This window comes from Cetorhinus maximus, chromosome 8 (assembly GCF_964194155.1).
Source record: "Cetorhinus maximus chromosome 8, sCetMax3.hap1.1, whole genome shotgun sequence".
Classification (NCBI taxonomy): Eukaryota; Metazoa; Chordata; class Chondrichthyes; order Lamniformes; family Cetorhinidae; genus Cetorhinus; species Cetorhinus maximus.
This window is the reverse complement of record NC_135886.1, coordinates 53,375,197-53,663,554: the sequence shown is the minus strand read 5'-3', so window position 1 is coordinate 53,663,554 and position 288,358 is coordinate 53,375,197. Positions and strand designations below refer to the sequence as shown.

The 288,358-nt window shown below is 45.9% G+C and overlaps 1 protein-coding gene across 1 annotated transcript; it reads right to left on the bottom strand.

The window, feature by feature from the left end:
* Nucleotides 1-51,371: 51,371 nt before the first annotated feature.
* On the bottom strand, nt 51,372-271,949 carry LOC144683644 (uncharacterized). The gene is made up of 51 exons (XM_078546887.1): nt 271,848-271,949; nt 259,916-260,177; nt 254,359-254,470; nt 252,236-252,407; nt 250,179-250,325; nt 245,120-245,210; nt 239,652-239,747; nt 236,211-236,395; nt 235,580-235,637; nt 224,430-224,488; nt 223,597-223,813; nt 222,145-222,329; nt 216,214-216,271; nt 210,764-210,948; nt 210,355-210,412; nt 204,517-204,701; nt 204,108-204,165; nt 202,090-202,274; nt 201,699-201,756; nt 199,474-199,658; nt 193,034-193,091; nt 192,100-192,284; nt 180,747-180,804; nt 178,531-178,715; nt 175,120-175,177; nt 174,298-174,482; nt 171,807-171,864; nt 169,538-169,722; nt 167,033-167,090; nt 164,768-164,952; nt 162,154-162,211; nt 160,212-160,396; nt 157,705-157,762; nt 155,428-155,612; nt 141,942-142,146; nt 141,133-141,317; nt 122,857-122,914; nt 121,771-121,955; nt 117,730-117,934; nt 109,370-109,554; nt 98,632-98,689; nt 97,544-97,728; nt 93,511-93,715; nt 92,702-92,886; nt 82,852-82,999; nt 80,866-80,995; nt 64,894-64,975; nt 62,109-62,223; nt 61,080-61,181; nt 53,910-53,986; nt 51,372-53,783 (listed from the first exon to the last, which is right to left on the bottom strand). Exons 2-51 carry the CDS (start codon nt 260,147-260,149, stop codon nt 53,696-53,698), a joined length of 6,627 nt encoding a protein of 2,208 aa, XP_078403013.1. The 5' UTR covers nt 260,150-260,177; nt 271,848-271,949; the 3' UTR covers nt 51,372-53,695.
* Nucleotides 271,950-288,358: the final 16,409 nt, after the last annotated feature.

Sequence of the window (288,358 nt, the reverse complement as noted above, 5' to 3'; positions counted from 1 at the left end):
ATTGGACACAATGCTCCAGCTGAGGCCTTGTGTTTTATAAAGCTTTACCATAACTCCATTACTTTTGTGCTTCATGCCCCATTTATAAAGTCAAGGATCCAAAGGCCTTTTAATCGGCCTTCTCAACTTGTCCTGCCACCTTCAATGACTTGTGTCTCTGAACAGAGCGTGCCCTAAGCCTCATAAATAATTACATTTCCTGCCAAATGTAGGATGGACAACACATCTAAGTGAATGCTTCACCTGTTTGAAGTTTGAAGTTACACTGTGCCTCAGGTAAGTCTTCACCAGGTGTGTGTTCGGAATCTGCACAACAAAATACATCTGGTTAAAAACTCCTCAATTCTGGTTAGAATTCAGCTCCAAAGTTTTCCAGCGAAATAAGGTTAAAGATCCCAGTTGTCATGGAAATGCCAATCAATATTCAGGTGAAAAGGGGCAAACCAAGTTGAAGGTGGGGGATTACTTAAATATATATTTGTTCTTGGGATGTGGCTGGGACTGGCAAGGACACATTTTTGTCCATCCCTAGATACCCTCAGGGTATTAAGAATCATAGAATGATACAGGACAAAGGAGCCCATTAGGCCCATCATGTCTCTGCTGGCTCCTACTCTCCTCCTCAATATGTCTTCCACCTTCAAAGATGTACATCCACCCCAGATCCCTCTGATCATGTACCCCATTTAAAATTGTACCATTCAATTTATATTGTCTCTCCTTATTCATCCTACCAAAGTGTATCACTTGGCATCTCTGTGTGACAAATGTTATTTGCCATGTAGATAGGGTGCAGAAAAGATTCACGAGAATGGTTCCAAGGATGAGGAACTTCAGTTACATAGATAGGTTGGAGAAGTTGGGGCTGTTTTCCTCAGTGAAGAGAAGGTTGAGAGGAGATTTGATAGAGCTGTTCAAAATCATGAGGGGTCTGTACAGAGTAGATATGGAGAAACTGTTCCCATTGGAGGAAGGATCAAGAACCAGAGGACACAGATTGAAGGTGATTGGCAAAAAAAAAGCAAATGCGACATGAGGAGAAACTTGATCAGGCAACGAGTGGTTGGGGTCTGGAATGGACTGGCTGAGAGTGTTGTGAAGGCAATCAAGAGGGAATTGGATTATTATCTGAAAGGAAGAATGTTCTAGGTTATGGGAAAAGGTAGGAGAATGGCACTAGGTACATTGTTCCTTTGCCGAGCCAGCACAAACACACCGAGCCGAATGGCCTCCCTCTATGCTGTAACCATTCTGTGTTGTGTCTGCCCACTTCACCAGTCTATGGTCCTCCTGAAGTCTGTTACTATCCTCCTCATTGACAAAATAAAACTCGGAAATGTTGTAAACAACAAACGTTGAAATTATGACTTTTACGCTTATACATCAAAAAGAACTGTGATCCTAATACCAATCCTTGGGGAACACCATTGCATACTTCCCTCCAAATCTGGAAAATAACCATTCCCCACTAATCTCGGATTTCTGTCCTTTAGTCAGTTTCATATCCACACAATTACTGTCACTTTAATGCTTCAGTTTTGTTAACATGTCTGTTATGTGGTGTATTGTCAAACACCTTTTGCAAATCCATCAACCCTCTCCATTACTTCACCAAATAACTCAAAGTAGTCAAACAGGATTTCCCTTTAAGAAACCGGTTCTGACTTTCATTTATTTACCCATACTTTTCCAAATGTTGATTAATTTTGTCCAGGATTATTGTCTCTAAGACTTATCCCACCATAAACATTGTAATTGTCCAGTTTCTCCCTCGCCCTCTTTTTAATCAGAGGTGTAACATTTGTCATCCTCCCTTCCATCTCCCCCCAAGGAGGGTTTGAAGATTGTGATCAGAAACTCTGCAGTTTCCACTCTTACTTCCATCAGTTACTTGTGTGCATCCTGTCAGGACCTGGTGACTTTTCTACATTGAGAACTATCAACTTTTAAACATGTCCTCTATTTTTATGCTGTCTAATGTTGCTCTGGCTCATCCTTAACTGCAGCATCCTGTTCTTTATTGAAGACTGATAAAGTACTTCTATGCCCTCTGCTTCCACAAGGAAATTTCCATTTTTGTCCCCCATCGGTCTCGTCCTTGGACAACCCTTTTAATATTTATGTCTTTATGAATATGTTTAGCTTTCCTCTTATATTAACCACTAATATATTGCCACGAATGTGCCATTGTGATATTAGAGATTTTGAAAAAAAGCTAATCATCCTTTTTAAACAAACATTAAAAAGCCTTAAAGGTGGCTGCCTAAAGTCACCTGACCTTTCCATTGCAATATCGTCAAGCTTCCAGAAAGTTCCAAGTGGATTTCGGGTAGACATATCCAGGAATGTGAAGACACCTGAAATTCAATTTACATTTCCCCCAAAGCTAAAGAGAAGTTCACTGTGACTTCCCTGAAGGTGCGAATAACTCTTTATCTCCTCAAACCGTGGAATGGGAATCATTGAAGTTAATGGCTGACACCTTTAAAAGGTTAATTGCCTCGGCTAAAAAGACAATGGATGAAACTATGTTCATAACCGAAGACCTGATTTTGAAGCAGGATTTGACAGTTTGGGATAGCAGCCATTTTAAGTTTTGGAACTGTATAAAGTCTGGCTGCGAGCAGCCATTTTGTGTACAGACCAATCTTGAACATCATGAGAGAGAGAGAGAGAGAGAGAGAGAGACACACACCTTTGAAACAGATTCTGCTTCTCAACAGGGAGAGACCGAGGAAGGTTTCCAGAAACAGCTATCGGACTGCTGTAGTAAATCAGCCTACCAAGAGCCACCACTCACAGTATTATAAAAATGAAAACAGGAGTCTTCACTCACTCACTCCCAGGACCTGCTCTGCTGTTGAGTCCACCTGCAAAGGCAAACTCCAACTCTTCAACTACAGAAGCCATCACAGCTGCTAAAGAGAATCTCAAGTTTCAAACTCTTCGCTTCGGAAAGAATGAATTCAAGCAATGGGCCCACAACAATAACTCACTGAGACTGATTTGAAATCTCATCTTTATGTATCTTTTTATCTTCACCTGTTTTTAATCTTTGCATCTGCATTCCAGTTAATAACTTTCAATTTTTACTTAAATAACTTTCTGCAGTAGGCTTGTAATAAACTAACATATCTTGTTTAAGACTAAAACTTGTCTCCTGGGTTATTTTTAAGTTTAACCACTTAAAACTTTAAAGGGGGCTACATACATACACACACACAAATTCTTAGCTCATGGGCCACTTTAAGGAAATACCTTTTACATGGTCATGACAATGTTCTTATCATAGAATGGTTCAAATCCATAAGGAGGCTATTTGCCCCATTGTGTCATGACTGTTCTCAGTAAAAATAAGACAGCTAGTCCACTCCTCTGCCCTTCCCCCATAGCCCTTCAAAAGTTTTCTCCTCAGATAATTATCCAGTTCCTTTTTGAAAGTCACAATTGAACATGCCTCCACCACACTCAGGCAGTGCATGCCAGATCCTAACCATTTGAGAAATAAAACATGTTTTCCCTCCTATTGCCTTTGCTTCTTTTCCCAATCACCTCAAATCTGTGCCTCTGGTTTTCGATCCTTCCACCAATGGGAGCATTTGTCTCCGTCCACTCTGTCCAGACCCCTCATGATTTTGAACGCCTCTATCAAATCTCCTCTAAACCTTCTCTTCTCCAAGGAAAACAGTCCCAACCTCTCCAATCTACCCATGTAACTGAAGTTCCTCTTCCCCGGAACCATTCTTGTAAATCTTTTCTGCACCCTCTCTAACGCCTTCAGGTCCTTCCTAAAGGAACGGACACAATACTCCAGTTGAGGTTGAGCCAGTGTTTTATAAATGTTTATCATAACTTGCTTTTTTACTCAAGCTTATTCCCTCTTTGCCACTCGCATTCCTCTTTTTTAGAACTCCTCTGTACTTTATATGTTCAAATTGCTGCCCGACTGTATTACGAACTGTACAAATGTAATAAGCCTCAATTTTCTGTCTCCTTTTAGCCCTTTAGTCAAAGAGGGAGCTCTAGCTTAGAAGGCCCTTCCCTTCCCCGCCTACTTGGAATGTGTCTACTCTATACCCAAACCATCTCCTCTTTGAAAGGCTGTAATAAACTTAATTTACCAGACAGTTTTCTTACTTGAAATAGATAACTTTATTTACAGAACTCTTGTAGAAGCTACGTGCCCGTACCAGGTCCATGGCAAGAAAGCTCCGCCCCCAAGATTACCCACACTGAGGGTTGATTCGTCAGTATAATCATGTGACCCCAAAAACAGTAGGAAAGGTTTTAGCCACAATCACTACAAAGGCCAATCTTTCTTCAATCAGAGCAGCAGAAACTTCAGAATCATCCCAAGATGTTTCAGAGGTGTTATAAAACAAAACATCATACTGAGTCACATAAGGAGGTATTAGGTCAGATGACCAACAGTTAAAGAGGTGGGTTTTAGGGAGTGTCTTAAAGGAGGAAAATGAGGTAGAGAGGGGGGGGGAAAGGAATTCCAGAGCTTAGGGCCGAGGCAACTAAAAGTGTGAATTGTATCAATTTAGGTTCAGTACACACAGGTGGAAGGAATTGGTTGAGTGGTTACATGAGTACATATAAAGAGACACTTTCCCCATGCTCCTGATCTTTAGGCACCTGGTGCAGAGTGGGGTGGGCAAATCAGAGGAATTCCTTGTGGATCTGCTCTCGGGCTTGGCCAAAGTGGCCATTAACAGGTCCAGGCAGTGGATTGTGAGACCTGACTGTCCCTGTTCCACCGCTACATTCATACCTTGGTGTCCCTGGAAAGGGAGCACATGGTGCCCACGTTTGAGGCCTTCTGCGACTGGCGGGCATTGCAGGGGCTGGAGTGCATCATCAGCCCTGGGAACACCATTTTAATTTAATTAGATAAAGTTCCTTTGGAAGTTTTATTTTTGTTACAGTGCCCCTTTAAGTGGCTGTCACCCTATTAATAGTTTAATAAACCAGTAAATAACCAATAATACAGAGAGCATATAAAGAGACACTTACTGAAACAGGAATCGAGTGGAGTCAGGAGATATATACATGTAAATGTTTCATTTTGTGAATAAATCTATTCAAAGTAAAGACTGGCTCTGACCCTCACCAAAAATACATTCGAATTAGAGAGCAAGAGTAGGCCATTTGGCCCCTCGAGCCTGCTGTCATTTAATAAGATCATGGCTGATCTGCTTGTAGCCTCAACTCTACCCCCCATACCCTTAGATTCTTTGACAAAGGAGTAAAACTCAGTCTTAAAAATAATCAATTACCCTGCCTCCACTGCCCTCTGGGGAAGAGAAGAGAATTGCATAGACTAATGACCCTGAGAGAGAAAAAATCTCATCTCCATCTTAAATGGGAGACCCTTTACTTTTAAACTGTGCTTCTAGTTCTAGTCTCTTTCACAAGAGAAAACATCTTCTCAGTATCCACCCTGTGAAGTCCCCTCAGGATTGTATATGTTTCAACAAGATCATCTCTCATTCTTCTAAACCCCAACGAGTACAGGACCTGCCTCTCCAACCTTTCTTCATAAGATAATCCCTTGATCCAGGAATCACTCAAGTGAAACTTCTCTGAACAGCTTCTAATGCAATTATATCCTTTAAGCAAGGAGACCAAAACTGTACACTGTACTCCAGATGTGGTCTCACCAACACCCTGTAAAACCATAGCAAAGCTTCCCCACCTCTATATTCCATTCCCCTTGCAGTAAACAATGTTCTATTTGCCTTCCTAATCACTTGCTGTACCTGTATACTAACTAAAAGTATACTAACTTTTCCTGATTTATGTACCAGGGTACCCAGATCCCTCTGTACCCCCGAGTTCTCCAGTCTCTCTCCATTTAAATAATATGCTGTTTTTCTATTCTTCCTGCCAAAGTGGACAAATTCACATTTTCCCACATTATACTCCATCTGCTAAATGTTTGCCCGCTTACTTAACCTGTCTATGTTCTTTTGCAGACTCCTTATGTCCTCTTCACAACTTACTCTCCTACCTGACTTTGTGTTGTTATGATCTCCAGCTGATGTTATCCCTGGACAAGCTGATCCCAGGGTGGAACCCAGATTGATAGATTCTAACTTTTATTTGTTTCTTTAGATACATGGAGAGGGGCTACTGAACAGAATCACCAGAGTCAGCTGATGAACTTTTAACAAAAGCATAAAACATTTATTAAACAAGAAAAGGTTAACTATATTACAATACTCCTTCACCCACAACTATATATGCAGATTTGTAAGGATAACACAAGTTACAAAAGCTATCTTATACTCTAATGTTCACAGTAAGTACAGTCCATGTAAACCAATAGGCAATGTGTGATCAGACACACCACACTCTGAAACCGAGTGGCAGATGCCACCCCAAACAAATGCTATGGATCCCTCCTCAAATCCCCCCAGATGCTTGTCACACCGTGAGCCAATCAGTCTCATTGAATTCCGTCTTTCACACCAGGGTTTCCAATCTCCGCCTTCCAAGAGCTCACCTTGGAATCTTCTCCCAAACTGATGCTTTCTCTCAGATGCCTTCTGCAAGGGTTTCGAACTCTCCTTCTGATCTTTCTCTCCCCTGGGTCACCATATACATTCATGCTTTCTTCCACACACACTCTCTCACTGATTCAGCTGTCAACAGTACACTACTGCTTCACATGCTCATAGCAAAGAGTTACAGACCTTCAGCCATCTCTTTCGACCTTCTGACTTCTCACAAGCCTTTATATCACTTTGACTCTGCTTCCTGCAGTTTAGAGCTTTAATCTTGAAGCTTGGAGCTTGGAGATATTCTCTGCCCTTCACCCTTAACTCCACTTAACAGGACCTTTTCCAGATTCCTATCCTTCCTTTGACTAGAAGGTCTGCTTGGAGCTTTCTCCTGTTCCACTCCCCTGGATTCTTGGGGATTTTCTTCTTTATCTTGGGATTGGCTATCTGTCCCCTTTGCTCCAGTCTCTCCCTAGCAGCTACCTTCAACCAACTTTAACTTGACTGGCTATCTGCCCCCTCTTGGCTGCTTCTGCCTGGCAGCTGCCTTCAAAACTGAAATCAAAACTGCTGTTTCTAGTTTCTTCTGTGTGTGCCTGTGGGAGGGACCTATCTCTCTGGACTCCTGTTGCTAGGCAACAGCCCAGTTTTTATACTCTTGTGTTTAATTAACTTCTCTTACATTTGTAAACTCTCATTAGAAATACAGACACCTTTTAAAGTGAAACTAAAACTCAACTTGACCTTTTCTTAACACACAGATACAAAAATACAAATCAAACTTAAACATTAAAGCTAAAACTCATTCCTAACACCCACAAATACCAATATAACTTATTTAAACTATTTCCATTTCCTAACAGTGTCATCGGCAAATTCAGCAACTATACATTTAGTCCCTTCATCCAGGTCATTAATTTAAAATTGCAAATAGTTGAGGCCCCAGCACTGATTCCTGTGACACTCCACTAGTTACAGCTTGCCAACCTGAAAATGACCCACTTATCCCCACTCTCTGCTTCCTGTTAGCTAACCAATCGTCTTTCCAATCTAGTGGTATTACACCATGAGCTCTTATTTGGTGTAGTAACCTTTGATGTGGTATGTTAGTAAATGCCTTTTGTAAATCCAAGTACATCACATCTACAGGTTCCCCTTTATCCACATTGCTTGTTACATACTCAAAGAACTCTAATAAATTAGTCAAACATGATTTCCCTGTCAGAAATTCATGGTGACTCTGCCACCAGTTGGCTATCAAGAATATAACATGGTATCGGAGAATTATTGTCATAAGGTGAAGGTTGGAAACTAAGGAGTTTTTTTTTTCTAAACAAAAGGTTACAACCTGTGTCTATTGTGGAAAATGGCAGAAAACAAGTGTAAACTGTTAGGGTATGATAGCCCTCCAATGTCCTCTGAGTCAGATCTATACGACCAGTAGAAGAAAGAAGAGGATATATGGACATGGGTTACATTCCTACCCAGAAGGAAGCAAGGTGTGGTCTTGGCATTCTTGCTTCTGATTTTACTTGTGTTAAGAAGCAAAGTATTGTGAGCAGAATGTCCATCATTGAATACTGAAGAAAGTTTGGATCTTCTATCAGGTTTCTTGGATGAAATTTACAAGAAGGTGATTTATTGGATGCCTACGAAGCATGGTCAGACTTTGATAGATTTCAAAAGACAGAGGGTCATTCCATGGAGGAATATAAGAGGGGCATGTTGCTGAAGCTTTTCATCTTGTACTCAAGACGAATGAAAGAATGCCAAATTTCAAATGATCTCAACAATTTATACTACAGGAGAAGGCTTGGTTGATTGGTTGGCAAGTTGACTCTGTTTGGCAGATGTGTTGCCATGAGGAGGGCAATTTGGAACCATATCTAGGCTCCTGGGTAATTCCAAAAAGGTACAAGGCTTGAACATATTCCTTTTGTGTGCAGAGAACGGGTCTCTGCATATGAATGCATGTCACTTCTAGAGAGAGTAAATGATATCATGTTACGATTTCAAATGATTGTCTTAAATTGGTTGTTAGTGTAGCTATTAGTGCACTCAGGATTGTTCAGCAAGTGCTCCCCAATTACGGAATCACATTGAACAACAGATATTTTGTTTTGGGTTTTGCGAGCGCAGGCTAGTTGAGTATGGGCTGTACTCTGCCTGTTACAAACAACCAAAAGAACGTCTGATAATAAAAACACAAAATGCTGGAAAAACTCAGAAGATCTGTGGAGAAAGAAACAGAGTCAATATTTCAAGTCTGTATGACTCTTCTTTAGAGCAGGTCATCATCAGATGTTTAATTCCGGATCTTTATTGAATTCAAATTTCACCATCTGCTGTGGTGGGATTTGAACCCAGGTCCTGAGGGAATTACCCTGGGCCTCTGGAATACAAGTCCAGTTACAATACCACTATGCCACCACCTCCCCTGTTAGCTTAATTGTGTGGTAGGCAGAACGTCTTTTTGGACCAATGGCAGCAACTCTTAGTGGAAAATACCACTCGCATAGTCATTGCATAGCGGCAGCTTGAAACAACTTCCTTAATCTGTTGCTCAAATTTTCAGATACTTTGCCTTTCCAGGGTAAGTTGAGTTAGATATAATTCTGCTGCCCTTGCCCTTCTAGGTGGTAGAGGTCACAGGTTTGGAAGGTGCTGTCAAAGGAACCTTAGTGAGTTGCTGCAGAAGGTACACATTGCTGCCACTGTGTGCCACTGGTGGAGGGTGAAAGTTATTCAAAGGTGTAAAGACAGGTTAACAAAGCAGTTAATAAAGCATTTGCAATCATGGGCTTTATGAATAGAGGCATCGAGTACAAAGGCAGGAAGTTATGCTTCCAGCCCCAGCTGGACTATTGTGTCCAATCCTGAGCACTGCACTTTAGGAAGCTTTGGAGAGGGAGCAGAGAGATTAGTATTCGGGTTCCTGGGCTAATGGATTAATTACATTGATAGGAGAACAACCCGAGCTTCTTCAGACTAAGAGCTGAAGCTAACAGGAAAGTCAATTAAGAGAAGTTGTTTCCAATAACTGAAGGGTCGATGAGGGAGGGGAGCAGAAATAAGGTGATTGGAACAAGAAGCTACACAAGGAAAATCTTTACGTGATGAGTGGTTAGGATGTGGAGCTCACTGCCTGATAGGGTGCTGGGTATAGATTCAACAAGGGAATTGAATAAATACTTGATGGAATTGGGGAAACAATGGTGGAGCGGAGACTAACTGATGGCTCCTTGAAAGAGCTGACAGAATCAATGGGCCGAATGGCCTTCTTCTGTGCTGTATTATTCGGTGATTCTAAACATCTGGAAATTTCCATGTGGCAATGGATCTCACTTGCCCCTTGTTTTTAAAACAATCCCTTTCGATTTAATTGATTACACTGACTATTTAAATATTTATTGTTGCCTTTGGTTTAAAGCACTGAGCGGCTCCTTCCCTCCCTACACTGAATTCCCACTCTCATCAAACTCCCATTCCTCCCTGTTTATGAGGTTTTCTCAGCTCTGTGCACACAGCTGTGTGTTTAGCAAATCTCTCACATATGTATCTTTTAGGAACACCCAACTAACAACTAGAGAGGCAACAGGAAGCCACAACAATTAACACTGGTCAGGCCTCCAATTACAGCTGATTGATTATTAACTACAGATGTCAAGGATTTGCTAGTTTTAGAATAAATATTTAAAGTAAGAAAATGTTACATTATATATCCGCTACCTACCGGTGAATTCCTACTTCCCAAATTCCCATTGTTACTCTGTACAACAAGCCACTCCGCTTAGAAGATCCTCCCAGTCCTGTGCATAAGAACATAAGAAATAGGAACAGGATAGGCCATTCAGCCCCTCAAGCCTGCTCCACCATTCAGTAAGATCATGGCTGATCTTCTAAGGCAACTCCACCATCCTGCACTATTCCCTTACCCCTTTGTATCCAAAAATCTGACAATTGTTGAGTGGAATATACTTCATGAATGGGCTTTCACAGCCTTCTGGGCAAGAGAATTCCAAAGGTTCACAACCCTATGAATGAAAAAATTTCTCCTCATCTCAGTCCTAAGTGGACAATCCTTTACTTTGAGACTGTGACCCCACATTCTCGATTCCTGAGCAAGGAGGATCATCTTTGCAAAATCCAACCGCAAACTCCTTAAGAATTTTATATTTCAGTGAGGTCACCTCATTTCTTCTCAGCCAGGGATCACTCTGAGCTTCTTCAGACTATCAATGTAACTAATCCATCATCCCGAATACTAATCTCTCTGCTCCCTCTCCAAATCTTCCTAAAGTGCAGTGCTCAGGATTGGACACAATAGTCCAGCTGGGGCTGGAAGCATAACTTCCTGCCTTTGTACTCGATGCCTCTATTCATAAAGCCCATGATTGCAAATGCTTTATTAACTGCTTTGTTAATCTATCCTTACACTTTTGAATAACTTTCACTTTCCACCACTGGCACACAGAGGCAGCAATGTGTAACTTCTGCAGCAACTCACTGAAGTTCCCTTGACAGCACCTTCCAAACCCGTGACTTCTATCACTTAGAAGGGCAAGGGAATGATATCTAACTCAACTTGCCCTGGAAAGGAAAAGTATCTGAAAATTTACTCAGTCTCACCTCATAGGACAATCCCCACCCCCCATTCTAGGAATCAGTCTAGTGAACCTTGGTCCCTTCCTCTGCAGCAACTACATCCATCCTTAGGTAAGGAAACCAAAACTGTCCACAGTAACCCAGGTATTGTTTCACCATGGTTTTAGTAAGCCTTCTTTACCTTTATACTCAAATCCCTTTGTAACAAAAGCTAACAAGCCTTTTGTCTTTCTGCCATACCTGCATGTTCTGTGATTCATATACAGAGGCACCCAGCGTTAATCTCGCTGTTCATACATTGAGGGAAGGATGAATCTGAAACCAGTTTTTTTCTTAATCCAGGTTAATTTCAAAGACTACAGAATAATGGCACAGATTCCTCTTATTCCCCCCAACATCCAGTGTGAAATGGGTTTTATACACTTGCAATAAATCCCGAATCTTTCCCCAGTCGGTGGCATTTGCTCTTTGTTGTCTACTGAAAACACGCACTCCATTGCAGCATGATTCCGACATTAAAAATTCCCTTCTTTCTTGAAAGAAAAAATTAACAAATGCATTTTTTCAAAAAAGAACTGAAGACAGAAATAAATCACACATTTTCAAGACTCATTTAAGTTTCGAGATTTCCCTTTCCTCCACCATTTGTTTTAGGCTTTCAATATCAATTTATAATCTTTTTTCACTCACTCTCTGTGGAGCGTATGTCCCAAAGGGATTGATTGTCTATATAACACTTTGCTGGGACATTTCCTTCCTCATTTCCCACATGTAGTATTTCCCTTAACATTTTAGATTAAAAGAATGCCATGTTTACCACCTCCACGAGTGCAAAGGTCTCTGCGGCCAGGGTAGGGTGATTTTTACTATTCTCCTGTTTTTCTTGGCTTCCCAAGCCAAGGGGCAATATTTACCATTCCCAGCATTTACCATTCCCATTTACCAACAAGAAATATTACAAATTCCACTGCACTTGAAAACCCATCAACAAGATTTGCCTGAGAGGCATTGCAAAACACAATCAATTTGATATTCTTAGGGTTGCCCAAAGATCGGAACTTCAGCACATCTTCTCCATCTTTAATTTTTTTAATGTTTTGTTCGCCCGTAAAATGTCCTGGGCCTTGGGATGTTTCATTAGTGCTCAGTTCGAAGACATCAAAGCTTGCGTCCGGCCTTGTCTGTGTGCCCAGTCAGTGTAATTGTCTAATTAGCTTTCACAGCTGCTCCGTTTCATCTGTGGAAGCATCTGCATCTTTTGGCAAAGACCAAACCCAATTTACTGTTATAGGGCTAACACTTCCCAAATGCGATTGCTGGTGTAAAGTAACCTCAGACCCATACGGTTTTATTTCTAATCCAATATTTTAAAGGTCCCACAAGCATTTCTCCCAATTTTCAAGTCTGCTCTAATCCTGTCGATAACACTGTTTTGAAACTCACTAGTGCCAGCCCATAGGAAGTAGTAAATGTGCATTGTAAAGACGCCTGAAAGTTTCCCACCATGGTACCAATAAAACATGGCAGGATCTGCCTTCAGTTGGAGACAACCGAACATGAACAACATGGACCGAACTGAAGGGTGCCACACTGCAGAAGCATCGTTCAACCACAAACCATAGACACACTTATTTAACTTCCAAAGTTTTCCCTCTATCTTTGGCACCTCCTTAGGAGGTTTGAGAATCACTTCCCTCTGGAGGTGATGCCCCTGCAGAAATGTAGCTTTAATATTTATTGACTTACACTCCCATGAAAACATCATCAAAAAAAATGTTCAAGCTTACCATCCCTGCAGTGGGTGAGTCCCCTCTGACCTCTCTATCTGCCGAGCATTCTTCAAAACCCTGGACCACTAACCACTAGTCTTGGCCTTATAGGTTCCATCTGGTAGACCCTTCAGTGTAGACCTACCTATGTGATAATGCTGGCTGACCCCTATTTGGGACCTCTGGAAACAAGCCAAACCCCGTCCAACTACCCAACTCCTTCTGTTTAGCCTCCCATGTAGCTTTGTCTCCTAACTTGTTGGCTGTTACAAAAACCTCTCGGTCATGGGGACTTCTGCTTCTACTACTATGTCGTGGGCTGCTCCTGTTAGATCCACTGTGTACCCTATCTGAGGCCCTATCCACCTTACATGAACGTTTCCTCGCCCAAGATTCATCACCTGAACCATTAATGTAACTCAAGCTACACTTCCTTATTTCCCATACTCCATTCTCCCAGTCCATGGCCTTAACTGCTTGTCCCTTATCCTGGACATTCAGCCAATTCTTGTATTTTCCAGATTTTCCTGCCCATCCCACTATTATTGCATCCCTTCAGTTATCCGATCCTTCCAGATAATACAATTTCCAGGAACCCACTTTGGACAGCTGATCCCTGGACATAATAGTCCCATCCTGTTCATCACAATCAGAATTTCTACCGATTTCTAACACTTCATCTATCATATCTTGTCCCTCTGACTCTACCCTGTAAAATAGATCAGTATACAGTGCACACGGTGCTTCGTCATTCTCTATCACATTGTCAGTATCTGTAAATTAACCGTTCATTACGATGACCCATGAGGAATAGGATTTTATTGTTTGATTACCATGTTGGATAATCAGTTTTCCTTTAACATCCCATAACTTTCCTGGGCCTTTATTTTCCCCTCTCCCTCCTGTGATAAATCAGATCATATGAAGTAAAGCCTACCCCAGATGCTCTTACGTGATGCCGCAGATGCTCTCCTGATTCTTTCTGAAACTTCAGCCTTGATAGAATCTATCCTGCCTGCATGTAAGGTGGGCAGAGAAGATAGAATTAATGGTCATCCACATCCAATCACCACATCCACAACTAATCACCACATCCACACGTAATCACCACATCCACATCCAATCACCACATCCACACCTAATCACCACATCCACATCCAATCACCACATCCACACGTAATCACCACATCCACAACTAATCACCACATCCACATCCAATCACCACATCCACACGTAATCACCACATCCACATCCAATCACCACATCCACACCTAATCACCACATTCACATCAAATCATCACATTCACACCTAATCACCACATCCACATCCAATCACCACATCCACATACAATCACCACAACCACACCTAATCACCACATCCACACCGTATCACCACACCCACAATGTATCACGACATTCACATCCGATCACCACATACACATCCAATCACCACATCCAAATCCAATCACCACAACCACATCTAATGACCACACGCACATTCAATCACCACACCACATCCAATCACCACATCCACACGTAATCACCACATCCACAACTAATCACCACATCCACATCCAATCACCACATCCACACGTAATCACCACATCCACATCCAATCACCACATCCACACCTAATCACCACATTCACATCAAATCATCACATTCACACCTAATCACCACATCCACATCCAATCACCACATCCACATACAATCACCACAACCACACCTAATCACCACATCCACACCGTATCACCACACCCACAATGTATCACGACATTCACATCCGATCACCACATACACATCCAATCACCACATCCAAATCCAATCACCACAACCACATCTAATGACCACACGCACATTCAATCACCACACCACATCCAATCACCACATCTACACCTAATCATCACATCTACACCGTATCAACACGTCCACAACCAATCACATCCACACCGTATCACCACATCCACAACCAATCACCAGATCCACACCTAATCACCTCATCCACATCCAATCACCACATCCACATCCAATCACCACATCCACATCTAAACACCACATCGACATTCAACGACCACATCGACATCCAATCACCACATCCGCACTGAATCACCACATCCGCATCTAATCACCACATCCACACGTAATCACCACATCCACATCCAATCATCAGATCCACATTAATCACCACATCCACATCCAATCACCACATCCACACCGTATCATCACATCCACATCCACATCCAATCACCACATCTACATCCAATCACCACATCCACATCCAATTGCCACATCCACAACGTATCACCACATCCACATCCAATCACCACATCCACACCTAATCACCACATCCACATCCAATCAACACATCTACATCTAATCACCACATCCACATCAAATCACCACATCCACATCCAGTCACCACATCCACATCTAGTCTCCATTTTCACATTTAATCACCACATCCACATCTAATCTCCACATCGACATCTAATCACGGCATCCACATTCAATCACTACATCCACATACAATCACCACAACCACACCTAATCACCACATCCACACCGTATCACCACATCCACATCCGATCACCACATCCACATTCAATCACCACATCCAAATACAATCACCACAACCACACCTAATCACCACAATCACACCTAATCACCACACCCACACTGTATCACCACATCCACGTCCGATCACCACATCCACATCCAATCACCACATCCAAATCCAATCACCACATCCACATCTAATCACCACACCTACACTGTATCACCACATCCACGTCCGATCACCACATCCACATTCAATCACCACACCACATCCAATCACCACATCCACACCTAATCACCACATCTACACCGTATCACCACATCTACAACCAATCACCAGATCCACACCTAATCACCACATCCACATTCAATCACCACATCCACACCCAATTACCACATCCACATCTAATCACCACATCCACACGTAATCACCATATCCACATCCAATCATCAGATCCACATCCAATAACCACATCCACATCCAATCACCACATCCACATCCAATCACCACATCCACATACAATCGCCACATCCACACCGTATCACCACATCCACATCCAATCACCACATCCACAGCCAAACACCACATCCACATCTAATCACCACATCCACATCCAATCACCACAACCACTTCCAATCACCACATCCAATTCCAATCACTACATCCACATCAAATCACCACATCCACATCCAATCACCACATTCACATCTAATCAACACATCCACATTCAATCACCACATCCACATCCAATCACCACATCCACACCTAATCATCACATCCACGTCGTATCACCACATCCACACCGCATCACCACATCCACATCCAATCACCACATCCACATCTAATCACCATATCCACATCTAATCACCACATCCACATCTAATCACCACATCCATATCCAATCACCACATCCACATCCAATCACCACATTCACATCTAATCAGCACATTCACATCGAATCACCACATCAACATCAAATCACCACAGAAACACCTTATCACCACATAAACATCTAATCACCACATCCACATCTAATCACCACATCCACAACTAATCACCACATCCACATCTAATAACTACATCCATATCCAAATCATCACATCCACATCTAATCACCACATCCGCATCTAATCACCACAGAAACATCTAATCACCACATAAATATCTAATCAGCACATCCATACCGAATCACTACGTTCACATGTAATCACCATATCCACATCTAATCACCACATCCACACATAATCGCCACATCCACATCTAATCACCACATCCACATCTAATCAACACAGAAATATCTTATCACCACATAAAAATCTAATCACCACATCCACACCTAATCACCACATCCACATCTAATCACCATTTCCACATCCAATCACCACATCCACATCCTATCACCACATTCATATCTAATCAACACATCCACATCGAATCACCACAGAAACATCTTATCACCACATAAATATCTAATCACCACATCCATACCTAATAACCACATCCACAGCTAATCACCACATCCACACCTAATCACCACATCTAAATCCAATCACCACGTCCGCATCTAATCACCACATAAACATCTAATCACCACATCCACAGCTAATCACAACATCCACATCTAGTCACCACATCCACACCTAATCACCACATACACATCTAATCAACACATCCACACCTAATCACCACAGAAACATCTTATCACCACATAAACAATTATTCACCACATCCAAACCTAATCACCACATCCACACCTATCAACATATCCATATTTAATCACCACATCCACAGCTAATCACCACATCCACACCTAATCACCACATCCACATCCAATCACCACATCTACACCAAAGCAACACATCCGCATCTAATCACCACATCCACACTGTATCGCCACATCCTCATCCAATCACCACATCCACATCCAATCAGCACATCCACATCTAATCACCACATCCACAACGAATCACCACATTCACATGCAAACACCACATCCACACCTAATCACCACATTCACATCCAATCACCACATCCACACCTAATCACCACATCCACATCCAATCACCACATCCACACGTAATCACCACATCCACATCCAATCACCACATCCACACCTAATCACCACATCCACATCCAATCACCACATCCACACGTAATCACCACATCCACAACTAATCACCACATCCACATCCAATCACCACATCCACACGTAATCACCACATCCACATCCAATCACCACATCCACACCTAATCACCACATCCACATCTAATCAGCACATCCACATCTAATCAGCACATCCACATCTAATCAGCACATCCACATCGAATCACCGCAACCACACCTAATCACCACATCCACATCCAATCACCACATCCACATCCAATCACCACATCCACACCTAATCACCACATCCACATCCAATCACCACATCCACATCCAATCAGCACATCCACATCTAATCACCACATACACATCCAATCACCACATACACATCCAATCAACACATCCACATCCAATCACCACATCCACATCCAATCACCACATCCACATCCAATCACCACATCCACATCCAATCACCACATCCATACCCAATCAGCACATCCACACCTAATCAGCACATCCACACCGAATCACCACATCCACATCCAATCACCACGTCCACACCTAATCACCACATCCACACCAAATCACCACATCCACATACAATCACCACATCCACACCTAATCACCACATCCACATCTAATCACCACATCCATATATAATCATCACATCCACATCCAATCACCACATCCACACCTAATCACGACATCCACATCCAATGACGACATCCACATCCAATGACCACATCCACATCCAATAACCACATCCACACCTTATCACCACATCCACATCCAATCACCACATCCACATCTAATCACCACATCCACAACTAATCACCACATCCACACCTGATCATCACATCTACATCCAATCACCACATCCACACCTTATCACCACATCCACATCCAATCACCACATCTACATCCAATCACCACATCCACATCAAATCACAACGTCCACATCTAATCACCACACCCACATTCAATCACCACATACACATCCAATCACCACATCCACATCCAATCACTACATCCACATCCAATCACCACATCCACATCCAATCACCACATCCACACCTAATAACCACATCCACACAGTATCACCAGACCCATGCCGTATTACCACATCCACATCCAATCAGCACACCCACATCCAATCACCACATCCACATCCAATCACCACATCCACATTTAATCACCACACCCACATTCAATCAGCACAACGCATCCAATCACCACATCCACACCTAATCACCACATCTACACCATATCACCACATCCACAACCAATCACCACATCTACATCATATCACCACATCCACATCCAATCACCACACCCACACCTAATCACCACAGCCACATCTAATCACCACATCCACATCCAATCACCACATCCCCATCTAATCACCACATCCACATTCAATGACCACATCCACATCCAATCACCACATCCACACCGAACCACAACATCCGCATCTAATCACCACATCCACATCTAAACACCACATCCACATCCAAACCCCACATCCACATCCAACCACCACATCCACACCTAATCACCACATCCACATCCAATCACCACATCCACATCCAATCATCACATCCACATCCAATCACCACATCCACATCCAATCACCACATCCACACCGAACCACAACATCCGCATCTAATCACCACATCCACACCTAAACACCACATCCACATCCAAACCCCACATCCACATCCAACCACCACATCCACACCTAATCACCACATCCACATCCAATCACCACATCCACATCCAATCATCACATCCACATCCAATCACCACATCCACATCCAATCAGCACATCCACTTAGAATCACCACATCCACATCCAATCACCAAATCCACATCCAATCACCACATCCACACCATTTCACCACATCCACACCATTTCACCACATCCACACTGTATCACCACATCCACATCCAATTACCACATCCACATCCAATCACCACATTCACATCTAATCACCACATCCACATCGAATCACCACATCAAAATCAAATCACCAGAGAAACATCTTATCACCACATAAACATCTAATCAGCACATCCACATCCAATCACCACATTCACATCCAATCAGCACATCCACATCCAATCAGCACATCCACATCCAATCAGCACATTCACAGCCAATCACCACATTCACATCTAATCACCACATCCACATCGAATCACCACATCAAAATCAAATCACCAGAGAAACATCTTATCACCACATAAACATCTAATCACCACATCCACATTCAATCACCACATCCACATCCAATCACCAGATCCACACCTAATCACCAAATCCACACCGTATCACCACATCCACATCCAATCACCACATCTACATTTAATCACCACATCCACATCCAACCACCACATCCACATTCAATCACCACATTCACATTCAATAACCACATTCACATCGAAACAACACATCAACATCTAATCACCACAGAAACATCTAATCACCACATAAACATCTAATCAACACATCCACACCTCAACAACACATCCACATCTAATCACCACATCCACACCTAATCCCCACATCCACTTCTAATCACCACATCCACACCTAATCACCACAGAAACATCTTATCGCCACATAAAAAACTATTCACCACATCCTAACATAATCACCACATCCACATCGAATCGCCATATCCACATTTAATGACCACATCCACATCCAATCATCACATCCACTTCCAATCACCACATCCGCACCAAATCACCACATCCACACCGTATCACCACATCCACATCCAATCACCACATCCACATCCAATCACCACATTCACATCCAATAACCACATCCACATCCAATCACCACATCCTCATGCAATCACCACATCCACAGCCAATCACCACATCTACATCTAATCAACAAATCCACATTCAATCACCACATCCACGTCCAATCACCACATCCATACCTAATCACCACATCCACACCGTATCACATCCACACCGTATCACGACATTCACATCCAGTCAACACATCCACATCTAATCACCACAACCACATCCAATCACCACATCCACATCCAATCACCACATTAACATCTAATAACCACATCCACATCTAATCTCCACATCCATGTATAATCATCACATCCACACCTAATCACCACATCCACATCCAATGACCACATCCACATCCAATCACCACATCCACACCTAATCACCACATCCACATCCAATGACCACATGCACATCCAATCACCACATCCACATCCAATAACCACATCCACATCTAATCACCACATCCACATCCAATCACCACATCTACATCCAATCACCACATCCACATCAAATCACCACATCCACATCAAATCACCACATCCACATTCAATCACCACATCCACATTCAATCACCACATACACATCCAATCACCACATCCACATCCAATCACCACATCCACATCCAATCACCATATCCAGATCCAATCACCACATTCACATCTAATCACCACATCCACATTCAATCACCACATCCACATCCAATCACCACATCTACACCTAATCACCACATCCACACAGTATCACCAGACCCATGCCGTATTACCACATCCACATCCAATCAGCACATCCACATCCAATCACTATGTCCACATCCAATCACCACATCCACATCTAATCACCACACCCACATTCAATCACCAGACCACATCCAATCAGCACGTCCACACCTAATCACCACATCTACACCGTATCACCACATCCACAACCAATCACATCTACACCGTATCACCACATCCACATCCAATCACCAAACCCACACCTAATCACCACATCCACATCCAATCACCACATCCACATCCAATCACCACATCCCCATCTAATCACCACATCCACATTCAACGACCACATCCACATCCAATCACCACATCCACACCGAATCACCAAATCTGCATCTAATCACCACATCCACACCGCATCACCATATCCACATCCAATCACCACATCCACATCCTATCACCACATCCACACCGAATCACCACATCTGCATCTAATCACCACATCCACACCGCATCACCATATCCACATCCAATCACCACATCCACACCTAAACACCACATCCACATCCAAACCCCACATCCACATCCAACTACCACATCCACGTCCAATCACCACATCAACACCGTATCACCACATCCACATCCAATCACCACATCCACATCCAATCATCACATCCACATCCAATCACCACATCCACACCGTATCACCACATCCACATACAATCAACACATCCACATCCAATCACCACATCAACATCCAATCACCACATCCACATCCAATCACCACATCCACATCCAATCACCACATCCACATCCAATCACCACATCCACATCCAATCACCACATCCACACCAAATCACCACATCCACACCATTTCACCACATCCACACCGTATCACCACATCCACATTCAATTACAACATCCACATACAATCACCATATTCACATCTAATCACCACATCCACATCGAATCACCACACCAAAATCAAATCACCAGAGAAACAACTTATCACCACATAAACATCTAATCACCACACCCACATCCAATCACCACATCCACATCCAATCACCACATCCACATCTAATCAGCACATCCACATCTAATCAACACATCCACATTCAATCACCACATCCACATCCAATCACCACATCCGCACCTAATTACCACATCCACACCGTATCACCACATCCACACCGTATCACCACATTCACATCTAATCACCACATTGACATCCAATCACCACATCCAAATCCAATCACCACATTCACATCTAATCACCACATCTACATATAATCTCTACATCCACACCTAATCACCACATCCACATCCAATCACCACATCCACACCTAATCTCCATTTCCACATTTAATAACCACATCCACATCTAATCTCCATATGCACATCTAATAACCACATCCACATCTAATGTACATATCCACAACTAATCACCACATCCACATCTTATCTCCATTTCCACATTTAATCACCGCATCCACATCTAATCACCACATCCACATCTAATCTTCATATCCACATCTAATCACCATATCCACAATTAATCACAATGTCCACACATAATCTCCACATCCACATCTAAACACACATTCACATTCCGGACAAATACGAGGTAACGCATTTAGGAAGGTCTATTACAGGCAGGAATTATACAGTAAATGGCAGAACACTTAAGGGCATTGACGGGCAGAGGGATCTGGGTGTACAGGTCCACAGGTCACTGAAAGTGGCAGCACAGGTGGATAAGGTAGTCAGGAAGGCATATGGCATGCTTGCCTTCATTGGCAGGGGTACTGAGTATAAAAGCTGGGAAGTCATGCTGCAGCTGTATAGAACCTTGGTTAGGCCACACTTGGAATATTGCGTGCAATTCTGGTCACCACATTACCAGAAGGATATGGAGGCATTGGAGAGGGTGCAGAGGAGGTATACCAGGATGCTGCCTGGTCTGGAGGTTATTAGCTATGTGGAGAGGTTGGAGAAACTCGGATTGTTCTCACTAGCGCGACGGAGATTGAGGGGCTACTTGATAGAAGTTTAGAAAATTATGAGTGGCATGGACAGAGTAGATAGTCAGAAGCTTTTTCCCAGGGTGGAAGAGTCAATTACTAGGGGACATAGATTTAAGGTGAGAGGAGAAAACTATAGAGGAGATGTGAGGGGCCAGTTTTTTATGCAGAGGGTAGTGAGTGTCTGGAATTCGCTGCCAGAGGAGGTGGTGGAAACAGGTACGATAGTGGTGTTTAAGAGGCAGCTTGACAAATACAGGAATAGGATGGGAATAAAGGGATACGGACCCCAGAAGTGCAAAATGTTTTAGTTGATGGGCAATATGATTGGAGCAGGCTTGGAGGGCCGAAGGTCCTGTTCCTGTGCTGTACTTTTCTTTGTTCTTTGTTCTTTGTTCTAATCACCACATCGACACCCAATCACCACATCCATATCTAATCACCACATCCACATCTAATCACTATATCCACAAATAATCGCTATGTCCACACCTAATCACCACATGCACATCTACTCACCACATCCACATCTAATCTCCATATCCGCATCTAATCTCCCTGTCCATATCTATCTCCATATCCACATCAAATCACCACATCCATCCACATCTAATCACCATATCCACAATTAATCACCATGTCCACACCTAATCACCACATGCACATCTAATCACCACATGCACATCTATTCAGCACATAAACATTTAATCTCCACATCCACATCTAATCACCATATCCACAATTAATCACTATGTCCACACCTAATCACATCCACATCTAATCACCACAGAAACATCTAATCACCACATCCACATCTAATCACCATATCCACATCTAATCACCGCATCCACATCTATTCACCACATCCACATCTAATGTCCATATCCACAACTAATCATCACATCCACATCTAATCACAACATCCACATTTAATCACCACATAAACATCTAATCACCACATCCACGTCTAGTCACCACAGCCACATCTAATCAGCACATAATCATCTAATCACCACATCCACATCTAATCAACACATCCACATCTAATCAACACATGCACATTTAATCTCCATATCCAAATCTAATCACCACATCTACATCTAATCACCACATCCACAATTAATCACCATGTCCACACCTAATCACCACATGCACATCTAATCACCACATGCACATCTATTCAGCACATAAACATCTAATCACCACATCCACATCTAATCACCATATCCACAATTAATCACTATGTCCACACCTAATTACCACCTCCATATCTAATCACCACGTCCACATCTAATCTCCATATCCACACCTAATCACCACATCCACATCTAGTCACCACAGCCACATCTAACCAGCACATAATCTTCTAATCACCACATCCACATTTAATCAACTCATCCAGATCTAATCACCACAAGCACGTCTAATCTCCATATCCATATTTAATCACCACATCCACATCTAATCACAACATTCACATTTAATCTCCACATAAACATCTAATCACACATCCACATCTAATCAACATAGCCACATCTAATCACACATCCACATCTAATCACCATGTCCACAATTACTCACTATGTCCACACCTAATTACCACCTCCACATCTAATCACCACGTCCACATCTAATCTTCATATCCACATCTAATCACCACATCCACATCTAATCTCAATATCCACATCTAATCTCCATATCCACATCTAATCACCACATCCACATCTAAACAAACATTCACAGCTAATCACCATATCCACAATTAGTCACTATGTCCACACCTAACCAACATATCCGAAATTAATCACTATGTCCACACCTAATCATTACATCCACATCTAAACACACATTCACATCTAATCACCATATCCATAATTAATCACTATGTCCACACCTAAGCACCATATCCACAATTAATCATTATGTCCACACCTAATCACCACATCTACATCTAAACACACATTCACACCTAATCACCATATCCACAATTGTTCACTATGTCCACACCTAATCACATCCACATCTAATCATTACATCCACATCTAATCTCCATATCTACATCTAATCACCATATCCACAATTAATCACTATGCCCACATCTAATCACCATATACACAATTAATCACTATGTCCACACCAAATCACCATAGCCACATCTAAACACACAGCCACATCTAATCACCATATCCACAATTAATCAATATGCCCACACCCAATCACCACATCCACAGCTAATCACAACATCCTCATCTAATCTTCATATCCACATCTAATCACCACATCCACAATTAATCACTATTTCCACAATTAATCACTATGTCCACACCTAATCACCACATCCATATCTAATCACCACATCCACATCGAATCTCCACATAAAAATCTAACCACCACACCACATTTAATCACCACGTCCACATCTAATCACCACATAAACATCTAATCACCATTTCCACATCTAATCACCACATGCACATCTAATCACAACATCCACATTTAATCACAACACAAACATCTAATCACATATCGACATCTAATCAACATATCCACATCTAATCACACATCCACATCTAATCAACATGTCCACAATTAATCACTATGTCCAAACCTAATCACCATCTCCACCTCTAAACACACATCCACATCTAATCACCACTTCCACATCTAATCTCCATATCGACATCTAAGCACCACTTCCACAACTAATCTCCATATCCACATCTAATCGCCACTTCCACAACTAATCTCCATATCCACATCTAATCTCCATATCCACATCTAAACACACATTCACATTTAATCACCATATCCACAATTAATCACTATATCCACACCTATTCACAACATCCACATCTAAACACACATTCACATCTAATCACCATGTCCACAATTGATTACTGTGCCCACACCTAATCACCACATCCACATCTAATCACCACATCCACATTTAATCACCACATAAACATCTGATCACCATATCCACATCTAATCACCATATCCACATCTAATCACCATATCCACAGTTAATCATTATGTCCACACTTAATCACATCCACATCTAATCAGCACATCCACATCTAATCACCACATAAGCATCTAATCACCACATCCACAACTAATCACCACATCCACATCTAATCACAACATCCACATTTAATCACCACATAAACATCTAATCACACGTCCACATCTAATCAACATATCCACATCTAATCACACATCCACATCTAATCACCATGTCCACAATTAATCACTATGTCCACACCTAATTACCACCTCCACATCTAATCACCACGTACACATCTAATCTTCATATCCACATCTAATCACCACATCCACATCTAATCTCCATATCCACATCAAATCTCAATATCCACACCTAATCACCACATCCACATCTAAACAAACATTCACAGCTAATCACCATATCCACAATTAATCACTATGTCCACACCTAACCACCATATCCACAATTAATCAGTATGTCCACACCTAATCACTACATCCACATTCACATCTAATCACCATATCCACAATTAATCACTACATCCACACCTAACCACCATATCCACGAATTAATCACTATGTCCACAACTAATCACCACATCCACATCTAAACACACATTCAGACCTAATCACCATATCCACAATTAATCACTATGTCCACACCTCATCGCATCAACATCTAATCACTACATCCACATCTAATCTCCATATCTACATCTCATCTCCATATCCATATCTAGTCGCCATATCCACATCTAATGACCACATCCACAATTAATCACTATGCCCACATCTAATCACCATATACACAATTAATCACTATGTCCACACCAAATCACCACAGCCACATCTAAACACACATACACATCTAATCACCATATCCACAATTAATCAATATGCCCACACCCAATCACCACATCCACATCTAATCTTCATATCCACATCTAATCACCACATCCACAATTAATCACTATGTCCACAATTAATCACTATTTCCACAATTAATCACTATGTCCACACCTAATCACCACATCCACATCTAAACACACATTCACATCTAATCGTCATATCCACAATTAATCACTATGTCTGCACCTAACAACCATATCCACAATTAATCACTATGTCCACACCTAATCACCATATCCACATCTAAACAGACATTCACATCTAATCACCATATCCACAACTAACCACTATGTCCACACTGAATCACCACATCCACATCTAAACACACATTCACATCTAATCACCATATCCACAATTAATCACTATGTCCACACAGAATCACCACATCCACATCTAATCTCCACATCCACATCTAATCACCACATCCACATCCAATCACTACATCTACATCTAATTTCCATTTCCACATTTAATCACCACATCCACATCTAATCTCCATATCCACATCTAATCACCATATCCTCATCTAATCACCACATTCACATCCAATCACCACATCCACACCTAATCTACATATCCACATTTAATCTCCATTTCCACATCTAATCACCACATCCACATCTAATCTCCATAACCACATCTAATAACCACATCCACATCTAATGTACATATCCACAACTAATCACCACATCCACATCTTATCTCCATTTCCACACTTAATCACCGCATCCATATCTAATCACCACATCCAGATCTAATCTCCATATCCACATCTAATCACCATATTCACAATTAATCAAAATGTCCACACATAATCACCACATCCACATCTAAACACACATTCACATTCCGGACAAATACCAGGTAATGCATTTAGGAAGGTCTATTACAGGCAGGTATTATACAGTAAATGGCAGAACACTTAAGTGCATTTACAGGCAGTGGGATCTGGGTGTACAGGTCCACAGGTCACTGAAAGTGGCAACGCAAGTGGATAAGGTAGTCAGGAAGACATATGGCATGCTTGCCTTCATTGGCAGGGGTACTGAGTATAAAAACTGGGAAGTCATGCTGCAGCTGTATAGAACCTTGGTTAGGCCACACTTGGAATATTGCGTGCAATTCTGGTCACCACATTACCAGAAGGGTATGGAGGCATTGGAGAGGGTGCAGATGAGGTTTGCCAGGATGCTGCCTGGCCTGGAGGTTATTAGCTATGAGGAGAGGTTGGAGAAACTCGGATTGTTCTCACAAGAGCGACGGAGATTGAGAGGCGACTTGATAGAAGTTTACAAAATTATGAGTGGCATGGACAGAGTAGATAGACAGAAGCTTTTTCCCAGGGTGGAAGAGTCAATTACCAGGGGACATAGATTTAAGGTGAGAGGAGAAAACTATAGAGGAGATGTGAGGGGCAAGTTTTTTATGCAGAGGGTAGTGAGTGTCTGGAATTCGCTGCCAGAGGAGGTGGAGGAAGCAGGTACGATAGTGGTGTTTAAGAGGCAGCTTGACAAATACATGAATAGGATGGGAATAAAGGGATACGGACCCCGGAAGTGCAAAATGTTTTAGTTGATGGGCAATATGATCGGCGCGGGCTTGGAGGGCCGAAGGGCCTGATCCTGTGCTGTTCTTTTCTTTGTTCTTTGTTCTAATCACCATATCCACATCCAATCACCACATCCACATCCAATCACCACATCTATGTCTAATCACTATATCCACAATTAATCACTATGTCCACACCTAATCACATCCACATCTAATCACCACAACCATATCTAATCTCCAAATCCGCATCTAATCTCCCTATCCATATCTATCACCGTATCCACATCTAATCACCATATCCACATCTAATCACCATATCCACAATTAATCACTTTGTCCACACCTAATCACCGCAACCACATCTAATCACCACATCCACATCTAATCACCACATAAACATCTAATCACCACATCCACATCTAATCACCACATCCACATCTAATGACCATATCAACAATTAATCACTATGTCCACATCTAATCACATCAACATCTAATCACCACATCCACATCTAATCTCCATATCTGCATCTAATCTCCATATCCATATCTAGTCGCCATATCCACATCTAATCACCATATCCACAATTAATCACTATGCCCACATCTAATCACCATATACACAATTAATCACTATGTCCACACCAAATCACCACAGCCACATCTAAACACACATCCACATCTAATCACCATATCCACAATTAATCAATATGCCCACACCCAATCATCACATCTACAGCTAATCACAACATCCACATCTAATCTTCATATGCACATCTAATCACCACATCCACAATTAATCACTATGTCCACAATTAATCACTATTTCCACAATTAATCACTATGACCACACCTAATCACCACATCCATATTTAATCACCACATCCACATCTAATCTCCATATCCCCATCTAATCACCACGTCCACAATTAATCACTATGTCCACACCTAATCACCACATCCACATCTAAACAGACATCCACATCTAATCACGATATCCACAATTAATCACTATGTCCACACCTAACGACCATTTCCACAATTAATCACTATGACCACATCTAATCACCACATCCACATTTAAACAGACATCCACATCTAATCACCATATCCACAATTAACCACTATGTCCACACCGAATCACCACATCCACATCTAAACACACATTCACATCCAATCACCATATCCACAATTAATCACTATGTCCACACGGAATCACCACATCCACATCTAATCTCCACATCCACACCTAATCACCACATCCACATCCAATCACTACATCTACATCTAATCTCCATTTCCACATTTAATCACCACATCCACATCTAATGTCCATATCCACATCCAATCACCATATCCTCATCTAATCACCACATCCACATCCAATCACCACATCCACATCTAATCTACATATCCACATTTAATCACCACATCTACAACTAATCAGCACATCGACATCTATTCTCTACATCCACATCTAATCACCACATCCACATCCATTCACCACATCCACATCTAATCTCCATTTCCACAACTAATCACCACATCCACATCTAATCAGCATATCCACATCTAATAACCACATCCACATCTAATGTACATATCCACAACTAATCCCCACATCCACATCTTATCTCCATTTCCACACTTAATCACCGCATCCACATCTAATCACCACATCCAGATCTAATCTTCATATCCACATCTAATCACCATATCCACAATTAATCAAAATGTCCACACATAATCTCCACATCCACATCTAAACACACATTCACATTCCGGACAAATACAAGGTAACGCATTTAGGAAGGTCTATTACAGGCAGGAATTATACAGTAAATGGCAGAACACTTAAGTGCATTGACGGGCAGAGGGATCTGGGTGTACAGGTCCACAGGTCACTGAAAGTGGCAACGCAAATGGATAAGGTAGTCAGGAAGACATATGGCATGCTTGCCTTCATTGGCAGGGGTATTGAGTATAAAAACTGGGAAGTCATGCTGCAGCTGTATAGAACCTTGGTTAGGCCACACTTGGAATATTGCGTGCAATTCTGGTCACCACATTACCAGAAGGCTATGGAGGCGTTGGAGAGGGTGCAGATAACGTTTGCCAAGATGCTGCCTGGTCTGGAGGTTATTAGCTATGAGGAGAGGTTGGAGAAACTCGGATTGTTCTCACTAGAGCGACGGAGATTGAGGGGCGTCTTGATAGAAGTTTAGAAAATTATGAGTGGCATGGACAGAGTAGATAGACAGAAGCTTTTTCCCAGGGTGGAAGAGTCAATTACTAGGGGACATAGATTTAAGGTGAGAGGAGAAAACTATAGAGGAGATGTGAGGGGCAAGTTTTTTATGCAGAGGGTAGTAAGTGTCTGGAATTCGCTGCCAGAGGAGGTGGAGGAAGCAGGTACGATAGTGGTGTTTAAGAGGCAGCTTGACAAATATATGAATAGGATGGGAATAAAGGGATACGGACCCCAGAAGTGCAAAATGATTCAGTTGATATGCAATATGATCGGCGCAGGCTTGGAGGGCCGAAGGGCCTGATCCTATGCTGTACTTTTCTTTGTTCTTTGTTCTAATCACCATATCCACATCCAATCACCACATCTATGTCTAATCACTATATCCACAATTAATCGCTATGTCCACACCTAATCACATCCACATCTAATCACCACAACCATATCTAATCTCCGCATCCGCATCTAATTTCCCTATCCATATCTATCACCCTATCCACATCTAATCACCATATCCACAATTAATAACTATGTCCACACCTAATCACCACATTCACATCTTTTCACCACATAAACATCTAATCACCACATCCACATCTAATCACCATATCCACAATTAATCACTTTGTCCACACCTAATCACCGCATCCACATCTAATCACCACAACCACATCTAATCACCACATAAACATCTAATCACCACATCCACATCTAATCACCACATCCACATCTAATCACCATATCAACAATTAATCACTATGTCTACACCTAATCACATCAACATCTAATCACCAGATCCACATCTAATCACCACGTAAACATCTAATCACAACATTCACATTTAATCACCACATAAACATCTAATCACACATCCACATCTAATCACCATATCCACAATTAATCACTATGTCCACATCTAATCACCACATCCACATCTAATCACCACATCCACTTCTAATCTCCATATCTACATCTAATCTCCATATCCATATCTAGTTGCCATATCCACATCTAATCACCATATCCACAATTAATCACTATGCCCACATCTGATCACCAAATATACAATTAATCACTATATCTACGCCAAATCACCACACTTCCACATCTAAACACCATATCCACAATTAATCACTATGCCCACACCTAATCACCACATCCCCAGGTAATCACCACATCTACATCTAATCTTCATATCCACATCTAATCACCACATCCACAATTAATCACTATGTCCACAATTAATCACCATGTGCACACCTAATCACCACATCCACATCTAATCACCATATCCACATCTAATCTTCATATCCACATCTAATCTCCATATCCACATCTAATCACCACATCCACTTCTAATCTCCATATTTACATCTAATCTCCATATCCATATCTAGTCGCCATATCCACATCTAATCACCATATCCACAATTAATCACTATGCCCACATCTGATCACCAAATATACAATTAATCACTATATCCACACCAAATCACCAAAGACACATCTAAACACACTTCCACATCTAAACACCATATCCACAATTAATCACTATGCCCACACCTAATCACCACATCCCCAGGTAATCACCACATCCACAATTAATCACTATGTCCACAATTAATCACCATGTCCACACCTAATCACCACATCCACATCTAATCACCATATCCACATCTAATCTCCATATCCACAGCTAATCACCACATCCACATCTAATCACCACATCCACATCTAATCACCATATCCACAATTAATCACTATGTCCACACCTAATCACATCCACATCTAATCACCAGATCCACATCTAATCACCACATCCACATCTAATCACCAGATCCACATCTAATCACCACATAAACATCTAATCACCACATCCATATCTTATCACAACATCCACATTTAATCACCACATAAACATCTAATCACACATCCACACCTAATCACCACCTCCACATCTAAACACACATCCACATCTAATCACCACTTCCACATCTAATTTCCATATCCACATCTAATCACCACATCCACATCTAATCTCCATATCCACATCTAATCTCCATATCCATATCTAGTCGCCATATCCACATCTAATCACCACATCCACATCTAATCACCAAATCCATATCTAATCTCCATATCCACATCTAGTCACCATATCAACCTGCCCTTTTACTTCCCCTCTCCTCACTGTCCAAGGGCCCAAACACTCCTTTCAAGTGAAGCAGCATTTCACTTGCATGTCCCTCAATTTAGTCTACTGCATTCGCCGCTCCCAATGCGGTTTCCTCTACATTGGAGAGACCAAACACAGACTGGGTGATCGCTTTGCGGAACACCTTCAGTCTGTCGGCAAGCATGACCCAGACCTCCCTATCGTTTGCCATTTCTACACTCCACCCTGCTCTCATGCCCACATGTCCGTCCTTGGCCTGCTGCATTGTTCCAGTGAAGCTCAACGCAAACTGGAGGAACAGCACCTCATCTTCTGACTAGGCACTTTACAGCCTTCCGGACTGAATATTGAGTTCAAAAACTTTAGATCATGAACTCTGTCCTCCAACCCCACCCCCTTCACCCCCCCCACTCCCACCCCCCCACCTTTCCAATAATTTATATATATTTTCCTTTTCCCACCTATTTCCATTATTTTTAAATTTATTTCCATCCACTGTTTTATCTCTACCTTTTAGCCTATTTCGGTTCCCCTCAGCTAGGGCTATCTGTACCTTGCTCGTCCTGCTTTCTACCCTTAATATCTCCTTTAGCACATTCCTTAGATAATATCACCACTGTCAACACCTCTTTGTTCTTTTGTCTATGACATCTTTTGGTTATCTCCATCTATCACTGGCCCTCTATCCAGCTCTACTTGTCCCATCCCCCCTTAAACCAGCTTATATTTCACCTCTTTTTTATTTTCCATTACTTCTGATGAAGAGTCATTCGGACTTGAAACGTTAACTGTGTTCCTCTCCGCAGATGCTGTCAGACCTGTTGAGTTTTTCCAGGTATTTTTGTTTTTGTTCACAAGACATGTTGGTGTCCTCTGGTATTTGACTCAAATTTCATGCTCATCGTAATTTGCTCAATAAGATTTTGATATTGCTTATCGATCACTCCAGCAACCTGCAGCAGAGCTTTTAGTTTCTGTGATGAAGGATGTGCGAATTGTCTATGTAAATTCCAAGTAATTATTTTCTTGTCAACCAAACTCTTATCCCCCAAAGTCAACAACACTGCCTGAACTCCCCGACGAGAAATTCCTCAATGATTTGTAGCAATGCCCTGATCGAGTCAACTATAAATCCACAACTTTCCCAAATACAAGTGCTTTGTCATTCTCCATGTATAGTTTCATCTGTGCCTTTTTCGTTGAGGATTTGCTCAACAGTAAGGGGTCTCTCACTGGAGACCACATCGGTACTAATGACTTATCCCAGCTATCTTGTATGGGAGGACTATTTCCCCTAAACACATTAGCGCGTTGTCGTCCCCAAACCTTAAACAGGTGGGGCTTTCATACTCTTAACCTTATATTGATCTTCCTTGGAGATTCCAAGTAGTAATTAAGCCAATCCACGCCACACGCTGTAGAAATCCAACTGCTACCCAAACGAAGCACAGTTGAACAAATCAGCCACCAAGACACTCATCACCGGACTCAAACTGCCAGTGACCAATACAATTCCTTCAGGCCAGTCTTCATCACCATTCTCAACATCAGAATTGTCTGTTTCATGCGTAACCTCAAAGACATGATTTTTTTTCGCTTCGGGCAATTCTTTGCATAATAATATTTTTAATCTTAATGATAACACCTATTGAATCATTTCTAGGGTTCAAGCACCTACAGTCACCATCCCAGACACACTTTTTGTCTTGATTTTCCAATGGGCTAAAAGTGTGACCATCTTCAAACTGCTGAGCAGCAATCCTATATTTGTACTAATGCCTACATCTAGTATTTGGGTGATCTCAATATTCAGCAACCACAGAGTCCTCCATTCTTTGCATCACTGCAGAGTTGCCTGTATTTGATTGGAAAGTAGCTGGAAATGACTGCTCTCCCAAAGACTTCTTTAAAGCAGCAGCCATTTGGTCTAAGAGGGAGTCTTTTCCATGAAATTGAACCAAAAATCTATCTATATGTGAAATCCATGCACAACCTAATAACTTGAATGCAAGCACAGATTCCAGGGGGGAGATTTTCCCCTCGTCTGGCAGGCATGGTGGGTGGGCCCGGGAGTGGACCCCGACCGCGATTTCACGCTGGCTGGCCAAGTAACGGCCAGCATGAAATGTGTGCTGACAGCCTCAGCGCTGCCGGGGTGGGGGTGGGAGGAGCACAAATGCTGAAGTCTGCACGTGTGCACGGGCGTACTCAGTGAAAGCTCCCTGAAGGCACAGAACTGCCTTAGGGAGCTGAAGATTTTTAACATGAAAAATAACAAATTCAAAAATAAGGAAATCATATCCCCTCATGCGGCTCTGTCACATGAACAGAGACATGTTAGAAATGCATTTAAAAAATTTTTAATTTTGTTTTTAATCACTGTTGGAAACTTCATCCTGCCTGTGGATGAGGTTTCACAAAAAAGTCAAAAGCTCCTTGGCCTATTTGCCTGTCCACCAACCATAAGGTTGGATGGGCATGGAAAATTTCACTTTAATTAATTAATTAATGGACTTAACAGCCCTCTTAATTGTCAGCAGGCGTGCTGCCGGACATCATCGTGCAATATTTCACACTCGTGCGTGTTGGGCACGCGCCCACACGCTGAGCTGAAAATCCTGCCCCAGGACTTCAAGGTCAGACTTTGTCAATCTCTTACACCACCTCTCAAAGTCCATAATGCACTCTTCCAGCGACTGACTGTCTGTCTGTCTTAAATTCATCAAAAATTGACCACACTTCATTTACTTCCAATAAATCATCTTCCTTGTAAAACCTCTCCAGAAATTGTAACAGAGTGTTAATCCCTCTTCAGTATCCAAGTCAGCTACATCAGTTCCAAAAATACTTTGCTCCTAACCTGACGTTTTACCATTAATGATAAAGACAAAGCCATACCTTGCTTCTTCCGGGATAATGAGGCAACCTGTGTCCACATTTCCACTTCATTTTCCCATTGCTCATATGGTGCGGACTCTGAAAAAACTGGTGGATAATCAAAGCTTAAAAATTTGCATCAGGCTTCAGTCATTCCATACCTGAGGTTACCAGGAGTAGCATGTTTCTTTTTGGCTCAGAGGGTAGAGGAAAAAAAACTTCTTATTCAACGTCCAATCACCAGAGTTCAGTGTTCACGCTGTGCTACCATGCTAATCTCACTGTTCACACAATGAAGAAAGAAAGCCAGTCTTTTCTTGAATCCAGGTTTATTTCAAAGGCTATGGAGTAATGGCACAGGTTCTTCTTCTTCCTCCTACACCCAGTGTGAATCGGTTTTTATACATTTGCAATAAATCCCTAATCTTTCCCCAGTTGGTAGCAGCTGCTCTTCATTACAAACTTTAAGCATGTCCTCCATTACAGCATGATCCCAACATTAACACCCAGCCCCCACTGAATGGAAACATTTCTCCGTCTCTCACCATTTAAAAAAAATCAACTTTTAGAAATAACCAAAACAGCAAATGCAGGGAATATTCAGTTGGTCTGGCAGCACTTGTGGAGAGACAGAGAGTTAATAGACTGGGTTTCTAAAAGAGGTCAGGCCCAAATCGAAGGTGGGCGGGTAGGCAGGCAACATAGCGCTGTCAGCCTCCACGTCAATTCCCCACCACTGTCCTGACCCTGAGCCATAAGACCATAAGACCATAAGACATAGGAGTAGAAATTAGGCCACTCGGCCCATCGAGTCTGCTCCGCCATTCAATCATGGCTGATGAGTTTCTCAACCCCATTCTCTCGCCTTCTCCCCATAACCTTTGATCCCCTTACCAATCAAGAACCTATCTATCTCGGTCTTAAATACACCCAATGACCTGGCCTCCACAGCCTTCTGTGGCAATGAATTCCATAGATTCACCACTCTCTGGCTAAAGAAGTTTCTCCTCATCTCTGTTCTAAAAGGTCTTCCCTTTACTCTGAGGCTGTGCCCTCGGGTCCTAGTCTCTCCTACTAATGGAAACATCTTCCCCACGTCCACTCTATCCAGGCCTTTCAGTATTCTGTAAGTTTCAATCAGATTCCCCCTCATCCTTCTAAACTCCATCGAGTATAGACCCAGAGTCCTCAAACGTACCTCATATGTTAAGCCTTTCATTCCTGGGATCGTTCTCGTGAACCTCCTCTGGGCCCTCTCCAGGGCCAGCATATCCTTCCTGAGATATGGGGCCCAAAATTGCTCAGAATATTCTAAATGTGGTCTAACCAGAGCCTTATAAAGCCTCAGCAGCACATCCCTGCTTTTATATTCTAGTCCTCTCGAAATAAATGCCAACATTGCATTTGCCTTCCTAACTACCGACTCAACCTGCAAGTTAACCTTAAGAGAATCCTGGACTAGGACTCCCAAGTCCCTTTGCACTCCAGATTTCTGAATTCTCTCCCCATTTAGAAAATAGTCTATGCCTCTATTCTTCCTACAAGTGCATGACCTCACACTTTCCCACGTTGTATTCCATCTGCCACTTCTTTGCCCATTCTCCTAACCTGTCCAAATCCTTCTGCAACTTCCCCGCCTCCTCAATACTACCTGTCCCTCCACCTATCTTTGTATCGTCTGTAAACTTAGCCAAGATGCCCTCAGTTCCTTCATCTAGATCATTAATGTATAAAGTGAAAAGTTGTGGTCCCAAAACTGACCCCTGCGGAACTCTACTAGTCACCGGTCGCCATCCTGAGAAGGATCCCCTTATCCCCACTCTCTGCCTCCTGCCAGACAGCCAATCTTCTATCCATGCTAGTACCTTGCCTCTAACACCATGGGCTCTTATCTTACTGAGCAGCCTTCTGTGCGGCACCTTGTCAAAGGCCTTCTGGAAGTCCAAGAAGATAACATCCATTGGCTCTCCTTTGTCTAACCTACTCGTTACCTCCTCAAAGAATTCTAACAGATTTGTCAGGCATGACCTCCCCTTGATGAAACCATGCTGACTTTGCCCGATTTTACCATGCACTTCCAAGTATTCTGAAATCTCATCCTTAATAATGGACTCTAAAATCTTACCAACGACTGAGGTCAGGCTAATCGGCCTGTAATTTCCCATCTTTTGCCTCACTCGCTTCTTAAACAGGGGGTTACGTTAGCGATTTTCCAGTCCTCTGGGACCCTCCCTGACTTGAGTGATTCCTGAAAGATCACCACTAACGCCTCCACTATCTCTTCAGCTATCTCCTTCAGAACTCTGGGGTGTAATCCATCTGGTCCAGGTGATTTATCCACCTTCAGACCTTTCAGTTTTCCTAGCACCTTCTCCTTGGTAATGGCCACCTTACTCATCTCTGCCCCCCGACTCTCTTGAACTTTGGGGATGTCACTCGTGTCTTCCACTGAGAAGACTGATGCAAAGTACCTATTCAGTTCCTCCGCCATTTCGTTGTTCCCCACTACTACTTCTCCAGCGTCATTTTCCAGCAGCCCAATGTCCACTTTTGCCTCTCTCTTACCCTTTATATATCTAAAAAAACTCTTGCAATATTCTTTTGTATTACTGGCTAGTTTACCCTCATATTTAATCTTCTCCCTCCTTATTTCTTTTTTACTTTTCCTCTGTTGGTCTTTGTGGGCTTCCCAATCCCCTGGTTTCCCACTGCTCTTCGCCACATTGTATGCTTTCTCTTTAGCTTTTATGCTGTCCCTGACTTCCCTTGTCAGCCATGGTTGCCTCGTCCTCCCTTTAGTATGCTTCTTCTTCCTAGGGATGAATTTTTTGCTGTGTCTCCCAAATTACTCCCAGAAACTCCTGCCATTGCTGTTCCACTGTCTTTCCTGCTAGGCTCATCTCCCAGTCAATTCTGGCCAGCTCCTCCCTCATGCCTCTGTAGTTGCCTTTATTCAACTGTAATACCGTTACATCTGATTCCAGCTTTTTCCTCTCAAATTGCAGGGTAAATTCTATCATATTATGGTCACTTCCTCCTAAGGGTTCCTTCACCTTAAGCTCCCTTATCAAATCTGCCTCATTACACATCACTAAATCTAGAATTGCCTGTTCCCTAGTGGGCTCCATCACAAGCTGCTCCAAAAAGCAGCCATTTTGAAGGGTAGTGCCTGGAGAATGGACTGGCTACCCACTGGGCAGTGATGGGAAGACAATTGAAGTAAATTAGTGGTGATTAGGGGACCCTTTACTTTGCCGGAAATGTGGGCTGCCCACGTTGGCTGGGACCACTTGGCTCAGGGTGGGAGTCGGGTTGGTGTTGGATGATGTATCACATAACCACCCCCTCCACCCTCAGACCCATAATGGCTGCTGGGCCACAGCTGCAGCCATTCCCTGGCAGGTTTCCCACTCCAGAATCATAGCCAGGCAACTGTGGCTTTGTAAACTCAGCAACTCCCACCACAGCTAGCGGGGCTCTCAGTCAGAGTTCCAGAGGGTCTCCCATTGGTCCTCCAGCATCGGGAGCCCACCCACCATCCTTGATTGGATGGTGAGCTGCCCCCTAGCCTTTAATTGGCTGGAGCATTGAAGATTGAATTGAGTGTGCTTATAACATGCCGTATGGGGTTGGGACAACTGGCACACATTGCTGATTCTGAACACCCGAGACCTTTCTGATGAACAATCGTTGACCTGAAATGTTAACTCTGCTTGTCTCTCCACAGATGCTGCCTGAGTTGCTGAGTATTTCCAGCATTCTCTGTTTTTATTTCACTTATTCTTCCCCTCTGTTTTTGGCCCATTAACCAATCCTCAATGCATGCTGATATATCACTCCCAATCCTGAGCCCTAATTTTGTGTAGTAACCTCCTGTGTACCATTTATCCAATTTTTGGAAAATTCAAATATACTGCATCCACTGGTTCCCCCGTATCCATCCTACATCTTTAAAAACCTTTAACAGATTGGTCAAACACAATACCCTTTCGTAAATCCCTTTTGATTCTATTTAATCATATTATGGTTTTTTAGGTACCCTGTTACCAGATTCTAATATACCCTTAATAACAGATTCTAGTGTTTTCCCAATGACATGATCACTGTCCTATCCCCCTCCAGGTACCATGCCTTAAGATTGGATTGGTCCATGGTTATGCTTGGCAAAGTACTGCAGTGGTTTTCTGTCACCTTCTGTAGTATGGCTGACCAGGAAACTCTCCCACTCTAACACCTGCCATATTGGAAGGATTTACGGGCTGATAATCGCTTTGTTTGGTCATGTTATGAACACACCTTCTGTGGCTATCAACTCCTGAAGTGGGACTCGAACCCAGAGCTTCTGGCCTAGAGGTAGGGATGCTACCCACAATGACACAAGACCTGCTAACTGCCCTACAGTTCCGTGTTTTATCTCTCCCTCCTTTCTTGAATAACACTGATATGTTTGCTATCTGGCTTCTGCATACAGCTGTGTTCAGAGCAGGTGTCCCTCTTACATGCTGAATAGTCGCCTAGACTAGGAAGCCAGAGGCTTGTACTAACAGTCCAGAGAAAATGGAACTTGAACTTGAGTCATTACAACACAGGAGGCCATTCGGCCCATTGAGTCCATGCTGACTCTCTGTTGAGTAATCAGTCCCATTCCCCTGCTCTATCCCCATAGTCCTGCAGGTTTATTTCCCTCAAGCATCCAATTTCTTTTGGAAATCATTCTTCATCTCCATTTCTGCTGCCTCATAAGCAGTGAGTTCCAGGTCATCATCACCCACCCCCTGCATAAAAAAGCTCTTCCTCGCATCCTCCCTGTCCCTCTCATCCAAAACATTACATTTCTGTCTCCTCACCCCTGTACCATCAGCTAATAAGAAAAGCTTTTCTCTGTCTACCTTATCTAAACCTGTCACAATCCTGTCCACCTCAATCAAATCTTCCCTCAAAAATTTGGGAATCTAAAGCTGGCATCATTGAAAGTGAACATCTAACCTGCCAAATTCTGATCAAAACCTAATTGCTTCACTAATATTCTACAGGGAAGGAAATCTGCCATTCTTACTCAGTCTGGCCTATATGTGACTCCAGTCCCACACCGACATTGTTGATATTTAACTGTCCTCTGAAGTGGTCAAGCCAAGCCCCTGCATTAAACTATGGCCAGCAGCTCAATAGGAAGGCTACCTTCCACCCTCTCATGGTAATGAAGGATGGACAATAAATGCTGACATTGCGAATGACTTCCACAGACTGAGAATAAAAATGCTTTGTATGGGATCTTGCTGTGTGCAAATCGGCTGCTGCATCTCCTACGTTACAGCAATGACTACACTCCAAAAGCATTTCATTAGCTGTAAAGTTTTCTGGGATGTCCTGAGGTGATGAAAGGCGCTATACAAATGCAAGTGATTATCGATGTTGCTGAAGCAGGCAGTCTATGGTGGCTGCTGGAACTGGGTCTTGTCAGGGGTTGGCATGGGGAGGTGTCAGGAGATGGGGGTGAGGGGGAGGGGTTTGAGTTGCATCACAGAGACTGTAGAAAAGACTGTGAGAGCATCTGCAACAAGTGGTTCCATAAATGGTGCCATCTTCTACTGCCCCCAATCCTGGGGCCCTGATTAGGGGGAGACAGGTTAGAGAGAACCTGTCCCTCAACTCCATTCAACCAGGGTGTGGTAGATGAGGCCTGGCAATGGGGAAGAAGACACTGACATTTTAGACAGAGTTGATTCCAATGGAGTCGGTGTGGGTCAGGGGAGCCAGTGCCAGGGGAGACAGTACCAGGGGATCCAGTGTGGACCGGGGAGCCAGTGCCAGGGGAGCCTGTGCCAGGGAAGCCTGTGCCAGGGGAGCCAGTACCAGGGGACCCAGTACTAGGGGGCCCAGTATCAAGGGAGCCAGTGTGGACCAGGGGAGCCAGTGCCAGGGGACCCAGTGGTCTCCCAGCTCCCTCACTCCAGGCCGCTCGGCTAAGGGTGAAAACACTTTTCCTAAAGCACCCGGAATATTTTCCCGGCTATGTGGTCATTTTAATCATTGTTATCCCCTTAAATTACACCTGAAGTCCCCCTCCCCACCGCCCCCCATCCTCAGACTAACCCAGAAAATAGAACTCACACCAGCGAGGGCTGTCAGGAGCTCTCAATCCCTGATCCCTGACCCCGAACTCTGACCCCAGCCCCCAGGCTGCACGGTCCCGGCCGGTTCACCGGGTGAATGGTAATGTCCTCGCCCCCTGCTGCACTGGAGGTAACACCGCGCCTGTCCCTCCCGCACTCCCCAGCCCGGCTCTGAGAAAAACCCTTCAACATTTCACAACCTCAAGACCATCACAAAACGCTTTACAGCTCATCAAGTACCTTTCTACTGTAGACACTGTTAGAATGTAGGAAACACAGCCCTCCCCATATCACCCGACCTCCCCTCACTCCCCATACCACCCGACCTCCCCTCACTCCCCATATCACCCGACCTCCCCTCACTCCCCATACCACCCGACCTCCCCTCACTCCCCATATCACCCGACCTCCCCTCACTCCCCATATCACCCGACCTCCCCTCACTCCCCATATCACCCGACCTCCCCTCACTCCCCATATCACCCGACCTCCCCTCACTCCCCATATCACCCGACCTCCCCTCACTCCCCATACCACCCGACCTCCCCTCACTCCCCATATCACCCGACCTCCCCTCACTCCCCATATCACCCGACCTCCCCTCACTCCCACATCACCCGACCTCCCCTCACTCCCCACATCACCCGACCTCCCCTCACTCCCCACATCACCCGACCTCCCCTCACTCCCCATATCACCCGACCTCCCCTCACTCCCCATATCACCCGACCTCCCCTCACTCCCCATATCACCCGGCCTCCCCTCACTCCCCATATCACCCGACCTCCCCTCACTCCCCATACCGCCCGACCTTCCCTCACTCCCCATACCACCCCACCTCCCCTCACTCCCCACGTCACCCAACCTCCCCACACTCCCCACGTCACCCGACCTCCCCTCACTCCCCATACCACCCGACCTCCCCTCACTCTCCATACCACCCGACCTCCCCTCACTCCCCATACCACCCGATCTCCCCTCACTCCCCACGTCACCCGACCTCCCCTCAATCCCCATACCACCCGAACTCCCCTCACTCCCCATACCACCCGACCTCCCCTCACTGCCCAAGTCACCCGACCTGCCCTCACTCCCCACGTCACCCGACCTCCCCTCACTCCCCATACCGCCCACCTCCCCTCACTCCCCACGTCTCCTAATCTCCCCTCACTTCCCATACCACCCGACCTCCCCTCACTTCCCATACCACCTGACCTTCCCTCACTCTCAATACCGCCCGAGCTCCCCTCACTCCCCACGTCACCCGACCTCCCCTCACTCCCCATACCACCTGTTCTCCCCTCATTACCCATACCATCCGACCTCCCCTCACTCCCCATAACACCCGACCTCCCCTCACTCCCCATAACACCCGACCTCCCCTCACTCTCAATACCACCCGACCTCCCCTCACTCTCAATACCACCCGACCTTCCCTCACTCTCAATACCACCCGACCTCCCCTCACTCTCCACGTCACCCAATCTCCCCTCACTCCCCACGTCACCCGATCTCCCCTCACTCCCCATACCACCCGACCTTCCCTCACTCCCCACGTCACCCGACCTCCCCTCACTCCCCATACCACCCGATCTCTCCTCACTCCCCACGTCACCCCACCTCCCCTCACTCCCCGCGTCACCCGATATCCCCTCACTCTCCACGCCACCCGATCTTCCATCACTCCCCATACCACCCGACCTCCCCTCACTCCGCATACCACCCGATCTCCCCTCACTCCCCACGTCACCCGACCTCCCCTCACTCCCCACGTCCCCCGACCTCCCCTCACTCCCCACGTCACCCGACCTCCCCTCACTTCCCACGTCACCCGACCTCCCCTCACTCCCCACGTCACCCGACCTCCCCTCACTCCCCATACCACCCGTTCTCCCCTCATTACCCATACCATCCGACCTCCCCTCACTCCCCATAACACCCGACCTCCCCTCACTCCCCATACCACCCGACCTCCCCTCACTCTCAATACCACCCGACCTTCCCTCACTCTCAATACCACCCGACCTCCCCTCACTCTCCACGTCACCCAATCTCCCCTCACTCCCCACGTCACCCGATCTCCCCTCACTCCCCATACCACCCGACCTTCCCTCACTCCCCACGTCACCCGACCTCCCCTCACTCCCCACGTCACCCGACCTCCCCTCACTCCCCATACCACCCGATCTCTCCTCACTCCCCACGTCACCCCACCTCCCCTCACTCCCCGCATCACCCGATATCCCCTCACTCCCCACGCCACCCGATCTTCCATCACTCCCCATACCACCCGACCTCCCCTCACTCCGCATACCACCCGATCTCCCCTCACTCCCCACGTCACCCGACCTCCCCTCACTCCCCACGTCCCCCGACCTCCCCTCACTCCCCACGTCACCCGACCTCCCCTCACTTCCCATGTCACCCGACCTCCCCTCACTCCCCACGTCACCCGACCTCCCCTCACTTCCCACGTCACCCGACCTCCCCTCACTCCCCAGGTTACCCAACCTCCCCTCACTCCCCATGTCACCCGACTTTCTCTCACTCGCCACGTCACCCGATCTCCCCTCACTCCCCACGTCACCTGATCTCCCCGTGCTCCCCACGTCACCCGATCTCCCCTCACTCCCCATACCACCCGACCTCCTCTCACTCCCCATGTCACCCCACCTCCCCTCACTCCCCACGTCACCCGACCTCCCCTCACTCCCCACGTCACCTGACCTCCCCTCAATCCCCATACCACCCGATCTCCCCTCACTCCCCATACCACCCGATCTCCCCTCACTCCCCATGTCACCCCACCTCCCCTCACTCCCCACGTCACCCGACCTCCCCTCATTCCCCACGTCACCTGACCTCCCCTCAATCCTCATACCACCCGATCTCCCCTCACTCCCCATACCACCCGACCTCCCCTCACTTCCCATACCACCCGATCTCCCCTCACTCCCCATACTACCCGATCTCCCCTCACTCCCCACGTCACCCCACCTCCCCTCACTCCCCACGTCACCCGACCTCCCCTCACTTCTCACGTCACCCGACCTCCCCTCACTCCCCATACCGCCCGATCTCCCCATGCTCCCCACGTCACCCGACCTCCCCTCACTCCCCATACCACCCGATTTCCCCTCACTCCCCACGTCACCCAACCTCCCCTCACTCCCCATACCATCTGATCTCCCCGTGCTCCCCACGTCACCCGATCTCCCCTCAGTCCCCATACCGCCCGGCCTCCCCTCACTCCTCACATCACCCGATCGCCCCTCACTCCCCATGTCACCCGATCTCCCCTCACTCCCCACGTCACCCGATCTCCCCTCACTCCCCACACTCCCCACGTCACCCTATCTTCCCTCACTTCCCACGTCACCCAACCTCCCCTCACTCGTCATGTCACCTGACTTCCTCTCACTCCCCACCTCACCCGACCTCCCCTCACTCCCCACGTTACCCGATCTCCCCTCACTCCCCACGTTACCCGATCTCCCCTACTCCCCATACTCCCCGATCTCCCCTCACTCCTCATGTCACTTGACCTCCCCTCACTTCCCACGTCACGCGACCTCCACTCACTCCCCACGTCACCTGATCTCCCCGTGCTCCCCACGTCACCCGATCTCCCCTCAGTCCCCATACCGCCCGGCCTCCCCTCACTCCTCACATCACCCGATCGCCCCTCACTCCCCACGTCACCCGATCTCCCCTCACTCCCCACGTCACCCTTTCTTCCCTCACTCCCCACGTCACCCGACCTCCCCTCATTCCCCACGTCACCCGATCTCCCCTCACTCCCCACGTCACCCTATCTTCCCTCACTCCCTATACTCCCCGATCTCCCCTCACTCCCCACGTCACCCTTTCTTCCCTCACTCCCCACGTCACCCGACCTCCCATTACTCTTCACGTCACCTGATCTCCCCTCACTCCCCACGTCACCCGATCTCCCCTCACTCCCTATACTCCCCGATCTCCCCTCACTCCCCACGTCTCCTGATCTCCCCTCACTCCCCACATCACCCGACCTCCCCTACTCCCCATACTCCCCGATCTCCCCTCACTCCTCACGTCACTTGACCTCCCCTCACTCCCCATATCACCCGGCCTCCCCTCACTCCCCATATCACCCGACCTCCCCTCACTCCCCATACCGCCCGACCTTCCCTCACTCCCCATACCACCCCACCTCCCCTCACTCCCCACGTCACCCAACCTCCCCACACTCCCCACGTCACCCGACCTCCCCTCACTCCCCATACCACCCGACCTCCCCTCACTCTCCATACCACCCGACCTCCCCTCACTCCCCATACCACCCGATCTCCCCTCACTCCCCACGTCACCCGACCTCCCCTCAATCCCCATACCACCCGAACTCCCCTCACTCCCCATACCACCCGACCTCCCCTCACTGCCCAAGTCACCCGACCTGCCCTCACTCCCCACGTCACCCGACCTCCCCTCACTCCCCATACCGCCCACCTCCCCTCACTCCCCACGTCTCCTAATCTCCCCTCACTTCCCATACCACCCGACCTCCCCTCACTTCCCATACCACCTGACCTTCCCTCACTCTCAATACCGCCCGAGCTCCCCTCACTCCCCACGTCACCCGACCTCCCCTCACTCCCCATACCACCTGTTCTCCCCTCATTACCCATACCATCCGACCTCCCCTCACTCCCCATAACACCCGACCTCCCCTCACTCCCCATAACACCCGACCTCCCCTCACTCTCAATACCACCCGACCTCCCCTCACTCTCAATACCACCCGACCTTCCCTCACTCTCAATACCACCCGACCTCCCCTCACTCTCCACGTCACCCAATCTCCCCTCACTCCCCACGTCACCCGATCTCCCCTCACTCCCCATACCACCCGACCTTCCCTCACTCCCCACGTCACCCGACCTCCCCTCACTCCCCATACCACCCGATCTCTCCTCACTCCCCACGTCACCCCACCTCCCCTCACTCCCCGCGTCACCCGATATCCCCTCACTCTCCACGCCACCCGATCTTCCATCACTCCCCATACCACCCGACCTCCCCTCACTCCGCATACCACCCGATCTCCCCTCACTCCCCACGTCACCCGACCTCCCCTCACTCCCCACGTCCCCCGACCTCCCCTCACTCCCCACGTCACCCGACCTCCCCTCACTTCCCACGTCACCCGACCTCCCCTCACTCCCCACGTCACCCGACCTCCCCTCACTCCCCATACCACCCGTTCTCCCCTCATTACCCATACCATCCGACCTCCCCTCACTCCCCATAACACCCGACCTCCCCTCACTCCCCATACCACCCGACCTCCCCTCACTCTCAATACCACCCGACCTTCCCTCACTCTCAATACCACCCGACCTCCCCTCACTCTCCACGTCACCCAATCTCCCCTCACTCCCCACGTCACCCGATCTCCCCTCACTCCCCATACCACCCGACCTTCCCTCACTCCCCACGTCACCCGACCTCCCCTCACTCCCCACGTCACCCGACCTCCCCTCACTCCCCATACCACCCGATCTCTCCTCACTCCCCACGTCACCCCACCTCCCCTCACTCCCCGCATCACCCGATATCCCCTCACTCCCCACGCCACCCGATCTTCCATCACTCCCCATACCACCCGACCTCCCCTCACTCCGCATACCACCCGATCTCCCCTCACTCCCCACGTCACCCGACCTCCCCTCACTCCCCACGTCCCCCGACCTCCCCTCACTCCCCACGTCACCCGACCTCCCCTCACTTCCCATGTCACCCGACCTCCCCTCACTCCCCACGTCACCCGACCTCCCCTCACTTCCCACGTCACCCGACCTCCCCTCACTCCCCAGGTTACCCAACCTCCCCTCACTCCCCATGTCACCCGACTTTCTCTCACTCGCCACGTCACCCGATCTCCCCTCACTCCCCACGTCACCTGATCTCCCCGTGCTCCCCACGTCACCCGATCTCCCCTCACTCCCCATACCACCCGACCTCCTCTCACTCCCCATGTCACCCCACCTCCCCTCACTCCCCACGTCACCCGACCTCCCCTCACTCCCCACGTCACCTGACCTCCCCTCAATCCCCATACCACCCGATCTCCCCTCACTCCCCATACCACCCGATCTCCCCTCACTCCCCATGTCACCCCACCTCCCCTCACTCCCCACGTCACCCGACCTCCCCTCATTCCCCACGTCACCTGACCTCCCCTCAATCCTCATACCACCCGATCTCCCCTCACTCCCCATACCACCCGACCTCCCCTCACTTCCCATACCACCCGATCTCCCCTCACTCCCCATACTACCCGATCTCCCCTCACTCCCCACGTCACCCCACCTCCCCTCACTCCCCACGTCACCCGACCTCCCCTCACTTCTCACGTCACCCGACCTCCCCTCACTCCCCATACCGCCCGATCTCCCCATGCTCCCCACGTCACCCGACCTCCCCTCACTCCCCATACCACCCGATTTCCCCTCACTCCCCACGTCACCCAACCTCCCCTCACTCCCCATACCATCTGATCTCCCCGTGCTCCCCACGTCACCCGATCTCCCCTCAGTCCCCATACCGCCCGGCCTCCCCTCACTCCTCACATCACCCGATCGCCCCTCACTCCCCATGTCACCCGATCTCCCCTCACTCCCCACGTCACCCGATCTCCCCTCACTCCCCACACTCCCCACGTCACCCTATCTTCCCTCACTTCCCACGTCACCCAACCTCCCCTCACTCGTCATGTCACCTGACTTCCTCTCACTCCCCACCTCACCCGACCTCCCCTCACTCCCCACGTTACCCGATCTCCCCTCACTCCCCACGTTACCCGATCTCCCCTACTCCCCATACTCCCCGATCTCCCCTCACTCCTCATGTCACTTGACCTCCCCTCACTTCCCACGTCACGCGACCTCCACTCACTCCCCACGTCACCTGATCTCCCCGTGCTCCCCACGTCACCCGATCTCCCCTCAGTCCCCATACCGCCCGGCCTCCCCTCACTCCTCACATCACCCGATCGCCCCTCACTCCCCACGTCACCCGATCTCCCCTCACTCCCCACGTCACCCTTTCTTCCCTCACTCCCCACGTCACCCGACCTCCCCTCATTCCCCACGTCACCCGATCTCCCCTCACTCCCCACGTCACCCTATCTTCCCTCACTCCCTATACTCCCCGATCTCCCCTCACTCCCCACGTCACCCTTTCTTCCCTCACTCCCCACGTCACCCGACCTCCCATTACTCTTCACGTCACCTGATCTCCCCTCACTCCCCACGTCACCCGATCTCCCCTCACTCCCTATACTCCCCGATCTCCCCTCACTCCCCACGTCTCCTGATCTCCCCTCACTCCCCACATCACCCGACCTCCCCTACTCCCCATACTCCCCGATCTCCCCTCACTCCTCACGTCACTTGACCTCCCCTCACTTCCCACGTCACACGACCTCCACTCACTCCCCACGTCACCCGACCTCCACTCACTCCCCACGTCACCCGACCTCCCCTCACTTCCCACGTCACCCGACCTCCCCTCACTCCCCTCACTCCCCACACCACCCGATCTCCCCATGCTCCCCACGTCACCCGACCTCCCCTCACTCCCTACGTCACCCGACCTCCCCTCACTCCCCACATCACCCGACTTCCCCTCACTCCCCACCTCACCCAACCTCCCCTCACTCACCACCTCACCTGACTTCCTCTCACTCCCCACATCATCCGACTTCCCTTCGCTCCCCACGTCACCCAATCTCCCCTCACTCCCCACGTCACCCAATCTCCCCTCACTCCCCATACTCCCTGATCTCCCCTCACTCCCCACGTGTCCTGATCTCTCCTCACTCCCCACGTCACCCGATCTCCCCTCACTCCCCATAGTCCCCGATCTCCCCTCACTCCCCACGTCTCCTGATCTCCCCTCACTCCCCAGGCCACCCAAGCTCCCAGTGCCCTCACTCCACACATCACTTGATCTCCCCTCACTCCCGTCGCCACCCTAATCTCCCAGTGCCCTTCCCACACTGCTCGATCTCCCCGTGCCTTCCCCCCACCATATCACCCAATCTCTCCATGCCCTCCCTCCCCACGCACCCAATCTCCCTGCCTATGGTCCCCACACCACCAATTCTCCCTGTTCCCTCCCTCCCTATGCCATCAGCTCTCCCTGTGTCTTCCTTACATCACAAGCTCTCCCTCCCCACATCAACAATACTCCCCGTGCCCCTCCCCCCGCCTTCCCACACCACCAGAACTCCTTGTGCCATCCCTACACACTAACTTGCGTTGCCAACTCTGGTTGAACATATTCCTGGAGGTTTCATTACATGACTTACTCTCTCCCTTTGCCCCGCCCCACTTTCCCACCATTGGTGGCCTGACACATCCCTCCTCATTGTCCACCAATCCAAAAGCAGATAGATTCTCCAACAGCGAAAATGATGATTCTTGATTTTTTTCCATGTTCAATATTTATATAATGAATAATCAGAAGTTTAATGAAAATTAAAATAGGTTTCTTTTACTGCCTCTGTTATTTTTCTCTCATATTGCTGGCAGCTGTGTCCCGGGGATTTTTCCTTAATTCTTGAAAACCTCTGGGCAATCCTGGAGAATTGGAGACCCAACCACTAGCGAGGACCCTCAGCAAGACTCCCACCCACACTGTCCGCCTGACACTCTGAATGAAGCCGGGAAGGTCAGGATAGAGCATGAGACAGTCCTCACGATTGTTAGGGGGAGGTCGAAAACCTGGAGCACGTGCTAACACTTGGCGGCTGTTTGTCATTGCTCAGCCTGCAGAGGGGTTTGGAACAGGGGTGAGAACCTGTTGCTTAGATGGAGACTTCCTGATAAGCCTTGTAAGGGACAGAGTTTGCACCCACTTCTCACAATGTCAGTAACACTAAAGGGAGGGACGCTGTGGGTGGTGCCTCCCTGCACTGGGAGCCCATGTCACCCAGAGCCCTAAGCAATCCAGCATTAGGCTGGAGGTGGGACACTGAGTTAGAGGGTTGAAGGTAGGCCCCATGGGGAGGTTGGGGAGAGACAGGAATGTTCTAGACTACGAAAGAAGCCTGGACCATGGATAATGTCAAAATGCTTCTTTGGAATATGCCACGATGGTGGCACCAGCACCCACGGGAGCCTTGAAGATGAGGTACTATCCTTAGCAAAATGCAAATGCCAGGATGATCACAGGGTCCCAATGAATCCTGCTCCCAGCCAATATGTCCATGTCCTTCTGGTCAAACTGAAGGGATTTACCAGGACAACATGGTCCTTGGGCAGCTTTCCCAGCATTTGCTCTTTGCTGGCCTGTGGCCCCTAAGTGTAGTGTCAGCCTGTAGAGAAGGAACAGTCAGCAGAATTGTTCAAAGTTACCTTTTATTGCTGTGAAGTGTTTTCAAATTGAGCAAACATCCAAATTTACCAAAGAAACAGAATTGGCAACAGTGCTGCGTGTACAAAGACATGAGGCTTGTGCACTGAGGGTTCGGAGCTGAATCTAACCTCGATCACATCTTTGCATTATCAAAATAACAAACAGATTGCACCTTACAATCACTGGAACTGGGGAAAATTTTACTGCTACTAGATTTTTAAAATTTCCAGATTTAAAAAAAATCTCGATTAAAATTTCAATGGTGAGATTTGAACTCAATTCCTCTGAATTATTAGTGCCAGGCTTCTGGATTACTAGTTGAGAACCATAACCCATACAGAATCTGAAGTTATGGTGGCCAATCGAAAGAGTTTGTGTTGGCATTCTATGCCACTACCTTTGAAGCAGATGGTAGGGAACTGTAGCATCTAATAAGAATGCCTGATTAATATTATTTTTGCTGTCACAGTCAATCAGATATGGTTATTGGCCAACATGCAGTCCTTTCACCATCACTGCCGTAGAGAGACATTTCTCGGTTTATTCTTGGGTTGGGGGTGGAGGGACCAACTTTTATGAAATAAAATAAGAGCATTTTGACCAGGGTGGTGGTTGAAGGGTGGGGGTCTGGGGCGGGGTGGTGCTGGTGACCTTTGAGGGTGAGGGGGGGTGGTTGTTGGTGACCTTTTAGGGGTGGGATTGCTGGTGACAGAGAGAGTGGGTGGGGGAGGGCTAACCAGTGGTGTGAGGGATGGTGTGTAAGGTGGTGGATGGGGTGGGGATTGTGCCTTAAGCTTCCAAAGCAGCGCTTCTCAAACTATAATGATATAATACATCATAGAAATATGAAATTCTGAGGTTCCTAAAACCATTATTATTTCATAAACCTATGTTGATTTCAGTCAAGCTCTCCATACTCCCGAGTGACAGAAGACTCACTGAAGCCCATCCTGACTCAGGATGGCTGCACATACTAAGATAAAGGCAAAATACTGCGGATGCTGGAAATTTGAAACAAAAACAAAAAATGCTGGAAAAACTCAGCAGGTCTGACAGCATCTGTGGAGAGAAAGACAGAGTTAACGTTTTGAGTCGGGATGACTCTTCAGATACAGACTCGAAACGTTAAATCTGTCTTTCTCTCCACAGGAGCTGTCAGACCTGCTGAGTTTTTCCAGCTTTTTTTGTTTTTGTTGTGACTACGTGCTCCCTGCTGCACATTTGCCCCCTATAAAGATGGCGACTGCACATTGCCCCCTATAAAGATGGCGACTGCACATTGCCCCCTGTAAAGATGGCGACTGCACATTGCCCCCTATAAAGATGGCGACTGCACATTGCCCCCTATAAAGATGGCGACTGCACATTGCCCCCTGTAAAGATGGCGACTGCACATTGCCCCCTATAAAGATGGCGACTGCACATTGCCCCCTGTAAAGATGGCGACTGCACATTGCCCCCTGTAAAGATGGCGACTGCACATTACCCCCAGTAAAGATGGCGACTGCACATGTTCATTGTGCATGTGGATGCTCCAAGATTGGAATATTTTGGATACAGTACCCTATAAAAAAAGCCAGTGAGGGGACTGACAGCACTTCTGGGTACTGGTATTTAGGCAGCTGTTTGTGCCTCTGAATCTTTCACCAGCTCAAGTTTGTGCGCCACTGGTTAAACAAGAAACCAGCCAACCTGGAGTAAAGTACAATGATGTGCAAGTGTCACACACCAACAATACGGTTAGATTTATTTTTAATCCATCCTGATGTTGAGGCTTTTTGTAAAGAGGTTGTAATTGCCGGACGTTTTCTAGCGAATAGCTGCCAATACTGTCCCTTAATAAGTCTCCATACAATGGTTTTTTATTTGATGCACCAACTTATCCAAGTCTGGTACCATGTAAAAGCTGCAGACAAGCTGAATACATACGGTAGGGTTATTATATACAACGTATTTACTGTCACTGTATTCTCTGCAGTGCTGCATTGTAAATAACTCTGTAGCTTGTTTGCAGAATCTCTCTAGAGTCCGAATAGGCTGCATATCAGTTCTGGCAGGTAGTCGCAATGTGGCGGGAGAGTGTGACAGGAGAGTATGATGGGAGAGTATGGTGAGATGATATGCAGTGATAGGACAGGGTGATATGGACAATATGCAGTGACAGGACAGTGTGAATGGTGGAACAGTATTCACTGATGTGACAGTGCAAAGGGAGAGTATACAGTCATGGAACATTATACAGTGATGGGACGGTGTGATGGTACAGTGTGACGGGGTAGAATAGTGTGACGGGACAGTGTAAAGGGGCTACATGCAGCATTTCCCCTTCTTTGCAGGCTGTTCGACCACCTTCACCACTATCTCTTTAATCTTCTCCTCCTGGTGTTTCAGCAACCTGTAAAGAGACATGGAGAGATGGTAGTGAACACAGCAGACAGCCCCTGACAGCACTCTCAGAGAAAGGAGCAACAGCACAGTGTATAATGAAGTAAATGAACAATTCCCACAATTCATCACTCACTTTCCCAGATGCACCATGGGAGCGCTAATGTTGTGACCAGTACGGGCGCTGCATTCATAGAACAAGATGTTGTACTCCTGGAGAGAGAGAGAGAGAGAGAGAGAGAAAGAGGTGGAGGGATGAGACGGGTCATCGTTTATAGTCACTGCACAGTAGATATAGTCACTAGGAAAATACATTACTTCACAAACTGTTACCAAGGTTGCTCAGTGACCTCCCCTCCCCCAATCTCTGTCATACATGATGCTTCAACTGCCAGGTCACTCAAGGTCAATAAAGCCAGTGTAATGAGAGAGGCAACTTCAAGTACCATCAGTGATTTTTTAAAAAATTATTCTGTCATGGGTGTGGGTGTTATTGGCTAGGCCAGCATTTATTGCCCATCCCTAATTGCCCTTGAGAAGGTGAAGGTGAGCTGCCTTCTTGAACCGCTGCAGTCCATGTAGTGTAGGTACACCCACAGTGCTGTTAGAGAGGGAGTTCCAGAATTTTGACCCAATCAGGTTAGTGAGTGGCTTGGAGGGCACCTTCCAGTGGTGGTGGTGTTCCCATGCGCCTGCTGCTCTTGTCCTTCTAGGTAGTAGAGGTCACGGGTTTGGAAGATGCTGTCGAAGACTGGGTTTTTTTTATTCTTTCATGGGATGTGGGCATCACTGGCAAGGCCATCTCTAATTGCTCTTGAACTGAGTGGTTTGAACAGAGGCAGTTAAGAGTCAACCACATTGCTATGGGTCTGGAATCACATGTAGGCTAGACTGGGTAAGGATGGCAGATTTCCTCCCCTTACTGAGACTAGCTTTCAATTCCAGGTTTTATTAATTGAATTTAAATTCCATGGATTTGAACTCATGTCCCCAAAGTATTACAAACAAAAACAAAAGTAGCTGGAGAAACTCAGCAGGTCTGATAGCATCTGTGGAGAGGAAGACAGAGTTAACGTTTCGAGTCTATCTGACTCTTCATCAGAACTAAAGAGAAGTAGAAATGTTGTGAAATATAAACTGTTTAAGGGGGGTTGGACTGGATGAAGCTGGTTAGAGGGCCAGTGATAGGTGGAGGCAAAGGAGAGATTGCCAAAGATGTCATAGACAAAAGGGCAAAGAGGTGTTGACGGTGGTGATATTAGCTATGGAATGTGCTAATGGGGACATTAAGGGTAGAAAGCAACACTCCACCCTGCTCTCATGCCCACATGTCCGTCCTTGGCCTGCTGCAATGTTCCAGTGAAGCTCAACGCAAACTGGAGGAACAGCACCTCATCTTCCGACTAGGCACTTTACAGCCTTCCGGACTGAATATTGAGTTCAACAACTTCAGACCATGATCCCTCTCCTCCATCCCCATTCCCTTTTTGATCCCCTTTTTTCTAATAATTATTATATATTTTTTATATATATATATTTCTTTTCCCATCTATTTCTATTATTATTTATTTCCATCCATTGTTTTATCTCCACCTTTTAGCCTATTTCAATCCCTTCCCCCCACCCCACCCCCACTAAGGCTATCTGTCACTTGCTCGTCCTGCTTTCTACCCTTAATGTCACCATTATATCATCCTTTAGCCAAAATCACCACCGTCAACAACCCTTTGTCCTTTTGTCTATGACATCTTTGGCAATCTCTCCTTTGCCTCCACCTATCACTGGCCCTCTATCCAGCTCTACCTGTCCAACCCCCCCTTAAACAGCTTATATTTCACCACATTTCTATTTCCCTTTAGTTCTGATGAAGAGTCATATGGACTCGAAATGTTAACTGTGTTCCTCTCCACAGATGCTATTAGACCTGCTGAGTTTTTCCAGCAATTTTTGTTTTTGTTTCAGATTTCCAGCATCCGCAGTATTTTGCTTTTATTCCCAGAGTTTTAGCCTGGGCCTCTGGATTACTAGCTCAGTGAGATTCCCACTGTGCCACCGCCTCTCTCTGAAGATGAGTGCTCACTCAATGTGGTGATCACTGACATACAGTCCAAAAAGCTTCTGTCCCACTCTTAGGGCGGAACCATCCCAGATTTGCACAAAGTGTGTTATCGGGCGCGAAAAGGAAGTTTTACCTGCTGGCAGAAATGGCGGATTTTCCCGCTGCATCGTCCCATTCCTGACGCTTCCCACCTCATTAATAATGCATTCCTGGGAAACACGCCAGATCGCTGGAAGGGTGGCCTCTGATTCACCCACCCCGCCATCATCTCAGGCCTTCAGTAATCCAGGCGCCATATTTAAAGGCTGCCCCTGCACAGAGCTAGCTCTCTTCAAGGGATAGGAAGCTGCTGGGAACTGATGGTTGCCAGAGAAATAAACATGCTGTCCCAAATATAGCAACACCTCCCTCGGGCACCTGGATGCACTGGAGGCCCGCGGTGAAGTCCGCTACCCCCAGGGTGAAGACCAGCAAGCAAGGTCACCAATCCAGCAGGGGAGGCGGTGGCAGCGGTGGTCAGTCCAAACGCCCTGCAAAGGAAAACAGCCACCCAGTGCCACAAGAAGATGAATGATCTGCCAGGGTAAGTCACTCTTCTCATCATTCTCAATTCTCACACTCACAAACCCATCACACATCCACAGGGATATCACTCACTGCCAGTTCAAGGGACATTACCATTCACTCTCTCGCACACACCTTAATCTGCCCTGTGGATCGTGTCCTCATCCTGTCCATGGCACCACTCACCACCCACACATGCCAGGCATACTTATCATCTGGCCTGGCAGGTGTCCTGCTTACACTCTCTCCATCTGTATTCATGCAGCACAAGCTGGCACACAACAAAAGGGAGAGGTCACAGACTGGTGGAGAAATTCCTGACTTCAAGGTCCTCACAGACTTTGAAAATAGATCCATCCATGGCCGGCGAGGATCTGGACCGTTCCTGTGTTGACAGTGAAGTTGGTGGGGCTCAATCAAGTGAGGATCCAGCAGTGCAACATCTGTCAGACAACCATGCTGTGAGTCAGTCCCCCTGTTCCGCAGTCCCCTGCCATGCACTAATTATCTCTCCTTGCTTTCACAGGCACATCTGGGGAACAGCCAAGGGGTCCACGAGCCAGGTCCTCGACTCAAGCCCCGAAGACACCTCGTAAGAAGAATCTGATGACACCTCATTGAAGACCCGTCACAGCGCTCACCCAAACCCTCCACCAGCACAGAGACACAGTGTAGGGGCCCTCAACCGCCCATAGGAAGGAGGATCAGCAAGTTCACACCCCGGGGACAACCACCCAGGTGACTCTGGGAGTGACCGGCCCATCCGAATCCCCTCTTCCTGTGACCCCAGCAGCTCCAGCTCCACAGGCCGAGGAGGGTGTCACTGCAACATAGCAGGATCCCGAAAGCAGGCCGGGGCCATCCAAGTCTCGGCCCCCCACAGGACGCCCACCAAGGCCATCACAGACAGGGCGTCACAGTCAGCAGGCTGCCTCCACCTCCGCTGTGGATGTCTGGGGACCACCAAGATGTAGTGGCAGGGTTAAGACAGTTAGGAAGATGTAGTTGCACAGCCTGGGCACAGGATTAATCATTTGTACTTAATGTTCACTATTGTCAATAAACTCCTAAGAATGTCGATAAAAACAAAAAACTACTGCGGATGCTGGAAATCCAAAACAAAAACAGAATTACCTGGAAAAACTCAGCAGGTCTGGCAGCATCGGTGGAGAAGAAAAGAGTCGACGTTTCGAGTCCTCACGACCCTGTTCTGTTAAAGGGTCATGAGGACTCGAAATGTCGACTCTTTTCTTCTCCACCGATGCTACCAGACCTGCTGAGTTTTTCCAGGTAATTCTGTTTTTGTCCTAAGAATGTCTCCCTGCCTGTGGCTCCCTGTTCTGATGAGCAGTGTTCTTGTCACGCAGATGTGAAACCTTTCTGCACAAGATAAGGGCAGGTGTCTCAGTCCAGGGCCTCTTCCCTGTGCAGTGTGTAACCTTCAGACCACAATGATGGTCCGGCCTCACACACCCTGGACACATTACTGATTCCTGCACCTCGATGGTGCTGGTCATTGCTGCCAGAATGCCGTGGGCAGGCGCCACAGAGTTCCCTCATTCTCTCTGTGTGCTCTCAGCACCTTTGAGGTGGGGCTGGCCCCCATCTCTTCAGCATCTGTGACCAGTGACGCTGTGCTCCTGAAGGGGTCAGGTGCTGAGGGCAGGCAAAGGATCAGGTGCATTTAAAGTTTCACAGCTGCGTTTCCATGATATGTCCCTGATCAGAGCGCAAGCGAGCTGCCCTCAGCCAGACAGGAGTCAAACATTCACAGAGACAATGTGAGGATCTATGGAGTGTCCTCACTGCATGTCATCATCATCCTCCAGGAATCTAGCAGCTATTAGGGCCTCCGCTGCGTCTCCATGACATGAGCCTGAGCACTGAGTGTAAGTGCGCTGCCATCAGCCACACAGGAGTCAAATGTTCACAGATGCAACGTGGGGATGTCAGGACTGTCCTCACTGCATCTCGTCGTCATCCTCCATGAATCTTGCGGCTATGAGGGCCTCCCGAGTGCGCCTGCCTCGTCTGGACAGTGTGATGACCTCATCGCTGACATCCTCACCTTCAAGAACATCATTGCCTCCTCATTGGAGGAGACGTGCAGCTTCTCCATCTGCTCCTCAGCCAGGTCCTCCCCCCATTGCAGTGTCAGGTTGTGGAGTGCACAGCAAGTGATGATGATGCACGACACCCTCTGGGGACCATATTGCAGTTCTCCACCAAACCTGTCGAGGCACCAGAACCTCATTTTCAAAATGCCAATCATTTGCTCCACCAAAGTCCAGGTCATGGCATGAGCCTCATTATACCATCACTGCCGCAGTCTGAGGCCACCACACGGGCATCATCAGCCACATCCTCTGTGGGTAGCCCTTGTCCCCAATGAACCATCCCTGCAGCCTCTCCGGACCCTGGAAAATGTCAGGGATCTGAGACCTGCTAAGGATGCAAGAGTACTGGACACTCCCTGGGAACCGTGCGCAGACCTGTAGGATGTGTTTATGGTGGTCACACAGCAGCTGAACATTCAGCGAGTGGAAGCCCTTGGGGTTGACCTAGTTGACTACTTGTTACCACGGAGATCCAAGCGCCATGTGAGTGCAGTCGATGGCTCCCTGCACCTGTGGGAAACCTGAGATCTGGTCAAGTCCCAGCACTCTTGCTTCCTGGCTTTCCTGATCCTAGGCCTTTGTGCCTTTGTGAAAATGGTGTCCATGACCTCCTGGATACACTTGTGCTTGGAGACTTCCGAGATCCCACACAGGTCACCCTGGAGCCTTGGAAGGAGCCACTGGTGTAAGAATTGAGCATCATGGTCACTTTCACAGCCACGGGCAGTGGATGCCCTCCAAGTCCCCGTGGTGCCAAATCCTGCAGCAGCTGGCAGATGTGACTGACCAGTTCCCTTGACATGGACAATTTTCGGCGACGCTGGTTCTTAGTCACCTGAAGGAATGGCAGGCGCTGTCTGTGGACCCTGTGTCTAGCGAGGTACCTACGAGCGACGGCTCACTGTGGATCTTCAGCTGCATGAGCAGCAGGTCCAGCCGCCCCTTCACCTTGAGGGAGGTGCTCCTCCCTTTGCTGAGCCAGATGCCCCCGCTGCTCTCCTCTTCTTCTCTGCTCTCTGTAACCCATGAGGCATATCACTAAATCACCAGGCCCCATGATCCTGATGTTCCCCTCCTGCAGGATCAAAGAGAGAGATGTGTGTGCCCTAAGAACCTCTCTTGTTTAAGTCCGAAGGCCCCTCAATGCACCCCAGATAGTGCTGGCCACCTCTTGGATGGCCAGAGTTTAGCACGCTGCATGGCTGTCTGAAATCCCACCCATCTCCGCCTCACCCCCCCTGACCGATTGGCAGCAGCTTTACCCACTGGACTGCATGTTGTGCTCTCAGTTCAGGCACATTCTCCTAACCCACACTGCAAGGCTGCGCTGTTAGCTTGAACCATGAGGGAGACTGGTCCAAACCTTAAGGACATTACCAGAGGCTGTGAGCACCTCCACCAGTGACTGCTCCATGGCCAGCTTACACAAGGGGATTCTACAACTTGCCCAGTTGGCCAATTTCTCTGCTGCCCCCTAAAATGCACATTAATTTGCAGTCTGCACCCAAGGGGTGAAAAGTTCTGGAGCATTTGGTGGCACTTTCATGCTTTTGCATTGCTTGAATGGGCAGATCAGCTTCAGAGGCCTGATTCCAGGCATGTCAATGGAGCTGCTGCTGAATGGTCTCAGCTGCGGAAGAATGCTCACTTTTGACAAACTTTTCCAAGTGCGTGGCTGCTCCTTCACCCAACCTCCTCCGATCTCCCCACGGCATGTTCTTGAGTATTTCCTTCAGTCTGTCTGTGTTGCCTAGCACCGACCCCCTCCACCCTGGCCTGACCCACACTGGAGCCCTTGCCCCAGCTCCGCACTGAAAGACAGCTGGGAAAATGCGACTTGCCTATGCCCCCCACACCCACCACCGAAGGCGGTGCCACTTCCTTGATGTCCTACGGCAATGCAAGCGCTGCGCAAGGTTGTGTACGTCACCTCCGAGTTCCTCTCGAAGTTCAGGTCGCCAGGTGCAGCCTTTTAAAGGCAGTGTGAAGTCACACCGACGTGAGCGGTAAATCTGACGTGGGGGGTTGATTCCAGCGAGCAGGGCTTATAATTAGATGCAAATATATTAAAATAACATTCCCAATGTGTGGCGGCGGGAAACGTGGCCCCGCCATTGACGGGTGGAGCGGACAATCACAAACTCGTTTCACAATGACATTAAAACCAATTTTGGCCTTCTCACCATGTTGTTGTGCCCCCCCTCACATGACACAAGGCATCAACAGGGCCGGAAAATTCCGGCCTTAGTCTTTGCTGAGTTCAGTTTGGTGAAAGCTGTTCCCAGTGGCCCTGAGCGAGACAAAAATATCCGACCAAGCCCCCATAGTGGCCTCTGTTGATAATGGTAAGTGTGGATGGCGAATGAGATGTCAGCTCAGATGCTCCAGACAATAAGAGTCTCCCAGCACCCAGCACACATTACTTGAGCTCGCTCTTGGGGGGATTATATCACAGCAATGAGTCAGCACCTTTAATGGGGCAATGTTGGTGCAGGGAATATTCCTTCAGTGTTGGGCAGAAATGGAGGCTGTACTGGAGCTGTCGGTCTGAACAATAGACACTAACCTGGGCAAGCCGTTCTCCTTCAGATGTGGGGACCTGACGGTGAGTATCATCATCCATCTTGTTACCCAGAAGAAGAATGACGACATCATCAGCCACTGTGTCCTAAAAAGAGAGAGAGAGAGATGGACAGAGCAAATCATAGAGAAAGAAATGGTAAGAGAGAGGGAGATGAAATGAGACAGAGGAAGAGAGAAAAAGAGATGGAGAAATGGAGAGAGGGAGACATAGAGAGATAGAGGGAGAGAAAGGGAGGAAGATGAAGGCAGGGAGATAGAAAGAAAGAGATGGAAGGAGACAGTATCGAAGGGAGGGAGATGTGGACGGTGGTTGGGGGATGGAGATAGAGAAACAGAAGGAGGAAGAGAAAAAGGTGGAAGAGGAAAGGGAGAGAATGATGGAAGGAAAGAGAGAGAGATGGAGGGATGAGGAGAGAAAGAAAGAAAGAGCAAGATTTACCTGGTTATGTATGATGAGCTTAATAACAAATGACAGTTAAAGATTAACCAGCTATTTTGACATTGTGTATTTTATAAAACAGGAGTGAACTGATGACACTGCCTATTGCAATCTCCCCACTGCCTATGTGCTGTCAGACATCCTGTCTCCAGTGATCCATAATTTTCTTCAGCTCAACATTGGGAAGACCAAAGCTACCATCTTCTGCAGCCTTCCTTCTGCTGTTCTGAGTCCTTGCTACAAACACGGTCTTCGCTCTGTCTAATCACTGCCTCAGACTGAACCAGACTGGCATAGGGACAAGAGTGGTGCCTGTGAGCAATGGTATCAGCCAGTGGTGGCATTGAGACAGTCTGGCTGATAACGGCCCTGAGTGTGAGCTCAAAAGGGCCTTGCAGGTCTAAAATGTCATGGAACAAAAGTCAGATCAATGTCAGTAAATAATGGAGGGCACATCTGCCTCATCGTGTCTTCAGGACCATCAACCATGGGATCAAAGTCTTTCCCTAGGCTCTGAGAGTTCTGACCCTAAACATGCTGAGTGCTAAAGCCCTGAATCTGAGAGCTTCTTACCTTGACACAGGCCAGCCAGTAATGCACGTCAGCGAAAGAACTTGAGGATGTAATGTCGTACATCACGATCACCCCATCAGCCTTCCTGAAGAACTGTCTGGTCACACTGTGGAATCTGTGAGGAAATGGTAAAGGATCAATCAGAGGAATGGACTACACAACAGATAGGCCTGTGATGACCAATCACTGAAGGGGTAGGGGGTCACATGACCCTCCAGTAAATCAATTCCTCCTCCTGTATAGGCAATTTCCGCAGTCTTACATGGGAGAGCTTTAACCCTCTGGGACAGAAAGCAGGCGGGGAACAGACAGAGAACAAATGCTTAGAAATGGGAAATGCAACTAACTTGCCACTAACCAACTTCCAGCATACAGTTTACCAGGGTCTGTAATGTCACTGAGTGATTTCCAAGCACTCTGGGGGAGGGAGGGTGAACAGACAGAAGTCGTGGTCCATATCAGGACCAATGACAGAGGTACAAAGAGGGAAGAGGTCCTGCAGGCGGACTTTAGGGAGATAGGAAAGTAACTAATAAGCAGGACCTCGGTAACCTCTGGATTACTCTCGTTGCTGCACTGAGTCTAGAAATAGGTGGGTAGAGCAAATGAATTTGTGTCTGGAGAGATGGAGGATGTTAGATTCCTGGAACATAGGGACTGGTTCTGAGGCAAACTGGTTACACCTCAATGAAGCCAGAGGTGGTGTGCTAGTGCTGTCGGGGAGGGTTTAAACTAACTTGGCAGGGGGGTGGGAACAAGGAGGTAACATTAGGAAGGAGAAACAAGGTGAATAAAGGATTGAGAAAAGTAGATAGCACTAGAGTAAGAATAAGTAAGGAATTAGGTAGGGTCAAAGAGAGTTTAATTGGATTCACAATGCATGTAAACATGCAAAGAATGGTGAATAAGGTTGGTGGGCTGCAGGTGAAAATATCCACATAGGAATATCACATGATGATAACAGAGACCTAACTCAAAAAAGAGCAGGACTGGGTGTTAAATATTCCTGGGCACGAGTGTTCAGGAAATATAGGGAAGAAAAGAAAAGAGGAGAGGTCGTAGTATTGATTCATGAGAACATTACAGTGTTACAGAGAAGATGTCCTGGTGGGGTCAAGAACAGAATCTATTTGGTTCAAGTTGAGAAGCAATGCAGGTGCCCATTACATGACTAGGTTATTCTGTGGGCCACCAGCTAGTGGGAAAGGTATAGAGGAACAAATTTTCAGGGATAATTACAGAGATGTTTAAAAATGATAGGGTAGTTATAATGGGGACTGGGATAGTAATAGTGTGAAGAGCAGAGAGGGGGAAGAGTTTCTGAAGTGTGTTCAAGAGAATTTTATTGATCAGTATGTTTGTAACTCAGTGAAGAACGAGGCATTGCTGGGTCTGGTTCTGGGGAATGAGGTGGGAACAATGATCCTTGTATCGTAAGGCTTAGGTTTAGCTATTGAAAAGGATCAGCAGCAACCCAGAGTAAAAATAATTCATTGAGGCAGGGTCAATTTCAGCTGGTTGAGAATCAATTTTTTTCTAGCTAAATCTAAATCAAAGTCAAAGCTTGGCAGACAAACTGGTAATGAACAATGGATTGCCTTTAAAGAGAGGATGGTTCAGGTGCAAATGAGGTTTATTGCTACAAGGGGAAAGGAAGGTCAAACAAATCCAGAGCTCCCTGGATCATACAGAGATAGACAGTAAGGTGAAGCAGAAAAAGGGTGCATATGGTAGATGCCAGGTTGATAATACAAGTAAGAACCAAGCTGAATATGGAGACTTCAGAGGGGAATTGAAAAAAAAGAAATGAGAGAAGCAAAGAGAGTATCAGAAGAGGCTGGCAATTAACATAAAAGGGAATCCAAAAGTCTTCTGCAGGCACATAAATAGCAAAAAGATAGTAAGGGGACCAGTGAAGCCGATGAGGGACCAAAAAGGAGATTTACTCTCAAAATCTTTACTCTGGAAGCACTGTCTTTGAATATTTTTAAGGAAGAGCTAGATAGATTCTTGATTAACAAGGGAGTGAAAGGTTATCGGGGGTAGGCAGGAATGTGGGGCTGAGAATCATTCAGATCAGGCATGATCTTATTGAATGACGGAGCAGGCTCGAGGGGCCGAGTGGCCTACTCCTGCTCCTAATTCATATGTATGTTCGTCTGTATGTAACACACTGACCCCTAGAGTTACTGTCCACTTTAACACACTGGCTTCTAGAGTTACTGTCCCCTTTAACAGACTGACCCTGTGAGTTACTGTCCCCTTTAACAGACTGACCCCTAGAGTTACTGTCCCCTTTTACACACTGACCCCGAGAGTTACCGTCCCCTTTAACACACTGACCCCTATAGTTACTGTCCCCATTATCACACTGACTGCTAGAGTTACTGTCCCCTTTAACACAGGGTCCCCTAGATTTACTGTCCCAATTAATACGCTGACCCCTCGAATTACTGTCTCCATTAACACACAGACCCCTAGATTTCTTGTACCTTTTAACACACTTATCCATAGAGTCATTATCCCATTAACATGCTGACCCCTACGGTTACTGTCCCTTTTAACACACTGACCGCTAGTGTTACTGTCCGCTTTAACACAATGACGCCTGGTGTTACTGTCCCCTTTAACACACTGACCCCTAGAGTTAATGTCCACATTAAACACCCTGACCCCTCGAGTCACTGATCCCTGATTTAAACGTTCTCGATGCTTCGGATCTTAGACATTGTCTGTTGATTGAATACCCAATTGGCTGGGTCTCCTGTTGGAGCCCCTCACTCACCGTTCCTGTCCAGCAGTGTCCCAGAGCTGGAGAGCAATGTGTCTACCGTCCACTGTCAGGGTCTTCACTCGATAGTCTATCCCTGCAGGAATGAAGGAACAGATCAGCTGTGTGCAGTGACACGTGGTCAGCTGGTTCACATGACCATCTCCGGGAACATCTTGTCCTCTCCATGAGACAGCAAGGAAATTATATATACCTAAGCTAGCCTGGCTACTTCATAAAAGTTTTTTTTTTTAAATGGACAAATGCCTGGGCTGATTAAATGGCTGCCGCTGACCATATGATGGTAGTCCTGAAAGTTTCTGTGCAGTTTAAACATGGACAAAGGTTAACACATCAAACCACTGGAATGTAACACTCCTGCATTGAATAAACATTCCAGCCAAACTAACACAAAGGATTAGCAGACGTCTGCACCAGCCAGCTATGGCCAAAGGCAGAGCTATTTGTGACTCCTCATCCCCAACATTGTGCTAATGGTCCTACAGTTACCTACTCAAAACACAATGGGTTGTAACAAAGGCCCTCTTTAGCTGAATAGCTCGATCTGAAACCACCCTGTCACATGACCGAGATTTGAGCTGTTTGAATTCCTTTAATTATATAGCTTTTGAATTTTATCTTCAGCTGCGGCTTAACCTCCGAAGGGAACCGGACTCCAGGCGAGCAGCCAGCCTTTGATCTCCATCTCTCTCCAAGTCTGATTCCCAGAAAGAGCTCTGTATTTTACCTACAGAGTCAACTAATTTCCAGGATACAAGAATACTCCTCTGCGTCTTCAACAGACTCAACCTGCAACTGTATTCCCAGGACCAAGACCAGGAATTCTGCCAGACAAAGCCACTGAAAAGAACCTTCCTTGGACATTGATTCTGGAGTCTGGACTCATATGAAACCATCATTCTTATTTTTATCCTGGTCTCTGCCCTGTACCCCTTTCTTTCCCTTATCCCTCTTTTACTGTATAAGTGCAAAAAGTGTCAGACATTGTGAAACCCCTTCTATGCATGTGTGTGTGTGTGTGTGTGTGTGTGTAGGTAAAATGACGTACCCCTCTTATTTTACCTTATCTTGAGTTTACTGTGAGGTTGTTAATAGAGGACTGGATCACTCCAAACTAAAGGGTTGGGGAAAATACAGCACCACTTATAAAAGGGGGAAATCAAAAATCAAAAACATCTTTCTGTTTACGGATGACCGGTGAGTGGGGAAATCAGGGCTGTTCAAAATTAAACCCCCTCCTGTCCATAAAAATCTCCTTCATCGCAGGGTGTGATTACTAAAGCATCTCCAATGTAAGAGCATGGATCAGTTACAGTGCAGCTCAAACCTGGAACACTCCAATGGCTGGATGTAATGTGACCGTGGACCAGAGCCAGGAGCTGCCCCCAGACACCATTGCTGCACTGTCTCACCCTGAACTCAGAGCCTGCACATTCACTGAGTCAAAAACTTACGGGTTCATGTCCCACTCTAGGGACGTGAACCGGCTGTCCAGTGCAATACTGAGGGAGTGCAGAACTGTCAGAGGTGCCATCTTCCAGATGAGACATTAAACAAAGGCCCCACCTGCACCCCCAGGTAGATGTAGAAGATCCCAGGGCAGTATTTTGAAGAAAAGCAAAGGGATTCTCCCCAGTGTCCCAGACAATATTTACCCTCAACCAACATTACTAAAACACCGGTACCAAAAATGCAGTTTGGGGGACCTTGCTTTGCATTAACTGACTATTGTGTTTACTTCATTAGGGAGGTTCCAGGATTGAAAGATTCAGTTCTATGGATAGACTGAAGAAGCTGAAGTTTCTCTCTTTAGAACAGAGAAGGCTATGAGGAGATTTGCTGGAGGTATTTCAAATTTCAAAGGGTTTTGATAAGAGTAAATTAAGAAAAATTCTCTCCAATGGCTGAAGGTTGATAACTAGAGGCCACAAAGGTGCGTAAAAATAGTTTTCCTCATGTTGCTTATGACTCCTTTACCAATTTTCATGCCAGGTGTGGCTAGGATTTGGAATTCACTGCCTGATAGGGTGGTGGATACAGGTTCAATTATAATGGTCAAAAGGGAATTGGAGAAATACTTGAGGGAGAAATTTTTTTAAATTGCAGGATATGGGGAAAGGGAGGGGGAGTGGGAAGAACTGGATTGCTCTTTGAAAGAGCCAGTACAGACTAGATGGGCTGATGGTTTCCTGCTGTGCTATACTACCCTATGATTCTATGACTATGACAGTGATTACACTTGTAAAGTATCTCATTGACTGTAAAGCTCTCTGGAACGCCCAGTGACTGTAAAAGGAGCTATATAAATGCAAGTCTTTCATTTTTCCATTTTTGATTGGAGGCTGCTACCTTGGGGAGCCCGATCAGAACATAGGACTTAGCAGCGGGAGTAGGCCATTCAGCCCTTTGAGCCTGTTCTGTCATTCAATAAGATTATGGCTGATCTGTTTGTGGTCTCAACTCTACTTTCCTGTCTGTCCACGCCCCGCCCCCCCCCCCCCCCCCCCCCCCCCCCCACCATAACCCTTGACTCCCTTGTCTAACAAAAATCAGTCTGAAGTGTTTTGTCACTTCTTAACAATTAAGAATACACACACACCGTTATCTGCTTCTGAACCCCCAACTTCCTCTGTAAAAAACAGAAGGTTCCTTTGTTCCTTACCCTACATCAGAGGGCAAAACATTCGGGACTTAGCACAGCCTACTGTCAGGTTTTTTTATATAACACTTCTTTTTTATCTGAAATGACCTTTTACAACAAAGTTTAAACATTAAACACAAACATCTCATCTCCTCCCCAATTAGCCAGGAACAAATCGGACAGGCAGTTTGCAGATTTGCTTTGGTCTAGGGAGGAGTGTTGGCTTAGGTATCTCAGTTTGTTTGCTTAGAAATGGAAGGTTCTGCTGTTCCACTTGTTTCTGTTCAGGTTCAACAGTTGCAGCTACAGGTTTGTCAGTTGAATTAATTCGGTTTTCACCCAACTAGAGCAGATGCTTCCCAGAAATCTTCCACTGTGACTGGAAATTTGGTTCCTTGGATTTGGCTTCTCTAATCTGGTCAGTGTGTCTCTTCCAGATTCCACAGGAAGATTCAACATCATAGGTCAGTGTTCCTCGACGCTTGATGATTCTTCTCAGGAGCCACTTTGGTGTCCCACAGCAATTTTGGACGCAAACAGACTGATCCATATTAAACTCACGAGCTGGCTTACTTGTGTCATGTGACCTTTTCTGATCAAGTTGCCTTGAACCAATCTTTCCTTTCAAATCCGGACACAGCAAATACATTCTGGTACACAGCCACCTTCAAACATCAACTCAGCAGACAATATGCCTGTTGTTGAATGTGGGGTGTTACGATATATCATCAAAAAGTTCTTCAGTTTCAACTTTCTGTCTGTTTGTGTCATCCCCTTCAGTATTGCTGTTTTAAATGTCTGGACAAAATGCTCCACTTCACCATTTGAGGATGGGTGGTAAGGCGAGATGAGAATCTGCTTGATCCCATTGTTTTTCAGGAATGTTTGAAATTCACATGACATGAACTGTGTGCCATTGACAGACACAATTTGCTCCGGCAATCCAAAAGTAGTGAACGCATTCCAGAGAGCATCAATGGTCTTTGCTGAAGTAGTCGACTTCATGGGAATAACATGAGGCCACTTTGTGTGGCATTCACCACAATTAGGAACGTGTGTCCGAGAAATAGTCCGGCAAAGTCCACATGAAGTCTCTGCTTGGGTGGTCAGGGCAAGCCCACGGATGTAATAGGACAGATGCAGGAGAAGACTTCATTTCTTGGCATGGAAGGCAATCACTAATGCCTTCAATGTCTTTATCCAGGTGTGGCTACCATACACGTAGACGAGCCAATGCTTTCATTTTGACGATTCCCATGTGACTGAGGTGAAGTTCTTCTAACACTTGTGTTTGGAATTTTGGAGGAACAACAACTCGGATTCTCCATAACAAACAATCGCCTTGCAGAGTCAGCTCAAATCTGTGCATGTAGTAAGGTTTAAGCTCAGTAGGTACTTTTTGAGGTACACACCCACCCTTCTGTGTACAGGTAAACTTTGGAAAGCACAGCATCCCTCTGTGTTTTACGTCGAATTTGATCCTCTTTAACAGGTAACATGTCTATCTGGTTCACATTGAAAGCAGTGACTTCACTTCGGGCTGTAGAGCTGTGGTGTAACGGAAGTCTGGAAAATGCGTCTGCGTTTCCATGATCCTCAGTACAGCGAAATATAATTTTGTACTGGTAAGCAGATAAAATCAGTGCCCACCTTTGTAGGCGTGCAGCGGCAAGTGTCAGGGTTTGTGACTTCGGGCTAAGCAACCAGGTCAAAGGCTTGTGGTCTGTCATTAACGTGAATTTATGCCCATACAAATACTGGTGGAACTTCTTGACTCCAAAGGTTAGTCCAAGAGCTTCCTTCTCAATTTGGGCATAATTTTGTTCTGTCTTGGACAATGTGCATGAGGCGTATGCAATGGACCTTTCACTGCCATCAGGAAACGTGTGGGAGATGACAGCTCCAACACCATATCCAGATGCATCACAAGCCAGGCTGACAGGCAACTTTTCATTGAAATGTGCCAGGACTTTAGCAGAAATGAGCTCTTGCTCGAGTTCTTCGAAATTTTCCTGACAGGTTTGTGACCAATCCCATTTTGCATTCTTCTTCAGATTATTCAGTGGTGCTGCCTTGGCAGCCATACCGGAAATGAACTTGCCACAGTAATTCACAAGTCCCAAAAACAAACGAAGCTCTTTAACATTTTTGGTCTGTGGTGCATTCACCACTGTCTCCACCTTTCTGGGAGAGGTCGAGAGGCCAGTTTCATCGATCACATGTCCCAGGTATTCGACTGAGGGCTTCAGGAACGAGCATTTGGATTTCTCACAGAGGATGCCGTATTTTTCCAGTCTATGCAGGACCCTGCCCAGGTTCTCTAAATGAGTTGGGAGGTTTTTCCCGGTGATGAGCATGTCGTCTTGGAAGCAGATTACTCCAGGGAGGCCCTGCAGTATTTTGTCCATGGCCTGCCGGAATAAGGCTGGTGATGACACGATTCCAAATGGTAGTCGTTTGTATTGATATAGACCTTTGTGTATGCTAACGGTTGTATACTTTCTGGAATCAGCTGCATTTGCAAAAATGCCTGTGATAGACAAGCTTGGTGAATAAAAAACAAAAACAGAATTACCTGGAAAAACTCAGCAGGTCTGGCAGCATCGGCGGAGAAGAAAGGAGTTGACGTTTCAAGTCCTCATGACCCTTCAACAGAAGCTTGGTGAATAATTCACCTCCATTCAGAGTGGCAAACAGATCCTCAATTTTTGGTAGCAGGTACTGATGCACTTCCAGGAAAGGATTAATGGTGATTTTATAGCTACCACATATTCTGATAAGAACATAAGATCATAAGAAGTAGGATCAGGAGTAGGCCCTTCAGCTCCGCCTGTCTCGCCATTCAATAAGATCATGGCTTATCTGCCCCAGGCCTCAACTCCTCTTTCATGCCAGCTCCTCATAGCCCTCAACTCCCCGATATTTCAAAAATCTATCTACTTCCTCTTTAAATACTTTCAGTGATCTAGCCTCAACAACTCTCTGGGGTGGAGAATTCCAGACATTCACTACCCTCTGAGAGAAGAAATTCCCTTGTATTTCAGTTTTAAATGAGTGTCCCCTTATTCTGTAACTATGTCCCCTAGTTCGAGATTCCCCCACTAGTGGAAGTATCTTCTCAACATCTACCCTGTCAAGCCCCCTCAGAATATTGTACGTTTCAATAAGATCACCCCTCATTCTTCTAAGATCTAATGAATAAAGGCCTAACCTGTTTAACTGTTCTTGATAAGTCAACCCCTTCATCCCAGGAATCAGCCTAGTGAATCTCTTTTGAACTGCCTCCAATGCTAGTATAACCTTTCTTAAATACAGGGACCAAAACTGTCCACAGCACTCCAGGTGTGGCCTCACCAACACCCTGTACAGTTGTAACAAGACTTCCCTATTTTTAAACTCCAACCCTCTAGCAATACAGGCCAAAATTCCATTTGTCGTCTTAATTACTTGCTGACCCTGCGTGCTAACTTTTTGTGTTTCATGCACAAGAACACCCAGATCCCTCTATGCTGCACTTTTTTGGATCTCTCTCCATTTAAATAATAGTCTGCCTTTCGATTCTTCCCACCAAAGTGCACAACCTCACACTTTCCTACATTAAACTCCATCTGCCAAGTTTTTGCCCACTCACTCAATGTATCTATATCCCCTTCCAGATTCCTTATGTCCTCATCACAACATGCCCTCCCACCTATTTTTGTATCATCAGTAAATTTGGATACATTACACTCTGCCCCCTCCTCCAAGTAATTAATATAGATAGTAAATAATTGAGGCCCTAGGACTGATCCTTGTGGCACTCCACTAGTTACATCTTTCAACCTGAAAAAGACCCATTAATCTCGACTCTCTGTCTTCTGTGTGTTAACCAATCCTCAATCCATGCTCATACATTACCCCCAATACCTGAGCTCCTATCTTGTGCAATAACTTTTCATGTGACACCTTATCAAATGCCTTCTGGAAATCCAAATACACCACATCTACCGGTTCCCCTTTATCAACTCTGCTTGTTATATCCTCAAAGAACTCTAGCAAATTTGTCAAACATGATTTCCCTTTCACAAAACCATGTTGATTCTGTTTGATTGTGTTAGGCTTTTCTAAATGTCCTGCTATTTCTCCCTTAATAATGGACTCTAGCAGTCAGGTGTTAGGCTGACTGGCCTATAGTTTCTTGCTTTCTGTCTCCCTCCCTTCTTGAACAGGGGCATCACATTAGCAGTTTTTCAATCCGCTGGGACCCTCCGGGAATCCAGTCAGTTCTGGAATATTTCGACCAATGCCTCCACTCTCTCTGCAGCCATTTCCGTTATCCTTCACTACTGGGACTATTGGAGCTGTCCACTCTGCATAATCAACTTTCTCAATTATCTGCAAGTTTTCACGTCATTCTAGTTCCTGCTCAATTTTCTGTTGCATTGAGTAGGGAATTGAACATGGTTTGAAGAACCTTGGCAAAGCTCCGGACTACACAGCAAGTTTGGCTTCAATGTTTTTAATAACAACAAGACCTTCTTTGAAGACATCAGTATGCTTGTCTACCAAGGACTGCAACATGGGGTTGCAATGCACTATATTTATTTTATTCCAGTCCAAAAAAAAAACATTTTTTTTTGCCAGTTCCTGCCCATAAGCGATGGATGATGATAAATGGGAACCTTGCCATTTGATCTCTGTACCTAGCTGGCATGGACATTTTTCCAAGTATATTCACAGGCTCACCAGTGTAGGTGCTAAGCTGGAGGAGGGTTTTCTCCAATGGGCATTTCCTGAAAATCTTCTCCCATGTCTTCTCTGAAGCAATAGAAACAGATACTCCAGTGTCGACCTCCATTTCAACCATTTTACCATTTAATGCAATGCCGACTTTTAGTCCTTCACCTAGTTTCAGATCAGACTGAAAGCAATACAATTGCTCTTCTGCATTGTCGCTGTTAGCTTCACTTTCTGTCTCGTCTGGACTCGCATTACTTTTGTATTTTGTTTCCAAGTAATGCGTCTTTTTAAACTGCCTGTTTATTTTCAAGCGTGACTTGTCTGTGTGCTCCTCATGATGCCCTTTTCTTGGTGGAACTGCTTTACTGTGATCAGCCTTTGATCTACATGCACGCTGTATGTGCCTTTTTTTTTCCATAGTAGTGACAATCAGCGGGGGTTTTCCACTTACAGGCTTCTGCATTATGCCCTGTCCATTACAGCAGTAACATGTTTGGAAGCGAGTATACCCTGACTTTACTATTTTAACTTCGGCATCGTTAGAATGCACTTTCAAATCTCCAGCTTGTTTCTCGGCCATTTCTATGCTTTGCGCAATCTCGAACGCTTTCTTCACTGTCAACTCTTGCTCCGCTAACAATCTACGCCAAATTCTTTCATTTCTTAGTCCACAAGCCAAGCGATTATGCAATACTTCTTCCAGGTCACCTTTAAAGTCACAATGTTCTGCTAATTTCCTTAACTCAGCCAGGAACTGGGAAACTGACTCACTTTCATGCTGTTCTCTTCAGTGAAACTTGAATCTCTTGGCAATACTTGCTGGTCTGGGATCAAAGTGCTTTTTCAAAACAACCACAAGCTCTTGAAAGCTTTTATCTGCTGGTTTGTCAGGAGCAATGCGATTTCTCAGTGAAGTGAAATTTTTCATTCCGATGACTGTAAGAAACACTGAGGCCCACTTTTACACTTCAATCTCATTCGCAATGAAAAACTGTTCCACTTGCTTGACATAAACTACAAAATCCAGAGTAGCTGGATCAAAAGCCTCTAAAGACCCTAATAATGATGAATCTGCTCTCATCACCACTTGAAGTGTTTTGTCACTTCTTAACAAGTAAGAATACACACACAGCTATCTGCTTCTGAACTCCAACTTCCTGTGTGAAAAACAGAAGGTTCCTTTATTCCTTATTCCACGCCAGAGGGCAATACATCCGGGATTTAGTACACCCTACTGTCAGGTTTTTTTATATAACACTTCTTTTTAACTAAAAAGTCCTTTGTCAGGAAAATATAATAATGCTATTGGAATTTACTGTGAAATAGTGATGTCTGTGTCTGTGTGTGTGTGCGTGTTTGTGTGTGCGCTTGTGTGTGTGTGTGTGACTTAATTGGATTAAAGGTAGCTGGTCTGAAGGCTTTGATGTTTTAGGGAATGAGCTAGGTTTGAAATATTAAGTAGATAAGCATAGGTGTAAAAGGACATTTGCATTTTTAAATAAACCAGACTAGATTGTTTTCAAACGAGAGAGTGAAATATTATACCTAGCCAGGTGGAATTCAGAAACAGTGTTTATTTTTCCAAAAGATTACTGGTAAAACTTAGTACTGTGAGAAGATTTTTTATTATTAGAGAGGTAAAGCCCAAAGACATAGTGGAACAATGGGAATTTGCATTCAAAGGGGAAAATATGTATAAAGGAGTGAAGGCTATGTGTAAGGGTAGGCATTTTATGATCTAACAAGTGTGCAAAGCCTTCACCATCTACGCCTCAAGCTGCTGTCTACAATGAACTGAAGTTAAGGAAATTCATTTTGATTTCGACTGGTTCAGGATATTGTGTGTCACCTTGCCTGGGTCCTTTAAAATCTATGTGTCTTACTATTGCCTTAATGAAAGTGTAACTGGAAGTCACAGTAAGTAGAGGATTTAGAAGTTATTATAGTAGTAATTTGTAGACATATGTATGTGCTTAAAAATCATTTTTCTTGTTAATAAATGTTTAATCTAGTTTTGTAAATTCTTAGAAGACTTGGTGGTCTTATTACTACTGAATTCAAGGCACACATCTCGAAATTTATACAAATTGCAAACAAGTTGTGGCAATTGTTTCAAGTTTCCCTTTGGGATTTGAACAATTCAGCATTTACCATTGGCTGTGCCATAACATCTTTTACAAAAAAGTATAAACGTTAAACACAAATATCACACTGTCTAACTCAGCCTTGAATAAATTCAATGACCCAGCCTCCATTGCTTTCTGGGGAAGAGAGTTCCACAGACCAACAACTCCCTGAGAAAAAATTCTCATAATCTCTGTCTTAAAAGGGACACCTCTTATTCTTAAACTGTGTCCCCTATTTCTAGTCTCCCCCACAAATGGAAACATCTTCCCAGTATCTACCCTATCAAGCCCCCTCAGGGTTTTATATGTTTCAATAAGATCACCTCTCATCTTTCTAAACTCCAATGGGTAAAGGCACAGCCTGTTCAACCTTTCCTCATAAAATAAATCCTTAATCCCAGAATGAGTCATGTGAACATTCTCTGAACCGCTTCTAACACAATTATATCTTTTTCAAATCAGGAGACCAAAACTACACAGTATTCCGGATGTGGTCTCACCAAGGTCCTGTACAGCTGCAGTAAAACTTCCCTACTTTTATATTCCATTCCCCTTGCAATAAAATACAACATTTCATTTGCCTTCTTAATCACTTGCTGTACCTGCACACTAACTTTTTGTGATTCATGTACCAGGTCATCCAGATCCCTCTGTACCGTGGTACTCTGCAATCTCTCTCCATTTAAATAATATGCTGCTTCTCTATTCTTCCTGCCAAAGTGAACAAGTTCACATTTTCCCACATGAAACTCCATCTGCCAATTTTTTGCCCACTCATTTAACCTGTCTATATCTCTGCAAAATCTCTTTACTTTCTCTTGACAGCTTAATTTCCTATCTCTCTTGGTGCCATTGGCAAATTTATCTACCATACATTCGGTCGCTTCATCCAAGTCATTGATATAGATCATAAATATTTGAGGCCCCAGCATTGATCCCTGTGGTACACAACTAGTTACATTTTGCTAACCCAAAAATGACCCATTTATCTTTACTTTCTGCTTCCTGTTAGCTAACCAATCCTTTATCTAAGCTAACATGTTACCCTCTATTTTGTGTAGTAATCTTTGATGTAGCACCTTATCAAATGCCTTTTGGAAATCCAAGTACACCACATCTACAGGTTCCCCATTATCTACCTTGCTTATTACTTCCTCAAAGAATTCTAATGAATTGAACAGTTATTTGGTAGTACAGAGCTTGAGTATTGCTGCTGAAAAAAGAGACATGCTGTTGAAACTTTTCATCCTGCACTCATCAGGACAGATTCACAAGAATACCAAATCTCAGAGGGACCAACAATGTATACTGCATGAGAATGGAGTGCTGATTGGTTAGCAAGTGGACTCAGATCGGTAGGGGTGTTGCCATGGAGAATGCACCAGGTAACAGTTAACTGCCAAGTTATAAAAACCCTAGTTAGACTTGTGTATGAGTAGTGAGCAGCCAGGTGATAGGATTCATCCTCACAGTTCACTGCATCCATGTATTTATGGGCTGCCCAAGAACACACATAAGTGATGTCTTTTACGCCCTATCTTACCTATGACTGGTTCTGCACAACATGAATTGGTCAAATGAGCTCTCTTCCCTCAACGTGCTAATTGAGCAATCTACCAATGGGTTCTTTACTATTATCTACTGCAAGCCCACCTTCATTGGTCAACATACACATTGGGATTCCTACCTTTCCACACGCTATAAGATTGGTCTTATCAGCAAACTTGTAAATAGGGCCCAAGCCATTTGCTCACCATGGAAGTTTGATGCTGAAACAGGGAGCATCAAAGACATCCTGCGGGAAAATCACAGATCACAGAATCACAGAATCACACAGTGCAGAAGAGGCCCTTCGGCCCATCGAGTCTGCACCGACATGTGAGAAACACCTGACCTACCTACCTAATCCCATTTACCAACACTTGGCCCATAGCCTTGAATGTTATGACGTGCCAAGTGCTCATCCAGGTACTTTTTAAAGGATGTGAGGCAACCCGCCTCCACCACCCTCCCAGGCAGTGCATTTCAGACCGTCACCACCCTTTGGGTAAAAAAGTTTTTCCTCACATCCCCCCTAAACCTCCTGCCCCTCACCTTGAACTTATGTCCCTTCATGACTGACCCTTCAACTAAGGGGAACAGCTGCTCCCTATCCACCCTGTCCATGCCCCTCATAATCTTGTACACCTCGATCAGGTCACCCCTCAGTCTTCTCTGCTCCAACGAAAACAACCCAAGTCTATCCAACCTCTCTTCATAACTTAAATGTTTCATCCCAGGCAACATCCTGGTGAATCTCCTCTGCACCCCCTCCAGTGCAACACATCCTTCCTATAATGTGGCGACCAGAACTGCATACAGTACTCCAGCTGTGGCCTCACCAAGGCTCTATACAACTCCAACATGATCTCCCTACTTTTATAATCTATGCCTCGATTGATAAAGGCAAGAGTCCCATGTGCCTTTTTCATCACCCCATTAACATGCCCCTCAGCCTTCAGAGATCTATGGACACACATGCCAAGGTCCCTTTGTTCCTCAGAACTTCCTAGTGTCAAGCCGTTCATTGAATACTTCCTTGTCAAATTACTCCTTCCAAAGTGTATCACCTCACACTTTTCAGGATTAAATTCCATCTGCCACTTATCTGCCCATTTGATCATCCCGTCTATATCTTCCTGTAGCCCAAGACACTCAACCTCACTGTTAACCACCCGGCCAATCTTTGTATCATCTGCAAACTTACTAATCCTACCCCCCAGATAATCATCTATGTCGTTTATATAAATGACGAATAATAGGGGGCCGAGCACAGATCCCTGTGGTACGCCACTGGACACTGGCTTCCAGTCACTAAAGCAGACTTCTGTCATCACTCTCTGTCTCCTACAACTAAGCCAATTTTGAATCCACCTTATCAAATTACCCCATATCCCATGTGCATTTGCCTTCTTTATAAGTCTCCCATGTGGGACCTTGTCAAAGGCTTTGCTGAAATCCATATAAACTACCCTCATCTACACACGTGGTCACCTCCTCAAAAAATTCGATCAAATTTGTTAGGCATGACCTCCCTCTGACAAAGCCATGCTGACTATCCCTGATCAAACCTTGCCTCTCCAAATGGAGATAGATTCTCAACTTCAGAATTTTCTCCAATAATTTCCCTACCACTGACGTGAGACTCACTGGCCTGTAGTTCCCTGGCTTATCTCTACAACCCTTCTTAAATAGTGGAACCACATTAGCTGTTCTCCAGTTCTCTGACACCTCCCCCGTGGCCAGAAAGGAATTAAAAATTTGGGTCAGAGCCCCTGCGATCTCCTCCCTCAGCAGTCTAGGACACAAATCATCCAGACCTGGAGATTTATCCACTGTTAAGCCTGCCAACACCTCCAATACCTTGTCACTCCCTATATCAATTTGCTCAAGAACCTTGCAGTCTCTTTCCCCGAGTTCCATGCCTTCACCTTCATTCTCTTGGGTGAAGACGGATGTCAAGTATTCGTTCGACATTCCACCGATGTCCTCTGGCTCCACCCATAGATTGCCCCCTTGGTCTCTAATGGGCCCTACTCTTTCCCTGGTATCCTCTTCCCATTGATATACTTATAGAATATCTTGGGATTTTCCCTACTTTTACCAGCCAGAGCTTTCTCATGTCCCCTCTTTGCTCTCCTAATTGCTTTCTTAAATTCCACCCTGCACTTTCTGTACTCCACTAATGCCTCTGCTGATTTGCTTCCCTTGTACCTGCTAAAAGCCTCTCTTTTCCTTCTCATCGTATCCTGAATATCCCTGGTCATCTCTGGTTCTCTGGGCTTGTTACTCCTTCCTATCACCCTAAAGGGCACATGTTGAGCCTGTACCCTCCCCATTTCCTTTTTGAACACCCCCTACTGCTCCTCCGTAGATTTCCCCATAAGTAACTGTTCCCAGTCTACCTTGGCCAGATCCTGCCTTATTCTACTAAAATCCACTCTCCCCCAATCCAAAACATTTTTTTGCAACATGTCTATTTGTCTACAAAGAGTCCATAACAAGCTTATGAGAATGCCTACCCTCACTGGATCATTTTGTGCTGTATATCACACAAACTCATGAATGGATCTAAAGCCGCCACTTTCAGTCCTGAAAGGTCTACCTCAGATTACTCTATAAGGGCAAGGTATCTCAAAAATTTGAGCAACAGGTGAAGCTAGCTGTTTCATGCTGCTACAATGCTGTAGCAACATGAGTGGTATTCGCCACTAACAGGATGCTGCTGTCAAGCCAAAAAGACGTTCTGCCTATCACACAAATGAGTAATGGGGTATATGAATTTCAGTGTCAGTGTGATGCTAGGTATGTAGGTCGTACCACCCAAAGACTGGCAGATCATATCAAACAGCATGTCCCAGCCGCTGTTCACAACAGGCAAAGTACTGACTGTACCCAACCAGCCAGTGCTTGCAAAGCTCAAAACACAGTTCCCAACATTAGATGTCATTCCGCAATTGGACAGCATTTGCTAAACAATCCTGATTGTGCCAAGAACTACACTGAAAACCAATTTAAGATTACCAGTTGGGCTCGCAGTGTGGCTCACTTATACATGCTAGAAGCTACATATATTAATACACAGAGCCCTGTCCTTTGCAGACAGAAGGAGCATGACAATGCATTGCACCTTTTTCAACTATATAAAAGCTTTGGTGATAGCCAATCCCTGGTTCCATTCTCCATGGCAATGCCTTGACCAAATCAGAGCGTACCTCTGATTCCCTGCTATAGTGTGTGACCTACTGTGCTCTATACTGTATGATTATGTTCACTCGTGCTCTGTAATTGGGAGCAGACTAGTCTAGAGGGAGCTTCACTCTGCATTGCTCCGAGTTAATTACTGCATGCCACTTCACAGGAGCATTATCAAATAAAAATTGATACCGGGCCACATAAGGAGATAATAGAACAAGACTAAAATACTGCAGATGCTGGAAATCTGAAATAAAAACAGAAAATGCTGGAAGTAGTCAGAAGGTCTGACAGCTTTTGTGGAGAGAGAAACGTTTCAGGGTTGTGACCATCAGCTAACGGGAACAGCTTTTCCTTGTCTAGCTTAAAGCTGTAATAATCTTGGACACTTCAAATCTCCCCTCAATCTTCTTTGCTCCAAGGAGAACAACCCCAGCTTCTCCAGCCTAACCTTGTAGCTAAAATCCCTCATCCCTGGAACCATTCTGGTAAATCTCCTCTGCACCCTCCCAAGGACACTCACATCCTTTCTGAAAAGTGGTGACCAAAATTGGAGCAATTCCTTTGTTGGGGCCTAACCAGAGCTTTATAAAGGTTCAACATAACTTCCCTGCTTTTGTACTCAGTGTCTCTATTTATGAAGCCCAATATCCCATATGCTTTACTAACTGCTCTCTCAATAGATCCACCTTCAAAGACCTATTATGCACATGAACTCCCAGGTCCCTCAGTCCCTGCATACTCTTCAGAACTGTACCATTAAGCCTATTTTACCTCTCCCTATCTCTTCTGTCAAATATCATCACCTCACATTTCTCTGGATTAGGTTCCATCTGCCACTTGTCTGCCCATTCTGCTGGCCTATCTATGTATCTCCTGCTGCAGTCAGTTGGTATTGTCCTCACTGTTTGTCACACCTCCAAGTGTGGTACTATCAACAAATTTTGAAATGTTACTTTGTATTACAATCTCCAATCATTTATAAATAATAAAAAGCAGTGGTCCTAGCACTGACCCTTGGGAAATCCTCATTGTCTACCACCTTCCAGTCTGAAAAATAATCATGTACCACAACTCACTGTTTCCTGTCCTTAAACCAATCCTTCATCCAATTTCATACTGACCCTCCCATTCTATGAGCCTCAATTTTGCTAACAAAGATTACAGAGATAGGGAGGGACGAGACCATGGATGGATTTGAAAACAGGGGTGGGAATTTAAAAATCTAGACATTGGCCAACTGAAGGCCAATCTAGGTAAATGAGCATGAGTGAATAGGTGAACAGGACTTAGTGTGAGTGAGGTTACAGCCAGCAGTATTCTCAATCGGCTTAAATTTATGAAGGGTGGAATGTGGGAATCCATCCAGGAATGCTTTAGAATACTCAGGTCCAGAGATAATAAAGCCATGGATAAGGGCTTCAGTAGCTGAGGTAGAAATGAGTCGAGAAATGTCATATAGGAAGGAAGTCTTAGTGATAATGCAGATTAGTTGGAAGCTCACCACTGGAGCAGAGATTGTGACGGGGACCAAAACAATGGCTTCAGTCTTCCCAGTATTTAGTTAGAGGGAATTTCTGTTCATCCAGTACTGGAGGTTGGACAAGCACTCTGGTCATTTAGAGACAGTGGAGGGATTTCTCACTCAGGGGTCTCTCTTCCACACACCCAGACCATGGCGGTACAGTGAGACCATTCTCCTTTTCAGAATTAGTGCTTCTTTCCATTTTTGCAGTTTTGTCATACCTACTGTGGCTGCTAACGCAAGTTCAAAATTATTGTCATAGAAACGCTGGATGAAAGATGTTTTCCCAGCATTGGCACTCCCAACAAACATGATGTTGTAGAGATGGTCTGGATCTTTGGTGCGTTCTTCCTGTTGAAAGAGAGGACAGAAATCCAATGAATGGGAATCTCACATTCAATTCACTGCATTACTCATAGCCAGAACTGAAATGGGCTGCAGCATCACATCAATCCATAAACACTGATGTCAGGGGAAATGATGTCAGAGATCACAACAGATTCAACAATTCCAGGAACTGGGCAACAGTCCACTTGGTGATGCAGTAACAGAGGTCAAACTGTTCGATGCTCCCTTGTGACATCTTGTTAGCTGCCCAATTTTAACAGTGGGATAAGGCTGTTTATTTTACACTGGATACATCTCACATCACTCTCCTTTGAACCCTGCTCACTCAGGAATTTCCAATTTAATATCAAACTAGGCAAGATTCCCAGTTATTGGCCAAAAACACTGAAATGAGCATTCTCGAACTCGCAATAGATACAGCAGAAAACAACCACAGCTCATCACTTAGTGTCCTATTGACAGCCAGGTCCCAGAGGAGAAGCGGCAGTGTGATAAACTCCAACAGGGTGATAATCCCAGACAGTGTGATAATCTCAGACAGTGTGATAAATCCAGACAGTGTGATAATCTCAGACAGTGTTATAATCTCAGTGTGATAATATCAGTGTGGTAATCCCAGTGTGATAATCTCAGACAGTGTGATAAACTCCAACAGGGTTATAATCCCAGAGAGTGTGATAATCTCAGACAGTGTGATAATCCCAGACAGTGTGGTAATATGAGACATTGTGATAATCCCAGCCAGTGTGATAATACCAGACAGTGTGATAACCCCAGGTAGTGTGATAACCCCAGGTAGTGTGATAACCACAGACAATGTAATAATCCCAGTTTGATAATCTCAGACAGTGTGATAATCCCAGACAGTGTGATAATACCAGACAGTGTGATAATCCCAGACAATGCAATAATCCTAGTGTGATAATCCCAGACAGTGTGATAATACCAGACAGTGTGATAACCCCAGACAATGCAATAATCCTAGTGTGATAATCCCAAACAGTGTGATAAACCCAAACAGTGTGATAAACCCAGACAGTGTGATAATCCCAGACAATGTGATAATCCCAAACGGTGTGATAATTGCAGACAGTGTGAATATCCCAGACAATGTGATAATCTCAGACAGTGTGAGAATCCCAGATAGTGTGATAATCCCACATGGTGTGATAATTGCAGACAGTGTGAATATCCCAAACAGTGTGATAATCCCAGACAGTGTGATAATCCCAGTGTGATAATCCCAGACAGTGAGATAATCCCAGTGTAATAATCTCAGATGGTGTGATAATATCAGACAGTGTGATATTCCCAGCATGATAATCCCAGGCAGTGTGATAATCCCAGACAATGATATCATCCCAGGGTGATAACCTCAGACAGTGTGATAATCTCAGACAGTGTGATAAACCCAGACAGTGTGATAATCCCAGACAGTATGATAATCCCAGACAGTGTGAATATCCCAGACAGTGTGATAATCCCAGACAGTGTGATGATCCCAGACAGTGTGACAATCCCAGACAGTGAGATCATCCCAGTGTGATAATCTCAGACAGTGTGATAAACCCAGACAGTGTGATATTCCCAGACAGTGTGATAACCCCAGACAGTGTGTTAATCCCAGACAGTGTGATTATTCCAGATGGCGTGATAACCCCAGACAGTGTGATAGTCTCAGACAGTGTGATAGTCCCAGACAGTGTGATAATCCCAGACAGTGTGATAATCTGACAGCCAATTGCTGGAGTACCGAGACCTTCCTGCTGCTCTGATAGTGGAGGAGTCTAGTTCCCAGGCCTATCTATCTCTTTGATTTTCTTTGCTGCTCTGTCTCTTGCTGAAGTTTTTGCTATTACCTCACAGGCCTCTCCATCACCGCCTGTTGCCATGGTCACATCCTGCCCTTTGACCCTCTGGTGAAGCCCAGGATCCTGTCCAAGTGGGGCTGCTTTGCTCGAGGTGTTGTGAGTCACATGGCATTGGATGGAATGGGTTCTCTGAATTCTGTTAGGCAAGAATGACAGAGGGAGAACAGCATTACTATGCAAGCCACACAGTTAGATCAAACCACTACGAAAACAAGAAAAAAACCAGATGGTCCATTCAACATTGATCTAAGCATCAGATATGGACATGACAAAAGTAGATCCAGCCCTGTTGACCCTACAAAGTCCTCCTTATGAACATTTGGGGGCTTGTGCCAAAATTGGGAGAGCTGTCTCACAGGCTAGTCAAGCAACAGCCTGACATAGTCATCTTCAAGGAATCATATCTTACAGACAATGTCCGAGACACTGCCATCACAATCCCTGGGTATGTCCAGTCCCACGGGCAGGACAGACCCAGCAGAGCTGGCGGCACAGTGATATACAGTAAAGTAATGGAAGGGATCATTAACAGTGTTATCAAGCGGCACTTGCTTAGCAACAACCTGCTGACTGGCGCTCAATTTGGGTTCCACCAGGGCCACTCAGCTCCTGACCTCAATGCAGCCTTGATTCAAACATGGGCAAAAGAGCTGAACTCCCGAGGTGAGGTGAGAATGACTGCCCTTGACATCAAGGCCGCATTTGACCAAGTGTGGCATCAAAGAGCCCTAGCAAAACTGGAGTCAATGGGAATCAGGGGGAAAACTCTCCCGGTTGGAGTCATACCTAGCATAAAGGAAGATGGTTGTGGTTGTTGGAGATCATTCATCTCAGCTCAAGGGCATCACCGCAGGAGTTCCTCAGGGTAGTGTCCTTGGCCCAACCATCTTCAGCTGCTTCATCAATGGCCTTCTTTCCATCATAAGGTCGGAAGTGGGGATGTTCACTGATGATTGCACAATATTCAGCACCAACCGCGACTCCTCAGATACTGAAGCAGTCCATGCCCAAATACAGCAAGACTTGGGCCATATCCAGGCTTGGGCTGACAAGTGGTGAATAACTTTCGTGCCACACAGGTGTCAGGCAATGACTGTCTCCAACAAGAGAGAATCAAACCATCGCCCCTTGATGTTCAAAGGCTGAATACCCCACTATCAACATCCTGGGGGTTACCATTGACCAGAAACTGAACTGGACTAGCCATATAAATACTGTGGCTACAAGAACAGGTCAGAGGCTAGGAATTGCGTGATGAATAACTCACCTCCTGACTCCCCAAAGCCTGTCCACCAGCTACAAGGCACAATTCAGGAGTGTGATGGAATACTCCCCACTTGCCTGGATGAGAGCAGCTCCCACAACACTGAAGAAGCTTGACACCATCCAGGACAAAGAAGCCCGCTTGATTGGCACCACATCCACAAACATTCACTCCCTCCACCACCGATGCACAGTAGCCACAGTGTGTACCATCTCCAAGATGCACTGCCAAAATTCACCAAGGCTCCTTCAACAGCACCTTCCAAACCCACGACCTCTACCATTTAGGAGGACAAGGGCAGCAGATAGATGGGAACAGCACCACCTGGAAGTTCCCCTCCAAGCCACTCACCATCCTCACTTGGAAATATTTCACTTTACTGTCACTGGGTCAAACTCCTGGAACTCCCTCCCTAACAGCACTGTGGGTATGCCTACACCACATGGACTGCAGCGGTTCAAGAAGGCAGCTCACTACTACCTTCTCAAGGGCAACTAGGGATGGGCAATAAATGCTGGCCCAGCCAGCGAAGCCCACATCCCATGAATGAATTTTAAAAATACAGTTGGGAAGCAGTGGCCCTGGGCATCTTCAACATTGACTCCTAACCCCATGAAATCTCATGGCATCAAGTCAAACAAGGGCAAGGAAACCTCCTGCTGATTACCACATACCCGCACCCCCCTATCCCCGCCCTCCACACCACCTGGAGGAAGCACTGAGGGTGGTAAGGGCACAGAACATACTTTGGGTGGGGGACTTCAATGTCCATTAACAAGACTGGCTCGATAATAGGAACACAGGAACTTAGGACCAGGGATAGGCCATTCAGCCCTTCGAGCCTGCTCCACCTTTCTATAAGATCATGGCTGATCTGTTTGTGGTCTCAACTCCACTTTCCTGTCTGCCCCCATAATCCTTGACTCTCTTGCTGAACAAAAACCTGTCTAACTCAGCCTTGAATAAATTCAATGACCCAGCCTCTACTGCCTTCTGGGGAAGAGAATTCCACAGACTAACAACTCTCTGGAAAAAAATCCTCATCTCTGTCTTAAAGGGAAAACCTCTTATTCTTAAACTGTGTCCCCTAGCTCTTATCAAACATCCCCCTGGTATCCCCTCAGGATTTTATATGTTTCAATAAAATCACCTCCCATTCTTCTAAACTCCAATGGATGTAGGCCCAACCTGTTCAACCTTTCTTCATAAAATAATCCCTTCAACCCAGGAGTGAGTTGAGCGAATCTTCTCTGAAGTCCTTCTAATTAAATATATCCTTTTTCAAATACGGAGACCAAAACTACCAAAAATGGTAACACCATTATTGACCAAACTGGCTGAGTCCTGAAGGCCATATCTGCCAGAGAGAACCAGCAGGAGGAAAAAACCTATTTGATCTCATTTCAACCAATCGACCTGTTGCAGATGTATCTGTCCATGTCAGTATTGATGGGAGTGATCAGCATGTGATGCATATGGAGATTAAATCCTGTTCTTACATTGAGGATATCATCCATCTGTGCTCCAGATCAACCAAGCCTCTAGCCAAGATGTAGTGATAATGTCACTGGCTATTAATCCAGAGGGCCAGCCTAAAGTTCTGGGGACGTGGGCTCAAATCTCAACACAGCAGCTGGTGGAATTTAAGTTCAATTAATAAATCTGGAATATAAAGCTAGTCTCAGGAATGGTGACCATGGCAACTATCATCGATTATCATAAAAACCCATCTGGTTCACTATTGTCCTTTAGGGAAGGAAATCTGCCATCCTTACCTGGTCTGGCCTACACGTGACTCCAGGCCCACAGTAATGTGGTTGACTCTTAAATGCCCTTTGAAATGGCTGAGCAAGCCACTCAGCTCAAGGTTGATTAGGGATGGGCAGCAAATGCTGGTCTTGCCAGCAACACCCACATCCCATGGAAGAATAAAGAAAGAAAAGCTGTTCCAGTTCATCCACAATACTGACTGACATCTACCTGACAATGTAGAAAATTGCCCACTGATATCTTATCCGCAAAAAGCAAAACAAATTTAACCTGCCAAGCACCATGCTATTAGACTCCTTTCCATCAACAAAGTCTTCAAACAACAACAACTTGTATATGTATATAGTGCCTTCAAAATCATAAAATCACAATATAAAACAAAGTATGACACCTGACCCCATAAAGAGATATTAGGACAGATGGTCTAACGTTGGTCACAGAGATAGATTTTAAGGGCAATCTTAAAGGGAGGGAGAGAGTTGGAGAGGTTTAAGGAGGGAATTCCAGAGCTTAGGGTCCTGGCAACAGAAGGCACAGGCACCAATGGGGAGTGATTAAAATCAAGGATGCTCAAGAGGCTGGAATTGCAGGAGCACAGAGATTGCAGGGGGTTTTAAGGCTGGAGGAGATTACAGAAATAGGGAGGGGTGAGGCCATTGAGTGGCAAGTAACATTCGTGCCACACAAGTGCCAGGCATCGACCATCTCCAACAAGAGAGAATCTAACCATCTGCCCTTGACATTCAATGGCATTACCATCGCTGAATCCCCCACTATCAACGTCCTGAGGGTTACCATTGACCAGAAACTGAACTGGACCAGCCTCGCTGGACTAGTCAGTTAGAAAAGTGAATGAATTGTGAATGAATTAATATAAAGTGAAAATTTAGAGGAAGTTGATGAAATACTCAAGGTTGGTGAGGACATTTCACTTTTTGTACTGATCCTGTATATTAGAACACAGGCAGGGAGGGGAGATGGTGGACTAGCATTCCAGAGACCCAGGCTAATGCCCTGGGGATGTGGGTTCAGCTGGTGGAATTTAAATTCAATTAATAAAATATGGAATTATAAAGCCAGTCCCAGTAACCATGCCCATAAACTATCACCAATTGTTTTTACGACATCTGGTTCACTAATGTCCTTACCTGGTCTGGCCTACGTGTGACTCAAGACCCACAGCAATGTGGCTGACTCTTAACGGCCCTCTGAAATAGCCTAGCAAGGATAATTAGGGATGGGCAACAAATGCTGGCCTTGCCAGCAATGCCCACATCCCATGGAAGAATAAACTTTAAAAAATCATGACTGGCCCTCCCATCCTGCAAGTGTCACCCCTAAAGGTAGGGTTCAGGATCACCCCACCCATTGTGCAACTCCGGGAATCCCACCACAAAACAAGGACCTGGTGAAGTGTAGTGATTTGCCATTGACAGCATCAAACACTCCGAGCCAGTTAGCATGCGATTAGGGACAGACCCATTTGGAACTGGATTGAAACAGGTTCAACTCACTCCAGGAAAGAAAGGACATCAAGCAGGCTAGTTAAATGTCTGAGAAACACTGATGATATAGCCATGTGATGGGTACTTGACCCAAAAACAGAAAAAGAGGACAGCATATTAAATCATTAATCCTCAAATAATACTGGTGAATCAGAGAGGTTTGATTGCATAGAGCAGGGTTTGTATGTGAATAGGTTACTAACAAAGCAGAGCGAAACTGTGGCCATCAAATGACAAAGGTAATGGCAAAAGCTGGAGAAAGTAAATACTCCCACGATGATAACCAGCCTCCTAAACCTTCCAACACTTCCTCACTATTCCCCACATGGGGAAAAATTTGTGGGGAGATACCATACAAGCTTTGTGGGTGCAGACAGATGTGTGTGGGGTGTGTATGCAGAGGGTGAGGTATGTACACAGGGCATAATCTTGTGGGTGTAATGGGAATACACAGCACGTGGGGTGCGTACACAGAAGGCATGCAGTACGCAGGGTATGTAGAGCGTCTTTTACCCTTCTTTCTCCTCTCGATGAGCTGCTTCCTCCTGTTGAGCCACCAGCCGATCCTGGGCCTCCTGAAGCTCCTGTTGGATCTGCTCCAGCCGACTCTCCAGCTCCTGATTGGTCAGTTTGAGCATCTCGATTTCATTGATGGCCTCATCCTGTTTACTGCGCAGAGAGACAAGCTCCGCCTGTACCTGGGAGGGAGGAACACACAAAGCGACCACGTTCAATCACCAAATAACAGTAACTCCTCTCATCAAATGTATTGTAAACCACCTCTATTTATCTCCATCTCTCTCTGTCTCTAATATCTCTCTCTCAGTCTGTTTTCTCTCTCTCACATTCACACATTTCCAGCCTTTCTCTCTCTCCACCTCTCCATCAGAATCGAATTACTGACGTGTTCACGAGCTGCAGGATTCAGCATCTCATCCCCTCACCCAATTTCACACTCCAACACCCAACAGTCAGGATGGGAAATGAGGGAGAATTCGGAGAGAAATTGAGAAAAAATATTTCACCGTAATCCTCACCCTCTCTAAACACCCAAAACTCTCTTCCTTCACCGAGGTTTCCCACCCACTGTGGTTGACAGGGCCCTCAACAATGTCTGACCCATTTCCCGTGCCTCTGCCCTCACACTGTCCTCTCCCTCCCAGAACCATGATAGAGTCCCCCTTATCCTCACTTATCACCCCACCAGCCTCTGTGTTCAAAGGATCATCCTCAGCCATATCTGCCAACTCTAGAATGATGCCACCACCAAACACATCTTCCCTTCACCCCCACTGTTGGCATTCTGTAGGGACCGTTCCCTCTGGGAATCCCTGGTCCACTCCTCCATCACCCCCAACACCTCAGCCCCCTCCCACGGCACCTTCCCATGCAATCACAGAAGGTGCAACACCTGCCCCTTTACTTCTCCCCTCCTCACCGTCCAAGGGCCCAAACACTCCTTTCAGGTGAAGCAGCACTTCACTTGCACCTCCTTCAATTTAGTCTACTGCATTCGTTGCTCCCAATGCGGTCTCCTCTACATTGGAGAGACCAAACGCAGACTGGGTGACTACTTTGCGGAACACCTTCAGTCTGTCCGCAAACATGACCCAGACCTCCCTGTCACTTGACATTTCAACACACCAACCTGCTTTCATATGCCCACATGTCCGTCCTTGGCCTGCTGCAATGTTCCAGTGAAGCTCAACACAAACTGGAGGAACAGAACCTCATCTTCCAACTAGGCACTTTACAGCCTTCCGGACTGAATATTGAGTTCAACAACTTCAGGTCGTGAACTCTCTCCTCCATCCTCACACCATTTGGATCGCTCATTTTTCTCTATTCATTAAAATATTTTCTTAATCTTTATTTTTTTTCCCACTTACTTTCACTATTATTATTTTTAAAATTTATTTACATTATTATTCATTGTTTTATCCTCAGCTTTTAGGCTTTTCGATCTTTTTTCACAGCACCATCCCCTCCCCCCACCCCACCCCCAACTCAGGCCGTCTATCACTTTCCAGAGACCTTACCCTGGTCCGGCCATTATCACATTCTGCTTTCCACTCTTAATGTCACCATTAGCACCTCCTTTAGCCAGTATCACCACTACTAATAACACTTTGTCCCTTTGTTTGTGACACCTTTCACAATCTCTCCTTTGCCCCCACCTATCGCTGGCCTTCTATCCAGCTTCACCTGCTCCAGCCCCCTTAAACAGTATCAATTTCATCATTTTTACTTCTCGTTAGCTCTGAAGAAGAATCATATGGATGCAAAACATTAACTCTGTCTTTCTCTCCACAGATGCTGTCAGACCTGTTGAGTTTTCCCAGCATTTTTTGTTTTTGTTTCATATTTCCAGCATCTGCAATATTTTGCCTTTACCCAAAACTATGGTCCTCGATCAGCAAACAAATACCTGTCACAATTACCTCCTGAATACAGGGAACATTAAATAAGGAAATAATGTTTGAGCAATGGAGAAACGTTCTGTCTCCTGCGAACTTCCTCTCAGACACATGGCCCACCGAGTGACTGTGAATCAGTTTGGAAGATTTTGCCATCATTTCCCCGGCTCCCCCATCCCGATTCTCATCCACAGTTAGTGTGACTCCATCCCTGGCAGTCAGGCCCTGCCCACTGTCTGAACCCAGTGATGGTACATGAACCCTCACTGCTCTCCCTCTGGCTACTATCCATGTCCCAGAGCTCAGTCTCAGACACACATGGACTGTGACTGAATTCATCCCCTTTTCCCTGCAGTGTCCATCCCTAATTACCTGTGGATCAGCTTCATCGGAACGCCGTCCCTCACTGCCGGGAGATTGATCCCACTCTCTGTAATAAAACCAAAGAATCAAACAGACAGGGAGAGAGTGTCAGTGACAGTGACAGGGAGAAGGCTTCCTGGAGACATTTATTGAAATTTTAAAAATGCTTTCATGGGATGTGGGCTTCGCTGGCTAGGCCATCATTTATTGCCCATCCCTAAATGCCCTTGACTAGGTGGTGGTGAGCTGCCTTCTTCAACCACTGCAGTTTGTGTGCTGTAGTAACACCCAAGTTGCTGTTAGGGATAGAGTTCCAGGATTTTAACCCAGTGACAGTGAAGGAACGGTGATATATTTCCAAGTCAGGACGGGGAGTGATTGGCGGGGAACTTGCAGGTCGTGGCATTCCCATGTATCTGCTGCCCTTATCCTTCTAGATGTGGGATTGGAAGGATCATTGGTGAGTTCCTGCAGTGCATCTTGTAGATGGTACACACTGCTGCCACTGTGTGTCGGTGGTGGAAGGACTGAATGTTTGTGGATGTGGTGCCAATCAAGCGGGCTGCTTTGCTCTGGATATGTTAAACTTCTTGAGTGTTGTTGGAGCTGCCCTTATCCAGGTAAGTGGAGATTATTCCATCACACTCCTGACTTGTGCCTGGTACATAGTGGACATAATTTAGGGAGTCACGAGGTGAGTTACTTATCTTAGAATTCCTAACCTCTGACCTGCTCTTGTAGCCACCGAATTTATATGGCTAGTCCAGTTCAGTTTCTGGTCAATGGTAACCCCCAGGATGTTGATAGTAGGCGATTCAGCGATGGTAATGCCATTGAAAGTCAAGGGGCGATGGTTAGATTCTCTCTTGTTGGAGACAGTCATTGCCTGACACTTGTGTGGCGCGAATGTTACTTGCCACTTGTCAGCCCAAGCTTGGATATTGTCCGGGTCTGGCTGCATTTGGACATGGACTGCTTCAGTATCTGAGGAGTCACAAAAGGTGAACATTGTGCAACCATCAGTGAACATTCCCACTTCTGGCCTTCAGATGAAAGGAAGGTCATTGGTGAAGCAGCTGAAGATGGTTGGGCCGAGGATACTACCCTAAGGAGCTCCTGCAGTGATGACCTGGGACTGAGAAGATTGACCTCCAACAACCAGAACCAGCTTCCTTTTGTGCTAGGTATGATTCCCAACAGCAGAGGTTATTTCCTCTTGTTGGTTCTCTCGCCACCTGCTGCTGTCCCAATCTAGCAGCTATGTCCTTCAGGGCTCGAGGAACAAGGTCAGTAGTGGTGCTATCGAGATACACTTGCTGATGGGCATTAATGACCCCCATCCAGAGTATGTTCTGTGCAATTGTCACCCTCAATGATTCTTCCAATTGGTGTTCAAAATAGAGGAGGCATCTTAGAGGTGAGGGTGGTGGTTGGGTGATTGGGGGGGGTGGGGGGTTGGTGAGCTGCAGGTGGTAATCAGTCAGAGGTTTCCATGCCCATGTTTAACCTGATGCCATGGGACTTCATGCGATCCAGAGTCAATGTTCAGGACTCCCACAGCAATTTCTTCCTGACTGTATATCACTGTGTCGCCACTTCAGGTGGGTTTCTCCTTCCGGTGGGACAAGACACACCCAGGGGTGGTGATGGTGGTGTCTGGGACATTGGCTGTAAGGTATCATTCAGTGACTATGAAATGTTAGCCTGTTGTCTGATTACACTTTGACACAGCTCTTCCAATTTTGGCACAAATCCCCAGGTGATAGTAAGGAGAACTTTGCAGGGTCGGCTGGGCTGGGTGTGAATTTGTTGTTTCCAGTGCCTAGGTCGATGCTGGGTGGTGCATCTGCTTTTATTCTTTATTGGCATTTATGTCGTGGTTTTGGTATGGCTGTGTGGCTTACTAGCCCCTTTCAGAGGGGAGTTAAGAGTTAACCACATTGCTGTCCGCCTGGAGTCACATGTAGGACAAACCAAGTTAGGTCAGCAGTTGACTTAAAGATCAGCTTATCCATGATCATATTGAATGGGGGAGACTAGTCAGGAGGGGATGAATGGCCTACTCTTGCTCTGAATTCAAACGTTCTTATGCACACAGTGTGTGGGCTGTCAGATGGAAGATGAGGATTTTGTATCTGTTTTCAGTGCAGAGCAAGAGGTTCCAATACCAGTGGGATAAGAGAACCCAAAATCAATTCAATTGAAGAGCTTATTGGATGAAGCCATGAATGAATGGAATGTGTGAAGAGGCTCCATGTGTTGAATGCTCCATCACTCTTCCTGTGGAATACTGCTGAGGGAGAATTCAGGAATTCAACCTCCAATTCACAACTTGCTATAGTTTGTGCTCCATGGTGTTGTGGGTGAGAGAGATTGGAGGACAAAGCAGTTAATAATGTGTGTCCTGGGAAAGGAGCTGGAAATGCGTGTGTGACATCGGATTGGAGGATACAGGGATGGAGAATGACTGAGATGATCAAATGCCCCATGGGACACAACACCTCCTGGGGATCTCTTACCCTTCTTTCTCCTCTCGGTGAGCTGCTTCCTCCTGTTGAGCCACCAGCCGATCCTGGGCCTCCTGAAGCTCCTGTTGGATCTGCTCCAGCCGACTCTCCAGCTGCTGATTGATCAGTTTGAGCATCTCGATCTCAGTGATGGCCTCGTCCTGTTTACTGCGCAGAGACACAAGCTCCGCCTGTACCTAGGAGGGAGGAACACACAAAGCGACCGCTTTCAATAATCAATGAAAAGGAAATGTTCAAAAAAGTGCATTGTAAACCACCTTTCTCAAACTCTCACCCAGCTCAGTCTCTATCTCTGTGTCTCTTTCTCCTCCCTCCTGCTCTTTCCATCTCTCACATCAAACTAACATTCATCGGAACCTTTCTCTCTCTCTCTGTTTTCTTCCGTCTCTTTTAATCACCCCGCCCTCCCCATCAGTCTCCAATATCAAAAGTGCTGCCATTCTGCAGAACCCAGTAGGTTACTTCCCCACCCAATTTCCAAACCGACCCCACTACCCAGAATCTAATAAGGAAAATTGGGAAACTGAAGGTCATTATCCAAGTATCACCCATTCTGTCCAATGGTTTCCCCAATTTTTTTTTTTGGCGTGGCCGACACAGGGTAAGACATAAACCAGGCGACAGTCCATCTCTGATCCACAGGGGATTCGAGTCTGGCCGGGACCCTTTGTTCTTCTGGTTTATGAAGAGATCCGAGTATCTCTGTGGAGAGCGGCAGCAATGGTTGAACCACTTGCTGCAGGACTGAGGCCTTCCTGCTGCACTAACAGTGGAGAAGCCTGGTTCCTAGGCCCAGCTACCTCTTTGATTGTCTCTGCTGCTCCATCTCTTGCTGAAGTTGCTTCTGTTTCCTCATGGACTCCATCTCCATCATCGCCTGTCGACATGGTCACATCCTGACCTTCAACCATCAGGTGAGAGAGCCCAGGATCTTCTCCCAGGGGGGCTGCTTTGCCCGAGGTCTTGTGTGTCACACGGCGTCGGATAGAGCGAGTTCTCTGAAGTCTGTGGAGCAGGAGCGACAGAGGGAGAAGAGCATTAATTTGTGTTCAAAAGGAGTGACTGTAATAGAGCAATTGCTGTTGGTATTAAGTGCAGTAACTGGGAGGGAGGGAGGGAAGAGTGCCTCAGCGAGATAGTAAACTTTGAATTTTCGGAAAGATGTGGAGCAAACAAGAGAATAGAGAGAAAGATTGACTAGGCTGTTTATTCCGAAAGATACACAGAATGACTTGGAAAAATGGGGCAGTTTTATTCAGAACCGAGCAGATTCAGGGTGATTTGATAGAAAGGTGTTATAGAGCTGATCTTCACACAACTTTTCTTCATGGAAACATTTAGCTTCATTTACAAGACAGCAGCAGCAGCTACACATGTGCATCAAACTCCACAATTAAAGACAAACTCTTTCCTAGAGGTTCCCCACGCTGCAAACACATTGGTTTATAAAGATCATGTGATCTTACAACACAGGATTATTCTTAAAGCTACAGTCCTATGTTTATCAAAACTATAATTTCTACATTCCTCCCACTTTAACTTTTCTGCACATTTTGTATTAACAAGGATATTTATCTCGTGACATTACAATATTTACACAGGTCATGAAATTACAAGTTCAGTCTTTCAGGTGGTTTCCTGATCCATGTGGAATGTCACAGTTCCAAAACTTCCGATTCTTTTGTAGGAAACACATTCTCTGGAACCACATTAACATCAAGTACCTCATTAGGCACAGGCAGTTCAGTGTCTTCCACTCCGACAGTGACATTGGGCGTGTCTGTCCTTGGTTGAGCAGCTTCAACAGGAACCACAGGTTCAGCAATTGTTACAGGTGGAACATCATTTTGTTGGGGTATCTCCCTTCTTCTTAAATGATCCACATGCTTACAGGTGATCCGGCCCTGCACTTCCATGTGCTACGACAATGGTCCGTTCACAGAGCTTACTTTACCAGGTAACCACTTTGGTCACCCCCTGAAATTCTTTATATATACTGCTTCTCCAATAGGAAATTGTCGCTCATGACTGTGCAAATCGTGAGTCACTTTTTGGTTCTCTTGACTTTTCTCCACCTTCCCCTCCAAATTGGGAAGCGTTAGGCTTAGTCTTGTACTAAGAGGGAGCCTCATCAATAACTCTGCAGGCGTTGCTCCTGTTGTAGTGTGGGGGTGGTGGGTGGGGTTGTTCTGCAGTGAAATAGGAAACGAGCAAGTGTGGTCTCCAACAAATCACCTCTTAACTTTTTCATTCCCACCTTAAAAGTTTGTACTGCTCTTTCTGCCAGTCCGCTTGACGGATGGTACGATGAAGTCTGCACATGGTTAATACCCTTTAGGCTGACAAATCATTTGAACTCAGTGCTCGTAAATGCAGTACCATTATCTGAGACGATTACCTCTAGCAATACGTTGCTGGTGAAGCTCTAGCATAGCTTTTCTATAGTAGTGCCGGACGTTGGAGACTTTACCTCAGAAACATTATTTCCACGTTGATAATAGTTATTTTTCAATTTAGTTGCTAAGCGGTTTCCTCTTATTTTTCAATTAGTGGGGGCTGTTTCCCACTTTGCAGCACAGTCCAGGCTTTTCCTACCACTTTCGGCTGACTGTTCCCGCCCAACTAGGAGAATGGCACCACTTTGTGCCCCTTGAATTGCTTGTGAATCCCTTACAGCGCTTTCCATCGCTAGCACCATTTCTAATGCTTTCTCAAAATCAAGATTCACTTCAGTCAGCAATCTTAGCTGAATAGTGTCTTCCTGCACACCACACACCAAACAATCTCTGAGCATGTCATTCAGGGTTTCACCGAAATCACAATATTCCGTTAGTTGTTTTAATTTCACCACGTAGGTAGCAATTTTCTCCCCTGGGGCTCTAATCCATGAATTGAACCTGAAACTCTGCAGTGTGACTGAGGGCTTGGGTTGAAAATGTCCCTGAACGAGGTCTACGAATTCACTGAAGTACTTTAAATCTGGGGCACTGGGGGCCATCAAGCTTCAAATTAAACTGTAGGTCTTGCTCCCCGAAAGAGAATAGCTCTCCCCTTTTCCACCTCTGTGATATTGTTTGCTTGAAAGAAGAATGCTAAACATTCTATATATTGAGACCAATTGTCTGTGGCTGGCTCAAAGGGATCAATTATGCCAAACTGATACATCTCAGATGAGTATATCTTTTCTTTTTAACTACTGTAGAAACAATCGCTGGGCGAGGTACAGCACCAGATCAGATTTATCCTCGTTGCCAGTTTGTTAGAGTTGACCTTCAGACACTTTTTCTTGGTGGAAACATTTAACTCTATTTACAAAACAGGAGCAGCAACTACACGTTTGCATCAAACTCTATAACTAAAAACGAACTCTCTCCTAGAGGTTCCCCGCACTGTTAATACATTGCTTAACACAGATCATGTGATCTTACACCACAGGACTATTCTTAAAGCTATAGTCCTACATTTCCCAAAATTATAATTACTACAAAAGGTGTTGAATGTTCTGAAAGGATGGAAGAGATAGATAGCAACAGAGGGTAAAGGGATATGTGATTGGTCCTGGAACATGGGATTGAGGTCACAGCTCAAGTCAAGTAAAAACTTGATCACAGACTGGATGGGTCTAACAGCCTCATTTATGCATTGTAATTCCTGTTGCAATTCTGTGCGTTCGACAATATAAATGGAAATAGAGCAATCACAGGGTTGGGCCACTCAACGGAAGAAGGAGTTTAATGTTGACCAAAAATGGAGCATGATCCAGAAATTGTCAGAATGGTTCATTGAGGGTGGAGAGGAGGAATCGAAATGAGCTGAGATCAAGAACATAGACTCAGGGAAACAAATAGTAAAGGGCAATGAATCTGACAGTCAGGGCGCTTAACAGGTATTGGGTGTAAAAAGAGTGAATTCGATATCAGCCTTGGGGATAAGTCAGTGGGGGAATGATAAAAGGGCCAAGGTTTACAGTTTAAGAGTGGCAGACCTCGAAAGAATAAGATATTCAGAATCCACAATAAACTGGGGGGGGGTGTAAATGGGGAAATCCACAGACAAACATTGGGGAGTATTTAAAGAGCTCTTTCCAGAATAGAAAACCAGACTATACCCAACGTTAAAACCCCACTTGTGCAGTTCACCATCCCTGGTCAACAATCAAGGTAAGAGACAGGATTAAGCTAAAAGAAAACACAAACACAGGCACAAGGAAACTGCAAATCCAGCAAACTGAGAGAGCCAGACTGGGATCGAGTGAATAATAAGAGGGACAGGAAAGGAAAAGAGAAAGAAACTATCCAGGAAGATCCAAACTAACAGGAAACTTTTTCAGATTATATTAAAAGAAAGAGAGTGGTGAGGATGGGAATGCGGGTCCATTATAGACAGATACAAGTGAGACTATGATGAGCAATAAGGAAATGGTTGATTTGTAAGATCAGGATTTTGTATCTGTTTTCAGTGCAGAGCAAGAAGTTCCAATACCAGTGGGAGAAGGGAACCCAAAATCAATTCAGCTGAAGAGCTTATTGGATGAAGCCATGAATGAATGGAATGTGTGAAGAGGCTCCATGTGTTGAATGCTCCATCACTCTTCCTGTGGAATACTGCTGGGAGAGAATTCAGGGATTCAACCTCCAATTCACAACTTGCTGTAGTTTGTGCTCCATGGTGTTGTGGGTGAGAGAGATTGGAGGACAAAGCAGTAAATAATGTGTGTTCTGGGAAAGGAGCTGGAAATGTGTGTGTGACATCAGATTGGAGGATACAGGGATGGAGAATGACTGAGATGATCAAATGCCCCATGGGACACAACACTTCATGGGGATATCTTACCCTTCTTGCTCCTCCTGGTGAGCTGCTTCCTCCTGTTGAGCCTCCAGCCGATCCTGGGCCTCCTGAAGCTCCTGTTGGATCTGCTCCAGCCGACTCTCAAGCTGCTGATTGGTCAGTTTGAGCATCTCGATCTCAGTGATGGCCTCGTCCTGTTTACTGCGCAGAGAGACAAGCTCCGCCTGTACCTGGGAGGGAGGAACACACAAAGCGACCACGTTTAATCACCAGTAAATCTTCTCATCAAATGTACTCTAAACCACCTCTATTGATCTCCATCTCTCTCTGTCTCTAACATCTCTTTCTCAGTCTGTTTTCGCTCTCTCACATTCACACATTTCCATCCTTTCTCTCTCTCCACCTCTCCATCAGAATCGAATCACTGACGTGTTCACGAGCTGCAGGATTCAGCATCACATCCCCTCACCCAATTTCATACCCCAACCCCCAACAGTCAGGATTGGAAATGAGGGAGAATTCAGAGAGAAATTGATTTCACCCCAATCCTCACCCACTGAAAATACATTAAAAGGTGTCCACAGACAGTAATTGATAATCTGTACTAATTAACTCCTGAATACAGTTAACATTAAGCAAGAGGATACTGTATTCACATATTACCCACAGAAATATGGCTTTCTCTATAAACTTAATTCACTACTTGTTTGTAACTAAATCAAGGGAAATAGCTCACATAGAAGTAGGTAAATTTAAAATTCACATTTAATTCACATTCTGTGTCTATCTCTGGATATATGAAGTTGATATTGAAATTGTTCCCGTTTAAGACGAAACAGAGTTCTGTCTCCTACGGACTTCCTCTCAGACACATCGCCCACCGAGTGACTGTGAATCAGTTTGGAAGATTCTGCCATCATTTCCCCGGCTCCCCCATCCCGATTCTCATCCACAGTTAGTGTGACTCCATCCTTGGCAGTCAGGCCCTGCCCACTGTCTGAACCCAGTGATGGTACATGAACCCTCACTGCTCTCCCTCTGGCTACTATCCATGTCCCAGATCTCACCCTCAGATGCACACGGACAGTGACTGAATCACCCCCCTTTTCCCTGCTGTTTCCATCCCTCATTACCTGTGGATCAGCTTCATCGGAACGCCGTCCCTCACTGCCGGGAGATTGATCCCGCTCTCTGTAATAAAACCAAAGAATCAGACAGACAGGGGGAGAGTGTCAGTGATTAATCTCCAATAACCACAACCATCGTCCTTTGTGCTAGGTATGACTCCAACTGACTCCAACGGTGAGTTTTCCAGCTATTTCCCAATGACTCCAGTTTTGCTTGGGCTCCTTGATGTCACACCCAGTCAATTGCTGCCTTGATGTCAAGGGCAGTCACTCTCACATCACCTTGGGAGTTCAGCTCATTTGTCCATGTTTGAACCAAGGCTGTAATGAAGTCAGGAGCTGTGTGGCCCTGGTAGAACCCAAACTGGGTGTCAGTGAGCAGGCGATGGCTAAGCAAGTGCCACTTGATAGCACTGTTGATGACCCCTCCCATCACTTTCCTGGTGATCAACAGTAGACGAATGGGGCGGTAATTGGTTGGGTTAGATTTGTCCTGCTTTTTGTGGACAGGACATACCTGGGCAATTTTCCACATAGCTGGGTAGATGCCAGTGTTGTAGCCGTACTGGAACATCTTGGCTAGGGGCGTGGCAAGTTCTGGAGCACAAGTCTTCAGTACTATTGCCGGAATATTGTCAGGGCTCATAGCCTTTGCAATATCCAGTGCCTTCAGCCGTTTCTTGATATCACGTGGAGTGAATTGAATTGCCTGAAGACTGGCATCTGTGATGCTGCGGACCTCCGGAGGAGGCCGAGATGGATCATCCACTCGGCACTTCTGACTGAAGATTGTTGCGAATGCTTCAGCCTGATCTTTTGCACTAATGTGCTGGGCTCCTCCATCATTGAGGATGGGGATATTTGTGGAGACTCCTCCTCCTCCTCCAGTGAGTTGTTTAATTGTCCACCAGCATTCACGACTGGATGTGACAGGATTGCAGAGTTTAGATCTGATCCATTGTAGTGTAATTGCTTAGCTCTGTCTATCATTTGCTGTTTCTGTTGTTTGGCACGTAAGTAGTCCTGTGTTGCAGATTCACCAGATCATATTTAGGTATGCCCTCCTGCACTCTTCATTGAACCAGTGTTGCCCCTCTGGCTTGATGGTAACGGTAGAATGGGGGATATGCTGGGCCATGAGATTACAGATTGTGTGCGAGTACAATTCTGCTGTTGCTGATGGCCCACAGCGCCTCATAGATTCCCAGTTTTGGCTTGCGAGGTCTATTCAAAATCTATCCCATTTAGCACAGTGGTTGTGCCACACAATACAATGGAGGATATACTCAGTGTGAAGACAGGGCTTTGCCTCCACAAGGACCATGAGGTGGTCACTCATACATAGGAACATAGGACTTAGGAGCAGGAGTAGGTCATTTGGCCCTTTGAGCCTGCTTCAACATTCAGTAAGATCATGGCTGATCTGGTTGTGGTTTCAACTCCACTTTCCTGTCTCCCCTCACCATAACCCTTGACTCCCTTGAAGAGGGGTCATATGGGCTCAAAATGGTGACTCTGCTTCTCTCTCCACACATGCTGTCTGACCTATTGAGTTTTTCCATTAATTTCTGTTTTATTCCTTGACTCCCTTATCTATCAAAAATATGTCCAACTCGGCCTTGAATAAATTCAATGACCCAGCCTCCACTGCTTCCTGGGGAAGAGAATTCCACTGACTAACGACCGTCTGAGAGAAAAAAATTCTCAACTCCATCTTAAAAGGGAGACCTCTTATTTTTAAACTGTGTCCCCACGTTCTAATTTCCCCCACAAGAGGGAACATTCTCCCAGTGTCCACCCTATCAAATCCCCTCAGGATCTTATATGTTTCAATAAGACGGCCTCTCATTCTCCAAAACTCCAATGGGTAAAGGCCCAACCTGTTCAACCTTTCTTCATAAGATAAGCCCCTCATCCCAGGATTGAGTTGAGTAAACTTTCTCTGTACTGCCCTCTAACACAATTATATCTTTCTTCAAATACAGAGATCAAAACTGCGCACAGTTTTCCAGATGTGGTCTCACCAAGGCCTTGCACAATTGCAGTAAAACTTCCCTACTTTTATATTCCATTCCCCTTGCAATAAACACCAACATTCCATTTACCTTCCTAATCACTTGCTGTACCTGCATAATAACTTTTTGTGATTCATGTACCAGGTCACCCAGATCTCTCTGTACCGCAGAGTTCTGCATCTCTCTTCATTCAAATAATACGCTGCTTTTCTATTCTTCCTGTCAAACTGGACAAGTTCACATTTTCCCACATTATACTCCATCTTCCAAATTTTTGCCCACTTATTTAACCTGTCCATATCCCTTTGCAGACTCTCTACCTCCTCTTGACGACTTACTTTCCTACCTATCTCGGTATCATCAGCAAATTCAGCTACAATACATTCGGTTCCTTCAACCAAATCATTGATATAGATTGTATTGAGGCCCCAGCATGGATTCCTGTGGAACTCAACTAGTTACAACTTGCCAACTCAAAAAAGACCCAATTATCCCTACCCTCTGCTCCCTGTTAGCTGACCAATCCTCTATCAATGCTAATATGTTACCCCCTACACCTTGTGCTCTTATCTTGTGTAGATATCTTTGATGTGCATCCTATCAAATGCCTTTTGGATATCCAAGTGCATCACATCTACAGGTTCCCCTTTATCCACTTTACTTATTACTCCCTCAAAGAACGCTAGTAAATTAGTTAAAATGATTTCCCTTCCACAAAATCATGGGTGGGATTTTCCTGCTCCTCCTGTTGGCAGGATCTTCCGGTCCCACCAAAGTCAACGGAGATTTGAATGGCTCACCGCGTCTGCCGTGGGAAACCCACTGCAGCGGGCCTGGGAAATCCGGGACCACTTTGAGTCTGCCTGATCTTATTTTGTTTTTCTAAGTACCCTGCTTTAACCTTCTTAATAATGGATTCCAGCAATTTCCCTGTGACAGATGTTAAGCTAACTGGCCCATAGTTTCCTGCTTTCTGTCTCCCTCTTTTCTTGAATAAAGGTGTTACATTAGCTATTTTCCAATCTGCTGGGACGCTTTCCGAATCTCAGGAATTTTGGAAGATTATAACCAATGCATCTACTATCTCTGCAGCTACTTCTTTTAAGACCCTCGGGTTCAGGTCATCAGGCCCTGGGGCCTTGTCAGCCTTTATGTCTAATCGTTTTCCCAGCACCTTTTCTCTCGCTCCTTCCCATTCACCTCTTGATTTTCAAGTATCTTTGGGAAGTTTTCTAAGTCTCCCACAGTGAAGACAGACACAAAATATCTGTTTAACACCTCTGCCATTTCCTTGTTTTCCATTATCAATTACCTAGACTCTCTCTCTCTAAAGGATCAACATGAGTTTTGGTTACTCTTTTCCTATTTAAATACTTATAGAAACTAATACTGTCTGCTTTAATATTTCTAGCCAGCATGCTCTCATACTCTATTTTCTCCCTCTTTATTTTTTTTAGTTATTCTTTGCTGCTTTATAAAGTCTGCCCATTCTTCTGACCAACCACTAATCTTTGCAGATTGGTACAAAACTCTTTCAATTTGATACAATTCTTAACTTCCTTATTCAGCCAGGGATGATGTATCCTTCTCACTGGGATAAATCCTCAAAAGTATACCACTGCATCTCTACTGTCTTACCTTTTAACTTCGTTTCCCAATTCACTTAATTCATTTTGCCTTCCATCCCTCATAATTACCTTTATTCAGGTTTGAAGCACTAGCCTTAGACATACTTCTTCATTTCAAAATGAACTCCCACTAATACTGTCACTGACAGATGCACCTGCGACAGGTAGATTAGTGAGGATAAGGTCTTGCATGTTTTTCCCTTTTGTTGGTTCCCTCACCACCTGTTGCAGACCCAATCTAGCAGCTATGTCCTTTAGGACTCGGCCAGCTCGGTCAGTAGTGGTGTTACCGAGCCAATCTTGCTGATGTCCATTGAAGTGCCCAACCCAGAGTACATCCTTTGACTTTGCAACTATCAGTGCTTCCTCCAAGTGGTGTTCAACATGGGGGCAATTATCTGAGGGAGGGCGATGGGTGGTAATCAGGAGCAGGTCTCCTTGCCCGTGTTTGATGCCATGAGACTTCACCGGGTCCAGAGTGAATGTTGAAGATCCCGGGGCTGACTGTATACCACTGTGTCACCACTTTAGATGAGTCTTTCCTGCCGGTGGGACAGGACATACCCAGGGATGGTGATGATGGTGTCTGGCATATTTTCTGTAGAGTATGATTCGGTGAGTATGATTATGTCATACCGTTGCTTGACTAGTCTGTAAGACTGCTCTCCCAATTTTGGCACAAGCCCCCATATGTTGTTCCCCAAACTTGAATTTGGTGAATTGGGGAGTTCAAAGTGTTAATTTTATTCTTCAATTTTACTCTTAAAATCTAATCTAGCCTATAATTAGCAGTAACTGGAAAGCACTGTATAAGCAGGCTAAGTTCTTTCTTGCAGTTTAGACAGGGTAAACTCACTCTCAGCTGTAGGAGCTGAGTAGTTAATTAGCTAACTGATTGAACCTGGTTACCATTGCCCAGTTTAGTTGGCTGTAAATACTGGCCTCTTTAGTGCAGCTAAGGCAAATAGAATGCAGCTGTGGAAACTGAGTGCCGACTTGGAGTTTGGTGAGAGGGGGAGCTTGGTGAAGGGGGGTGCGGGGAAGGTATTTGTTTCCTTTTTCTAACTTTCTCACCCTGTAGGAATTGGTTCTTGCTGCACTATGGGGAAAGGAGCTGGCTGTTTGGTGAGTATCTGGTGAGTGGTTAAGGTCTATTCTATTCCTAAGGTTTAAAATAGTATACAAATTGGTAGTAAAGTTAATAAAATATATAAGACAGCCACATGAATAAGTGCACAATTTAATTAAGTAATTATTTAAAACACATTAAGGATGGCAGGACAGGTGATGTGTCAAGGCTGCAGCTTGTGGGAGGTTCTGGATAACATTGGGATCCAGGGCAAACACGTCTGTGGTAAGCGTTTGCAGCTTGAGGAACTTCTGCTCAGTCATTGAGCTGGAGGCTGAGCTGCAGAATCTGTGACACACCAGGGAGGGGGAAAGTTACCTGGATGCTTTGTACCAGGAGGCAGTCACACCACTTAGGATAGGGTCTTCTGATCTGGTCAGTGGTCAGGGACAGGAGGCTGTGACTGCGAGTGAGACAGGTAAGGGGACCCAGAGGGCAGGAGTGCAGGAGTGTGAGCCTCTGCAATTGTCCAATAGGTTTGAGGTTCTCTCAGCTTGTTTGGATGTGAGCGGGGACTGCAGGGCGGATGAGCAAACTGACCATGGCACCGTGGTACAGGAAGCCTTTCAAGTGTGGGGAATGAAAAGGAATGTAGTGGTGGTAGGGAGTATAATGAGGGGGATTGACATTGTTCTCAGCAGTAAAGAACGAGAGTCCAGAGAGCAGTTTTGCCTGCCTGGTGCCAGGGTTCGGGACATCTGCTCAGGGCTGGAGAGGAACTTGCAGTGGGAGGGGGACGATCCAGTTGTCATGGTCCATTCAGGTATCAACGACATAAGTAGAACTAGGAAAGAGGTTCTACATACAGACTTTGAGAAGCTAGGCACTAAATTGAAGAGCAGAACCTCAAAGGCTATAATCTCTGGATTATTACCTCCACCATGTCCAAAATCGAGTAGGGTACATAAATATGGAGATGAGCATGTGGCTCAAAGACTGGTGTGGGAGAAGTGGGTTTCAATTTGTGTGGCACTGGTATCAGTGCTGGGGAAAGTTGAGGCTGTACCGTTGGGATGGTTTACACCCGAACAATGCTGGGACCGGTGTTCTTGTGAACCATGTATGTGGGAAGTAAAGTAGCTGGGGAGGTGGTGGCACAGTGATATTGTCACTGGACAGGTAACCCAGACAGCCAGGTAATGTTCCGGGGACCTGGGTTTGAATCCCACCATGGCAGGTGGTGGAATTTGAATTCAATAAAAATCTGGAATTAAAAGTCTGATGATGTCCATGAACCCACTGTTGATTGTTGTAAAAACCCATCTGGTTCACTAATGTCCTTTCACCTGGCCTGGCCTGGCCTACATATGACTCGAGACTCTTAAACGCCCTCTGAAATGGCCAGGTACCGCTACAAAGTCTAAAAGGAATTCAACCAGACGGACCATCCGGCATCAACCTAGGCACCAGAAATGACAACGGCAATATCAGCCCTGTTGTTCCTGCAAAGTCCTCCTCATCCATCTGGGGGCTTGTGCCAAAATTGGGAGAGCTGTCCCATAGACAAGCCTGAAGTCATACTCAAGGAATCGTACCTTAACATAATGTCCCAGACACCACAATCACCATCCCTGGGTATGTCCTGTCCCTCTGGAAGGGCAGAGGTGAAGGCACAGTGGTATACAGTTGGGAGGGAGTTGCTGAGAGTCCTCAAAGTCGACTCCGGACCCCATGAAGTCTGATGACATCAGGCCAAACATGGGCAAGGAAACCTCCTGCTGATTACCATGTCATTACCTCAGCTGATGAATCAGTGCCCCTCCATGTTGAACATCACTTGGAGGAAGCACTGAGGGTGGCAAGGGCACAGAATGTACTCTGGGTGGGGGACTTCAATGTTCATTACTAAGACTGGCTCAGTAGCACCACTAATGACTGAGCTGGCCGAGTCCTAAAGGACACAACTGATAGATTGGGTCTGCGGCAGGTGGTGAGGAAACCAAGAAGAAGGCAAAACATACTGAACCTCATCCTCACTAACCTGCCTGTCGCAGATGCATCTGTCTATGACAGTATCAGTAGGAATGATCACCACACAGTCCTTGTGGAGACAAAGTTCCGAAGGAGGACAAAAGGTACCCTCCATCTTGTTGTGTGGCACTACCACTGTACTAAATGGAATAGATTTCAAACAGATCTAACAACTCAAGGCTGGGCATCCATGAGGCACTGTGGTCCATCAGTATCAGCAGAATTGTACTCAAATACATTCTGTAACCTTTTTTTGGATTTCCAGCATCCGCAGTTTTTTACTTTTACATTCTGTAACCTCATGTCCCAGCCTATCCCCAAATCTACCATTACCACCAAGCTAGGCGATCAATCCCAGTTCAATGAAGAGTGCAGGGGATGTCAACCTGGTGAAGCTACAACACAGGACAACTTGCATGCCAAACAGCATAAGCAGCATGTGCTAGACAGAGCAAAGTGATCCCACAACCAATGAATCAGATCAAAGCTCTGCATTCCTGCCACATCCAATCGTGAATGCTGGTGGCCAATTAAACAACTCACTGAAGGAAGAGGCTCCACAAATATCCTTATCCTCAATGATGAAGGAGCCCAACACACCAGTGCCAAAGATAAGGCTGAAGTATCTGCTGCAATCTTCAGCTAGAAGTGCCGAATGGATGATCCATCTCGGCCTCCTCTGGAAGCCCCCAACATCGCTGATGACAGTCTTCAGCCAATTTAATGCACTCCATGTGATATCAAGAAACGGCTGAAGGCTATGGGTCCTGTCAATGTTCCAGCAACAGACTTATGCTCCAGAACTTGCCGCACCACTAGCCAAGCCGTCCCAGTGTAGCTACAATACTGGCATTGCCCGACAATGTGGAAAATTGCCCAGGTATGTCCTGTACACGCAAAGCAGGACAAATCCAACCTGGCCAATTACCGCCCCATCAGCCTACTCTCGATCATCAGTAAAGTGATGGGAGGAGTCATTAACAGTGCTATCAAGTGGCACTTACTTAGCAATAATCTGCTCACTGATGCTCAGTTTGGGTTCTGCCAGAGCCACTCAGCTCCTGACTTCGTTACAACCTTGGTTCAAACATGGACAAAAGAGCAGACCTTCTGAGGTAAGGTGAGAGTGACTGCCCTTGACACCAAGGCAGCATTTGATCGAGTGTGGCATCAAGGATCCCTATCAAAACTGGAGTCAATGAGAATCAGGGGGAAAACTCTGTCCTGGTTGGAGTCATGCCTAGCACAAAGGAAGATGGTTGTGGCTGTTGGAGGTCAATCATCTCAGTTCCAGGACATCACTGCAGGAGTTCCTCAGATAATATCCTCAGCCCAGCCATTTTCAGTTGCTTCATCAATAACCTTCTTTCCATCATAAGTGGAGATGTTCACTGATGATTGCACAAAGTTCAGCACCATTTGTGACTCTTCAGGTGCTGAAGCAGTCCATATCCAAATGGAGCAAGACCTGGACAATGTCCACGCTTGGGCTGGCAAGTGGCAAGTAACATTCGTGCCACACAAGTGCCAGGCAATGCCCATCTCCAACAAGAGAGAATCCAACCATTGCCCCTTCACATTCAATGGCATAACCATTACTGAATCCCCCACTATCAAAATCCTGGGGGTTACCGTCAACAACAAACTGAACTGGATTAGCCATATAAACATTATGGCTACAAGAGCAGGTCAGAGGCTGGGAATCCTTCAGTGAGTAACTCATCTCCTGGCTCCCCAAAACTTGTCCACCATCTACAAGGACAAGTCAGAGTGTGATGGAATACTCTCCACTTGCCTGGATGAGTGCAGCTCCAACAACACTCAATACCATTCAGGACAAAGCAGTCCATTTGATTGGCACCACATCCACAAACATTCACTCCCTTCATCATCGACGCACAGAGTATTACTTAAAAGGAGAACGGCTATAGAATTCCAAGGTGCAGAGGGCTCAACGTGTTCTAGTACATGAGTCACAAAAAGATCATTTGCAGGTACAGCAAGTAATTAAGAAGGCTAATGGAATGCTATCCTTTGTTATGAGAGGAATTGAACATAAAAATAAGGATGTTATGCTTCAGATATACAGGGCATTGCTGAGACCGCATTTCGAATACTGTGTGTATTTTTGGTCTCCTTATTTAAGGAAGGATGTAAATGCATTGGCAGTGGTTCAGAGGAGGTTTACTAGATTGATACCTGGAATGAGTGGGTTGTCTTATGAGGAAAGGTTAGACAGACTGGGCTTGTTTCCACTGGAGTTCAGAAGAGTGAGGGGTGATTTGATTGAAGTACATAAGATCCTGAACGGTATTGACAAGGTGGATGTGGAAAGGATGTTTCCTCTTATGGGTGAGTCCAGAACTAGGGGGCACTGTTTTAAAATTAGGGATTGCCCATTTAGGACAGGGATAAGGAGAATTTTTTTTCTCTCAGAAGGTTGTGCGACTTTGGAACTCTCTGCCTCAGCAGGCAGTGGGAGTGGGGCCATTGAATATTTTTAAGGCAGAGGTAGATAGATTCTTGTTAGGCAAGGGTTAATCAATGGTTATTGGGGGTAGATGGGGATGTAGAATGTGAAACACAAACCAATCAGCCATGATCTTATTGAATGGCGGAGCAGGCTCGAGGGGCCAAATGGTCTACTCCTGTTCCTATTTTGTATGTTTATATGTTCGTATATTAGTAAGAAAGAATTTACAGGGTCAACTTGGCTGGGTCGTTTCCTGTATTTAGGTCAATGCTGGGTGGTCCATCCAGTTTTATCCTTTTTGACTTTTCTGAAGTGCTTTGGTACAACTGAGTGGCTTGGTAGACCCTTTCAGAGGGAAGTTAAGAGTTAACCACATTGCTGTGGGTCTGGAATCACACATAGGCCAGCCCAAGTCAGGATGGCAGATTTCCTTCTCTAAGCGATATTAGAGAACCAGATGTGTTATTATGACAATCAATGATAGTTTCACCATTACTGGGACTAGCTAAAGTAGACATGTCTTGCTACAGCTGTAGAGAGCAAAGGTGAGACCGCACCTCGAATAATGCATGCAGTGTTGGTTTCTGTAATTAAGGAGAGTTATACCTCCATCGGAGGCAGTTCAGGGAAGGTCGACTATTCCTGGGCTGAAGGGGTTGTCTAAAAGGGAAGGTTGAGAGGTTGGCCCTATACTCATTGGAGCTGAGAAGAGAGGTGATCGTATTGAAGCATATAAGGTTCTGAGGGACCTCGACAAGGTAGATGATGAGACAATGGTTCCGCTCATGGGGAAATCTAGAACTAAGGGTCATGGTTTCAGAATAAGGTGTCATCTATTTAAGGAGACGAGGGGGAATTTTATCTCTCAGATGGTGGTGAATCATTAGAATTCTCTACACTACAGAGCAGTGGAAGCTGGGTCACTGAACATATTCAAGGCCGGGTTAAATTTTTGAATTATTGAGGAATCAAAGGTTATGAGGATCAGGGCAGCAACTGGAGTTGAATTGAAGATCAGCACATCTATGATATTGAATGGGGGAGGGCAGTCAGGAGGGGCCGAATGACCTACTCCTGCTCTCAATTCGAATGTTCTTATGCACACAGTGTGTGGGCTGTCAGATGTAAGATGAGGATTCTGTATCTGTTTTCAGTGCAGAGGAAGAGGTTCCAATACCAGTGGGAGAAGGAAACCCAAAATCAATTCAATTGAAGAACTTATTGGATGAAGCCATGAATGAATGGAATGTGTAAAGAGGCTCCATGTGTTGAATGCTCCATCACTCTTCCTGTGGAATACTACTGGGAGAGAATGCAAGAATTCAACCTCCAATTCATAACTTGCTGTAGTTTGTGCTCCATGCTGTTGTGGGTGAGAGAGATTGGAGGACAAAGCAGTTAATAATGTGTGTCCTGGGAAAGGAGCTGGAAATGTGTGTGTGCCATCGGATTGGAGGATACAGGGATGGAGAATGACTGAGATGATCAAATGCCCCATGGGACACAACACCTCCTGGGGATCTCTTACCCTTCTTTCTCCTCTCGGTGAGCTGCTTCCTCCTGTTGAGCCACCAGCCGATCCTGGGCCTCCTGAAGCTCCTGTTGGATCTGCTCCAGCCGACTCTCCAGCTGCTGATTGGTCAGTTTGAGCATCTCGATCTCAGTGATGGCCTCGTCCTGTTTACTGCGCAGAGAGACAAGCTCCGCCTGTACCTAGGAGGGAGGAACACACAAAGAGACCACGTTCAATCACCTGTAAACCTTCTCATCAAATGTACTCTAAACCACCTCTATTTAACCGGGCTGAATATTGAATTCAACAAATTTAGATCTTAAACTCACCCTCCCCCCGCACCCCCTTTTTTTCAATAATTTATATAGATTCTTCTTTTCCCACCTATTTCCATTATTTTTAAATCTAAAACTAAAACTTTCTTAGTCTTTCCACCCCACCCCAACTAGAGCTGTACCTTGAGTATCCTGTCTTCCATTCTTAATTAGCACCTTTCTTAGACAAATATCACCACCTTCAACACCTCCTTGATCCTTTTGTCTGTGACATCTTTTGATTATCTGCTCCTATCACTGCTTGCTTATCTCCACAATCACCCCACCCTCAACTTCTCTCTCCCCCGGCCCCCCACCTTAGACCAGCTTATATTTCACCTCTCTCCTAACTATACTCAGTTCTGCTGAAGGGTGATGAAGACTCGAAACGTTAACTGATTTCTTCTCCACCGATGCTGCCAGACCTGCTGAGTTTTTCCAGGTAATTCTGTTTTTGTTTTGGATTTCCAGCATCCGCAGTAGCTTTTAGCTTTTTGTCTTTATCTCTATTTATCTCCATCTCTCTCTGTCTCTAACATCTCTCTCTCAGTCTGTTTTCCCTCTCTCACATTCACACATTTCCAGCCTTTCTTTCTCTCCACCTCTCCATCAGAATCGAATCATCGATGTGTGCATGAGCTGCAGGATTCAGCATCTCATCCTCCCTCCCAATTTCATACCCCAACACCCAACAGTCAGGATGGGAAACGAGAGAGAATTCAGAGAGAAACTGACTTCACCTCAATCACCTCAAACACTTTCACCTCAGTTCCCACCCTTTGCAAAATATCACCTTCGGACAGCAACTGAAAACCTGTCGCAATTACCTCCTGAATACAGGGAACATTAAATAAGGGAAAAATGTTTGAGCAAATGTGACCTATTCTGTCTCCTGTGAACTTCCTCTCAGACACATCACCCACCGAGTGACTGTGAATCAGTTTGGAAGATTTTGCCATCATTTCCCCGGCTCCCCCATCCCGATTCTCATCCACAGTTAGTGTGACTCCATCCCTGGCAGTCAGGCCCTGCCCACTGTCTGAACCCAGTGATGGTACATGAACCCTCACTGCTCTCCCTCTGGCTACTATGCATGCCCAAGATCTCACCCTCATACACACACGGATTGTGACTGAATTCATCCCCTTTTCCCTGCTGTGTCCATCCCTCATTACCTGTGGATCAGCTTCATCGGAACGCTGTCCCTCACTGCCGAGAGATTGATCCCGCTCTCTGTAATAAAACCAAAGAATCAGACAGACAGGGAGAGAGTGTCAGTGACAGTGACAGAGAAAAGGCTTCCTGGAGACATTAATTGAATTTTTAAAAAATGCTTTCATGGGCTTCGCTGGCTGGGCCAACATTTATTGCCCATCCCTAATTGCCCTTGAGAAGGTTGTGGTGAGCTGCCATCTTGAACCGCTGCAGTCCATGTGGTGTAGGTACACCCACAGTGCTGTTAGGGAGCGAGTCCTAGGACTTTGACCCAGCGACAGTGAAGAAACGACGATATATTTCTAAGTCAGGGTGGGGAGTGATTGGTGGGGAACTTCCAGGTGGTGGTGTTCCCACTTATCTGCTGCCCTTGTCCTTCTAGATGTGGGTTTGGAAGGATCACTGGTGAATTCCTGCAGTGCATCTTGTAGATGGTACACACTGCTGCCACTGTGTGTTGGTGGTGGAAGGAGTGAATGTTTATGCTGATGAATGGGGCACCGGTCAAGGCCGCTGCTTTCTCCTGGATCTTGTCGATCTTATTGAGCATTGTTCAAGCTGCACTCATCCAGGCAAACGGAGAGTATTCCATCGCACTCCTGTCTTGTGCCTCATAGATAGGGGACAGGATTTGGGGAGTCAGGAGTTGAGTTACTCGTTGCAGGATTACCAACCTCTGATCTGCTGTTGCAGTCACAGTATTTATATGGCTAGTCCAGTTCAGTTTCTGGTCAATGGAAACCCAAGGATGATCACGGTGTTGGATTAAATGTTATAATGCCATTGAATGTCAAGGGGTGATGGTTAGATTCCCTCTTGTTGAAGATGGTCATTGCCTGGCAGTCGTGTGCCACAAATGTTACTTGCCTCTTTGCAGCCCAAGCTTGAGTGGACATGGAGGGCTTCATTATCTGAGAAGTCGTGAATGGTGCTGAACATTGTGCAATCATCAGCAAACATCCCCACTTCTGACCTTATGAGGGAAGGAAGATCATTGATGAAACAACTGAAGATCATTGGGCCTGTGGAACTCCTGCAGTGGTGTCATGGGAATGAGATGATTGGCCTCCAACAACCACAATCATCTTCCTTTGTGCTGGGTATGATTCCAATGTGGAGAGTTTCGCCTCTGATTCCCATTGACTTCAATTTTGCCAGTGCTCCTTGATGTCACACTTGATCAAATGCTACCTTGATGTCAAGGGCAGTCACTCTCGTCTCACTTCTTGGGTTCAGCTCTTTGAAAATGTTTGAACCAAGGCTGTAATGAGGTCAGGAGCTGAGTGGCCCTGGCGGAACCCAAACTGAGCGTCAGTGAGCAGGTTATTCCTGATAGCACTGTTGACAACACTTTCCATCACTTTACTGATGATCGAGAGTAGACTGATTAGGCAGTAACTGGCCGGGTTGGATCTGTCCTGCTTTTCATGGAATCGACATACATGGGCAATTTTCCACATTGTCGGGTAGTTGCCAATGATGTAGCTGGAACAGCTTGGCTCACGGCGCAGCTAAGTATGCAGCACAGGTACTCTGGAGTACTTGTTCTGGGGTACTATTGCCATAGGGCCCATAAACTTTTGTAGTATCCAGTGCCTTCAGGGGTTTCTTGATCTCACGTAGAGTAAATCGAATTAATGAACACTGGCATCTGTGATGCTGGGGATCTTCGGAGGAGGCTGAGATTGACCATCCACTCGGCATTTCTGGCTGAAGATTGTAGCAAATGCTTCAAATTTGTCTTTTTGCAACAATCTTCAGCCAGAAGTGCCGAGTGGATGATCCATCTCAACCTCTTCCAGAGGTCCCCAGCATCACAGTTGCCAGTCTTCACCAACTCGATTTGTTCATGTGACATTAAGAAATGTCTGAAAGTACTGGATACTGCAAAGGCTATTGTTGGGCTCCCCCATCATTGAGGATGGGGATATTTGTGGTGCCTCCTCCTCCAGCAAGTTTTTTAATTGTCCACCATCATTCACGACGGGATGTGGCAGGACTGCAAAGCTTTGATCTGATCCGTTGGTTGTGGGATCGCTTAACTCTGTCTATTGCATGCTGCTTTGGTGTTTGTCATGCAAGTTGTCCTGTGTTGTAGCTTCACCAGGTTGACACCCCATTTTTAGGTATGCCTGGTGCTGCTCCTGGCATGCCCTCCTTCACTCTTCATTGAACCAGGGTTGATCCCCCAGCTTGATGGTAATGGTAGAGTGGCTGATATGCCGGGCCTTGAGGTTACAGATTGTGGCTGCATATAATTCTGCTGCTGCTGGCAGCCCACAGCGCCTCTTGGATGCCCAGTTTTGAGCTGCAAGATCTGATCTGAATCTATGCCATTTAGCACAATGTTAATGCTGCACAACACGATGGAGGGTATCCTCATCTTGAGGACAGGACCATGCAGTAATTACTCCTACAGAGAAAAATAGGAACATAGGAGCAGGAGTAGGCCATACAGCCTTTGAGCCTGCTCCACCATTACCGATAAGATCATGGCTAGCTTGGTTGTGGTCTCAACTCCACTTTCTTGTCTGCGCCCCCATAACCCTTGACTCCCTTGGCTATCAAACATCTGTCTAACTCAGACTTGAACAATTTCAATGACCCAGTCTCCATTGCCTTCTGAGGAAGAGAATTCCACAGACGACTCTCTTTGATAAAGAATTTCTCCTCATCTCCATCTTAAATGGGAAACCTCATTCTTAAACTGTGTCCCCTAGATACCCCCACAAGAGGAAACATCCTCCCAGTATAACCCTATCAAATCCCCTCGGGATCTTATATGTTTCAATATGATCACCTTTAATTTTTCTAAACTCCAATGGGTATAGGCCCAACCTGTTCAGCCTTTCTTCATAAGATTAGCCCTTCATCCCAGGATTGAGTTGAGTGAACTTTCTCTGAACTGCTTCTAACACAATTATATATTTTTTCTCAAAATAAGAAGATCAAAACTGCACACAGTATTCCAGATGTGGTCTCACCAAGGCCTTGTACAGCTGCAGTAAAACATCCCGATTTTAATAATCCATTCCCCTTGCAATAAACAACAACATTCCATTTCCATACTAACTTTTTGTAATTCATGCGCCAGGACACCCAGTTCCCTCTGTACTGCAGAGTTCTGCAATTTCTCCCCATTTAAATAATACGCTGCGTTTCTATTCTTCCTGCCAAAGTGAACAAGTTCACATTTTCTCACGTTATATTCCATCTGCCAATTTTTTGCCCACTCACTTAACCTGTCTGTATCCCATCATAGACTCTCTACCTCCTCTTCACAATGTATTTTCCCACCGACCTTGGTGTCATTGGCAAATTTAGCAACCATACATTTGGTCCCTTCATCCAAGTCATTGATATACATTCTCAATATGAGGTAAGCCAGCACTGATTTCTGTGGCACTCCACTAGTTACAGCTTGCCAACCCGAAAAAGATCAATTTATCCCCACTCTCTCTTCCCTGTGCATAAACCAATCGTTTATCCATATGTTACCTGTGACACGATGAACTCTTCTATTGTGTAGTAATCTTTGATGTGGCATCTTTTCAAGTGCCATTTGGAAATCAAAGTACACCACATCTATAGGTTCCCCTTTATCCACATTGCTTTAACTTCCTCAAAGAATTCCAATAGATTAGTTAAACATGATTTCCCTTTCATAAAATTATATTGGCTCCACCTGATCACATTTTGATTTTCTAAATATCCGGCTATAACCTTCTTAATAATGTATTTGAATAATTGCCCAATGTGATACTAGGCTAACTGGCCTACAGTTTCCTACTTTCTGTCTCCCTCCGTTCTTGAATAAAGGTTTTACATTAGCTACTTTCCAATCTGCTGGGACACTTCCAGAATCTAAGGAATTTTGGAAGATTATAACCAATGCATCTACTATCTCTGCAGCTACTTCTTTTAAAACCCTAGGGTTCAGGTCATCAGGCCCTGGCGCCTGGTCAGACTTTATGTCTAATCGTTTTCCCAGCACCTTTTCTCTTGCGCCGGTGATTGTTTTAAGTTCCTCCTTCCAATTCACCTTGATCTTCAAGTATCTTTGGGATGTTTTCTAAGTCTCCCACAGTGAAGACAGACACAAAATATCTGTTCAACACCTCTGCCATTTCCTTGTTTTCCATTATCAATTCCCCAGACTCTCTCTCTCTCTCTCTCTCTCTCTCTAGAGGATTAACATGAGCTTTAGTTACTCTTTTCTGATTTAAATACTTATAGAAATTCTTGCAATTTGTTTTTATATTTCTAGCCAGCTTTCTCTCATACTCTGCCTTCTCCCTCTTTATAATTTCTTTGGTCATTTTCATAAAATCTGTCCAATTTTCTGACCCACTACCAATCTTCACTGAATTGTACAGTATTTCTTTCAATCTGATTCTATTCTTAATTTCCCGACTTAGCCACAAATGATGCATTTTTCTTCTGGAGTTTTTATTTCTCACTGGGATGAATCCTTGCTGAGAGTTATTAGCTATCTTGTTAAATTTCTGCCACTGTATCTCTACTGAATTACCTGTTAATCTAATTTCCCAGGTCATTTTAGGTACCTTTGCCTTCACACACTTATTATTACTTTCATTTTGGTTTAAAACACACACTTAGACACACATTTTTCCCCTTAAAACTGAACTCTTACTAATACTGTCACCGACAGATGCAGCAGTGATAAGTAGATCATTGAGGACAAGGTAGAGGAGGTTTTTTACTCTTGTTGGTTGCCTCGTCACCTGCTGCAGTCCCAGTCTAGCAGCGATATCCTTCAGGACTTGGCTATCTAGGTCAATAGTGGTGCTATCGAGCCATTCTTGGTGATGGACATTAAAGCCACCCCACACAGAGTAAATTATGTGTCCTTGCCACCCTCAGCACTTCTTCTAATAGGTGTTCAAGACAGAGGAAGCAACTGAGAGGCAGGGGTAGTGGTTGGGGTGGAAGTGGGGGTTGGGGTGCTTGGTAAGCTGCAGGTGGTAATCAGTCAGAGGTTTCCATGCCCATGTTTAACCTGATGCCATGAGACTGCATGGGATCCAGAGTCAATGTTGAGGACTCCCACAGCAATTTCTTCCTGACTGTATATCACTGTGTCGTCACTTCAGGTGGGTTTCTCCTTCCGGTGGGACAAGACACACCCAGGGGTGGTGATGGTGGTGTCTGGGACATTGGTTGTAAGGTATCATTCAGTGACTATGAAATGTTAGCCTGTTGTCTGATTACACTGTGACACAGCTCTCCCAATTTTGGCACAAATCCCCAGGCGGTAGTAAGGAGAACTTTGCAGGGTTGGCTGGGCTGGGTGTGAATTTATTGTTTCCAGTGCCTAGGTCGATGCTGGGTGGTGCATCTGCTTTTATTCTTTTTTGGCATTTATGTCGTGCTTTTGGTATGGCTGTGTGGCTTACTAGCACTTTTCAGAGGGGAGTTAAGAGTTAACCACATTGCTGTCAGCCTGGAGTCACATGTAGGACAAACCAAGTTAGGTCAGCAGTTGACTTAAAGATTAGCTTATCCATGATCATATTGAATGGGGGAGACCCGTCAGGAGGGGATGAATGACCTACTCTTGCTCTCAATTCAAACGTTCTTATGCACACAGTGTGTGGGCTGTCAGATATCAGATGAAGGTTTTGTATCTGTTTTCAGTGCAGAGCAAGAGGTTCCAATACCAGTGGGAGAAGGGAACTCAAAATCAATTCAATTGATGAACTTATTGGATGATGAATGCCATGAATGAATGCAATCTGTGAAGAGGCTCCATGTGTTGAATGCTCCATCACTCTTCCTGTGGAATACTGCTGGGAGAGAATTCAGGAATTCAACCTCCAATTCACAACTTGCTATAGTTTGTGCTCCATGGTGTTGTGGGTGAGAGAGATTGGAGGACAAAGCAGTTAATGATGTGTGTCCTGGGAAAGGAGCTGGAAATGTGTGTGTGACATCGGATTGGAGGATACAGGGATGGAGAATGACTGAGATGATCAAATGCCCCATGGGACACAACACCTCCTGGGGATCTCTTACCCTTCTTTCTCCTCTCGGTAAGCTGCTTCCTCCTGTTGAGCCACCAGCCGATCTTGGGCCTCCTGAAGCTCCTGTTGGATCTGCTCCAGCCGACTCTCCAGCTGCTGATTGGTCACTTTGAGCATCTCGATCTCAGTGGTGGCCTCGTCCTGTTTACTGCGCAGAGAGACAAGCTCCGCCTGTACCTAGGAGGGAGGAACACACAAAGCGACCGCTTTCAATAATCAATGAAAAGGAAATGTTCAAAAAAGTGCATTGTAAACCACCTTTCTCAAACTCTCACCCAGCTCAGTCTCTACCTCTGTGTCTCTTTCTCCTCCCTCCTGCTCTTTCCATCTCTCACATCAAACTAATATTCATCGGAACCTTTCTCTCTCTCTCTGTTTCCTTCCATCTCTTTTAACCACCCCGCCCTCCCCATCAGTCTCCAATCCCAAAAGTGCTGCCATTCTGCAGAACCCAGTAGGTTACTTACCCACCCAATTTCCAAACCGACCCCACTACCCAGAATCTAATGAGGAAAATTGGGAAACTGAAGGTCATCATCCAAGTATCACCCATTCTGTCCATTGGACTTCCCCAATTATTTTTTTTGGCGTGGCCGACACAGGGTAAGACATAAACCAGGCGACAGTCTATCTCTGATCCACAGGGGAATCGAGTCTGGCCGGGACCCTTTGTTCTTCTGGTTTATGAAGAGATCCGAGTATCTCTGTGGAGAACGGCAGCAATGGGTGAACCACTTGCTGCAGGACTGAGGCCTTCCTGCTGCACTAACAGTGGAGAAGCCTGGTTCCTAGGCCCAGCTACCTCTTTGATTGTCTCTGCTGCTCCATCTCTTGCTGAAGTTGCTTCTGTTTCCTCATGGACTCCATCTCCATCATCGCCTGTCGACATGGTCACATCCTGACCTTCAACCATCAGGTGAGAGAGCCCAGGATCCTCTCCCAGGGGGGCTGCTTTGCCCGAGGTCTTGTGTGTCACACGGCGTCGGATAGAGCGAGTTCTCTGAAGTCTGTGGAGCAGGAGCGACAGAGAGAGAAGAGCATTAATTTGTGTTCAACAGGAGTGACTGTAATAGAGCGATTGCTGTTGGTATTAAGTACAGTAACTGGGAGGGAGGGAGGGAGGAGTGCCTCAGCGAGATAGTAAACTTTGAATTTTCGGAAAGATGTGGAGCAAACAAGAGAATAGAGAGAAAGATTGACTAGGCTGTTTATTCCGAAAGATACACAGAATGACTTGGAAAAATGGGGCAGTTTTATTCAGAACCGAGCAGATTCAGGGTGATTTGATAGAAAGGTGTTATAGAGCTGATCTTCACACAACTTTTCTTCATGGAAACATTTAGCTTCATTTACAAGACAGCAGAAGCAGCTACACATGTGCATCAAACTCCACAATTAAAGACAAACTCTTTCCTAGAGGTTCCCCACGCTGCAAACACATTGGTTTATAAAGATCATGTGATCTTACAACACAGGATTATTCTTAAAGCTACAGTCCTATGTTTATCAAAACTATAATTTCTACATTCCTCCCACTTTAACTTTTCTGCACATTTTGTATTAACAAGGATATTTATCTCGTGACGTTACAATATTTACACAGGTCATGAAATTACAAGTTCAGTCTTTCAGGTGGTTTCCTGATCCATGTGGAATGTCACAGCTCCAAAACTTCCGATTCTTTTGTAGGAAACACATTCTCTGGAACCACATTAACATCAAGTACCTCATTAGGCACAGGCAGTTCAGTGTCTTCCACTCCGACAGTGACATTGGGCGTGTCTGTCCTTGGTTGAGCAACTTCAACAGGAACCACAGGTTCAGCAATGGTTACAGGTGGAACATCATTTTGTTGGAGTATCTCCCTTCTTCTTAAATGATCCACATGCTTACAGGTGATCCGGCCCTGCACTTCCATGTGGTACGACAATGGTCCGTTCACAGAGCTTACTTTACCAGGTAACCACTTTGGTCACCCCCTGAAATTCTTTATATATACTGCTTCTCCAATAGGAAATTGTCGCTCATGACTGTGCAAATCATGAGTCACTTTTTGGTTCCCTTGACTTTTCTCCACCTTCCCCTCCAAATTGGGAAGCGTTAGGCTTAGTCTTGTACTAAGAGGGAGCCTCATCAATAACTCTGCAGGCGTTGCTCCTGTTGTAGTGTGGGGGTGGTGGCTGGGGTTGTTCTGCAGTGAAATAGGAAACGAGCAAGTGTGGTCTCCAACAAATCACCTCTTAACTTTTTCATTCCCACCTTAAAAGTTTGTACTGCTCTTTCTGCCAGTCCGCTTGACGGATGGTACGATGAAGTCTTCACATGGTTAATACCCTTTAGGCTGACAAATCATTTGAACTCAGTGCTCGTAAATGCAGTACCATTATCTGAGACGATTACCTCTAGCAATACGTTGCTGGTGAAGCTCTAGCATAGCTTTTCTATAGTAGTGCCGGACGTTGGAGACTTTACCTCAGATACATTATTTCCACGTTGATAATAGTTATTTTTCAATTTAGTTGCTAAGCGGTTTCCTCTTATTTTTCAATTAGTGGGGGCTGTTTCCCAATTTTCAGCACAGTCCAGGCTTTTCCTGCCACTTTCGGCTGACTGTTCCCGCCCAACTGGAGAATGGCACCACTTTGTGCCCCTTGAATTGCTTGTGAATCCCTTACAGCGCTTTCCATCGCTAGCACCATTTCTAACTCTTTCTCAAAATCAAGATTCACTTCAGTCAGCAATCTTAGCTGAATAGTGTCTTGCTGCACACCACACACCAAACAATCTCTGAGCATGTCATTCAGGGTTTCAACGAAATCACAATATTACGTTAGTAGTACAAATTTCACCACGTAGGTAGCAATTTTCTCCCCTGGGGCTCTAATCCATGAATTGAACCTGAAACACTGCATTGTGACTGAGGGCTTGGGTTGAAAATGTCCCTGAACGAGGTCTACGAATTCACTGAAATACTTTAAATCTGGGGCACTGGGGGCCATCAAGCTTCAAATTAAACTGTAGGTCTTGCTCCCCGAAACACTCAGGAGAATACCTCTCCCCTTTTCCACCTCTGTGATATTGTTTGCTTGAAAGAAGAATGCTAAACATTCTATATATTGAGACCAATTGTCTGTGGCTGGCTCAAAGGGATCAATTATGCCAAACTGATACATCTCAGATGAGTATATCTTTTCTTTTTAACTATTGTAGAAACAATCGCTGGGCGAGGTACAGCACCAGATCAGATTTATCCTCGTTGCCAGTTTGTTAGAGTTGATCTTCAGACACTTTTTCTTGGTGGAAACATTTAACTCTATTTACAAAACAGGAGCAGCAACTACACGTTTGCATCAAACTCTATAACTAAAAACGAACTCTCTCCTAGAGGTTCCCCGCACTGTTAATACATTGCTTAACACAGATCATGTGATCTTACACCAGAGGACTATTCTTAAAGCTATAGTCCTACATTTCCCAAAATTATAATTACTACAAAAGGTGTTGAATGTTCTGAAAGGATGGAAGAGATAGATAGCAACAGAGGGTAAAGGGATATGTGATTGGTCCTGGAACATGGGATTGAGGTCACAGCTCAAGTCAAGTAAAAATTTGATCACAGACTGGATGGGTCGAACAGCCTCATTCATGCATTGTAATTCCTGTTGCAATTCTGTGCGATCGACAATATAAATGGAAATAGAGCAATCACAGCGTTGGGCCACTCAACGGAAGAAGGAGCTTAATGTTGACCAAAAATGGAGCATGATCCAGAAATTGTCCGAATGGGTCATTGAGGGTGGAGAGGAGGAATCGAAATGAGCTGAGATCAAGAACATAGACACAGGGAAACAAATATTAAAGGGCAATGAATCTGAAAGTCAGGACGCTTTACAGGTAGTGGGTGTAAAAAGAGTGAATTCGATATCAGCCTTGGGGATAAGTCAGTGGGGGAATGATAAAAGGGCCAAGGTTTACAGTTTAAGAGTGGCAAACCTCGAAAGAATAAGATATTCAGAATCCACAATAAACTGGGGGGGGGGATGTTAATGGGGAAATCCACTGACAAACATTGGGGAGTATTTAAAGAGCTCTTTCCAGAATAGAAAACCAGACTATACCCAAAGCTAAAACCCCGCTTGTGCAGTTCACTATCCCTGGTCAACAATCAAGGTAAGAGACAGGATTAAACTAAAAGAAAACACAAACACAGACACAAGGAAACTGCAAATCCAGCAAACTGAGAGAGCCAGACTGGGATCGAGTGAATAATAAGAGGGACAGGAAAGGAAAAGAGAAAGAAACTATCCAGGAAGATCCAAACTAACAGGAAACTTTTTCAGATTATATTAAAAGAAAGAGAGTGGTGAGGATGGGAATGCGGGTCCATTATAGACAGATACAAGTGAGACTATGATGAGCAATAAGGAAATGGCTGATTTGTAAGATGAGGATTTTGTATCTGTTTTCAGTGCAGAGCAAGAAGTTCCAATACCAGTGGGAGAAGGGAACCCAAAATCAATTCAGCTGAAGAGCTTATTGGATGAAGCCATGAATGAATGGAATGTGTGAAGAGGCTCCATGTGTTGAATGCTCCATCACTCTTCCTGTGGAATACTGCTGGGAGAGAATTCAGGAATTCAACCTCCAGTTCACAACTTGCTGTAGTTTGTGCTCCATGGTGTTGTGGGTGAGAGAGATTGGAGGACAAAGCAGTTAATAATGTGTGTCCTGGGAAAGGAGCTGGAAATGTGTGTGTGACATTGGATTGGAGGATACAGGGATGGAGAATGACTGAGATGATCAAATGCCCCATGGGACACAACACTTCATGGGGATATCTTACCCTTCTTGCTCCTCCTGGTGAGCTGCTTCCTCCTGTTGAGCCTCCAGCCGATCCTGGGCCTCCTGAAGCTCCTGTTGGATCTGCTCCAGCCGACTCTCCAGCTGCTGATTGGTCAGTTTGAGCATCTCGATCTCAGTGATGGCCTCGTCCTGTTTACTGCGCAGAGAGACAAGCTCCGCCTGTACCTGGGAGGGAGGAACACACAAAGCGACCACGTTCAATCACCTGTAAATCTTCTCATCAAATGTACTCTAAACCACCTCTATTGATCTCCATCTCTCTGTCTCTAACATCTCTCTCTCAGTCTGTTTTCGATCTCTCACATTCACACATTTCCATCCTTTCTCTCTCTCCACCTCTCCATCAGAATCGAATCACTGACGTGTTCATGAGCTGCAGGATTCAGCATCACATCCCCTCACTCAATTTAATACCCCAACCCCCAACAGTCAGGATTGGAAATGAGGGAGAATTCAGAGAGAAATTGATTTCACCCCAATCCTCACCCACTGAAAATACATTAAAAGGTGTCCACAGACAGTAATTGATAATCTGTACTAATTAACTCCTGAATACAGTTAACATTAAGCAAGAGGATACTGTATTCACATATTACCCACAGAAATATGGCTTTCTCTATAAACTTAATTCACTACTTGTTTGTAACTAAATCAAGGGAAATAGCTCACATAGAAGTAGGTAAATTTAAAATTCACATTTAATTCACATTCTGTGTCTATCTCTGGATATATGAAGTTGATATTGAAATTGTTCCCGTTTAAGACGAAACAGAGTTCTGTCTCCTACGGACTTCCTCTCAGACACATCGCCCACCGAGTGACTGTGAATCAGTTTGGAAGATTCTGCCATCATTTCCCCGGCTCCCCCATCCCGATTCTCATCCACAGTCAGTGTGACTCCATCCTTGGCAGTCAGGCCCTGCCCACTGTCTGAACCCAGTGATGGTACATGAACCCTCACTGATCTCCCTCTGGTTACTATCCATGTCCCAGATCTCACCCTCAGACACACATGGACTGTGACTGAATTCATCCCCTTTTCCCTGCTGTTTCCATCCCTCATTACCTGTGGATCAGCTTCATCGGAACGCCGTCCCTCACTGCCGGGAGATTGATCCCGCTCTCTGTAATAAAACCAAAGAATCAGACAGACAGGGGGAGAGTGTCAGTGATTAATCTCCAATAACCACAACCATCGTCCTTTGTGCTAGGTATGACTCCAACTGACTCCAACGGTGAGTTTTCCAGCTATTTCCCAATGACTCCAGTTTTGCTGGGGCTCCTTGATGTCACACCCAGTCAATTGCTGCCTTGATGTCAAGGGCAGTCACTCTCACATCACCTTGGGAGTTCAGCTCATTTGTCCATGTTTGAACCAAGGCTGTAATGAAGTCAGGAGCTGTGTGGCCCTAGTAGAACCCAAACTGGGTGTCAGTGAGCAGGCTATGGCTAAGCCAGTGCCACTTGATAGCACTGTTGATGACCCCTCCCATCACTTTCCTGATGATCAACAGTAGACTAATGGGGCGGTAATTGGTTGGGTTAGATTTGTCCTGCTTTTTGTGGACAGGATATACCTGGGCAATTTTCCACACAGCTGGGTAGATGCCAGTGTTGTAGCCGTACTGGAACATCTTGGCTAGGGGCGTGGCAAGTTCTGGAGCACAAGTCTTCAGTACTATTGCCGGAATATTGTCAGGGCTCATAGCCTTTGCAATATCCAGTGCCTTCAGCCGTTTCTTGATATCACGTGGAGTGAATTGAATTGCCTGAAGACTGGCATCTGTGATGCTGCGGACCTCCGGAGGAGGCCGAGATGGATCATCCACTCGGCACTTCTGACTGAAGATTGTTGCGAATTCTTCAGCCTGATCTTTTGCACTAATGTGCTGGGCTCCTCCATCATTGAGGATGGGGATATTTGTGGAGACTCCTCCTCCTCCTCCAGTGAGTTGTTTAATTGTCCACCAGCATTCACGACTGGATGTGACAGGATTGCAGAGTTTAGATCTGATCCATTGTAGTGTAATTGCTTAGCTCTATCTATCATTTGCTGTTTCTGTTGTTTGGCACGTAAGTAGTCCTGTGTTGCAGATTCACCAGATCATATTTAGGTATGCCCTCCTGCACTCTTCATTGAACCAGTGTTGCCCCTCTGGCTTGATGGTAACGGTAGAGCGGGGGATATGCTGGGCCATGAGATTACAGATTGTGTGCGAGTACAATTCTGCTGCTGCTGATGGCCCACAGCGCCTCATAGATTCCCAGTTTTGGCTTGCGAGATCTATTCAAAATCTATCCCATTTAGCACAGTGGTTGTGCCACACAATACAATGGAGGATATACTCAGTGTGAAGACAGGGCTTTGCCTCCACAAGGACCATGAGGTGGTCACTCATACATAGGAACATAGGACTTAGGAGCAGGAGTAGGTCATTTGGCCCTTTGATCCTGCTTCAACATTCAGTAAGATCATGGCTGATCTGGTTGTGGTTTCAACTCCACTTTCCTGTCTCCCCTCACCATAAATCTCGACTCCCTTGAAGAGGGGTCATATGGGCTCAAAATGGTGACTCTGCTTCTCTCTCCACACATGCTGTCCGACCTATTGAGTTTTTCCATTAATTTCTGTTTTATTCCTTGACTCCCTTATCTATCAAAAATATGTCCAACTCGGCCTTGAATAAATTCAATGACCCAGCCTCCACTGCTTCCTGGGGAAGAGAATTCCACTGACTAACGACCGTCTGATAGAAAAAAACTCTCAACTCCATCTTAAAAGGGAGACCTCTTATTTTTAAACTGTGTCCCCACGTTCTAATTTCCCCCACAAGAGGGAACATTCTCCCAGTGTCCACCCTATCAAATCCCCTCAGGATCTTATATGTTTCAATAAGACGGCCTCTCATTCTCCAAAACTCCAATGGGTAAAGGCCCAACCCGTTCAACCTTTCTTCATAAGATAAGCCCCTCATCCCAGGATTGAGTTGAGTAAACTTTCTCTGAACTGCCTCTAACACAATTATATCTTTCTTCAAATACAGAGATCAAAACTGCGCACAGTTTTCCAGATGTGGTCTCACCAAGGCCTTGCACAATTGCAGTAAAACTTCCCTACTTTTATATTCCATTCCCCTTGCAATAAACACCAACATTCCATTTACCTTCCTAATCACTTGCTGTACCTGCATACTAACTTTTTGTGATTCATGTACCAGGTCACCCAGATCTCTCTGTACTGCAGAGCTCTGCATCTCTCTTCATTCAAATAATACGCTGCTTTTCTATTCTTCCTGTCAAACTGGACAAGTTCACATTTTCCCACATTATACTCCATCTGCCAAATTTTTGCCCACTTATTTAACCTGTCCATATCCCTTTGCAGACTCTCTACCTCCTCTTGACGACTTACTTTCCTACCTATCTCGGTATCATCAGCAGATTCAGCTACAATACATTCGGTTCCTTCAACCAAATCATTGATATAGATTGTATTGAGGCCCCAGCACGGATTCCTGTGGAACTCAACTAGTTACAACTTGCCAACTCAAAAAAGACCCAATTATCCCTACCCTCTGCTCCCTGTTAGCTGATCAATCCTCTATCAATGCTAATATGTTACCCCCTACAGCTTGTGCTCTTATCTTGTGTAGAAATCTTTGATGTGCATCCCATCAAATGCCTTTTGGATATCCAAGTGCATCACATCTACAGGTTCCCCTTTATCCACTTTACTTATTACTCCCTCAAAGAACGCTAGTAAATTAGTTAACATGATCTCCCTTCCACAAAATCATGGGTGGGATTTTCCTGCTCCTCCTGTTGGCAGGATCTTCCGGTCCCACCAAAGTCAACGGAGATTTGAATAGCTCACCGCGTCTGCCGTGGGAAACCCACTGCAGCGGGCCTGGAAAATCCGGGACCACTTTGAGTCTGCCTGATCATATTTTGTTTTTCTAAGTACCCTGCTTTAACCTTCTTAATAATGGATTCCAGTAATTTCCCTGTGACAGATGTTAAGCTAACTGGCCCATAGTTTTCTGCTTTCTGTCTCCCTCTTTTCTTGAATAAAGGTGTTACATTAGCTATTTTCCAATCTGCTGGGAAGCTTTCCGAATCTCAGGAATTTTGGAAGATTATAACCAATGCATCTACTATCTCTGCAGCTACTTCTTTTAAGACCCTCGGGTTCAGGTCATCAGGCCTGGGGCCTTGTCAGCCTTTATGTCTAATTGTTTTCCCAGCACCTTTTCTCTCGCTCCTTCCCGTTCACCTCTTGATTTTCAAGTATCTTTGGGAAGTTTTCTAAGTCTCCCACAGTGAAGATAGACACAAAATATCTGTTTAACACCTCTGCCATTTCCTTGTTTTCCATTATCAATTACCTAGACTCTCTCTCTCTAAAGGATCAACATGAGTTTTGGTTACTCTTTTCCTATTTAAATACTTATAGAAACTAATACTCTCTGCTTTAATATTTCTAGCCAGCATGCTCTCATACTCTATTTTCTCCCTCTTTATTTTTTTTAGTTATTCTTTGCTGCTTTATAAAGTCTGCCCATTCTTCTGACCAACCACTAATCTTTGCAGATTGGTACAAAACTCTTTCAATTTGATACAATTCTTAACTTCCTTATTCAGCCAGGCATGGTGTATCCTTCTCACTGGGATAAATCCTCAAAAGTATACCACTGCATCTCTACTGTCTTACCTTTTAACTTCGTTTCCCAATTCACTTAATTCACTTTGTCTTCCATCCCTCATAATTACCTTTATTCAGGTTTGAAGCACTAGCCTTAGACACACACTTCTCCATTTCAAAATGAACTCCCACTAATACTGTCACTGACAGATGCACCTGCGACACCTGAGGATAAGGTCTTGCATGTTTTTCCCTCTTGTTGGTTCCCTCACCACCTACTGCAGACCCAATCTAGCAGCTATGTCCTTTAGGACTCGGCCAGCTCGGTCAGTAGTGGTGTTACCGAGCCAATCTTGCTGATGTCCATTGAAGTGCCCAACCCAGAGTACATCTTTTGACTTTGCAACTATCAGAGCTTCCTCCAAGTGGTGTTCAACATGGGGGCAATTATCTGAGGGAGGGCGATGGGTGGTAATCAGGAGCAGGTCTCCTTGCCCGTGTTTGATGCCATGAGACTTCACCGGGTCCAGAGTGAATGTTGAAGATCCCGGGGCTGACTGTATACCACTGTGCCACCACTTTAGATGAGTCTTTCCTGCCGGTGGGACAGGACAGACCTAGGGATGGTGATGATGGTGTCTGGCATATTTTCTGTAGAGTATGATTCGGTGAGTATGATTATGTCATACCGTTGCTTGACTAGTCTGTAAGACTGCTCTCCCAATTTTGGCACAAGCCCCCATATGTTGTTCCCCAAACTTGAATTTGGTGAATTGGGGAGTTCAAAGTGTTAATTTTATTCTTCAATTTTACTCTTAAAATCTAATCTAGCCTATAATTAGCAGTAACTGGAAAGCACTGTATAAGCAGGCTAAGTTCTTTCTTGCAGTTTAGACAGGGTAAACTCACTCTCAGCTGTAGGAGCTGAGTAGTTAATTAGCTAACTGATTGAACCTGGTTACCACTGCCCAGTTTAGTTGGCTGTAAATACTGGCCTCTTTAGTGCAGCTAAGGCAAATAGAGTGCAGCTGTGGAAACTGAGTGCAGACTTGGAGTTTGGTGAGAGGGGGAGCTTGGTGAAGGGGGGGAAGGTATTTGTTTCCTTTTTCTAGCTTTCTCACCCTGTAGGAATTGGTTCTTGCTGCACTATGGGGAAAGGAGCTGGCTGTTTGGTGAGTATCTGGTGAGTGGTTAAGGTCTATTCTATTCCTAAGGTTTAAAATAGTATACAAATTGGTAGTAAAGTTAATAAAATATATAAGACAGCCATATGAATAAGTGCACAACTTAATTAAGTAATTATTTAAAACACATTAAGGATGGCAGGACAGGTGATGTGTCAAGGCTGCAGCATGTGGGAGGTTCTGGATAACATTGGGATCCAGGGCAAACACGTCTGTGGTAAGCGTTTGCAGCTTGAGGAACTTCTGCTCAGTCATTGAGCTGGAGGCTGAGCTGCAGAATCTGTGACACACCAGGGAGGGGGAAAGTTACCTGGATGCTTTGTACCAGGAGGCAGTCACACCACTTAGGATAGGGTCTTCTGATCTGGTCAGTGGTCAGGGACAGGAGGCTGTGACTGCGAGTGAGACAGGTAAGGGGACCCAGAGGGCAGGAGTGCAGGAGTGCAGGAGTGTGAGCCTCTGCAATTGTCCAATAGGTTTGAGGTTCTCTCAGCTTGTTTGGATGTGAGCGGGGGCTGCAGGGTGGATGAGCAAACTGACCATGGCACCATGGTACAGGAAGCCTTTCAAGTGTGGGGAATGAAAAGGAATGTAGTGGTGGTAGGGAGTATAATGAGGGGGATTGACATTGTTCTCAGCAGTAAAGAACGAGAGTCCAGAGAGCAGTTTTGCCTGCCTGGTGCCAGGGTTCGGGACATCTGCTCAGGGCTGGAGAGGAACTTGCAATGGGAGGGGGACGATCCAATTGTCATGGTCCATTCAGGTATCAATGACATAAGTCGAACTAGGAAAGAGTTTCTACATACAGAGTATGAGAAGCTAGGCACTAAATTGAAGAGTATAATCTCTGGATTATTACCTCCACCATGTCCAAAATCGTGTAGGGTACATAAATATGGAGATGAGCATGTGGCTCAAAGACTGGTGTGGGAGAAGTGGGTTTCAGTTTGTGTGGCACTGGTATCAGTGCTGGGGAAAGTTGAGGCTGTACCGTTGGGATGGTTTACACCCGAACAATGCTGGGACCGGTGTTCTTGTGAACCATGTATGTGGGAAGTAAAGTAGTTGGGGAGGTGGTGGCACAGTGATATTGTCACTGGACAGGTAACCCAGACAGCCAGGTAATGTTCCGGGGACCTGGGTTTGAATCCCACCATGGCAGGTGGTGGAATTTGAATTCAATAAAAATCTGGAATTAAAAGTCTGATGATGTCCATGAACCCACTGTTGATTGTTGTAAAAACCCATCTGGTTCACTAATGTCCTTTCACCTGGCCTGGCCTGGCCTACATATGACTCGAGACTCTTAAACGCCCTCTGAAATGGCCAGGTACCGCTACAAAGTCTAAAAGGATTTCAACCAGACGGACCATCCGGCATCAACCTAGGCACCAGAAATGACAACGGCAATATCAGCCCTGTTGTTCCTGCAAAGTCCTCCTCACCCATCTGGGGGCTTGTGCCAAAATTGGGAGAGCTGTCCCATAGACAAGCCTGAAGTCATACTCAAGGAATCGTACCTTAACATAATGTCCCAGACACCACAATCACCATCCCTGGGTATGTCCTGTCCCTCTGGAAGGGCAGAGGTGAAGGCACAGTGGTATACAGTTGGGAGGGAGTTGCTGAGAGTCCTCAAAGTCGACTCCGGACCCCATGAAGTCTGATGACATCAGGCCAAACATGGGCAAGGAAACCTCCTGCTGATTACCATGTCATTACCTCAGCTGATGAATCAGTGCCCCTCCATGTTGAACATCACTTGGAGGAAGCACTGAGGGTGGCAAGGGCACAGAATGTACTCTGGGTGGGGGACTTCAATGTTCATTACTAAGACTGGCTCGGTAGCACCACTAATGACTGAGCTGGCCGAGTCCTAAAGGACACAACTGATAGATTGGGTTTGCGGCAGGTGGTGAGGAAACCAAGAAGAAGGCAAAACATACTGAACCTCATCCTCACTAACCTGCCTGCCGCAGATGCATCTGTCTATGACAGTATCAGTAGGAATGATCACCACACAGTCCTTGTGGAGACAAAGTTCCGAAGGAGGACAAAAGGTACCCTCCATCTTGTTGTGTGGCACTACCACTGTACTAAATGGAATAGATTTCAAACAGATCTAACAACTCAAGGCTGGGCATCCATGAGGCACTGTGGTCCATCAGTATCAGCAGAATTGTACTCAAATACATTCTGTAACCTCTTTTTGGATTTCCAGCATCCGCAGTTTTTTACTTTTACATTCTGTAACCTCATGTCCCAGCATATCCCCCACTCTACCATTACCACCAAGCTAGGCGATCAATCCCAGTTCAATGAAGAGTGCAGGGGATGTCAACCTGGTGAAGCTACAACACAGGACAACTTGCATGCCAAACAGCATAAGCAGCATGTGCTAGACAGAGCAAAGTGATCCCACAACCAATGAATCAGATCAAAGCTCTGCATTCCTGCCACATCCAATCGTGAATGCTGGTGGCCAATTAAACAACTCACTGAAGGAAGAGGCTCCACAAATATCCTTATCCTCAATGATGAAGGAGCCCAACACACCAGTGCCAAAGATAAGGCTGAAGTATCTGCTGCAATCTTCAGCTAGAAGTGCCGAATGGATGATCCATCTCAGCCTCCTCTGGAAGCCCCCAACATCACTGATGACAGTCTTCAGCCAATTTAATGCACTCCATGTGATATCAAGAAACGGCTGAAGGCTATGGGTCCTGTCAATGTTCCAGCAACAGACTTATGCTCCAGAACTTGCCGCACCCCTAGCCAAGCTGTCCCAGTGTAGCTACAATACTGGCATTGCCCGACAATGTGGAAAATTGCCCAGGTATGTCCTGTACACGCAAAGCAGGACAAATCCAACCTGGCCAATTACCGCCCCATCAGCCTACTCTCGATCATCAGTAAAGTGATGGGAGGAGTCATTAACAGTGCTATCAAGTGGCACTTACTTAGCAATAATCTGCTCACTGATGCTCAGTTTGGGTTCTGCCAGAGCCACTCAGCTCCTGACTACGTTATAACCTTGGTTCAAACATGGACAAAAGAGCAGACCTTCTGAGGTAAGGTGAGAGTGACTGCCCTTGACACCAAGGCAGCATTTGATCGAGTGTGGCATCAAGGATCCCTATCAAAACTGGAGTCAATGAGAATCAGGGGGAAAACTCTGTCCTGGTTGGAGTCATGCCTAGCACAAAGGAAGATGGTTGTGGCTGTTGGAGGTCAATCATCTCAGTTCCAGGACATCACTGCAGGAGTTCCTCAGGTAATATCCTCAGCCCAGCCATTTTCAGTTGCTTCATCAATAACCTTCTTTCCATCATAAGTGGAGATGTTCACTGATGATTGCACAAAGTTCAGCACCATTTGTGACTCTTCAGGTGCTGAAGCAGTCCATATCCAAATGGAGCAAGACCTGGACAATGTCCACGCTTGGGCTGGCAAGTGGCAAGTAACATTCGTGCCACACAAGTGCCAGGCAATGCCCATCTCCAACAAGAGAGAATCCAACCATTGCCCCTTCACATTCAATGGCATAACCATTACTGAATCCCCCACTATCAAAATCCTGGGGGTTACCGTCAACAACAAACTGAACTGGATTAGCCATATAAACATTATGGCTACAAGAGCAGGTCAGAGGCTGGGAATCCTTCAGTGAGTAACTCATCTCCTGGCTCCCCAAAACTTGTCCACCATCTACAAGGACAAGTCAGAGTGTGATGGAATACTCTCCACTTGCCTGGATGAGTGCAGCTCCAACAACACTCAATACCATTCAGGACAAAGCAGTCCATTTGATTGGCACCACATCCACAAACATTCACTCCCTTCATCATCGATGCACAGAGTATTACTTAAAAGGAGAATGGCTATAGAATTCCGAGGTGCAGAGGGCTCAACGTGTTCTAGTACATGAGTCACAAAAAGATCATTTGCAGGTACAGCAAGTAATTAAGAAGGCTAATGGAATGCTATCCTTTGTTATGAGAGGAATTGAACATAAAAATAAGGATGTTATGCTTCAGATATACAGGGCATTGCTGAGACCGCATTTCGAAGACTGTGTATTTTTAGTCTCCTTATTTAAGGAAGGATGTAAATGCATTGGCAGTGGTTCAGAGGAGGTTTACTAGATTGATACCTGGAATGAGTGGGTTGTCTTATGAGGAAAGGTTAGACAGACTGGGCTTGTTTCCACTGGAGTTCAGAAGAGTGAGGGGTGATTTGATTGAAGTACATAAGATCCTGAACGGTATTGACAAGGTGGATGTGGAAAGGATGTTTCCTCTTATGGGTGAGTCCAGAACTAGGGGGCACTGTTTTAAAATTAGGGATTGCCCATTTAGGACAGGGATAAGGAGAATTTTTTTTCTCTCAGAAGGTTGTGCGACTTTGGAACTCTCTGCCTCAGCAGGCAGTGGGAGTGGGGCCATTGAATATTTTTAAGGCAGAGGTAGATAGATTCTTGTTAGGCAAGGGTTAATCAATGGTTATTGGGGGTAGATGGGGATGTAGAATGTGAAACACAAACCAATCAGCCATGATCTTATTGAATGGCGGAGCAGGCTCGAGGGGCCAAATGGTCTACTCCTGTTCCTATTTTGTATGTTTATATGTTCGTATATTAGTAAGAAAGAATTTACAGGGTCAACTTGGCTGGGTCGTTTCCTGTATTTAGGTCAATGCTGGGTGGTCCATCCAGTTTTATCCTTTTTGACTTTTCTGAAGTGCTTTGGTACAACTGAGTGGCTTGGTAGACCCTTTCAGAGGGAAGTTAAGAGTTAACCACATTGCTGTGGGTCTGGAATCACACATAGGCCAGCCCAAGTCAGGATGGCAGATTTCCTTCTCTAAGCGATATTAGAGAACCAGATGTGTTATTATGACAATCAATGATAGTTTCACCATTACTGGGACTAGCTAAAGTAGACATGTCTTGCTACAGCTGTAGAGAGCAAAGGTGAGACCGCACCTCGAATAATGCATGCAGTGTTGGTTTCTGTAATTAAGGAGAGTTATACCTCCATCGGAGGCAGTTCAGGGAAGGTCGACTATTCCTGGGCTGAAGGGGTTGTCTAAAAGGGAAGGTTGAGAGGTTGGCCCTATACTCATTGGAGCTGAGAAGAGAGGTGATCGTATTGAAGCATATAAGGTTCTGAGGGACCTCGACAAGGTAGATGATGAGACAATGGTTCCGCTCATGGGGAAATCTAGAACTAAGGGTCATGGTTTCAGAATAAGGTGTCATCTATTTAAGGAGACGAGGGGGAATTTTATCTCTCAGATGGTGGTGAATCATTAGAATTCTCTACACTACAGAGCAGTGGAAGCTGGGTCACTGAACATATTCAAGGCCGGGTTAAATTTTTGAATTATTGAGGAATCAAAGGTTATGAGGATCAGGGCAGCAACTGGAGTTGAATTGAAGATCAGCACATCTATGATATTGAATGGGGGAGGGCAGTCAGGAGGGGCCGAATGACCTACTCCTGCTCTCAATTCGAATGTTCTTATGCACACAGTGTGTGGGCTGTCAGATGTAAGATGAGGATTCTGTATCTGTTTTCAGTGCAGAGGAAGAGGTTCCAATACCAGTGGGAGAAGGAAACCCAAAATCAGTTCAATTGAAGAACTTATTGGATGAAGCCATGAATGAATGGAATGTGTAAAGAGGCTCCATGTGTTGAATGCTCCATCACTCTTCCTGTGGAATACTACTGGGAGAGAATGCAAGAATTCAACCTCCAATTCATAACTTGCTGTAGTTTGTGCTCCATGCTGTTGTGGGTGAGAGAGATTGGAGGACAAAGCAGTTAATAATGTGTGTCCTGGGAAAGGAGCTGGAAATGTGTGTGCGCCATCGGATTGGAGGATACAGGGATGGAGAATGACTGAGATGATCAAATGCCCCATGGGACACAACACCTCCTGGGGATCTCTTACCCTTCTTTCTCCTCTCGGTGAGCAGCTTCCTCCTGTTGAGCCACCAGCCGATCCTGGGCCTCCTGACGCACCTGTTGGATCTGCTCCAGCTGACTCTCCAGCTGCTGATTGGTCAGGTTCAGCATCTCGATCTCAGTAATGGCCTCGTCCTGTTTACTGCGCAGAGAGACAAGCTCCGCCTGTACCTGGGAGGGAGGAACACACAAAGAGACCACGTTCAATCACCAGTAAACCTTCTCATCAAATGTACTCTAAACCACCTCTATTTATCCGTGTTGAATATTGAATTCAACAAATTTAGATCTTAAACTCCCCCTCCCCCCATCCCCACCCCGTTTCTGACCCCCCCCCCAAACTTTTTTTTCAATAATTTATATAGATTCTTCTTTTCCCACCTATTTCCATTATTTTTAAATCTAAAACTAAAACTTTCTTAGTCTTTCCACCCCACCCCCACTAGAGCTGTACCTTGAGAATCCTGTCTTCCATTCTTATTTAGCACCTTTCTTAGACAATATCACCACCTTCAACACCTCCTTGATCCTTTTGTCTGTGACATCTTTTGATTATCTGCTCCTATCACTGCTTGCTTGTCCCTACAACCACCCCACCCTCAACTTCTCTCTCCCCCCACCCCCCCACCTTAGACCAGCTTATATTTCATCTTTCTCCTAACTATACTCAGTTCTGCTGAAGGGTCATGAAGACTCGAAACGTTAACTGATTTCTTCTCCACCGATGCTGCCAGACCTGCTGAGTTTTTCCAGGTAATTCTGTTTTTGTTTTGGATTTCCAGCATCCGCAGTAGCTTTTTGTCTTTATCTCTATTTATCTCCATCTCTCTCTGTCTCTAACATCTCTCTCTCAGTCTGTTTTCCCTCTCTCACATTCACACATTTCCAGCCTTTCTCTCTCTCCACCTCTCCATCAGAATCGAATCACCGACGTGTGCATGAGCTGCAGGATTCAGCATCTCATCCCCTCACCCAATTTCATACCCCAACACCCAACAGTTAGGATGGCAAATGAGAGAGAATTCAGAGAGAAACTGACTTCACCTCAATCACCTCAAACACTTTCACCTCAGTCCCCACCCTTTGCAAAATGTGACCTTCGGACAGTAACTGAAAACCTGTCGCAATTACCTCCTGAATACAGGGAACATTAAATAAGGGAAAAATGTTTGAGCAAATGTGACCTATTCTGTCTCCTGTGAACTTCCTCTCAGACACATCACCCACCGAGTGACTGTGAATCAGTTTGGAAGATTCTGCCATCATTTCCCCGGCTCCCCCATCCCGATTCTCATCCACAGTTAGTGTGACTCCATCCCTGGCAGTCAGGCCCTGCCCACTGTCTGAACCCAGTGATGGTACATGAACCCTCACTGCTCTCCCTCTGGCTACTATGCATGCCCAAGATCTCACCCTCATACACACACGGATTGTGACTGAATTCATCCCCTTTTCCCTGCTGTGTCCATCCCTCATTACCTGTGGATCAGCTTCATCGGAACGCTGTCCCTCACTGCCGAGAGATTGATCCCGCTCTCTGTAATAAAACCAAAGAATCAGACAGACAGGGAGAGAGTGTCAGTGACAGTGACAGAGAAAAGGCTTCCTGGAGACATTAATTGAATTTTTAAAAAATACTTTCATGGGCTTCGCTGGCTGGGCCAACATTTATTGCCCATCCCTAATTGCCCTTGAGAAGGTTGTGGTGAGCTGCCTTCTTGAACCGCTGCAGTCCATGTGGTGTAGGTACACCCACAGTGCTGTTAGGGAGGGAGTTCTAGGACTTTGACCCAGCGACAGTGAAGAAACGACGATATATTTCTAAGTCAGGGTGGGGAGTGATTGGTGGGGAACTTCCAGATGGTGGTGTTCCCACTTATCTGCTGCCCTTGTCCTTCTAGATGTGGGTTTGGAAGGATCACTGGTGAATTCCTGCAGTGCATCTTGTAAATGGTACACACTGCTGCCACTGTGTGTTGGTGGTGGAAGGAGTGAATGTTTATGTTGATGAATGGGGCACCGGTCAAGGCCGCTGCTTTCTCCTGGATCTTGTCGATCTTATTGAGCATTGTTCAAGCTGCACTCATCCAGGCAAACGGAGAGTATTCCATCGCACTCCTGTCTTGTGCCTCATAGATAGGGGACAGGATTTGGGGAGTCAGGAGTTGAGTTACTCGTTGCAGGATTACCAACCTCTGATCTGCTGTTGCAGTCACAGTATTTATATGGCTAGTCCAGTTCAGTTTCTGGTCAGTGGAAACCCAAGGATGATCACGGTGTTGGATTAAATGTTATAATGCCATTGAATGTCAAGGGGTGATGGTTAGATTCCCTCTTGTTGAAGATGGTCATTGCCTGGCAGTCGTGTGCCACAAATGTTACTTGCCTCTTTGCAGCCCAAGCTTGAGTGGACATGGAGGGCTTCATTATCTGAGAAGTCGTGAATGGTGCTGAACATTGTGCAATCATCAGCAAACATCCCCACTTCTGACCTTATGAGGGAAGGAAGATCATTGATGAAACAACTGAAGATCATTGGGCCTGTGGAACTCCTGCAGTGGTGTCATGGGAATGAGATGATTGGCCTCCAACAACCACAATCATCTTCCTTTGTGCTGGGTATGATTCCAATGTGGAGAGTTTCGCCTCTGATTCCCATTGACTTCAATTTTGCCAGTGCTCCTTGATGTCACACTTGATCAAATGCTACCTTGATGTCAAGGGCAGTCACTCTCGTCTCACTTCTTGGGTTCAGCTCTTTGAAAATGTTTGAACCAAGGCTGTAATGAGGTCAGGAGCTGAGTGGCCCTGGCGGAACCCAAACTGAGCGTCAGTGAGCAGGTTATTCCTGATAGCACTGTTGACAACACTTTCCATCACTTTACTGATGATCGAGAGTAGACTGATTAGGCAGTAACTGGCCGGGTTGGATCTGTCCTGCTTTTCATGGAATCGACATACATGGGCAATTTTCCACATTGTCGGGTAGTTGCCAATGATGTAGCTGGAACAGCTTGGCTCACGGCGCAGCTAAGTATGCAGCACAGGTACTCTGGAGTACTTGTTCTGGGGTACTATTGCCATAGGGCCCATAAACTTTTGTAGTATCCAGTGCCTTCAGGGGTTTCTTGATCTCACGTAGAGTAAATCGAATTAATGAACACTGGCATCTGTGATGCTGGGGATCTTCGGAGGAGGCTGAGATTGATCATCCACTCGGCATTTCTGGCTGAAGATTGTAGCAAATGCTTCAAATTTGTCTTTTTGCAACAATCTTCAGCCAGAAGTGCCGAGTGGATGATCCATCTCAACCTCTTCCAGAGGTCCCCAGCATCACAGTTGCCAGTCTTCACCAACTCGATTTGTTCATGTGACATTAAGAAATGTCTGAAAGTACTGGATACTGCAAAGGCTATTGTTGGGCTCCCCCATCATTGAGGATGGGGATATTTGTGGTGCCTCCTCCTCCAGCAAGTTTTTTAATTGTCCACCATCATTCACGACGGGATGTGGCAGGACTGCAAAGCTTTGATCTGATCCGTTGGTTGTGGGATCGCTTAACTCTGTCTATTGCATGCTGCTTTGGTGTTTGTCATGCAAGTTGTCCTGTGTTGTAGCTTCACCAGGTTGACACCCCATTTTTAGGTATGCCTGGTGCTGCTCCTGGCATGCCCTCCTTCACTCTTCATTGAACCAGGGTTGATCCCCCAGCTTGATGGTAATGGTAGAGTGGCTGATATGCCGGGCCTTGAGATTACAGATTGTGGCTGCATATAATTCTGCTGCTGCTGGCAGCCCACAGCGCCTCTTGGATGCCCAGTTTTGAGCTGCAAGATCTGATCTGAATCTATGCCATTTAGCACAATGGTAGTGCTGCACAACACGATGGAGGGTATCCTCACCTTGAGGACAGGACCATGCAGTAATTACTCCTACAGAGAAAAATAGGAACATAGGAGCAGGAGTAGGCCATACAGCCTTTGAGCCTGCTCCACCATTACCGATAAGATCATGGCTAGCTTGGTTGTGGTCTCTACTCCACTTTCTTGTCTGCGCCCCCATAACCCTTGACTCCCTTGGCTATCAAACATCTGTCTAACTCAGACTTGAACAATTTCAATGACCCAGTCTCCATTGCCTTCTGAGGAAGAGAATTCCACAGACGACTCTCTTTGATAAAGAATTTCTCCTCATCTCCATCTTAAATGGGAAACCTCATTCTTAAACTGTGTCCCCTAGATACCCCCACAAGAGGAAACATCCTCCCAGTATAACCCTATCAAATCCCCTCGGGATCTTATATGTTTCAATATGATCACCTTTAATTTTTCTAAACTCCAATGGGTATAGGCCCAACCTGTTCAGCCTTTCTTCATAAGATTAGCCCTTCATCCCAGGATTGAGTTGAGTGAACTTTCTCTGAACTGCTTCTAACACAATTATATATTTTTTCTCAAAATAAGAAGATCAAAACTGCACACAGTATTCCAGATGTGGTCTCACCAAGGCCTTGTACAGCTGCAGTAAAACATCCCGATTTTAATAATCCATTCCCCTTGCAATAAACAACAACATTCCATTTCCATACTAACTTTTTGTAATTCATGCGCCAGGACACCCAGTTCCCTCTGTACTGCAGAGTTCTGCAATTTCTCCCCATTTAAATAATACGCTGCGTTTCTATTCTTCCTGCCAAAGTGAACAAGTTCACATTTTCTCACGTTATATTCCATCTGCCAATTTTTTGCCCACTCACTTAACCTGTCTGTATCCCATCATAGACTCTCTACCTCCTCTTCACAATGTATTTTCCCACCGACCTTGGTGTCATTGGCAAATTTAGCAACCATACATTTGGTCCCTTCATCCAAGTCATTGATATACATTCTCAATATGAGGTAAGCCAGCACTGATTTCTGTGGCACTCCACTAGTTACAGCTTGCCAACCCGAAAAAGATCAATTTATCCCCACTCTCTCTTCCCTGTGCATAAACCAATCGTTTATCCATATGTTACCTGTGACACGATGAACTCTTCTATTGTGTAGTAATCTTTGATGTGGCATCTTTTCAAGTGCCATTTGGAAATCAAAGTACACCACATCTATAGGTTCCCCTTTATCCACATTGCTTTAACTTCCTCAAAGAATTCTAATAGATTAGTTAAACATGATTTCCCTTTCATAAAATTATATTGGCTCCACCTGATCACATTTTGATTTTCTAAATATCCGGCTATAACCTTCTTAATAATGTATTTGAATAATTGCCCAATGTGATACTAGGCTAACTGGCCTACAGTTTCCTACTTTCTGTCTCCCTCCGTTCTTGAATAAAGGTTTTACATTAGCTACTTTCCAATCTGCTGGGACACTTCCAGAATCTAAGGAATTTTGGAAGATTATAACCAATGCATCTACTATCTCTGCAGCTATTTCTTTTAAAACCCTAAGGTTCAGGTCATCAGGCCCTGGCGCCTGGTCAGACTTTATGTCTAATCGTTTTCCCAGCACCTTTTCTCTTGCGCCGGTGATTGTTTTAAGTTCCTCCTTCCAATTCACCTTGATTTTCAAGTATCTTTGGGATGTTTTCTAAGTCTCCCACAGTGAAGACAGACACAAAATATCTGTTCAACACCTCTGCCATTTCCTTGTTTTCCATTATCAATACCCCAGACTCTCTCTCTCTCTCTCTCTCTCTAGAGGATTAACATGAGCTTTAGTTACTCTTTTCTGATTTAAATACTTATAGAAATTCTTGCAATTTGTTTTTATATTTCTAGCCAGCTTTCTCTCATGCTCTGCCTTCTCCCTCTTTATAATTTCTTTGGTCATTTTCATAAAATCTGTCCAATTTTCTGACCCACTACCAATCTTCACTGAATTGTACAGTATTTCTTTCAATCTGATTCTATTCTTAATTTCCCGATTTAGCCACAAATGATGCATTTTTCTTCTGGAGTTTTTATTTCTCACTGGGATGAATCCTTGCTGAGAGTTATTAACCATCTTGTTAAATTTCTGCCACTGTATCTCTACTGAATTACCTGTTAATCTAATTTCCCAGGTCATTTTAGGTACCTTTGCCTTCACACACTTATAATTACTTTCATTTTGGTTTAAAACACACACTTAGACACACATTTTTCCCCTTAAAACTGAACTCTTACTAATACTGTCACCGACAGATGCAGCAGTGATAAGTAGATCATTGAGGACAAGGTAGAGGAGGTTTTTTACTCTTGTTGGTTGCCTCGTCACCTGCTGCAGTCCCAGTCTAGCAGCGATATCCTTCAGGACTTGGCTATCTAGGTCAATAGTGGCGCTATCGAGCCATTCTTGGTGATGGACATTAAAGCCCCCCCACACAGAATAAATTATGTGTCCTTGCCACCCTCAGCACTTCTTCTAATAGGTGTTCAAGACAGAGGAAGCAACTGAGAGGCAGGGGTAGTGGTTGGGGTGGAAGTGGGGATTGGGGTGCTTGGTAAGCTGCAGGTGGTAATCAGTCAGAGGTTTCCATGCCCATGTTTAACCTGATTCCATGAGACTGCATGGGATCCAGAGTCAATGTTGAGGACTCCCACAGCAATTTCTTCCTGACTGTATATCACTGTGTCGCCACTTCAGGTGGGTTTCTCCTTCCGGTGGGACAAGACACACCCAGGGGTGGTGATGGTGGTGTCTGGGACATTGGCTGTAAGGTATCATTCAGTGACTATGAAATATTAGCCTGTTGTCTGATTACACTGTGACACAGCTCTCACAATTTTGGCACAAATCCCCAGGTGGTAGTAAGGAGAACTTTGCAGGGTTGGCTGGGCTGGGTGTGAATTTGTTGTTTCCAGTGCCTAGGTCGATGCTGGGTGGTGCATCTGCTTTTATTCTTTTTTGGCATTTATGGCGTGGTTTTGGTATGGCTGTGTGGCTTGCTAGCCCCTTTCAGAGGGGAGTTAAGAGTTAACCACATTGCTGTCGGCCTGGAGTCACATGTAGGACAAACCAAGTTAGGTCAGCAGTTGACTTAAAGATTAGCTTATCCATGATCATATTGAATGGAGGAGACCAGTCAGGAGGGGATGAATGGCCTACTCTTGCTCTCAATTCAAACGTTCTTATGCACACACTGTGTGGGCTGTCAGGTATAAAGTGAAGATTTTGTATCTGTTTTCAGTGCAGAGGAAGAGGTTCCAATACCAGTGGGAGAAGGGAACCCAAAATCAATTCAATTGAAGAACTTATTGGATGAAGCCATGAATGAATGGAATGTGTGAAGAGGCTCCATGTGTTGAATGCTCCATCACTCTTCCTGTGGAATACTGCTGGGAGAGAATTCAGGAATTCAACCTCCAATTCACAACTTGCTATAGTTTGTGCTCCATGGTGTTGTGGGTGAGAGAGATTGGAAGACAAAGCAGTAAATAATGTGTGTCCTGAGAAAGGAGCTGGAAATGTGTGTGTGACATCGGATTGGAGGATACAGGGATGGAGAATGACTGAGATGATCAAATGCCCCATGGGACACAACACCTCCTGGGGATCTCTTACCCTTCTTTCTCCTCTCGGTGAGCTGCTTCCTCCTGTTGAGCCACCAGCCGATCTTGGGCCTCCTGAAGCTCCTGTTGGATCTGCTCCAGCCGACTCTCCAGCTGCTGATTGGTCAGTTTGAGCATCTTGATCTCAGTGATGGCCTCGTCCTGTTTACTGCGCAGAGACACAAGCTCCGCCTGTACCTGGGAGGGAGGAACACACAAAGCGACCGCTTTCAATAATCAATGAAAAGGAAATGTTCAAAAAAGTGCATTGTAAACCACCTTTCTCAAACTCTCACCCAGCTCAGTCTCTATCTCTGTGTCTCTTTCTCCTCCCTCCTGCTCTTTCCTTCTCTCACATCAAACTAACATTGATCGGAACCTTTCTCTCTCTCTCTGTTTTCTTCCGTCTCTTTTAACCACCCCGCCCTCCCCATCAGTCTCCAATCCCAAAAGTGCTGCCATTCTGCAGAACCCAGTAGGTTACTTCCCCACCCAATTTCCAAACCGATCCCACTTCCCAGAATCTAATGAGGAAAATTGGGAAACTAAAGGTCATTATCCAAGTATCACCCATTCTGTCCATTGGACTTCACCAATTATTTTTTTTGGCGTGGCCGACACAGGGTAAGACATAAACCAGGCGACAGTCTATCTCTGATCCACAGGGGTTCGAGTCTGGCCGGGACCCTTTGTTCTTCTGGTTTATGAAGTGATCCGAGTATCTCTGTGGAGAATGGCAGCAATGGGTGAACCACTTGCTGCAGGACTGAGGCCTTCCTGCTGCACTAACAGTGGAGAAGCCTGGTTCCTAGGCCCAGCTACCTCTTTGATTGTCTCTGCTGCTCCGTCTCTTGCTGAAGTTGCTTCTGTTTCCTCATGGACTCCATCTCCATCATCGCCTGTCGACATGGTCACATCCTGACCTTCAACCATCAGGTGAGAGAGCCCAGGATCCTCTCCCAGGGGGGCTGCTTTGCCCGAGGTCTTGTGTGTCACACGACGTCGGATAGAGCGAGTTCTCTGAAGTCTGTGGAGCAGGAGCGACAGAGGGAGAAGAGCATTACTTTGTGTTCAACAGGAGTGACTGTAATAGAGCGATTGCTGTTGGTATTAAGTACAGTAACTAGGAGGGAGGGAGGGATGAGTGCCTCAGGGAGATAGTAAACTTTGAATTTTCGGAAAGATGTGGAGCAAACAAGAGAATAGAGAGAAAGATTGACTAGGGCTGCTGTTTATTCCGAAAGATACACAGGATGACTTGGAAAAATGGGGCAGTTTTATTCAGAACCGAGCAGATTCAGGGTGATTCGATAGAAAGGTGTTATAGAGCTGATCTTCACACAACTTTTCTTCATGGAAGCACACTGGTTTATAAAGATTATGTGATCTTACAACACAGGATTATTCTTAAAGCTACAGTCCTATGTTTATCAAAACTATAATTTCTACATTCCTCCCACTTTAACTTTTCTGCACATTTTGTATTAACAAGGATATTTATCTCGTGACATTACAATATTTACACAGGTCATGAAATTACAAGTTCAGTCTTTCAGGTGGTTTCCTGATCCATGTGGAATGTCACAGTTCCAAAACTTCCGATTCTTTTGTAGGAAACACATTCTCTGGAACCACATTAACATCAAGTACCTCATTAGGCACAGGCAGTTCAGTGTCTTCCACTCCGACAGTGACATTGGGCGTGTCTGTCCTTGGTTGAGCAGCTTCAACAGGAACCACAGGTTCAGCAATTGTTACAGGTGGAACATCATTTTGTTGGGGTATCTCCCTTCTTCTTAAATGATCCACATGCTTACAGGTGATCCGGCCCTGCACTTCCATGTGCTACGACAATGGTCCGTTCACAGAGCTTACTTTACCAGGTAACCACTTTGGTCACCCCCTGAAATTCTTTATATATACTGCTTCTCCAATAGGAAATTGTCGCTCATGACTGTGCAAATCATGAGTCACTTTTTGGTTCCCTTGACTTTTCTCCACCTTCCCCTCCAAATTGGGAAGCGTTAGGCTTAGTCTTGTACTAAGAGGGAGCCTCATCAATAACTCTGCAGGCGTTGCTCCTGTTGTAGTGTGGGGGTGGTGGCTGGGGTTGTTCTGCAGTGAAATAGGAAACGAGCAAGTGTGGTCTCCAACAAATCACCTCTTAACTTTTTCGTTCCCACCTTAAAAGTTTGTACTGCTCTTTCTGCCAGTCCGCTTGACGGATGGTACGATGAAGTCTGCACATGGTTAATACCCTTTAGGCTGACAAATCATTTGAACTCAGTGCTCGTAAATGCAGTACCATTATCTGAGACGATTACCTCTAGCAATACGTTGCTGGTGAAGCTCTAGCATAGCTTTTCTATAGTAGTGCCGGACGTTGGAGACTTTACCTCAGAAACATTATTTCCACGTTGATAATAGTTATTTTTTAATTTAGTTGCTAAGCGGTTTCCTCTTATTTTTCAATTAGTGGGGGCTGTTTCCCACTTTGCAGCACAGTCCAGGCTTTTCCTGCCACTTTCGGCTGACTGTTCCCGCCCAACTAGGAGAATGGCACCACCTTATGCCTCTTGAATTGCTTGTGAATCCCTCACAGCGCTTTCCATCGCTAGCACCATTTCTAACGCTTTCTCAAAATCAAGATTCACTTCAGTCAGCAATCTTAACTGAATAGTGTCTTCCTGCACACCACAGACCATACAATCTCTGAGCATGTCATTCAGGGTTTCAACGAAATCACAATATTACGTTAGTGTTTTAATTTCACCACGTAGGTAGCAATTTTCTCCCCTGGGGCTCTAATCCATGAACTGAACCTGAAACTCTGCATTGTGACTGAGGACTTGAGTTGAAAATGTCCCTGAACGAGGTCTACGAATTCACTGAAAGCCTTTAAATCTGGGGCACTGGGGTCCAACAAGCTTCAAATTAAACTGTAGGTCTTGCTCCCCGAAATACTCAGGAGAATAGCTCTCCCCTTTTCCACCTCTGTGATATTGTTTGCTTGAAAGAAGAATGCTAAACATTCTATATATTGAGACCAATTGTCTGTGGCTGGCTCAAAGGGATCAATTATGCCAAACTTCAGCATCTCAGATGAGTATATCTTTTCTTTTTAACTACTGTAGAAACAATCGCTGGGCGAGGTACATCACCAGATCAGATTTATCCTCGTTGCCAGTTTGTTAGAGTTGATCTTCAGACAATTTTTCTTGGTGGAAACATTTAACTCTATTTACAAAACAGGAGCAGCAACTACATGTTTGCATCAAACTCTATAACTAAAGAAGAACTCTCTCCTAGAGGTTCCGCGCACTGTGAATACATTGCTTAACACAGATCATGTGATCTTACACCACAGGATTATTCTTAAAGCTATAGTCCCACATTTCCCAAAATTATAATTACTACAAAAGGTTTTGAATGTTATGAAAGGATGGAAGAGATAGATAGCAACAGAGGGTAAAGGGATATGTGATTGGTCCTGGAAAATGGGATTGAGGTCACAGCTCAAGTCAAGTAAAAACATGATCACAGACTGGATGGGCCGAACAGCCTCATTCATGCATTGTAATTCCTGCTGCAATTCTGTGCGATCGACAATATAAATGGATATAGAACAATCACAGCGTTGGGCCACTCAACGAAAGAAGGAGTTTAATGTTGACCAAAAATGGAGCATGATCCAGAAATTGTCCGAATGGGTCATTGAGGGTGGAGAGGAGGAATCGAAATGAGCTGAGATCAAGAACATAGACTCAGGGAAACAAATAGTAAAGGGCAATGAATCTGACAGTCAGGGCGCTTTACAGGTAGTGGGTGTAAAAAGTGTGTATTCGATATCAGCCTTGGGGATAAGTCAGTGGGGGAATGATAAAAGGGCCAAGGTTTACAATTTAAGAGTGGCAAACCTAGAAAGAATAGGATATTCAGAATCCACAATAAACTGGGGGGGGTGTTAATGGGGAAATCCACAGACAAACATTGGGGAGTATTTAAAGAGCTCTTTCCAGAATAGAAAACCAGAATATACCCAAAGCTAAAACCCCACTTGCGCAGTTCACTATCCCTGGTCAACAATCAAGGTAAGAGACAGGATTAAACTAAAAGAAAACATAAACACAGACACAAGGAAACTGCAAATCCAGCAAACTGAGAGAGCCAGACAGGGATCGAGTGAATAATAAGAGGGACAGGAAAGGAAAAGAGAAAGCAACTATCCAGGAAGATCCAAACTAACAGGAAACGTTTTCAGATTATATTAAAAGAAAGAGAGTGGTGAGGATGGGAAAGTGGGTCCATTATAGACAGATACAAGTGAGACTATGATGAGCAATAAGGAAATGAATGATTTGTAAGATGAGGATTTTGTATCTGTTTTCAGTGTAGAGGAAGAGGTTCCAATACCAGTGGGAGAAGGGAACCCAAAATCAATTCAACTCAAGAGCTTATTGGATGAAGCCATGAATGAATGGAATGTGTGAAGAGGCTCCATGTGTTGAATGCTCCATCACTCTTCCTGTGGAATACTGCTGGGAGAGAATTCAGGAATTCAACCTCCAATTCACAACTTGCTGTAGTTTGTGCTCCATGGTGTTGTGGGTGAGAGAGATTGGAGGACAAAGCAGTAAATAATGTCTGTCCTGGGAAAGGAGCTGGAAATGTGTGTGTGACATCGGATTGGAGGATACAGGGATGGAGAATGACTGAGATAATCAAATGCCCCATGAGACACAACACCTCCTGGGGATCTCTTACCCTTCTTTCTCCTCTCGGTGAGCAGCTTCCTCCTGTTGAGCCACCAGCCGATCCTGGGCGTCCTGAAGCTCCTGTTGGATCTGCTCCAGCTGATTCTCCAGCTGCTGATTGGTCAGTTTGAGCATCTCGAAATCAGTGATGGCCTCGTCCTGTTTACTGCGCAGAGAGACAAGCTCCGCCTGTACCTGGGAGGGAGGAACACACAAAGCGACCACGTTCAATCACCAGTAAATCTTCTCATCAAATGTAGTCTAAACTACATCTAATCATCTCCATCTTTCTCTGTCTCTAACATCTCTCTCTCAGTCAGTTTTCTCTCTCTCAAATTCACACATTTCTAGCCTTTCTCTCTCTCCACCTCTCCATCAGAATCGAATCACTGACGTGTTCACGAGCTGCAGGATTCAGCATCTCATCCCCTCACCCAATTTCACACCCCAACACCCAACAGTCAGGATTGGAACTGAGGGAGAATTCAGAGAGAAATTGAGAAAAAATTTTTCAACGTAATCATCACCCTCTCTAAACACCCAAAACTTTCTTCCTTAACCGAGGTTTCCCACCCACTGTGGTTGACAGGGCCCTCAACAATGTCCGACCCATTTCCCGTGCCTCTGCCCTCACACTGTCCTCTCCCTCCCAGAACCATGATAGAGTCCCCCTTATCCTCACTTATCACCCCACCAGCCTCTGTGTTCAAAGGATCATCCTCCGCTATTTCTGCCAACTCTAGAATGATGCCACCATCAAACACATCTTCCCTTCATCCCCACTGTTGGCATTCTGTAGGGACCATTCCCGCCGGGAATCCCTGGTCCACTCCTCCATCACCCCCAACACCTCAGCCCCCTCCCATGGCACCTTCCCATGCAATCGCAGAAGGTGCAACACCTGCCCCTTTACTTCCCCCCTCCTCATCGTCCAAGGGCCCAAACACTCCTTTCAGATAAAGCAGCACTTCACTTGCACCTCCTTCAATTTGGTCTACTGCATTCACTGCTCCCAATGCGGTCTCCTCTACATTAGAGAGACCAAACGCAGACTGGGTGACCACTTTGCGGAACACCTTCAGTCTGTCCGCAAACATGACCCAGACCTCCCTGTCACTTGCCATTTCAACACACCACCCTGCTTTCATATGCCCACATGTCCGTCCTTGGCCTGCTGCAATCTTCCAGTGAAGCTCAGCGCAAACTGGAGGAACAGCACTTCATCTTCCGACTAGGCACTTTACAGCCTTCCGGACATAACATTGAGTTCAACAATTTCAGGTCATGAACTCTCTCCTCCATCCTCACTCCATTTTGATCGCTCATTTTTCTATATTCATTAATATATTGTTCTTATTCTTTATTTGTTTTTCCACTTACTTTCACTATTATTATATTTAAAATTTATTTCCATTATTATTCATTGTTTTATCCTCAGCTTTAAGCCTTTTCGATATTTTTTCCCAGCACCATCCCCTCCCCCCACCCCACCCCCACTCAGGCCGTCTATCACTTTCCAGAGACCTTACCCTGGTCCGGCCATTATCACATTCTGCTTTCCACTCTTAATGTCACCATTAGCACCTCCTTTAGCCAGTATCACCACTACTAACAACACTTTGTCCTTTTGTTTGTGACATCTTTCACAATCTCTCCTTTGCCCCCACCTATCGCTGGCCTTCTATCCAGCTTCACCTGCTCCAGCCCCCTTAAACAGTATCAATTTCATCACATTTTTACTTCTCTTTAGCTCTGAAGAAGAATCATATGGACGCAAAACATTAACTCTGTCTTTCTCTCCACAGATGCTGTCAGACCTGTTGAGTTTTTCCAGCATTTTTTGTTTTTGTTTCATATTTCCAGCATCTGCAATATTTTGCCTTTACCCAAAACTATGGTCCTCGAACAGCAAACAAATACCTGTCACAATTACCTCCTGAATACAGCGAACATTAAATAAGGAAATAATGTTTGAGCAATGGAGAAACGTTCTGTCTCCTGTGAACTTCCTCTCAGACACATCGCCCACCGAGTGACTGTGAATCAGTTTGGAAGATTCTGACATCATTTCCCCGGCTCCCCCATCCCAATTCTCATCCACAGTCAGCGTGACTCCATCCCTGGCAGTCAGGCCCTGCACACTGTCTGAACCCAGTGATGGTACATGAACCCTCACTGCTCTCCCTCTGGCTACTATCCATGTCCCAGATCTCACCCTCAGACACACATGGACTGTGACTGGATTCATCCCCTTTTCCCTGCTGTGTCCATCCCTCATTACCTGTGGATCAGCTTCATCGGAACACCGTCCCTCACTGCCGAGAGATTGATCCCACTCTCTGTAATAAAACCAAAGAATCAGACAGACAGGGACAGAGTGTCAGTGACAGTGACAGGGAGAAGGCTTCCTGGACACATTTATTGAATTTTTAAAAATGCTTTCATGAGATGTAGGCTTCGCTGGCTAAAGCTGCATTTATTGCCCATCCCTAAATGCCCTTGACTAGGTGGTGGGGAGCTTCCTTCTTGAACCGCTGCAGTTCGTGTGCTGTACGTACACCCACAGTGCTGTTAGGGATAGAGTTCCAGGATTTTAACCCAGTGACAGTGAAGGAACGGTGATATATTTCCAAGTCAGGATGGGGAGTGATTGGAGGGGAACTTGCAGGTCGTGGCATTCCCATGTATCTGCTGCCGTTGTCCTTCCAGATGGATCATTGGTGAGTTCCTGCAGTGCATCTTGTAGATGGTACACACTGCTGCTACCGTACGTCGGTGATGGAAGGAGTGAATGTTTGTGGATGTGGTGCCGATCAAGCGGGCTGCTTTGCCCTGGATGTGTTAAACTTCTTGAGTGTTGTTGGAGCTGCCCTTATCCAGGCAAGTGGAGATTATTCCATCACACTCCTGACTTGTGCCTGGTACATGGTGGACATAATTTAGGGAGTCAAGCAGTGAGTTACTCATCTCGGAATTCCTAGCCTCTGACCTGCTCTTGTAGCCACAGAATTTATATGGCTAGTCCAGTTCAGTTTCTGGTCAATGGTAAGCCTCAGGATGTTGATAGTAGGAGATTCAGTGATGGTAATGCCATTGAATGTCAAGGGGCGATGGTTAGATTCTCTCTTGTTGGAGACAGTCATTGCCTGACACTTGTGTGGCGTGAATGTTACTTGCCACTTGTCAGCCCAAGCTTGGATATTGTCCGGGTCTGGCTGCATTTGGACATGGACTGCTTCAGTATCTGAGGAGTCACAAAAGGTGAACATTGTGCAACCATCAGTGAACATCCCCACTTCTGACCTTCAGATGAAAGGAAGGTCATTGGTGAAGCAGCTGAAGATGGTTGGGCCGAGGATACTACCCTGAGGAGCTCCTGCAGTGATGTCCTGGGACTGAGAAGATTGACCTCTAACAAGCATAACCACCTTCCTTTGTGCTAGGTATGAATCCAAACAGCAGAGGTTTTTTCCTCTTGTTGGTTCTCTCGCCACCTGCTGCTGTCCCAATCTAGCAGCTATGTCCTTCAGGACTCGATGAACAAGGTCAGTAGTTGAGCTATCGAGATACACTTGATGATGGGCATTGATGACCCCCATCCAGAGTATATTCTGAGCCATTATCACCCTCAATGATTCTTCCAATTGGTGTTCAAAATAGAGGAGGCATTTGAGAGGTGTGGGTGGTGGTTGGGTGGGGCGGGGGCGGGGTGGGGGGGTTGGTGAGCTGCAGGTGGTAATCAGTCAGAGGTTTCCATGCCCATGTTTAACCTGATGCCATGGGACTTCATGCGATCCAGAGTCAATGTTGAGGACTCCCAGAACAATTACTTCCCGACTGTATATCACTGTGTCGCCACTTCAGGTGGGTTTCTCCTTCCGGTGGGACAAGACACACCCAGAGGTGGTGATGGTGGTGTCTGGGACATTGGCTGTAAGGTATCATTCAGTGACTATGAAATGTTAGCCTGTTGTCTGATTACACTGTGACACAGCTCTCCCAATTTTGGCACAAATCCCCAGGCGGTAGTAAGGAGAACATTGCAGGGTTGGCTGGGCTGGGTGTGAATTTGTTGTTTCCAGTGCCTAGGTCGATGCTGGGTGGTGCATCTGCTTTTATTCTTTTTTGGCATTTATGTCGTGCTTTTGGTATGGCTGTGTGGCTTACTAGCCCTTTTCAGAGGGGAGTTAAGAGTTAACTACATTGCTGTCAGCCTGGAGTCACATGTAGGACAAACCAAGTTAGGTCAGAAGTTGACTTAAAGATTAGCTTATCCATGATCATATTGAATGGAGGAGACCAGTCAGGAGGGGATGAATGACCTACTCTTGCTCTCAATTCAAACGTTCTTATGCACACAGTGTGTGGGCTGTTAGGTATAAAGTGAAGATTTTGTATCTGTTTTCAGTGCAGAGGAAGAGGTTCCAATACCAGTGGGAGAAGGGAACCCAAAATCAATTCAACTCAAGAGCTTATTGGATGAAGCCATGAATGAATACAATGTGTGAAGAGGCTCCATGTGTTGAATGCTCCATCACTCTTCCTGTGGAATACTGCTGGGAGAGAATTCAGGAATTCAACCTCCAATTCACAACTTGCTATAGTTTGTGCTCCATGGTGTTGTGGGTGAGAGAGATTGGAGGACAAAGCAGTTAATAATGTGTGTCCTGGGAAAGGAGCTGGAAATGTGTGTGTGACATCGGACTGGAGGATACAGGGATGGAGAATGACTGAGATGACCAAATGCCCCATGGAACACAACACCTCCTGGGGATTTCTTACCCTTCTTTCTCCTCTCGGTGAGCTGCTTCCTCCTGTTGAGCCACCAGCCGATCCTGGGCGTCCTGAAGCTCCTGTTGGATCTGCTCCAGCTGATTCTCCAGCTGCTGATTGGTCAGTTTGAGCATCTCGAAATCAGTGATGGCCTCGTCCTGTTTACTGCGCAGAGAGACAAGCTCCGCCTGTACCTGGGAGGGAGGAACACACAAAGCGACCACGTTCAATCACCAGTAAATCTTCTCATCAAATGTAGTCTAAACTACATCTAATCATCTCCATCTTTCTCTGTCTCTAACATCTCTCTCTCAGTCAGTTTTCTCTCTCTCAAATTCACACATTTCTAGCCTTTCTCTCTCTCCACCTCTCCATCAGAATCGAATCACTGACGTGTTCACGAGCTGCAGGATTCAGCATCTCATCCCCTCACCCAATTTCACACCCCAACACCCAACAGTCAGGATTGGAACTGAGGGAGAATTCAGAGAGAAATTGAGAAAAAATTTTTCAACGTAATCATCACCCTCTCTAAACACCCAAAACTTTCTTCCTTAACCGAGGTTTCCCACCCACCGTGGTTGACAGGGCCCTCAACAATGTCCGACCCATTTCCCGTGCCTCTGCCCTCACACTGTCCTCTCCCTCCCAGAACCATGATAGAGTCCCCCTTATCCTCACTTATCACCCCACCAGCCTCTGTGTTCAAAGGATCATCCTCCGCTATTTCTGCCAACTCTAGAATGATGCCACCATCAAACACATCTTCCCTTCATCCCCACTGTTGGCATTCTGTAGGGACCATTCCCGCCGGGAATCCCTGGTCCACTCCTCCATCACCCCCAACACCTCAGCCCCCTCCCATGGCACCTTCCCATGCAATCGCAGAAGGTGCAACACCTGCCCCTTTACTTCCCCCCTCCTCATCGTCCAAGGGCCCAAACACTCCTTTCAGATAAAGCAGCACTTCACTTGCACCTCCTTCAATTTGGTCTACTGCATTCACTGCTCCCAATGCGGTCTCCTCTACATTAGAGAGACCAAACGCAGACTGGGTGACCACTTTGCGGAACACCTTCAGTCTGTCCGCAAACATGACCCAGACCTCCCTGTCACTTGCCATTTCAACACACCACCCTGCTTTCATATGCCCACATGTCCGTCCTTGGCCTGCTGCAATCTTCCAGTGAAGCTCAGCGCAAACTGGAGGAACAGCACTTCATCTTCCGACTAGGCACTTTACAGCCTTCCGGACATAACATTGAGTTCAACAATTTCAGGTCATGAACTCTCTCCTCCATCCTCACTCCATTTTGATCGCTCATTTTTCTATATTCATTAATATATTGTTCTTATTCTTTATTTGTTTTTCCACTTACTTTCACTATTATTATATTTAAAATTTATTTCCATTATTATTCATTGTTTTATCCTCAGCTTTAAGCCTTTTCGATATTTTTTCCCAGCACCATCCCCTCCCCCCACCCCACCCCCACTCAGGCCGTCTATCACTTTCCAGAGACCTTACCCTGGTCCGGCCATTATCACATTCTGCTTTCCACTCTTAATGTCACCATTAGCACCTCCTTTAGCCAGTATCACCACTACTAACAACACTTTGTCCTTTTGTTTGTGACATCTTTCACAATCTCTCCTTTGCCCCCACCTATCGCTGGCCTTCTATCCAGCTTCACCTGCTCCAGCCCCCTTAAACAGTATCAATTTCATCACATTTTTACTTCTCTTTAGCTCTGAAGAAGAATCATATGGACGCAAAACATTAACTCTGTCTTTCTCTCCACAGATGCTGTCAGACCTGTTGAGTTTTTCCAGCATTTTTTGTTTTTGTTTCATATTTCCAGCATCTGCAATATTTTGCCTTTACCCAAAACTATGGTCCTCGAACAGCAAACAAATACCTGTCACAATTACCTCCTGAATACAGCGAACATTAAATAAGGAAATAATGTTTGAGCAATGGAGAAACGTTCTGTCTCCTGTGAACTTCCTCTCAGACACATCGCCCACCGAGTGACTGTGAATCAGTTTGGAAGATTCTGACATCATTTCCCCGGCTCCCCCATCCCGATTCTCATCCACAGTCAGCGTGACTCCATCCCTGGCAGTCAGGCCCTGCACACTGTCTGAACCCAGTGATGGTACATGAACCCTCACTGCTCTCCCTCTGGCTACTATCCATGTCCCAGATCTCACCCTCAGACACACATGGACTGTGACTGGATTCATCCCCTTTTCCCTGCTGTGTCCATCCCTCATTACCTGTGGATCAGCTTCATCGGAACACCGTCCCTCACTGCCGAGAGATTGATCCCACTCTCTGTAATAAAACCAAAGAATCAGACAGACAGGGACAGAGTGTCAGTGACAGTGACAGGGAGAAGGCTTCCTGGACACATTTATTGAATTTTTAAAAATGCTTTCATGAGATGTAGGCTTCGCTGGCTAAAGCTGCATTTATTGCCCATCCCTAAATGCCCTTGACTAGGTGGTGGGGAGCTTCCTTCTTGAACCGCTGCAGTTCGTGTGCTGTACGTACACCCACAGTGCTGTTAGGGATAGAGTTCCAGGATTTTAACCCAGTGACAGTGAAGGAACGGTGATATATTTCCAAGTCAGGATGGGGAGTGATTGGAGGGGAACTTGCAGGTCGTGGCATTCCCATGTATCTGCTGCCGTTGTCCTTCCAGATGGATCATTGGTGAGTTCCTGCAGTGCATCTTGTAGATGGTACACACTGCTGCTACCGTACGTCGGTGATGGAAGGAGTGAATGTTTGTGGATGTGGTGCCGATCAAGCGGGCTGCTTTGCCCTGGATGTGTTAAACTTCTTGAGTGTTGTTGGAGCTGCCCTTATCCAGGCAAGTGGAGATTATTCCATCACACTCCTGACTTGTGCCTGGTACATGGTGGACATAATTTAGGGAGTCAAGCAGTGAGTTACTCATCTCGGAATTCCTAGCCTCTGACCTGCTCTTGTAGCCACAGAATTTATATGGCTAGTCCAGTTCAGTTTCTGGTCAATGGTAAGCCTCAGGATGTTGATAGTAGGAGATTCAGTGATGGTAATGCCATTGAATGTCAAGGGGCGATGGTTAGATTCTCTCTTGTTGGAGACAGTCATTGCCTGACACTTGTGTGGCGTGAATGTTACTTGCCACTTGTCAGCCCAAGCTTGGATATTGTCCGGGTCTGGCTGCATTTGGACATGGACTGCTTCAGTATCTGAGGAGTCACAAAAGGTGAACATTGTGCAACCATCAGTGAACATCCCCACTTCTGACCTTCAGATGAAAGGAAGGTCATTGGTGAAGCAGCTGAAGATGGTTGGGCCGAGGATACTACCCTGAGGAGCTCCTGCAGTGATGTCCTGGGACTGAGAAGATTGACCTCTAACAAGCATAACCACCTTCCTTTGTGCTAGGTATGAATCCAAACAGCAGAGGTTTTTTCCTCTTGTTGGTTCTCTCGCCACCTGCTGCTGTCCCAATCTAGCAGCTATGTCCTTCAGGACTCGATGAACAAGGTCAGTAGTTGAGCTATCGAGATACACTTGATGATGGGCATTGATGACCCCCATCCAGAGTATATTCTGAGCCATTATCACCCTCAATGATTCTTCCAATTGGTGTTCAAAATAGAGGAGGCATTTGAGAGGTGTGGGTGGTGGTTGGGTGGGGCGGGGGCGGGGTGGGGGGGTTGGTGAGCTGCAGGTGGTAATCAGTCAGAGGTTTCCATGCCCATGTTTAACCTGATGCCATGGGACTTCATGCGATCCAGAGTCAATGTTGAGGACTCCCAGAACAATTACTTCCCGACTGTATATCACTGTGTCGCCACTTCAGGTGGGTTTCTCCTTCCGGTGGGACAAGACACACCCAGAGGTGGTGATGGTGGTGTCTGGGACATTGGCTGTAAGGTATCATTCAGTGACTATGAAATGTTAGCCTGTTGTCTGATTACACTGTGACACAGCTCTCCCAATTTTGGCACAAATCCCCAGGCGGTAGTAAGGAGAACATTGCAGGGTTGGCTGGGCTGGGTGTGAATTTGTTGTTTCCAGTGCCTAGGTCGATGCTGGGTGGTGCATCTGCTTTTATTCTTTTTTGGCATTTATGTCGTGCTTTTGGTATGGCTGTGTGGCTTACTAGCCCTTTTCAGAGGGGAGTTAAGAGTTAACTACATTGCTGTCAGCCTGGAGTCACATGTAGGACAAACCAAGTTAGGTCAGAAGTTGACTTAAAGATTAGCTTATCCATGATCATATTGAATGGAGGAGACCAGTCAGGAGGGGATGAATGACCTACTCTTGCTCTCAATTCAAACGTTCTTATGCACACAGTGTGTGGGCTGTTAGGTATAAAGTGAAGATTTTGTATCTGTTTTCAGTGCAGAGGAAGAGGTTCCAATACCAGTGGGAGAAGGGAACCCAAAATCAATTCAACTCAAGAGCTTATTGGATGAAGCCATGAATGAATACAATGTGTGAAGAGGCTCCATGTGTTGAATGCTCCATCACTCTTCCTGTGGAATACTGCTGGGAGAGAATTCAGGAATTCAACCTCCAATTCACAACTTGCTATAGTTTGTGCTCCATGGTGTTGTGGGTGAGAGAGATTGGAGGACAAAGCAGTTAATAATGTGTGTCCTGGGAAAGGAGCTGGAAATGTGTGTGTGACATCGGACTGGAGGATACAGGGATGGAGAATGACTGAGATGACCAAATGCCCCATGGAACACAACACCTCCTGGGGATTTCTTACCCTTCTTTCTCCTCTCGGTGAGCTGCTTCCTCCTGTTGAGCCACCAGCCGATCCTGGGCCTCCTGAAGCTCCTGTTGGATCTGCTCCAGCCGACTCTCCAGCTCCTGATTGGTCAGTTTGAGCATCTCGATCTCAGTGATGGCCTCGTCCTGTTTACTGCGCAGAGAGACAAGCTCCGCCTGTACCTGGGAGGGAGGAACACACAAAGCGACCACGTTCAATCACCTGTAAATTATCTCATCAAATGTACTCTAAACCACCTCTATTGATCTCCATCTCTCTCTGTCTCTAACATCTCTCTCTCTCAGTCTGTTTTCGCTCTCTCACATTCACACATTTCAATCCTATCTCTCTCTCCACCTCTCCATCAGAATCGAATCACTGACGTGTTCACGAGCTGCAGGATTCAGCATCTCATCCCCTCACCCAATTTCACACCCCAACACCCAACAGTCAGGATGGGAAATGAGATGGAATTCAGAGAGAAATTGAGAAAAATGTTTTCACCCCAATGCTCACCCTCTCTAAACACCCAAAACTTTCTTCCTTAACCGAGGTTTCCCACCCACTGTGGTTGACAGGGCCCTCAACAATGTCCGACCCATTTCCCGTGCCTCTGCCCTCACACTGTCCTCTCCCTCCCAGAACCATGATAGAGGCCCCCTTATCCTCACTTATCACCCCACCAGCATCTGGGTTCAAAGGTTCATTTTCCGCCATTTCTGCCAACTCTAGCATGATGCCACCACCAAACACACCGGCCCTTCACCCCCACTGTTGGCATTCTGTAGGGACCGTTCACTCCGGGAATCCCTGGTCCACTCCTCCATCACCCCCAACTCCTCAGCCCCCTCCCATGGCACCATCCCATGCAATTGCAGAAGTTGCAACACCTGTCCAGTTACTTCCACCCTCCTCACCGTCCAAGGGCCCAAACACTCCTTTCAGGTGAAGCAGCACTTCACTTGCACCTCCTTTCATTTGGTCTACTGCATTCACTGCTCTCAATGCGGTCGCCTCTACATTGGAGAGACCAAACGCAGACTGGGTGACTACTTTGCGGAACACCTTCAGTCTGTCCGCAAGCATGACCTAGACCTCCTTGTCACTTGCCATTTTAACACACCACCCTGCTTTCATATGCCCACATGTCTGTCCTGGGCTTGCTGCAATGTTCCAGTGAAGCTCAACGCAAACTGGAGGAACAGCACCTCATCTTCCAACAAGGCACTTTACAGCCTTCTGGACTGAATATTGAGTTCAACAACTTCAGGTCATGAACTCTCTCCTCCATCCTCACTCCATTTTGATCACTCATTTGTCTATATTCATTTATATATTTTTATTTTTTTTCATTTTATTTTTTTTCCACTAACTTTCACTATTATTATTTTAAAAATTTATTTCCATTATTATTCATTGTTTTATCCTCAGCTTTTAGCCTTTTCGATATTTTTTCCCAGCACCATCCTCTCCCCCCACCCCACCCCCACTCAGGCCATCTTTCACTTTCCAGAGACCTTACCCTGGTCCGGCCATTATCACATCCTGCTTTCCACTCTTACTGTCACCATTAGCACCTCCTTTAGCCAGTATCACCACTACTAACAACACTTTGTCCCTTTGTTTGTGACATCTTTCACAATCTCTCCTTTGCCCCCACCTATTGCTGGCCTTCTATCCAGCTTCACCTGCTCCAGCCCCCTTAAACAGTATCAATTTCATCACATTTTTACTTCTCTTTAGCTCTGAAGAAGAATCATATGGACGCAAAACATTAACTCTGTCTTTCTCTCCACAGATGCTGTCAGACCTGTTGAGATTTTCCAGCATTTTTTGTTTTTGTTTCATATTTCCAGCATCTGCAATATTTTGCCTTTACCCAAAACTATGGTCCTCGAACAGCAAACAAATACCTGTCACAATTACCTCCTGAATACAGGGAACATTAAATAAGGAAATAATGTTTGAGCAATGGAGAAACGTTCTGTCTCCTGCGAACTTCCTCTCAGACACATCGCCCACCGAGTGACTGTGAATCAGTTTGGAAGGTTATGACATCATTTCCCCGGCTCCCCCATCCCGATTCTCATCCACGGTTAGTGTGACTCCATCCCTGGCAGTCAGGCCCTGCCCACTGTCTGAACCCAGTGATGGTACATGAACCCTCACTGCTCTTCCTCTGGCTACTATCCATGTCCCAGATCTCACCCTCAGACACACACGGACTGTGACTGAATTCACCCCCTTTTCCCTGCTGTGTCCATCCCTCATTACCTGTGGATCAGCTTCATCAGAACGCCGTCCCTCACTGCCGAGAGATTGATCCCACTCTCTGTAATAAAACCAAAGGATCAGACAGACAGGGACAGAGTGTCAGTGACAGTGACAGGGAGAAGGCTTCCTGGAGACATCTATTCAATTTTTAAAAATGTTTTCATGAGATGTGGGCTTCGCTGGCTAGGCCAGCATTTATTGCCCATCCCTAAATGCCCTTGGCTAGGTGGTGGTGAGCTGCCCTCTTGAACCGCTGCAGTTCGTGTGCTGTACATACACCCACAGTGCTGTTAGGGATAGAGTTCCAGGATTTTAACCCAGTGACAGTGAAGGAACGGTGATATATTTCCAAGTCAGGATGGGGAGTGATTGGAGGGGAACTTGCAGGTCGTGGCATTCCCATGTATCTGCTGCCATTATCCTTCTGGATGTGGGTTTGGAAGGATCATTGGTGAGTTCCTGCAGTGGATCTTGTAGATGGTACACACTGCTGCTACCGTACATCGGTGATGGAAGGAGTGAATGTTTGTGGATGTGGTGCCGATCAAGCGGGCTGCTTTGCCCTGGATGTGTTAAACTTCTTGAGTGTTGTTGGAGCTGCCCTTATCCAGGCAAGTGGAGATTATTCCATCACACTCCTGACTTGTGCCTGGTACATGGTGGACATAATTTAGGGAGTCAAGCAGTGAGTTACTCATCTCGGAATTCCTAGCCTCTGACCTGCTCTTGTAGCCACAGAACTTATATGGCTAGTCCAGTTCAGTTTCTGGTCAATGGTAAGCCCCAGGATGTTGATAGTAGGAGATTCAGTGATGGTAATGCCATTGAATGTCAAGGGGCGATGGTTAGATTCTCTCTTGTTGGAGACAGTCATTGCCTGACACTTGTGTGGCGTGAATGTTACTTGCCACTTGTCAGCCCAAGCTTGGATATTGTCCGGGTCTGGCTGCATTTGGACATGGACTGCTTCAGTATCTGAGGAGTCACAAAAGGTGAACATTGTGCAACCATCAGTGAACATCCCCACTTCTGACCTTCAGATGAAAGGAAGGTCATTGATGAAGCAGCTGAAGATGGTTGGGCCGAGGATACTACCCTGAGGAGCTCCTGCAGTGATGTCCTGGGACTGAGAAGATTGACCTCCAACAAGCATAACCACCTTCCTTTGTGCTAGGTATGAATCCAAACAGCAGAGGTTTTTTCCCTCTTGTTGGTTCTCTCGCCACCTGCTGCTGTCCCAATCTAGCAGCTATGTCCTTCAGGACTCGATGAACAAGGTCAGTAGTTGAGCTATCGAAATACATTTGGTGATGGGCATTGATGACCCCCATCCAGAGTATATTCTGAGCCATTATCACCCTCAATGATTCTTCCAATTGGTGTTCAAAATAGAGGAGGCATCTGAGAGGTGTGGGTGGTGGTTGGGTGGGGCGGGGGGGTGGGAGGGGTGGTAGGGGAGCTGCAGGTGGTAATCAGTCAGAGGTTTCCATGCCCATGTTTAACCTGATGCCATGGGACTTCATGCGATCCAGAGTCAATGTTAAGGACTCCCACAGCAATTTCTTCCCGACTGTATATCACTGTGTCGCCACTTCAGGTGGGTTTCTCCTTCCGGTGGGACAAGACACACCCATGGGTGGTGATGGTGGTGTCTGGGACATTGGCTGTAAGGTATCATTCAGTGACTATGAAATATTAGCCTGTTGTCTGATTACACTGTGACACAGCTCTCCCAATTTTGGCACAAATCCCCAGGCGGTAGTAAGGAGAACTTTGCAGGTTCGGCTGGGCTGGGTGTGAATTTGTTGTTTCCAGTGCCTAGGTCAATGCTGGGTGGTGCATCTGCTTTTATTCTTTTTTGGCATTTATATCGTGGTTTTGGTATGGCTGTGTGGCTTGCTAGCCCCTTTCAGAGGGGAGTTAAGAGTTAACCACATTGCTGTCGGCCTGGAATCACATGTAAAAGTTAGGTCAGCAGTTGACTTAAAGATCAGCTTATCCATGATCTTATTGAATGGGGGAGACTAGTCAGGAGGGGCAGAATGACCTACTCTTGCTCTCAATTCAAACGTTCTTATGCACACAGTGTGGGGGCTGTCAGATGTAAGATGAGGATTTTGTATCTGTTTTCAGTGCAGAGGAAGAGGTTCCAATACCAGTGGGAGAAGGGAACCCAAAATCAATCCAACTCAAGAGCTTACTGGATGAAGCCATGAATGAATGGAATGTGTGAAGAGGCTCCATGTGTTGAATGCTCCATCACTCTTCCTGTGGAATACTGCTGGGAGAGAATTCAGGAATTCAACCTCCAATTCACAACTTGCTGTAGTTTGTGCTCCATGGTGTTGTGGGTGAGAGAGATTGGAGGACAAAGCAGTTAATAATGTGTGTCCTGGGAAAGGAGCTGGAAATGTGTATGTGACATCAGAATGGAGGATACAGGGATGGAGAATGACTGAGATGATCAAATGCCCCATGGGACACAACACCTCCTGGGGATCTCTTACCCTTCTTTCTCCTCTCGGTGAGCTGCTTCCTCCTGTTGAGCCACCAGCCGATCCTGGGCCTCCTGAAGCTCCTGTTGGATCTGCTCCAGCTGACTCTCCAGCTGCTGATTGGTCAGTTTGAGCATCTCGATCTCAGTGATGGCCTCGTCCTGTTTACTGCGCAGAGAGACAAGCTCCGCCTGTACCTGGGAGGGAGGAACACACAAGGCGACCACGTTCAATCACCAGTAAACCTTCTCATCAAATGCACTCTAAACCACCTCTATTTATCTCCATTTCCCTCTGTCTCTAATATCTCTCTCTCAGTCTGTTTTCGCTCTCTCACATTCACACATTTCCATCCTTTCTCACTCTCCACCTCTCCATCAGAATCGAATCACTGACGTGTGCAAAAACTGCAGGATTCAGCATCTCATCCCCTCACCCAATTTCACACCCCAACATCCAACAGTCAGGATGGGAAATGAGGGAGAATTCAGAGAGAAACTGAGAAAAATGGTTTCACCCCAATGCTCACCCTCTCTAAACACCCAAAACTTTCTTCCTTCACCGAGGTTTCCCACCCACCGTGGTTGTCAGGGCCCTCAACAGTGTCCGGCCCATTTCCCGTGCCTCTGCCCTCACACTGTCCTCTCCCTCCCAGAACCATGATAGAGTCCCCCTTATCCTCACTTATCACCCCACCAGCCTTTGTGTTCAAAGGATCATCCCCCGCTATTTCTGCCAACTCTTGAATGATGCCAGCACAAAACACATCTTCCCTTCACCCCCACTGTTGGCATTCTGTAGGGACCGTTCCCTCCGGGAATCCCTGGTCCACTCCTCCATCACCCCCAACACCTCAGCCCCCTCCCAGTGCACCTTCCCATGCAATTGCAGAAGGTGCAACACCTGCCCCTTTACTTCCCCCGTGCTCACCGTCCAAGGGCCCAAACGCTCCTTTCAGGTGAAGCAGCACTTCACTTGCACCTACTTCAATTTAGTCTACTGCATCTGCTGCTCCCAATGCGGTCTCCTCTACATTGGAGAGACCAAACGCAGACTGGGTGACAACTTTGCGGAACACCTTCAGTCTGTCCGCAAACATGACCCAGACCTCCCTGTCACTTGCCATTTCAACACTCCACCCTGCTTTCATATGCCCACATGTCCGTCCTTGGCCTGCTAGAATGTTCCAGTGAAGCTCAACGCAAACTGGTGGAACAGCACCTCATCTTCCGACTAGGCACTTTACAGCCTTCCGGACATAACATTGAGTTCAACAATTTCAGGTCATGAGCTCTCTCCTCCATCATCGCTCCATTTTGATCGCTCATTTTTCTATATTCATTAATATATTGTTCTTATTCTTTATTTTTTTTTCCACTTACTTTCACTATTATTATTTTAAAAATTTATTTCCATTTTTATTCATTGTTTTATCCTCAGCTTTTAGCCTTTTCGATCTTTTTTCCCAGCACCTCTACCCCCACCCCACCCCCACTCAGGCCGTCTATCACTTTCCAGAGACATTACCCTGATCCGGCCATTATCACATTCTGCTTTCCACTCTTAATGTCACCATTAGCACCTCCTTTAGCCAGTATCACCACTACTAACAACACTTTGTCCTTTTGTTTGTGACATCTTTCACAATCTCTCCTTTGCCCCCACCTATCGCTGGCCTTCTATCCAGCTTCACCTGCTCCAGCCCCCTTAAACAGTATCAATTTCATCATTTTTACTTCATTTCCCCTGCTCCCCCATCCCGATTCTCATCCACAGTTAGTGTGACTCCATCCCTGGCAGTCAGGCCCTGCCCACTGTCTGAACCCAGTGATGGTACATGAACCCTCACTGCTCTCCCTCTGGCTACTATCCATGTCCCAGATCTCACTCTCAGACACACATGGACTGTGACTGGATTCATCCCCTTTTCCCTGCTGTGTCCATCCCTAATTACCTGTGGATCAGCTTCATCGGAACACCGTCCCTCACTGCCGGGAGATTGATCCCGCTCTCTGTAATAAAAGCAAAGAATCAGACAGACAGGGACAGAGTGTCACTGACAGTGACAGGGAGAAGGCTTCCTGGAGACATTTATTGAATTTTTAAAAATGCTTTCATGAGATGTGGGCTTCGCTGGCTAAAGCTGAATTTATTGCCCATCCCTAAATGCCCTTGACTAGGTGGTGGGGAGCTTCCTTCTTGAACCGCTGCAGTTCGTGTGCTGTACGTACACCCACAGTGCTGTTAGGGATAGAATTCCAGGATTTTAACCCAGTGACAGTGAAGGAACGGTGATATATTTCCAAGTCAGGATGGGGAGTGATTGGAGGGGAACTTGCAGGTCATGGCATTCCCATGTATCTGCTGCCCTTGTCCTTCTAGATGGATCATTGGTGAGTTCCTGCAGTCCATATTGTAGATGGTACACACTGCTGCTACCGTACGTCGGTGATGGAAGGAGTGAATGTTTGTGGATGTGGTGCCGATCAAGCGGGCTGCTTTGCCCTGGATGTGTTAAACTTCTTGAGTGTTGTTGGAGCTGCCCTTATCCAGGCAAGTGGAGATTATTCCATCACACTCCTGACTTGTGCCTGGTACATGGTGGACATAATTTAGGGAGTCAAGCAGTGAGTTACTCATCTCGGAATTCCTAGCCTCTGACCTGCTCTTGTAGCCACAGAATTTATATGGCTGGTCCAGTTCAGTTTCTGGTCAATAGGAAACCCCAGGATGTTGATAGTAGGAGATTCAGTGATGGTAATGCCATTGAATGTCAAGGGGCGAAGGTTAGATTCTCTCTTGTTGGAGACAGTCATTGCCTGACACTTGTGTGGCGTGAATGTTACTTGCCACTTGTCAGCCCAAGCTTGGATATTGTCCGGGTCTGGCTGCATTTGGACATGGACTGCTTCAGTATCTGAGGAGTCACAAAAGGTGAACATTGTGCAACCATCAGTGAACATCCCCACTTCTGACCTTCAGATGAAAGGAAGGTCATTGGTGAAGCAGCTGAAGATGGTTGGGCCAAGGATACTACCCTGAGGAGCTCCTGCAGTGATTTCCTGGGACTGAGAAGATTGACCTCCAACAACCATAACCATCTTCCTTTGTGCTAGGTATGATTCCAAACAGCAGAGGTTTTTCCTCCTGTTGGTTCTCTCGCCACCTGCTGCTGTCCCAATCTAGCAGCTATGTCCTTCAGGACTCGATGAACAAGGTCAGTAGTTGTGCTATCGAGATACACTTGCGGATGGGCATTGATGACCCCCATCCAGAGTATATTCTCTGTCATTATCACCCTCAATGATTCTTCCAATTGGCGTTCAAAATAGAGGAGGCATCTGAGAGGTGAGGGTGGTGGTTGGGTGATTAGCGGGGTGGGGGGCGGCAGGGGAGGGGGGGGGCGGCGGGGTGGGGGGGTGCGGGGTGGGGGGGGGCGGCGGGGTGGGGGGGGGGGGCAGGGTGGGGGGGTGGGGGGGGGTGGGTGGGGGGCGGGGTGGGTGGTTGGTGAGCTGCAGATGATAATCAGTCAGAGGTTTCCATGCCCATGTTTAACCTGATGCCATGGGACTTCATGCGATCCAGAGTCAATGTTCAGGACTCCCACAGCAATTTCTTCCTGACTGTATATCACTGTGTCGCCACTTCAGGTGGGTTTCTCCTTCCGGTGGGACAAGACACACCCATGGGTGGTGATGGTGGTGTCTGGGACATTGGCTGTAAGGTATCATTCAGTGACTATGAAATGTTAGTCTGTTGTCTGATTACACTGTGACACAGCTCTCCCAATTTTGGCACAAATCCCCAGGCGGTAGTAAGGAGAACTTTGCAGGGTTGGCTGGGCTGGGTGTGAATTTATTGTTTCCAGTGCCTAGGTCGATGCTGGGTGGTGCATCTGCTTTTATTCTTTTTTGGCATTTATGTCGTGCTTTTGGTATGGCTGTGTGGCTTACTAGCACTTTTCAGAGGGGAGTTAAGAGTTAACCACATTGCTGTCAGCCTGGAGTCACATGTAGGACAAACCAAGTTAGGTCAGCAGTTGACTTAAAGATTAGCTTATCCATGATCATATTGAATGGGGGAGACCCGTCAGGAGGGGATGAATGACCTACTCTTGCTCTCAATTCAAACGTTCTTATGCACACAGTGTGTGGGCTGTTAGGTATAAAGTGAAGATTTTGTATCTGTTTTCAGTGCAGAGGAAGAGGTTCCAATACCAGTGGGAGAAGGGAACCCAAAATCAATCCAACTCAAGAGCTTATTGGATGAAGCCATGAATGAATGGAATGTGTGAAGAGGCTCCATGTGTTGAATGCTCCATCACTCTTCCTGTGGAATACTGCTGGGGGAGAATTTAGGAATTCAACCTCCAATTCACAACTTGCTGTAGTTTGTGCTCCATGGTGTTGTGGGTGAGAGAGATTGGAGGACAAAGCAGTTAATAATGTGTGTCCTGAGAAAGGAGCTGGAAATGTGTGTGTGACATCGGACTGGAGGATACAGGGATGGAGAATGACTGAGATGATCAAATGCCCCATGGGACACAACACCTCCTGGGGATTTCTTACCCTTTTTTCTCCTCCCGGTGAGCTGCTTCCTCCTGTTGAGCCACCAGCCGATACTGGGCCTCCTGAAGCTCCTGTTGGATCTGCTCCAGCCGACTCTCCAGCTCCTGATTGGTCAGTTTGAGCATCTCATTCTCAGTGATGGCCTCGTCCTGTTTACTGCGCAGAGAGACAAGCTCCGCCTGTACCTGGGAGGGAGGAACACACAAAGCGACCACGTTCAATCAACAGTAAATTATCTCATCAAATGTACTCTAAACCACCTCTATTGATCTCCATCTCTCTGTCTCTAACATCTCTCTCTCAGTCTGTTTTCGCTCTCTCACATTCACACATTTCCATCCTTTCTCTCTCTCCACCTCTCCATCAGAATCGAATCACTGACATGTTCACGAGCTGCAGGATTCAGCATCTCATTCTCTAACCCAATTTCACACCCCAACACCCAACAGTCAGGATGGGAAATGAGGGAGAATTCAACGAGAAATTGAGAAAAATGGTTTCACCCCAATGCTCACCCTCTCTAAACACCCAAAACTTTCTTCCTTCACCGAGGTTTCCCACCCACCGTGGTTGTCAGGGCCCTCAACAGTGTCCGGCCCATTTCCCGTGCCTCTGCCCTCACACTGTCCTCTCCCTCCCAGAACCATGATAGAGTCCCCCTTATCCTCACTTATCACCCCACCAGCCTCTGTGTTCAAAGGATCATCCCCCGCTATTTCTGCCAACTCTTGAATGATGCCAGCACAAAACACATCTTCCCTTCACCCCCACTGTTGGCATTCTGTAGGGACCGTTCCCTCCGGGAATCCCTGGTCCACTCCTCCATCACCCCCAACACCTCAGCCCCCTCCCAGTGCACCTTCCCATGCAATTGCAGAAGGTGCAACACCTGCCCCTTTACTTCCCCCGTGCTCACCGTCCAAGGGCCCAAACACTCCTTTCAGGTGAAGCAGCATTTCACTTGCACCTACTTCAATTTAGTCTACTGCATCTGCTGCTCCCAATGCGGTCTCCTCTACATTGGAGAGACCAAACGCAGACTGGGTGACAACTTTGCGGAACACCTTCAGTCTGTCCGCAAACATGACCCAGACCTCCCTGTCACTTGCCATTTCAACACTCCACCCTGCTTTCATATGCCCACATGTCCGTCCTTGGCCTGCTAGAATGTTCCAGTGAAGCTCAACGCAAACTGGTGGAACAGCACCTCATCTTCCGACTAGGCACTTTACAGCCTTCCGGACATAACATTGAGTTCAACAATTTCAGGTCATGAGCTCTCTCCTCCATCATCGCTCCATTTTGATCGCTCATTTTTCTATATTCATTAATATATTGTTCTTATTCTTTATTTTTTTTTCCACTTACTTTCACTATTATTATTTTAAAAATTTATTTCCATTTTTATTCATTGTTTTATCCTCAGCTTTTAGCCTTTTCGATCTTTTTTCCCAGCACCTCTACCCCCACCCCACCCCCACTCAGGCCGTCTATCACTTTCCAGAGACATTACCCTGATCCGGCCATTATCACATTCTGCTTTCCACTCTTAATGTCACCATTAGCGCCTCCTTTAGCCAGTATCACCACTACTAACAACACTTTGTCCTTTTGTTTGTGACATCTTTCACAATCTCTCCTTTGCCCCCACCTATCGCTGGCCTTCTATCCAGCTTCACCTGCTCCAGCCCCCTTAAACAGTATCAATTTCATCACATTTTTACTTCTCTTTAGCTCTGAAGAAGAATCATATGGACTCGAAATGTTAACTCTGTCTTTCTCTCCACAGATGCTGTCAGACCTGTTGAGATTTTCCAGCATTTTTTGTTTTTGTTTCATATTTCCAGCATCTGCAATATTTTGCCTTTACCCAAAACTATGGTCCTCGAACAGCAAACAAATACCTGTCACAATTACCTCCTGAATACAGGGAACATTAAATAAGGAAATAATGTTTGAGCAATGGAGAAACGTTCTGTCTCCTGCGAACTTCCTCTCAGACACATCGCCCACCGAGTGACTGTGAATCAGTTTGGAAGATTCTGCCATCATTTCCCCGGCTCCCCCATCCCGATTCTCATCCACAGTTAGTGTGACTCCATCCCTGGCAGTCAGGCCCTGCCCACTGTCTGAACCCAGTGATGGTACATGAACCCTCACTGCTCTCCCCCTGGCTACTATCCATGTCCCAGATCTCACCCTCAGACACACACGGACTGTGACTGAATTCACCCCCTTTTCCCTGCAGTGTCCATCCCTCATTACCTGTGGATCAGCTTCATCAGAACGCTGTCCCTCACTGCCGAGAGATTGAGCCCGCTCTCTGTAATAAAACCAAAGGATCAGACAGACAGGGACAGAGTGTCAGTGACAGTGACAGGGAGAAGGCTTCCTGGAGACATCTATTCAATTTTTAAAAATGTTTTCATGGGATGTGGGCTTCGCTGGCTAGGCCAGCATTTATTGCCCATCCCTAAATGCCCTTGGCTAGGTGGTGGTGAGCTGCCTTCTTGAACCGCTGCAGTTCGTGTGCTGTACATACACCCACAGTGCTGTTAGGAATAGAGTTCCAGGATTTTAACCCAGTGACAGTGAAGGAACAGTGATATATTTCCAAGTCAGGATGGGGATTGATTGGCGGGGAACTTGCAGGTCGTGGCATTCCCATGTATCTGCTGCCCTTATCCTTCTGGATGTGGGTTTGGAAGGATCATTGGTGAGTTCCTGCAGTGCATCTTATAGATGGTACACACTGCTGCTACCGTACATCGGTGATGGAAGGAGTGAATGTTTGTGGATGTGGTGCCGATCAAGCGGGCTGCTTTGCCCTGGATGTGTTAAACTTCGTGAGTGTTGTTGTAGCTGCCCTTGTCCAGGCAAGTGGAAATTATTCCTTCACACTCCTGACTTGTGCCTGGTACATAGTGGACATAATTTAGGGAGTCACGAGGTGAGTTACTCATCTCAGAATTACTAACCTCTGACCTGCTCTTGTAGCCACAAAATTTATATGGCTAGTCCAGTTCAGTTTCTGGTCAATGGTAAGCCCCAGGATGTTGATAGTAGGAGATTCAGTGATGGTAATGCCATTGAATGTCAAGGGGCGATGGTTAGATTCTCTCTTGTTGGCGACAGTCATTGCCTGACATTTGTGTGGCGTGAATGTTACTTCCACTTGTCATCCCAAGCCTGGATATTGTCCGGGTCTGGCTGCATTTGGACATGGACTGCTTCATTATCTGAGGAGTCACAAAAGGTGAACATTGTGCAATCATCAGTGAACATCCCCACTTCTGACCTTCAGATGAAAAGAAGGTCATTGGTGAAGCAGCTGAAGATGGTTGGGCCGAGGATACTACCCTGAGGAGCTCCTGCAGTGATGTCCTGGGACGGAGAAGATTGACCTCCAACAACTATAACCATCTTCCTTTGTGCTAGGTGTGATTCCAAACAGCAGGGGTTTTTTCCTCTTGTCGTTTCTCTCACCACCTGCTGCTGTCCCAATCTAGCAGCTATGTCCTTCAGGACTCGATGAACAAGGTCAGTAGTTGTGCTATTGAGATACACTTGCTGATGGGCATTAATGACCCCCAACCAGAGTATATTCTCTGTCATTATCACCCTCAATGATTCAACCATTTGGTGTTCAAAATAGAGGAGGCATCTGAAAGGTGAGGGTGGTGGTTGGGCGATTATGGGGGTGGGGTTGGTGAACTGCAGGTGGTAATCAGTCAGAGGTTTCCGTGCCCATTTTTAACCTGATGCCATGGGACTTCATGGGATCCAGAGTCAATGTTCAGGACTCCCACAGCAATTTCTTCCCGACTGTATATCACTGTGTCGCCACTTTAGGTGGGTTTCTCCTTCCGGTGGGACAAGACACACCCAGGGGTGGTGATGGTGGTGTCTGGGACATTGGCTGTAAGGTATCATTAAGTGACTCTGAAATATTAGCCTGTTGTCTGATTACACTGTGACACAGCTCTCCCAATTTTGGCACAAATCCCCAGGCGGTAGTAAGGAGAACTTTGCAGGTTCGGCTGGGCTGGGTGTGAATTTGTTGTTTCCAGTGCCTAGGTCGATGCTGGGTGGTGCATCTGCTTTTATTCTTTTTTGGCATTTATGTCATGGTTTTGGCATGGCTGTGTGGCTTGCTAGCCCCTTTCAGAGGGGAGTTAAGAGTTAACTACATTGCTCTCGGCCTGGAGTCACATGTAGGACAAACCAAGTTAGGTCAGCAGTTGACTTAAACATCAGCTTATCCATGATCTTATTGAATGGGGGAGACTAGTCAGGAGGGGCTGAATGACCTACTCTTGCTCTCAATTCAAACGTTCTTATGCACACAGTGTGTGGGCTGTCAGATGTCAGATGAGGATTTTATATCTGTTTTCAGTGCAGAGGAAGAGGTTCCAATACCAGTGGGAGAAGGGAACCCAAAATCAATTCAACTGAAGAGCTTATTGGATGAAGCCATGAATGAATACAATGTGTGAAGAGGCTCCATGTGTTGAATGCTCCATCACTCTTCCTGTGCAATACTACTGGGAGAGAATTCAGGAATTCAACCTCCAATTCACAACTTGCTATAGTTTGTGCTCCATGGTGTTGTGGGTGAGAGAGATTGGAGGACAAAGCAGTTAATAATGTGTGTCCTGGGAAAGGAGCTGGAAATGTGTGTGTGACATCGGATTGGAGGATACAGGGATGGAGAATGACTGAGATGATCAAATGCCCCATGGGACACAACACCTCCTGGGGATCTCTTACCCTTCTTTCTCCTCTCGGTGAGCTGCTTCCTCCTGTTGAGCCACCAGCCGATCCTGGGCCTCCTGAAGCTCCTGTTGGATCTGCTCCAGCCGACTCTCCAGCTGCTGATTGGTCAGTTTGAGCATCTCGATCTCAGTGATGGCCTCGTCCTGTTTACTGCGCAGAGAGACAAGCTCCGCCTGTACCTGGGAGGGAGGAACACACAAAGCGACCACGTTCAATCACCAGTAAACCTTCTCATCAAATGTACTCTAAACCACCTCTATTGATCTCCATCTCTCTCTGTCTCTAACATCTCTCTCTCAGTCTGTTTTCTCTCTCTCACATTCACACATTTCCATCCTTTCTCTCTCTCCACCTCTCCATCAGAATCGAATCACTGACATGTTCACGAGCTGCAGGATACAGCATCTCATCCCCTCACCCAATTTCACACCCCAACATCCAACAGTCAGGATTGGAAATGAGGGAGAATTCAGAGAGAAATTGAGAAAAATGGTTTCACCCCAATCCTCACCCTCTCTAAACACCCAACACCTTCTTCCTTAACCGAGGTTTCCCACACACTGTGGTTGACAGGGCCCTCAACAGTGTCCGACCCATTTCCCGTGCCTCTGCCCTCACACTGTCCTCTCCCTCCCAGAACCATGATAGAGTCCCCCTTATCCTCACTTATCACCCCACCAGCCTCTGTGTTCAAAGGATCATCCTCCGCCATTTCTGCCAACTCCAGCATGATGCCACCACCAAACACATCTTCCCTTCGTCCCCACTGTTGGCATTCTGTAGGGACTGTTCCCTCCGGGAATCCCTGGTCTACTCCTCCATCACCCCCAACACCTCAGCCCCCTCCCAGTGCACCTTCCCATGCAATTGCAGAAGGTGCAACACCTGCCCCTTTACTTCCCTCCTCCTCACCGTCCAAGGGCCCAAACACTCCTTTCAAATGAAGCAGCACTTCACTTGCACCTCCTTCAATTTGGTCTACTGCATTCACTGCTCCCAATGCGGTTTCCTCTACATTGGAGAGACCAAATGCAGACTGGGTGACTATTTTGCGGAACACCTTCAGTCTGTCCGCAAGCATGACCCAGACCTCCCTGTCACTTGCCATTTCAACACTCCACCCTGCTCTCATGCCCACATGTCTGTCCTTGGCCTGCTGCAATGTTCCAGTGAAGCTCAACGCAAACTGGAGGAACAGCACCTCATCTTCCAACAAGGCACTTTACAGCCTTCTGGACTTAACATTGAGTTCAACAACTTCAGGTCATGAACTCTCTCCTCCATCCTCACTCCATTTTAATCGCTCATTTGTCTATATTCATTTATATATTTTTAATTGTCTTTATTTTTTTTTACACTTACTTTCACTATTATTGTTTTTAAAATTTATTTCCATTTTTATTCATCGTTTTATCCTCAGCTTTTAGCCTTTTCGATCTTTTTTCCCAGCACCATCCCCTCCCCCCACCCCATCCCCATTCAGGCCGTCTATCACTTTCCAGAGACCTTACCCTGGTCCAGCCATTATCACATTCTGCTTTCCACTCTTAATGTCACCATTAGCACCTCCTTTAGCCAGTATCACCACTACTAACAACACTTTGTCCTTTTGTTTGTGACATCTTTCACAATCTCTCCTTTGCCCCCACCTATCGCTAGCCTTCTATCCAGCTTCACCTGCTCCAGCCCCCTTCAACAGTATAAATTTTATCACATTTTTACTTCTCTTTAGCTCTGAAGAAGAATCATATGGACGCAAAACATTAACTCTGTCTTTCTCTCCACAGATGCTGTCAGACCTGTTGAGATTTTCCAGCATTTTTTGTTTTTGTTTCATATTTCCAGCATCTGCAATATTTTGCCTTTACCCAAAACTATGGTCCTCGAACAGCAAACAAATACCTGTCACAATTACCTCCTGAATACAGGGAACATTAAATAAGGAAATAATGTTTGAGCAATGGAGAAACGTTCTGTCTCCTGCGAACTTCCTCTCAGACACATCGCCCACCGAGTGACTGTGAATCAGTTTGGAAGATTCTGCCATCATTTCCCCGGCTCCCCCATCCCGATTCTCATCCACAGTTAGTGTGACTCCATCCCTGGCAGTCAGGCCCTGCCCACTGTCTGAACCCAGTGATGGTACATGAACCCTCACTGCTCTCCCTCTGGCTACTATCCATGACCTCGATCTCACCCTCAGACACACATGGACTGTGACTGAATTCATCCCCTTTTCCCTGCTGTGTCCATCCCTTATTACCTGTGGATCAGCTTCATCGGAATGCCGTCCCTCACTGCCGAGAGATTGATCCCACTCTCTGTAATAAAACCAAAGAATCAAACAGACAGGGACAGAGTGTCACTGACAGTGACAGGGAGAAGGCTTCCTGGAGACGTTTATTGAATTTTTAAAAATGCTTTCATGAGATGTGGGCTTCGCTGGCTAAAGCTGCATTTATTGCCCATCCCTAAATGCCCTTGACTAGGTGGTGGTGAGCTGCCTTCTTGAACCGCTGCAGTTCGTGTGCTGTACATACACCCACAGTGCTGTTAGGGATAGAGTTCCAGGATTTTAACCCAGTGACAGTGAAGGAACAGTGATATATTTCCAAGTCAGGATGGGGATTGATTGGCGGGGAACTTGCAGGTCGTGGCATTCCCATGTATCTGCTGCCCTTATCCTTCTAGATGTGGGTTTGTAAGGATCATTGGTGAGTTCCGGCAGTGCATCTTATAGATGGTACACACTGCTGCTACCGTACGTCGGTGATGGAAGGAGTGAATGTTTGTGGATGTGGTGCCGATCAAGCGGGCTGCTTTGCCCTGGATGTGTTAAACTTCTTAAGTGTTGTTGGAGCTGCCCTTGTCCAGGCAAGTGGAGATTATTCCATCACACTCCTGACTGGTGCCTGGTACATGGTGGACATAATTTGGGGAGTCAGGAGGTGAGTTACTCATCTCAGTATTCCTAGCCTCTGACCTGCTCTTGTAGACACAGAATTTATATGGCTGGTCCAGTTCAGTTTCTGGTCAATAGGAAGCCGCAGGATGTTGATAGTGGGAGATTCAGTGATGGTAATGCCACTGAATGTCAAGGGGCGATGGTTAGATTCTCTCTTGATGGAGACAGTCATTGCCTGACATTTGTGTGGCGCGAATGTTACTTGCCACTTGTCAGCCCAAGCTTGGATATTGTCCGGGTCTGGCTGCATTTGGACATGGACTGCTTCAGTATCTGAGGAGTCACAAAAGGTGAACATTGTGCAACCATCAGTGAACATCCCCACTTCTGACCTTCAGATGAAAGGAAGGTCATTGGTGAAGCAGCTGAAGATGGTTGGGCCAAGGATACTACCCTGAGGAGCTCCTGCAGTGATGTCCTGGGACTGAGAAAATTGACCTCCAACAACCATAACCATCTTCCTTTGTGCTAGGTATGATTCCAAACAGCAGGGGTTTTTCCTCTTGTTGGTTCTCTCACCACCTGCTGCTGTCCCAATCTAGCAGCTATGTCCTTCAGGACTCGATGAACAAGGTCAGTAGTTGTGCTATTGAGATACACTTGCTGATGGGCATTAATGACCCCCATCCAGAGTATATTCTCTGTCATTATTACCCTCAATGATTCTTCCAATTGGTGTTCAAAATAGAGGAGGCATCTGAGAGGTGATGGTGGTGGTTGGGTGATTGGTTGGGGGGGTGTGGTTGGTGAGCTGCAGATGATAATCAGTCAGAGGTTTCCATGCCCATTGACTTCATGGGATCCAGAGTCAATGTTGAGGACTCCCACAGCAATTTCTTCCTGACTGTATATCACTGTGTCGCCACTTCAGGTGGGTTTCTCCTTCCGGTGGGACAAGACACACCCAGGGGTGGTGATGGTGGTGTCTGGGACATTGGCTGTAAGGTATCATTCAGTGACTATGAAATGTTAGCCTGTTGTCTGATTACACTGTGACACAGCTCTTCCAATTTTGGCACAAATCCCCAGGTGATAGTAAGGAGAACTTTGCAGGTTCGGCTGGGCTGGGTGTGAATTTGTTGTTTCCAGTGCCTAGGTCTATGCTGGGTGGTGCATCTGCTTTTATTCTTTTTTGGCATTTATGTCGTGCTTTTGGTATGGCTGTGTGGCTTACTAGCACTTTTCAGAGGGGAGTTAAGAGTTAACCATATTGCTCTCGGCCTGGAATCACATGTAGGACAAACCAAGTTAGGTCAGCAGTTGACTTAAACATCAGCTTATCCATGATCATATTGAATGGGGGAGACCAGTCAGGAGGGAATGAATGACCTACTCTTGCTCTCAATTCAAACGTTCTTATGCACACAGTGTGTGGGCTGTTAGGTATAAAATGAAGATTTTGTATCTGTTTTCAGTGCAGAGGAAGAGGTTCCAATACCAGTGGGAGAAGGGAACCCAAAATCAATTCAACTGAAGAGCTTATTGGATGAAGCCATGAATGAATGGAATGTGTGAAGAGGCTCCATGTGTTGAATGCTCCATCACTGTTCCTGTGGAATACTGCTGGGAGAGAATTCAGCAATTCAACCTCCAGTTCACAACTTGCTGTAGTTTGTGCTCCATGGTGTTGTGGGTGAGAGAGATTGGAGGACAAAGCAGTTAATAATGTGTGTCCTGGGAAAGGAGCTGGAAATGTGTGTGTGAAATCGGACTGGAGGATACAGGGATGGAGAATGACTGAGATGATCAAATGCCCCATGGGACACAACACCTCCTGGGGATTTCTTACCCTTCTTTCTCCTCCTGGTGAGCTGCTTCCTCCTGTTGAGCCACCAGCCGATCCTGGGCCTCCTGAAGCTCCTGTTGGATCTGCTCCAGCTGACTCTCCAGCTGCTGATTGGTCAGTTTGAGCATCTCGATCTCAGTGATGGCCTCGTCCTGTTTACTGCGCAGAGAGACAAGCTCCGCCTTTACCTTGGAAGGAGGAACACACAAAGCGACCACGTTCAATCACCAAATAACAGTAAATCTTCTCATCAAATGTACTCTAAACCACCTCTATTTATCTCCATTTCTCTCTGTCTCTAACATCTCTCTCTCAGTCTGTTTTCCCTCTCTCACATTCAAACATTTCCATCCTTTCTCTCTCTCCACCTCTCCATCAGAATCGAATCACTGACGTGTTCACGAGCTGCAGGATTCAGCATCTCATCCCCTCACCCAATTTCACACCCCAACCCCCAACAGTCAGGCTGGGAAATGAGGGAGAATTCTGAGAGAAATTGAGAAAAATATTTTTTTGTTTTCACCCCAATCCTCCCGTTCTGTCTCCTGCGAACTTCCTCTCAGACACATCGCCCACCGAGTGACTGTGAATCAGTTTGGAAGATTCTGTCATCATTTCCCCTGCTCCCCCATCCCGATTCACATCCAGAGTCAGTGTGACTCCATCCCTGGCAGTCAGCCCCTGCCCACTGTCTGAACCCAGTGATGGTACATGACCCCTCACTGATCTCAATGTTACTATCCATGTCCCAGATCTCACCCTCAGACACACACGGACTGTGACTGAATCTGCCCCCTTTTTCATGCTGTGTCCATCCCTCATTACCTGTGGATCAGCTTCATCGGAACGCCGTCCCTCACTGCCGGGAGATTGATCCCACTCTCTGTAATAAAACCAAAGATTCAGAAAGACAGGGAGAGAGTGTCAGTGACAGTGACAGAGAGAAGGCTTCCTGGAGACATTTATTAGATTTCCTCAACCACAGGCACCTCAATCCCTAATCCCAGACCAATTTCCCTGTGCCTGTTGTTCATCAGGAATTTCCTGGGATTGGAAACTGCACTCACTGTATCATTGTGTGTCTGAACATGAATATTGACACGTTTTGTGTGTGCGCAACATGTGGGACGTGTACACAATTTGTGGGCTGTGTGCACTGACTGCGGGTTCTGAAAGTCATGTGCACAGTGTGTGTGCAGAGTGAGTGTGTGCAGAAAGTGTGTGTACGCACAGAGTATATGTGCGTAAAGTGTGTGCAGAGGGTGTGTGCATGTAGCACGAGTGTGCAAAGTGTGTGTGTGCGTGCATGCGTGCTCGCAGAGTGACCGTGTGTGCGGAGGGTGTGCGAGTGCAGAATTTGTTTGTGTGCAGAGGGTGTATGTGTGCAGATGGGGTGTGTGTGTGTGCAGGGTGTGCATGTGTGCGCATAGTCTGTGTGTGCAGAGGGCGTGTGTGCAGAGTGTGCGTGTTCAGAGGGTATGTGCTCTGAGGGTGTGTATGTGTGTGTGTGTGCAGAGGTTGAGTGTGTGCAGGGTGTTTGTGTGCAAAGGGTGTGTGTGCAGATGATGTGTGTTGTGCAGAGAGTGTATGTGTGTGCAGAGGGTATGTGTACAGAGGATGTGTTTGTGCATGGTGTATGTTTGCAGAGGGTGTGTGTGTGCAGAGTGTATGTGTGCAGAGTGTCTGTGTGTGTATGTGTGCATGGTTCATGTGTGCTGAGGGTGTGTGTGTGCAGAGTGTATGTGCGTATAGTGTGTGTTTTTGTTTGTGTGTGCGTGTTTGTTTGTTTGTGTGTGTGTGTGGCTGTTTGTGTGTTTGTTCGTGTGTGTTTGTGTGTTTGTTTGTGTGTGTGCGTCTGGTTTGTTTCAGGTAGTTTCCTCAAACAATATCTTTTGGAACCAACACGGGAACAGGCCATACTAGATTCAGTGATGAGTAATCAACCAAAATAAGTGAATAATCTGATGGCGAGGGGGCATCTTGTAAATATTAACTATGATAAGATTGAATAGAATATCAGATTTAAGAGGGAGACACAAGAATCACATAGAAGATTGGCTGTCTGGCAGGAGGCAGAGAGTGGGGATAAGGGGGTCCTTCTCAGGATGGCGGCCGGTGACTAGTGGAGTTCCGCAGGGGTCAGTGTTGGGACCACAACTTTTCACTTTATACATTAATGATCTAGATGAAGGAACTGAGGGCATCTTGGCTAAGTTTGCAGATGATACAAAGATAGGTAGAGGGACAGGTAGTATTGAGGAGGCGGGGAGTCTGCAGAAGGATTTAGACAGGTAGGGAGAATGGGCAAAGAAGTGGCAGATGGAATACAACGTGGGGAAGTGTGAGGTCATGCACTTTGGTAGGAAGAATAGAGGCATAGACTATTTTCTAAATGAGGAGAGAATTCAGAAATCTGAAGTGCAAAGGGACTTGGGAGTCCTAGTCCAGGATTCTCTTAAGGTTAACTTGCAGGTTGACACGGTAGTTAGGAAGGCAAATGCAATGTTGGCATTTATTTCGAGAGGACTAGAATATAAAAGCAGGGATGTGCTTCTGAGGCTTTATAAGGCTCTGGTCAGACCACATTTAGAATATTGTGAGCAATTTTGGACCCCGTATCTCAGGAAGGATGTGCTGGCCCTGGAGAGGGTCCAGAGGAGGTTCACAAGAATGATCCCAGGAATGAAAGGCTTAACATATGAGGAACGTTTGAGGACTCTGGGTCTATACTCGATGGAGTTTAGAAGGGTGAGGGGGGATCTGATTGAAACTTACAGAATACTGAAAGGCCTGGATAGAGTGGACATGGGGAAGATGTTTCCATTAGTAGGAGAGACTAGGGCCCGAGGGCACAGCCTCAGAGTAAAGGGAAGACCTTTTAGAACAGAGATGAGGAGAAACTTCTTTAGCCAGAGAGTGGTCAATCTATGGAATTCATTGCCACAGAAGGCTGTGGAGGCCAGGTCATTGAGTGTATTTAAGACCGAGATAGATAGGTTCTTGATTGGTATGGGGATCAAAGGTTACGAGGAGAAGGCAGGAGAATGGGGTTGAGAAACTTATCAGCCATGATGGAATGGCGGGGCAGACTCGATGGGCCGAATGGCCTAATTTCTGCTCCTATGTCTTAAGGTCTTATGGTCTAAAACAAGATTTTAAATTTAAGAGAGGCGAACTTCGAAGAAACGTGAATAACATTGACCACAGTCAACTGGGCTGAGCTGTCAATGGGTAAATCTACAAACAGTGGGAACTAATCAAAGAAATGGTTGTACCCAACAAAACCAGTATACACCCAAAAGGCAATTCCCAAAAATTCAGATGTTTTGTGCGAGGTGTCTCTTGCTGACATGTGCAGCCACTCAACTGCGGACCCAGTGCTGGCTGCAGCCTCCAGCCATGTTACTGAACAGGCAGCACCAAATTACTGTGCTGACTGTACCAGGGTCAACATGTACAAGTTTGTCCCCATCGTCAACCCCACTGCCGATTTGGGAAGCAATCAAATTTTACCCACAATAGATTCACTTGTGCAGTTCACTATCCCTGGTCAACAATCAAGGTAAGAGACAGGATTAAACTAAAAGAAAACACAAACACAGACACAAGGAAACTGCAAATCCAGCAAACTGAGAGAGCCAGACTGGGATCGAGTGAATAATAAGAGGGACAGGAAAGGAAAAGAGAAAGAAACTATCCAGGAAGATCCAAACTAACAGGAAAAGTTTTCATGAATATATTAAAAGAAAGAGAGTGGTGAGGATGGGAAAGTGGGTCCATTAAAGACAGATACAGGTGAGAATATGATGAGCAATAAGGAAATGGCTGATTTGTAAGATGAGGATTTTGTATCTGTTTTCAGTGCAGAGGAAGAGGTTCCAATACCAGTGGGAGAAGGGAACCCAAAATCAATTCAGCTGAAGAGCTTATTGGATGAAGCGATGAATGAATGGAATGTGTGGAGAGGCTCCATGTGTTAAATGCTCCATCACTGTTCCTGTGGAATACTGCTGGGAGAGAATTCAGGAATTCAACCTCCAATTCACAACTTGCTGTAGTTTGTGCTCCATGGTGTTGTGGGTGAGAGAGTTGGGAGGACAAAGCAGTTAATAATGTGTATCCTGGGAAAGGAGCTGGAAATGTGTGCGTGACATCAGATTGGAGGATACAGGGATGGAGAATGACTGAGATGATCAAATGCCCCATGGGACACAACACCTTCTGGGGATCTCTTACCCTTCTTTCTCCTCTCGGTGAGCTGCTTCCTCCTGTTGAGCCACCAGCCGATCTTGAGCCTCCTGAAGCTCCTGTTGGATCTGCTCCAGCCAACTCTCCAGCTGCTGATTGGTCAGTGTGAGCATCTCGTTCTCAGTGATGGCCTCGTCCCGTTTACTGCGCAGAGAGACAAGCTCCGCCTGTACCTGGGAGGGAGGAACACACAAAGCGACCACGTTCAATCACCAAATAACAGTAAATCTTCTCATCAAATGTATTGTAAACCACCTCTATTTATCCCCATCTCTTTCTGTCTCTAATATCCATGTCTCTTGGTCTCATTTTCGATGTCTCTATCTCACATGTTTTCAGCCTGACTGTCCCTCTCTGACCCTCCATCACTATCTAATCACAAACATGATCTCAGGTTACAGGAACCAACAATTCACCTCACCACCTAATCGCGACACGTCAACACTCAAGAATCATGAGTGAGACTCCAAAGAAATTGGCAGAAGGGGTTTCACCCCAATCATCACTCTCTGTAAACTCCCAAAATATCATCTTCAGACATTACTGATTATCTGTTGCAGTCACCTGCTGAATGAATGAAGTGAGGAAAATCAGTTTCACTGATGACCCATGGAAATGTGAATATCCGTACAAAGTATATTCACTCTTTATCAGTCATTGAAACAAAGGAAATATCTTACAGAAATGGAACTCATTGAGGGAGGCATTTAATTCACATGAGCTTGTCTATCTGGGGCCATATAAAGATTTAAAAATTCCTCCCCAATAAGGTGTGAGAGAATTTTACTTCCTGCCCAATTCCTTTCAGACAAGGTGTCCACCTTATGGAATGGTTACAACACCACAGGGAGGCCATTCAATCCATCGTGTCTGTTCTGGCTCTCTGTGAGGGCAACTCACCAGCTCCCATTCCCCTGTGTTTTCCCTGCAATACTGCAAATCCTTTCTCCTCAGATAATTGTCCAATTCCCTTTTCAAAGCCACAATTACATCTGCCTCCACCACACACTCAGGCAGTGGAGTTCAGAGCCTGACCACTCGCTGTGTAAAAACCCTTTGCTTGCGTCACCTTTGGGTTCTGTTCCTAATCGCTTTAAATCAGTGTCCTCAGTTTCTCAACCCTTCCACCAATCTGAACAGTTTCTTCCTATCTGCTCTGTCCAGGACCCTCATGATTTTGAACATTCTATCAAAACTCCTCCCAGACTTCTCTTCTCCAAGGAGGATAGCCCACAATTCTCCAATCTATCCACGTAATTCAAGTCCCTCATCACCAGAACCGTTCTCATGAATCTTTTCTGCGCCAACTCCAATACCTTCAAATACTTCCTCGTTTGTGATACCCAGAGCTGTACACAATATTCCAGTTGAGGCTTTTATACTCTATGCCTCTATTTATAAAACCAGGAGCCTGTCTGCCTTATTAATGACTCTCTCAACCTGTCCTGTCACCTTAAATGATTTATGCACATATACCCAACATCTCTCTGTTCTTACACACCCTTTATCTTTCCAAATTTGTTCCTCTAAACTTGCTGGTGGTCTACAGAATACCCCTAGTAATGTGATTATAACTCTCTTGTTTCTTAGCTCTAGCCAAATAAATTCTGTCCTTGATCCCTCTATGATATCCACTCTTTCCAGCACAGTCATATTACCCTTGATCAATATTGTTACCCCACCCCTATCCTTCCTGACCAATTGTATCCAGGGTTGTTTAGTGCCCAGTCCGTTTCTGTTTTTGAGTCAGGCCTCCCTCATCACTACAAGATTATGTCTCCCTGTGGCTATTTGCACGTGCAGCTCACCAAGCTCATAAACCATCCTCTGTATGGAAACATACATGTACGATAAAAACAATCAAGGCGTTATTACATTTCCTAATAATCTAATACCTTATCATTTTTACTCTAGAGCTCTATCTCCCTCCAATTCTTTCTGCATCTTCTTTTCCCTCTGTAGTTTTACCTCCCACTTCCCATCCTCCAGCTAAGTTAGTTTAAACCCTCCCCAGGGGCACCAAGAGTCAGTGTGACTCCATCCCTGGCAGTCAGGCCCTGCCCACTGTCTGAACCCAGTGATGGTACATGAATCCTCACTGCTCTCCCTCTGGCTACTATCCATGTCCCAGATCTCACCCTCAGACACACACGGACTGTGACTGAATCCGCCCCCTTTTCCCTGCTGTGTCCATCCCTCATTACCTGTGGTTCAGCTTCATCGGAACGCCATCCCTCACTGCCGAGAGATTGATGCCACTCTCTGTAATAAAACCAAAGAATCAGACAGACAGGGAGAGAGTGTCAGTGACAGTGACAGAGAGAAGGCTTCCTGGAGACATTTATTGATTTTTAACATTTTTTCATGGGATGTGGGCATCCTTGGCTGGGCCAGAATTTATTGTCCCTAAATGCCCTTGAGAAGGTGGTGGTGAGCTGCCTTCTTGAAACACTGCAGTCCATGTGGTGTAGGTACACCCACAGTGCTGTTAGGGAGGGATTCCCAGGATCTTGGCCGAGCGACAGTGAAGGAACGTCGATAAAGTTCCAATTCAGGATAGTGTGTAGCTTGGAGGGGAACTTCGAAGTGGTGGCGTTCCCATGTATCTGCTGCCTTTGTCCTTCTAAGTGGTAAAGGGTTTGGTAGGTGCTGTTAAAGGAGCCTTGGTGAGTTGCTGCAGCACATCCTGTAGATGGTACACACTGCTCTCAATGTCCTGTACAGCTGCAGTAAAACTTCCCTACTTTTATATTCCATTCTCCTTGCAATGATTGACAACATTCCATTTGCTTTCCTAATCACTTGCTGTACCTGCATATGAATTTTTTGTAATTCATGTGCAGAATTTTATGGCCTCTCCACCAGGTGACATTTTCTAGTTCTGCAAAAGTTAATGGACTTTAGAATCTCTCTCTATTTAAATAATACGCTGCTTTTCTATTCTTCCTGTCAAACTGGACAAGTTCACATTTTCCCACATTATACTCCATCTGCCAAATTTTTGCCCACTTATTTAACCTGTCCATATCCTTTTGCAGACTCTCTACCTCCTCTTGACGACTTACTTTCCTACCTATCTCAGTATCATCAGCAAATTCAGCTACAATACATTCGGTTCCTTCAACCAAATCATTGATGTAGATTGAATTGAGGCCCCAGCACTGATCCCTGAGGAACTCAACTAGTTACAACTTGCCAATTCAAAAAAGACCCAATTATCCCTACCCTCTGCTCCCTGTTAGCTGACCAATCCTCTATCCATGCTAATATGTTACCCCCTACACCTTGTGCTCTTATCTTGTGTAGAAACGTTTGACGTGGCACCTGAACAAATGCCTTTTGGGTATCCAGGTACATCACATCTACAGGTTCCCCTTTATCCACTTTGCTTACTATTCCCTCAAAGAACACGAATAAATTAGTTTAAATGACTTCCCTTCCACAAAATCATGGCTGGGATTTTCCTGCTCCTCCCGCTGATGGGATCTTCCGGTCACACCGAAGTCAATGGAGATTTGAATGCCTCACCGCGTCTGCCACGAGAAAGTTGCCAGGTCAGGGCCGAAGGATCCCAACCCACGTTGACTCTGCCTGATCTTATTTTGTTTTTCTAAGTACCCTGCTTTAACCTTCTTAATAATGGATTCCAGCAATTTCCCTGTGACAGATGTTAAGCTAACTGGCCCATAGTTTCCTGCTTTCTGTCTCCCTCTTTTCTTGAATAAAGGTGTTACATTAGCTATTTTCCAATCTGCTGGGACGCTTTCCGAATCTCAGGAATTTTGGAAGATTATAACCAATGCATCTACTATCTCTGCAGTTACTTCTTTTAAGACCCTCGGGTTCAGGTCATCAGGCCCTGGACCTTGTCAGCCTTTATGTCTAATCGTTTTCCCAGCACCTTTTCTCTCGTGCCAGTGATTGTTTTAAGTTCCTCCTTCCCATTCACCTCTTGATTTTAAGTATCTTTGGGAAGTTTTCTAAGTCTCCCACAGTGAAGACAGACACAAAATATCTGTTCAACACCTCTGCCATTTCCTTGTTTTCCATTATCATTTACCCAGACTCTCTCTCTAGAGGATCAACATGAGCTTTAGTTACTCTTTTCCTATTTAAATACTTATAGAAACTCTTGCTATTTGTTTTTATATTTCTAGCCAGCTTTCTCTCATACTCTATTTTCTCCCTCTTTTTTTTTTAGCCATTCTTTGCTGGTTCATAAAGTCTGACAATCTTCTGACCAACCACTCATCTTTGCAGAATTGTACAGTGCTTCTTTCAATTTGATACAATTCTTAACTTCCTTATTCAGCCACAGATGATGCATCCTTCTCAAAGCGTCTTTCTTTCTCACTGAGATAAATCTTTGCTCAGAATTACTCAATATATCCTCAAAAGTATACCACTGCATCTCTACTGTCCTACCTTTTAACTTCGTTTCCCAATTCACTTAATTCACTTTGCCTTCCATCCCTCATAATTACCTTTATTCAGGTTTAAAGCACTAGCCTTAGACACACTTCTTCATTTCAAACTGAACTCCCACTAATACTGTCACTGACAGATGCACCTGCAACAGGTGGATTAGTGAGAATAAAGTCTTGTATGTTTTTCCCTCTTGTTGGTTCCCGCACCACCTGCCGCAGACTCAATCTAGCAGCTATGTCCTTTAGGACTCGGCCAGCTCGGTCAGTTGTGGTGTTAGCGAGCCAATCTTGCTGATGTCCATTGAAATGCCCAACCCAGAGTACATTCTGTGCCCTTGCAACTCTCAGTGCTTCCTCCAAGTGGTGTTCATCATGGGGGCATTAGCTGAGGGAGGGCGGTAGGTGGTAATCAGGAGCAGGTCTCCTTGCCCGTGTTTGATGCCATGAGACTTCATCGGGTCCAGAGTGAATGTTGAAGATCCCGGGGCTGACTGTAAACCACTGTGCCACCACTTTAGATGAGTCTCTCCTGCAGTTGGGGACAGGACATACCCAGGGATGGTGATGATGGTGTCTCCAGATCCAGTTAGACTTCATCCTAGGGTCTTAAAAGAGGTGCCTAATGAGGTAGTAGATGCGTTGGTGTTAATTTTCCAAAATTGCCTAGATTCTGGACAGGTTCCAACAGACTAGAAAGTAGCAAATATAACTCCTCCGTTCAATAAGGGAGGGAGGCAGAAAACAGGAAACAATAGGCCAGTTAGCTCGAGGTCTATCATAGGGAAGGCGTTAGAGTCGATCATTAAAGAGGTCATAGCTGGGCACCAAGAAAAGCTTAAGGTAAACAGTATGAGTCAGCATGGTTTTGTGAAAGGGAAATCATGTTTAGCCAATTTATTGGAGTTCTGCTGTACTTGGATTTCCAGAAGGCATTTGATAACGTGCCACATCAAAGGTTATTGTGAAAAATAAAAGCTCATGGTTTGGGCGGGGGGGTAACATATTAGCATGGATAGAAGATTGGCTGGCTGGCAGAAATCAGAGAGTATGCCTAAATGGGTCTTTTTCTGATTGGCAGGATGTGACAAAAGGAGTCCCACAGGGGTCCGTGCTGTGGTCTCAACTTTTTACAATTTACATTGCTGACTTAGATGAGGGGAGCGAAGGCATGGTAGATAAATTTGCAGACAACACAAAGATAGGTACGAAAGTATGTTGTGAAGAACACATAAGGGGTCTACAGTTGGATATGCATAAGATGAGTGAGTGGGCAAAAATCTGGCAGATGCAGTATAATGTGAGAAAACGTGAAACTGTTCACTTTGGTAGGAAGAAGAAAAAAGTGTATTGGTTAAATGGAGAACAAACTGCAGAATTTCAAGGTGCAGAGGAATGTATCTGTTCTCATACATGAGTCATTAAAAAGTTAGTATGCAGGTACAGCAAGTAATTAAGAAAGCAAATGGAATGCTTTCCTTTATTACAAGATGAACTGAGTATGAAGTAAGGATGTTATGCTTCAGTTATACAGGGCATTGGTGAGACCTCACCTTGAATACTAGCCTGAATTTCTGTCGGTGGGCAGGCTCGGCGGGAGTGGGCGGGGGCGGTCGCGGAGCCGATTGCCGCCCGCGATTGGCTCCGTGCCGCCATTTTACGCGGGCGGGCCAATTGAGGCCCACCCAGCATAAGACGCGAGCCGTAGCGCTCAGCAATACCTGTGCAGGCGGGGGGAGGAGGGAGAGTCGGGGCCAGCGCTTTTTCGCGCATGCGCGTGTTAGAGCGCTTCAATCCCCCTGAGGCACGGAGCTGTCTCAGAGGGGGATTGAAGCGCTTTTGAAATAAATAAATAAATGGTTTGAAAATTTAATTAAACATGTCCTCTCCTGTGACTGTGTCAATTGAGAAGGGACATGTTTTATATTTCAGAAATTTTTTTTATGAGGCTCTAGGAAGCCTCATCCCGCTTGTGGATGAGGTTTCCTAAAAAACTTGAGGGCCGCTTGGTCTTTTTGCCTGTCCCTCAATCTTAAGGGTGTACGGGCAGCGTAAACAATTACATTAATTAATTCATTAATGGCCTTAATAGGCCGATCAGTTATTGGCGGGTGCACAGTGGACCTGGGCACACGCCTGCTACACGAGCATCACGAGATAATGTAATGACATCGGGACACACGTCCAACGTCATCGCGCATCATTTTACACACTTGCCGGTGTGTCAGGCCCATCCCTGCACACCGACGGCAAGATTCAGGCCACTGTGTGCAGTTTTAGTCTCCTTATTTAAGGAAGGATGTAAATGCATTGGAGGCAGTTCAAAGAAGGTTTACTAGATTGATACCTGGAATGAGTGGGCTGTTTTATGAGGAAAGGTTGGACAGACTGGGCTTGTTTCCACTGGAGTTCAGAAGAATGAGGGGTGATTTGATTGAAGTGTACAAGATCCTGAACAGCCTTGACAAGGTGGACGTGAAAAAGATGTTTCCTCTTGTGGGTGAGTCCAGAACTAGGGGGCACAGTTTTAAAATTAGGGGTTGTCCTTTTAGGACAGAGATTAGGAGAATATTTTTCTCAGAGGGCTGTGTGACTTTGGAACTCTCTGCCTCAGAAGGCAGTGGAGGCAGGGTCATTGAATATTTTTAAAGTAGAGGTAGATAGATTCTCGCTAGGCAAGAGAATCAAAGGTTATCGGGGGTAGACGGGAATGTGGAACTCGAAACACAAACAGATCAGCCATGATCTTATTGAATGGAGGGGGTGGGGAGCAGTCAGGGGGGATCCAGTGACCTACTCCTGATCTCATTTCAAATGTAAAATAAAAACAGAAAACGCTAGAAAAACGCAGCAGGTCTGGCAGCATCTGTGGAGAGGGAAACAGCTAATGGGCAGGATTTACGCATCGTTGGGCGGGCGTGGCGGGCGGGCCCAGGAGTGGCCGGGAAATGGTCCCCCGCCCACGATCAGCCCCTGACCACAATTTCATGTTGGCTGGTCAATTACCAGCCAGCCAGCGTGAAACGTGCGCTGAGAAGCTCAGCACTGCTGGTGTGGGGGCAGGAGGAGCGTGAGCGCATGCACAGGGGAGCGCACACCAACAGCTCCCTGAAGGCAGGGAGCCGCCTCAGGGAGCTGAATGATTTTCAAATCAAAAATAAACACTTTTAAAATCTGAAAAAAATGTCCCAACATGGGACTAACTCACAATAACATGAACAGGAAAAAAATTCAGCCCAAAAGTTTTTTTGTTATTTAATTGCGGAAACCTCACCCCGCCCGTGGATGAGGTTTGCTAAAAAAATCAAAAGGCTGCTTGGCAAATTCACCTGCCCACCAACCGTAAGGTTGTACAGGCAATGAAAAATATGTTTCAATTCATTGATTATGGGCCTTTTAATGGTCAGCGGGTGCACTGCCGACTCTCCCATGCACCCTCCAGCCTAAATATCGCACAAGTGTGTGATGACATTGCCTGACATCATCGCGCACTATTTTACATCCAATCAGGTTGGGCACATGCCCACCTGCGGGACATAAAATCTGGCCCAATGTCCCTATGATTCTTCTTCAGAGCTGAAGAGAGGCAGAAATGCGTTGGATATCATAGTGTTTAAGAGGGGTTGGAGCTAGTGGGGCGAAATAGAAGGAAAGGGGAGCTAAGGAGAAATTTGACAAAGATGTCAGGGACACAGGATAAAGGAAGCGTTAAAGGCTATAGAAGGTGCTGATCATGGCAACAAGAATATAAAATAATAAAAAAGAAGAAAAGCTCTCATTTCCAATGTTCTTATGCCGCAGTGTGTGGCCTGTCAAATGTACAATGAGAATTTTGTTTGGTTTTCAGTGTAGAGGAAAAGGAATATCAAAACTAACAGGAAACGTTTTCAGATTATATTAAAAGAAAGAGAGTGGTGAGAATGGGAATGTGGGTCTACTAAAGACAGATACAGGAGAGACTATGATGAGCAATAAGAAAATGGCTGATTTGTTAGATGAGGATTTTGTATCTGTTTTCGGTGCAGAGGAAGAGGTTCCAATACCAGTGGGAGAAGGGAACCCAAAATCAATTAAATCGAAGAGCTTATTGGATGAAGCCATGAATGAATGGAATGTCTGTGGTAAAGTGGAGGCTGTGCACATTTAAGAAAATGTACTTAGTTGACCATGTGACTGTATTGACCAATCGCTATATAGCGCGGGCTTCTTGGGTAACTGTAAGTCTGGAGCTGGAGGTGATTGAAGAAGCACACATTGTGTTAGTGTCCTGACCTTAGTTCCAATAAACTGCCAGCATTTGTTCAGTTAATCAGTCTCCCTACCTGTATTATTTCAAGCACCAACGAATATGTTAATATCAAGGGTGCAGCTTGCGTTTGCCATACAAAGCAAACCAGATAAACAAAAACATAAACCTGGTGACGAGGATAAACCAGATCAATTGACGGCAATGAAGAAAGCCGCAGTAAGCCAGCTACGTTACCTCACCACTACCTTGAAAGCTGTTTGGAAGCGCAGTCTCCTTAGTCATTGAGTATGCTGCAGTTTGGGCATCTTGAACCATTTGACCCCGTTTCCGGTGACTGGTCTCATTATGTCGAACGCCTGGTGTTCTTCTTTACTGCTAACAACATCCGGGGGAGGACAAGAAGAGGGCGATTCTTTTGTCCACATGTGGGAGCAAAACGTACGGGCTGATCCGCAGCCTCACGTCACCTAACACCCCCGATACGAAGACTTTCGACGAGTTAGTAAATATTGTCAAAAACCACCTGAAGCCAAAGCCCTCAGTCACTATGCAGCGTTTTAAATTAAATTTTGGGAATAGGCTTCCAGGAGAGACAATCGCTGGCTATGTAGCTGCTTTAAAGGAATTTTTTTGGAACTTCAATTAATGATATATTGAGAGACTGATTGAAATGAGGAATCGGGGATGATGCTATTCAAAAGCGATTGCTGTCTGAAACTAATCTAGACTTCAGTAAGGCATTAGAATTGGCCACAGCCATGGAGAGGCTGTTAGAGACTCAGAGCCAATAAAAGATACACAAAATGGCACCGTCCATCTTGTAGGGCGGGAAGGGCCGGTAACAAAAGGAACAAAAACGTCGGACTCCACAGAAAGGCGGAAAACGCCCACAATGTACAGACCATTGAAGAACAACAGGACAACACTGAAAACCCACAACATTAATGAGAGAAATGCATACAGGCAGCCTGTAGGCAAACAACAGTTCAGAAATATCGAATGCTTTTTCTGCCACTGCAATGGTCACATAATGTGGCACTGTCAAGATTGGCTGAGACAGCATTTTAAAAACAAAGATAGAAATCACAAAATCTGTCTCGTTGAAGGACCAGAGGAAGCAGAATCTGACATCTATTCATTACACAGCCTGAAAGTGGGTCGAACTGAGCCAAGCCAGGTAGTCATTAGAGTCAATGAACAACCCATCAAGATAGAGGTCGATACTGGGGCATCAAAGTCTGTCATAGGAGAACATACGTTCAGAGACTTGAATAAAGGAGTCCGTCCTTTAAGTTGGGAAGAATCAGACACTAAATTAAAAACATATACGGGCGAAGAAATAAGACTGAAAGGGATATGTCAAGTCCTGATGCAGTATCAGTCTGCAAATTTACCCCTTATAGTAGTAGCTGGGGTGGGCCCTAGTTTAATTGGTCGCAACTGGCTCAAAAAGATTAAATTGCCGAGATTTTTCAAATCAGAATGAGAAACTTACAGGAATTGTTACAAAATTACACTTCCATTTTCAGTGACGAGCTCGGAAGGATTCTTCGGCTACAAGCCAAAATCCACGTAGACCCTAATGCAACCCCTAGGTTTATCAGAGCCAGACCAGTCCCTTATGCTCTATGGGACAAAGTTGAGACTGAGCTAAACAGGCTGGAAAAGTTGGGAATCTTACAATCGGTGCAATTTTCAGAGTGGGCGGCACCCATAGTACCCGTATGAAGCCAGACCAAAGTGTTCACATGCAGTGACTACAAGTTAACTGTAAACAGAGTGGCCAAACTTGATGGACACTCGATACTGAAGATTGACGAATTATATTCGAAATTTGCAGGGGCATCACATATTCAAAACTCGACATGAGCCATGCCTATCAGCAGGTAGATTTGGAAGAAGGCTCTAGGGAATTCATGACCATCAATACACATCGAGGATTGTATCAATATACTCGACTACCCTTTGGGGTCTCATCAGCGTGTGCAATTTTCCAGCGTACTATGGTAATCTACTTCAGGGACTGCCCCATGTCGTTGTTTATCTGGATGATGTCTTAGTCACTGGACTAACTGACAAAAAACACTTAGTTAATTTGGAGGAGGTGCTCAAACGCTTCTCACAAGCGAGGGTGCGCTTGAAATGAGATAAATGTATTTTCCAAGCCAAGGAGGTAGTTTACTTGGACCATAAGGTCGACGCGCAGGACCTGCATCCTGTGGAAGAAAAGGTCAAGGCTAATCGCGAGGCGCCTGCACCGAGAAACATTGCAGTACTAAAGGCCTTCTTAGACATGATAAACTACTATGGGTGGTTTCTCCCAAACCTATCAACCGTACTGGCTCCGTTATACACATTGCTTAAGAAAAACCATAAATGGATTTGGCAAACTCCACACCAGGATGCATTTCTGAAGGTAAAGCAATTGTTAAGATCATCGGCCCTATTGGTCCACTTTGACTCAAAGAAAATTGATTTTAACTTGTGACGTATCCCCTTATGGGGTAGGGGCTGTATTTTCACATCGGATGGTGGATGGCTCCAAACGACCCATTGGTTATACATCTCGCACGCTCAGTACTGCAGAGTGATGATATTCTCAAATTGAGAAGGAGGGTTTGTCTGCTGTGTTGGTGTTAGGAAATTCCATCAATATCTCCACGGTCGCCATTTTCACATTATATCCAACCACAAGCCTCTGCTGGGATTATTTGGAGAGGATAAGGTGATACCCCCCATCTCATCTACTCGCATCCACTGATATTGGCTGCTTACGAACACACTTTTATTCAGCGATTGGGAAGCCAGGTCACACATGCTGACACTTGAGCCGCCTCCCCCTGTCAGATAACAACGTGAAGGTTCCAATTCCCCAGGAACTTGTCTTAGTGCTAAATTTTTTGGGATTTCCAAACAAATCCATGAGTGGACAAGCCGAGATCCATTTTTACCTCACGTCCGGGAGCAGGTCTTGAATGGATGATCAGGCGAGCCAAAATCTGATAACATGAAGCCTTATCTCAATCATAGATATGAGCTCACCTGTCAGGATGGCAGATTGCTCTGGGGAGCAAGGGTTATTGTGCCCTCGAGAGGGTGAAGGCCATTACTGGCCGAATTACATAGTGTTCACTCTGGCATTAGTAGGATGACGATACTCATGCGCAGCTACTTGTGGTGGCCAGGGATGGACGCGGGCATTGAAACCCGAGTCAGAAGTTGTCTTCAAAGCCAGCAGGTACAAAAGCTATACCGCTTAGCTCCATTGCACCCCTGGGAATGGCTGGGGAGGCCATGGGTACGCCTCCAAGTCGACTACATGGGGCCCTTCTTGGGCACAATGTTCCTCTTACTAATAGACGTCCTCTCCAAATGGATGGATGTCTATGAAGTCCGGTCACCCACGTCTGCCGCCACCATAGACCGTTTGCAACAGAGTTTTGCAGTGCATGGGTTACCAGAGGTGCTCGTGTCAGACAACAGGACTGCATTTACCAGTGGGGAGTTCCACAGGTTTAAAACCCTCAACGGAATAATTCATATCAAAACCTCGTCTTACCACCCCGGCCCTAATGGTTTGGCTGAGCGGGCGGTCCAAACTTTTAAGTCTGGGATGAGAAAACTGGACGGGGTTTCCATCAGCACCAGATTGTCACGGTTCCTGTTCGCATACCAGACAACACCACATATGACCACCGGTATTGCCCCCGCTGAATTACTAATGAAGAGACGTCTCCGCACCGGTCTAACTCTTATCAGACCAAATTTAGCAGGGAGAGTGGAGAGAAGCCAAAAGCCTGAGAAGACCAGACATGACGGCCATAATCATAAAAGAAATTTCACGGTGGGAGACACAGTTCTCGTGAAGAACTTTGGAGATGGGCCCCATTGGCTGTTAGACGAAGTGAGTGCCGTGACAGGTCCTCTCTCCTATAATGCCTCGGTAAACGGCCGAATAATTAGACGACACGTGGATCATCTTCGGAGAAGAGAGACAGTCCCGCGAGAAGGAATGCCGTCATTGTTTGCGTTTGAGTCTGCAGCACACGTGGAAGAAATGTCACATGATTTGGAAGTACCGGTAGGGCCTGTTGGACCCGAGAGGGTCGAAGGCACAGACTTTCCCATTTCCACCGGAGGGCCTGGTGGACAGTTGGGCCCTGAGAAGGGGTCTTGGAAAAACCAGCCAAGGCCGTTGAGCTACGATGCTTGACACATCCGAGGAAGCCCCCTGAGAGACTTGACTTGTAAATAGTTATTCATGTAAATAATTGGAATGTTGTGATACTTGTCAATTGTACTTTTGAGTTGAGCGGGAGGGATGTGGTAAAGTGGAGTGCTCTGTACCTTTAACAGATTGCAGTTAGTTGACCATGTGACTGTATTAACCAATCGCTACACAGTGCAAGTGTCTTTGGTAACTGTAAGTCTAGAGATGGAGGTCTGTTCTTAGTGGTTAGTGCTCTGTTCTTAGTTCCAATAAACCACCAGTGTTTGTTCAGTTAATCAGTCTATCTGCCTGTATTGTTTCAGCACCAATTAAAGTGTTAATACCAAGGTCGCTGTTAGCATTCACCGGACAAAGCGAACCTGATACCCAAAACACAAAAATGTGTGAAGAGGCTCCATGTGTTGACTACTGTTCCTGTGGAATACTGCTGGGAGAGAATTCAGGAATTCAACCTCCAATTCACAACTTGCTGTAGTTTGTGCTCCAAGGTGATGTGGGTGAGAGAGATTGGAGGACAAAGCAGTTAATAATGTGTGTCCTGGGAAAGAAGCTGGAAATGTGTGTGTGACATCGGATTGGAGGATACAGGGATGGAGAATGACTGAGATGATCAAATGCCCCATGGGACACAACACCTCCTGGGGATCTCTTACCCTTCTTGCTCCTCTCGGTGAGCTGCTTCCTCCTGTTGAGCCACCAGCCGATCTTGGGCCTCCTGAAGCTCCTGTTGGATCTGCTCCATGCGACTCTCCAGCTCCCGATTGGTCAGTTTGAGCATCTCGATCTCAGTGATGGCCTCGTCCTGTTTACTGCGCAGAGAGACAAGCTCCGCCTGTACCTGGGAGGGAGGAACACACAAACCGACCACATTCAATCACCAAATAACAGTAACTCCTCTCATCAAATGTATTGTAAACCATCTCCTTCTCCATTTCTCTCTGTCTCTAATGTCTCTCTCTCAGTCTGTTTTCCCTCTCTCACATTCACACATTTCCAGCCTTTCTCTCTCTCCACCTCTCCATCAGAATCAAATCACTGACGTGTTCATGAGCTGCAGGATTCAGCATCACATTCCCTCACCCAATTTCACACCCCAACCCCCAACAGTCAGGATGGGAAATGAGGGAGAATTCAGAGAGAAACTGACTTCACCTCAATCACCTCAAACACTATCACCTCAGTCCCCACCCTCTGCAAAATGTCACCCTCGGACAGTAACTGAAAACCTGTCGCAATTACCTCCTGAATACAGGGAACATTAAATAAGGGAAAAGTGTTTGAGCAAATGTGACCTATTCTGTCTCCTGTGAACTTCCTCTCAGACACATCACCCACCGAGTGACTGTGAATCAGTTTGGAAGATTTTGCCATCATTTCCCCGGCTCCCCCATCCCGATTCTCATCCACAGTTAGTGTGACTCCATCCCTGGCAGTCAGGCCCTGCACACTGTCTGAACCCAGTGATGGTACATGAACCCTCACTGCTCTGCCTTTGGTTACTATCCATGTCCCAGATCTCACTCTCAGACACACATGGACTGTGACTGAATCAACCCCCTTTTCCCTGCAGTGTCCATCCCTCATTACCTGTGGATCAGCTTCATCGGAACGCCGTCCCTCACTGCCGGGAGATTGATCCCGCTCTCTGTAATAAAACCAAAGAATCAGACAGACAGGGAGAGAGTGTCAGTGACAGTGACAGGGAGAAATCTTACTAGAGACACTAATGGGATTTTTTTTTTTAACTCTTCCATGGGATGTGGGTGTCACTGGCTAATCCAGCATTTATTGCCCATTCCTAATTGCCCTTCAGAAGGTCGTGGTGAGCCACCTTCATGAACCGATGCAGTCCATGTGGTGTAGGTACACCCACAGTGCTGATAGGAAGGGAGTTCCAGGATTTTGACCCAGTGACAATGAAGGAACGGCGATATATTTCCAAGTTAGGATGGTAAGTGACTTGGAGGGGAACTTCCAGGTGGTGGTGTTCCCATCTATCTGCTGCCCTTGTCCTTCTAGGTGGTAGTGATCGAGGGTTTGGAAGAGGCTGTCAAAGGAGCCTTGGTGAATTCCTGCAGTGCATCTTGTAGATGGTACACACTGCTGCTACTGTGCGTCGGTGGTGGAGGGAGTGAATATTTGTGGATGTGATGCCAATCAAGCGGGCTGCTTTGTCCTGGACAGTGTCCAGCTTCTTGAGTGTTGTTGGAGCTGCACTCATCCAGGCAAGTGGGGAGTATTCCATCACACTCCTGACTTGTGCCTTGTAGATGGTGGACAGGCTTTGGGGAGTCAGGAGATGAGTTACTCATTGCAGGATTCCCAGCATCTGACCTGCTCTTGTAGCAACAGTATTTATATGGCTATTCCAGTTCAGTTTCTGGTCAATGGTATCCCCCAGGATGTTGATAGTGGGGGATGTAGTGATGGTAATGCCATTGAACATCAAGGAGCGATGTTTGGATTATCTCTTGTTGGAGATGGTCATTTGCCTGGTACTTGTGTGGCGTGAATGTTACTTTCCACCTGTCAGGCCAAACCTGGATATTTTCCAGGTCTTGCTGCATTTGGACATGGACTGCTTCAGTATCTGAGGAGTTGCGAATTGTGCTGAACATTGTGCAATCATCAGCGAACATCCCCACTTCTGACCTTATGATGGAAGGAAGGTCATTGATGAAGCAGCTGAAGATGGTTGGGCTGAGGACACTACCCTGAGGAACTTCTGCAGTGATGTCCTGGAACTGAGATGATTGACCTCCAACAACCTAAGCCATCTTCCTTTGTGCTAGGAATTGAATTGGGGAAGACTGGCATCTGTGATGCTGGGGACCTCCAGGGGACGCCGAGATGGATAATCCGCTTGGCACATCTGGCTGAAGGTGGTTGCAAATAGTTCAATCTTGTCTTTTGCATTGATGTGCTGGGTTCCTCCCATCATTGGTGATGGGGATGTTTGTGGTGCTTCTTCCTCCAGTGAGTTGTTTAATTGTCCACCACCATTCATGACTGGATGTGGCAGGTCGGCAGAACTTAAATCTGATACATTGTTAGTGGGATCACTTAGCTCTGTCCATCACTTGCTGCTTATGCTGTTTGGCATGCAAGTAGTCCTGTGTTATAGCTTCACCGGGTTGACACCTCATTTTCAGTTATGCTTGGTGCTGCTCCTGGCCTGCCCTCCTGCACTCTTCATTGAACCAGGGTATATCCTCTGGCTTGGTGGTAATGGTAGAGTGGGGAATACGCTGGATCATGAAATTACAGATCATGGTTGAATACAATTCTGCTGCTGCTGATGGCCCACAGCACCTCATGGTTGCCTAGGCTTGAGTTGCTAGATCTGTTCTGAAACTGACCCATTTCGCACTTTGGTAGTGCCACTCAACATGATGGAGGGTATCCTCACCTCGAGGACAGGACTTCGTCTCCACAAGGACCATGCAGTTTTTCCTCGTACAGAGGAAAATAGGAACATAGGACTTGGGAGTAAGCCATTTGGTCTTCGAGCCTGCTCCATCATTATCGAAAAGATCATGGCTGGTCTAGTTGTGGTCTCAACGCCACTTTCCTGTCTGCCCCTCGATAACCCTTGACTCCCTTGTCTATCAAAATCTGTCTAACTCAACCTTGAATAAATTCAATGACCCAGCCTCCACTGCCTTCTTGGCAAGAGAATTCCACAGACTAACGACCCACTGAGAGAAAAAAATTCTCCTCAACCCACTTATTCTGAAACTGTGTCCCCATGTTCTAGTCTCTCCCATGAGAGGAAACACCCTCCCGGTATCCACCTTATCAAGTCCCCTCAGGATCTTATATGTTTCAATAAGGTCATCACTCATTCTTCTAAACTCCAATGAGTATAGGCCCAACCTGTTCAACCTTTCTTCATAAAATAAATCCTTAATCCCAGGAATGAATTGAGTGAACCTTCTCTGAACCGCTTCTAACACAATTATACCTTGTTTTCAAATATGGAGATCAAAACTGTACACAGTCTTCCAGATGTGGTCTCACCCTTTGTAGCTGAGATAAAAATTTCCTACTTTTATCTTCCATTCCCCTTGCAATAAATGACAACATTCCATTTGCCTTCCTAATCACTTGCTGGACCTGCAAACTAACTTTTTGTGATTTATGCACCAGGGCACCCAGATCCCTCTGTGCCCTCAAGTTCTGCATCTCTCTCCATTTAAATAATATGCTCCTTTTCTATTCTTCCTCCCAAAGTGGATAAGTTCACATTGTCCCACATTTTTCTCATCTGCCTAATTTTTGCCCACTCACTTAACCTGTCCTTTTGCAGACTCTCTACCTCCTCTTCACAACGTACTTTCTTACTTATCTTGGTGTCATTGGCAAATTTAACTACCATACATTCAGTCCCTTCATCCAAGTCATTGATATACATTCTCAATATTAGATAACTCAGCACTGATGCCTATGGTGCTCCACTAGTTACAGCTTGCCAACCTGAAAAAGATCCATTTATCCCTGCTCTCTGTTTCCTGTGAGTAAACCAATCCTTTATCTATGCTAATATGCTTCACCCTATACCAGGTAATCTTATCTTGTGTTATAACCTTTGATGTGGCACTTATCAAATGCCTTCTGGAAATCTATGTACATCACATCTACAGGTTTCCCTTTATCCACATTGCTTGCTACACCTCAAAGAACTCTAATAGATTAGTTAAACATGATTTCCCTTTCACAAAATTACATTGACTCTGACTGATCTCACTCTGATTTTCTAAATATCCGGCTATGACCTCCTTAATAATGGATTTGAACAATTGCCAATTACAGATACTAGGCTAACTGGCAGTAGTTTCCTGCTTTCTGTCTCCCTCTTTCCTTGAATAAAGGTTTTACATTAGCTATTTTCCAATCTGCTGGGACCCTTCCAGAATCTAAGGAATTTTGGAAGATTATAACCAATGCATCTACTATCTCTGCAGCTACTTCTTTTAAGACCCTAGGGTTCAGGTCATCAGGCCCTGGGGCCTTGTCAGACTTTATGCCCAATTGTTTTCCCAACACCTTTTCTCTCGTGCCAGTGATTGTTTTAAGTTCCTCCTTCCCGTTCACCTCTTGATTTTCAAGTATCTTTGGGAAGTTTTCTAAGTCTCCCACAGTGAAGACAGACACAAAATATCTGTTTAACACCTCTGCCATTTCCTTATTTTCCATTCTCAATTACCCAGACTCTCTCTCTAGAGGATCAACATGAGCTTTAGTTACTCTTTTCTGATTGAAATACTTGTAAAATCTAATACTATCTGTTATTATATTGCTAGCTAGCTTTCTCTCGTACTCTGATTTCTCCCTCTTTATTATTTTTTTGGTCGTTCTTTGCTGGTTCATAAAATCTGTCCAATTTTCTGACCCATGACTAATCTTCACTGAATTGTACAGTGCTTCTTTCAGTCTGATTCTATTAACTTCCTAATGTAGCCACGAATGATGCATCCTTCTCAAAAAGTCTGTATTTCTCACTGGGATAAATCCTTGCTGAGAGTTATTAAATATCTTGTTAAAATTCTGCCACTGTATCTCTACTGACCTACCAGTTAACCTAGTTTCCCCGCACCTGAGCTAGCTCTGCCTTCATACACTTGTAATTACCTTTATTTTGGTTTAAAACACACAATCAGACAAACACTTTTTCCCTTTCAATGCTGGGCCAGCATTTACTGCCCATCCCTAATTGCCCTTGAGAAGGTGGTGGTGAGCTTCCTTCTTGAACTGCTGCAGTCCATGTGGTGTAGGTACACCCACAGTGCTGCTAGGGAGGGAGTTCCAGGATTTTTACCCAGTGACAGTGAAGGAACAGTGATATATTTCCAAGTCTGGATGGTGAGTGGCTTGGAGGGGAACTTCTGGTGGTAGTGTTCCCATCTATTTGCTGCCCTTGTCCTTCTAAATGGTAGTGGCCGTGGGTTTGGAAGGTGCTGCCTAAGGAGGCTTGATGAATTTCTGCAGTGCATCTTGTAGATGGTACACACTGCTGCTACTGTGCGTCGGTGGTGGAGGGAGCGAATGTTTGTGCAAGGGGTGCCAATCAAGCGGACTGCTTTGTCCTGGATGATGTGGGACTTTTTGAGTGTTGTTGGAGCTGCACTCATCCAGACAAGTGGAGAGTATTTCATCACACTTCTGACTTGTGCCTTGCAGATGGTGGACAGGCTTTAGGGAGTCAGGACATGAGTTACTCACTGCAGGATTCCTAGCCTCTGACCTGCACCTGCAGCCATAGTATTTACATGGCTAGTTCAGTTCAGTTTCTGGTCAATAGTAACCCCCAGGATGTTGATAGTGGGAGATTCAGTGATAGTAATGCCATTGAATGTCAAGGGGTGATGGTTAGATCCTCTCTTGTTGTAGATGGTCATTGCCTGGTACTTGTGTAGCGTGAATGTGTCTTGCCACTTGTCAGCTCAAGCCTGAATACTGTCCAGGTCTTGCTGCATTTGGACATGGACTGCTTCAGTGTCTGAGGAGTAACAAATGGTGCTGAACATTATGCGATCATCAGCGAACATCCCCACTTCTGACCTTAAGATGGAAGGAAGGTCACTGATGTAGCAGCTGAAGATGGCTGAGTCGAGGCCACGACCCTGAGGAACTCCTGCAGTGATGCCCTGGAGCTGAGATGACTGACCTCCAACAACCACAACCATTTTCCTTTGTGCTAGGTATGATTCCAACCAGTGGAGGTTTTTCCCTCTTCTTGGTTCCCTCACTGCCTGCCGCAGTCACAGCCTAGCAGCTATGTGCTTCAGGACTTGGCCAACTAGACCATTAGTGGTGCTATTGAGCCACAGTTGCTGATGGACATGAAAGGCCCCAACCAGGGTATATTTTGTGTCATTGTCACCCTCAATGAATCTTCCAACTGGTGTTCAAAATAGAGGAGGCAACTGAGAGGTGAGGGTGGGAGTTAGGGTGGGGGTGGGGGGTTGGTAAGCTGCAGGTAGTAATCAGTCAGAGGTTTCCATGCCCATGTTTAACCTGATGCCATGAGACTTCATGGGATCCAGAGTCAATGTTGAGGACTCCCAGAGCAATTTCTTCCCGACCGTATATCACTGTGTCGCCACTTCAGGTGGGTTTCTCCTTCCGGTGGGACAAGACACACCCAGGGGTGGTGATGGTGGTGTCTGGGACATTGGCTGTAAGGTATCATTCAGTGACTATGAAATGTTAGCCTGTTGTCTGATTACACTGTGACACAGCTCTCCCAATTTTGGCACAAATCCCCAGGTGGTAGTAAGGAGAACATTGCAGGTTCGGCTGGGCTGGGTGTGAATTTGTTGTTTCCAGTGCCTAGGTCGATGCTGGGTGGTGCATCTGCTTTTATTCTTTTTTGGCATTTATGTCGTGGTTTTGGTATGGCTGTGTGGCTTGCTAGCCCCTTTCAGAGGGGAGTTAAGAGTTAACCACATTGCTGTCAGCCTGGAGTCACATGTAGGACAAACCAAGTTAGGTCAGCAGTTGACTTAAAGATCAGCTTATCCATGATCATATTGAATGGGGGAGACCAGTCAGGAGGGGCTGAATGGCCTACTCGTGCTCTCAATTCAAACGTTCTTATGCACACAGTGTGTGGGCTGTCAGGTATAAAATGAAGATTTTGTATCTGTTTTCAGTGCAGAGGAAGAGGTTCCAATACCAGTGGGAGAAGGAAACCCAAAATCAATTCAACTGAAGAGCTTATTGGATGAAGCCATGAATGAATGGAATGTGTGAAGAGGCTCCATGTGTTGAATGCTCCATCACTGTCCTGTGGAATACTGCTGGGAGAGAATTCAGGAATTCAACCTCCAATTCACAACTTGCTGTAGTTTGTGCTCCATGGTGTTGTGGTGAGAGAGATTGGAGGACAAAGCAGTTAATAATGTGTGTTCTGGGAAAGGATCTGGAAATGTGTGTGTCACATCGGATTGGAGGATACAGAGATGGAGAATGACTGAGATGATCAAATGCCCCATGGGACACAACACCTCCTGGGGATCTCTTACCCTTCTTTCTCCTCTCGGTGAGCTGCTTCCTCCTGTTGAGCCACCAGCCGATCCTGGGCCTCCTGAAGCTCCTGTTGGATCTGCTCCAGCCGATTCTCCAGCTGCTGATTGGTCAGTTTGAGCATCTCAATCTCAGTGATGGCCTCGTCCTGTTTACTGCGCAGAGAGACAAGCTCCACCTGTACCTGGGAGGGAGGAACACACAAAGCGACCACATTCAATCACCAAATAACAGTGAATCTTCTCATCAAATGTATTGTAAACCACCTCTATTTATCTCCATCTCTCTCTGTCTCTAATATCCGTGTCTCTTGGTCTCATTTTCGATGTCTCTATCTCACATGTTTTCAGCCTGACTGTCCCTCTCTGACCCTCCATCACTATCTAATCACAAACATGATCTCAGGTTACAGGAACCAACAATTCACCTCACCACCTAATCGCGACACGTCAACACTCATGAATCATGAGTGAGACTCCAAAGAAATTGGCAGAAGGGGTTTCACCCCAATCATCACTCTCTGTAAACTCCCAAAATATCATCTTCAGACATTACTGATTATCAGTTGCAGTCACCTGCTGAATGAATGAAGTGAGGAAAATCAGTTTCACTGATGGAAATGTGAATATCCGTACAAAGTATATTCACTCTTTATCAGTCATTGAAACAAAGGAAATATCTTACAGAAATGGAACTCATTGAGGGAGGCATTTAACTCACATGAGCTTGTCTATCTGTAGTCATACAAAGATTTAAAAATTCCTCCCCATTAAGGTGTGAGAGAATTTTACTTCCTGCCCAATTCCTTTCAGACAAGGTATCCACCTTATGGAATGGTTACAACACCACAGGGAGGCCATTCAACCCATCGTGTCTGTGCTGGCTCTCTGTGAGGGCAACTCACCAGCTCCCATTCCCCTGTGTTTTCCTTGCAATACTGCAAATCCTTTCTCCTCAGATAATTGTCCAATTCCCTTTTGAAAGCCACAATTACATCTGCCTCCACCACACACTCAGGCAGTGGACCCCAGATCCTGACCACTCGTGTTGCTACTGCATAATAGCAACATGAAACAGCTAGCTTCACCTTTTGCACAGATTTTTGAGATTGCTTGCCCTTCCAGGGTAATCTGAGGTCTACTGGGCACTTTTCAGGATAGATAAGATCTTAAGAGCAATTGTGTGTAATTGCTGCCTATGGTGGACAATTATTGAAAATAATCATTTTTATTAGTTATTTTTTAAAAGATTTTCTTGGCACGTGGGTGCCACTGACAAGGAGGCTTTCAGTACCTTTTGGTGAGGGCTGGAGAGTCTATACAGCTGGGACATTGTCCCAGAAAACTGAGGCAGACCTTTGAAGCAGCCCAGCTGGGCATCCGGCCGTCCCCGTGGCTGCCCACAATCCACTTGCGGGGTGGCAGGCCCAACACCATCATGCAGCTGCCCCCTTACCACCAAGGCCTGGAGAGAAATCGTGACACTCAGGCCACTTTAGACAGAGCCGTGTCCGCAGAGTCAGGAAATTTCCCAACTCAAGCTACAGACCGCCACAGTCAAAATCCAGCCCATTGCATAGAGGGTTGTTTAGGGCCCAGTTCCAGTCCTGTTCTGTTTTTGAGTCAGGCCTCCCTCATCACTACAAGATTATGTCTCCCTGTGGCTATTTGCACATGCAGCTCACCAAGCTCATAAACCATCCTCTGTGTGGAAACATACATCCACAACAAACCCAATTAAGGCTGTATTACATTTTCTCTTCCTCTGACACCAGCTAATATGTTAGCATTTTTTGCTCTGGTGCCAAGTGTCTTTCCCAATTCTCTGCGCACCTTGTTTGTCCCTCTCTAATGTTACCTCCTGGTTTCCATGCCAAGTTAGTTTAAACCCTCCCCTGTAATATTTGCATACCCACCCCAAAAGGATATTGGCCAAGCTCTGTTCAGATACAACCAGTCCAGCCTGTATGGTGACTGTGAATCAGTTTGGAAGATTCTGCCATCATTTCCCCTGCTCCCCCATCCCGATTCACATCCACAGTCAGTGTGACTCCATCCCTGGCAGTCAGGCCCTGCCCACTGTCTGAACCCAGTGATGGTACATGACCCCTCACTGCTCTCCCTCTGGCTACTATCCATGACCTCGATCTCACCCTCACACACATCCAGGCTGTGATTGAATCCCCCCCCACCCCCTTTTCCCTACTGTGTCCCTCCCTTATTACCTGTGGATCAGCTTCATCGGAACGCCATCCCTCGTTGCCGGGAAATTGATCCCGCTCTCTGTAATGAAACATGGAGAGAGTGTCACTGACAGTGACAGAGAGAAGGCATATTGGAGACAGTTATTGTTAGATTTCCTCACTCACTAAAACCTCAATCTCAAATCCCAGATCAGGTTCCCTCTTCCTGCTGTTCATCAGGAATTTCCTTGGATTGAGAATCACATTCATTCACTGTTTCAGAGTGAGGTTCGACATGAAGGTTCCCACTGTCCCTGTGTACACTGTGTTTGGGTTGTACATTGTGTGTGGAGTTGTATTCAGTACGTGGTGTGTATACACAGGACATGGGGTGTGTAGACATTGTATGTGGTGTATGCTGGGGATCTCTTACCCTTCTTTCTCCTCTCGGTGAGCTGCTTCCTCCTGTTGAGCCACCAGCCGATCCTGGGCCTCCTGAAGCTCCTGTTGGATCTGCTCCAGCCGACTCTCCAGCTGCTGATTGTTCAGTTTGAGCATCTCGATCTCAATTATGGGCTCATTCTGTTTACTGCGCAGAGAGACAAGCTCTGCCTGTAACTGGGAGGGAGGAACACACATTCAACACTCATTGAATGGTAAATCAATTCATAAAATGAATTGTAAATCATCCCCCTCGCCATCTCTCTCTCCATCTCTCTCTCTCTGTCTCTCAGTCTCTATTCTTCCTCTCTCTCACTCTCTTTCTCTATCTCTCTACCTCACCTGTTGTCAGTGTTACTGCCCCTCTCCACACCTCCATCAAAATCTAATAACAATTGTGCTCACGAGCTGCCTGATTCAGCATTTCATCCCCCCACCCAATTTCACACCCTGACACCCAACAAACAAGCTGGGAAATGAGCGAGACTCCAGGGAGAAATTGGCACCGATTGTTTCACCCCAAACCTCTCCCCTGCAAATTCCCAGAAATGTTGGGCAGGATCTTCCTGTGCCAACTCAGGATAAACCTATGTCAGGAGAAATGGTAGGCGGTACGCACTTCTGGGGATTCCCATCCCCATTCCCGTCACTGGAGATTTTGTCTGGTACCGGATAAGGGGATTGGTCACCAGCCCACACCCAGCTGTCACGCCATTGCCAGCTCCATTGAGAAAGTGGGCTTAACAGACATTCCACTATTTTCATGGAGTTCGGTGGCATTTGTAGATGACATTATTCACACCAGCCCAGAGGTGTCATGAGCCATGGGGGATCCCTGGTTTGTGTTTGGGAGCCGTTTGACAGGTTAGTTCAAAAGGTGGTGCCAGCTTCACATGTGATAATGGAATGCTGTGCGAGACGTTATTTATGTCTTTAGCACAGTGATTAATAATAGAGCTTTGTTTTGGAAAGCCAAGTCACCATTAAATTGAACAGCATTGTGAACATGGAAAAGTCATCAGATGCATTGCAGTACATTATCCAATAGATAAAGTAATATTCTGCATTGCAAAAATGTAAAATTCAGATTTGGCTGTCAATTTCATGTTTTTGTTGAATTTCAGCTCAGCCGTCTGTTAGCTGTTTCAGAGGTTTGACAGATGGCAGGGCTTCTTGGAGACAAAGCTCTGGAGGTTTTGTTGACAAAGTCGTGCAATGGAATCTCATTATGAATAGATTCATTTCAGGTGTTGTTGACACGGCTTTCACGGGAGCCGTTAGCTTGTTTATTTTCACAGATTTATGAGCTTCTCAAAGGCTTCCCAAATTTATTATAGGACTTGTGAGTTTTGAATATACTGCATATTGGGTGAGTAGGTGTGGGGATGTGAGATGGTTCAGTTGGAAGTATGGCGGGGGGGGGGAACATTGGGGATATGGAATGGTGAGGGGGCTTGGTGGTGAGAGGGCAGATGTGTGAGGGTTAGAGTACCTCACTCTCATTTCAAGAACTGGGAAAATGGAGGCAGGCCTTTTAACCTAGCCACCTCCACTTCCAACTTGCACCAGTAGGAGGTGGTGGCCTGACCACAGCCTGCCGCTGCTACCCCATCATGAAGATAAGCATGAGTGAGCACTGCGGGGCGGGAGATAGGAGCGTGACAACAGGAAAAGGCCTGAATCCCAATTCCTGCCTCCAAGACAAAAATTTGGCTAGGTGTCCTCAGACAGCAATTGTTTACCTGTTGTGGTTATTTCCTGAACAGAGGTAACATTAAGTGAGCAAAATCAGTGCTACATCACCTGCTCCCCTGTCCCGATTCTCATCCACAGTCAGTGTGACTCCATCCCTGGCAGTCAGGCCCTGCCCACTGTCTGAACCCAGTGATGATACATGAACCCTCACTGCTCTCCCTCTGGCTACCATCCATGTCCCAGATCTCACTCTCACACACATACGGACTGTGATTGAACCCTCCCCTTTTCCCTACTGTGTCCATCCCTCATTACCTGTGGATCAGCTTCAGCGGAACGCCATCCCTCATTGCTGGCAGACAGAACCCACTCTCTGTAATAAAACCAAAGGATCAGACAGACAGGGAGAAAATATCAGTATCAGTGACAGAGAGAAGGCTTCCAGCAGACATTTATTGTTAGATTTCCTCACTCACTGACATCTCAATCCCAAATCCCAGACCAGGATCCCTCTTCCTGCTGTTCATCAGAAATTTCCTGCGATTGAGAATCACATTCTATCACCGACTCAGTGTAAGGCTCAACAAGAATGTTCCCACTGTCCCTGTGTACACCGCGTTTTGGTTTGTACATTGTGTGTGGAGTTGTATTCAGTATGCGGCGTGTGCACACAGGACATGGGGTGTGTAGACATTGTATGTGGTGTATGCTGGGGATCTCTTACCCTTCTTTCTCCTCTCGGTGAGCTGCTTCCTCCTGTCGAGCCACCAGCCGATCCTGGGCCTCCTGAAGCTCCTGTTGGATCTGCTCCAGCCGACTCTCCAGCTCCTGATTGGTCAGTTTGAGCATCTCATTCTCAATTATGGACTCGTCCTTTTTACTGCGCAGAGAGAAAAGCTCCGTCTGTAACTGGGAGGGAGGAACACACAAAGCGACCACGTTCAATAACCATTAAATGGTAAATTGTCTCATAAAATGAATTCTAAACCATCCCCCCCTCCATCACTCTGTCTCTCACACTCTCTATTGTTCATTTCTCTCAGTCTCTTTCTCTACCTCCCTATCTCGCCTGTTGCCAGTGTTACTGTCTCTCTCCACACCTCCATCAAAATCTAATAACAATTGTGCTCACGAGCTGCCTGATTCAGCATTTCATCCCCCCACCCAATTTCACACCCTGACACCCAACAAACAAGCTGGGAAATGAGCGAGACTCCAGAGAGAATTTGGGACCAATCATTTCACCCCAAACCTCTCCCCCTGCAAATTCCCAGAAATGTTGGGCAGGATCTTCCTGTCCCAACTCAGGATAAACCTATGTCAGGAGACCTTAGACATGGTAGGTGGAATCCACTTCTGGGGATTCCCATCCCCATTCCGTCACTGGAGATTTTGTTTGGCACAGGATAAGGGGATAGGTCACCAGCCCACATCCAGCTGTCCCGAAATTGCCAGCTCCATTGCGAAAGTGGGCATTATAGACATTCTGCGATCTTCATGGAGTTGGGTGGCATTTGTAGATGACATTACTCATACCAGCTCAGAGGTGTCATGAGCTTGGGAGACGTTTGACTCTTAAGTTCAAAAGGTGGTGCCAGCTTCACATGTGATAATGGAATGCTGTGCGAGACGTTATTTATGTCTTTAGCACAGTGATTAATAATAGAGCTTTGTTTTGGAAAGCCAAGTCACCATTAAATTGAACAGCATTGTGAACATGGAAAAGTCTTCAGATGCATTGCAGTACATTATCCAATAGATAAAGTGATATTCTGCATTGCAAAAATGTAAAATTCAGATTTGGCTGTCAATTTCACGTTTCTGTTTCATTTCAGCTCAGCCATCTGTTAGCTGTTTCAGAGGTTTGACAGATGGCAGGGCTTCTTGGAGACAAAGCTCTGGAGGTTTTATTGACCATGTCGTGCAATGGAATCTCATTATGAATAGATTCATTTCAGGGGTTGTTGACACAGCTTTCACGGGGGCCGTTAGCTTGTTTATTTTCACAGATTTATGAGCTTCTCAAAGGCTTCCCAAATTTATTACCAGACTTGTGAGTTTCGAATATACTGGATATTGGGTGAGTGGGTGTGGGGATGTGAGATGGTTCAGTTTTAAGTATGGGGGGGGCAACATTGGGGGTATGGAATGGTGAGGGGGCTTGGGCTGAGAGGGCAGATGTGTGTGGGTTAGAGTACCTCACTCTCATTTCAAGAACTGGGAAAATGGAGGCAGGCCTTTTAACCTAGCCACCTCCACTTCCAACTTGCACCAGTAGGAGGTGGTGGCCTGACCACAGCCTGCCGCTGCTACCCCATCATGAAGATAAGCATGAGTGAGCACTGCGGGGCGGGAGATAGGAGCGTGACAACAGAAAAAGGCCTGAATCCCAATTCCTGCCTCCAAGATGAAAATTTGGCTAGTTGTCCTCAGACAGCAATTGTTTACCTGTTGTAGTTACCCCTTGAACAGAGGTAACATTACGTGAGCATAATCAGTGCGGCTGATGACCCATGGAAATGTGAATATCTCTACAAAGTATATTCACTCTTTATCAGTCATTGAAACAAAGGAAATAGCTTACAGAAATGGAACTCATTGAGGGAGGCAGTTAACTCACATGAGCCTGTCTATCTGTAGCCTTATAAAGAGTTAAAAATTCTTCCCCATTAAGGTGAGGTAGAATTTTACTCACTGCCCAATTCCTTTCAGACAAGGTGTCCACCATATAAAATTCTTTCAACACCACAGGTAGACCATTCAACCCATCGTGTCTGTGCTGGCTCTCTGTGAGGGCAACTCACCAACTCCAATTCCCCTGTGTCTTCCCTGCATTACTGCAAATCCTTTCTCCTCAGATAATTGTCTAATTCCCTTTTCAAAGCCACAATTATATCTGCCTCCACCACACACTCAGGCAGTGGAGCCCAGATCCTGACCACTCGCTGTGTAAAAACTCTTTGCTTGTGTCACCTTTGGGTTCTGTTCCTAATCAATTTAAATCAGTGTCCTCACTTTCTCAACCCTTCCACCAATCTGAACAGTTTCTTCCTATCTGCTCTGTCCAGGACCCTAATGAATTTGAACACTCTATCAACACTCCTCCCAGACTTCCCTTCTCCAAGGAGGATAGCCCACAATTCTCCAATCTATCCACATAATTCAAATCTTTTCTGTGCTATCTGCAATGCCTTCAAATCCTTCCTGGTTTGCTATACCCAGGGCGGAACACAATATCTATGCCTCTATTTATAAAACCAGGAGCCTGTCTCTCTTATTAACCACTTTCTCAGCCTGGGCCAGCATTTATTGCCCATCGCTAGTTGCCCTTCAGAAGGTGGTGGCGAGCTGCCTTCTTGAACCATTGCAGTCCATGTGGTGTGGTTACACCCACGGTGCTGTTAGGGAGGGAGTTCCAGGATTTTGACCCAATGACAGTGAAGGAACAGCCATATACTTCCAAGTCAGGATGGTGAGTGACTTGGAGGGGAACCTCCAGTTGGTTGTATTCCCATCTATCTGCTGCCCTTGTCCTTCTAAATGGTTGTGGTCATGGGTTTGGAAGGTGCGGTCGAAGGAGCCATGCTGAATTCCTGCAGTGCATCTTGTAGATGGTGCACACTGCTGCTACTGTGCATCGGTGATGAAGGGAGTGAATGTTTGTGGATGTGGTGCCAATCAAGTGGGCTGCTTTGTCCTGGATGTTGTCAAGGTTCTTGAGTGTTGTCAGAGCTGCACTCATCCAGGTAAGTGGAGAGTATCCATCACACTCCTGTCTTGTGCCTTGTAGATGGTGGACAGGCTTTGGGGAATCAGGAGGTGGGTTACTTGTCACAATATTCCTAGCCTCTGACCTGCTCTTGTAGCCACAGTATTTATATACCTTGTCCAGTTCAGTTTCTGGTCAATGGATTTGACCCCCCCAGGATGTTGACAGTGGGGGCTTCAGTGATGGTAATGCCACTGAACATCAAGGGGTGATGGTTAGATTCTCTCCTGTTGGAGATAGTCATTGCCTGACACTTGTGTGGCATGAGTGTTACTTGCCACTTGTCAGCCCAAGCCTGGATATTGTCCAGGTCTTGCTGCATTTGGAGTGCCTCAGTATATGAGGAGTCACGAATAGTGCTGAACATTGTGAAATCATTAGCGAACATCCCCACTTCTGACCTTATGATGGAAGGAAGGTCATTGATGAAGCAGCTGAAGATGGTTGGGCCAAGGGCACTACCCTGAGGAACTCCTGCAGTGATGTCCTGCAGCTGAGATGACTGACCTCCAACCATCTTGCTCTGTGCTAGGTATGAATCCAATCAGCGGAAAGTTTTCCCCTTGATTCCCATTGACTCCAGTTTTGCTAGGGCTCCTTGATGCCACATTCGGTCAAATGCTGCCTTGATGTCAAGTGCAGCCACCCTCACTTCACTATTACCCCCACATCCCTCTGCTCTTACACAACCTCCATCCTTCCAAATTTGTTCCTCTAAACCTACCCACCTGTTGGTGGCCAACAGAATACCCCCAGTAGTGTTATTATACCTCCCTTGTTTCTTAGCTCTAACTAAGTATTTTCTACCCTTGATCCCTCTATGACATCCACTCTCTCCAGCACAGCAACGTATTCTTAATCAATACTGCCAAACCTTCACCTTTCATTCCTTCCCTATCCTTCCTGAGCATATTGGACCTGATTTTCATGCAATCGTGGACACTTCAGGGATCTTCTGAACTGGCAAGTGGGGCCCAGCTGCAGGAGTCTTGTCCCTATCTCCAATTCATCCACTTTTTGCCACAGGAGAATGGAGTGGGCATGGTTCACACATGAGTGATCTGTACTCAGGAGGGCCAATTGTATTCAGTACTGAGTTCAAACACATTCCATTGTCATTGTAGCAAGTGTCTTAATCTGCATTGTGGAGGTCAAGAATTGATGAAGAGCACATAAATGCTCTTCAATGGCAGATAAGGTCTGTGTATATTTCATGACATGGATTTCATTTAAATACCCAGCCCTTGAAAGCCGGGGGGAAAAACAGGCTGCAGGTATCAGTGAGAAGTTAAAAAAACTGTCCTAGCAGTTCAATTGCTATTTATTGACATTCTCTAAGGGCTCTTTATGAATCCTTGGCTGATTTCCAAAAATTAAAGGGCCTGATTTCACAGTTTGATTGGCAGCTCAAAGAGGCTATTTGAGGATTAGGGATATAAATTGATGTTTGTTTTCATAGCAGCTGAGGGGGTGTGTTGTCTATTATGATCCACCAGGCATTGGGACATACGGCCAACAAACCTGGCATCACACTGGCACTGAAATTCATACACCACATTACTCATTTGTGTGGTAGGCAGAACATCTTTTTGGCTTGATGGTAGCTTCCTGGTAGTGGTGAAATCACTCATGTTGCGATTATAGAGAAGCAATGTGAAACACACCTTTTGCACAAATTTTTGAGATTGCTTGCCCTTCCAGGGTAATCTGAGGTCAACTGGGCACTTTTCAGGATAGATAAGATCTTAAGAGCAATTGTGTGTAATTGCTGCCTATGGTGGACAATTATTGAAAATAATCATTTTTATTAGTTATTTTTTAAAAGATTTTCTTGGCACGTGGGTGCCACTGACAAGGAGGCTTTCAGTACCTTTTGGTGAGCGCTGGAGAGTCTATACAGCTGGGACATTGTCCCAGAAAACTGAGGCAGACCTTTGAAGCAGCCCAGCTGGGCATCCGGCCGTCCCCGTGGCTGCCCACAATCCACTTGCGGGGTGGCAGGCCCAACACCATCATGCAGCTGCCCCCTTACCACCAAGGCCTGGAGAGAAATCGTGACACTCAGGCCACTTTAGACAGAGCCGTGTCCGCAGAGTCAGGAAATTTCCCAACTCAAGCTACAGACCGCCACAGTCAAAATCCAGCCCATTGCATAGAGGGTTGTTTAGAGCCCAGTTCCAGTCCTGTTCTGTTTTTGAGTCAGGCCTCCCTCATCACTACAAGATTATGTCTCCCTGTGGCTATTTGCACATGCAGCTCACCAAGCTCATAACCATCCTCTGTGTGGAAACATACATCCACAACAAACCCAATTAAGGCTGTATTACATTTTCTCTTCCTCTGACACCAGCTAATATGTTAGCATTTTTTGCTCTGGTGCCAAGTGTCTTTCCCAATTCTCTGCGCACCTTGTTTGTCCCTCTCTAATGTTACCTCCTGGTTTCCATGCCAAGTTAGTTTAAACCCTTCCCTGTAATATTAGCATACCCACCCCGAAAGGATATTGGCCCAGCTCTGTTCAGGTACAACCAGTCCAGCCTGTATGGTGACTGTGAATCAGTTTGGAAGATTCTGCCATCATTTCCCCTGCTCCCCCATCCCGATTCACATCCACAGTTAGTGTGACTCCATCCTTGACAGTCAGCCCCTGCCCACTGTCTGAACCCAGTGATGATACATGAACCCTCACTGCTCTCCCTCTGGCTACTATCCATGTCCCAGATCTCACTCTCACACACATACGGACTGTGATTGAACCCTCCCCTTTTCCCTACTGTGTCCATCCCTCATTACCTGTGGATCAGCTTCAGCGGAACGCCATCCCTCATTGCTGGCAGACAGAACCCACTCTCTGTAATAAAACCAAAGAATCAGTCAGACAGGGAGAAAATATCAGTATCAGTGACAGAGAGAAGGCTTCCAGCAGACATTTATTGTTAGATTTCCTCACTCACTGACATCTCAATCCCAAATCCCAGACCAGGATCCCTCTTCCTGCTGTTCATCAGAAATTTCCTGCGATTGAGAATCACATTCATTCACTGTTTCAGTGTGAGGCTCAACAAGAATGTTCCCACTGTCCCTGTGTACACTACGTTTGGGTTTGTACATTGTGTGTGGAGTTGTATTCAGTATGCGGCGTGTACACACAGGACATAGGGTGTGTAGACATTGTATGTGGTGCATGGTGGGGATCTCTTACCCTTCTTTCTCCTCTCGGTGAGCTGCTTCCTCCTGTCGAGCCACCAGCCGATCCTGGGCCTCCTGAAGCTCCTGTTGGATCTGCTCCAGCCGACTCTCCAGCTCCTGATTGGTCAGTTTGAGCATCTCATTCTCAATTATGGACTCGTCCTTTTTACTGCGCAGAGAGAAAAGCTCTGCCTGTAACTGGGAGGGAGGAACACACAAAGTGACCACATTCAATAACCATTAAATGGTAAATTGTCTCATAAAATGAATTCTAAACCATCCCCCCTCTATCTCTCTCTCTTTCTCTCCCTCTCTCACTCTCTATTGTTCCTTTCTCTCAGTCTCTTTTTCTACCTCTCTATCTCACCTGTTGTCAGTATGACTGTCTCTCTCTACATCTCCATCAAAATCTAATAACAAATGTGCTCATGAGCTGCCTGATTCAGCGTTTCATCCCCCCGCCCAATTTCACACCCTGACACCCAACAAACATGCTGGGAAATGAGCGAGACTCCAGAGAGAATTTGGGACCGATTGTTTCACCCCAAAGCTCTCCCCCTGCAAATTCCCAGAAATGTTGGGTTAGATCTTCCTGTCCCAACTCAGGACCAACCCACATCAGGAGGCTTTGGAAATGGTTGGCGGAACCCATCCCCATTCCCGTCACTGGAGATTTTGTTTGGTACAGGCTAAGGGGATAGGTCACCAGCCCACATCCAGCTGTCCCGCCATTGCCAGCTCCATTGCGGAAGTGAGCTATTTTCATGGAGTCGGGTGGCATTTGTAGATGACATTACTCACACCAGCTCAGAGGTGTCATGAGCCATGGAGGATCCTTGGTTTGAACTTGGGAGCCATTTGACAGGCAAATTCAATAGTTGGTGCCAGCTTCACATGTGATAATGGAATGCTGTCTGAGACGTTATATATGTTTTTAACAGAGTGAGTAATGATAGAGACTTGTTTTGGAAAGACAAGTTACCATTAAATTGAACAGCATTGTGAACGTGGAAAAGTCTTCAGATGGACTGGACTACACTATCCAGTGGATAAAGTCATTGAAAAAAACATCATTCATTGAACCAAAGGAAATATCTTACAGAAATGGAACTCTTTGAGGGAGGCATTCAATTTGCATGAGCCTGCCTTTGCTGCATTGCAAAAAAAAAAAATTCAGATTTGGCTGTCAATTTCATGGTTTTGTTGAATTTCAGCTCAGCCATCTGTCAGCTGTTTCAAAGCTTTGACAGATGGCGGAGACAAAGTTCTGGAGGCTTTGTTAACACAGTTATGCAATGGAATCTCATTATGAATAGATTCAGCTCAGCATGGTTTGTTGACAATGCTATCAAGGAGGCTGGTAGCTTGTTTATTTTCACAGATTTATGAGCTTCTCAAAGGCATCCCAAATTTATTATGGGACTTGTGAGCTCTGAATATAGTAGATATTGGGTGGGTGGGTGTGGGGGTGTGAGGTGGTTGAGTTGGACATATGAGGGGGCATCAGGGGGTATGGAGGGGTGAGGAGTCATGGGGATGAGAGGGTTAGAGGGACTCACACTCATTGCTAGAGCTGTGTAAATGGAGGAGGGCCTTTTAACCTAGCCACCTCCACCTCCAACTTGCACCAGTGGGAGGTGGTGGCCTGACCCCAGCCTGCCCCTGCCACCCCATCATGAAGATAAGCATGAGCGAGCACTGCTGGGCAGGAGATAGGAGCGTGACATCAGGAAAAGGCCCGAATCCTAATTCCTGCCTCCAAGATGAAAATTTGGCTTGTTGTCCTCAGGCAGTAATTGTTTACCTGTTGTAGTTACCTCTTGAACAGAGGTAACATTAAGTGAGCAAAATCAGTGCTATTGATAACCCATGGAAATGTGACTATCTTTACAAAGTATATTCACTCTTTATCAGTGATTGGAACAAAGGAAATATCTTACAGAAGTGGAACATATTGACGGAGACATTTAATTCACATGAGCCTGTCTATCTGTAGCCATATAAAGACTTAAAAACTCCTCCCCATTAAGGTGTGACAGAATTTTACTTCCTGCCCAATTACTTTCAGACAAGGTGTCCACCTTATAGAATGGTTACAACACCACACGGAGACCATTAAAACCATCGTGTCTGTGCTGGCTCTCTGTGAGAGCAACTCACCAGCTCCCATTCCCCTGTATATTCCCTGCAATACTGCAAATACTTTCTCCTCAGATAATTGTCCAATTCCTTTTTGAAAGTCACGATTACATCTGCCTCCACCACACTCTCAGGCAGTGGAGCCCAGATCCTAACCAGTGCTGTGCTAAAAAGCTTTCCTCGTGTCACTGTTGCTTCTTTAGCCAATTACATTAAATCAATGTCCTTTGGTCCTCGACCCTTCCAATTTTGGGATTGATTTCTCTCTGTTTATTTTGTTCAAACCATCATGATTTTGCACACCTCTATCAAAGCTCCTGTTAATTTTCTCTTCTCTAAGGTGAACAGCCCCAGTTCCTCCAATCTATGTTTGTCCTCACACCCCCAGGAGGCAGACTGGTTGTGGCTCTGCTCACAGCATATGTTTCCACCAAGGACATCGCAGTTAAAATCTGCTTAAGCCATCAAAATAATCAAGCTAACAGCCCCCTTGGCAGCTGTGTCAACAACCCCTGCTGAGCTGAATCCATTCCTAATGAGCCTGCTACGCTGATTTGGGTGGATCTGGGATGAAGCTCTATTAAAACACATGTTTCAAGTCCTCAGCGGTTGTGAAGGAGGATGAAAGCTACAGTGGGATTGACGCTCTCCAGGTGTCATGGCTTTGCCATGCCATTGGGTAAAGATTGCCAAACTATCAGGATTGTGCTTTTGTTGACTGCACCCCAGCTTCCTCAAGCACAGTCCTGTGCTAGGGATGCCTTGCAACTGGCAACCGTCATCACTAGAACAGTTCTCTTCAATCTTTTCTACATCCTCACCGATGACCTCACATCCTTCCTAACATCCGATAAGCAGAACTTCCTGTTGAGGCCAAACCATAGCTTCCTTGCTTTGCACTGTATGCCTATATTGATCAAGCCCAGAATCCCATGCACCCCTTTAATCGCTTTTTCAACATGCTCTGCCAACTTCAACGATTTCTGTATATCTACTCCCAGGTACTTCTGCTCCTGTACACCCTTCGATCTACAAGGGAGCTACTGGTTACAGGGAGCAATCAGGGAAAGGGAGTTAAGGCCACAATCAGATCATTTATGATATTACTGAATAGCAAAGCAAGCTTGAGGGGCTGAATGGCCTACTCCTGCTCCCATTTCTTATGTTCTTATGTCCTTTAGATTTGTCTCCTTAATTTTGTGTTGCTCTTCCTTGTTCTTCCTACCAAAATGAATCACTTTACAATTCTCTGCATTAAATTTCACCTGTCATGTTTCTTCCCATTGCACCAGCCTGTCTCTGTCCTCTTGAAGTTTATCACTATCCTCCTCACAGTTCACAAGTTTTGTGTCACCTGCAAATTTTTAAATTTTTCCCTACAGCATTAGTAAAGATCAAAGAAAGCAGTGGGTCCCATACCAACCCCTGGGGACACGGACCATGTACCTTCCTCCAGTCCAAGTAACAATCGTTCACTTCTACTTTCTGTTTCCTGTCACTCAGACAACTTTGTTCTGTGCTGACAGTGTCTTGACAAGTTTGTTCAGTGGCATGTTATCAAATGTCTTTTGGAAGACCACGTGCACCATATCTACATCATTACCTATATCAACCCTCTCTGCTACCTTATCAAAAAACCCAAACAAGTTAGTTAAATATGATTTGCCCTTAACAACTCTGTGCTAGTTTTCCTTAACAAACCCAAATTTGTCCAAGTTACTAATGATTTCGCCTCAGATTATCTTTTCTGAAAGCTTTCCCACCACCAAGGTTAAACTGACTGGATTGTAGTTGCTGGGTTTAACCTTCCCCCCTCTTTTGAACCAGGGTGCAACATTTGCAATTCTCTAAAACTCTGTCACCATCCCTGTATCTAAAGAGGATCGGGAGATAATGGTCAGCGCCTCCACAATTTCCAACCTTACTTCCCCCAGTATCTTCGATGCATCTCATCATGTTTATTAATTTCACATCCAGCCGGTTTATCCAATGCCTCCTCTTTATTCATTTTTGACACATCAAGTGTTGTAACCAGCTCGTCTTTTGCTATGAAATTGGCGGCATCTTCTTCCTTAATAAAGAAGGATGCTAAATATCCATTTCGTACCTGAGCCATGCCTCCCGCCTCCAAGCGTCAATCACCTTTTCGATCCCCAATTAGCCCCACTCTTCCTTTTTACTATTTATAGGCATATAGAAGACTTTTGGATTCCTTTCTCATACTCCGTCTTTGCAGCTCCTATTTAGGTTTTCAATTCTACTCTGAACCTTCTATATTCAGCCTCGTTCTCAATTGTATTATCCACCTGACATCTGTCATACGCACCCTTTTTCTGCTTCATCTTAATCTCTATCTCTTCAGTCACGCAGGGAGCTCTGAATTAGTTTGCCCTAGCTTCCCCCTTTGTGGGGGTATCTTGGCTGTACCCAGCCATCTCCTTTTTAAAGGCAACCCATTCTTCAGTTACAGTTTGCCTGCGGGTCTTTGATTTCAACCTGGGCTACATCCATTTTCACTCCTTTGAAATTGGTCCTCCACCAAATAATTATTTGTACTCTGGAATGCTCATTGTCCTTTTCCATAGCTAACCTAACCCTTATGATACAATGATCGCAGTCCCCTAAATGTTCCCCTACTGACACTTGTTTCACTTGATACACCTTATTCCCCAGAACCAGATCCAGAAATGCCTCCTTCCTCATTGGACTGAAAACATACTGATGTAGAAAATTATCCTGAAGATGTTCCTGAGCCTCTTCCCCCTCTTTGTCCTTTAAACTATTACTATCCCAGTCTATACCAGGATAACTAAAGTCAACCATTATATCTACTTGATAGTGTTCGCTCTTCTCGGTAATTTCCTTGCAAATATGTTCCTCTATATCTTTCTACCTTTTACATTAATGCCCTATGGAATACACCTAGCAGAGTCATTGTACCTCTTTTATTTCGTAGCTCTAACCAAATAGATTCTGTCCTTGACCCATCTAGAACATCCTCTCTCTCCAGCACTGTAATATTCTCCTTAATCAATAATACCTCCTCCTTTCTTTCCTTCCCTATTTTTCCAGGACACCTCATATCCAGGATTATTTAGTACCCTCTCCTGTCCTTTTCTGAGCCAGGTCTCTATGTTAGTCCATCCAGAGTCAGTGTGACTCCATCCCTGGCAGTCAGCCCCTGCTCACTGTCTAAACCCAGCGATGGTACATGAACCCTCACTGCTCTCCCTCTGGCTACTATCCCAGATCTCACCCTCAGACACATATGGACTGTGACTGAATCCCCCCCCACTTTTCCCTGCTGTGTGCATCCCTCATTACCTGTGGATCAGCTTCATTGGAACGCCATCCCTCACTGCCGGGTGACCGAACCCATTCTCTGTAATAAAACCAAAGAATCAGACAGACAGGGAGAGAGTGTCAGTATGGTAAGTAGGGTTTTATTTAATGTGTAATATACCTTTAAGAAGAATGCTGTTAAGGAAGATCACATTTTTAGTAACCAATAGAAGTGTAGCGCTGGCTACCTCTGTAATAGTAGTCAGTAGTATGGAGATAGGGTTTGAAGTGAAAGCACACATTTAGTTGCTGCTGAGCACCTTTCTAAATAAACATGTTTTCCACCTAAGACGTATCTGCTGATCAATTCTATCTATAGCACCAACTTGGCCACCACTTACAACAAGCGTGTGGCGGGGATCTACAAGATCCAACAAACTGGCGATAAGGATAAAGCGAGGATAAAATGAGGATAAAGCAAGAATAAAACAAGTTAATGGAAGAAATCGAGAGAAACGAAATAGGGCTATACCTCGACCAGTAATTGTAAATAGAAGTTCTGTTCAAATTGACAAAGTAATTCCCTCTCAGAATGCCGCAATTCAGAAGAATTGATCCTTTCAATCCAGCCACAGATGATTGGTCTCATTACATTGAATGCCTCGCATTCTTTTTCCAAGTGAACAAGGTTATGGGGGAAGAGAAGAGGCCACGTGTGGGAATAAAGCCTGCGGCTTGATTCGAAGTTTGACAGTACCCAGTGCCCCAGATTCGAAAAAGTTTGATGAAATGGTGGACCACGTGAAGGGTCATTACCAGCCAAAGCCCTCGGTAACGATGCAACGGTTCAAGTTTAACTCGAGAAATAGAGCCCCGGGGAAGACAATTGCATGTTAGGTGCCAAGTTTGAAGCAGTTAACAGAACATTGTGAGTTTGGTACATCGCTAAACGACATGCTCAGAGATTGTTTAATGTGTGAGGTGAAGAAGGACACGGTTCAGAAGAGTTTTTTGTCCGAAACAAATTTGGGTTTTAAGAAAGTGCTGGAGATAGCACTGCCATCGAAAGCGCAGTAAGGGATTCAAAAGCCACACAGGGAGTGCAAAATGGCGCCATCCTCCACATTGGGAGGGAAGCCCCAACCAAAAATGGTGGGAAAATGCAAGACTCTGCTGAGAGGCAGGAAAGTTGGAAAATGAGGAAAAAAGACTTAGCAGCGAAAACAAGGAATAATTTCAATGGAGGTGGAAACAAGTAGCCTTATAACGATTGGCAGTTCAAAAAAACCGGTTGTTTTCATTGTCATGGAAGTGGGCAGGTAATGGGACCGTGCAAGGAAAGAGTCAGGCAGACCTTCAAACAAAAGAAAAAACCCAGTGAGACCTACAATGTAGAAGAGCCTGAAACAACAGAAACTGATGCCAAACTAAAAACATATATGGGTGAAGACATTCAAGTCAAAGGCATAAGTAGAGTAATTGTCCATTACAGACGCCAGTCTGCAAAGCTACCAGTGTTGGCATTGAGAGGCAGAGCACCAAGTATTTTAGGGCGAAACTGGCTAAGGGAAATCGGCCTTGAGTAGCCACTGAGATTCTGAAAGGGAGCTGGAAATGTTCCTGTTTTGGAAAAGAAGTGTGTAAGGGCTCAACAACCTGTAGAAAAGCAGGCTGTCTTAAGCCAAAACACGGTAGTACAGCAGAAGGAACTCAGAGAGAACATGCTTAATGACAGAGTTCGAGACGAGGTGAGCAACCTCCGAAGGGAAAAAGAAAACCTGTTGAAAGACCTTCACACATGACAAGATTCCCTCAGGTCAAAGTTTGTGCCTCTGAAAAAGTATGAAGAGAAACAGAAAGAATTCAGCACCTCTCTGAACAAACTGAAGAATGAGTTGGCAGATAAGACACAACAATGCTCAATTTTCCAGGAGGCAACAAACAAATACAAAAAAGAGACACAAGAGCTGAAGAATGAGCTGCATGAAGCCAAAGAGGCTTTGGAAGCAAAAGTGGCAGAATTTTCTAGGAAGCAGACAGATAATGACATTTTGGGAGACTTGACCACTGAGCTCACTCAAGTCGAGCTTACGTCTGAGGTTAGTCTGGCCAATATGGAAGTTGAAAAGAATGTCGGGATTAAAGTTTGTGCTAGAAAGAAGAAAGCACATAGAAAGAAGACACAAATAAGACTTTAATCCTGGCAGCATATGAATATACTTTTGTACATAGACCTGGAAATCAAATTGCAGACACCGATGCCCTCAGTCATTTGCCTTTACAAGAAAATGATGAGCAAATCCCAGTTCCAGAGTAACTTGTTTTACTACTAAATTTCTTAGATTCCTCTCTGGTATGTGCTTGACAGATCAAACAATGGACAAGTTGGGACCCAGTCCTATCTCAAGTACGAGAACAAGTGCTTCATGGCTAGTCTCACGAGCCTGCACCTGATGAAATGAAATCGTACTTCAAAGAAGACATGAAATATCCAGCCAGGGTGGCATCTTATTGTGGGGGGCGCAAGTGATAGTTCCTCCAAAGGAAAGAGAGCCACTTTTAATTGAGCTACACCGTGCACATCCAGGTATTTCCCGAATGGAGACCATAGCACGCAGCTATCTATGGTGGCCTGGGATGGATGGAGAAATAGAGAGCTTAGTGAAGAATTGTATACAGTGTCAGCAACTACAAAAGTTACCTCCAACAGCTCCGTTACACCCTTGGGAGTGGCCAGGAAGGCCATGGGTGCGATTACATATTAACTATGTGGGACCTTTTATGGGAACAATGTTTCTGCTCATTGTCGATGCCCACTCAAAATGGATGGACATAAATGAGGTGAAGTCACCAACATCTTCTGCTACAATTGAGAAACTACTTCAGAGTTTTGCCATTCACGGACTACCAGGAGTAGTCATTTCTGATAATGGCACAGCATTTACGAGTGCTGAGTTTCAACGTTTTATCAGCCTCAACCGTGTCACTCATGTGAAAACTGCACTGGTACCACTCTCCCTCAAACGGACTGGCCGAAAGGGCAGTTCAAACATTCAAGACAGACATGAGAAAGTTAACTGGAGATTGCTTCGCAACCAAGCTAGCATGCTTTCTTTTTCATTACAAGACTACCCCTCACACAACAACAGGTATCACACTTACAGAGTTATTGTTGAAACGCCATCTCAGGACAAGATTGAGCTTAATAATGCCGAATTTAGAGGGGAAGGTCAAAAGGAGTCAGGGAAGCCAGAAAATTAGACACAACTGGCATAGTCATGAGAGGAAATTTACTGTGGGAGAGACTGTATCAGTGGAGAACGTTGGAGAAGGACCAAAGTGGTTACCAGGTGAAATAAGTGCAGTGACTGGACCTCTATCTTACCACGTGGAGGTGGAAGGCCGAGTCATAGGGAGACATGTGGATTATCTAAGGAAGAGAGAAAAAAATCACAAAGAGATGATTCCACCAGTGTTCACGACCAGGTCAACGTTTCCTGTTGAGAGAACTCAACCCAGTACAGACATGTTTGGTGTTTCTGATGTGTCTGATGTGCCTGCAAGAGTTGAGGATACAGGTCTGCAGGTGCCCACAGAAGCACCTGATGTTCAGACAACTCTGGGAAAGGAGGTTCCTGACAAAGAATGTGAAGCTGAAGAGCTGAGACAACCTACACACATATGGAAACCCCCAGAAAGATTGAATGTGTAAATTACTTACCAGTGTAAATAATTTGCTATCTTGAGAAAATTGTACTTATAAATATAAAATGTATATCCGAGTAAAGTGGGAGGGATATGGTAATTATGCTTTAATCTAATGTGTAATATACCTTTAAGAAGAATGCTGTTAAGGAAAATCACATGATCTTTAGTAATCAATAGAAGAGTAGCGCAGGCTGCCTCTGTAGTTAGTAGTCAGTAGTATGGAGATAGGGTTTGAAGTGAAAGCACATGTAGTTGCTGCTGAGCACCTTTGTAAATAAACATAATGTTTTCCACCTAAGACGTGTCTGCTGATCAACTCTATCTATAGCACCAACTCAGCCACCACTTACAACAAGCGTGTGGTGGGGATCTACAAGATCCAACAGTCAGTGACAGTGACAGAGACAGAGAAAAGGCTTACTGGAGACATTTATTGTTAGATTTCCCCACTTACCGGCACCTCAATCCCAAATCCCAGACCAGGTTCCATGTTCCCGCTGTTCATCAGGAATTTCCTGGGTTTGGGAACTGCATTCACTGTATCAGCGTGAGGCTGAGCCTGACAATGTGGGGTGTGTACACTGTGTGTGGGGTGTATACACTGTGTGTGGGGTGTGTACACTGTGTGTGGGGTGTGTACACTGTGTGTGGGGTGTGTACACTGTGTGTGGGGTGTATACACTGTGTGTGGGGTGTGTACACTGTGTGTGGGGTGTGTACACTGTGTGTGGGGTGTGTACACTGTGTGTGGGGTGTGTACACTGTGTGTGGGGTGTGTACACTGTGTGTGGGGTGTGTACACTGTGTGTGAGGTGTATACACTGTGTGTGGGGTGTGTACACTGTGTGTGGGGTGTGTACACTGTGTGTGGGGTGTGTACACTGTGTGTGGGGTGTATAAGCAATGTGTGGGGTGTGTACACTGTGTGTGGGGTGTGTACACTGTGTGTGGGGTGTGTACACTGTGTGGGGTGTATACACTGTGTGGGGTGCATAAGCAATGTGTGGGGTGTGTACACTGTGTGTGGGGTGTATATGCAGTGTGTGCGGTGTGACACAGCAAGGTGTGTAAACAATGTGTGGGGCATGTACACTGTGCGGTGTGTATAAGCATTGTGTGCGGTGTGTATAATGTGTGCAGGGTGTATAAGCATTGTGTGCAGTGTGTACAATGTATGCAGGGTGTATAAGCAGCGTGTGGGGTGTGTACACTGTGTATGAGGTGTATAAACAGTGTGTGTGGTATGTACACTGTGTGTGGGGTATATATGCAGTGTGTGCGGTGTGTATAAGCAGCGTGTGTGGTGTGCATACTGTGTGCAGGGTGTAAAAGCATTGTGTGCGATATGTACACTGTGTGTGTGGTGTATAAGCAGTTTATGTGATGTGTTCGCTGTGTGTGGGGTGTATAAGTAGCGTGTGGGGTGTGTCCATTGTGTGTGGGGTGTATAAGCAGCACGTGCGGTGTGTAAAATGTGTGCGGGGTGTATAAACAGTGTATATGTTGTATACACAGTGTGTGGGGTATATAAGCAGTGTGTGGGGTGTGCACACTGTGTGCAGGGTGTTTAAGCAGTGTGTGGGGTGTGTACACTGTGTGCAGGGTGTATAAGCATTGTGTGCGATGTGTACATTTTGTGCGGAATATGTCAGCAATGTGGGGTGTGTACGCAATGCATGGGGTGTGTACACTGTGTATGTGGTGTATAAGCTGTGTGTGTGTTGTGTACACTGTGTGCGGGGTGTATAAGTTGCGTATGCGGTGTGTACACTGTGGGGGGTGTATAAGCAGTGTGTGGGGTGTGTACACTGTACAGTTTGTATAAGCAGTGTGTGCATTGTGTACACTGTGTGTGGGATGTATAAACAGTGCATGCCATGTGTACACCATGTGCAGGTTGTATAAGCAGTGTGAGGGCTGTGTATCCAGCAAGTGGGGTGTGTACGCAGTATGTGAGGTGCATACACAGTTTTTGTAGTGTGTGCACTGCATGTGGAATTTGTATGCAGTGTTCAGGGTATGTGCACAGTGTGTGGGGTGTAGACACAGTGTGCAGGGTGTGTACACAACACACAGGATGTCTTTGCAAACTGCGGACTGTGTACATAGTGTGTGGAGGGTGGTGTATGGGATGTGTACACAGTGTGCAGGGTGTGTACACAGTACATGGGCTGTGTACACAATATTTGGGGTGTACACAGTATGGGGTGTGCACACAGTATAAAGGGTGTGTACACAGTGTGAGGTGCATACAGGGTTTCTTACCCTTCTTTCTCCTCTCGGTGAGCTGCTTCCTCTTGTCGAGCCACCAGCCGATCCTGGGCCTCCTGAAGCTCCTGTTGGATCTGCTCCAGCCGACTCTCCAGCTGCTGATTGGTCAGTTTGAGCATCTCGTTCTCAGTGATGGCCTCGTCCTGTTTACTGCGCAGAGAGTCAAGCTCCGCCTGTACCTGGGAGAGAGGAACACACAAAGCGACCACTTTCAATAATCAATGAAAATGTAATCTTGATAAAAAGTGTACTGTAAACCGTCTCTCTGAACCTCCCTCATTCTATGGTTCTCTCAGTCTGTCATTCTATCTCCTTCTCTCTCTTCTCTGGTATCCCTGCCTTTCTCTCGCTCTCTCTTTCTTTCAGCCTCTCCATCTCACTCCGCAATAAACTCATTTAGTTTTTTGACTCACAGTGAGCTGAATTTTCCCTGCTGGGTCACAATCCTCACCTGGTTTCAACTCTGGCTTGAGGACCCAGAAGTCAGGTCACTCATGATATTGCTGGAAGCCACTAATGAAGCAGGGTACCTCCAGCAGCCCTGTGCAATTAAGGATGGTGCGTGGACCAGGGAGGTGGGAGGCCCAATAGCAATGGTATAATTGTCTCTGAAACAGGACCTTTGTCATTCCAAATGGAAGTGGAAAACTGGATTGTTCGAAAACATGTGGATCATCTAAGAAGTAGAGAGACACTTCAACAACCAGTTACTCTACCTGACATTGAAGTCAAACCTTTGATCCCTGAGGTGCCAGATCGACATAGAATAGACACACCTGATGTCTCTGTCGAAGTAAATAATTCTGACCTGCCATTGTCTAAGGATGTCCCTGATGCTGCAGTTCCTGGTCCAGTCAATCCAATGATAGAATCTCAAATCATAGAGCTACATCGCTCTACCCGAATTAGAAAACCACTTCAAAGACTTAATCTATAATTGCATGAACTGTGTGTATATGTATGTGATCTGGATTAAGATATTCTTGTAAATAAGAGATGTGAAAAAAAATAAAGGGGGAGGAATGTAGTGATTGTGGGTAAAACCTTTCATACTGTTTTAGGGATTATGATTGTGCCACTGAATCAGCCCTAAGCACGGGTAATCTTAGGGGCAGAGCTTTCCAGTCATAGACCTGATACAAGCATCTAGCTTCATCAGGGACTCTGTAAATAAAATTTACTGTTTCTAATAAGAAACCTGTCTGGTACACCAAGTTTATTACAAAAAGAAAGTTAGTGAGGCATGAGATTCAGGGGGGGAGTTCCAGAACTTGGGGCCAAAGCAACTGAAGGCGTGGACACCTGTGGTAGAGCGATTAATATTGAGGAAGAGGCCAGGGCTAGGCAGACAGCTGATGGCTGAGGCTTCTGTGGGATGATGAGTAAGAGAATGAGCCCCTCTGTTTGGTCCAACTAAAGAGGAAGCTGCTGGCCAGCAATGGTTACCTGTTCTGTTGGACCTGCTGCTCCAACACTCCACAAGGCCTCTTCCTTTTCTTCAAAGACAGCCTCTCCATCTTTAACTGTGCTCATATCGACTTCTTGTCTGGTAACCCTTGAACTTTGTATCCCAAAATCCTCCTGGGCCTGCTGCGGCAGGGGTTCTTCTTCAATCGAGATGATGCGGCTCACGTGACCCGCACTCTCCCAATTGCTCTGATGCCTGTTGAATGGGTGTAATGTGAAAAACAAAAGGACACTGCATTAGTCCGAGGACAGCAATCACGTCACCAGGGTTTAAATAATGAGAACAGGTTGCATGAATTTGTTTGCATTCCTTTGAGTTTTGGAAGGTTGAGGATTGAGGTGTTTAAGGAATTTGAGCAGGTGAATAGAGAAAAAATTTGGTGGGAAATCAAGAAAGAGAGAACATTATCTTAAAACGAAAGCCAGTATGAAGAGGAGTGAAATCAGGAAGAACATTTCCACACAAACAGTAGTGAAAATCTGGAATTCACTCCCCCTCAAAAGGCTATGGATACTGGGGAACAATTGGAGTTTGTACTATTGAGATTGATTGATTGAGCAAAGGCAAAAGAGAAAATAGCAAAGATCCTCAAGGGACTTGAGAATATATATTAGATATATATATATATATATATATAAAATAAATATTTATATAAATATATCTTTCAAGATACTTTGCTTCTCATTTGAATCAGTTAGAATCTAACAGCAGTTGGCTTCCATTATGCAACAGCCATGTTAAGCTCTGGTTGAGTGGTATGAGATGGTGTTGGGGGCTGAAGGGTTCTAGATGGGAGAGATAAGTCACTTACCACATTGGCCATACATCACCCTGGCTGGTGTCAGAATCCCATCTCTGCCTGACCTCTATCTGAAATGGAGAACCAGTGATTATAAAAAATAAGGCAGCTAATGCACAATCCCTTAATCCACAGTTACCATCCACTCAATGGCTGTCATTCTCATTTGAAGACATGTTGCTTCAGTAGTTGTTCTGTTCCATAGAGCTCACACCTTATCCACATTCAAGATGGGTGAAGTCATGTTCTCCAGAAAAACTACAGTTTATATTAGAAGTTAAGAATATGAGAACTTATAAAATGTCAGAACATTAGAAACCTGGTCTTCAAAATCCACAACTCTAGACCTTCTAGAATAGAATAATTGGGCAGAATCGCCCGGTCCCATTGGCATCAGTCGTCATGGCGGGCGTGAGTGGACAATATGACGAGAAGACCAAAAATCAGTTTTATGCCGTCGTAAAACCAGTTTGCGATCATCTGCTCCACCTGTCAATGGTGGGCCGTGTTTTCTGCCGCCACATGTTGGGAACCTAATTTCAATATTTTAGAATCTCATTATAAGCCCTGCTCACCGGAATCATCCCCCCCTCTTTGGATCAATTGGACGCCAATGTGTTTCACAGCTGTACATAAGCAACATGCACCTTGTGGGCTGCACTTCACTCAGGACTTTGAGGTTTGTTTGCCTACCTTGCTTCGGGCAGCACTCATGGTCATCAGCACCAGGCTTCACAGACAGCACCACATCACTTTTAGAGGGGCTCACGGGCAGGTCTCCACCTACCAGATCAGCCATAAGGCGTGGGTGGCTTTTCAACAGCTGCAGGGCTAGGGCTTGGTTGGGGAAGGAGGAGAAGTGGCCTCAGGCAACGGAAGAGGCTGCAGGGTGATGCTGTACTGAGTAATGGGGGTATCCCATGCGGGGGCACATGTTGATCTGTGCAAGTGGCCTCAAGATGATGAGGACTGAAGAGGCAGACTCCAGAGGAGATGAGGCCAGATGGAGATGTGAGACTGTGTGAGACAGTGAGTTCACAGGATTTTGAATATGCCTAGCAAATCTCCTCTCAGTCATTTCTTCTCTAAGAAGACATTTAGATTTCATTTGATGTTAGCTGCCAATTTCTTCTCATACTTTCCCTTTGCTGCTCATATTTCTTTTTTCACTTTCCCTTGGAACCTTCTATATTCAGCCTGAATTTCAACTGCATTGTCCACCTGTCATCTGTCATACATACTCTCTTTCAGCTTTATCTTACTCTCTGACTCCTTCTTCATTCAGGGAGCTTTGGATTTGTGTCTCCTACCTTTCCCCCTCTTGGGAATGTAGTGTGACTCTACCCAAACTATTTCCTTTTTTAAGGCAGCCCATTGTTCAGTTACAATTTGTCTGCCAATATTTGATTTCAACTTATCTGGGACTGATCCATTCCTACTCCATTGAAATTGGTCCTTCCCACAGTGAATTTCTTTTACTCTGGTTGTTTGTTTTTATTTTCCATAGTTAATCTAAACCTTATGATATTATGATCACTGTTCCCCTACTGACAATTGATTGCCTTGACCTACTTCATTCCCCAGAACCAGATCCAGCAATGCCTCTTTCATCATTGGACTGGAGACCCACTGATGTAGAAAATTCTCCTGAATACACCCTTGAAACTCTTGCCGTATTACTATCACAGTTTATATTCAGGTAATTAAAGTCCCCCATTTTACCTACTCTATAGTTCTTACAACCTCTGTAATTTCCTTGGAAATTTGTTCCTCTGCATCTTTCCCACTAGCTGGTAGCCTGTAGAATACACCCAGTAGTGTAATTATAGCTATATTGTTCTTAGCTCTAACCAGATAGATTCTGTCCTTGAACCCTCTAGGGCATCCTGCTCTCCAATGCCATAATATCATCCTTAATCAATACTGCCTTATTTCCTTCCCTATCTTTCCTGAACACCTTGTATCCAGGAACATTTAGTTCCCAGTCCTGCCCTTTTTTGAGCCAGATTTCTATTATCACCATGACCTGCAGTTCACCAATCTTATTTACCATGTTTCATGACCTTTTACATACACGCACTATAAATGTAATTTAGACCTTATTGCATTCTCTCTTACTCTGACCCCACCTAATACCTTACTATTTCTTACTCTAGTGCTATCTCTCACAATTCTCTGTGCATCTTGTTTCTCTGTCTCTAACATTACCTCCTGGTACCCATCCCCCTACTTAGTTTAAACCGTCCCCAATAACATTAGCAAACCACACTGCAAGGACATTGGTCCCAGCTCCCGGGAAATAAGGTATTCAGGAAAGATAGAGGAGGAAAGAAAGGAGGAGGGGTGGCAAGAATGATTAAGGGAAATATTACAGTGCTGCTGGATCAGCCAAAGATAGAGGTTATTTGCTTATAGTTAAGAAACACTAGAGATTACTTCATTATCAGGTGGATCCCACAGAGAAACAAAAGGGACAGTGACAACAATTGATTAAGGATGATATTATGGCATTGGAGAGCAGGATGCCCCAGAGGGTTCAAGGACAGAATCTATTTGGTTAGAGCTAAGAACAATATAGCTATTGATATGGAATTAGGTCAGTGACAGGGAACAGAGAGCAGTGGTGAACGGTTGTTTTTTGGACTAGGGGAAGGTTTAGAGTGGAGTTCCCCAGGGTTGGTGTTAGGATTCCTTCCTTTCCTGATATATATTAATGACCTAGGTCTTGGTGTGCAGGGGACATTTTCAAAATTTGCAGCTGGTACAAAACTTGGAAGTATTGTGAAGCTGGATAGTGATAGACTTCAAGAGGAAACAGACACAGGTGGAATGGGCGGCCAAGGAGAAAATGAATTTAATGCAGAGAAGTGTGAAGTGATTAATTTTGATAGGAAGGACAATGAGAGGCAATATAAAATAAAGGATATTATTTGACGGGGGTGCAGGAGCAGAGAGACCCATGTGTCTACGTACATAAATTGCTGAAGGTGGCAGGATAGACTGAGGGGTTGGTTAAAGAGGCATATCCTGGGCTTTATTAATAGAGGCACTGAGTACAAAATCAAGGACGTTATGGCGAACGTTATAAAACACTCGTTCAGCCTCAGCTGGAGTATTGCATCCAATTCTGGACACTCTTTTGGAAGGATGTGAAGATGCTGGAAAGAGTGCAGAAAAGATTCACGAGAATGGTTCCAGGGATGAGGGACTTCAGCTATGTAGATAAATTGGAGAAGCTGGGACTGTTCTCCTTGGAGAAGAGAAGGCTGAGAGAAGATTTAATAGAGATGTTCAAAATCACGAGGGGTCTGGACAGAGCAGATAGGGAGCAGCTGTTCCCATTGGTGGGAGGAATGCGAACCAGAGGACACAGTTGAAGATGATTGGCAAAAGAACCAACGGTGACATGAGGAGAAACATTTTTACATAATAAGTGGTTAGGATTTGGAATGCATTGCCTGAGAGTCTATTGGAGATTTTCAAAAGGGAATTGGATAATTAACTGAAGAGAAAATATTTGCAGTGCTACAGGGAAAATGTGGAGGCATGGGACTAGCTGAGTTGCTTTTACAGAGAGCAGGCATGGACACAATGGGCTGAATGGCCTCCTTCTGTGCTGAAACCATTCTATGATTCTACATTTAATAGTCCTTTTTGAGCCAGGTCTCCATTATTGCAACATCATCATATTGCCACGTGGCTACGTGTGCCTGAAGCTCACTAACCTTATTTACCACACTCTGTTCATTTACATATAGGCACTGTAAATCTGAATTAGATCTTACTGTATTTCCTCCTCATCTGACTCCACCTAATACTTCCTTATTTCTTACTCTAGTACTATTTGCTTCTCTTAACCCTTTGTGCTCCTTGTACTATATACTATATCCCAGTTCCCATCCTCCTGCCAGGTCAGTTTAAACCCTCACCGACAACACTAGCAAAGCACCCCGCTAGGACATTGGTCCTAGCTCTGTTGAGATGCAACCAGTCTGGTTTGTCCTATGTCCCACATCCCCCAGAACGAGTCTCAATGTCCCAGGCATCTAGCACCCTACCTCCTGCACCATCTCCCTAGCCACACAGTCATCTGGCCTATCCTCCTATTTTCCTATACTTACTAAAGCATGGCACCAGGAGTAATCTGGAGATTACTGTCTTTGAGGACCTGCTTAATAACCTCATTCCTAGCTCCCTAAAATCTTCCTGAGGCCCTCTTTCTACATATGTCATTGATACTTATACAGGACACCCATAACACTGGATGTGTTGGTTGTCATCTTCCAAAATTCTGTAGATTCTGGAACAGTCCCAGTAAATTGGAGGGTGGCAAATGTAACCCCACCATTTAAAAAAGGAAGGCGGGAGAAAACAGGGAATGACAGACCTGTTAACCTAACATCAGAGTGGGGAAAATGCTAGAGTCTATTATAAAGGATGTGATAACAGGACACTTAGAAAATATCCAGTGGGATTAGACAAAGTCAACATGGGTTTATGAAAGTGAAATCATGTTTGACAAACCTACTGGAGTTTTTGAGAATGTAACTAGCTGAATAGATAAGGGAGAACCAGTGGATGTGGTGTATTTGGAATTTCAGAAAGCTTTTAATAAAGTCCCACATAAGAGGTTAGTGTGCAAAATTAAAGCAGATGGGATTGGGGGTAATATATTGGCATGGATTGGTTAGCAGACTGGAAACAGAGAGTAGGAATAAATGGGTATTTTTCAGAGTGGCAGGTAGTGACTAGTGCAGTACTGGAGGGATCAGTGCTTGAACCCCAGCTATTCATAACATATATCAATAAGTTGGATTAGGGAACCAAATGTAATATTTCCAAGTTTACTGATGACACAAAACTTGGTGGGAATGTGAGTGGTGAGGAGGGTGTTGGGAGGTTTCAAGGTGATTTAGACAAGTTGAGCGAGTGGGCAAATACATGGCAGGTGCAGTATAACATGGGCAAGTGTGAAGTTATCCACTTCAATAGGAAAAACAGAATGGCAGAGTATTATTTCAATGGTGATAGATTGGGAAATGTTAATGTACAAAGAGACCTGGGTGTCCTTGTACACCAATCACTGAAAGCAAGCATGCAGGTGCAGCAAACAGTTGGGAAGGTAAATGGTATGTTGGCCTTCCATTGCGAGAGGACTTGAGTACAGGAGCAAGGATGTCTTACTGCAGCTATACAGGGCCTTGGTGAGACCACACCTGGAGTATTGTGTGCAGTTTTCATCTCCTTACCTAAGAAAGGATACACTTGCCATAGAGGGAGTGCAGCGAAGATTCACCAGACTGATTTCTGGGATAGCAGGATTATCATATGAGGAGAGATTGTGTTGACTAGGCCTGTAGCCTGTATTCAATGGAGTTTAGAAGAATGAGAGGGGATCTCATTGAAACATATAAAATTCCAAAGGGGCTGGACAGACTGGATGCAGGGATGATATTTCCTCTGGCTGGGGGCTCTAGAACAAGGGGTCACAGTCTCAGGATCCGGGGTAGGCCATTTAGGACTGAGATGAGGAGAAACTTCTTCACTCAGAGGGTGATGAACCTGTGGAATTCTCTACCACAGAAGACTGTGGAGGACAAGTCACTGAATATATTTAAGAAAGAAATAGATTTCTAGACTCTAAAGACGTCAAGAGGTATGGGGAGAGAGCGAGCATATGGCATTGACTTAGAGGATCAGTCATGATCATATTGAATGGCGGAGCAGGCTCGCAGGGCCGGATGACCTACTCCTGCTCCTAGTTTCTATGTTTCTATATATCATGAGGTTGTTCATCTGCCCCGCCACAGGGATGCTATGGAAATTGTGACGGGTCGGACCGGAAATTCGGTGTGCAGCCAAAAATCAGTTTTCCGCTAGCAGGGAAAGTTTGCACTTTCCCCCACTTGCTTTTCATGGCAGGTTGAGTTTCCCGCTGCTCCATGTCAGGAACTTCATTCGCATCCATTTGCATCTCATGAATGCTCATTAAAAACCCAGCTCCCTGGAATCACGTTCGCACTCCAAATCTAATTGCCCCACTGGTGGGTAATTAGACTAGTCTGATTTACGACCAATACAAGTGGCATGTACCTGGCGACCTGCATCTCACTCACAACTTTGGGGGTTTGTACGTGCAGCGTTCACCTACCTTTCACTGCACTGCCCTCCCAGCACCTCCGATTCCAGGCCAAGGCTGCTCAGGCAAGACTAGGGGAAGGGATGGGAAGCAGGGAAGGAGGGTGAGGGACTGGAAGGCAGGTGCTTGACTCAGGGTCGGTCGGTGGGGGTGACTGGAGCACAGGAGGGAAGGGGTGGACAGAGACACATGACTGGGGCTTGGGGGGTGCCGGGGGGGCGCGAGATTTAAAGGAAGAGGGAGCATTAGTGTAAGGCAGTCCCAGGGCAGTGTATAGCATGTAGACAGGGCCAGAAATTAAAGGCAGTGCTGGGACAGTGTGCACCATGCTGTAAGGCTATGCCTGGCACACATGTCTTGGTCCCAGGGAGGGGGAGGGCCTGTCTGTGTTGTGACAGTCATGCACAGCATGGCAGGCAGGGTGTGGGCAGTCCCTCACACATTAGGGTCCTGGGGGTTACCGGCTTGGTACTGGGCAGCAGGTGGCACAGTCACAGTTGGAGGAGGCATCTGCAGCCTGTAGATGGGGAACTGGTAGGTAAGGTGGGGGGCATTCGATGGTCTCATGGAGGGGGGTCCTTGTAGTACATTATACTTAGGATCTCAAGATGGGGAGGGGTCAGGGTGACATGGGGACATCCACAGAAAATGGTTCAGGGAGGGCAGGGATGTCTACAAGAATAACGATGGGCTCCAGGGTTAGAGGGGGAGGAAGGAGAGTGGTCGGAGGGAGGGAAATTTGAACATGATGTTCTTCCAGGACGATAGGAGGGACTTGGGTGGTGACAGGGAGGGCTGTGCGGTTTGGGGGTGTGGGGGGGTGGTGGTGGGGGAGTTGACGGGGGTGGATTGGAAGCTGCTCTCACAATAGAAATGGAGCAGCACCATTTCGACAGCCGATGTAAAGACACAGTTGAAAAATAAACTTGGAAAAATATTGCCAGGGCAGGGGTTTGAGGGCTTGGAGGAGGAGGCAACTACTCCACTTTTAGGCCGATTGGAGGGGCACCCTAATAATTACCGCTTCAGGACATGGAGAGCAAGGCTCAGCTGAGACATGTTAGGAAGACTCAAAATGTCAATTGAAGGATTTGGGCACCTTAACACATGGGGCAGAATTTTGCCCTTGGAGGGCAGGCTTGGCGGGCAGAAGCGGTCGGGGAGCCAACCACTGCCCATGATCAGCACTGGACCGCGATTTCATGCTGGCGGGCCAATTAAGGACCGCCCAGCGTGAAACGCGAGTAGCAGTGCTCAGAGCTACCTGTACAAGCTGGGGGAGTGGGGTGAGCGCAAACTTGGTGCATGTGTGTGAGTGCACACTTCATAATCTCCCTGAGGCACAGAGCTGCCTCAGGGACATGAAGCATCGTTAAAAAATAAAGAAAATGAAAATGAGTAATAAAACATGTCCCCTCATGTGACTCTGTGCATTAGCTTGCAAGACTCTGTCACATGAGCAGGGACATGTTATTAATTCAATTGTAAAACTTTTATTTTATTTGTATTTGATTTTGGAAACCTCTTCCCGCCTGTGGATGAGGTTTCCAAAAATAAGCAAAGGCCGCTTGGCCTTTTCACTCGCCCGCCAATCGTTAGGTTGGATGAGCAGTGAAAATTTTAATTTAATTGATTATTTAATGGCCTTAACAGGCCTTTTAATTGTTGGCAGGTGTGCTGCCAGCTCTGGCGCGCGCCCGCTCACTGAGCTATCATGCGACTGTGCGTTGATGCCGGCACACTCCAGCAGATCGGGCGCACACCCACCCACCAAGCAAGATTTTCTGCCCGTGGTGAGCATTAGCTTGCAAGAATCCATTACAGCTTGGGGCCAAATGTTGATTGGGTTTGAATAACCATTTGTCCCTCTCATAGGAACATGAAAAGGTCAGAAGGATCGAACTGTAAAGGGGAAACAACTAAAGAGCATAAGCAAAATGCTCCAAAGACCCCGACACATTGCAGCTGAGTGGTTGAGTTTTTACACACCTCAGCAATTACAGTCATTACATTAGTGTATGGCTGGGCTCTAGTCCACTCCAAAGGAGGCAGCCTGGCAGTGCCCTGACTCAGGCTCAGAGCGCCTTGCTGTACTCATCCAGATCCAACCCCCAATGTGCTGTCACTCCTGGGGTGGTGAGGAGAAAAGTCAGCTACCAGTGACCCCGTGCTACAGCTGCAAGGGAGGATCTGGGGATGGGATACCCGGAATGAGGGCAGCCCAAGCGCTTCACAATGAATCCCTCATTTGGCAATGGAAGGTGATCATTGCAGGGTTATGTTCAATCATGTCTCTAATCACTCTCCCCACAGAGACCAGGAGGAGTGAAGAATGCTGGCAGCAGGCAATGCTGCCTTCTTCATGGTTTTCATACAACTGAGGAGGCAAAGAAGGGTCCATCACTGTCAGGCAGGGCAAAGGGAAGAGCCTCACCCTGAGGAACATGGGCCAGAGAGGCCACATCAAGACCCAGGAACTGAGGAAGTACTAATTCCATAGAGGCATTTGACGCGACCCAGGATGTACCGAAGATGCCTCTCATACTTGCAGATGAGCGAGAGACAGTGCAGTAGACACCTTCACTTGTCCAGACGTGTGGTGGTTCACATCTCCCACATTCTTCAGGAGGATCTGACGCCGCATGGACTGGGTGACCATCCATTGCCAGTGGCTCTAAAGGTGACCGCCACACTCAATGTTTTTGCAAGTGGCTCATTCCAGGGCTCCACTGGGAACCTTTGTGGAATATCACAATCCTCCACTTATAAATGCAATAGCAACACGAGTGATATCCGCCAGTAACAGGATGCTGCTGTCAAGCCAGAAAGATGTTCTGCCTATTACACAAATGAGTCATGTGGTATATGAATTTCAGTGTCAGTGTGATGCTAGGTATGCAGGCCATACGTCCCAAAGACTGGTGGATCGTATCAAACAGCATGCCCCAGCCGCTGTACGCAACAGGAAAGGTGCAGACTGTACCCAACCAACCCGTGCTTGCAAAACTCAAAGCGCAGTGTCCAACATTAGATGTGATTCTGCGATTGGACAACATTTATTAAATAATCCTCATTGTGCTAAGAATTACACCTACAACCAATTTAAGATTGTCAGTCAGGCTCACAGTGTGGCTCATTTACGTACACTGGAAGCTACATATATTAATACAGATAGAAAGAACGTGTACACACATTGCGCCCGTTTCAGCTAAACAAAATAAGTGACAGCCATTTGCTGATTCATTCCTCAGGGCATTGCCTTGACCAGTCAGGCTCAAGCTGCCTGGTTTAAATTTCAAACAATGCTTGACAGTTAACTGTTGGTCACCATCACTGGTGCATTCTCTATGGCAACGCGTCTACCAATCAGAGTCCACTTGCCAACCAATCAACACTCTCTTCTCATATAGTGTAAATTGTTGTTTTCTCCTTGTACTGGTAATCTTGTGGTGTCCTGATGAACATACACCGAAATGCTTTGCGTGTCTCTTTTTTCAGCAATACTCAAGTTCTGTGCTACCAAAAAACTATTTACCTCATTTCTTTAGAAGCCCAACATTGACCAAAACCCAGCCCACTAGAACACCAACTCTCCCATTGAAGCCTCTCCCTCCATGACACTACCTCAGTCTGCCACTTGAGCTAATCCTGCTAGAACCCTAGCTCTTCTATCAAAACCCTTCTTTCTAAAATGTTCTACACATATTGAGTTTTGGGAACTCTTTTATTGTTGGGACAGGAAATATAAAGCTTAACAGAAGATCACATTTCTGCTGAACAGGCAGAACGTTAGGTCTTAGATTTTAAATTGTCCTTTGAATTCAAATGGTACGTCCCTTCCGTGAGTTTATATGAACATTACACTTCCCAGGGAAACAGGCATTTCAATAAAACATCATCTAGATTGTACTTGTCTCCGAATTCAAATCAGAAGCAAACATTAAGCAATGCAAACTACCAAATTACAATGTTTTCTCCATCACATTTACATTGAACATTATTTCAGTTTCGAGGAACATAGAAACAGGAATCACTGCTTAACCTTCCAAATTCCAGGGAATACAACCACAATTTGTGTAATCTCGCCTCATAATTTACCTCTTGGAGTCCAGCTAGCATTCCAGTAGAACGCCCTCCAAAGCCAATGTATCCTTCCTAACTGAAAACAGTACTGCAGCTGAGGTACATCTAGGACTTTGTATAGATGTAGCATAACATCTACCCCCTTGTATTCTAGCCTGTTAGAAATGAAGTCCAGGCTTTTTGATTATTTTCTTTAACTGTCTGTGACGTTTGACCCCAAGGCTATTTGGTTCTCCACTGTTATTAGATTTTCACCATCTAGAAAGTACTCTGGAAACCCTTTTTAGGTCCAAAGTTGTTGACCTCACACTTAGCTGTATGTAAATCCATTTGCCACAGTTTTGTACATTCACTTCATCTACTAATAACTTTTTGCAATTTTTTTGCTTCCACCTAAGCTGCTTACAGGACCAGTTCGCTCAGCTGGCTAGATGGCTAGTGTGTGGTTCAGAATAAGGGCAACAATGTGGGTTTGATTCCCTTTCTGGCTGATAGACTCAGAACTTGCCTCCTCGCCTGCCCCATGCTTGACATGGAGTGATGCCCCTCGAGCTAAATAACCAATTGTCTCCCTCCTATACTGTGGCTAGTAACCTACCTACCTGATCATGCAGCAGCCTATATGTGTGTCATTGGAAAACTTGGACATGTGACTTTCTGTTCCATCTTCTGAGACATTAATGAAAACAGTAAATAGCTGAGGCCCCAACAGTTCCTAGTCACATTCTGCCAATTTAAGTGCCTGTCCCGACGCTCTGTCTCCTGCCACTCAGCCATTCACACAGGTCAATAATTTACCTCCGTTTCATAAGGTTCAAATTTAGCTCACAGTCTCTCGCAATTAATTTTATCAAATGCTTCTGGAAGTCAATATAAATTTCCAATGATTTAGAAGCAGTCTATTTATAGAATTAAACATATTATGTCCGTTCCTCATTACCTGTGGATCAGCTTCACTGGAACACAGTCCCTCACTGCTGGGAGGTTGATCCCGCTCTCTGTAATAAATTTATTATTGTTATTGTTATGTTTACTCACTCACCGGCTCCTCAAGCCCACATCCCAGACCCGGTCCACTCTTCCTGCTGTTCATCAGGGTCTTGCAGGGGTTGGGAACCACAGTCACTGCCTGTAACAGTATGAGGCTGTGCCCGGTGTTCACGCTGCCTCTGTGTATGCAATGTATCGGGTATGCACACAATGTGCAGGGTGTGTACAGAGCGAACAGGTTGTGTACACAATGTGCGGGTTGTGTACACAGTGTGCAGGGAGTGTACACCGTGAGTGGGTTGGTACACAGTGTCTGCATGTGTACGCAGTGTATGGGTATGTACGCAGTGTATGGGTGTGTGTGCAGTGTATGGGTGTGTACGCAGTGTATGGGTGTGTACGCAGTGGATGGGTGTGTACACAGTGTATGGGTCAGTACGCAGTGTATGGATGTTTACACAGTGTCTGGGTGTTTACACTGTGCATGGGTATACACAGTAAATGGGTATGCACACAGTGCATGGGTGCGCACGCAGCATATGGGTTTGTATGCAGTGTGTGGTGTGTACAGGGCTTCTTACCCTTCTTTTTCCTCTCGGTGAGCTGCTTCCTCCTGTTGAGCCACCAGCCGATCCTGGGCCTCCTGAAGCTCCTGCTGGATCTGCTCCAGCCGACTCTCCAGTTGCTCATTGTTCAGTTTGAGCATCTCGATCTCAGTGATGGCCTCGTCCTGTTTACTGCGCAGAGAGACAAGCTCCGCCTGTACCTGGGAGGGAGGAACACACAAACCTATGATTATAATCCTCAGGATGACAACACACTATCTCAGATCTTGGGATCATACGATGGTTTCAGGTGAGTAAATCCCTTCATCACAATTGATCCCATTGTTACAGAAATTACCCAATCTCCTGGTGTCAGACACCCATCTTCCACCAGTTCTAGCTGTTGCTTACCCACTAGATAAAGGAGGATTCCTGCCATATATATTACTCTCCACAACCTAGATCTTATGCCCCAATGCCCATGGCTATATCTGAAAGTATTATTTTGGTTTTCCTATATCTGAGCTGTGGCCTTTCTGTGTCTCATACAAAATAGGAGTGGAGGTAGGCCATTTGGCCCATTGAGCCTGCTCCATCATCCAATAAGATCATGGCTGATCTGATTGTGGCCTTAACTCCATTTTCTTACCTGTTCCACATAACCTTTGACTCCCTTGTCAATCAAAAACCTGTCTTTCTTGGTCTTGAATATATTCAATGACCCAGCATCCACTGCTCTCTGGGGATGAGAATTCCAAAGACTAATGACCCTCTGAGAGAAGAAATTCCCTCTCACCGCCATCATAAATGAGAGACCCCTTATTTTTAAATTGTGCCCCCTAGTTCTAGATCCCTCCACAAGAGGAAACATCTTCTCTGCATCTACCCTGTCAAACCCTTCCAGAATCTTATATGTTTCAATAAGGTCACCTCTCGTTCTTCTAAACTCCAGTGAGTTTAGGCTTAACCTGCTCAATCTTTCCTCTTAAAACAATCCCTTCATCCCAAGAAACAGCCTAGTGAACCTTCTATGAACTGCTTCCAATGCAAGTATATCCTTGCGTAAGTGAGAAGACCAAAACTGTACACAGTGTTCCAGGTGCGCTCTCATCAATGCCCTGTACAGTTTTGGCAAGACTTTCCTACTTTTATATTCCATCCCTCTTTGCATCAAAGGCCAACATTCCATTGCCTTCCTAACTACTTGCTGCACCTGCATGCTGACTTGTGTGATTCATGTACAAGGACACCCAGATCCCTCTATACTGCAGCATTCTGCAGTCTCTCTCCATTTAAATAATATACTACTTTTCTATTCTTCCTGCCAAAGTGGACAAGTTCATATTTTCCCACATTATACTCCACCTGCCAAACTTCTGCCCACTCACTTAACCTGTCTATATCCCTTTGCAGACTCTGCGTCCTCTTCACAACTTGCTTTCCTACCTACCTTTGTATCATCAGCCAATTTGGCTACAATACAGTCAGCCTCTTCATCAAAATCATTAATATGGATCATAAGTAGTTGAGGGCCCAGCACTGATCCCTGTGGCACTCCACTAGCTACAGTTTACCAACCTGAAAAAGACCCATTTATCCTGACTTTTTCCTGTTAGCTAATCCTCTATCTATGCTAATATATTACCCCCAATATCATGAACTCTTATCTTGTGCAGTAACCTTGTTAGTGCACACGTGGTCTCAAACCAGTGGCCCTACCGCACCAGATATTTCTAACCTCACACAGATACAATAATGGATCTGCTTGCAGAACTGTTTCATCTGAATGCTTCATCTATTTAATGACAGTCGTCACCTTTTGACACACAAGATATCACAGAATATACACTAAAAGGAGGGAGAAAGATTTTACACACAGCAACCTCTAAATCAGTCTAACATGGTATATTGATATGTCAACAATCTCTTACAGCAGAGGACTCAATGAGATTCTCTCCACATCTCCAGAACCTGATCTAATGAGTTTTTCTTTCACTTGTGTTCCAGTTTCTTCCAATCATATTCCACACTGCTCCTATCTCTTTACTCACTTCACTCCAGGTTTTTGTATCCAAGACAAATTCTTTAGATTCATTGGGATTTAAAGCAGATGTTGCTTCACTCAGGACAACTTTCTGATTGGTTTCAATAGTTGAATGCAAAATGGGCGGATGTTTTATTTTTGTATTATTCTTACATGTGGTGTGGACATTTCTGGGAAGGCCAGTAATTATTGCCCATCCCTAATTGCCCTTGAACTGAGTGGCTTGTTGTTGCCTCCCATTGTCAGAGGCTAACTGGGATTTCCAGTCGGGCTGCAAGCCCCCTGAGGTATCATGAACTAGACCATCTGCCGGGGGAAGTGGCCTCCCAGTGGCAGGCCGGAGGGGGAGGTGGCTGGTACTCCAGGCAGGCTTTCCCTCCCTGCCTGACTAGCTCCAGCTGTGGTCACAGGCAGCCCACCCACTCCACAATGTTGGCCTGATTGCTAAGGACATTTTTTAATAGAAGTTTATAATGTGCAGAAAGGGTGACTCAAAATGGAGGCACCTCTCTCTGTCCCCTGAATTGTAGGCTACATCTCCTCCAGTGCCTCAAGGCCTCCTATTGACCCTCCAGCTTTGAGAGCCCACTCACTGTCCTTAATGGGATGGCAAGGCCCCTTTTCTGGTCACTAATTGACCAATTCAGGGGGGAATCACTTCCAGGGGATTGTTTTCCACACAGTGTGGGGCCATAACCCCTATTTGACCTGACCCAAAAAGGAAAATCCTGCCCTTGGCAGAAGGAAGTAGAATATGGAACTTGTTCCCACTCAGAGTAGTCAAGGTGAATAAAATAGATACATTTCAGGGGAAGCTACATGAGGGAGAAAGGAATAGAAGAAAATGTTGATCAAGTTAGGTGAAGTAAGGCGGGAGGAAGCATGTGTGACACAAAAACACCAACATATAGGGGCCAAATGGCCTGGTTTGTGCTGTAAATTTCTAGTATAATTCTATGAATTCAGGCCCCATTAGCTCCTCTTTCCACTCTTAATTAACCTGGCATTTTCTACCGATTTCCTTTCGACGTTTTTGTTTTGGGTTTTCTGGTTGTCAAGAACATTCGATCAATGAGGGAGTTGAGGGTTATTGGGCAGGCAGGAAAGCGGAGGTGAGGCCATGATCAGATCAGCCATATTCTTTTTGAATGGGAGAAGAAGGCTTGAGGAGCCGAATGGCCTACTCCTGCTCCTATTCCTTATGTTCTTATTCTCAGCCAGGTCCATAAAAGCCACTGGTTCTCTTCTAGCTGCTGATGAGACATTGTGTCGTCAATGCCTTTGGTCTTCACTTCAGATTTTTCAGTGGTTCCCAGTTCATCAATTTGCCACAGCTAGACTTCAACTCGAGGAAGAGGAGTTCAGGGTGGACAGACATTGCACATGTGGAGGAGGCTATTTAACATGTGGCAGGTGACTAACACCTGGCTTACCTGTGTCTGTGCCTGAGCCAGATGTTTCACTTCCTCCTGTTTGCTGTCTAACTCCTTTTGCAAATCCTGGCTCTGAGTGTGGAGCTTCACAATATTCTAAAAGGACAGAGAGAAATGTGTCCTTAGTGGAGGAGTGCATGGTAGCTGTAAGTGCAGGTTTACAGCAGTGTAGTGAATATACTGCTGAACTAATAATCCAGTGAAGAAGAGCTCAAATCCCACCACTGCAGTTTGAGAATTTGAAAAAAAAATTGGAAATAAGGCTGGGGGACTATGAAGCTGTCAGCTTGATGGAAAAACCCAACTGGTTCATTGATATCCCAGTAATGTTAACCCCACCATCTCATAAATCATGAAGCAAAGTCAGAAAGAGTTGGTATAAAAATCATGAGATTCTTTTTTTTGAAACATATACCAAAATAAATTGACAGTTGGTTTATAAACCTCATTAGTGCCTCATTTATTTATCAAACCTTCCATATGATGAATTGACCACTAGGTCACGACCTCTTGCTACAAGGACACTGGCAAGATAGATATGAAGATGGCAGATAAGGACACTGACAACTGGGAGACAGGCGCTGATGGCCATGACCTCAGGAGGCAGACTGTTTGGAAGGGCATTGGAAGGGGTTGATTTTCTACCTCAACTCCACTTTCCTGCCCGCTCCCCATATCCCTTGATTCCCTGAGAGATCAAAAATCTGTCTAGCCCAGCCTTAAATATATTCAACAATGGAGCTTCCGCAACCCTCTGGGATAGGCAATTCCAAAGATTAACAATCTTTTGAAGAAATTTCTCCCCATCTCAGTCCTAAATGATCCACCCCTTATCCATGGCTAGTTTGTTCTCATATTCTATTTTTTCTCTTTTTGGTCACCATTTGCAAGTAAAACACTCCCAAAACTCAGACTTACTACGGCTTAAATGGGGAGACGGTGGTGTAGTGTTAATGTCACTGGAATAATAATCCAGAAGCCCTGGTTAATGCTGTGTGGACAAGGGTTCAAATCCCACCAAGGCAGCTGATACAATTCAAATTCAACTAATAAATCTGCAATTAAAAGCAAGCCTCAGTAATTGCTATCACAAATCATTGTCAATTGTTGTAAACATGCATCTGATTCATTAATGCCCTTTAAGGGGGTAATCTGGTGGTTTGTGCCAAAATTGGGAGAGCTGTCCTACAGTCTAGTCAACCAACAGTCTGATATTGTCATACCTAACAAATCACATCTTACAATATCCCAGACACCACCATCATCATCCCTGGGTATGACCTGCCCCACCAGTGGTATTCAGGTATGAGTTGCCCTAGGAGTCCTCAACATTGACTCTGGATATCAAGTCAAACATGGGCAAGGGGGGTGGGGACTTCAACATCCATAATCAAGACTGGCTTAGTAGCAACACTACTGGCTGAGTCCTAAAGGACAAAGCCGCTTGACTAGGTCTGCAGCAGGTGGTGAGAGAACCAACAAGAGGGAAAGACCTACTTGACCTTGTCTTTAACAATCCACCTGCCGCAGATGCATCTGTCCATGACGGTATCGGTAGGAGTGACCACCGCACAGTCCTTGTGGAGACAAAGTCCCATCTTCGCATTGAGGATACTCTCCATTGTGTTGTGTGGCACTACTACCATGCTAAATGGTATAGATTTCGAACAGATCTAGCAACTCAAGACTGGGCAACCACGAGGCGCTGTGGGCCATCAGCAGCAGCAGAATTGTACTCAACCACAATCTGTAACCTCATGACCCACCATATCCCCCACTTTACTATTATCACCAAGCCAAGGGATCAACACTGGTTCGAGGAAAAGTACAGGAGGGCATGCCAGGAGCAGCACCAGGTATACCGATAAATGAGGCATCAACCTGGTGAAGCTACAGCACAGGACAACTTGCATGCTAAACAGCGAAAGTAACACACGATAAATCTAAGATCAGATCTAAGCTCTGCAGTCCTGCCACTGAGTTGTAAATAGTGGTGGACAATTAAACAACTAATAGGAGGAGGAGGAGGCTCCACATATATCCGCCTCCTTAATGATGGGGGAGCCCAGCGCATCAGTGCAAAAGATAAGGCTGAAGTATTTTCAATCATCTTTAGCCAGAAGTGCCGAGCGGATGATCCATCTCAGCCTCCTCCTGAGGTCCCAGCATCACAGATGCCAGTCTTCAGCCAATATGACTCATTCCACATGATATCAAGAAATGGCTGAAGGCACTGGATACTGCAAAGGCTATGGGCCCTGGCAATATTCCGGCAATAGTACTGAAGACTTGTGCTCCAGAGCTTGCCGCGCGCCCTAGCAAAGCTGTTCCAGTACAGCAACAACACTGGCATCTTCCCGGATGGAAAATTGCCCATGTATGTCCTGTACACAAAAAGCAGGTCAGATGCAACATGACCAATTACCGTCCCATCAGTTTACTCTCCATCATCAGCAAAGTAATGGAACGCGTCGTCAACAGTGCTATCAAGTGGCACTTACCTAGCAATAACCTGCTCAATGATGCTCATTTTGGGTTCCGCCAGGGCCACTCAGCTCCTGACCTCATTACAGCCTTGGTTCAAACATGGACAAAAGAGCTGAACTCCCAAGGTGAGGTGAGAGTGACTGCCCTTGATATCAAGGCAGCATTTGACTGAGTGTGGCATCAAGGTGCCCTAGCAAAACTGGAGTAAATTGGAATCAGGGGGAAAACTCTCTGCTGGTTGGAATCATACGTAGCACAAAGGAAGATTGTTTTGGGTGTTGGAGGTCAATCATCTGAGTTCCTCAGGGTAGTGCCTAGGCCCAACCATCTTCAGCTGCTTCATCAATGACCTTCCAACATAAGGTCAGAAGTGGGGATGTTCGCTGATGATTGCACAATATTCAGCATCATTTGCGACTCCTCAGATACTGAAGCAGTCCATGTCCAAATGCAGCAAGACCTGGACAATCTTGAGGCTTGGGCTGATAAGTGGCAAGTAACGTTCATGCCACATAAGTGCCAGGCAATGACCATCTCCAACAAAAGAGAATCTAACCATCTCCCCTTGACATTTAATGGCATTACCATCCCTGAATCCCTCACTATCAACATCCTGAGGGTTACCATTGACCAGAAATTGAACTGGCCATATAAATACTGTGGCTATAAGAGCAGGTCAGATGCTGGGAATTCTGCAGAGAGTAGCCTACCTCCTGACTCCCCAAAGTCTGTCCACCATCTACAAGGCACAGGTCAGGAGTGTGATGGGATATTCTCCACTTGCCAGGATGAGTGCAGCTCCAACAACACTTAAAAAGTTTGACACAATCCAGGATGAAGCAGCCCACTTGATCGGCATCCCATCCATCACCTTCAACATTCACTCCCTCCACCACCAACACACAGTGAGTACCATCTACAAGATGCACAACAACAACTCACTCAACAGCACCTTCCAAACCCACAACATCTACCACCTAGGGGGGCAAGGGCAGCAGATAGGTGGAAACACCACCACCTGGAAATTCCCCTCCAAGCCACTCGCCATCCTGACTTGGAAATATATCACCGTTCCTTCACTGTCGCTGGGGCAAAATCCTGGAACTCCCTTCCTAACAGCACAGTGGGTGTACCTACACCACAGGGACTGCAGTGGCTCATGAAAGCAGCTCACCACCACCTTCTCAAGGGTAATTAGGGATGGGCAATAAATACTGGCCCAGCCAGTGATACCCACATCCCATGAAAGAATAAATTTTAAAGAATTCTTTGCAGCAATATAAGCATCTTCTTTTAATCTAATACTGTCTTTAACTTCACCAGTAAGCCACAAATGGCTCTTTCTTGCTGATTTTTTATTTTTTTTAATGGAATGTTGAATGTTCTGCTGAATATTTTGAATTGTTCCTTTAAATCTTTCCCACTTTTCATTCACCACCATGCCTTTTAGTCTATTTTCCCAATCCACTTTGGCCAGCTCTCCCTTCATACCTCTGTAATTGGATTTGTTTAAGTTTAAGATTCTTGTTTGGCACTGGAGTGTGTGGCTCTAAAACTTAATATTGAATTCAGTTGTATTATGATCACTTTTTGCCCGTGAATCTTTGACTATCTGATCACTAATTAACCCTGCCTCATTGCACGATGCTGCAGCTAAAATAGCTTCATCCCTCGTTGGTTCCATAATGTATTGTTCCCGGAAACTGTCACAAAAGCATTTTACAAACTCATTTTTCAGATTACTTTTGCTAATTTGATTTGTTCTGTCTATATGAGCCCATCCCAATCCCTCTTCCCCTGGTACTGGTGCCAGTTGCCCATGAATTGAAACCCCTTCTTCCCACATTGCTGTTCGATCCATTCACTTTAATTCTCCAACCTGTTTGACCCTATGTCAATTGTCCCATGGCACAGGTGACAATCCAGATGTTCTGGATTTTAGTTTGGACACTAACTGCTCAAACTCTCTCAGCAAACATTATTTTAAGTTCTACCTATGTCATTGGTTCCTAGGTCAACCTCAACAACTAGATCCTTCCATTCCCATTCCAAATTCGTCTCCAGCTACGATGAGATGTCTTTAAGTCTTTAATCTTGGCATCGGGCAGACAACACAGCTTTCGGAGCTCCAGGTCAGACCTGCGGAGGACAGTGTCCCCCTGATTATACTGTTCCCTATTGTTACCACATTCCTTTCCATTCCCCCAGCTTGAATGGCAAATCTGCATCAGTGACAGACAGACTCAATGGCCAGGATTTTCCATTCGTCTGGCAGGCTCAGCGGGAGCAGGAGCAGGTGGGGGCGGTCACGATTTTAAGTGGGCGGGATCGCAAGCGGTAGCGCTGAACTACCTGTGCAGGTGGGGGGAGGAGGGAGAGCCGGACCTAGCACGCAGTTTGTGCAAGCGCGTGAAGGAGCACTTCAACCTCCCTGAGGCATGGAGCTGCCTCAGGAGAATTGAAGCACTCTTTGAAAAAATTGATAAAGAGCAGAAAAATTCAATGTAACATGTCCCCTCATACAACTGTGTCACATGAGATGGGACACATTTGTAAGTTCAGATGAAACTTTTTATTTAATTTGTAATAGCTTCAGGGAACCTCATCCCGCTCGTGGATGAGGTTTGCTAAAAACCGTATGGTTGGACGGGCAGCATGAAATACTGGTTAATTACCTGGTTAATGGTCTTAATAGGTCTTTCAATTATTGGTGGGCACGCAGCCAACTCCGACGCACACCCGCTGAATGAAATATCGCTTTGCAATGGTGTCAAGACGCACGCCCGACGTAACTGCGCATCATTTTATGTTTCAGCATGTCGGGCGTGTGCCCGCACACCAAATGTAAAATTCTGCCCATGTGTTTAATGAATGTGTTAGATATCGGTATATACTGGGCCTTGGCAAACTGCTCAGGCTGGAGGTGAGCTGAGACCACACTTATTCATTCAAAGCTTGGCCTGGCAGCTGGCAATACTCACTTCACTCTCGATCCTTTCCTTCTCATTGTTAATTTGGAGCTCCATCTCTTCATAGAGTCTCCGAACCTCTGTGTTGTGTTCTGCCATCCTCCTGAGGCAAAAGAAGAGATATCAGTTCTGGGCAGGGGAAACCCAGCCTTTGGCAGCCTCACCAATGTTGAGCTCTAGGTTTTTAACATCACAGTTTTGAGCTGCTCTTCCATTGACCCCAGCAGATAGTTACAGGGATGGTTGGTGAGATTATTTCCCGAACCCACAATCTCGTCACACTTCTGATATCATAGTATGGCCAGAATTTCATACAGTGGCAGTGACCTCGCCTCCAGCTGAAAAATCGAAGATGAGTCCCATCCACTAAACTGGGTCACCCTGCAGTGATTTAACGGCCATCAAGCCCTTCATTGGCTCAAGACGGGACTTCCAATCCCATTTGGAAGGATGTCCCACCCCTGAGAACTACCATCCAATCAAATGGCTAGAAGGTCTCTAGTCCCAGCAGTGCCACCAATAGTGGTGGCCACATCTGGAACTACAGACAGGCCCCAAAATCAAGGAGTGACGGAGCCAGATAGCAAAGTAAGTCTGAAGTCACGACGCAGTTAAGTCTTAGCGAGGAGGCCTGGGTTCAAGAGAACAGGGTTGAACACATAGGGTAGGGAGTGCCATTGGAGGGGGAGCACCTTCTTTGGGTACAGTATGCCCACACAGGAGAGATACCTCTCGGCCTGCTAAAAGGTACCAAGCTTTACCTGGTGTCTTTGACATGTGGTGTGGGGGCCTACTGTTGCTGGTAAAATACCAGCAGCAGCAGGAAGAGCCCTTAGGCAGCAATTAATTGACCACTTAAGGATCTCAATTGGCCCACCTGACACCTCCTACCACTGGTAAAATACAAGTGGAGGCATCTAGGCGACCAACATGGCACTATCATGGCACCCAATTTTACAGGCACCCTCTCTGGTAGCCTGTTCCCAGAAGGAGCTGTAAAATTGCACCCATATAGACTGAACCAGTCTTTGTGACCCAGTGACATACTTCAATGTAAGGTGCATCAATATTTCATAATGCATAGCAAACAGAGGCAAAAAGAGATGCTTCCAAGTGGTTTTCCATGAAGCTTCCATTAAGGACCAATAAATCAAAGGAGATGCCTAATTAAGGCTGGGAATTTCCTTGGAGCTGTTTCCACTCCACGCTGTCACTTCCACAGGCAAAAACACACCCCAAGGGCAAGGGTAGGGGAACTAGAACAAAAAAAAAAAACCTGGAAAACTCAGCAGTTCTGACAGCATCTGCGGAGACGGATGCAGTTGACGTTTCGAGTCCATATGACCCTTCATCAGAACCAAGACATATAGAAATGAGATGAAATATAAGCTGGTAGAAGGGGGTGGGACAGGAGAGCTCGATAGGAGGCCAGTGATATGTCGATGCCAAGAAGAGACTGCCAAAGATGTCATAGACAAAAGGACAAGAGGGTGTTGACGGTGGTGATATTAGCTAAAGGATGTGCTAATGGGGACATTAAAGGTAATAAGCAGGACAAGCTAGTGGCAGATGGCCCTAGTGGGGGTGGGGTAAGGGAAGGGATCGAAATGGGCTAAAAGGTGGAGATGAAACAATAGGTCAAAATAAATTTTAAAATAGGAGGGAAAAGAAAAAAAATAGTTGTAAAAAAATTATAAATCATTGGAAAAAGGTGGGTAGAAAAGGGGGTGGGGAAGAAGGAGAGGGTTCCTGATCTGAAATTGTTGAACTCAATATTAAGTCCGGAAGACTGTAAAGTGCCTAGTCGGAAGCTGAGGTGCTGTTCCTCCAGTTTGCATTGAGCTTCACTGGAACAATGCAGCAGGCCAAGGACGGACATGTGGGCATGAGACCAGGGTGGTGTGTTGGAATGGCAAACGACAGGGAGGTCTGGGTCATGCTTGCGGACAGACCGAAGGTGTTCCGTAAAGCGGTCACCCAGTCTGCGATGGTCTCTCCAGTGTAGAGGAGATCGCATTGGGAGCAACGAATGCAGTAGGCTAAATTGAGGGAAGTGCAAGTGAAGTTTCACTGAAAGGAGTGTTTGGGCCCTTGGACGGTGAGGAGAGGGGATGTAAAGGGGCAGGTGTTGCACATTCTGCGGTTGCATGGGAAGGTGCTGTGGGAGGGTGTTGAGGTGTAGGGGGTGATGGAGGAGTGGACCCGGGTGTCCCAGAGCAAACGATCCTTGCGGAAAGCCGCCATGGGGGTGAAGGGAAGATGTTTTTGGTGGTGGCATCATGCTGGAGTTGGCGGAAATGGCGGAGGATGATCCTTTGAATGCGGAGGCTGGTGGGGTGATAAGTGAGGACAAGGGGGACCCTATCATGGTTCTGGGAGGGAGAGGAAGGTGTGAGGACGGATGTGCGGGAGATGGGCCGGACACGGTTGAGGGCCCTGTCAACCACCATGGGTGGAAGACTACAGGGGAAGTAGCGGAACTGCATTGGGCAGTCCTCAACATAGGAACAAGAGGGGGTCATTTAACTCTCGAGTCTGTTCCATCATTCAGTGAGGTCATGCTGATCTGTGACCTACCTCCACATACTGACTTTTGCCTCATACCCCTTAATACACTTGGTTACAAAAATCTATCAATCTATCAATCTCTGATTTAACTTGACCTAACATCAATTGCTGTTTGGGGAAGCGAGTTCCAAACTTCCACCACCGCTTGTCTGGAGACGCCTTTCCGAGTTCCACTCCTAAAAAGCTTGGCTCTAACTTTTAGATAATGTCCTTTAGTCCTAGACTCCCAACTACCAGAAATAGTTTTCATCTAGTCCTTAATATCTTGGAAATCAAATCACCCCTTGATCTTCTAAATGTCAGAGAATACTATCTGAGATTGTGTAATCTCTCCTCTTGGAGACTGGCTATCCTTCAGATAAATTGAAGCTGCACTCTCTCCAAGGTCAATATATCCTTCATGAGATGTAGTGCCCATTTCTGCTCTCACTAACTCCAGCTGTGATCTAACCAGGGCTTTGTATAACTGAAGCGGGACTTCTAACCCCCGATATTGTAGTCCTTTCAATATAAAGGCCAGAGTTCCATTCTCAGTAGAAGACACAAAAAGAATTCCACAAATAATGGGAAATCAGGAGTCGAGACACAAGTGGGGAATTTAAAAAAGTCAGGATAAGGAAAGAAACAGTATTGGAGAAATGAATGGGGCTAAGTTGCAACAAATCCTTTGGACCTGACAACCTGCATCCTAGGGTTTCAAAAGAGGTGGCTGCAGAGATCGTGGATGCATTGATTTTGATCTTCCAGAATTTCTTAAGATTCTAGAAGTTTCCAAAGATTGGAAGATAGAAAAAAATAACCCCGCTAAGTTAAGAAAAAAGGGAGAAAGAAAATGGGGGATTATAGGACATTTGGCCTTACATCAGTAGGAGGCAAAATGCTAGAAACTATCATTAGGGACACGGTAATGTGAAAAATCACAATATTATTAAGCAGAGTCAACATGGAATCTATCCAGCTCTGCCTTAAAAATATTCAAAGACTCTGCTTCCACCGCCTTTTCAGGAAGGGAGTTCCAAAGACTCACGAGCCTCTGAGAGAAAAATATTCTCCTCATCTCTGTCTTAAATGAGCAACCCCACATTTTGAAACAGTGACCCCTGGTTCTAGATTCTCCCACAAGAGGAAACATCCTCTCCACATCCACCCTGTCAAGACCTCTCAGGATCCTAAAGGTTTCAATCAAGCCACCTCTTACTCTTCTAAACTCCAGCGGATACAAGCCTAGTCTGTCCAGCCTTTCCTCATAAAACAACCCGCCCATTCCTGGTTTTAGTCTGGTAAACCTTCCCTGAACTGCTTCTGACACAAGTAATTAGGAAGGTAAATAGTATGTTATCTTATATAACAAATGGATTGGAATAAAAGAGGAAAAAAGCCTTCCTATAATTATGCAGGTATTTGGTGAGGCCGCTCCTAGATTACTGTGTGTAGTTTAAATCTCCTTTCCTAAGGGAGGACATGCCAGCCCTAGAGAGAATGCAATGAAAGTTCATTCGGTTGCTTTCTGGGATGGGGGGGTTGTCCAATGAGAAGAGATTGAGTAAACTAGGCCTATATTCTCTGGTAAAAACAAAAAGCTAAAAGCTACTGCGGATGCTGGAAATCCAAAACAAAAACAGAATTACCTGGAAAAACTCAGCAGGTCTGGCAGCATCGGTGGAGAAGAAATCAGTTAACGTTTCGAGCCTTCATGGCCCTTCGGCAGAAGTTTGGGGGGAGTTGTGGTGGGGAGTGGTGATCTCATTGAAACATAAATTCTTAAGGGGCTTGCCAGGATAGATGTGGAGAAAATGTTTCTTCTGCTGGGGGAATCTGGAACACGGGGGTCACAGTTTCAGAATAAGAGTTTGGCCATTTGGGACAGAGATGAGGAGAAATTTCTTCACTCATAAGAATTAGAATCGTTGTAATTCTCTATTCTCAAGAGCTGTGGATGCTCAGTCATAGAGTATATTCAAGCCAGAGCTTGATAGATTTTTTTGGTAATAAGGAAAGTAAAATATGTGGTGATGGTGCAAGTAGTTGAGTACAGGGTCAGCCATGATCATGTTCAATGGTGGAGCAGGCTTGAAGGGTGAAATGGCCAACACCCACTCTTATTTCCTTCTGTCCTTATTAACCTCTTTGATTATTTTCTGTCCTCGTTCCTGACATTTTAATGATCTATGTACATAATTTTTATGAGATTTTATGATCTCCCACTATTTCCTATTGTAAAGGACTTTTCCTATTTAGGAAGTACTCCATCAGGTGGACTCTGGCCAGGGCAATGTATTATGGAAGCATTGTTTCCTCTCCTCAGTATTCCAGTCCTTTTAGGCTTTGAGATAACTCTTTGTAGAGAAAGGCTAGCATTCATCGACTTGTGTGCACTTGTGTAAGTCTGCAGTTGAACTATCCAACCTTATTCAATGTGTGTACAAATAACTTGTTTAGATGTGTAGGCAGCAGGAAGATCTTGGAAATGACCGCCTGCAAATGCTGGGTTTGAACTACTCACTTATTCAGTGTGCGTTCTAAATCCTCCTTCTCACTCTGTGCCTCCTGGATTTGAACGGTGACCTTGGACAGAAAATCCTCCAGGTTGCCAAGCAGGTTTGGCTCACTGCGTCGGAGTTGGACCCACAGTTTCCATATCTCCAACTTACTGAGAAAAACCAAGAAGGAGAGACAGATAGAACAGAATTATTAGCAGCTGTCAGACCACATGCCTCATTGTAACACTAATAAATCCCACACCCCTCCCTGTAACACTCTGATATACCCCACACCCCTCCCTGTAACACTAATATATCCCACATCGATCACTGTAACACTCTGATATATCCCACACCCCTCCCTGTAACACTCTGATATACCCCACACCCCTCCCTGTAACACTAATATATCCCACATCGATCACTGTAACACTCTGATATATCCCACACCCCTCCCTGTAACACTCAAATAAACCCCACACCCCTCACTGTAACACTGATAAATCCCACATCCCTCACTGTAACACTCTGATAAATCCCACACCCCTCACTGTAACACTTTGATAAATCCCACACCCTTCACTGTAACACTCTGATATACCCCACATCCCTCAAAGTAACACTCTGATACACCCCACACCCCTCATTGTGACACTCTGATATATCCTGCATCGCTCACTGTAACACTCTGATATATCCTACACACCCCTCATTGTGACACTCTGATATATCCCACATCCCTCACTGTAACACTGATAAATCCCACACCCCTCACTGTAACACTATAATAAATCCCACACCCCTCACTGTAACAATGTATAATCCCACACCCCTCACTGTAACACTGATAAATCCCACACCCCTCACTGTAACACTATAATAAATCCCACACCCCTCACTGTAACACTCTGATGTATCCCACATCCCTCACTGTAACACTCTGATACACCCCACACCCCTCATTGTAACACTGATAAATCCCACACCCCTCACTGTAACACTCTGATACACCCCACATCCCTCACTGTAACACTCTGATACACCCCACACCCCTCACTGTAACACTGATAAATCCCACACCCCTCACTGTAACACTCTGATACACCCCACATCCTTCACTGTAACACTCTGATATATCCCGCACACCCCTCGCTGTAAAACTCTGATATATCCCGCACACGCCTCGCTGTAACACTCTGATATATCCCACACCCCTCACTGTAACACTCTGCTATATCCCACACACCCCTCACAGTAACACTGATATATATATTGTCATTTGGTAGCACAGAAGTTGATTATTTCTGAAAAAAAGACATGTCTAAGCTTTTTGCCTCACCCCTCACTTTAACACTCTCATATATCCCACATCCCTCACTGTAACACTCTGATACACCCCACAACCCTCACTGTAACACTCTGATATATCCCGCACACCCCTCACTGTAACACTCTGATATATCCCGCACACCCCTCGCTGTAACACTCTGATATATCCCACACACCCCTCACTGTAATACTCTGATACACCCCACACCCCCCTCACTATAACACTCTGATATATCCCACACACCCCTCGCTGTAACACTCTGATACACCCCACACCCCCCTCACTATAACACTCTGATATATCCCACACCCCTCGCTGTAACACTCTGATACACCCCACACCCCTCACTGTAACACTCTGATATATCCCACACACCTTGGGACTCTTGGAAGGATACCAATGTAAAAGGGAGACAACAATTTATACTGTATGTGAAGAGAATGCTGATTGGTTAGGAAGAGGCATTGTCATGAAGAAGGTACCACTATTGGTCACTGACAGTTAACTGCCAAGCATTGTTTGAAATTTAAACCAAGGAGCTTGACCCTGGTTGGTCAAGGCATTGCCCTGTGGAATGAGTCAGCGAATGGCTGTCATTTATTTTGTTTAGCTGAAACAAGCACAACGTGTGTCTGTCTGTCTGTCTGCAAACAGACATTTTATCTCCTGTACACACGCTTCTCTTCGAATAGTACACCAAGCGACAGTTCCTGACAACCTACTTGTGTCATCACTAAATCATCCACTTACTCTTGTAAGATTGTGTTGGCTCCCAGTCTCTCCATCAGTGCAGAAAAGTGTTGCTTCTCCTCATCTTCCACCTCAACTTGATGCTGTAGGCTTTGGGACTGATAGAGAGATTCTGAAACATCCTGTGACAGTGGCTCATTTCTCCCCTGGTTCTGGTCAGTTAGAAAGTGACCTGGAGATTGAAGCTCTGATAGTCATTGTTTAGTTCAAACTTCTTGCACCAAACAGCTCCACATAAACCAATGAGGGGACAGGCCTGTAGGATCAGCCCAAGCTTTGTGGACTTGGAACCAAGTGATTCAGTCTAAACTTTATGAACAATCACAATCAGGAGAAACAAATAGAAGCCCTCATAATGACTTACAGGCTGTGAGCTGGGCAATAGTCAGAGACAGCTGTCTTACTAACCGGGATCACTCCATACTGCTGGCCCCATCAGCTGACTGAGGGCAGCTGCAAGAGTTCCCCATGACAATCTAGAATGTTCACAGTCAAATGGTGTCCATTTGTAACTCCATTAAAAATCCATGACTGAACCATCATTAAACTCTCTCCCCTTCGCTGTCCCCTTTCCCACTTACACTTGCTCCTCTCCCATTCATACTCACCTTCCCCTGATCACCGCCCACACCCCCCGCCCACTGCACCCCTCCCCCACTCACCTTCCCCCTCCCCCACTCACTGCCTCCCTCCCCTGCTCACTGACCCCTCTCCCATTCACCACCCTTCCCTCACTCACTGCCTCCCTCCCCTGCTCACTGACCCCTCCCCCATTCACCACCCTTCCCTCACTCACTGCCCCCCTCCCCCACTCACTGTCCCCCTCCTTCTCCCCCTCCCCCACTCACTGTCCTCCTCCCCTGCTCACTGACCCCTCCCCCATTCATCACACCCTCTCTCACTCCCTGGCCTCTCCCCCACTCACTGTCCCCCTCCCGCACACTCTGTCCTGCTCCCCTAATCACTGTCAACTTTTCCCTGCTTACTGACCACTCCCCCATTCACCACCCCCTCTCCCACTCACTCGCTCCTCCCCCAATCACTGTCCCCCTCCACAACTTATTGTCCCCCTCCCCCAATCACTGTCCCCTTCCACAGCTCATTGTCCCCTTCCCCCCATCACTGTCCCCCTCCCCGTTGACTGTCACCTCCCAAAACTCACTGGCCCCACCCCCTCACATTGTCCCCCTTCCCTGCTCACTGTCCTCTCCCTCACCCACTGCACCACATCCAAACTCACTGCCCGCCTCCCACACTCACAGTCCCCCTCCCTCACTCACTGGCACCCTCACCCACTCACTGCCTCCTCCCACATTTACTGTCCCCCCTCCCACATTCACTGTCCCCCTCCCCAACCCACCGTCTCCCCACACCCCCTCCCCGCTCACTGGCTCCAACCCCACTCTCCCCTCTCCCGCTCACTGCCCCCAGCTAACCTACTCACTGTACCCTCCCCACTCATTGTCCCCTCCCCCACTCACTGGCCCTTTCCCCCATTCACTGCCCCATTCACTGTTCTCCTCCCCCACTCACTGCCCTCTCACCCACTCACTGCCCCCTCCCGTATTCACTGTTCCCTTCCAACATTCACTGTCCCCCTCCCCCGTTCACACATCCCCCATTGGCTGGTGTTATGGCTGAGAGGGTGGGGTGATTACGAGGTTGGAAGTCCCCCCGTCCCCAGGAGGGTAACAGTGGTGGTGGGAGGTACGAACAGCCATTATCATGAAGGGAATGTTTGTGTTGCATCCAGTTCCAACCAGAAACTTTAAATGGATTTCATAACTTTGTTAAATTTGAGCACGGTGGGAATCTATTGATTGCTTGAACGGGACCCAAACCTCAGAAACAGCACTGGAGCCTGTTCACTGAAGCTGCACGCCCAGCGGTGGCCTCTGCTCGGAGGATCTGCTGTTCAGAGTGTCGGGGAGCGTGCAATCTACCTCCCCTACTCCCATCGGCTCTAACTCCCGACCACCAGCAGGGGATCCTGGGAGTGCCAAACATGTCCATGAGTCCATCTCCCACTTCTAACACCCCACTGCTATCTGAGGCTGGGTGTAGTGAAGGACTCAGTAGGCCCACTTAATGACATTTCATAAAGAGGTGACATCCCAACTTACTCAGGCCCCTGGTCAGCACCTCGGGAGTGAGACAGCCTTTCCCGTCAACATCCAGTTTGTTGAACACCACCTCTAACTCCTCAGGACTGAAAGAAAACTTCTCTTGAAGCTTCTGCAGAAAGAGAAATCAAGAGACAGGAGTAAAATTCACACCCGCCCATATACACCCACCACCCACACACACACCGACAGACACACAGACACACAGGCACACACACACACACGCCCCCCCCCCCCACACACACACACACACACACCCCCCCCCACACCCCCACACCCCCACACACCCCCACACACACACCCTCACACATACACCCTCACACACACACCCCCACACACCTGTGACGGGTGGTGTACCGCAGGGATCGGTGCTGGGACCCTTGCTGTTTGTATCGTACATTAATGATTTAGACATGAACATGGGATGTATGACCAGTAAGTTCGCATATGACACGAAAATTGGCGGTGTCATAAATAGTGAGGAGGAAAGCCTTAGATTACAGGACGATATAGATGGGCTGGTAACAAAAACAAAAAATGCTGGGAAAACTCAGCAGTCCTGACAGCATCTGTGGAGAGAAAGACAGAGTGAACGTTTCAAGTCCGTATGACTGTTCTTCAGATCTCTGAAGAAGAGTCATATGGTAGAACTCTAAAGAAGAGTCCCACGGATTTGAAACATTAACTCTGTCTTTCTCTCCACAGATGCTGTCAGACCTGCTGAGTTTTTTCAGCATTTTTTGTTTTTTTTTCAGATTTCCAGCATCCGCAGTATTTTGCCTTTATCTTAGATGTGTTGGTAAGATGGGCAGGTGCAGTGGCAAATGGAATTTAATCCTGAGAAGCGTGAGGTGATGCATTTTGGGGGGACTAACACGGCAGGGGAATACACAATGAATGGTAGGACACTAGAAAGTGCAGAGGGTTAGAGGGACCTTGGTGTACATGTCCATAGATCCCTGAAGGCAGCAGCACTGGTAGATAAAGTGGTTAAGAAGGCATATGGGATACTTGCCTTTATTAGCCAAGGCATAGAATATAAGAGCAGGGAGGTTATGTTGGAGCTGTATAAAATGCTGGTTAGGACACAGCTGGAGTACTGTGTGCAGTTCTGGTCGTCACACTATAGGAAGGATGTGATTGCACTGGAGAGGGTGCGGAAGAGATTCACCAGGATGCTGCCCAGGCTGGAGCGTTTCAGCTATGAAGAGAGACTGGATAGGCTAGGGTTGTTTTCCTTAGAGCAGAGAAGGCTGAGGGGGATCTGATTGAGGTATACAACATTGAGGGGCATAGGTAGGGTAAATAGGAAGAAACTTTTCCCCTTAGCGGAGGTGTCAATAACCAGGCGGCATAGATTTAAGGTAAGGGGCAGGAGGTTTAGAGAGGATTTGAGGAAAAAAATTTTCACCCAGACGGTAGTTGGAATCTGGAAAACACTGCCTGAGGGGGTGGTAGAGGCAGGAACCCTCACTACATTTAAGAAGTGTTTAGATTAACACTTGAAGCGCCATAGCACACAGGGCTATGGGCCAAGTGCTGGAAAATGGGAGTAGAGTAGATAGGGGCTTGATGGCTGGATGCAAGTACTGCTAATGACATCATACAAAGGAAAAGAAGGATTGCCCAGCATGGGGAAAGCAGTGTTTTAACTGCAAAAAACTGAACTGTTTTGCACAAAAGTGTTTGGCTAGAAAGAAGCAAAACAAGAACCTATACAGATGGTCACTGGTGAGATAGCAGCAGACGAGTCTGATGGAGCACTATACATGATACAACAGGTTAGCTCTGTCAGGTTTAATGGCTTGTGACTGTTAGGATGATGACCACAGAAGGAGAGTATCAAGTGAACATGAAGTGTCAGATAGACACTGTTGCAACATGTAACATCATGACCTTCACATTCTTGTTCAAAGTGGTTCAACACAGCCATCCAAAAATGAAGCCCTTGAAAATAAGGTTGAGGCTGTATCAAACTCATACCGAGAGGACAAATTAGTCTGAGAGCAAAATGCAATGGCAAGAAGGAAGATCTAGTGTTCCAAATCATAGACAATATGCAAAAAGCCCCTCATCTTAGCCGGAGCAAGTCCAAAGCTCGGACTGGTAACCCTGAACATGCCAACAGAATGTGAGCCATTATGTAAGCTCGCTGCCAAGGATATGCAGTGGCATTGGGCAACAGAACAAGAAACAGCGTTCACTAAAATCAAAAAACTACTGATAACAACGCCAGTGCTGAAGTACTATGTTGTCAATGATGGTCACCTTGCAGTGTGACACCAGTGAGACAGGTCCTGGAACAACCCTAATGCAGCCACTTCAAAGCATTTTTCTCAGACTGCTACTATCTGCTCCAAAGCGTTGCAAAGAATGTTACTTCATTTACAGAGATAATATCTGGACGTCACATACAAGCAAGGGAAACAGATGTCCATCACTGATATGGTGTCAAGAGGAACCTTTCCAATGAAGAAAGTTGAGGATGCTACAACAGAATGTGAAATCTTCCAGATTCAGTGTGAAGCAGCAGCTTGACATGATCTGGGAGTCATCAACCCGGCAGAGACAGTGAATCTGACAGACAGGCACCTTGCTCAAATCAAGGAAATGACCCAGCACGATGCAACTCTCCAAGTGCTGCAAGAGGTGGTGATGAAAGGATGGCCTGAGAGCATCAAGGACACATCTGTTGTCACAAGAGCATATTGGGCATAGCGAGATGAATTGACAGCCCAAGATGGCATCTTGTACAAAGAAGATAGGGTCATCATCCCTAAGGAGGTGAGAGGAGAGATGCTGAGGCACATCCATGCAAGCTGCCAAGGAATTGAATCTAGCCTGAGAAAGACAAGAGAAGTACTCTACTGGCCAAACATGAGCAATGAAATTAAAGACCACATAGGCCAGTACAGTGCTTGTAATAGGTACCAAACTAAACAAGCTTGAGAGCCATTGATAATGCATGACATCCCAGACTGATTGTCTTGTCACCATAGGCAACTATTCTGACTACTGGGAGTTAAACCAGCTGACTTCAACAATGGCTGGTGGGATTGTATAAGGCCTGAAAGCACACTTTCAGACATTGTGATGAGTGACAATGGCTCTCAGTTCACTAGTGAAGAATTCAGCCACTTCACAAAGGATTGGGAAACTCAACACTGTACATCATCTCTGCACTATCCCCAGTCGAATGGAAAGGCTGAGGTACAGTAAAAATCACCAAAGGAATCATCAAGAAATTGAGCAGATCTCGCACAGAAGTATACAGGGCAATCCTCAAGTGGAGAAACACACTGACTGAAGGCATGGCGAGTAGTCCAGTCCAAAGACTAATGTCACGCTGCACCCAAACTACTCTTCCAATAGCAAAAATCTACTGAAACCAGAAATAGTAACAGGCATGAGTCAAAAAATCAAGGTGAAGTGGCAGAAAGCCAAATTGCATTTTGGCCAGAGTTGAGCATTGGAAAGCCCATCAGGATATAAGCCTTCAGCGCTCTCTACAGGAGTCAGCCCACCTGGAAACCTGGGACATGCATAGAACAGATGTCACCTCGATTGTATGCGGTGAAAGTGAGCGACCAAAACATGCTGGCACAACTGCAAGCAGAAACTAACAGCTAGAGAAGCTGTTCCTTCACTGCAGGTGGCCGGGCAGGATGATGGGATCTCACCAGCTGCACAGAGTACAAAACAACCATCACTCCCAGAGATCCACCAGTCCCCAACAACGGAAATGGAACAACAACAGTTACCACGGAAACAAGAAGTGCCATGGGAACGACAGTCCCCAGAGAGGGAACATCACCCAGACAAATGACAATGCACACGCGTGCAATTTAGAAATCTGCACAACTTAACGACTGTGTATGAAATGTATTTGCAGAGGCTGAGAAGAATAACAAACAGTTTGAACATACTATATAACTAAACTGATCATTAGAGTAATATCACACATAAACACACACCCATACACTCACCCACCCACACACCCACCCACATGCCCACACACACACACACACACACACACCCGCACTCACACACACACACATGCACACACAATCACATGCAGACACATGCACACACACAACCACGCACACATAATCACACATACACACACACACAAACACACACACACACATGCACACACAATCACATGCACACACACAACCACGCACACACAATCACACACACCCGCACTCACACACACACACATGCACACACAATCACATGCAGACACATGCACACACACAACCACGCACACACAATCACACATACACACACACACAAACACACACACACACACATGCACACACAATCACATGCACACACACAACCACGCACACACAATCACACATACACACAAACACACACAATCACACGCACACACATACAAACACACAGAAACACACACACACACATACAAAGATCCAATCATATCAAAGCGTGCAGTAAGATTCAGTGCAATCATATCAAGCTGGCCTCCATTGGTGTTTGCTGGAAGGCTATGTTAACTTTTCTGTAAATGCTAAATTTTCCCCTCTCACTCCCATTTGGCCCCAGTTGAAAGTTATGTGTGTAATTGTGGACATCACAATTTAAGGATGCTAAGGCCCTGGAGAGGGTGTAGGAGAGATTTATTAGAATACCTGAGCTGAAGGATTTCAGTTAATATGGAGAGACTGGAGAAGCAGAATTGTTCTCATTAGAACATTAAGGGGAATTTGATCAAGGTGTTGAAAATCATGAAGGGTTTTGATTGAGTCAATAAGGAGAAACTGTTTCCAGTGGCAGAATGGTCAGTAACCAGAGGACACTGAGTAAAGATAATTGAGAAAAGGAGCAGGCAGGAAGATAAGGAGAATTGTTTTATTCAGTGAATTGTTAGAAATGCCACTGTCTGAGCCGACATTAGAAGTTGATTCCACAATAACTTTCAGCAGAGCTACGGATATACAATATAGTTGTAAAGGAGATATTTTCAGGGATATGGAGGAAGAGCAAGAACATTGAACTAATTGGATCACTATTTCAATGATCTGGTATAGCCATGATGGGCCGAATGGCCTCTTGCTGTGCTGTATAATTCTATGGTGGGGTATGGTTTCAGGAAGGGGTTTGGATTGGTCATTGGCACCATGTCACAGTGAAGCCTGTGTGAACATGATGAGGTGTGGCTCAGTGGGAGGATTGGCTCCGCTGGCACCTCACACAAGTAGATCACTATGGAGACGAGTAGAGTAAGATGGAAGGAAGAGTCTCAGGGTGTCCATCGGACATTGGTGAAGAGAAGAACTGGGCCATTGTGGTGATGTTAGCACATTTTGAACACGCTACATCACCAAACTGATCATTAGAGTAATATCATTAGTCCAATGTACTAATTGACATAATTTGACATATTTATTAAATGTTTCCATATCAATTAGGATTGTTTTGGAATTCTCTAGGTCTCAGTGACTACAGCCAGCCCTAACTCTAACCTACCCTTAGGCCCCTGTGGGTAAGTTGGTCAGTGAAGTGTCAGTGGATGGTGTGGAGACCCTCTCACCTGCATGTCGTCCCGGGTGATGAACCCCCTCTCGGCCCCGCCGCATTCTTGGAAGAACTCATGGACCTTCTCGATCATGAACCGCTCGCCAGAACTCCAGTCGCCCTCCTGCTCCAGCTGCTCGGCCTCTGAACTCTGGGGGTCGCGCAGCTCCCTCCGTCGCCTTGCTGTCCTCCGACCCTCCCTGGCCATTCCCTTTCTGGCTTTGGCTGTGGGTCTTGTCTGTTCTGCCATCGGGACTGATCACACTTACTCCTGTTTACTAATGGGATAAAAGGGAGAGAGTGAGAACGGAGCTGATTGTGTGCTGAGCACCATCTCTTAGCAACTGGACTCTTAATTAGGCACAAAATATTAAGCAGAAAATCCATTTCTAAAGAGAAGGAGAAAGAAAAACTGAGAAATTCATGTGCTGAGGAGAAGTTGGCTAAGCAGAAGGACAACATATTCCAGGAGCAGCAGTTTCTAGAACCTTCTCTAAGGTGCTATGGTAGAATCGCACAGTCGGTTTGTTCATACGTTAGGCAGGCAAGGAGCACAATCAGTCCAGCTCAGTGCAAACCCATACACCAAGTTACCTCAGTCACTCCCACCATTGACAGCACCAGAGGAGAGCCTGAATGTGCCTCTGATGGCAACACCCTTGTCCCTGAGTCAGACGCTCATGGCTTCAAGTGCCACTCTAAGGACTTGAGCCCAAAACCTAATCTGCCCTGGCAGTGCCATCTTTCTGGTGAGATGTTAAACCGAGGCCCCCATCTGCCCCCACAGACGGATGTAACAAGTTTGACAACCACAAATGAGGAAGATTAGAGGGGCTCTCCCCTGATGTCCTGCCCAAAATTTATACATTAATCTGGCAACACTGGAAACAATGAGCAGGTTATGATCACGTCACTGTTTGTGGGATCTTGCTGTGCACAAATTGCCTGTCACCTTTCCTGCATTACAACACTTCAAAAAGTATTTCATTGGTTGTAAAATAATTCAGGCTATCCCACTTTTTGAAAGGTGCTATAGAAATGCAGGCTTCTCTTTCTTTTCATTCTTTCTGTTTGGATTCAGAAGCAAGAATTCAAAGGGAGAGAAATCCCCCATTTCACTGCTGTAAACCCCGCCACCCACCCTGATTATGTTGGTGAGAGGAGTACCCGCCCCAGGAACCCCAACAGAGAGGGGAATGCTCCAAGGAATTTCATCACCCACAAGCAGTGAGCTAGGAGGAGGGTTATGGTTTGAGCCCACCATCACTGGGAGCAGTGCTGAGAGTGGCTAAACCCGTTTGCTGTTCCCAGCCAGAGAGTACGCTAACTTTCACCTCATCAGCCTGATCTCGATCTGAGATCAGTTTTCGAAATATTTGAAGTTGCCCCATGATTTCCTCAGTGCGATGCCTGTTTACAAACCTCTGAATTTCCCCTTTCTTTCTCCAGAGTGCAAGCCACTGTTTCCCTGTCAGCGATTCCACTAGGTTGGTTTTTGAACAGGCCAATGATATCCAGCTAAAGGATTAAGTGATGAGGACAGGTTGTTTGCAGCTCATATTTAATGTTTTCCATAAACTGTGCACTCACACTGCAAACTCACACTGCAACACAAAAGGCCTTGCATAGGTCAAGCACAAGTTAACCCCTTTAAACTTTAAATGTATCACCCATGCATTTCAAAATAAATAGCATTAATGTTGCTTATATTCTTCTGGGTATAGGAGATTAAGGGGTGATCTAACTGAGACGCTAAGGGCATTAAAACACTTGAAAGGGTAAACTGAGAGAATCTCTTTCCTGTGATGGGAAACTAGAACAAAGGATCATAACCTTAAACCTCGGGCTGGGCCATTGAGGGGTGATGTCCGGAGACAGTTCTTCAGGCCAGTGGAAGTCTGGACACCTGTCCCCCAAAAGCTATTGAGGCTGGTGTCACAGCTGAAAACATGTAGGAAATGTGGCTACCAAATTGCACACAGCAAGATCCCAAAAGCAGTAACGTGATAATAACCAGTCAAATTGTTTTTAAGTGATGGTCGAGGGAAAAATATTGGTAAAGACGCCAGGGGAAATTACCCTACTCTGCATTGAAGCAGTGTCATGGGATCTTTACACCCACCCAAATGGGGCCTTGCTTTAACATCTCATCTGAAAGATGGGACATCTGACAACGTAGCGCTCCCTCAGTACGGCACTGGGAGTGTCAGCTTAAGCTGTTAAAAAAATCAGCCTTTATTTGTCTCCGAAGTATTTTGGGCCGTTTATAAGATATTAAAGATAATTAATAAATATTTTACATTTCCTCAGTTCTTCCCTTTCAGCTGCTCCATGCTCTACATATCTCTCTGCACCTTGGTCCAATCTGTGCCCATTAGCTTCCTCTGGGGTCTAGTTTGCCATTTGAATGGCAGCTTCTATGCTGCTGACCTAAGGGTGAGTGGCCCCCTTGACTGGCTGGGAATTGGAGGTTTGTGTTTGGTCACATATTGGGGTGTGGGAGTACAGGGTGAGGGTATTGATGATGTGGGGGGGGCGAGGATTGAGCTCCCAACTTGGAGGATGGGGGTCCTGGGGCAGGAAGGGTGGGCCGTAAGTTGGGGATCCTGGGGTGGAGGATGGCAGTCCCAAGAGGAGGGCGGAGGCCTCGATTGCGACAGTAACCCAGATTACCTTTAATTTCTGCTCCTCCGGTACAATAATTGGACACTGACCATTCGCTTTTGCCTCATCAATTCCATCGACTGGTCAGAGTGATCACGATGCAGGCCCTGACCAGCTCAAAGCTAAGTGGTGACTGCTGTCCATTTTACACCGCAGGATCTTGATTCCTCTTTCAAAAGGGTGATGTTATCTGACACACCCAGCAGGCAGCCTTTCTAAATAGCAGCGGACACATATCACTGCTCTTAATGTGTGTGGGAAGTCAGCGGCTATATTCGGAGCTTGTTACAGATTCATAACAGTTAACTGTGGGCAGCGAAAACTGATCGTAAGGAATTTTGTTAGAGCTTTTTCTCTTTATTTAGGGATTTGCTGTTACAACTGTATTATCTGACATTTAATGAGACCATCAGTATGTGTGTACAGTGGGTTCCTCTTCAACCGGGTGTGGCTCACAAATACCTGCCAATGAAGAGAGAGAAGGAAAACCCATGGCTTTAGCTTAAATCTGATCCCTTAATTGTTAGATATTCTGAAAAGGGCAGAAAAAAAGACATTGTTTTTTCACTAAAAACAGAAAATGCTGGAAATACTCAGCAAGTCTGGGCAGCATCAGGGGAGAGACAAACAGAGCTAATGTTTCCAGTTGAATGTTTAGGTTTAGACCTTGTGAGTACGGTTGCCAACTGTGATTAAATGTATTCCTGGAGGTATCATCACATGACTTGCCCCTATGCTCCAGCCATTAGTCGGCCAACACATCCATCCTTGTGACGCATTACCTTCCTGCATCAACTGGGAAGCAAAAAGACTCATTACCTAATTTGATGATGCGTAACTATCTAACCCCGTGCTTTTCCTGTCCTGGGAGTGTTTGATGGGGACAGTGTAGAGGGAGCTTTACTCTGTATCTAACCCTGTGCCTTTCCTGTCCTGGGAGTGTTTGATGGGGACAGTGTAGAGGGAGCTTTACTCTGTATCTAACCCTGTGCTGTACCTGTCCTGGGAGTGTTTGATGGGGACAGTGTAGAGGGAGCTTTACTCTGTATCTAACCCTGTGCTGTACCTGTCCTGGGAGTGTTTGATGGGCAGAGGCTGGAGGGAGATAAAAGCAAAATACTGTGGATGCTGGAAATCTGAAACAAAAACAAAAATCGCTGGAAAACTCAGCAGGTCTGACAGCATCTGTGGAAAGGAAGACAAGAGTTAATGTTTTGAGTCCGTATGACTTTTCATCAGAACTAAAGAGAAATAGAAATGAGGTGAAATATAAGCTGGTTGGGTGGGGGGGAGGGGGGGGTGGTGGGACAGGTAGAGCTGGATAGAGGGCCAGTGATAGGTGGAGGCAAAGGAGAGATTGCCAAAGATGTCATAGACAAAAGGACAAAGGGGTGTTGACGGTGGTGGTATTAGCTAAAGGATGTGCTAATGGTGACATTAAGGGTGGAAAGCAGGACGAGCAAGTGACAGTTGGCCCTAGTGGGGGTGGGATAGGGAGAGGGGATTGAAATAGGCTAAAAGGTGGTGATAAAACAATATGGAAATAAATTGTAAAAATAATAATAGAAATAGATGGGAAAAGAAATATATATATAAAAAATATAATAATTATTAGAAAAAAGGGGATAAAAAAGGGGTGAGGAAGGAGGAGAGAGTTCATGATCTGAAGTTGTTGAACTCAATATTCAGTCCGGAAGGCTGTAAAGTGCCTAGTCGGAAGATGAGGTGCTGTTCCTCCAGTTTGCGTTGAGCTTCACTGGAACATTGCAGCAGGCCAAGGACGGACATGTGGGCATGAGAGCAGGGTGGAGTGTTGAAATGGCAAGCGACAAGGAGGTCTGGGTCATGCTTGCGGACAGACCGAAGGTGTTCTGCAAAGCGGTCACCCAGTCTGCGTTTGGTCTCTCCAATGTAGAGGAAACCTCATTGGGAGCAGCGAATGCAGTAGACTAAATTGAGGGAAGTGCAAGTGAAATGCTGCTTCACCTGAAAGGAGTGTTGGGCCCTTGGATGGTGAGGAGGGGAGAAGTAAAGGGGCAGGTGTTGCACCTTCTGCGGTTGCATGGGAAGGTGCCGTGGAAGGGATGAGGTGTTGGGGGTGATGGAGGAGTAAACCAGGGTGTCCCGGAGGGAACAATCCCTACGGAATGCCGACATGGGGGGGGGTGAAGGGAAGATGTGTTTGGTGGTGGCATCATGCTGGAGTTGGCTGAAATGGAGCCCATCTATCCCATGCTGTACCTGCCCAAGGAGTGTTAAGGAGGCTGTGTAGAGGGAGTTTTAAGCTGTGTCTAACCCTGTGCTGTACCTGCCCTGGTAGTGTAAAAGTGAAGAGGGTGCTTAACACTTTATCTAACATCATGCTGTATATGCCCTGGAAGTGTTTGATGGGGACAGTGTTGAGGGACTTTAACTCTGTATCTAAACTGTGATGTACCTGCCTGGGAGTGTTTGATGGGACAGTGTAGAGGGAGGTTTACTCTGTATCCAATCACGTGCTGTACCTGCCCAGGGAATGTTAATGGCGCAGTGTAGCAGGAGCTTTATGCTGTGTCCAATCCTGTGCTGTACCTGCCCTGGGAGTGTTAAAGTGAAGAGGATGCTTAACACTTTATCTAACATCATGCTGTATATGCCCTGGGAGTGTTTGATGGGGACAGTGTAGAGGGAGCTTTACTCTGTATCTAACCCCGTGCTGTACCTGTCCTGGGAGTGTTTAATGGGGACAGTGTAGAAGCAGTTTTACTCTGTATCTAACCCCGTGCTGTGCCTGTCCTGGATTTGATGTGGCATGTGTAGAGGAAGATTTATTTTGTATCTCACTCTCTTTTGTGACTGATGTTGGAGCGGTTGCTGGGGACAAATTAGAGGGAGCTTTACTCTGTATCTAACCCCGTGCTGTACCTGTCCTGGGAATGTTGGTGGTGACAGAGAAAAGGGAGGTTTAAACTGAATCTAACCCCATGCTGTACCAGCCCCAGGAGTGTTTGATGGGGACAGTGTAGAGGGAGCTTTACTCTGTATCTAACCACGTGATGTACCTGTCCTGGGAGTGTTTGATGGTGACAGAGAAGACGCAGGTTTGCTCTCTGTCTAGCACTGTGCCGTACCAGCCCTGGGAGCTTTTGATTGGATAAATGTTGAAGGAGCTTTCCAATGCATCTAGCCCCATGCTGTTCCTGCCCTTGGTTTGATGGGGAGATGTATAGAGGGATCTTTACTCTATATCTAAATCTATGATGTACCTGCCCTGGGAGTGTTTGATGGGCACAGAGTAGAGGGAGCTTTACTCTGTATCTAACCCCGTGCTGTAGCTGCCCTGGGAGTGTTTGCTGGGGACAGTGTAGAGATAGATTTACTTTGTACCTAACCCTGTGCTTTACCTGCCCTTGTGGTATTTAATGAGGACAGTGGAGAGGGAGCTTGACTCTATCTAACACTGTGCTGTACATGCCCTGGGAGTGTTTGATGGGGACAGTGTTGAGGAACCTTAGCTCTGTATCTAAACCTGTGATGCACCTGCCCAAGGAGTGTTAATGGGACAGAGTAGAGAGAGCTTTGGCTGTGTCTAACCCTGTGCTGTACCCGCCTTGGTAGTGTTAAAGTGAAGAGGGAGCTTAACAATTTATCTAACACCATGCTGTACCTGTCCTGGGAGTGTTTGATGGGGACAGTGTAGTGGGAGCTTTACTCTGTATCTAACCCCGTGCTGTACCTGTCCTGGGAGTGTTTGATAGGGACAGTGTAGAAGCAGCTTTACTCTGTATCTAACCCCGTGCTGTACCTGTCCTGGGAGTGTTTGATAGGGACAGTGTAGAAGCAACTTTACTCTGTATCTGACCCCGTGCTGTACCTATCCTGGGAGTGTTTGATGGGGACAGTGTGGAGGGAGCTTTACTCTATATATAACCATGTGCAATATTTGTTCTGGGTGTGTTTGAAGGGGACAGTGTACTGGGAGACTTACTCTGTATCTAACCCCGTGCTGTACCTGTCCAGGGAGCGCTGACAGTGACAGAGACGAGGAAGTTTTACTCTCTATCTAGCCCTCTGCTTTACCTGCCCTGGGAATGTTTGATGGGATAAGTGTCGAAGGAGCTTTACTCTGCATCTAACCCCTTGCAATTCTTGCTGTTTGACTAGTCTATGCGCTGTGTAGAGGGACATTTACTCTGTATCTAAATCTGTGATGTACCTGTCCTGGGAGTGTTTGATGGGGACAGTGTAGAGGGAGCTTTACTCTGTATCTAACCCTGTGCTGTACCTACCCTGGGAGCAGTTGATGAGGGCAGTGTAGAGGGAGATTTACTTTGTATCTAACCCCTTGTTGTACCCATTAACAGCCGTTTTCAACTGCAACATTTCATACTGTATCCGAGTGGTTATGTTACGGACTTAGTAGCTGAGAGTCCTGGACTCATAAATTGGAAACCTGTGTCCCATCATGTCAGTTGGGGAATTTGAATTCAGTTAATTAACTAAATCCAGAATAAAGAAGCTAGTCTCAGTAATGTTGACCATGAATCTACTGGATTGTACTATAAATGCATCTGGTTCACTCATATCCTTTAGGGAAGGAAATCTGCCATCATTACCTAGCCTGGCCTATATGTGATTCCAGACCCACAGCAATGTGGCTGATTCTAAACTGCCTTTGAAATGGCCTCACAAGCCACTCAGTTATCAAACCACTGTGACAACTGAAGCGAGATTAAAACTGAATGGCTCACCCGGCCTCACCCTAGGTTTCAATTCAGACATAACAAAGGCACCAAGCCCTATCAACCTTGTTAGGTCCTGCTCTCTAACATCTGGGACCTGTGCCAAGTGGTGACAGCTGTCCCATAGACTAGTCAAACAGCAGCCAGACATTGTCAAATTCACAAAATCTTACCTTACAGCCAATGTCCCAGACTCCTCCATCATCATCCCTTGTCCTATACCACTGGAAGGAAAGGCCCAGCAGAAGTGATTACACTTGCCTGGATAAGTGCAGCTCCAAATACATTCAAGAAGCTCGACACCATCCAGGGCAAAGTATCTTTCTTGACTGGCACCCAATGACCACCTTAAACATTCACTTCCTCCACCACTAGCACAACATCATTGCAGTGTGTACCATCCACAAGATGCACTGTAACAACTCACCAAGGCTCCTTAGACAGCACCTTCCAAACCCACAACCTCTACAAGCTAGAAGGACAAGGGCAGCAGATGCACCACCACCTGGAAGTTCCCCTCCAAATCTGGCTTGGAAATATATCGTTCCTTCACTGTTGCTGGGTCAAAATCCTGGAATTCCCTTCCTGACAGCACTATAGGTGTACCTACACCACATGGACTGCAGCGGTTCAAGAAGGCAGCTCACCACCACCTTCTCAAGGTCAATTAGTGATGGGTAATAAACATGAGATGCTCACATCTGGTGAATGAAAGAAAAATAAGACTACACGTGCATTTATACAGGAAATTAATGTTTGAAAACCTTCCAAGACATTTCACAGGCGAAATTAACGAACAGAATTTGAAGTTCAGCCGCAAAAGAAGGCATTCGAACATGTGACCAAAAACCTGGTCAACTCTGCAGACTTAACTCTTAAAGGAGGAGAGGGAGAGGGAGAGAGAGAGAGGGTTACTGTGCATGTATGTGAAAGCACGGAGTGTGGTAAATAAGATCGGTGAGTTACAGATGGATTGCCATGAGGAAATATGCTGTTGTGGCTATAACAGAGACCTGGTTCAGATAAGGGCAGGACTGGGTGTTAAATATTCCCGGACACAAAGCGTTCAGGAAAGATAGAAAAGAAAGAAAATGGGGAAGAGTGGTGGTAATGATTAAGGAGAGCATTGCAATGCTGGAGAAAGAGGTTGTCCCAAAGAAGTCAAGTAGAGTCTATTTGGCTCGAGCTAAGGAACAAAAAAGGGTGCAATTATATTGCTCAGTGTAGTCTATAGGCCACCAATTAGTGGGAAGGATGTAGCAAACAAATTTGCAAGGAAATTACAGAGAGGTGCAAAACTTATAGGGCTGAATTTTTCTGTCAGCGAGCGGGGGCGTGGCTCGCTTGCTGACGCGGGATGACGTCGGGGAACTTCCGGCAAAATCCCGCCCCATTTAAATATTCAGGAAGGCGGGCAGACAGCATGATCAGCTGTCCGCCCGCCGACCTGTCAATGGCCATTGACAGGATAATTAAGACAATTAAAGACATGTTAATGATTTTTTTATTTTTCTATTTTTAAACTTTGAAAAGCTTTCAGCGATCTCCCTGAGGCACCACTTAGCCTCAGGGAGATGTGCGCTATTTCGTGCGCATGCGCCAAAGAGCGCACTCTCGCATTTGGGGAATCCCCCCCTCCGCCCACACAGGAAGAGCATAGCGCTTCCTATCAGACGTCACGCTGGGCGGTCCTTAATCGGCCCGCCCGCGCAAAATGGCGGCGTGGTCCGTTTTTGCGGCAGCGATCGGCTGCCCGCCCACCGCCGAGTCGGTCAGGCCCGCCCACCCATCAAGGGCAAAATTCAGCCCATAGAGTATTTATAATGGGGGACTCTAATTACCTGGATATGACTAGGATAGTAATAGTATAAGGGCAGTGAGGGGCAAGAGCGTGTTCAGGAACATTTTCTTCAGCAGTATCTTTCCAGTCCAATGAGGAAGGAGGCATTGCTAGACCTGAGCCTCTCGAAAATGAGGTGGGCCAAGTAGATGAAATGTCAGCAGTAGAACATTTCGGATACAGTGATCATTGTATCATCAGGTTCAGGCTGACTATGGAAAAGGATAAAGAACAGTCCAGAGTGAGAAAAATTAGCTGGGGAAAAGCCAACTTCAGTGGGGTAAGAATGGATCTGGGCTGAATAAATTGGAGTCAAAAGTTGGCTGGAGAAACTGTCGCTGATCAATGGGCTACTTTCAAAGAAGAGATAATTTGGGCACAGTTGAGGTATATTCTCTTGAAAGGTAAAGGTAGGGCAAACAAATCCAGAACTCCCTGGATGATGAAGGAGATAGAAATTAAGATAAAAGAGAAAATGTGTGCTTATGACAAGTATCAGGCAGGAAACACAATTAAAAACCAAGCTGAGTCGTGAAGGTTGAGAGAAGAGGTGAAGAAGCAATAAGAGAAGCAAAGATGGAGTATGAAAAGAGACAGGCAGCTAACATAAAAGGAAATCCCGAAGTCTTCTATAGGCATATAAATAGTAAAAGGGTGATAAAAGGAGGAGTAGGGCCAACTGGGAACCAAAAAGGGGATTTACACATGGAGACAGAGGGCATGGTTGAGATATTAAATGAATACTTTGCATCTGTCTTTACCAAGCAAGAAGATGCTACCTAGGCCATGGTGAAAGATGAGGTAATTCAGACATTAAATGGATTCGAAATTAAAAAGGAGGAGGTATTGGATAGGTTATCTGTACTTAAAATTGATAAGGCAACGGGACCAGATGAGATGCATCCAAGGATACTGAGAGAAGTGAGAGTGGAAATTGCAGAGGCACTGGACATAATTTTTCAGTCCTCTTTCAACTCAGGAGTGGTTCCAGAGGACTGGAGAATTGCAAATATTACACTCTTGCTCAAGAAAGGTAAGCCCAGCAACTACAGGCCAGTCAGTTTAACTTAGGTGGTGGGGAAACTTTTAGAAATGATAATTCAGGACAAAATTAAGTGACATGGGCAAATGTGGGTTAATTAAGGAAACCAGCATGGATTTCTTAAGGGAAAATTATGCTTAACTAACTTGCTGGAGTTTTTTGAAAAGGTAACAGAGAGGATTGATGAGGGTATGCTGCTGATGTGGTGTACATGGACTTCCAAAAGGCATTTGATACAGTGCCACTCTAGAGATTTGTGAGTAAAGTTATAGCTCACAGAATAAATGGGACAGTAGCAACATAAATACAAAATTGGCTGAGTGACAGGAAACAGGGAGTAATGGTTAATGGATGTTTTTCAGGCTGGAGGAAGGTTTGTAGTGGAGTTCCCCAGGGGTCAATGTTGGGACCCTTTTCCTGTTATATATTAACGACCTGGACCTTGGTGTACAGGGCACAATTTCAAAATTTGCAGATGATACAAATCTTGGAAGCATTGTGAACTGTGAGGAGGATAGTTGGTGGAATGGGTGGATAGGTGGCTGATGAAGTTTAATGCAGAGAAATGTGAAGTGATTCATTTGGGTAGGAAGAACATGGAGAGACAATATACAAACTCTAAAGGGGGTGCAGGAGCAGCAGGAGCTGTGTGTATATGTTCATAAGTCACTGAAGGTGACAGAACAGGTTGAGAGCAGTTAATAAAGCATATAGCATCCTAGGCTTTATTAATTGGGGCAGAGAGTACAAGAGCAAGGAGGTTATGTTGAACTTATATGATACTAGTTCGGCCTCAGCTGGAGTATTGTGTCCAGTTCTAGGCACCACACCTTAGGAAGGATGTGAAAGCATTAGAGTGAGTGCAGAAAAGATTAATGAGAATGGTTGCAAGGATGAGGAACTTCAGCTATGAAGATAGATCGGAGAAGCTGTTACTGTTTTCCTCAAAGAAGAGAAGGCTGAGAGGAGATTTGATAGAGGTGTTCAAAATCATGAGGGGTCTGGACAGAATAGATAGGGAGAAACTGTTCCCAATGATGGAAGGGTTGAGAACGAGAGGGCACAGATTTAAAGTAATTAGTAAAAGAAGTAAAAGCTACATGAGGGAAAACTTTTTCACACAGCGACTGGCTAAGGCCTGGAATGCACTGCCTGAGAGTCTGGTGAAGGCAGATTCAATTGAGGCATTCAAAAGGGAATTAAGCTGTTATCAGAAAAGGAAGAATGTACAGGGTTACAGGGAGAAGGTGGGGGAGTGGCACTAAGTGAATTGCTCATTCAAAGAGCCGGTGCAGACATGATGGGCTGAAGTGAGTGAGGATAGGGGCAGCAGAGTTTTGAATGAATGCTGCCCCCATTAACAGCCCCCCACACAGCCTAACACACACAGAACAGTTTACACATACACACACATGCATGTCAAACATGCACAGTTGCACATACATAAAGCACAGTGAAACACATACACCAAAGACTAAAGTGCACAACTAATACATACACACAAGCATATACGTGCTCTAACACACACATGGTAACTCACCCACCAACACACACATACACAAATAAACACCTACAAACACACACTGGTACACACACTAACACATGTGCTAACTCACTCACTAGCACACTCACATGCACAGTCATGTACACAGTCAGTAATGAAATGAAATGAGTAGCTTACTGAAACTGCTGTTCCTCGGCTCACTCAGTTTGTGTGTTCAGTGACGTGCCGTTGGATGGTCCTCCCATCTGGAGAAAGTCTTGTTGTAGAACGTGTTCTGTTTGCGCCGTGTGCTGTGATAAAATGGCAGAGTCATGCCTTGCTTCAGGTTTTCCGTTGATTATATCAAGTTGAGCTGAAGCAATAACCACGGCATCCAGTGTCACTTCCTGCGAAAGAGGGAGGGGGAAGGGATTAGCTGTGATCATAGCCCGTTGTCAATCAGACCTTTGATTGTGCTCAGATTAAAATGGTGACTGATGGCTACCTGAGAGAACACAGGCCTCCACTCTCAGCTTCACAACAGGCAAAGCCTCATCCACAAGAGTAGGCCACGGGCTGCTGCCGGGTCATCACTGCTCTGGTGTCAGAAAAACAAATCCTATTCCATGACCTGCCCCATTGCCAGGCAGTGTCAGGGCTCAACCAGTTGCAGATTCCAGTGAGAAATGCCCTTGTCTAGGGTGGTGCTAATTTGCCTCTATTTGCCAGCCTGGAAGTGGGGCTTGACTGAAGATTCACCAAACAGGGAAACACATTTGTTCACCGAGCTCTTTAAAAAAAAACTTTAAAGATCTGGGCTGCAAAATTCAGATGTGTAGCACTCACATTTTCAGTGCTGCACGGGCCATTTCTGGCCCAAGATAGTCTCCACGCCACATGTGCACACTTCTGATGCATGCTGTGTTAAGACGGTTTATGTCAGTCAAAAGTGTGGATATTGTGAATGTGCACCTGAAGTATGTAGAGTAGATGGATCGCAACATCATTCAGTGTGTAACTGCATAGCCATTTCAACCTTAACTCTTAACCTTAACAGCTAAAGCCCATTTTAACCTCACACAGCTCAACAAGCAGCCGGAAAGAGCCTCCAAGAGTGCTATTTAAAGAGATCATTTACTCCTTTCAGGTTAGATGCTAATTGATTTCTACTGCCTGTTTCTGAGTTATTAGAAGTGTTTGGTGGTTTGTACTGTCATTTAAAGTTGGTGAAGGCTGCAGGGTGTGATGCTGCACATAGTGAAGGCCTTGGCTCTCACTTCAAGGGTTTTGCTCACAACACTTGCTCATGGGTGCTGTAGTTACCAACCCCACTGGTCTGCAGCATGACAGGGAGATTGAGCAGAGGTAACACAGAGGAGGCCAAACTGTTCAAAGAGGGAGGAGGAGGTGGGGAAGAAGACTTTCAGCAGGATCCCACATCTGCCGAGGGTCTACAGGGAGCAATTCTCTTATCTTAACCTCAGCAGGGAACAGTGTGCAATGTCTGTGTTTCATAAAGGAGGGCTTATTGAAATCTGCCACATGTTCAGGCAGAGCTGCAAATTCTGAGCAGGGTGAAGATGGCATTGTCAGTGGTTGTGAAGGTGACTTGGCCATGAATTCTTTCACACCGCACTCCTTCCAGGCTGGAACAGGTGATATGTTCAACATCTAGGAGTTGTCACCCATTGTTGTGTAATTGAGGTCATTGAGACTTTGCGTACAAACAGAGCCGAACACATGTCCTTCTCTCTCGCCAGAGAAGAACAGTAGTTGAGGGTATAACTTTGCCATGATAGCAGGCTTTGCTACAGTGCAGGGGCAATTCACTGCACATATGTTGCTCTACCAACACCACATGTAAATCTGGGGATGTATCACAACAGGAGGACGTTTCATCCCCTCAGCTGGTGTGTGACCATACACAGGTTATCTTGTAGGTCAAAGCCCAGTATCCTGGAAGCACCCATGATGCCTTCATTCTCCATCAGTCTGCTCTACACTGAGAATTTCAGCAGCATGGCCAGGATTTTCCAGTCCCGCCTGCCGCAGGAATCATCACAAGCAGAACGGAAAATTCTGTTGGATTCTTTTGGTGTTTCAAGGCTGAAATTAGCCTGCAGACTTGTTCACTTTGTGCCTCATCTGCACCACAGCCTGTTTGATTTGAACAACATGGGGACAGTGGTCTCCATGGGAGACACATCTTGAGTGAGGAGGACAGGGGGAGACGAGGAAGACATTGAGAGGGAGAAGACCAGAGGGTCAGGAGCAGGTCGGGCTGCAGCGTCAGGAGGGTGGCAGACCTGTGCAGAAGCTAGGGGCTGCTGAAGGCAGGATGCTGCAGCAACAGAGTTGGAGAACAAGGCCTTATGTTCCCAATCAAATACACAGGGAGGGAATGAGTTGCCTCCAAATGTCTGAGACACAGGGCAACATTTTTAGCTTGGCGGGTGGGCAAGCGGCCGACCCGCTCAAATGTAAAATGACATGTGTTGACATTGGGCGAGCGTCCAGAAGTCAACACGCAGTCACGCCATATTTCATTCGGCGGGCACCACTGGAGTCAGCAGCGCTCCCGCCATCAATTAAAAGGCCTGTTAAGGCCATTAACATGGTTATTAAATTAAATGTTTTGCTGGGGAAAAGGCCAAGCGGCCTTTGCACTTTTTAGAAAACCTCATCCGCAGGCAGGATGAGGTTTCCTAAAGCAAATAAAAATAAAACAAAAAATTTAAAATGTAGTTAACAACATGTCCCTGATCATGTGACAGAGTCACAAGGGGACATGTTTTATTACATTATTTATTTCTTTTTTTTGAAAATGCTTCATCTCCCTGAGGCAGCTCTGTGCTTCAGGGAGATTATGAAACGTGCACTCGCGCACATGTGCAAAGGCAGCGCTCGAACTCCAACCCCCAGCCTGCACAGGCAGCGCTGAGCATGGCAGCTCACGTTTCACACTGGGCAGGCCTTAACTGGCCCAACAACGTGAAATCGCCTTGCGGCCTTGATCGCGGGTGGCAGTCGGCTTCCTGACTGCCTCAGCCAAGCCTGCCCGACAAGGGCAAGATTCTGCCCAGAGTGTCAGAGGAGACTCGGGCTATCCAGAGCCACAATGACCTCTGTCTGTGAGATTTTGACAGGGGAGATAGCTTCCAACTGTGTAGGTGGTCACTTAATGCCAGTATTCATCAAGATCACTGTGATGCTGAATTTCTTTGCCGCTGGATCCTGTCAGGCAGCCTGTGGAGTCCTCAGTGGCATTACGCAGTCTGCTGCACATCACTGCATTAAGGTCTTCACCAATGCAATGTTCCAAAGGCCAGGTCATTACATTGCATTCTCCATAGACCTGTGTCAATGGCAACTTTCCCCAAGGTTCAGGGAGCAATAAAGGCTCTAGCAGGCCAGCCTGTACACTGATTAACAGGAAAGGCAATCACTCTTTTACTGTCCAGTTAGTATGTGACTACCATTGAAGAATTATGCAGGTCTGCACCAGGTACCCAGACAGCAGCCATGACTTGTACATTGTCAGGAACTCTCAGGTGCCAGACATGTTTAATGAACCTGATGCACTGGATGATGCGCTGGGTGAAAGGGCTATCCTTTGAAGAAGTGGCTCATGACACCTTTGAGGGCCCCTAGAATAGGCGCAGAGAAGAGGTACAATGACAGCCACAGCACAACCATCATTCAGCAAACAATTGGGCTGCTAAAGATGAGTTTCTGTTACCTGGGTAGATCAGAAGGAGCATTTCAGTATGCTCCATCCAGGGTATCTCTGATGGTTATTGTGTCCTGCCCTCTTCACAACATCATAATTCGGAGAGGGGATGCCCTGGAGGAAGAGGCCACAAGCTAGCATTCATTCCTCTGATGATGAGGTTGATAAGGAGGTGAGGGAACACCCCAACAGGGAAGTATAAGGGCCTGCACAGGAGCACATGGATGACTGCGACACATTGAAATCTTTAATAATGCAGAGGTTCCAGTAGGTCAAGCAGTTGTGACCTCTGAGCTGCATATACTCCCAGTGGTTCTATTTCATTGCAGCTACACAGCAAGCTCTTTTATAAAGTCCTGACAGCCCAATCACCATCTCCATCCCTTAACCATAGCTGCACCTTGACACACATTCACATAAGAATCTGCATGCATCACAGTTCCCATCATTCCCTTTAAGTATAAATAATCGGCTTGACCGCTGCATGATGGCTATGAAGCACGTGGTTTATTTACAAATGGCCATGGCCCCTCTGAGGGATATATACTCTACACGTACGCATGTGAACCAGCTTGTGTCTGTGGCAGAGCGCTTCCCCCTCACTTTCAGCTGCAGTGGAGACAGACTAATGACCAGTTACCCCCTTGCCCCGGATGACTTTGTGGGCATCCTCCATGTGGGTAAAGCCTAGAGGGCCCGGCCCACATTAGAAGTCTCCTGCAGAGTAGCAAGAGGCCTTTCTGTCACCACAGCAATTGAGGTGGACTGTGCCAACGGCGGAGGGGCAGAGGGAAGGCTGCACCCCGATAGGTGCTTCCAGGTGGTGGCTGCTGCTGCTCAGCCTCCACCATGGGGAGTGATTAGGCCCCCCTGCCTTCTGGTGAGGTCCCAAGTGCTGGTTCAGTGTCCAGGCTCCCAGTTCCCCTGTCACCCTGGCTCTGGGCCTGGAGCTCAGTGCCAGTGTGATGGTGTGCGAGTCAGAGTGCATAGCCACGATTGCTTCTGTAACCTGGTGGTTGCCAGTCTGTCCATGGAGGAAGCTTGGTGCTCTGAAGAGTGGTTGATCGCAGTGCACATGATCTGGATGGACACCTCGATAGTCCATGACAGAACACACAACCACTCTGGCATATCTGCCAAATCTCCGCACACCTCGCGCTGGACATCCAGCATCTGCTGCCTCGTGGATAACTCCAAAGGCTCACCATCCGACTGGGACTCAGTCTCTGGATCGCCTCGAACACTCCTCAGACTGCCTGAGGCCTGCTCCACCACACTGTCCGGCAGCTGCATGTGTGAATGTGAAGTTCCCTCACCAGGTTGTGCTTCTCTTTGTTCAGATGCGCCAATCCCTGCTGAGGTGCCAGTATCCGCTCTGGTCCTTGGTGCAGGGAGAGAATGCAATATTGCATCCTCTGAGGCTTTCTCTCCATGAAACCAGTTTGCAATTGTCCACTGTGCCCGTCAATGGCAGACCACGTTTCCTGCCGTCAGACATTGGGAATCTCATAGCAATACACCTGCTTATCATTATAACCGCAGCTCTCTAGAATCATCCCCCCACACTGGAACATCTGCACATGTCAGTGTGGTTTCACAACAGCATTTACAAGACATGCACCTGGCGAGCTGAACTTCAAGGGGAACTCAAAGGTGAGTGCACAATAATGCTGTGCAGTGCTCGTGAGAATCACCTGTAACTTGTACATTCAGGCGAGGGCACAGACAAGCCACTTTTTGCCAGCTGACTGACAGTGCAGTGCCGGGGCAAGGGCTGCCCTGCGGTTGGGGCGACTTGGGTGGGTGGGGGGGGGTGAAGGGCTGCACAGCAGTTGATGTTAGCGCACAAACATATCCGGGGTGGGGGTGAGGAGGGAAGCAGCCACGCATTAGAGAACCCCCTGTATAAAGTGACCATTCCCCCGCAGCTGAGACAGTTCAGGTACAGCCACATTGACATGCTTATAGTCGGGCCTCTAGCTTATCCGCCCACTCAAGCAACACAGTGGCATGAAAGTGCCACCAATGCTCCACCCCTCGGGCACAGACTGTAAACTAATGAGCGTTTTAGTGGACTGCAGAGCAATTGAACAACTGCACACGTTGTACAATCTCCTTGCTAAAGCTGGTCATGGAGCAGTCACTGGTGGAGGTGCTCACAGCCCCTTGCAATGTCAGCATCCCAGTTTGGACCAGTCTCCCCCATGGTTCAAACTAACAGTGCAGCCTCGCAAAGCTGCCACCAATCGGTCAGGTGGAGTGGGGCAGAGGTGGGTGGGGTTTCGGGCAGCCATGCAGCGCACTAAACTCTGCCCATCCAATTGGTGGTCAGCACTCTCCGGGATGCCTTAAGGGGCCTTCACACTTAACCAAGAGAGGTTCTTAGTACACCCAAACTAACACACACATCTCTCTCTTTCATCCTGCAGGAGGAGTACATCAGGAGCATGAAGCCTGGTGACCCAGCTGTGCACCTCATGGCTTACAGAGAGCGGAGATGAAGGAGAAGAGAGTGACTGAGGCACCTGGCTGGGCAGAGGGAGGAGCAGCACCCTCAGGAAGGAGGGGTGGCTGGGGCTCCCACACATGCTCCTGAAGAGCCACAGCGATCTGTCGCTGGTCAGCGCCTAGCTAGACCCAGGGTCTATAGACACCGCCTTTCATTCCTGCAGATGGCTGAGAACCAGTGTTGCTGTAGACTGCGCATGTCCAGGGAACTGGTTGGTCACATCTGCCAGCTACTGCAGGACTTGGTACCAATGAGACATGGAGAGCATCCACTGCCAGTGGCCATGAAAGTGACAGCGGTGCTCAATTTTTACGCCTTTTCAGGGCTCCACAGGTGACCTCTGTGGGATATCCCAAACCTCCACACACAAATACATCCATGAGGTCATGGACGCCACCTTCACAAAGGCACACAAGTTAGTGCATTTCGTCCAGGATCAGGAAAGCCAGGAAGCAAAAGCGCTGGAATTTGCCCAGATCTCAGGCTTCCCACAGGTGCAGGGAGCCATCGACTGCACTCATGTGGTGCTCAGATCTCCGTGGTAACAAGCAGTCAACTACATCAACCGCAAGAGATTCCACTCGCTGAATGTGCAGCTGGTGTGTGACCAGCACAAACGCATCCTGCAGGTCTGCACACAGTTTCCAGGGAGTGTCCATGACTCCTACATTCGCAGTAGATCTCAGATCCCTGACATCTTCCAGGGTCCACAAAATCTGCAGAGAGGCCGTGGCTGATGACACCCGTGTGGCAGCCTCAGACTACAGCAGAGCGACGCTATAATGAGGCTCATGCTGCAACTCACAGCTTGATGGAGCCAACCATCAGGATGCTGAAGATGCGGTTCCAGTGCCTGGACCGGTCTGGTGGAGCCTGCAATACAGTCCACAGAGGGTGTCACACATCATCATCACCTGCTGCGCCCTTTACAACCTGGCGCTGCAATGGGGAGAGGAGCTGGCTAAGGAGGAGGTGGAGGAGCTGGAGGTCTCCTCCAATGAGGAGGACATCGATAGGGATGAAGGTGAGGAGGTCTTTGAAGGTGGGAATGGCAGTGATGAGACCCTCGCACTGGCCAGATGAGGCAGGCACTCTCAGGAGGCCCTCATAGCTGCTAGATTTGTGGAGGATGATGACAACATGCAGTGAGGAGACACCACAGATCCTCATATTGCATTTGTGAACGTTTGACTCCAATCAGGCTATTGGCAGTGCACATACCCTCTGTGATAAGGCTCCTGTCATGGAGATGCAGCGGAGGTCCTGATGGTCCCTCAATTCCAGGAGGATGATGATGAGATGCAGTGAGGACACTCCATAGATCTTCACACAGCCTCTGTGAATGCCTGACTCCTGTGTGGCCGAGGGCAGCTTGCTTGTGCTCCATGATCAGGGTCATATCATAGAGACAGAGCCATGAAACTTTAAAAGCGTCTGATCCTTTGTCAGCCTTCAGCACCTGACCCCTTCAGGAGCACAGTCACTGGTCACAGGTGCTGGTGTGATGGGGGCCAGTCCCACCTCAAAGGTGCTGAGAGCACACAGACAGTATGAGGGAACTCTGTGGTACCGGCCCACTACATTCTGGCAGCAATGACCAGCACCATCAAGGTGCAGGAATCAGTAATGTGTCCAGGGAGTGTGAGGCTGGACCATCACTTTGGTCTGAAGGCTGCACAGAGCACAGGGAAGAGGCCCTGGACTGAGACACCTGCCTTTATCTTGTGCAGGAACCAAGGTTTCACATCTGAGTGACATGAACACTGCTCATCAGAACAAGGAGCCATAGGCAGGGACACATTCTTGGGAGTTTATTGACCATAGTGAACGTTATGTTCAGGCTGTGCAATTATATCTTCTTATCTTTCCTAACGCTGCCTCTACGTCTTGGTGGTCCCCGGACATCCACAGCAGAGGTGGAGGCAGCCCGCTGACTGTGATGCCCTGTCTGTGATGATCTTGACAGGTAGCCTCTGGAGGGCTGAGACCTGAAGGGCTCCGGCCTACTTTCAGGGTCCTGCTGTGTGGCAGGGTCACCCTCCTCGGCCTGTGGAGCTGGAGCTGCTGGGAAGCAGGGAGAGGGGATTCGGATGGGCTGGACACTCCCGAAGTCACCTGGGTGGATGGCCCCGGGGTGTGCACCTGCTGATCCTCCTCCCTATGGGTGCCCGAGGGCCCCTGGCTGACTCCTTGAGGAGAAGGGGAAGCTGGAGTGAGATCGAGCTGCCCCGCACCCCTCTCACATCCACACTGCTGGAGGCCAACTATGGCATCAGTGATGGAGTTCGGCCCGTGCAACGGAGCGGGACCGATGTCCTGGACCAAGGTTTCCATGGCAGCCGCCATCCTGCCAGTGTTTACCTCGGTGTGTTAGCATGCCGGTGCTATCACCTCAGACTGAAGGTGGATGGACTGCAATCTGAGGAGTGCAGCGCACATCCCTTCCTGATGTTCCCAAGCTTGCTTTTGCAGCTCCAGCAACAGAGACATGACCGAGTCCAGAGGCTCATCACCTGACTCAGACTCAGCAGTGTTCTGGCCTCCAGCAGTCCTCCGAGTGCTGGGGACCTCGGAAGTCCCTGCCTCCGCCTGCTGTGGATCAGACAGTGTAATGTGTTCACCAGATTGTGGTCCCGAAGCTACTCTAAAGCTAGGTCCCACCGAGGTGTGTGTCTCTGCGCTGGTGGAGGGTGTGGGTGAGCGCTGTAACAGAACTTCAATGAAGGTGTCATCAGATTCCTTTTCTGAAGTTTCTTTGGGGCTTGAGTCGAGGATCTGGCTCGTGGATCCTCTCGGCTGCTTCCCAGATGTGCCTGTGAAAGCAAGGAGAGATAATTAGTGCATGGCAGTGGCCTGTGAAGGAGGACACATCACTCACGGCATGGTTGTCTGATGGATGTTACACTATTAGATCCTCACTTGGTAGAGCAGAGTCGACCTCACCGTCAGCACAGGACCGGTCCCGGTTATCGCCGGCCAGCTGGATGGCTCTGTTTTCAAAGTCTGTGAGGACCTTGATTTCAGGAATTCCTCCACCAGTCTGTGACCTCTCCCTCTTGTTGTGTGCCAGCTTATCCTGCATGAATAGAGATGGGGAGAGTGTAAGCAGGAGACCTGGCAGGCCAGATGATGAGTATGCCTGGCCTGTGTGGGTGGTGAGTGGTCCCATGGATGGGATGAGGACAATGAAGGTGTGTGTGAGAGAGTGAGTGAGATCCCTGTGGATGTGTGATGGGTTTGTGAGTGTGTGAGATGGGAGTGATGAGAAGAGTGACTTACCCTGGTGGAACAGAGGAGATCATTCATCCTTTTGCGGCACTGGGTCTCTTCTGTAGGGTATTGGCGCTGACCATCACTGCCACCACCTCCCAAGCCAGATTAGTATGTTGTGCCTTCACAAAACTAAACATTTCTTGTGATGTTTTGTGGTCATTTTCTGGTGTTTATTTTAAGTTGAAACATCATTGTCCCAGTCCTCAATTATTTTACATTTCAAATCTCTGATCTAGAGTGATCTGGACTGGTCTGGAGTGGTCTGGTCTGACAGATCAGGTCTGGTTTGGATAGGTCTAGCCTAGTCCCTGCTTAAGTTAGCTCGGTGTTCTCCACCCAGTCTATTAACAGCTTTGTTTCTAAGTAACTAGCAGCTTGTGGGTCTGTGCTACAGCACAGGAAACAGGCCCTGCTGGCAATCTAAAGTGTTTACAGTCATTTCACAAGTAAAAATAAAAAGTTAATGACTGTTTATGGTATAAAGGAAAACTTAGAACATAAGAAATAGGAGCAGGAGTAGACCATTTGGCCCCTCAAGCCTGCCCCTTAGCATCATGGAACGACACAGCACAGGAGACCATTTAGCCCATCATATTTGTACTGGCTCTTTGAAAGTTATTCAATTAGCCCCATTCCCCTGCTATACCCCATAGTCCCGCTAATATTTCCCTTAATTATTTAACCAATTTCCTTTTCAAAATTAATTTGAATCTGCTTTATCACCCTATCACACAGAACATGCTTGGTCATAAACACTTAAAAAACAACCCTGCTCATCTCCTCGCTCGTTCTTTTGACAATTACTTTAAATCTGTGTTCTCTGGTTTCTGACCCTACGAGAAATAATTTCCCCTTTTTCCTTTATTAAAAACCTCTCATAATTTTGGGCATCAGCAACAAATCTCCACTGAACCTTCTCTGCTCTAAGGAAGACCAGCCCCAGTTCGCCAGTCACTCCACATGAACCAAACTCCCTCATCCCTGCTAACATTCCAGAAAATCTCCTGTGCAGCCTCTCCAAGGGCTGAAATCCTTCCTAAAGTGTGGTACTCAGAATTGGATGCAATACTCCAACTGGTGTCTAACCATTGTTTCATCAAGTTTCAGCATTGTCCCCTTTCCTCCTTGCTAGATAGTGATAACCTGGACTAGCGTATACTGCAAATAATTTCAAAGTCTGCCAAAGGGAAACACCCCTGCATATGTCTCCACAGTCTGAGACATACAAACATACGAATTAGGAGCAGGAGTAGGCCATTCAGCCCTTCATTCCTGTGCCATCATTCCATAAGATCACGACTGATCTTATTTATGGCCTCAACTCTGCTTTCCTGCTTGTCCCGCATTACCCTTGACTCCCTTGTTGGCCAAGAATCTACCTAACTCAGCCTTGAACATTTTCGATGACCCAGCCTGCACTGTTCACTGGGAAGAGAATTCCCCAGTCTAAAGACTCTCTGAGAGAAAAAATTCTCCTCATCTCTGTCTTATTTTTAAACTGTGTCCCCTAGTTCTAGTCTCTCCCACAAGGTGAAAAACAACAGTTCACAACAATTCCCCTCCTCCTGTCCCTTGGCCAATTCCGCATCCATGGAGCAACTGTCCTTCAATCTCATGGACTTCAATTTTACTAGCAAATACATTACGTGGTACTTTATCAAATGCCTTTTGAAAGTCCATATCCATAACATCAACCATAGTACCCTCATCAACCCTTTCCATTACACTATGGATTCTTCTGTGTGTCCTGGTATTCAGTTTCCAAGTATTTCCATTGCAGCAAGCTTCCTGTACAACTTTCCTTTAAGAGGCAGCCCGTCTTTAAGAAGAGCAAACTTCCTGTAGCATGTTTTCTTTTAATTAGTTCATGGGATGTGAGTGTCACTGTCAAGGCCAGCACCTAATGTCCTTCCTTAATTACCCTTGAGAAGGTGGTGGTGAGCTGCCTTGTTGAACCGCTGCAGTCCATGTGGTGTAGATACACCCACAGCGCTGTTAGGAAGCAAGTTTGAGAATGTTGAGCAAGTGACAGTGAAGGCAGTGATAATAGGACTAAGTCAGGATTTTGTGTGATTTGGAGGTGCAGGGGGTGGTGTTCCCTTGTGTCTGCTGCCCTTGTCCTTCAAAGTGGTAGAGGTTGTGAGTTTGAAAGGTGCTATCAAAGGAGCCTTGGTGAGTTGCTGCAGTGCATCTTGTAGAAGGTACACACTGATGCCACTGTGCGTCGGTGGTGGAGGAAGTGAATGTTGAAGGTGATGGATGGGGTGCCAATCAAGTGGGCTGCTTTATCTGGACAGTGTCAAGCTTCTTGAGTGTTGTTGGAGCTGCACTCATCCAGACAAGGGGAGAATATTCCATCACATTCCTGACTTGTGCCTTGTAGATGGTGGACAGGCCTTAGGAGTCAGAAGGTGAGTCACTCACCACAGGATTCCTAGTGTCTGGCCTGCTCTTGTAGCCACAGTATTTATATGGCTAGTTCAGTATAGTTTCTGATCAATGGTAATCTCCAGGATTTTGATGTTAAAGGATTCAACAATGGCCATGTCATTGAATGTCAAGAGGTGATGGCTAGATTCTCTCTTGTTGGAGATGGTCATTGCCTGGCACTTGTGTGGCACGAATGTTACTTGTCACTTGTCAGCCCAAGCCTGAATATTGTCCAGGCCTTGCAGCATTTGGACATGGACTGCTTCAGCATTTGAGGAGTCACGAATTGCGCTGAACATTGTGCAATCATCAGCGAACATCCCCACTTCTGACCTTATGATGGAACGAAGGTCATTGATGAAGAAGCTGAAGTTGTTTGGGCCGAGGACACTACCCTGAGGAATTCCTGCAGTGATGTGCTGGGACTGAGAAGATTGATCTCCAATAACCACAACCATCTTCTTTTGTGCTAGGTATGACTCCAACCAGTGGAGATTTTTTCCCCCTAATTCCCACTGACTTCTATTTTCCTACATAGACACAATGACAATGCAGCTCCCCCTCAGCACTATATTGGAGTGTCAGCCCGGATTATCGGCTCAAAGTCTCTCGCATGGAACTTGAACTCATTGACTTTCTGACTTAGAGGCAAAATCAGCAGTCACTGATTCACCACTGATACTGTGTTAGGATATGCAGCATCTGCTGTGCTGCTCGGTCAGAGATACCATGTGCTCCAGTCTGCTTGCCTCAGCCGAATGTACAGCATTGGCCTCATCACCTTAGAGTCATGGCTTTGAAAATAAGCCATCTTCATCACTGTGCAATATCCCTGACATAACTGGACAATGGGGTAAGAACCAGCCCAGCTACACCCAGGGTCACTACACCTACAGATATTTGGACATGGTGTCTTTAGAAGATGTTGTCATTGGGATTTCTTCATGAATGCACACAGACTGACAACAAGGATTTGCATTTAGGAAGCACCTTTAACATAGAAAAACATCCCAAGCTGCTTCCCCAATTGCAGTCATACATAAGTGGACCCCAAGCCAAGGAGAAAGCATTAGGATAAGTGACCATAAACTTTGTCAAAAAGGTTGGTTTTAGAGAGGTTTTAAAGGGCAAGAAGGAGTTGAAGAGTCAGAAAGGTTTAAGGATGGAATTTCAGAACCTGGGGTTTGGATGGCTGATGACAGGGCCATCAATGGTTAAAGAGTGAAAGGGGATGGACAATAGCCAGCCAGAGGAACAGAGATTTGATGGAGGAGGTTGTAGGGTCAGAGGAGACTACAGAGATGAGGAAGGGCCAGGCCATGGAGGGATTTGAAAACATGGATGAGAATTTTGAATTTGAGATGTTGCTGGTCAAGAAGTCAGTGTAGATCAACAAGCATTGGGACAATAGATGAGTGGCACTGGGTGCAAGTTAGGATATGGACTTTGGAAGAGTTGAAGGTCTGTGGGTGGAAGGCAGGAGGCTGACCAGGAGTAGATTAGATTAATCTAGTCTAGAGTATAAAAGCATAGATGGAGTTTCAGTGTCACATGGAGTGAGGCAGGAGAAGAGATGGGTGATCTCACACTGATGGAAGTAGGCGGGCTTTGTGATAGAACTTAGTCAAAATATGACAGATCCAAAGTTTTTTGGGACTCTGCTTTGCAAAAAGGTTAACCACAGGTCCCTATGCTGTGTCACTAACTCCCCCAACTTGCAGGTCAGGTATTCCAGTGTTACAGTTCAAATCTGACTGAGTCGTTAGGTCACCGCCATCTCCTGTGTGATAAACCGGCCAGTCCAAAGAAAGGAATCTGCAAGCAAGGCCTTTAGTCAGTGTGACTGTGCCCAAGATTAGGGGTCAGTATTGGGATAGTTGCTGCAATTTGGCCTGTCCTATGACAGAAGCATTATCACAATGACAATGGTTAATCAGAATCTCCAGTGTGAGTAGGTGTGTGTCCCACAATGAAGGAAGAAAAAGGTCCCCCATACAACAAGCAGTCATGGAACTGAAGCAATCTTAGGGTTTTTAATATTCACACTTACATTAAATGCAAAACAATTTTGCAACAAATAGTCACACTTAAAGAGGAAGTTGGTAAGAGCTATGCCCTGACCTTCAATTGCGCAGTTCCCCTTTATACATTATTATTTATCCAAACTCTACACTTCTGCTTTTGTTTTTCTCCTCTTCACTTCCATTTTGACTTATTTCCCAATGTAAGGTCTGCCCAGACAATGATTATACTGTCAGCTGAGAGGCAGTCCAACTGTAACTCTACAAGGGTCTAAAGATATTCACAGCTGTCTGTCCCAAGAGTTACTACTCCACTCCACTGCTAACACACCAATCCATGTTTACTGTACAGCAAGATTACACAACAGTGTCATGGAAAACAACAGCCCACAAGGCAGGATTGGATAGGGTATAGTGTGTGTGTGTATGAGAGTGTGTGAGAGAGGGCATAAGATTTTTTAATGGTTTGCAAAGAAAGCAAATGTGAGGTGAGAAAAAACTTTTTCACACAGCGAGTAGTTAGGGTTTGGAATGCACTGCCTGGAAGTGTAGTGGAGGCAGGTTCAACTGAGGCATTCATAAGGGCATTAGATGATTATTTAAATAGAAACAATGTGCAGGGTTACAGGGAAAAGGCAGGAGATTGGCACCAAGTTAAAATGCTCACAGAGCCGGTGCAGATATGATGGACCGAATGGCCTCCTTCTACACCATAACAATTCAGTGATTCTGTGAGAGGGTGGGGAGTTGAAATTCAATGGCAGGCTAGGCGGTCCAATATCAGTGTCCCCTCTCAGGTTAACATCCCTAGTATCGAGGCACTGGTTATGGTTAATCAGCTACATTGGGTGGGCCACATCGTCCACATGCCTGACACATGACTCCCAAAACAAGCTCCCTATTTCGAACTCCAATACAGTAAGCAATGGCCAGGAGTGCAGAGGAAACATTTCAGGGACATCCTCAAAGCCTCCGGTTTTGAACATCTCTGACAGGCCCAAATGGAGGCCAAGTGTAAACAGTGGAAGGAGCATACCAAAATCTGAGCATCCCACCCACCCGCCTCCTCAAACACTACTTGCCCCACCTGTGGCAGCATGCGGACCAGCATTGGACTTTTTTAGTCATTAAACTTGATTTACCGGTCAGGTTTCCTACTTGAAATAGATAACTTTATTTACAGAGCTCTTATAGAAGCTAGATGCCTGAACCAGGACTACGACTAGAAAGCTCCTCCCCTAAGATTACCCACGCTTAGGGTTGATTCAACACATGACCCCTAAAGGCAGTAAGAAAGGTTTTACCCACAATCACTACATTTATACCCCTTTAGTTTTTTTTTACATTTCTTATTTACAAGAATACCTTAATCCATAACATGTACAAATGTACACAGATCATGCAATAATAGATTAAGTTTCTGATGTGGTTTTCTAATTCGGTTAGAGCAACATAGATCTACGACTTGAGATTCTCCCACTGGATCGACATGATCAGGAACTGCAGCATCAGGGACATCATTAGACAATGGCAGTTCAAAATTAGTTGAGTCAATAGAGACATCAGGTATGTCTATTCTAGGTCAATTTATCACCTCAGGGATTAAAGGTTTGACATCAATTACTGGCAGAATAATTGGTTGTTGGGATGTCTCTCTACTCCTTAAATGATCCACATGTTTTCGAACAATCCGGTCTTCCACTTCCATTTGGAATAACAAGAATCCAGTTTCAGAGACAATTACAGCAGGAAACCAACGAGGTCCATTTCCAAAATGTCGCACGAAATCTGTATCTCCCGCTGTAAATCTTTGAGCTTTGCCATGAATATCATGATTCACTTTCTGACTACTCTAGTTCTACTCTAACTTCCCCTCTAAGATTGAAAACACCAGACTTAACCTTGAAGGCAGCATTTCATCAGTAATTCAGACGGTGTTGAATCCATAATTGCATGGGGAGTCGTACGTTAATTGGGAAAAAAGCATGAAATTCCAGTTTCTAACATTCCTTCAGATAACTTCTTCATTCCTGATTTGAGAGTTTGTACTGCTCTTTCTGCTAACTCATTGGATGAGGGATGCTATGGTGCTGTTTTAATATGTTTAATTCCATTTAAACTTATGAATCTCTGGAATTCTGTACGAGTGAAGAGAGTACCATTATCCTAAACAATGACTTCTGGTCGGCCATGTATTCTAAAACATTGGCACAGCTTTTCAATTGTTGCACACAATATCAGTGATCTCACTTCATACAAATCCATCCACTTAGAATGCGCGTCGATAATCACTAAAAACATGGTACCTAAGAATGGTCCTACCTAGTCTATATGTAGTCTAACCCAGGGTAGACCAGGCCACTCCCACGGATGCAGTGGAGCTGAAATAGGCAACTTCTGTTGTTGCTGACACTGGGGACAGTGTTTCACCATCTTTTCTATATCGCTGTCTATAGCTGACCACCAGACATAACTTTGCACAAGCATCTTCATTTTCGATGTGCCTGGATTACCACATTTAGAATATTGTGAGCAATTTTGGGCCCCATATCTCAGGAAGGATGTGCTGGCCCTGGAGAGGGTCCAGAGGAGGTTCACGAGAATGATCCCAGGAATGAAAGGCTTAACATATGAGGAATGTTTGAGGACTCTGGGTCTATAATCGATGGAGTTTAGAAGGATGAGGGGGGATCTGATTGAAACTTACAGGATACTGAAAGGCCTGGATAGAGTGGACACTGGGAAG

Excerpts from the sequence above, each read along its gene's own strand:
- LOC144683644 (XM_078546887.1), bottom strand. The coding sequence starts at position 260,149 with ATGGCAGAACAGACAAGACCCACAGCCAAAGCCAGAAAGGGAATGGCC. Across the intron at positions 224,489-235,579 it reads CCAGTGAAGCTGATCCACAG|ATAGAGGTCAGGCAGAGATG; the intron begins GTAATGAGGAAC and ends TCTCCATTTCAG. Across the intron at positions 174,483-175,119 it reads CCGATGAAGCTGATCCACAG|GTAAAGGCGGAGCTTGTCTC; the intron begins GTAATGAGGGAT and ends CCTCCTTCCAAG.